Source organism: Jaculus jaculus, chromosome 1 (assembly GCF_020740685.1).
Source record: "Jaculus jaculus isolate mJacJac1 chromosome 1, mJacJac1.mat.Y.cur, whole genome shotgun sequence".
NCBI classification, from domain to species: Eukaryota; Metazoa; Chordata; class Mammalia; order Rodentia; family Dipodidae; genus Jaculus; species Jaculus jaculus.
In genome coordinates, this window is record NC_059102.1 from 744,450 (window position 1) to 988,242 (window position 243,793).

At 43.9% G+C, this 243,793-nt stretch overlaps 2 protein-coding genes across 2 annotated transcripts; one reads left to right on the forward strand and one right to left on the reverse strand.

Annotated features, from left to right (window-relative positions):
- Positions 1-50,805: 50,805 nt before the first annotated feature.
- On the reverse strand, positions 50,806-51,477 carry LOC101604162 (protein tyrosine phosphatase type IVA 1-like). The gene has a single exon (XM_045138005.1). The coding sequence runs from the start codon at positions 51,442-51,444 to the stop codon at positions 50,923-50,925; it is 522 nt and encodes a 173-aa protein (XP_044993940.1). The 5' UTR covers positions 51,445-51,477; the 3' UTR covers positions 50,806-50,922.
- A 67,880-nt stretch (positions 51,478-119,357) lies between these two features.
- Positions 119,358-241,936, forward strand: Cfap46 (cilia and flagella associated protein 46). The gene is made up of 59 exons (XM_045132205.1): positions 119,358-119,464; positions 119,680-119,804; positions 120,024-120,155; positions 120,595-120,659; positions 122,026-122,190; positions 125,416-125,539; positions 129,988-130,082; positions 131,367-131,477; positions 134,006-134,105; positions 154,056-154,154; positions 154,807-154,997; positions 156,035-156,263; positions 156,527-156,647; positions 158,460-158,583; positions 159,037-159,167; positions 159,930-160,057; positions 161,400-161,533; positions 162,240-162,452; positions 163,331-163,496; positions 165,513-165,662; positions 166,381-166,488; positions 167,030-167,196; positions 177,301-177,432; positions 177,908-178,070; positions 180,193-180,280; positions 181,995-182,133; positions 182,403-182,586; positions 186,449-186,626; positions 187,203-187,408; positions 188,933-189,109; positions 189,962-190,111; positions 192,201-192,349; positions 193,046-193,144; positions 195,474-195,594; positions 196,578-196,724; positions 199,988-200,188; positions 200,295-200,401; positions 201,146-201,322; positions 202,601-202,736; positions 211,182-211,370; positions 212,033-212,221; positions 215,740-215,874; positions 215,954-216,133; positions 216,582-216,752; positions 228,542-228,639; positions 229,231-229,307; positions 229,690-229,778; positions 230,262-230,383; positions 231,004-231,083; positions 233,260-233,418; positions 236,329-236,399; positions 236,534-236,594; positions 236,668-236,703; positions 237,046-237,148; positions 237,370-237,482; positions 239,222-239,303; positions 239,680-239,816; positions 239,916-239,996; positions 241,628-241,936. Exons 1-59 carry the CDS (start codon positions 119,416-119,418, stop codon positions 241,750-241,752), a joined length of 7,779 nt encoding a protein of 2,592 aa, XP_044988140.1. The 5' UTR covers positions 119,358-119,415; the 3' UTR covers positions 241,753-241,936.
- Positions 241,937-243,793: the final 1,857 nt, after the last annotated feature.

Genomic DNA, 243,793 nt, shown 5'->3' on the forward strand with positions numbered 1-243,793 from the left:
ATTTTGTGGAGTATGCTTTCTATGCCTCCAGTCTGGATTTCCTCTCCTACTGGTATGCCCATGATCCAGTTGTTTGGTCGTTTTAGAGTGTCCCAAAGTTCCCTCATATTCTGTTCACTTGATTTTTTGAACTTAGCAAAGTTTTTGGCCTCCTGTTCAATTTCTTTTGTCCTATCTTCCAGGTCAGAGGTTCTGTCTTCCACATGAGTAACTCTGTTGGTGAATGGTTCTAGAGAGGTTTTCATAAATTCTATTTGAGTTTTGTTTTCTGTTGTGATGTTTTGTATAGTGTCCATCTCTTTTTGAAGTATGATTTCAATTCAAATTCTGATTTTCTTGATGCTTCTTGTGGTTTATTCTTGCATTTGATCAAGTCTTCACTAAGTTTAATCAACCCTGTGGTGGTTTGATTTAGGTGTCCCCCATAAAATTAGGTTTTGTGGATACTAGGTTCCCTAGCTGATGGCAAATGGAAATTAAATCCTCTTGGAGGTGGTGTATTGTTGGGGGTGGGCTTATGGGTGTCATAGCCAGTTTCCCCATGCCAGTGTTTGGCATACTCTCCTCTGTTCTTGTTCACCTTATGTTGGCCAGGGGGTGATGTCCATTCTCTTCATGCCATCATTTTTCCATGCCATTTTGGAGCTTCCCCTTTAGCCTGTAAGCCAAAATAAAACTCTTTTTCCCACAAGCTGCCCTTAGTTGGGTGATTTCTATCAGCAACAAACCTATTGTTGAGGTCTTCTATTTCTTGACTTACTTTCAATTTATTCATATGTCTTTGGAGGGTTCTAACATTTTCTTCCATCAAGTTAAGCCTACTGTCAAAAGATGAACACTCTAGGAAACGATTTTGTTTAATTTCATTGATACAATTGTTGGTTCTTTGATAGTTTGCTTCAAGATCAGCGATTTTTTTTAATCAAGGTCTCGTTGGTTGTTGTGTTTTCATTTTGGGAATGAATTTCTGTTGATTTCTCTATGATTTCATTGGAGGCTTCCATAGTAGGACTAGGCATCGTTGGTGGAGATCTCTCAGTTTTCTGACTTTTGTTGGCTTCTTTGCATTGTTGTCTATTCATTTTAGGAAGACTCTTTATTTTATTGAGGAGGAAGCAAGTTGGTATCCTTTGGCCCATTCATCCTCTGACTCAGGTGAACAGAGATGTTGGTACATAGTGTCCAGTTGTAGCAGACAGATTCAGGTTGGCTGAGATAAACTTCCAGACCACGCACAGTTGTGGAGGAAGGGATTTATTGAAGCTTACAGATCCAGGGGAAGTTCCATAATGGCAGAAGAAGCTGGCCTGCCTTCACAGGCCCAAGTAGACAGAGAGAAGCACAAGCCTAAAGGTCAAAAGCCACAGCACACTTCAGGAACTCCAGCTAGGCACACTTTGCATATCTTTAGATTGAAATTGGAAACCCACCACCACACCTTAAGATCACCCAGTGACATTGCCTCCAGCCAGGTAGCCAGCAGATGCAAAGTACAAACAACTGAATATATTGGGGGCCATCTATTCTATTCAAACCACCACACCAGTCAAGATACCAGAGTGAAAGGCCTGATTCCACAACTAACACAGGAGTCAGACCTCACTGAGCAAGGCACAATGGGACCTACAAGGACCAGGGGACTAGAAAAAGTAAGGGAACAAGGATCTGGCCTACTTCATGCTGAGCTCTCCATGAGATGGACCAATGCAGGAAACCTAGATTGGGGAGGTAGGAGGAGCCCACACACTGACCAGTCAGGGAACTCAGACCTGGGCAGTGGGAGGGGATGAGAAATTGATGTGCCCTACTCACTCCAGACCAGCGCACCTGCCCCTACACTGACCTTTCAGGGAACTCAGACCCTGGTAGTGGGAGGGGGGAGAAATGGGTCTGGCCTACTCATTCCAGACCTCCACCCCCCAGAATTTTGGTTGTTTTCACCAATGCACCAATATGATACAGGAATTTTGGGGTATCTCTGGATTCTTGTCTTATGAATTTAAATAACTGAAATCCACAGGCCAGACAGTAAGGTCTAGAGAGATCTTATTAAGTTATAGATAACTTAAAGTGCTTCAGGAAAGGAAAAAGGAGAAAGTACAGAGAGCTCCTATCCATGAGATGACAGGAGTCAGATAAAGCCCACCTAGAGATCTAGATTGAAACCTTTTTTGGATAAGTGCTGAGCTAAGTAGCCATAAGCTCAGGTTCAGGGTTAATACATTCATTTAATATATTTTATTTTTATGAAAGAGGAAATTCCTTCATAAGGAGGGACTCTAGTTGACTTTAAGAAATAAACTTGATGTAGGGAACTCCATTCTAGAGAAGGACTCAGGTTGAGTTTAAGGAGAAACAGATCTAGGTAATTCATTTAGGTGATGAGAGATAAGGCAAAGCCAAATCCTTCTCTGATTTCTAGCAAAGTGGAGACCTCAAGAACAGGCTCAAGGGAAATTCATCATTTTTACTTTTGGGAGCCTTGTCACCTCCAATCTGCTCTCTATTATTCTAACTCATTAAGCCCTCTTACACCTCTCTCCCTTTTTATATTCCCAGCTTGTACTACTTATTCTTAGTCCCATATCCACACAAATCTAACAATTTGAAGTTAGGATCAACATATGAGGAAGAACATGTGGCATTTGACTTTCTGAGCCTGGGTTACTTTACTTAGTACAACATTTTCCAGATCTATCCATTTTCCTGCAAATTTTATTACTTCATTTTTCCTTACATTTGAATGAAACTTCATTCTATAGACATATGTATACCACATCTTCATCATCCATTCATCAGTTGATGGGCATCTAGGATTATTCCATTTCCTAGCTATTGTAAATAGAGCAGCAATAAACATTGATAAGTACATAGCTCTGTGGTAAAGTTTAGTCTTTTTTTTTAAGTATTTTATTTATCTATTTTATTTATTTAGAGAGAGAGAGACAGAGACAGAGACAGAGAATTGGCCCACCAGGGTCCTCTAGCCATTGCAAAAGAACTCCAGACACATACATCACCTTGTGCATCTGGCTTATGTGGGTCCTAAGGAATCAACCTGGGTTCTTAGGTTTCACAGGCAAGTACCTTAACCTCTAAGCCATCTCCTCGCATAAAGTATAGTATTTATGATATATGCCTAGGAGTGGCACAGCCTGGTTAGGTGGTAGGTCAATTTTAGCTTTCCTAGGAACTTCCACACTGATATTCAAAATGGATGTACCAGTTTACAATCCCACCAACAATGGATAAGAATTCCTCTTTCTCTACATCCTTGCCAACTTTTAAAAAGTTTTTTTTGGTATATTTTTGTTTATTTAATTGACAGCAACAGAGCAAGAGAGAGAGGGAGAGAGAGAATGGACATGCCAGGGCCTCCAGCCACTGACAACGAACTCCAGACACATGCGCCCCCTTGTGCATCTGGCTAATGTGGGTCCTGGGGAATGGAGCCTCGAACGGTGGTCCTTAGTCTTCACAGGCAAGTGCTTAACCACTAAGCCATCTCTCCAGCCCCCTTGCCAACATTTAATGTCATTTGATTTCTTGATGATAGCCATTCAGACTGGACTAAGATAAAATCATGAAGTAATTTTAATTTGCTTTTCCATGATGGATAAGGATGTTGAACATTTTTAATTTTTAATTTTTTTATTTACTTGATAGAGAAAGAGGGAGAAAGAGAGAAAAAATAGGCATGCCAGGGCCTCCAGCCACTGCAAACAACTTCAGATGCATGTGCCACCTTGTGCATCTGGCTTATGTGGGTCCTAAGGAATTGAGCCTGAGTCCTTTGGCTTTTCAGGCAAGTGCCTTAACAGCTAAGCCATCCCTCCAGGCTGGATGTTGAATACTTTAAAAAATACTTATTGGACATTTGTATTTCTTCTTTTGAGAACTCTATTCAGTTCTATAGCTCATTTTTAAAATTTGGGTTGTTAGATTTCTTATCTAGTTTTTTAAAGTTCTTTGACTCTCATAGATATTAATCCTCTGTCATATTTATACCTGGTAAAGATTTCCTTCCATTCTTTAAGCTATCTTTTGGCTTGATTAGCAGTGTCTTTTGCTGTAAAAAAGCTTTTTAATTCCATGAGGTCCCTTTGGTTGATTAGTTGATTTATTTCCTAAGTGACTGAAATTCTACTTAGAAAGTCTTTGCCTATGCCTATATGTTGAAGTATTTTGCCTATAATTTCCTCAAGTAGCCTCAAAATTTCAGGTCTGATGTTAAGGTCTTTGATCTATGGAAAGTGTATTTTTGTGCATTGATAGAAATGAAGGTATAGTTTCATTCTTCTACATATAGATATCCAGTTTTCCTAGCACCATTTGTTAAAGAGGCTGTCTTTTTCAGTGAATATTTTTGGTTTTTTTGTTTGTTTGTTTGTTTGTTTTGTTTTTCGAGGCAGGGTTTCACTCTAGCCCAGGCTGACCTGGAATTCACTATGTAGTCTCAGGGTGGACTTGAACTCATGGCAATCCTCCTACCTCTGCCTCCCGAGTGCTGGAATTAAAGGTGTGTGCCACCATGCCTGGCCATTTTTAGCATTTTTATCAAGAATCCAGACTTCCAGTTAAGATGACAGTGTAGCAGTTATACTAAATAAGCCTAGAGGGAGAAATAAGGATAAAAACACCACAATATACTCTTCTAACAAAAAGTAAAGGTGTATAAGGAATTATCAACTACAGCAGAGAAGAAGGAGACTCTGACTTTCCAGCAAGTAGGCAAGTAGCCAGAATTGGTTTCTGCTGCAACTCCAGTCCTGGTCCTGGTCTCTGGGAGAGCTATACTTCTGAACCACAGAAGAGGAACCCAGGTGGGGGGACTGTCCACTCACTCCTACCTTCTCACAAAGTCAAAAACCTGAAGGAGAAGACAACAGGAACCAGCTGAGTGGGTCCTGAGGAAGAGGATCATGAGGACCAGCTATGCAGTTCTGGTACAACTTCAGGCACCCTCCATAGCCTTCCCTCCCCCAACTGCCAGTTCCAGCAATCACTGGAGACATGGGGAAGAGAACTTAGCTACACAGCACCCAGAACAAGTGATCAGAGCACTGGACCCATCAACCCAGCCAGTCTAGCAAAGCCCACAGAGCAGTAAAGAGGGACTCAAGTGAGCACACAGTATAGAAAAAGGTATTAGGGCCTACTTACACCAGATCAGTACCTGCCCCAAAGCCTGGTATATACACTTGCATTGGAAGTGCTAATTGCACCTTCCATGTCAGGGCAGGTTATGTGTTAAATCTGTTTGATGATCAGCTTTGCCACTCTTAAATAAGCTGCATTTTGGGGTTGTCCTTTGTTGCTTCCTGATTTATTGTGTCTTTGTATCCTTCTTCATCTATTCATGGAGGAATGGTCTCACTTGGCCCCAGACTGACTTGGAACCCTTTACAGACCAGAAATCTTGGTCTCCCAGTTGAAAGGATTAAGGGTGTGAGGCAAAATACATCATTAGGGACTTTGACTTTTTTAGATTATCTGTTTGTTCTAATATTCACTCTTACATAAATACTCCATGCTAGTTTTGATTGAAGGTATATATTTCTCAGTTAAATTTTAGAATTTGTCTGTATTTTACTCTACCTAGCCTATTAGAATACTTGCATAGCAGGTAAAACCAACACGTAGGGTCACTTCTGCTGTTACTCGGGCAGTAATACAAGAGCCACGCCTGGCACCTTAAGCTTCTACCTTGAAGATACATAATGCCAGATTTGCACATATAAGAATAGTGTAGATAATTAGAAAACCCAAGCATCAAATTAACCCAAGATGCAAAAATCTCTACATACAAGAAACACAAAAATTCAAGGCCATATAATACCACCAAAAATCATAAATCCATTACAAATGAACTGCAGTGAGACTGATTTAAATGATTTCAAAAGAATGATTATAAGTATGTTCAAAGAAATCAAAGAAGAAAATAACTCCTGGAAAACAACACAGGAAACCAACTTAATGACATAAGATTAATAGACAATATGAGTAAGGAAATAGAAATACTGAAGAAAAACCAATCAGAAATGCTAGAAATGAAAAACACAGTAAATCAAATAAAAATCTCTGTTGAAAGTCTCACCAGTAGAATGGAATGGTCTTTCATAATTTTTCCTTCAGCCTGCCTGTATGTTTCCTGTAGCTGGTTCTCTAGAGGAACAGAACTGACAGAAAGAATACATGTTACAAAAGAGGAATTATTAGATTGGCTGAATAGTCCAACTAAGGCTGTCTGCAAGTTTGAGAGGCTAACAACTTGGAAGGTTCATGGTCCACAAGCTCCATGCCTCAGCAGTCCTAATTTGGTGTTGAAGTTCTGAAGGATTCATGGAGTTTGTCTTCAGTCTATGTTGGAAGGCCAAAGAAACTGGGTTATGATGTCAGTGAAGGAAAGCAGCAAGGTATCTGCACTGACCAGAAAGGGGAGAAGACAGGCAATCAACCAGCACTCTATGTCTAGGCTGCCTCAGCAAGGTGCCACCCACTTGGGGGAAGGATCTTTCTACTCTCAGTTAATCCTTCCTGGAATCCCACAGATCTGCCCAACCATATATCTCTTAGTTGATTCGAGATTCAATAAAGCTGGAAATCAATATTAACCATCTCAATACCCTTTCTAATTTTCCTCATGTATTTGGTTGTTTCAGAATGATTAGCTCCTAACATGGGAAGAGAGAAAAATTAATTTGTGTATGTGTGGAGGGGTCTCCAGCACTTTAAATCTCCAAGAAGTCACTTCAGCAAAAGTGGGAATGGGCTAAGTCATGGGGAAGAGTATGCCACAATGGCCACTGCCTTTGTACCTCTGTGACCAGAAGTGGACATTTGCAATCAGAACACAGGTCCCAAGTGTTTGCAGACAGGGATTTTAGCTAGTTGCTAAAAGCTGTAAGCATCTTACTCAAAGAACTTGTGAATAGGTTGTTAAGAGGTGAGTCAGGAGCTGGATTCTACATGGTAAAAGCTAATGTTACCTACATTATCACCAAGATCCATGTCTTGTCTAGAAGCTTTAGGCCTGCAATATATTATCGAATTCCAAAATGGTAATAGTAAATACATTGATCAACTCTCAGCCAGGTGGGGAGGCAGATCTTACTGCTTCCTGCCCCACTATTGCCCCAAATCCCCTCCTTCAATGTGCTGTTCCAATCAGCCCCACACATCCCCATGTCAAGATAACATAGGTTGTGAGCATGAGGAGGAAGGATCTTTGTTAGACCCTTCTAGCCAGGCTGAGACACAAAGAGACCTTATAAGCCAGTACAGGGTTGGCTCACTAAACCAAATCTTCTCAGGATCCCCTCTGGGCCTAAGAAATTAAAGTGGCATGAAATGAGCTATCAGGAAAATAGCATACTTTAGGATTTGTGGGCCTTAAGGACCTGATAAAGAAGTGAGATCTCTGGACCCCTTTCTGAATGTTCTCTAGACTGAATCAAGGAACATTGTTTTTATTGGAATGGGCCTCAATCAATGATACAAGTAATGGGGCCAATCATAAACCTTCAAGGGAGCAGACAGTGGTAGCAGTTCAGTGGTCAGGTTCCAAATGCCCATTGTGTAGCTCAGAGTTTCCAACACACCCTGTAGTTCTGACACACAGAATGCAGCCCTGCTTGTGCCATTTGATATTCTAGTCTGTGTTGGGCTCTGAAAGGCCCAGGCCTGAGGGCTAGTGAAACTTCCTGAGCCTAGCTAAAGTTTGGTGACCTGTCTCTGGCCAGCTATGACACAGCAAGATGCCTAATGGCTTCTGGCCTGTCACTTCCACGTGTTAATTGTAATTACCATTTCAATAGTTAAAGTTTACTATTGGCCCTTACCTCTACCCCCATCCCCAAATCCCCGCCTTCGTCCCCAACATGATATAGGCAACTGCTCAGAGTAATAAAGTGAGTTGTTTCTGCGAGTTCCTGCATCATAAAGACTCCTGACTCAGTGTGGTTTTTCTCCGGTGGCCAGGAGAGGTTTCTGAGTCGTCCAATGCTCATCATCCTTCTCAACTCCTAGGGAGGAACCAGCAGGCCTGGTCCTTCCCTTAGCATTACCTGACCGGGAAGGAGCCCCGCAAGTCTGGTCTGCTAAAAATAGCAGAGCAGAGCCTGGCTGGAAGGGTCTAACTCGGGTCTACTCCTCCTCCTGCTTCTTATACCCTCTGCTAGCTAATATGGGGATGTGAGGGGCTGGTTAAAATAGATAAGAGAAGGAGAGAATTCTGGAAAAATGGTGGGGCAGGAAGTGACAGGAACCCACCTTGTCACTTAGGCAATAGTTGTGCAGGGGGCTTCCTACTTCCTAGGCATCAAACACTAAAGGTCTTGAGAAGTCTTCTGACTGATCACTGTGCCTTATCCTGGATGGGAGGGACTAACTCAAGTCCCTCCTTCTCTGCTCATACCCTGTGTTATCTTGACATGGGGATGTGTCAGGCTGGTTAGAACAGCCCAGTGAAGGAGGGGATTCTGGGGCAGTGGTGGAGCAGGAAGCAGTAAGACTGATCACTCAGCTTGCCCAGGGAACAGTATATGTGAAATGGGAAGTGAACTCATCTCTTGCTCTGTGTTTTTTAAGTACTTGATAGCATTCCACCTACCAAGTCTTGGAACAAAGCACATCTTGTCTTGAGTGTCCAGACACCACTAGAAGTGACTAGAGGCACTTCAGAGTGGCAACCAAGTACCTTACTGGGCCCCTGCTGTGCATGGTGTTTCTCCACTATGCACCCAAGGATCCAGGCCCACATGGGGACTAGAAGAGCGGACCAGCATAGAGTCTTGCATCTGTGCTGCCCAGCAGCCCATGGTGGAGGTAATTAGTGCCTCAGTGACCTCGATTCTTCAGCTATAAAATGTATAATTGAACAACGCCATTTGAAAACTGAATGAAGAAAACAAACCATATTTTTATCTTAGTACAGCAGAAGGACTCAGGGCCATTCCCCAAGCCATGTGCATCATGCTCATAGTGTCTGTACCTGGTTTTTGCTTTGTCTCCAGGTCTAGCATGTAGTGTGGAATAAATGTTTGCTGAATATATGGGAGAAGGAGGGTGCAGAAGCAGGTGATAATGAGGAAGGTCCTAGAATAGTTGCACACCAGCATCTGGATTATGGTTAGATTAAATGTGACAGTAAGAGGCCAGCCCCATGTACTCTGATGGAACAAGTGGTCAGTACTGTGGCAGGCACTGGAATTGCCTGGGGACATTTTCTAGCACAGAGATGCCTGTCCACTCAGTCCAAAGAGTGGGCTCTGGCTCCACCCCTGCTTCCCCACAGCTCTGACTCCTCCTGCTCTTGGACCTCTGTTGCTGGCAGCTCACATACACATCCAGAGAATGTGGTCATGCCTGCACTTAGAACTTTAGGAAAAATAAACATATCTGCCAGTGCTATGATAAATCACTAAACATTTTGTTTTCATGTTTGAAGTGGACTGAGGAAAGTTGGTCAGGGTACAAGTGAACACATGATCCTGAAACACCCCCTGGAAATGGGCAGTTTTTGAGGTTGCCTCCACATATATATTAAGGACAATGGAGTAGAGGTAATAGAAAATGGGGGAGTCAGGCCACAAGACACAGAGGAAACAGGGACCAATGTTAAGGTAAATGTCTTCATTGTTGTGTTGTATCCTACTCAGAGCAAGGATTAATCTGTTCTGTGCATATTAGAGAACACTATGAATACTTTTCAAGGAAAATTGACATAATTTTGTAACATAAATGAGTAAACACTTTCTCTACCTTTTGCATCTAACATTGTCTACACTCCACACCAGGGAGGCCTGCTTGTGTGTGGAAATCCTTTGGCCACCAACTGGAAGAGGCACACCTGTCCAACAACACACAGGTAGAAGACAAATCACCTGTGCTGTGTGCTCTGTAGCTGACATCCCTTCCCCAGGTCTCCAGTGGTTGCCTGATAGTGCTTGCAGTTGGGGAAGGGGAGTGGAAAAATCTTTTCACCTGGCTTCTCCTGAAGCAGCCACATGGACCAACACTCCTGAAGGAACTGGTTCTGCCTGCTTCTGTGGTTGCTAGAAGCTCTGGGTCTTTTCTGCTTCTCTGCTGAGGTTGATAATTAGAACTTAGGGCAGGAAACCAGAACGCAGGAAAGAACCAGCTTCTGTTTATAAGAACCTCCTTTCAGAAGTACCTAAGGTCCCTTGAGAGCAACACTAACCACTCACCATGCAGTGATGCACTGATGACACAATACAGCCGGTGGCTGAGGTCAGTCTACAAGGGGACACATTTAGGAGCCTTTTCCAGACGTATACCCTGTTGCATCTGAGCCAGCCCAGAGTTTCAGGATTTTGTAAATCCTGACACTGCTTCCTGTGGCCCTTATCTATCAGTTGACTTGATCAAAGTCTGCTGCTTTTTAACCACAAGGCTTTATGGGTCACCTCATCCCATCTTGTTGGTTCTCTAGGGCCATGCATTTGCTTTTCCTTATTTTCTCTTTTGTTCTTCTGGGCACATTTCAGGAACAGAGACCTTGGATAATGGTAAATTTCTCTTCTAGTGGCAGGTCACACATGGCCCTGTTTGGTATAATTTCAGTAAGAATTCATGAAAACAACTCTGTGAACACCCCATTAGGGAAGAAAAATATAGGGTTACATTAGGGGTTTTGAGTTCTTTTCATGCTGTTTTCACACACAAAGTCTGTTCAGTTCAAGGCATGTCTCACATATGAATGCTAGTGATGTTGATGAGAACAGGAAGAGATTTATAAGATAGTTACAGAGACAAGACCTTGAGAAGTAGACAGTTTCTTCCCAGCCCTCTCTTTTTACTTTTCTGCTCTACTTTTAAAGTGTAACTAACTAATGAGCACAGCAGCGTAGAGACCTACATGACCAGATACCTCATTGGTTTTTAGAAGTATAAAATATCTTGGCCCAGTCACTGGAGATAGAGATGTGAAAAAATTTCATGGAAATTTATAACCTAACCAGTTGGACTGAACAGCCCCATGTGTTTTTCATCCTTGAATCTGTCTTGCCTTCCTCTAACAAACTTGCATGTGTGTGGTGAGCCCCTCCGCAGCTGGATCACTGAGATAAAGAATATGACCACTTCCCTGATTGGAAAAAGAGACACATGAACATTTCATGGGGATTAACAATTGAACCAAGACTACACTTCTTTATATCTCAGTCCAGTCATTTTAAGGATCAACTTATTTCTCTAGCTAGAAGCCTTATAACCCTTGCCAGACAAAGCTACTCATTGGCAACGTGCTTAGGACCCCTTTCTGTTGATTCAGAGTGTTTTCTTTAAAACACAACTTATACTTCTCAATAAAACTTAAAATGAGAGCTTCCAGCTGAGATGGTGGCATAATAGCCATGCCAAAGCAATCTAGTGGGGAAATGAGCAGAAAAACAGCAAAATACACTCATCTACCAAAAAGTGAAGGTGTATAAGGAATTATCAACCTCATCAGAGAAGCAGGGAAGACCCAGAGCATGTAGCAACCACAGAAGTAGGCAGAACCAGTTCCTGCAGGAGTGCTGGTCCATGTGGCTGCTGCAGAAGAAGCCAGGTGAAAGGATTTTTCCACTTACACCAGCCTTCTTGCAAAATCAAGAAACCCAAAGGGGAAGACAGCTGGGACCAGCTGAGTGGCTCCTAAGGAAGAAGATCTTGGGAACCAGCTATGCAGCTCTAGTACAACTTCAGGAACCCTCCACAGCTCCCCTTCACCAACTGCAAGCACTAGCAGGCAACCACTGGAGACCTGGGGAAGGGAGATCAGCTACAGAGCACACAACACAGGTGATCTAGCCAGCCAACCTAGCCAAACCCACAGCACAGTAAAGACAGACCCAAACAGGCACACAGCATAGCTGAGACCAAAGCCATTCCAAAATGTAACAGGGCCTCCTTATACCAGGACAGTACCAGCCACAAAGCCTGGTATATGGGCCTACATGGAAGTGCTTATCCTTATACCAGGACAGTACCAGCCACAAAGCCTGGTATATGGGCCTACATGGAAGTGCTTATCACACCTTCCATGTCAGGTTAGGCTGTGTGTTAGATTTGGTTGATGGTAGCTTTGCCATCCTTAAATAAGCTGTATTTGGGGGTTGTCACTTATTTCTTCCTGATTTATAGTGTCGTTGTCCCTTCTTTAGCCATTCATGGGGGAAGGGCCTCACTTGGTCCCAGACTGACTTGGAACCCTTTATAGACCAGAAATCTTAGCTTCCCAGTTGACAGGATTAAGGGACAACACACACCCTCAGGGACATTGACTTTGTTAGATTATCTGTTGGTTTTAATATCCACTCTTATATAAATACACTATGCTGGTTTTGATTTAATCTGTATGTTGTTCAGTTGCATTTTAGAATTTGCCTGTATTTTCTCCACCTCACCTATTAGAATGCTTACATAGCAGGCAAACCCAACACCTAGGGTCACTTCTGCTGTTACTCTGGAAGTCATATATGAGCCACACCTGACACCTCAAGCTCTTACCCTGAAGATATAAAACATCAGATTTACACATATAAGGATACTTCAGATAATTAGAAAACCCAAGCATCAAATTAATCCAAGATTCAAAAATCTCTACATTATAATAAAAGAAAATAAAAATAAAGACCATGTAATTCCACCAAAAATTATAAATCCATCAGAAATGACCTCCAGTGAGACTGATTTAGATTAAAAAGCTAACAAAGATTTCAAAAGAGGTCTGGAGACGATAGCTTAGCAGTTAAGGCATTTACTTGCAAAGGCAAAGGACCTTGGTTCAATTCCCCAGGACCCACATGAGCCAGATGCTTAAAGTAGTAAATGCATCTGCAGTTCGTTTGTAGTGTCTAGAGGGTCTGGCAACCCGTTCTCTCTCTCCCCCTCTTTCTCTCTCTATTTGTATCTCTCTGCTTGCAAATAAATAAATATATTTAAAAATATTTCAAAAGAATGATTATAACTATGTTCAAAATCAAAAAAAAAAAATCAAAGAAAAAAAATCAAAGGAATCAAAGAAGAAAACAACTCCTAAAGAAGAACACAGGAAACCCCCTTAATGAAATAAAAATAAAATAAAATAAAAGACATAAGTAAAGAAACAGAAATACTGAAGAAAAACCAACCAGAAATAAGTAATAAATAAGTAATAAATAAGTAAGGCAAAAACAAAAAACAAAAAAAAACCAAACAAAAAAACAACTCTTTAAAAGTCTCACCAATAGAATGGATGAAGGACAGAACAGAATATCTAAGTTAGAAGACCAGGTAGCAGATCTAATACAGTCTAACAAAGAGAAAGATAAGCTAATAGGAAGGTATGAATGGGAATTCCAAGACATTCAGGACACTATGAAAAGATCAAACATCAGGGTATAGTAGAAGTAGAAGCATTTCACTCAGAAGGTATAGAAGGTATTTTCAACAAAATCATAGAAGAAAATTTCTCCCAAACTGGGAAACAGATGACAACACAGATACAGGAAGCCTTTAGAATATCAAGTAGAAAAAACCTTGAAAAACCTCTCCTCACCATATTATAATTAAACTACTTAACACACACACAGAAAAAAACAATATGCTGAATACAATTAGAGAGAAACATCAAGTCACTTATAAAGGCAAGTCCATCAGGATGACATCAGATTACTCAACACAAACTTTAAAAGCAAGAAGGGCTTGGAATGATGTATTTCAAGTTCTAAAAGATAACAACTGCCAATCATAATTACTTTATCCTGCAAAGTATCCATCCAATGATGGAGAAATAAGGGCATTCCATAGCAAAAACAGGCTAAAGTAATATATGACCACTAAGCCAGATCTACAGAATATACTTGAAAGGACCCTTCATGCTTTAGAGAAAGGAAAGCACATACAAGACAAATCAGGAAGGAAAAAAAAAATACTTAGATAATACTTAATACAAGAGAGTAAAGGGAAAGCAGGAAGCAATGAAAAACAAAAGGAATGACCAGACTAAATACATATGTTTCAATAATAACTCTTAATATCAGTGCCATAACCAAAAGACACAAGCTTGCAGACTGGATTAAAAGGCAGTATCCTTCTGTTTGTAGCTTCCAAGAAACTCACCTCTAACTATTTTAGGATGAAATTAAGGAAAATAATATTTAAAGCAAATGGGCCTAGGAAACAAGCAGATATTGTTCTCCAAATATCTGACAGGATAGATTTCAAACCAATATTCATGAAGAAAGATAAATAAGATCACTTTTAATACATTAAAGAAACAATTCAACAGGAAGACACTACAATTCTAAACATATATGCACCCAACATAGGTGCTCCCAATTTCATCAAACAGTATTAGACTTAAGATCACAGATAACACCAAGCACCACTGTAGTTGGTGAACTCAATACCCCACTCTCATCAATTGACGGATCATCCTGGAAAAAACAACAACAAAAAAAACCCAAAAAAACAGAAAAACATCTGGATTAAATGATGTAATAAAACAAATGGATCTAACAAATACCTGCAGAGCATTCCATCCAAATGATGCATAATATAAATTCTTCTCAGCAGCACATGGAACATTCTCTAAAAGAGAGCACATATTAGTACACAAAGAAAATCTTAAGAAATACAGGAAAATTGAAATAAGTCATAATAATTCATTGTATTCTATCTGTTCACAATGAGGTTAAATTACAGATCAGAAACAAGAAAAAGTACAAAGCATGCACTAAATCATGGAAACTAAAATTCCACTACTGCTTTGTAGAAATAAAAAATTTGATCAAAAAATGATAGAATCTAATGATAATGATGACACAACATACCAAAACCTTTGAGACACAATGAAGGTAGTCCTAAGAGGGAAATTTATACCTTTAACTGCCCATATGAATAAATTAGAAAAGTTGCAAGTAAACAACTTAATGCTTCACTGTAAGGCCTTGGAAAAAGAAGAACAAGGTATATCAAAAATCAGTAGCTGAGAAGAAATGATAAAGACTAGAAATTAGAGCCGGGCGTGGTGGCGCACGCCTTTAATTCCAGCACTCAGGAGGCAGAGGCAGGAGGATTGCCATGAGTTCAAGGCCACCCTGAGATGACAGAGTTAATTCCCAGGTCAGCCTGGATCAGAGTGAGACCCTACCTCGAAAAACCAAAAAAAAAAAAAAAAAAAAAAAAAAGACTAGAAATTAGTGAAATAACCTCCCAAGAAATAACAAGAATCAATGAAACAAAGAGTTGGTTCTTTGAAAGGATAAAGAATATAGATAAAAAAAAAACCCTTAGCAAATCTGACCAAAAGAAAGAGAGAAGAGATACAAATTAATAAAATTAGAGATGAAAAAGGCACCATTACAATAGATACAATAGAAATTCAGAAAATCTAAGGACATACTTTAAGAACATATACTCCACTAAGTTTGAAAATTTGAAGGAAACAGATGATTTCCTAGATTTATATGACCTACCAAAATTGGATCAAGATGAGATAAACCACCTAAATATACCTATAACAAGTATGGAGTTCTAAGCAGTTATAAAAACATCACCCAACTAAGAAAAGTCCAGGCCCAGATGGATTCACTGGTGAATTTTACCAGAATTTCATGGTAGAATTACCACCAGTACTTCTCAAACTTTTCCATAAAACAGGAAAGGAAGAAATACTACCAAACTCCTTCTATGAAGCCAGCATTCCAGGGGTTAAGGTGGGGTTGAAGTTGAGGGCACAGACCTATGTGGGGGTGTGTGGACACCTATGTGTGAAGATGTCCTAGTATGCACATTGTATATTCATGGATGTGTGAGGCATTGTACACAAATTTGCATACATATATACAAATGTACACTCTTCACTTTACATAATTTTGGACCTGAGTCAACATGGAGAATAAGTCCTGTCCTTTCCTCAAACCCAAAATCCTCAACCCTGTGTAAGCCACTTATGGAATCCTGGTTCAGTTTTAAACTCAAACTGAGCAATACAAGCAGCACAAAGTTTCTTTTAAATGCCGCTCTTCTTTAGAATATATTTGTAACATGGCTCTATTAGACAAATCAAGCTACATCACCCTACCAGAGCTATAGCCATCATGGCAGACTGAGGCCTGGGCACCAGAATCCCACGTTGCTTGTTATTCAGTGCTAACTGGCTCTGCTTGCTGCAGTTACCTCCACTCACCTCTAGACAAGCTGTAATATGTTTTATAATTCAGTGGCACTGATCCTGCCACATCTGAATGTGACTATCTTTCATATATTACTTTTAGAGGGACATCCTTATAACTCTACCTCCTGCAATGGGAAAGTAGCCAATGAGGATGGAAGGAGGCTGGGACAATGACAGTAAGAACAGAGGAGACTACTACTTGGCCATAACAATGAGAATAGAAGGGGCATGTGCTAAGACTTCCAAAGTCAGTTGGAAAAAAAATCATGTTTGGTCAGGGGCCACACAGAACTTCAGATCCAAGGTTAGTGGTACAGGATTAGGGCTCATAGGCTTCTATTAGGAAAGCTCAGATAGGATTGTTAGGGGTGTTTGCTGATTACTGTCCATGCCCTATGCCAAGGGCTGCTGAGGGGGCCCCAGGTTGGCCTGAGATAAAGCCTCTGTCTACCAGCCCCTTTCACATGCACATCAGCCACTTCCTTAGCCTCTGGCCCTTGAGATGGGTTTGGGTGATACATGAGTGGAAGCTACCCCAATATCCTCCTTTGCTAACTGCTGCTGTCAAAATCCAGCACCCCTTCTCTTCCAGCCCCTCACCAGCTCCCACTCACAATATCTGGGCAGAGACAGGGTCTTGTTTCTAGTCTTCAAAGAAACATCATTTCTCTAATCCTATGGGACTCTGTTGCTGCTCAGGACCCTGCAAGAGGTCAGGAAGAAATTGTTTTTTTTTTTTTTTAATATTTTTGTTCATTATTTATTTATTTATTTGAGAGTGACAGACGGAGAGAAAGACAGATAGAGGGAGAGAGAGAGAATGGGCGAGCCAGGGCTTCCAGCCACTGCAAACGAACTCCAGACACGTGCGCCCCCTTGTGCATCTGGCTAACGTGGGACCTGGGGAACCGAGCCTCGAACTGGGGTCCTTAGGCTTCACAGGCAAGTGCTTAACCACTAAGCCATCTCTCTAGCCCAAGAAATTGTTTTTAAATATCAAGGTAATAGTGCTACTGAATAAAAACATGCAATTATGTGAAATGAAAGCTGTAAAGTTCTAATGACTAAATTATGTGCCACATTTCCATGTTCCTATAGCAATAAATAAAACAGAGATGGTAATTTCTCATGTAAAGCAGATGATTACGTCTTCCATCTGTGTCTTCTTAATAGGTATGTGAACAGAAAGTGCCCTTTGACTCACCAGGATTCTAATAAGATGAGTAAACACTGGGAGCTTTAATTGCTAAGCAGGTCTGAGGAAGCACCCCTGTTTTCTTTGGGTTTTTCTTGAACATAAATTTGTGAGGCAGATGCAGAATCTGGGATAGACACTGTGCATCTGGAGCCAGAAGATGAGTGGGAGGTGCAGGGGACTGAGCATGGTCCAGCTCTTCTTTGGGCAGCCATCCAACTCGGCCTCTTTGGTCTCTGTCTTGGTTGAGTTGGGCCACAATATCTCTGCCTTCATGGGGTCCTATGAGGACTCCTGAGGAGGATGCCCTTTAGGTTCAGGTAGAAAGGGTGACACGGTTTGGATCTGAAATAGTCCCCACAGGCTCATGTGTTTGAATACCCAATTTCCAGCAGGTGGCACTATTTTGGAAACTTTGGAACATGGATCCTGCCTAGCAGACATAGGCGAGTAAGCCTTAAAATATATATATATATATTTAACTGAGAGAGAAAGAAGCAGAGAGGGGGGGCAGATAGAGAATGGGCAGGCCAGGGCCTCCAGCCATGGCAAACAAACTCCAGATGCATGTGCCACCTTGTGCATCTGGCTTCCGTGGGTCCTGGGGAATGAACCTAGGTCCTTTGCATTGTTTTGTTTTGTTTTTGGAGGTAGGGTCTCACTGTAGCTCAGGCTGACCTGGAATTCACTCTGTAGTCTCAGGTTGGCCTCGAACTCTCGCAAACCTAGGTCCTTTGGCTTTGCAGGCAAGTGTCTTAGCCATTTCTCCAGCCCCAGAGTGGACCTTTTTGAAAATTATACTTGCCTTTGGTTCTGTTCTCTAACTCTTGACTCTCTGATTGTCATGATATGAACAAGAAGTGGTTTCATGCTTCCCCTACCCCAGACACAGATTGAGCCATTCCCACCACCATGATGAAGGAAGTTCTCGAAACCATGAGCCAAAGAAAATCCTTCCTTTAATTTGCTTCTATTGAATATTTTCTCACAGTTATGAGAAAAGTAACTAATACCAAGGGTTTCCTGTAGAAGAAGGTGCTCGGGGGTGGGGGTAGGATTATGTATGAAGGACAGCAGTTTCCATAGGGAAAATCCTGGCCCAAGAGCCAGTGATGTGCCTGGACTTTGTCAAGTTCACCAGTCTTGTCTGAAGGATAGTGTGAGGGAGTAAGCACTTAGGGTGACTGGGTCCCTGAAAGTAAGAAGCAGGAATTTGCTAGAGATCAGAGTATGATCTGAGTTCTTACCTCGTACATAGATCTGTTTTTCCACAAACAACCTGGGCCCTTCCTGGGAGGAAGGTCTCTCCTAGGATTTAAATCCAGCCCTAACATCATGGTTGGTCAAATTCAGACCCCAGAACTTTGCATCATGGCTAGCCTTTTCTTGAGACATCCCTTAGCCTAGACCAATCAGCTTTCCCTCAGCTCACCTGAGCCAGAAAGTAAGACCCACCACCATAAGTTTATAAATATGTTTGTGAGGGGAGGACAAGATCTCTTTGCTGCTTGACCACTCAGGAACCTCCTTGGGTATGAAGAAGAGTGTGCACAGAATACCAGAGACTTATACTGGGAAGATGGATTTGGGAACCCCTCAGGTGTCCTGCCTCCAGGGTTGTGCCTGGAGGCTGTGCTCTCTTTCCCTTCTCTGAGCCAGGCCAGGTTGTCCCAAGCAAGTGAGAAGCAGATGGTAAGTCTTTTTTTTTTTTTCGAGGTAGAGTCTCACTCTGGTCCAGGTTGACCTGGAATTAACTCTGTCATCTCAGGGTGGCCTTGAACTCATGGTGATCCTCCTAAGATGATAAGTCTTAAGAAGAACAAAGATGGATGGAAAGGCAGATTCCCAGCATGTACCAGAATCAGCTGTGGGTTTTAGCCTTTCTCACCTACTAAAAGCCTTCATTTTTTTCCCCAGAGAATGCCAGTGGGTAGCAGAGATGCTGCACAGACTGTGGGCAAAGAACTGAGAAGCAAGAGACTTCTTACACTCTCTCTGCTGACTAGCTCTTCATTCAAGTCTTAGGTAAGCTAACAGCCTGTCTACACTGGGGTGCAGGGCATATAGCTCTAAATTTCTAAAGAGGCCACTGGCCTCTGCTTTATAATGAGCCGATCCAGGTCTGCCTGGCTGCCTGAGGCTCTTGGGAGGCAGGCTCCATCTGTGTTGTTTTTATTTTAATTTATTTTTTTAAATTTTTAGCAAAATTACTGCTTCTAGAGAGATTATGTGGCTTCTTTCCTCCCACTTTATATATGTTCTTTCTATGTAATTTCTTTCTGTCCAAACAGATCAGATATGGGATAAAATTGAAATCCTTTTGAAGAAAGATGAGCTTAGGTGAGGCTGACAGATATAGGCAATCACTTTCAGGGCCCTAGAAAATTCATACTGCCTTGAGACTCAGACTTTGACCCTCTTTACCCATCAAAAGTGAAATAGGTGTCATCCAGGCCCACTGGTGAACACTCCAAGGCTCCCTATGGCCTTACTTTAACACAGGGTACAGACAGAAACAGGAAAAGTACACTGATATGTTCAGAGAAAAGTTTAGAACAGACCATGAAGAGAGAAGAACATGAAGAGCCATCTTGTGTAGACTAAGGGGAGCAGCCTGGTTGGGGCCTCAGCAAGGAGTACCCAGGTAGAGCACAGCCCTATCTCCTGACCTCAGTTTGGGTCTTACTGGCTCTAGCCATAGCAAGAAACAGTACAGAAAGTTCTCAGAAAAAAAAATTTTTTTAAAGAAAGTTCTCAGGCAGATCTCTCAGAACTGGATCCATTTGGGGAGAGATGCTTTTATAAATACGTTTATTTGACCTATAAAGCAGTCTAGGCATTATGCCAGAACACTCCATCTGCCTGCAGAACAAGTATGTATGTCTCCTCAGCCCGTTATAGTAAATTACCAAAGACCAGGAGTCTTAAGGCAGGGTACATTTATCCTTTCACCTGTCTGGATCCCAGAAGTACTAAATGAAGTGTGAGCTAGGCCAACTCCCTCTTGAAGCTCCAGGGATCCTTCCTGATTTTTCAGCTCTTGGGGGCTATATGAGTTCCTTGTCATGTTCCTGCAGTCTTGGCCTCCATCTTCACATGAACTTCTCTGTCTCAAATATCCCTCTCCTTCCTTATGTGAGACACTTGTCACTGCTCATAGGAGAACCTAAATCCAGGATGACCTCATCTCTAGACCTATGATTTAGCCACATCTGCAAAAGCCACAATTTTTAATAAGGTCACAAGTTGGCTAGAGTAGAGTTGGCAATTTTGGGATGACACTGTTACACGGTACTTGTCCATGTGCCTTGTCATTAGGTGAAGAGAATACCAACTCTGTGGAGAAGACTGCATATTACCAGGTGAGCTGCCAGTTTGTTAACCCGGGAGGAATAAAGCAGACTTTGAAGAACAGGACACTCCTACAGCATTCAGGCTCCTTACTTCAAAAGAGTCTGCATTCTTCCTGCTGTCCCAATGCAGATCAGCTGGCCCAACCTCAATGGTTGTAATCTCTCAAATAATTGCAGCTGAACAGGTGGCAGTTTCAGCCCCAAAATATTTCATTTCTTTCTGTTCCATATCCCTCTGCTCATACCAGTCCATATCTATGCAACCCTGCATAAGTCCTCAGAACATAGGCATAACAGCAAGCCTCTCACATACTGCTTCTAGCCCAGTCCAAGCAAAGCTCTTTCTTCTTATAAGCCAAACCTCACAATCCATAGTTCTTATTGAATTCACATCATTCAACTCTGGTCAGAACAGTCCATCAAGCTGCACTTACAGCACTGCAAGGTGTCTCTTATTTAGGCCAAGGTTTCAAATCCTTCCACATTCCTCTCAAACATCACCTCCAAAAGACCAAAAGCCACACAGTCAGGTTACTAGTAGCAAGAATGCCACCTCTTGGTACCAATTTTACTGTTGCAGTCAGCTTCTCATTGCTGGAAAAGAGCAGCTTATGGGAGGAATTGGTTTATTTTGACTTACAGACTTGAGGGGAAGCTCCATGATGGCAGGGGGAAACAATGGCATGAGCAAAGAGAGAACATTACCTCCTGGCCAACATAAGGTGGGAAACAACAGGAAAGGGTGCCAGAGACTGCAAGGGGAAGGTAGCTATAACACCCATAAGCCTGCCCTCAACAACGCATCACCTCCAGGAAGCTCTAATTTCCAAATTCCACCATCTGGGGACCTAGCATTCAGAACACATAAGTTTATGGGGGAACCTGAATCAAACCACCACAGGTTACCACTCATAATTGTTTAACACTGTAGCTGCCTGAGGCAATACTAACATGGGCCAGTGAACAGCTGACCAGAACACTTACCAAGAAATCACGGCAATTAGGTGTCCATGAAGGACTTAGCAATATTCCAGCATACTTTTGGAAATGTTAACTGTCTGCATGCACAAGGTGATACCACAAGAAAAGACCCAAGAAGGTCCTGAAGGCTCACCTCCTGCTAACTCTAAAGTATAAGCATAAAATGAAGGCTGAGACAGAGTTTAAGCTGTGTGGCCAAGGGGTAAAGGTATTTCCAGCACACTCACAGAGTGTAGGCTACATGACCTGCTTATTCCAGAACATAGGTGAAATCTCTGCGCAGTGGTCATCTAAGTACTAAGGTCACCAACAGAGTATGGGCTCAGTGAAGGCTGTAGCATCTACAGTGCCTGATCAGGGAAGCCACTGAGCACATTAAATCAAGTACTACAATAAGCAGAGAAGGGAAAGAGAGGGTCTGAACATGATTGTAACATTAACTATTTTAAATGTCAGTTTTCAATAAAAATCGTAAAATAATTAAAGAAGAAAAAAGTATGGCCTCCACACAAAGGAGGAAACAAGCAACAGAAACTGTCCCAGAAGAGGCACAGAAGTTGGGCTTACTAGACAAGACCAAACATGCTGCTCTTAGTATTTGGCTAAGACTGAAGAACTGAAGGAATGTCTGACAATATTCCCCACATGAGAAGACATCAGGAGAGACACAGAAATCATAAGGAAGGAGCATGTAGAAATTATGAACTTAAAAGTCTAGTAACTCAAATGAAAAAGAAATCAATGAAAGGTTCAATAGCATTTTTTGGCATGTATATGTGTCTGTGGTGTGTGTATGTATATCCACATTTATATGTGTGTGGGTGCATGTTGCAGTCCGGTTCGCATTGCTGGTAGAAATCACCCAACCAAGAGCAGCTTCTGGGAAAAAGAGATTTATTGTGGCTTACAGGCTCAAGGGGAAGCTCCACGATGGCAGGGGAAAATGATGACATGAGCAGAGGGTGGACATCACCCCCTGGCCAACATAAGGTGGACCACAACAACAGAAGGGTATGCCAAACACTGGCATGGGGAAACTGGCTATAAAGCCCATAAGCCTGCCCCTAACAATACACTCCCTCCAGGAGGCACATTAATTCCCAAATATCCATCAGCTGGGAACCTAGCATTCAGAACACCTAAGTTTATGGGGGACACCTGAATCAAACCACCACAGTGCACCTGTGTTTGGAGCCCAAAGATCAACAGTAGGGTTTCTCCTCAGTCACTTTCCACATTATTGTTTGATACAGAGCTCCTCACTGAACCTATAGTTCACAAAATTGTCCCTGGCCATGCCACCCTGAGTGTGCTGATCTCATCTAGTGTTCACAGATTTGGCTAGACTAGCTAGCTAGTAAGTCCTAGAGATCCAATGGTCTCTGCCTCCCCATAGCTGAGATTATTGGCATGTACCACCACCATTTCTGGTATTTTATGTTTGTGTGGCAAGAACTTTACCTTTCAGCCCTTTAATATCACTTTTGAGCTAGTAGAAGAAAGAACCAAAAATTATCCAGACCATACAATTGCAATATATAATGTGAGGAAAGAAAGGAATCAAGGAAATGAGCATAGCCTCCAGACCCGTAAAACCATGGAGCACACAGCTCAGGTCTCCAAGTGAGGAAAGCAGGGGAGAAGCAGAACAACGAGGACAGCTGGAGATATCCATCTTAGGAAAGAAAGCACCTCATCTTAGCTAGCTCAGCTTTCACCACAAGAAAGTGGAAGAAAGAGAAAGACAAACCCAGAGTAAGCAGAAGAAAGTAGCCAGGATCCAAGCAAACATTAGCAAAATTGAAAATGGAATAAAGAACAGAGGGAAGCAGTGAACCAAAACATGACTTCTTAAGACTGCCAACAAGATTGACAAACTTCCAGCCAGACTGAGTGAGGAAATGAAGACGAGCATGAGAAAATTATTTAAAATAAAATATCAACCACTCAGACTATCACAATTAAAAGTGTTTGCTGGGCTAGAGAGATGGCTTAGCACTTAAGTGCTTGCCTGTGAAGCCTAAGGACCCCAGTTCAAGCCTCGATTCCCCAGGACCCATGTTAGCCAGTTGCACAAGGGGTCGCATGTGTCATGAGTTCGTTTGCAGTGGCTGGAGGCCCTGGGACACCCATTCTCTCTCTTTCTATCTGCCTCTTTCTCTCTATGTCTGTCGCTCTCAAGTAAATAAATAAAAATAATGAAATATTTTTTAAAAGTGCTTGTTGTTTGAAGGATAAGAGAATGAAAAACCCAACGTCTGAGCAGCATTGCCATATGCACATTTAGTAAAGGATTCACATCTAGAATATGAAAAGAACCCCATTATGTTGTAGCATCAATAAGTGTATATAGACAAGGAGGCAAATGTGGGTAAAACCTATAAAGCTAGAATGGTAATCAACAGTGAGGATAAAGAAACAAGGAAGAGCTGGAGAGTTAAGTCTCAGACTGGGTTTAATTCCCCAGTACCCAATGAATTCCAGACACACAAAGGAGCACATGTGTCTGGAGTTTATTTACAGTGGCATGAGGCTATCATGAACACACTCTTTCTCTCTCTCTATCTCTCCCTAATATACATACACACACATATATATGCACGTAATGCAAACAAAAAAAGAGAAGACATCAGAGAGGTGAGAGAGGGGAATTGGGCAGATGGGGAGAGGAGAGGGGATGAGAATTAGCTGAAACAAATTATATTTGAAAATGCAAGAATGAAACCCAAATCTCTATATGCTAACTTTATATATGTATATAAAATAAAGGGCATATAATGTAGTTTTACAAAATACACATAAAAAGCCAAAAGGCAACTCCTTCATTAAAACACATGAAAATATTGCCAATAAATGTGTGAAGACATCTGATGTCATTAATCCATTTGGAAAGACACATAAAGCGACAGTGGCCTAAGAAAATCACTAAATCAAAAAGAAAAGAAAATCCAAGAGGATAATGTCAGGGTTAGTGAGGTATGGCAGGCACTGGAGTCTTCATTGCCTGATGGTATTAACTTAGGAAAATGCTTTGCCAGTTTGTTGAAGAGTATACATGGTGTCTGCCCAAGACCAAAAAAAGGAACATAGTCTTACACAGACTTGCACAGCAATATTTATGACAGCTTTATGCATGAAGGTAAAACTGGACATAATCTAAACCCCTTTTAGCAAATTAGTGGATAAGAAGATGGTGGAGTGTGGGTGCCATGGAGTATTCTCTACCTAGCCACAGATGAGCAAGTGCTGATACACACAGGGATGCCAGGGCCGTACCCTGAGTACTAGGTAGAAGAAACTACACATAGAGACCACAGCCATAGGGACCCATTGAGCAGATCTCTACCCAAGGAAAGACGAACCCCATGTCTACACCAGAGCAGACCGTTGTCACCTGGGGCTAAGTGGCATTTTTCTCACCAAGGGCCGGAGTAAACTTTGAGGATTAAAAAAAAAATTCCATGTCCTAATTGTGACATTAAGTTGTATTTTCATCCAAACTGAAAAACACACACTCAAAATGTATATATACATTTATATATATATAAATTATACTCCAATAAAATAAATTAGTACGTGAATATTTACTAAGAGTATGTCCTTCAAAATGATCTTGTCCTCCCATTCTGTCTCCCCATCCCACCCTGCTTTTCTGCCCAGGACTAGAACCCAATTCTCTAGCCCCAGGTAGAGAAGGAAATGGCTGTACCCTGGCCCCAGCACTTTCCTTTGAGGTCAGATGACAAGGAGTGAGTGGCACCCAGCTGCCAACAAAAGCCCCCAACTGCAGGAGGAGGCCCTGTACTTGTCACTCATCACACACAGCTTACAGAATCTGCAGATCAACCCTTTATCCCTCAGTGATCACTGATAGAGAACCAAGGTTGGTACTCTGCTTCCTGTATCAGTGCTAGCCATGTCTCCACAGCATCATATGATGACCAGCTGATCAGTATTCAGGCACTTTTTTCTCCCTCAATAAACAGTACTTACTTGTTCCTTTTTACTTTTCACAATTATAGTGTTGCTCTGTTTCCAAGTCTGTTCTTGCATTCAGTTTCATCTGGTCTCATTAAATGCACATTTTGTTTATTGCATATAATTTGGCTAAATTGTTAAAGCATAACTTGATGGAAAATAGCCTTTACAGTTGTTGGATGATGAGTACAGAATCGTCTACCCATGTTCAAAAAATGTTTTTGGACTTTTTTGAATAGGATGCTGAAAAGGGGAATCTGGCCCACGTTTCCTGCAGTTGACAGATACAGAATTTGTGTGCAACTGAGGCCAGGGTCTTTGGTCACCCAGAACTTTATAGGAGGTCTCCCCTTCCCACTAAAGAGCACAATGGCATGGACCAATTGTCACTCTGCTCCACCCACCTTTAGATGGCACAGGGCTTATTCTTGGGACATGTGCCTTCATGCACTGAGATTGGCCTCCAGGCTGTCCCCAGGTCCATAGAAGTGATGACCTTGTCAGTTTAGGTTGCCTTTTGGAGGGGGAGTGGTCCTGAGCCAGAACACCCTAGTGTTCCTCATAGTGATTCACTAAGTCCATGTTTCATTTGGAGGACCCACAAATGAGTGATAGGAGTTCAGTGAAGCTTGGTGATATAAGAACTTCATGGGTGCCAGTGGCAGGTGAGAGCTGTGTACCTCCAGGTATTTCTGTCTCATCCTGTGAATAGAGGTATCCACAGTGAGTTGTATGGCCTCCCAGGCAGGTACTCAGAAGCTCCCTACATATATTTGTGGCCTGGCTGTGTGACCTGGTGATCTGGAGCTGCCCTTATTCCATCCCATCTCCAGTTTCCAAGCTCAGAGAACTCAGAGCTCAAATGTAGAAACTTAGGTCTTGAGACCCTGGGCCCACCCAGGTAGCTTGTTTTCAGTTTCAGTGTCCTTGATTGGGAGCACCAAGATTAACCATACTAGAAGATCACACTGTCAATGCCTGGTGCTCAGGCCAGTGGAAGCCAGGTGTTGGTCATTCTGACCCTATTGCACTCCCACTGGTTTTCTCCTTTCCTGACAATCTGCACCTCACTGCTTGGCTCCAGTCTGGATCACCATAACTAGGTAATTGTTGCTCAAAGCAAGGTTTCGGGGTGATTTCAGTTCCATAGTCCAGTGATGGTTACTCCTTGGGTCATTACATCATGATGTCCTAAGAACACCAAGAACACATCCAGCCACCATTTGCCCCAAGCCACTGTCACCTCTGTGTGCTCTTGTACCTGAGAATCTAAAGTAAAAGAGGAGTTACTTTTCTTGCACTGTTAACAATTCTGGTCATAAGGCCCTGTGATATTAATTTACCATGAATTGGTAGACTCAGAAGTGGTTTCCAAAGATTCTATTTCCTGAGGACAGGGATGTACCAGAGGTTTTATAACAGCCAGACAGGATGGCAAGTGTCCTAGGTTTCTACCCGTGGCCTCCCTTTGTCCATACAGTGCTTCTATTTGAAGGCTATTCTCCACAGTGATTACACTCTGCAGAGACACAAATTAGAGGCCTCTTAGGAGCTCATGGGAAGGGACAAACCCTGGGTCTGACTGGTCTGTATTAACCAATTTCTGATCTCTTGGACCAAAAACGACCTGCTGGTGAGTCAAGTACCCTCAGTCTTAAGACCGTGAGGCCCAACAGCTCCCTGTGGTGGGTGAACTGCCATCATGGGCAAGTCATGGGCTCCTATGCTGTCTGAGTTACATCCAGAGCCAAGGTCTCCTGAGATCACAAATATCCCCCAAACCAAGAGGACTACTTGTCATCGGAGCCAGGACTTTAGAGACACCTGTGGTGGCTTCTGCAAGAAAGACAATCTGCATAGAGACTCCAGTCTGCCCTCATCCTCAGCCTGGGGAAGCACAAGATTGGATTTCTTTGTTCTTTGGAGGAGCAAGACAAAAAAAACCCTGACCACCTTTGGAGGGGGTGCTTAGGACATACCATACAAGTAGTCTGAAAACTGGGCATTAGTTTCACAATGCCCAATCAGAGCTTCCTCAGCCAAGCCCCATGGGGACCAGACCAGCAGCTCAGGTCCTGACACGTGGTCATACCCCAGGATCTACTGCTGTCACCTGGCACCTTCTGCTGCAGGGATGACAGCCTCCCTCCATGATACCCATCAGTGCATGAGTGTGTATTTTATTTTAAAGATCCTACTTGTTCATCTCAATGATAACATTTGTTAAGGTTTTAATTTTAAAAACCACGTGAGTCATTGATTTTATAAATAAGAAACACTCAAGCTCAGGAAGCATTTAATTAAAAAGAACCAAAGTCCTTGATCTGCCACACAATTCAGCACAACCAAGAACTTTCTAGGATGGTGTGAATTTTCACATAAAAGGGCAGTTATAAAACAGATGCCATAGCCTGCCACGAGGCTGAGCATTAAATATAAATAGCACACGGATAGGGCCTAAGTCTGCAGTGAGCGAGCGCTCATCAGGCAAATGGGATTCACAGGCACCTGAACACAGGAAGTAGCTGTGGCTAGAAGGGGAAGACCCCACGCAAAAGGGAGCAGAGCCATCATCTCTGCTCCTAGATTCATGCTACAGAGCCAGACACTGGTGCTCAAAAAACACCTAGTGTCCCACAAGCAAATGTACAGGGCCATGGGACTCACACATCAAGGATTAGGTGAGGAGAGGGTATGCCCATGTTCATTAGCTAAGGGGAGTAAGTGCAGACTGCAGGCTAAGGGGTACAGCACTAATGAAAACTTCACAGTGAGGGAAGGAGGGGGCAGTGGTGAGGATTGAACCTACTAGACAGTCACAGGGCCACATGCCACTTGAGTCCATGTATGTGAAATATTCACAACAGGGAAGTCCAGAGTGACAGAAAATACAAAAGCATGGTCAGGGGCTGGGAAGCAGGGCAGAAATTCTCTTGGGTGATAAAATGCTCTGGACCTGGATGGCCCTGATAGCTCATAGCACTGCATAAGTGCTAAATTTCTTAGACACTTTAGATGCCCACAACAATTAACCTCCCTCATCTGAATAAAAACAACATGGGTGACCATATCATATTTCCCCCCACTAGCCTGTCCCAAAACCACCTGGACTCACTGATGTGTGAGTGACCAGTGTGTGTGGCCAGTTAAAGGTCAGTGGGCACAGTTTCAAGGACAGGCATTTTATGTGGACCAGGGTCATTTTGGCATGCATTAGAAGATACATGCAGGAGGATGAGGTGGGGATAAGGGGACAGTCACACCCTTGGGAGGCACAGCACAGTGGATGAGACCTGGGACACAGCAGGATTGAGGAACTCATGCTATTGTGATGCAGGATTTGGGGGTTTAGGAGGAGTACCTCAGAATTTATGAACCCCAAAGAATTAATAATATGGATTTGAGAAGGATACATTATGAAGTTTATTTAGGAAGAAATCACAAATTGTGGGGTTTACTTAAGGTAGATTGGGAGCTAGAACAGAGTCATAAACACAGAAAACAGGAAACATGCTCTCATGTGGAAATACTGCATAGTTTATAAGGTACACTTAAGAGAAATTAAGGTTTGGGGGAGAAACTGAAGTAGTGCCACAAGTATGTGGAGGGAGTTAAACTGAGGCTTTCAAGGAAAGATTGAAGTAGAGCCTGAGGCAGTGGTAGATCTGGGGTGTAAGGGCAATATGTACATAGTAGATTCAGAGACCAGAGGAAAATCATGCATGTACTCAAAGTGAGACGTTACCTCAAACTATAAAGCAAAGGCAAGCAGAAAAGTTCCCCCAGGCCAAGAAACAGTGCTAAGCTCCCTCCAGCCAGGTGAGGGGGAAGGTATATTAATATATGCCCCTGTGGCTGAGCAAAGAGAAGCAGAGCCAAGCAGCAGAACCAAAAAAACAGAGCAGAGCGGATCAGAGCTGGATGGAGTTAGTGACTGGAAGAAGGCAGTAGCCTTTATAGGTGAAGGGAAGACCTGATTGGTTGGTAGGCTTGGAGGGTGGATCCCAGAGCGAGCCCTCTAGGACTGGAGCCTTTCTAGGTAGCATGCTAGACTGTGGGCAACAGGGGGCTCTGTAAATCAGTTTCTATCGAACACAAGTTCCAATCCTACCAAGAGTTAGGTTACTGTGTCAGGGCAACATGGCATGTGGAGTGGCATCTCCTGGTTCTCTTTGGGCCTCAATCTCTAAATAAAACTGCTTTTAACAAAAGCTAGCTTTCTCCTTTCCTGCTTCAATTAGACACAGCTGCCCCTCTGGGGGGACTCAGAAGTTTACCTCACTGGAAGACAAAATCATGTATCTGAATATTTTGGATCTCCTGTCCTCCACCTCAGATTCCAGCCAGCGTGGCATTTCCAGACATAATGAGCATTATATTATACTGCCTCCTGGGGACACAGAGCAAGAGACTCAAGAGCAAGGAAAGACAGCTTCACTGTGGAGTTGAGAGCTGGAGAGCACACGGAAGACCAACTGAACCTTTCCTACCTATGGGATCCTGAAAATTTCCACTGTTCATCTACAACTTACGTTCTTTTGTTTACATAGCACCTTACTAATATGTTCCCAAGACTGACCCAACAACACTCCCCAGCTTTGAAGAGTGAATGTATCAAATCAAAAGTCAAGCCAGCTTTACTAACAAGAAACTTCCTCAGACAAAGAGGAAGGCAGGGCTTGAAACCCCAGTCTACAGACCCAACCATGGGATATTGTGCGGGAGCCTATGTTCAGCTGTGTTTCCCAGAAAAGCTGAGGATATCACCTGCACAGAGGAGAGGTGACCTCCACAGCCAGAAAGACAGGACTGATAACAGCACTATGCCCTCTAACCCTTATCCTTTCCTTAGTGGCTGCAGCAGGGGGACAGTAAGGAGCATTGGGTCCAAGACCTGTGAAGAGGGGACATGTTTGCCCCAACAGGGCAGGGACAAGGGTGACATAGAACAGGATGGGTACTGACTCCTTGCTTAAGGAGCTCTGAGAAAAAGCTCCTGCCTGTTGTGGACCTAGAGTTGGGGGTGAGGGTGGCTGTGGTGGTTTGATTTAAGTGTCCCCCATAAAGTTAGGTGTTCTGAATGCTAGGTTCCCAGCTGATGGAGATTTGGGAATTAATACCTCCTGGAGGCAGGGTATTGTTGGGGTGGGCTTATGGGTGTTATAGCCAGTTTCCCCAAGCCAGTGTTTGGCACACTCTCCTGTTGCTATTGCCCACCTTATGTTGGCCAGCGGGTGATGTCCACCCTCTGCTCATGCCATCATTTACCCCTGCCATCATGGAGCTTCCCCTCGAGCCTGTAAGCCAAAATAAACCTCTTTATCCCAGGAGCTTCTCTTAGTTGGGTGATTTCTACCAACAATATGAACCTGAGTGCAACAGTGGCTCAGAGAGTGAGGATATCATGGCCTCTTATGCTTAATAAGGTCTTGGCAGAAGTGACTGATCCTCAGCCAAAAGTCCACACAAAGGATGTCTTGGAACAGAGGTGGTGGGATAGACTGTGTTTATGAATGCCTACTGGACTGTGTATGTCCTGGGGTATGCAGGGCCCTAGCTGGGCTGAAAAACCACAGGGGACAGTATTCCGGTCCTAGCCTCCTACCAGCCCTTCAATGGAGAACTGCATCATTGCCTAAGGAGGAGATAGCCTGTTAGAGACCTCTGGCAGAGGACACCCATGACTTCAGTATTATGAGAACACAGAAAGGCTTTACTAGTTTTTCATTGACACAAAGGAAATGCCAATCTTTTGTTAGTCCAGATGTAATGCTATGATTAACATGTCACATGAGTCTCACACAAGAACAACAGGCTTGTTAATCTCTCTGTTGTGAGCACCCAGTCATCTCCCCATAATTTGGGAAGTCCAAATATGTTTTATCAGAAGTTATATTCTACATGAATTCAGCACTTAAATTCCAGAGAATACATAAGAGCCTGTTGCAAGAAATGAGACCAGGATTGCCCTGAAACAGAGAGAGGGGCTTTCTTAGCCACTTCACAATTTATCCCCCTTCTAACTGCAACCCCTGACTCTTGGCTTCTTATGACACAGTGTCTGCCTCTGATATGATCTGGTTGCAATCTGTCACCTGTTCTCACCCCAAAGATTCAGCCCTGAGTGGGGCATGGTCACTGTAGGGTCACAGGCTGCTATTACCCTAAGGCAGGTAAATGTGCCAATGGACCCCAAGGCAGACACTCCTCTCCTTAGTATGATTCACTACACAAGGGAAGGGTAGAACTTTCTGCTGCCCAACACCCATGGCTGACCACACTGAAGTCCTGCTTACTCTCAAATCTCATTCCTCATGAGGCTTTCCAAAAGTGAGGGACCACACCATTCCTACGCCAGGGTCACAGCAAGTGATCTTCAATCTATACAAACTCCATTTGAAAGAGCAGTTCGGGACCTGGGACAATGCACCAGCATGAAAATCTGAGTTTAGATCTCCAGGTAACAACATAAAAGCCAGATGTGGAGGCATGCAACTATAACCCCAACACTGAGAAGGCAGAGACAGGAGGAGCCCGGAGGCTTGTTGGACAGCAACTCTAGCTGAATCAGGTGAACTATGGAGTCACTTAGAAACACTACCTAATAAATAAGGTGGAAAGAAATTGAGGAAGACACTTAATGTTGACCTCTGACCTCCACATGCACACACACACAAACATACACACATATAACACATATGCCACAAACATACAAATAAAGGTAAAAATAATTTTAAAAAGAAAATAGTAGTTTAAATATTCTATTGTTGGGCTGGAGAGATGGCTTAGTGGTTAAGCGCTTGCCTGTGAAGCCTAAGGACCCCGGTTCGAGGCTCAGTTCCCCAGGTCCCACGTTAGCCAGATGCACAAGGGGGCGCACGTGTCTGGAGTTCGCTTGCAGAGGCTGGAAGCCCTGGCGCGCCCATCCTCTCTCTCTCGCTCTATCTGTCTTTCTGTCTGTCGCTCTCAAATAAATAAATAAATAAAAATCCATTAAAAAATTCTATTCTTAACTGTGAGGTATTTTTTGTCAGAATTAGGAGAAAATATGACGAGTGCATAGGTTATTGAAACAGGAATTTGGGGGTTTCTTGCCAATATTCCAATATGCCAATGTACCAACAAATTTAGGGTACTAAGGATTCTTATGAATTTAAAGAATTAAAATCCATAGACAAGAGGGCAAGGTTTAGGGAGACTTTATTAGATTCAGAGAAGGAGAGAAAAAAGTGCAGAGAGCTCCTGCCATGTAGAGGGCAGGAGGGGAAAGAGCCCATGTGCGAGTGGGGGTGGGGCTCTCCTCTCATCTTGGCATGGTTTGGCTGAGATGACAGAAGCTTACCAGAACCTGGAAGTTCAGGAGCCAGCCAAGAAAGAGCCCTCACCCCTAGTACAGGTCTGTTTACAACCTTGCTCTGGTGGGCTTCCCCTTCTGGCTAAGCTGACCCAGAGTGAGGGCTGACTGTTGTGCACTCAGGGGGATGGTTCAGGAAGGGGCCAGACATGATGCCAAGTTCTGAGGCTGTCAGGATTATATTTAAATTCTAGGAAAGAGGACTCTGCGCCCCCTCCTCTCAGGAGGGGCTCAGGTTATTTGTGGAAAAAGCTATCTAGGGAATTCCTTTAGGCAAGAGATAGGAAATAAGATCATCATTTGATCTCTGGCAAAGTGAAGATTTTGAGGGCAGAGATCCCTGCCTTTACTTTGGGGACCCAGTCACCCTTAACTAACTCCCTCTCATTATGGACTGGTGGCACAGAGTTGCTGGGTGGAAGGGCTGATGCCAAGGAACCTGGGGCAGGAAGTGGCAGAAGAGAAGCAAAAATGAGAGATTTATTTTTATTTTTATTTATTTGAGAGAAGGAAACAGGGAGAGAGAGAGAGAAAGAGAGAGAATGGGCACACTGCAAGTGAACTCCAGATGCAAACACCACCTTGTGCATCTGGTTTATCAAACTGAGATCGTTTGGCTTTGCAGGCAAGCACCTTAACCACTAAGCCATCTCTCTAGCCCCCATATGAGAGATTTTAACAAGGGTGGATACAGCTCACGGCCAGTGTCTGAAATCTTGCCTTTTCTTCTTTTGGAGTCATGTGTGTAGGGTTTTCTAAGTGCCATGTCCAGACACGTGAAACACAAGAAAAATCAAATAATGAAGCACAGGGGAAGGTAGCTGGAAGGAGGCTCACTCAGCCAGATGGATCAAGAGTGGGGACCCTTAGCGAGGTATGGTGGCACATGCTTTTAATGAAAGAACTCAGGAGGCAGAGGTAAGAGGATCACCATGACTTTGAGGCCACCCTGAGACTACATAGTGAGTTCCAGGTCAGTCTGGACTAGAGTGAGACCTTACCTTGAAAAACCAAAAAAAAAAAAAAAAACAAACAAACAAAAAAAAAACATGAGGACCCTTAAAGCCAGCCTACCTACAACTATATTGAGAGAGGGCATCCTGGCTTGACCTGTTTGACCAGTTGTTTCTACTCTATCAACCCTTTATGGGGTCTTCCAGTTCTTCCTTCCTTTCATGTCTACACCACCAGGATATGACAATGTTGTTCCACACCCCTTGGTTGCACTGGCCTGGTCTGATTTGTCTGGCAAAGTAGGAACTGTGAGCCTCCCACTGGTGCCTTATAGTGAGTCCAAGTGGAGAAGCTCCCTTGCCTGTGGGATGTAAAGTGCTGTCACTTCTGCCCTGCAAGTCCACAGCCAGGACTAGCAGACAAAGCCATCATGGGTCCCCAGTGTGTGCTAACATCAGTTGTCTGTAAATGCAGGGAGTCATGAGTGAGCCAGGCAAGGCTAGACCAAGAAGCCTCAGTTATCAGTTCACCAGCCTCATGAAAGGAAAAGCAGTTCCCTGAGAGAGAAAGCATCTTCAAAAGTCATGTCCCTCTTTAAAAAAACAGGACAGAATATGCAGTTCTCTCCTGGCCTCTCACTCTATTGTTTACATCAGCACCCATGAACAGGACACTTGCCACTTATCCTGTACTGCTCACCTACCTGGGTCTATGCCATAGTCAGTAGGATACCAGCCTTTTTCTTGCTCTGCCACTCACCTGCTCTGAGCACTGGCTGGATGGGTGTGTCTAGCCACTCAGTCCAGGCAGGAGTTGGGGCAGGTGTTCAGAATTAAGGGCCATCATGGTGGTGAGCATAACTCATGCCAGGATGAAAGTATGCTCATATCATAAATGAAACAACCAGTACCCTGCAGGAAGAGCTAACAACTCCACATATCAGTGATGGCTTGCAGCCCATTTGCTCCCTGCTCCACCTTCAGGCTACTCTGCTCATCTGTCTGACACTGCCTCACAGCTCTACCTGAAGCCTGGAGACACGTCATCTGAAGGGATGTCCAGATGACTGCTGACCAGGGACATGGCGGAATTCTACAGCAATCATTTTTTCTCTGAGGAGCCATGGTTGAAAGAAACCAAAAGCAAACTAACAAAACAAAACACAGAAATGGAAGCTGTCAGTCTCAGGAAGATCCAGGGCAAGAATGTTTTCTACATACACAGTGAGAGCCACAATTAAGGAAGAAAATGAGGGCAGACTAAGGAAGGGTAGGATAAGAATAACTGCTCAGGTCAGATGTTGCTGGTAGGTTCCATGTGACCTAGTGTTGTGACAGCATGTGAATCTACACAAGTGTTAAACCCACAGAACCAAAGGAAGTAGTCAATTTTTCAGTATGATAATAAAATGGTCTTTTTTGACATGTGTATAGTATTGTGTGGTGTAGGTACATGTATGAGCTGATGCAGCATCCCAGAGTAGGCCTGTGGAGACCAGAAGAGAACCTCAGGTGTCCCCCTCCACCACTCATCTACCTGTTTTTCCTTGAAATGAAGTCTCTCACTGATTCCAGAGTCTACTGGCTCTATTTTTGTAAATCCCAGAGATTTATTGTCTCTGCTTCTCCCAGGATTTGGGATTACAGATGTGTGTGGTCGTGCCCAGATATTTCTGTGGCCACTGAGGGAACTGAATTCAGGCAATCTTGGGCCCCCTCAGACACTCAGGCTTGCACAGGAAGCGTACTTACCCACTGAACCATTTCTGCAGTCCCACATAAAGTTTTTTTTTTTTTTTTAAGGATTCATAACCACAGAGGCCTCTGACTTATAATAAGAAAAGAAAGCACAGTGATTTGTGCAGATGTTGGTGCCCACCCAACAAAACCATCAGAGTCACAAGAAAGAGGTGGGTTGAGGTCAGCCTCAGCCTGTTGACATGTTGGCTCACAAGGTGGGGGAGAGGGCAATGTGAATGGTGGCCAAGCTGCATTTGGTCACATCAAAGATGCAAGATTAAGGGTATCATGGAGTTTTTCAATATAGTTCCAGAAAGCTGCTGAGACTAGTGTGGTGGTTTTATTCAGGTGTCCCCATAAACTTAGATGTTTTGAATGCTAGGTTCCCAACTGATGGCGACTTGGGAATTAATACCTCCTGGAAGCAGTGTATTGTTGGAGGCAGGCTTATGGGTGTTAATAGACAGCTTCCTCTTGCCAGTGTATGGCACACTCTCCTTTTGCTGTTGTCCAGCTGATGTTGGTGAGGGGTTATTGTCTACCCTCTGCTCATGTCATTTTCTCCTGCCATCATGGAGCTTCCCCACTAGTTTGTAAGCCAAAATAAATCTTTTTTTCCCCAACAAGCTGCTCTTGGTCAGGTGATTTCTACCAGCAATGTGAACCTAACTGCAATAGCCAGGCAGTGTGTGATAGAGTTAGTGTCCCTCCAAAAAGGTCCTGAGAGGCCACTGCATGAAATTATGAAGGTGAACAATAAATTGCAAGAGAGACTTCATGATGTTGGAGATGCCAGAATCGTAGGACGTCTGCCAATGAAAGCTGCAAGTTCAGAGTGGAAGTGGGCCAAGAGAGAGGTTATGAGGTTACAGGCAGAGTGGAAGGAATGAGGCTACCTAAGCCCTTTGTAGCCTGGATACTGTGAGCCTCAAATCCCAGACAGGAGCTACAGGATTTAGTGTTTTCCCTGGTGGGTTTTAGTCTTGCTTTGGTCCAATCTTTCTTGCTATGCTCCATTTTTCCTTTTTGGACTAGAAATGCTTATTTTGTGCCATTTTATATTGGAAGTATGTAATTTGCTTTTTAATTTTATAAGGAACCACAGTTACAAGATTACCTAAGTCTCGAGGGAGACTCAGCACTTAGGCTTTTGAATTGTGTTAGAACTATTAAAGACTATTGGGACTTGTGAAGTTGGGCTGGATGCATTGTTTATTATGAGATGGCCATGGACCTGTGGAGAGAAGGAATGGAAAGTTATGACTTCAGTGTATGTTTGGGTATTAAGTTGACAAGGGGTGGACTTGTGATGATTTATTGGCAACTTTAAAGGACTTAGAATCACTCAGTAAATGAGCCTCTGGACATCCTTGTGAGGGATTGTTTTAGATTAATTGAGGTGGAAAGACTCATCTAACTGTGGCAGTGCTAGTCACTGGGCTGGAGTCCTGAGCTGGATACAAAGAAGAAAGCTGATGAGCATTAGCGTTCAATTACTCTTCACTTTCTGAATGCAGATGCAGCGTGATCCACTGCTTCAAGCTCCTGCTGCCATGCTTTCTCTGCCTGTACCCTCAGAATGTAAGTCAAAGTAAACCCTCTCTTAAACTGATTTTTGTTAGGTATTTTGTTCCAGCAAAGAGAAAGGTAACATGAGAATGACTTTGAGATACTGGTGGGAAGAATGCTGGGTGATTAATCCGGAACATGGGGACAAGGACAGGCCTAGAACTTCAGACACTCCAACCAGAGTGGAGCTGCTTCTGCAAGAAGACCTAACACTGGTGGGAACATACAGCAGTGTTGTTCAGGCTCTGGATGGATAGGAAAGGTAGTTGGGGTCAGAGTAGCATCAGCCTGTTAACACGTTGGCTAACAAAGTGAGGAAAGTGCTTCCAGGACACAAGCAGACACCAGGGACCTGTGTTCATACCTGGTGACCCACTGGTGGTGGACCCAGTGCTGCTGTAGGAACATGCAGGGTTATGTGAGTCACCACTGGTTGATGTGGATCCTTAGCACAGAGCTGGGTGGTTAGAGGCAGATCATACATAGCCCAGTAGGCCCAAGATACCATCGGGCCCTCAACAGCGAACATTTGTTTACCTTTGTTTAGAAGGCAGTGACATGGGTGACACAGCTTGGAGTGCACGCTGCATCTTCATACATCTGTTACAGTAATCATGTCAGTGTGCTCTTTAATTACTCTGTGAAGTGGTTGTGTTTTCACAAGAATGTACCTATGAGCTGCCTAGCTGGAGTCTCAGTTTGGACTGCTGATAAAGCCCTTGAGAACACAGTCCATGGCTCGACTACACCCTGCAGGCCCTCATACTCCTGTCATAACCCTCCACCCTAAGTATTGGAAACCAGTAAAGGCAGCTTCTCCCTCTGCCTCCTGGCAACAATCACAATAAAATATGTCAGAAAGTGATAGTCTCTTGAAGGCTAAGAAAAAACATACTTTATTAGTGCACAGTCATGGTTTAAGTAAATCATTTTAGAGTTTTTGCAATGAAAGCTGGTAAGCCAATTACAGCAAAATGCTTAAACCCATCTTTGCAAGACACAGTTAAATTGAAGGATTGCTTCCTCACAGAGAAGGACAGTCAGGCAGACATCCTGCAGCAAAGTGGCTGCAAAACTAAAGAGACTGCAAGTGCAGGTTCATTTTTTCCTGTATCTGCATTTGACAAGCTCTGACAGATGGTCAGTGTCTGGATGTGACCTCCATTCTCCACCTAGTATCTATGCATTAGAGAACTTGGAACTTTCAGAGCTAAAACCAGTGGAGGACATAGACATTATGTTCATAGACTTTGCAAGGCTTCTGGAGCTCAGAGCACCTGGAAACACACTGGTTGAGGCATGCTGGCAGGTCCAGTCTCTAAAAGGTGTGCTCCTGTGCATATTTCAGATTACCCCTGAGATTCCTCTCATGAAGCTTGTCCAAGGATGCATTAATGCTTCTTCACTCTCTACCTACGCATGCCCCACTGGAATCTGGCACCCCAGTTCTAAAGGGTTTGCACTGGACAGATGCTGAGATATTGGTCTACATATAAAAACTCTCATACAAGTTGGGGAGCAGGGTTGGGAGAAGGAACTGTCCAGTGAATGTGGTGATAGAGCCTAGCTGTACAGGTGCTCTGATTGCCTTTCCAGGCTGCTCCCATCCCAGCCCCAGGCTGTCCTGAAACAGGTAATAAGGACTCACACAAAACCCTCCCTTCAGTTTCCAAGGATTTTCCCATCACAGCTAAGCTGACCTCTCACAGGTGTCCCTTGTGTAGCAGCTGGCTCCTTCGCCCTGTTTCCTAACCAACACACAAGCTCTTCAATATCTCACTCCATTTTTCCCCATGTGACTTTACTGCTGAGGGTACTGGGGTGCCACCCATAGTAGCCACCCTGTGTCAGTGCTGTTTCTCTATAGATCCAGTGCAGAGCATCCCTGTGGCTTGGGGAAAGCATATTTTCAGAGCCCAGGATCAAGAACACTGTAGCACTCAGTCAAATCCCAGAACCAAGAGCACGCAGCTCTCAAAGCCAGAGCCCAGTACTAAGAACACCATAGCAGTTGGGCAGAAAAAGTGCATGTGCTTTCATCAGGTTAGGACAAAAACCAAGCACTTCATGGACCTATGTTTTTCCCAGGATCATTACTGGTAGCTGGTCACAGTTGTCCAGAGAACAGAGGCCACAAAACCCTGAAGCTGTGGACACTGCTAGAATGAAAGAATAACCAAGAGGCTGCAGAGTGGGCCTGCTGGAGCTCAGTTCCTTTGTCCTCTGGAGGCCTATCTATCAGCACCATCTCCAGATGGCCTTATGTCCCTTGACTAGAAGGGAGACTCCCAAAGGTTAATTACCTTCACTGCTCAGTACCCTGATGAAGATGGTGCTCTGATATCACCTTCATTGTTCTTCTGAGCCTCACCCATAGGCCAGATGTACTGGGACAATTTCGTCATCTCTTTGCCTGAGCCATCTAGGTTCTGCACAGCCCAAGAGATACCTATTTTATACTGCTACCTCATTGGAAAAGATACAAGCCAATTAAGAGCCTGTGAGGAGAATCCATGTTCAGGCTCACTAATTGCTGTGTTCCTCCCATGAACAGCAGTGGCATACTAACCTGCCTCAGGCTCCACCACAAGGTCCATAAAAGGTGGGCTGTACTCCTACCCTTCCCATCTAGAAAGGACAGACATGCTGTCATCTCTTCTCTTGGCTGTGCCTCCACTCACAGCTTGGTCCTTTAGGGCTGCTGTAACACATGCTGGCTACCTAGGTGGTTTTTGGACATAGTGTCTAATCACCAGGGAATCATTGCTTCAACCTGAACTCTCCTGATTCCCATCCTAAGAATGCTGTGGAAAGATGAGTGGAGCACAGAGAAACCATAAGCCCTCAGTCCTGCTACCCACAGATAGGCAGGCCCCTATCTTGTCCTAACTGTGGTAAGGGAAGCAGTTCTGTAAACCCTGAGTGTAAACTGTTTAGACACAGTCCCATCAATAACAGAGAATTTCTGATGTCATCCATTATTGTCATGAGAATTCCAGAGTCTAGAGTCTCTGGGTCTAACTTGTCAAGGCCACATAGCTACTACAGAAGAGCCCAGAACTTGATCCACGAAGGTCACATGGAAATCTGCCTCCAGTCAGTCTTCAAGTTATGCCTTAGCATTGACAGACACAGAAATGAAGTGCTGATAGCACAAGCCTCCAGGAGTTCTGGTAAGAATTGGTTACTGACATCTCCATTATCACAGTGGCCACCATCACTGCTATTACCAGCATGAATGACTACTTTCATCACTGCCTCACCACCATCATCACCACCATCACTATTACCATTGATTACCAGCATCATCACTATCACCACTGTCACCCACACCACCACTAGCAGCAGCACCTCTACCACCATCATTGGACTTTCTAAATTATTTAACTATGAGCTGAAAAGTACTTAAAATTAAGAAGAGACAGAACAGAAAACAATTCATTTCGTGAAGGAAGGGTAGGAAGGGTCCATTTCTGGCATCAACCACGTGACTTTCCAGACCCACTCTGAATCATTACCATTTGTGTGTAAAAGGGGAAATCTGAGCAGGGTGTGATAGATCATGCTTGAAATCACACCTCTTAGGAGGTAGAAGCAGAAGGATTTGATCAAGGTCATGCTTATAGCAACTTCAGGCTTCACAACCATCTCCATGATGGGGACTTCTGAACTGGACATAAAGGTGACACCTGCCTCCTATTAGAGCCTGAGATGTGAAGGGAATGATGGGAGGGTACTTTCCTTCCACAGTGCTCCTTCCAGATGGATATACTACAAACTTGGCCCCAGAGGCACAGTGGACAGAGGTGGGAGGAAGAGAAAGTAGGCAGCCATGCATTAGCAATCATTCTGACAGGAAGGGCAGACTGAGATTTCTAGGTCACCTGGAGCTGTGCTTTGCTATTCTTACCTGAATCACTTAGACTTTTATAGGAGGGATGGATGCTGTGTTTTTTCTTCTTGTTGGACAGCTGCTGCCATTAATGGCAAAATTTGTCTGAGAAATCTAGAAAAAGGTTCAATAGAAACCAGTCATAAAACAGATGAAATAATGTTTATACCTTTCATCGCAGAGTGAAGCTACAAGGAAGCCTAAGTTTATTGGGACCTAGAACAAGACAGAGTCACAGGCATCATGAGAGTGAGGAGGCCTGCTGTGGGCTCAGAGCATGGCTCTCTGTATCTGTGGGAGTCACGCTGCATTTTGGAATCTAAGACTTATTTTCCTTGTTACTTAATCCCACCTCCCTGAATCTGCCCCATGGGGGCCAGATATTCAGGTATAGCTGAGTATGCAAAAGCAGAACCAGCCTACCCTTCCTTCCTCCATTTCTCCCTCTTTTCTTCCCCCCCCTTATCTTTTTCTTCTCCATCTCTCATTCTTTCCTAAAAGCCTCTCTACAGAAACTTCCACAAACAGCTGCCGCTCTCTGAAGATTATGCTCATACAGTATTGTGACCTACTTCCGTGACATGCCACTTTTTTTTTCAAGACATCTGCCCCTCACCCCAGAGACCCTTATTAGCCACTGCAGGGCTTTTCTGGAGCAAGCAGGCCAAAGGCTGCCTTATCAGAAGTAGGTGCAATGGTCCCATCCTCTGTGTTGCTGAGCCCCTTCCTGTTCACCTTACTGCTAGCTCTCTACAGGACAGCAATATAATGTTGAAAACTAGGGTAAACCAGGCACTGACTGTCAAAGGCTAAGCCCATAGGTACAACACAGTATTAGTCATTCACATATGTACCCCTGTGAGGAGCAGGATCAAAACGTGTCTTGGAAACAGATGTGGGGAGGGAAGCAGGGCTGAAATGCCCCAGGGACACTAGCACTTGGGTCTGCCACGCCAACACATCTTCTTCAGAGGCTGAAAAGTTTATTGCAAACTCCAGTGAGCCCCCAGATATTTTCCCCAACAGTTAATTTACAATTTGCAATATTTGGATTTCATCCCACACAAGGGCATTCAAAACTAGTGACCTTTCCACACAGACTTTGAAGGGACAGTCACACTGAAAACTTGCTTTTTCCTAATTTTACATTCTGCAGTACTATCAGGATAAAATATTCATACAGTGCTTTTTATTAGGTCATGAACCAGTATGATGAAGAATAAAAATACACATCAGGACAATGTGAGGGAGATGAAGTGAGACATTGCATGTATCTCAGAATGTGGTAAGAGGGAGTACAGTTAGGACCCCTAACTGTACTGGGCCCCTGGAAGTAAAACAGACAGGAAAGTTTATACTTGTTAGTAATCAAAGATGATCTTTTTTATCTTGTGTCTAGTTTCCTAGACCATTTTATTTTTAATAAACAATCAGGATCCCTCTTGGAAGGGAGGTCTTTTGTACAATTTAAATATTGTGGTTGGTCAAGTTCAGCCCCTAGAACTTGGTGCCAGGGCTAGCCTCTTCCTGAGACAGCTCCTATCCCTAACCAACCAGCTATCCCTCTGGTTTACCTGAGTCTGAACAGCCCACTGCTATAAAGTTATACATACTTTTGCAAGGGAAGGACAGGCTCTGACCACTTGGGAACTTCCAGCTGTGGGTGAGTTTCCCCTCAGCTGGGCCTGGGCTAGCTTGGCCCAGGCCCAGGCCTAGCCTGATTGAGCTGAGAGGAGATCCCCCAAGCCCTTACTCTCCACATGGGTTCTTTACCCCCTCCAGCTTCCCACATGGCAGGAGGTCCTTGAGATTTCTTCTCTCTCTTTTCTTTCCATGGTTTGCCCTGGCCCTCCACGTGTACTTTCCTTGATAACTATAATAAGTCAGCAAAATAGCAGGATACAAAAATCAATGCACAAAAATCAGTAGTCTTTCTACATGCATATGACAAAGATACAGAGAAAGATATAATATTATACTAATTATCCTCAGTCTTTAAAAGTTTTATTATTGAAAACTTCCTTAATTATCGACAATAAGCCATAATTCCCTCCCCCCTCACTTTCCCCTTTTCCCTTCACAACTTTTTTTTTTAATGATAAATGCATTTCATTATTTATTTAGATGTTTAAGCTCTTGCACTAAGTTTTTACAAGCTGGTGAACACTGACAAATTATTTCTCCCACAGAACTACAACCACACATTCCTAGACAGTATAAATATATGGTTGAACTCACATTAAAACACGTCACCATTTTATCAATTACATAATAAAACAAATTATCAAGTATCCAATTATTAAGTTACATAGCTCAAAAGGCATATAAAATATTAAATGTTTGCTCAGTTCATTAGCAGACCCCACTTTTTTGCAAGTTTGAAAGAGGAAAATCATAATTCAAACAAAAAAAAAGCTGGTAAAGAACTTTTGTTAAATATGGATAAAATTAAGCATCTCAGAAATTTTGATTAAGAATTGCTTACAGAGAACTTCCGGTTAAGATGGCGGCGTAGGTGCCACGCCAAAACAGCCTGGGGGGGGAAGACCAAAAAAAACTCAGCAAAATACACACTTTTACTAAAAAGTGAGGTGTATAGGAAGTTGAGGCGGCAGCGGAGAAGTGGAAGAGTTATAGAGCATCCAGAGCCTGCACAGGCGGGAACAGCGGCTCCGGGGCGGCTCAGCTACCCGCCGCAACCGCGGAGCGGCAGAAAACCGCCGGACTCTCGGCTCGAGCCGCAGGACAAGCCAGGTGCGGGATTTTCCCCTCACACCGCGCTCTCCGCAACTCGGGAAACGTGAGGGGAGAGTGGCAGCGAGCAACGGAGGGAGGAGCAGACCGCGAGGTAAAAGCACACGATACAACCAGAACAGCCGCGGCTCCCTCCCCTCCCCTGCCGCCTGAACCCAGCTCCAGCGAACACAGCAGCAGCCCGGGACCCGGCCACGCCAACTTGGGCTGACGGCGGGACCCAAGCAGGAGCAGAATTTGGCAGCAACTTCAGCGGCTCCAGCACCGGTACCAGTGGCCCCAGCAGCAGCGGACCCAGGAGAGCAGCGGCTTCGGGGTGAGCAGCAGCGGTGGACACGACAACGGCAGCTTCAGCAGTGGTGGGGGCTCCGGCGGTGGCACCTACAACATCTGCAGAGGCGGCGGCAGCGGCTCAGTTTGCCCCGTAGGAAAAGCAAGTGCCCAGCTCCAGAAATCAGAACAGCAGCCCGACGACCCAGGCAGCAACTCGACTGAGACCACAATCACCCAAGGTAACTGGGATTGCACCAGGGAAGGGTCTCACCTGGTCACAAGCTGACTTGGATACCTCAACAGACCAGAAATCTAAACCTCTTTGTTGATAGAGGATCTGGTCATTATAATAACTACTCTTGCATACATACTCGGGGCTGTTTTTGATGGAATGGGTACAGTGTTTAGCTAAATTTTAGAATCTACCAGTATATTATTCCACTCAGCCTGCTTGAATACTCCTATAGCAGGGAAACTCAACCCCTAAGAACATCTTTGTAGATACTCTGAGAGTCTTAAGAGCCACACCTAATACCTTAAGGTCCTACCCTGAAAATATTTTACACCAAATCAATTGATACAGCTAAGAATACACAGCTAGCTAGAAAATCCAAGCATTAACTTAATCCAAGATGCAAAAATATATACATTATAACACAAGAAACACTAAAAAGCAAGACGATATAAATCCACCTAAAAGTATTAATGCATCAGAAATGTCCTCCAGTGAGAAAGAGTTAGAGGAAATGCCTGAGAAAGAGTTCAAAAGAATAATTATAAATATGTTCAAAGAGGTCAAAGAACACATGAAAACAATCAAAGAAGAAATCAAAGAAGAAATCAAAGAGGAAATCAAAGGAATCAAAGAAGAGGCAGGACACCAATTTAATGAAATAAAGAAGGCAATACAAGACATAAATAGAGAAATAGAAATAATAAAGAAAAACCAGTCAGAATTACTAGCAATGAAGAACACAGTTAATGAAATAAAAAACTCTGTAGAAAATCTCACCAGTAGGATGGATGAGGGAGAGGACAGAATATCTAAGCTAGAAGATCAGGTGGCAGACCTAATGCAGTCCAACAAAGAGAAAGACAAACTTATAGAAAAGTATGAGTGGGAATTTCAAGATATTCGGGACACTATGAAAAGATCCAATATAAGAATTCAGGGCATAGTAGAAGGAGAAGAATTCCACTCCAGAGGCATAGTAGGCATCTTCAACAAAATCATAGAGGAAAATTTTCCCCAAATTGGGAAAGAGGTGCCAATACAGATACAGGAAGCCTTTAGAACCCCAGCCAGACAAAACCCAGAAAGAAACTCTCCTCGCCACATTATACTCAAACTTCCAAACACACAAACCAAAGAAAAAATATTGAAAGCAGTTAGAGAGAAAAATCAAGTTACCTACAAAAGCAAGCCCATCAGGATTACAGCAGATTATTCAAGACAAACTTTTAAAGCCAGAAGGGCCTGGAGTGATATATTCCAAGTTCTGAAAGATAACAACTGTCAACCAAGGTTACTTTATCCTGCAAAGTTATCCATCCAAATAGATGGAGAAATAAAGACATTCCATGACAAAAGCAGGTTAAAGGAATATCTGAAGACAAAACCAGCTCTACAGAAAATACTTGATAGAATCCTCCATGCTGAACAAAAGGAAAAGCACACATATAAGGAACCTAGAAAAAACCAGCCATACTCAAATACCAGTTAACAGAAGAGAGCACAGGTAGAACCAGTAACACACACACACACACACAAAAATGGCAAACATAAATACACACCTTTCAATAATATCTCTTAATATCAACGGTCTCAATGCCCCAACGAAAAGACATAGATTTGCAGACTGGGTTAAAAAGCAGGATCCTACAATTTGTTGTCTTCAAGAAACTCACCTTTCTACAAAGGATAGACATTATCTTAGGGTGAAAGGTTGGAAGACGGTGTTTCAAGCAAATGGGCCTAGAAAACAAGCAGGGGTTGCTATCCTAATATCAGACAGGGTGGACTTTAGTCCGAAGTTAGTCAAAAAAGATAAGGAAGGTCACTTTATATTGATTAAGGGCACACTCCAACAGGAGGACATTACAATCCTAAACATATATGCACCTAACATGGGGGCTCCCAAATTCGTCAAACAAACACTATTAGAACTAAGGTCACAGATAACACCAAACACGGTGGTGGTGGGTGACTTTAACACCCCACTCTCATCAATTGACAGGTCATCCAGGGAAAGAATAAACAGAGAGGCATCTGGACTAAATGAGGTCATAGAAGATATGGACCTAACAGATATATACAGGACATTTCATCCAAAGGCTGCAGAATATACATTCTTTTCAGCAGCACATGGAACATTCTCTAAAATAGACCATATATTAGGACACAAAGCAAATCTTAACAAATTCAGGAAAATTGAAATAATTCCTTGCATTCTATCTGACCACAATGGAATTAAACTACAAATCAGTAGCAAGAAAGGCTATAGAGCATACACAAAATCATGGAAGCTAAACAATACACTACTAAATGATGAGTGGGTCAATGAAGAAATCAAAAAGGAAATCAAAAAATTTATAGAGTCAAATGATAATGAGAACACAACATACCAAAATCTCTGGGACACAATGAAGGCAGTTCTAAGAGGTAAATTTATAGCCTTAAGTGCCTATATTAAGAAATTAGAAAGGTCGCAAGTAAACGACCTAATGCTTCGCCTTAAAGCCTTGGAAAAAGAAGAACAAGGCAAACCAAAAAGTAGTAGACGGGAAGAAATAATAAAGATTAGGGCAGAAATTAATGAAATAGAAACAAAAAGAACAATCCAAAGAATTAATGAAACAAAGAGTTGGTTCTTTGAAAGGATAAACAAGATTGATAAACCCTTAGCAAATCTGACCAAAAGAAAGAGAGAAGAGACACAAATTAATAAAATCAGAGATGAACAAGGTAACATCACAACAGATTCCAGAGAAATTCAAAAAATTATAGGGACATACTATAAAAGCATATACTCCACAAAGTATGAAAATCTGAAAGAAATGGATGATTTCCTTGATCTATATGACCTACCTAAATTAAATCAAAATGAGATTAATCACTTAAATAGACCTATAACAAACATGGAGATCCGAGCAGTTATCAATAATCTCCCAACTAAAAAAAGCCCAGGCCCGGATGGATTCACTGCTGAATTTTACCAGACTTTTAAGGAAGAGCTAACACCATTGCTTCTTAAGCTTTTCCAGGAAATAGAAAAAGAAGGAATCCTACCAAACTCCTTCTATGAGGCCAGCATCACCCTGATACCAAAACCAGGCAAAGATAGAACAAAAAAAGAAAATTACAGACCAATCTCCCTCATGAACATAGATGCAAAAATTCTCAACAAAATATTGGCAAACAGAATACAAGAGTATATCAAAAAGATCATTCACCCTGACCAAGTAGGCTTTATCCCAGAGATGCAGGGATGGTTCAACATACGCAAATCTATAAATGTAATACATTACATAAATGGGTTGAAGGACAAAAATCACATGATCATCTCATTAGATGCAGAGAAAGCATTTGACAAAATCCAACATCCCTTCATGATAAAAGTCCTACAGAGACTGGGAATAGAAGGAACATATCTCAATATAATAAAGGCTATTTATGACAAGCCTACAGCCAACATATTACTAAATGGGGAAAAACTGGAAGCTTTTCCACTAAAATCAGGAACAAGACAAGGGTGTCCACTGTCTCCACTTCTATTTAATATAGTTTTGGAAGTCTTAGCCATAGCAATAAGGCAAGAGACACACATAAAAGGGATACAAATTGGAAAGGAAGAAATCAAGCTATCATTATTTGCAGATGACATGATTCTATACATAAAGGACCCTAAAGACTCTACTAGCAAGCTGTTAGAGCTAATCAAAACCTACAGCAATGTAGCAGGATACAAAATAAATACACAGAAATCAGTAGCCTTCATATATGCTAACAACAAACACACAGAGGATGAAATCAGAGAATCACTCCCATTCACAATTGCATCAAAAAAAATAAAATACCTTGGAATAAACCTAACTAAGGAAGTAAAGAATCTATACAATGAGAACTTTAAGACACTCAAGCGAGAAATTGCAGAAGACACTAGAAAGTGGAGAAACATCCCTTGTTCCTGGCTTGGAAGAATCAATATCGTGAAAATGGCAATCTTACCTAAAGCAATCTACACATTTAATGCAATCCCTATCAAAATTCCAAAGGCTTTCTTCATGGAAATAGAAAAAACAATCCAAAAATTCATTTGGAATCATAAAAAACCTCGAATATCTAAAATAATACTGAGCAACAAAAAAGAGGCTGGTGGTATCACCATACCTGATTTTAACCTATACTACAGAGCCATAGTAACAAAAACAGCATGGTACTGGCACAAAAACAGACATGTAGATCAGTGGAACAGAATAGAGGACCCAGATGTAAGCCCAAGTAGCTATAGCCACCTGATATTCGATAAAAATGCCAAAAATACTCATTGGAGAAGAGACAGCCTCTTCAGCAAATGGTGTTTTGAAAACTGGATAAATATCTGCAGAAGGATGAAAATAGATTCTTCTCTCTCGCCATGCACAAGAATTAAGTCCAAATGGATTAAAGACCTTAACATCAGACCGGAAACTTTGAAACTGCTAGAGGAAAAAGTAGGGGAAACCCTCCAACATATTGGTCTTGGCAAAGACTTTCTAAATACAACCCCAATTGCTCAGGCAATAAAACCACAGATTAACCACTGGGACCTAATGAAATTACAAAGATTTTGCACCGCAAAGGACACAGTGAAAAAAGCAAAGAGGCAACCTACAGAATGGGAAAAAATCTTCGCCAGCTATATATCTGATAAAGGATTAATATCTAGGATATACAAAGAACTCAAAAAGTTAACTAATAAGGAATCAAACAGGCCAATCAAAAAATGGGCTAAGGAGCTAAATAGAGAGTTCTCAAAGGAAGAAATACGAATGGCATATAAGCACCTAAAAAAATGTTCTACGTCACTAGTCATCAGGGAAATGCAGATTAAAACTACATTGAGATTCCATCTCACTCCTGTCAGATTGGCCACCATCATGAAAACAAATGATCATAAATGTTGGCGGGGATGTGGAAAAAAAGGAACCCTTCTGCACTGCTGGTGGGAATGCAATCTGGTCCAGCCATTGTGGAAAACAGTGTGGAGGTTCCTAAAGCAGCTAGAGATTGATCTACCATATGACCCAGCTATAGCACTCCTAGGCATATATCCAATGGATTCATCTCATTTCCTTAGAAGTACATGCTCAACCATGTTTATTGCTGCTCAATTTATAATAGCTGGGAAATGGAACCAGCCTAGATGTCCCTCAACAGATGAGTGGATAATGAAGATGTGGTACATTTATACAATGGAGTTCTACTCAGCGGTAAAGAAAAATGAAGTTATGAAATTTGCAGAAAAATGGATGGACCTGGAAAGTATTATACTAAGTCAGGTAACCCAGGCCCAGAAAGCCAAGCGCCACATGTTCTCCCTCATATGGGGATCCTAGCTACAGATGACTGGGCTTCTGTGTGAGAATGAAAATACTTAGTAACAGAGGCCAGTAAGTTGAAAAGGAGACATAAAGGGTGGAGAAAGGAAGGGAGGAGGATACTTAATAGGTTGATATTGTATATATGTAATTACAATGATTGTAATGGGGAGGTAATATGATTGAGAATGGAATTTCAAACGGGAAAGTGTGGGGGTGGGGAGGGAGGGAATTACCATGGGATATATTTTATAATCATGGAAAATGTTAATAAAAATTTAAAAAAAAAAAAAAGAATTGCTTACAACAAAGCATCTCTGCCTTTATAAACATTTACTAAATTAAAGAGCACATTCTCTGCTATACAAGACAAAGGCAACATCTGACTGAGATATTGAACAGCCTCTCTCCCATTCTTTCTTCAGGCCCTCCCTGTTCGTGTGCACCTCAGAGCAAACATTAAATTAACTATAAGGCTTTTTGTTTGTCTGGAGACATTAAAGACATGTGCTTCTTCAACATTGCAGATTTTCAAAATGGAGGTTTTTCCATAACAGCATAAAAGACAGAATGACATTAAATAATCACCAAAAGAGTTGGTTAAAAAAAAAAATCAACACTTGAGCAAATCTGATGTGTGGGAAATGTAAACATAAAGTGAGCAGAAAACTATCTATATAGACCCTACATTTGAAATGACTGAAGGAATGAACCACCCAGGGTCTAGTGTCCTTAGCTCCTGAACATTGGTTCTGTGTGCAACTAAAAATGTACAATGTTGTGCTGAACGCTTTGGCAACTAATTGTCCTACATGTCTTATGTACTGACGAGATTCTGCCACAGGGAACATTTAAAGACACCCATGGCCACATGATTTTAGGAAAGGTCAATTGGTACAAATAATAATCACATTTTAAATGCTAACCAGCAAGAATCTTTTGCTAAGTGTCCAAATAAGTTGATCATAACCCAAACTTAGAGGTTGCAATTCTGTCAAGCATATAGCCTGGGAAAACACTCCTATGGACTTCGTTAGAATTATTCACCAAGCCAAAATGTTGGCTAATTATGTATGACAAAACAGGTCTTGTCTGAAGTTCCACATCCAAGGCAATAGCATCAGGCACCCCAGTTTTATTGGATACAACAGTTGTTTCTATGACAATTGGAGTCTTTGAAGCGCAGCCGCATTTTAGGACGATACTTCTCCAAATACAAAAGTTGCTTGCTGTTGAAAGCACCACGCCGCTTTTGTCTTATGAATTGTACTGCATCTTCATATTTCATACCACCTTCAATTAATGCTAGGGCAACAAGCACTGGAGCTCTCCCAAGTCCTGCAACACAATGCACAGCAATACAACAACCAGGTTCTTCACGAAACTTGATTTTTACAAGACTTAACCAGTCATCAACAATCTGGTTGGAAGGTGGTGCACCATCATCAAAAGGCCAATCAAGAACACGAATGCCTTCTTTTTCCACAAGAGCAGTGTCGTAAGTTGCTTCACATAATCTTACTATTGTGGTCACTCCATATTTCTTAAGTTCCTCTATAAATTTATTTAAGGTTGCATTGGTTGGATTGTGAGTAATAAGGAATCTCATGTTCTTGTATGTGACTTCCACAGGAGCAGGGCGGTTCATTCGAGCCATGTTAATTTAGTTTAAAAAACAAAAACAGAAAAACACCCAACAGGGTTATGAAAGAATTAAAAAAAAAAACTGAATACAGAAATGGAGCAAAAAACAAAACAAAACAAAACAAACTGAAGTCTACTTCAATATACTCCACTTGAACTTCTCAGTGCTTTTGAGTATGGAGCTGAGAGAAATGGGAAATGAAATGAACCTCCTAACAAGAAGCAGCAACTCTTCAATCCAGTAATACTGAGGCAATACAAAGAAGTGCACTGAGGTTTACCCCATCCAGGTCTGAGCTCTTGTTAAAGCTGTGGATCTCACTTCAGCACTGCTGTGTCCAGGCTAACCACTCATATGGGGGCTTCTTGGTGGAGTAGTAATGGATCTCTACAGTTCACTTGTCTGCATAGAGGTCGTGCTGTGCCTGGCAGTAATCTCCACTGCCCTTCAGAAACTCCATAAATGTGTGACCAAGAACACCACAGAACTGAGGAATATGTCTACTCATTGAAGATTGTGGCCTAATCATACAGCCTGTCCCAAGGCGGTGGTGGCGGCAGGGCAGGAGGCGGCGGTGGTCCTGGCGAGGCGGCGGCGGCGGTGCAGGCGGCGGGGGCACCAGACTACCATCACAACTTTTTTTTAAATTCAATTCTTTGATTAAAATTGGAAATGAACATAGGGTTTGGGGTTCAAGGACTTTCCTAGACCCTGACTAACCAGGGCTAGACAGAAGCAAAAGAAGTCATAAGTTAACACAAGAGCATTGTTTTGTAGCCAACATCAGTCAAGGGAGTCTATTACTCTGAATTTTCACTTATATTCTAACATTTTGTGGTTATATTTTCTTAATGGGTGTTTAGGGGACATAGGTAGCCAAAATTAACAACGTATTATATTTTATACAGAAGTTATGGTTCTGTAGGAGAGACTCTTAGGGACCTGTGAAAAGCTCTGTGACTCTCAGCATTGCATCATCTGTTTGGATAATTCAAGGCCATGCTGGCCATGTGGCTTCCTTTGGAAGAATTTATTGTGACTCTCCTTTTGTAGATACACTGACTTGGAGTCCATCTCTGGGTCTGCATGTACTCCCTAATCAAGAAGAAAGATCACTTACCAGAGGCTAGAAGCTAGAAGTGTTCTATCATCTCCTGTGGCCTTTTGATCTGGGAGCAGGAACCAAAATGTTGATTATCCTTTTATTTATTTATTTATTTATTTATTTATTTATTTATTTATTTATTTATTTATTTATTTATTTATTTGCAAGCAGAGAGAGATGGGGGGAAATATGGATACACCAGGGCCTCTAGCCACTGCAAATAAACTCTAGATGCATTTACCCCTTTGTGCTTCTGGCTTTACACGGGTACTAGGGAATCAAACACAGGTCATTAGATTTTGTGGACAAGCACATTAACCACTGAGCTATCTCTTTAACACTCATTAGATCTTTTTTTTTCTTTTTAAATTTTTATTAACATTTTCCATGATTATAAAATATATCCCATGGTAATTCCCCCCCTCCCCTTGATTATCCTTTTAACTCTGATGTTCCAAATTGACTTTGGCTTCTGTGTATGGTTATTAATCACTCAGACTATAAACATCTGATTAGTAAAACAGATATGTTTAAACAAGTGCAGAACATATCCAGTTTCAAAGCAGATCTGGTTAGAAAATGGCACAAAAATTTAAACCATTCTGATTAACATCTAAGTTTAGTTGTCAGGTGACAGTAAAAGCCATATCTGGAACATAGAAAGCAGTCTTTTTTTTTTTTTTTTTTTTTTTTTTTTTTTTTTTTTTTTTTTTGAGGCAAGCCCAACAGACTGGCCTTTTTATGAGAGCAAGAGAAAGAGATTTGGTGCATCAGGGCCTCCAACCACTTTAATCAAACTCCAGATGCATGTGTCACTTTGTGCACATGTGCAACCTTGCGTGCTTATATCACCTTGTGCATCTGACTTATAGTGGGATCTGAAGAGTTGAACATGGGTCCTTGGGCTTCACAGGCAAGCACCTTAACTGCTAACACATCTCTCAAACCCCAAAGCAGTCATTTATAAGTATCTGTCATTTATATGTACATGTACAACATGTTAGCCTTGGAAACAATGTTTTATCAGAAAGCAATGGACTTGAGATACCAGTAATGAGACAACTATCTAAGTAAAACCTTGACTGAGACTTTGATTACACAAAGCTTAAGGATAAGGCGAAACCATGTTTACGTATAAAGTATTCCATATCTAATAATAAAAATTAATTAACTTAAAAAAGAATAAAGCAAAACCTGGCCATTTTTTAACTAATCCAGTCTGATTTTAACATATTAGAGACATTTTGGCAGACATAAAGTAATTTTGTAAGCAAAAACCTCTAACCATTGGGAATTTTTTTATAATTTAACATGATAATTAATCTATGACTGTTAAAATATGTGAGACAAGTTTCAACAAACTTTACCAACATTATTTGAACATAGCAGTATTTTTAGGGCATAGGGAGTTTCTATTGCTCCTCCTATAACAAAAGCTCCAGTGAATAAATCATTTTTATAGGACTTAGATGATAACCTCAATGATGACCACCAAGCAGAACCAGCATGAGCAAAACAGGAACCATCTAAAATTTAAAGTATCTTCAGGCATAATAATTTTATGATAGAAATACTAATGAGTAAAAATTGATCTTATGACTCAGTTTTCTAGTAATTAGGAGATTGACCTATAGAGAGCATAGCTAACTTGGATGAGTACTCTAACGTCAGTTTTTTACAAGTATTACCATGAACATATTAACATCAATGAGCTGAAGTCTTAATCTTGATATCTTGAGGCATGACAATGTAACTTATAACTTGGATACCATGACTTAACTGGTTAACAAATATATTGTGGACAGCAACATCAAGATATTATCTTTATAAATTATCTTAATTAAAAACCTTTTCAATATTTGTATCCCTCTATTAGAACTGATTATCTTGTCTCCAAATATTAAGATATATTTAAATATTTATTTGCTTTCTGTGAAGTTTTATCTAAAAGTTAGTTTTAATTATAGCTGACTTTCTGGGTTTCCTCTTACTGTTGCCCAGGGCTTAGCTAACAAGAGTAAGGTTTTATAACTTCTTTCCATCAACTCTCAGTATAAAAAGGCAGACTGAGTCAGCATCCATTTTCCAAATAATTTTGAGTTTCAACTCTTAAAAGAAGATGATATAGAGATACCGATTAGGCTCAAATGTCAACAAAGACTAACTGTAATGCTGCAGCTGTCCACTTCTGGAAGGTGCCCAAGTAATATGCTGAACCATCTGTAAACTATGCCCTAGTCCTCTCCTCCTCAGTCAATTGATCATAGGACACACTCTGTCATGCCACAGATGCATGCTTGGGGTCAGAAAGCATTGTAATAGGAGTAGCAACCATTTGGGTAACTTTATCATGTGACTTCCTTGTGTCTTACGTGCCTGCTCAAGCTGTTGTGTATGTACCACTTCCCCTTGATGATGGTCTGCTGCTGTGCATGCCCACATCTCAGGTCACATAGTAACCTGATGGCCCATTGTCAAACATTCAGTTTCCACTAAGGCCCAACTTGGATGGATTAGTTCCACCCCCTGATGTGTATATGCCATACCAGCAACTCCAGAGTGGCTGCCATGTCCTATTAATTTGATCCAATTAGCATAATGTCATCAATATAATGGACCAACTTGACACCTAGTGGAAGGGAAAGGCTTTCAAGATTCCTTTGAACTAAGCTATGACACAGGGCTGGAGAGTTAATACAACCTTGTGTAAAACAGTAAAAGTGGACTACTGACCTTGCCAGCTGAAGGCAAATTGCTTTCAGTTGTCCTTATGGGCTGGTATGGAGGAGAAATTGTTCATAAGATTAATAGCTGCATACCAGTTACTAGGAGATATGTTAATCTGCTGAAGTAAAGAAACCACATCTGGTACGGCAGCTGCAATTGGACTCACCACTTGATTAAGTTTCTGATAATCCATTATTCTCCAGGATCCATCTGTCTTATGAACAGTCCAAATAGGAGAGTTAAAGGAAGACATGGTGGGAACCACCACCCCTGCAACCTTCAAGTCCTTTATAGTGGAATTCATTTCTGCAATTCCTCCAAGGATACAATATTGTTTTTCTATTTTCCCCAGTAATGATAGCTCCAATGGCTTCCATTTGGCCTTTCCAACCATAATAGCCCTCACTCCACAAGTCAGGGAACCAATGTGGGGGTTCTTTCAACTCCTAAGTATATCTATCCCAATTTTGCATTCTGAAACAGGGGAGATAACCACAGGATGAGTTTGGGAACCCACTGGACCTACTGACAGTCAAATATTTGCCAAAACTCCATTGATCACCTGTCCTCTAGAAGTATCCACTTTAACTGAAGGGCCATGGTGCTGTTTGGAGTCTCCTAGAATCAAGGTCAATTCAGAGCCATTGTCCATAGGCTCTCAAAGGTCTGATGATTTCCTTTCCTCTAGTGTACTGTTACCCTACCAAAATGTCATAGGCCCCTCTGAGGAAGGACAGGACTAAGCTTAATGTTGAAACTTTTGGGGGTAATAGGAGGGAACTTCTTCAAGAGGACCCAGCTACCTCTTAATTCAAGCAGTTTAGGATTTGTAAACTGGGTCAAGTCTGGAAATTGGTTAAGAGGACTTTATTCTCTGTTGCTATAATTCAAAGTGGCTTTCTGTTCCTTTGTTCTGGAACTTTTATGCTTATAAAGATCAAGCAGGAACTTAGTAGGCTTCTTATCTATTTTACTTCATGGAACACTATAAATAATCAGCCAGTACCCAAGGTTTACATAAGTCATACCATTATGAACATTGTTTTGCCTATGCTGTCCATTATGGTATACACACTCACCTCACCTTTGGTGATTCAGTGCTGTCATTTGGCCCTTGTTACTCTGAGATCCAGTTAGACCCATTGCATCTAAGTACCTAATGTAGCAACTGCAGCTCCCACTGTAAGGTCTTCTTTACATAAAAGACCAGTGATGGGACACTTTAAGTATGCTGTTGCTCTCCTCTCAATCTGTTTCTTAAAGTTTTAGTGAAGGGCACATCTTTTGGATGCTCACATTGTGGGAGCAAAGATGAGTTTACATGGCAAATCCACTATAGCATTCCAAGTTCTCTGAGCCTTTTAATTGCTTCATTAATATCAAGCAGCTGGAGCTCATTCACAATAGGCCATATTTGGATCCATACTTCAACCAACCAATCAAGTAAACTCTTGGCACCTCTTCCAATTGTACAAGCGGCAATGTTAAATGTATAATCTCTGCTCAGTGGGCCCATTTCAATAATTTCATCCTTGTCAACACAAAAGACACAGCTCTCACCTCAAAGGGGATAAGAGGTAGTTATTCTGGAGCTAAATATGAGTGCTCATGGCCAGGGATCACAGATTTAGGTAACCCCGAACTCCTGGCGATCCTCCTACCTCTGCCTCCTGAGTGCTGGGATTAAAGGTGTCTGCCACCACACCCAGCTTCTCACTTTATTTTTGCATCACTCTAGTTGGTTCAGCCCTGATTCTGATGCAACAAATGGTTGGGAAAAAAACCCAGGGTCTTGGGGGTTCCAGGTCCCCAAACTTGTCCTCCAGGTGACCTTTTCTCTACCCTGGTCCACAGGACTGTGGGAGGCTGGCTATCACCTGCAGAGATTGTGGAAACTCTGGCCAAGGCCACTCTCTGGTGTCTTTCCAAAATCTCTTGCTGAATTCAGCCCAGCCTTCGACCAGTCACCTGGGTAATCCAACAGGACCAAGCTCCCCTGTATCCCTCCTCCTTCCCTTTCATACTGGGTTCCATCAAGAACTTAAACATCCCTCATGCTTACTACACTGACCAGTATTCTACCTGACGCTTAAGTATTTGCAGTTTTTGTCTTTGTAAATTCTGCAGACCCCATGGAATTGGGGGTCTTATTGACATTTTTGAGTAAACTCAGCCTCCAGTCTGTTAGCCCCCTCCAGGCCCCCTACTCACTTTTCTACCCATACCAACCTCCAGCAGGGACCTCTTGCAATTTGATCCTCCATCCAGCCAACACTCCATTAAAATTCATTCAGGTAAGGCACCAGACTCAGTTTATAAGTGCCCTAGACTGCTGTTCTTCCATCCAGCTGTTAAACCCACAGTGGGTGGGGACAGATGACACCTTCTCCCTGTATCCTGGGACCTGGCTTTCCTCTAGTATCAGGTACCAGAACCAACCCTTCCCCTCCAGATTTTCTTTCCAAAGTCTAGTCTTCCATTCTGGCTGCCCTTTGGTACTGGGTGATGACTCACTACCAGAATCCAACCACTGGCTCTATTTTGGTGCTAGATGACAACTTACTGCAAAAATCTAGCCTGTGCTTTACCTTTCCAAATTTTACCTTTTCAAAAATGGCCTCTGGGATTGGAGAGATAGCTTAGTGGTTAAGGAACTTGCCTGTGAAGCCTAAAGACCCAGGTTTGACTCTCCAGGTCCCACATAAACCAGATACACAAGGTGGTGCATGCATCTAGAGTTTGTTTGCAATGGTTAGAGGCCATGGTGCACCTCTCTCTCACTCTCTCTCTCTCTCTCTCTCTCTCTCTCTCTCTGTATCAAATTAAAAAAAATTAAATAGCCTCTCTGACCTCTCTGTCCCCAGGGACACTCCTTTGGAATGCCTTAAATCAAACCTAAAAACTCTGGGTCTAACTGACCTAAACACTAAACTTCTAATTTGGCTTTCCATTATTAATTAGATAATAACCATAATTGGCCTAAAATTTGAAACCTTTGATTTACAAGTCCTTACTGATTTGGACAACATTATAAAACAAAATGGCAAGAGATCAGAAGAAATATATGTCCAAGCTTTCTTCCATTTACATGCATTCCCCTCTCTATGTCAAGATTGCCCCACTAACAAAATCCGCCTGATATGGCCCCACTGTCTTTTCTGATGATTCCTTTCCTCGGGTCTTCCTCTATCTGTCTCTACAACTATCCACCTTTACCACTATCACTGCCATGACAGCCCCTGAACCCTCCCTCCACCCCTTCTCTTCCATATCTGAGCCTACAAAACTAATTCTTCCCCTCCTGCTGTGCTACAGCCTTCCAGGATATCCCCCTCCCAGCTCCTGTAAACATCTCCTCCAAGTCTCAGGTCAGTCACAACTTTTTCCTAACATTTGCTGCCACATAGTAATATCCTGACTATATTCTCACCTGTGTGGGCCTTCATTATGGCCACACAAATTGTTCTTTATGACACCAGATAAAGTAACAGGACTTGCTCATCAACTCCATGCCTTCCTGGTGGGCATGAAGGCCTCTATCACATGTAAGGGTCTTCCCAGAGGCAAAAAATAAAAAAAAAAGTGTCAATTTTAAATTTAATCAATAAGTGCTGTTGCTGTCTTTAAGATTACTTAATGCCTTAAAAAATAATAATAGGGCTTCCAGTTAAGATGGCAGTGTAGGAACCATGCCAAAGCAGCGTAGAGGAGAAGCAGCCAAAACAACAACAACAACAACAAAACCCCAGAAAAATACACTCTTCTACCAAAAAGTGAGGTGTATAAGAAATTACCAACAGTAGCAGAGAAGTAGGAGAGACCCAGAGCATCCAGAGCCCACATAAGCAGACAGAAGCAGCTCAAGCAGTAGCGGCACCAGGTCAGTGGGGCCATAGCTGCAAGGCTTGGCTTGAGCCTCAGGAAAAGCCAGGTGACGGGATTTCCCACTCATACTGGAGCTCTTCGCAAACTCAAGAAATGTAGAAAACCCACAGCAAACAACAGAGGAACAGATCACAAGGTAGAGGATCACATGGACCAGCGGGAGAATTAGAACCACCATGCACAGCCTCCCCTCCCCCACCACCAGTGCAAGTGCCAGGAGCACCAGAGACCAGGAGAAAGGAGATCACAGCACCCAACACTGGCAACCAGAGCAGCAATCCAACAATCTATCCAGCCTACTTGAACCCACAGTGCACCAAAGAGGGACCCAAGAAGGAGTGCAACATAACTGAGACCAAAATAATCCCAAAAGGTAACTGGGATTACACCAGGCCAGTACCCACCAAATAAAGCCTGGCATATAGGCCTGAACCAGAAGTGCTAATTACATCTTCCATATCTGGATAAATTATATGTTAAATCTGATGGATGGTCAGATTTGCCATTCTTAAATAAGCAATATTTTGGGCTTGTTTTTTGTTGCTTCTTGATTTATAGTGGCTTGACTTCCTGTTCTATTGTACATTAGGGAAGGGGCTCACTTGGTAACAAGCAGGCTTGGAACCCTCAATAGAACAGAAATCTTAACCTCCTCATTGACAGGGTTAAGAGTGTTGGGCACCACACACTCTAAGGGACAGTGATATTGTTAGAGGATCTGGTTGTCACACTATCTATTCTTGCATGAATACTCCCTGCTGTTTTTCATTGAAAGTGTACAGTGTTGAATTAAATTTTAGAATCTACCTGTATTTTGTTCCACTCAGCCTACTTGAATACTCTCATAGCAGGCAAACCAAGCATGTAGGGTCACTTTTGTAGATATTTTGAGAGTCTTGAGAGCCACACTTAGCACCTTAATCTATTACCCTGAAGATAGGTAACATCAGATTGATTGGTACATCTAAAAATACTGCAGCTAACTAGAAAATCCAAGCATTAAATTAATCCAAGATGAAAATATATATATATATTATAACAGAAGAAACACCAAAAATCAAGACAATATAAATTCACCAAAACATATTAATGCATCAGAAATGACTTCCAGTGTGAATGAACTTGAGGAAATGCCTGAGAAAGATTTCAAAAGAATGATTATAAATATGCTCAAAGAAGATAAAGAGGAAGTCAAAGGAATAAAAGAGAAAATCAAAGGAATCAAAGAAGACACAGGACACAAATTTAATGAAATAAAGAGGTCAATGCTAGACATAAACAAGGAAATAGAAATTATAAAGAACAACCAGTCAGAATTATTAGCAATGAAGAACAGAGTTAATGAAATAAAAAACTCTGTAGAAAATCTCACCAGTAGAATGGATGAAGAAGAGGACAGAATATCTAAATTACATAACCATGTGGCAGATCTAATACAGTCCAACAAAGATAAAGACAAACTAGTAGGACAGTATGAATGGTAATTTCAAGATATTTGGGACACTATGAAAAGATCAAACATAAGAATTCAGGGTATAGTAGAAGGAGAATAATTTCACTCTAAAGGCATAGTAGGCATCTTCAACAAAATTATAGAGGAAAACTTTCCCCAAATTGGGAAAGAGGAGCCAATGCAGATACAGGAATCCTTTAGAACACCAAACAGACAAAACCTGGAAAGAACCTCTCCTTGCTATATTATAATCAAACTTCTAAACACACAAACCAAAGAAAAAATATTGAAAGCTGTCAGAGAGAAAAATCAAGTTACCTACAAAGGCAAGCCCATCAACATCACAGCAGATTACTCAACACAAACTTTAAAAGCCAGAAGGGCTTGGAGTGATATATTCCACATTCTGAAAGATAACAACTTTCAACCAAGGTTACTTTATCCTGCAAAGTTATCCATTCAAATACATGGAGAAATAAGGACATTCCATGACAAAAGCAGACTAAAGGAGTATTAGAAGACAAAACCAGCTCTACAGAAAATACTTGAAAGAATCCTCCATGCTGAAGAGAAAGAAAAGCACACATGTAAGGAACCTGGGGGAAAAAAACAAACAAACAACAAAAAAAAAAACAAGCAATACCCAAATATTAGCTAACACAAGAGATCAAAGGTAAAACTGGAAGAAGCACAAAAAAAAATGGCAAAAATAAATACAAAACTTTCAATAATATCTCTTGATATCAATTGCTCCAATGCCCCTTCCAAAAGACATATGTTTGCAGACTGGGTTAAAAATCATGAATCTTCAATTTGTTGCTTCGAAGGAACTCACCGTTCTACAAGGGATGGACACCATCTCAGGATGCAAGGTTAGAAAATGGTGTTTCAAGCAAATGGGCATAGAAAACAAACAGGAGTAGCTATCCTAATATCTGACAAGGTAGACTTCAGTCCAACATAGTTAGGAAAGATAAGGAAGGTCACTTTACATTGATTAAAGGCATGCTTCAACAGGAGGACATTACATTCCTAAACATATATGTACCTAACATGGGGGTTCCCAACTTCATCAAACAAACACTATTAGAACTATGGTCACAGATAACACCAAACACAGTGGTAGTGGGGGACTTCAACACTGCACTCTCATCAGTTGACAGATCATCCCAGCAAAAAATAAAAAGAGAGGCATACACAAAATCATGAAAACTAAATAATATACTACTAAATGATGAATGGGTCAATGAAGAAAGCAAGAAGGAAATCAAAAAATTCATATTATCAAATGATAATAAGAACACAGCATACCAAAATGTTAGGGGCACAATGAATTCAGTCCTGACAGGGAAATTTATAGATTTAGATGACTATATTAAGAAACTTAAAAGGTCACAAGTAAACAACCTAGTGCTTCACCTTAAAGCCTTGGAGAAAGAGGAACAAGGCAAACTGAAAATCAATAGACAGGAACAAATAATAAAGATTAGGGCAGAAACTAATGAAATAGAAACAACAACAACAACAACAAAAATCCAAAAAATCAATGAAACAAAGAGTTGGTTCTTTGAAAGGATAAACACAATTGATAAACCCTTAGCAAATCTGACCAAAAGAAAGAGAGGAGAGACACAAACTAATGAAATTAGAGATGAAAAAGACAACATCACAACAGATACCAGAGAAATTCAAAAAATCATAGGGATATACTATAAAAATATATACTCCACTAATTATGAAAATCTGAAAGAAATGAATGATTTCCTTGATTTATATGACCTATCTAAATTAAATCAAGATGATATTAATCACTTAAATAGACCAATAACAAGTATGGAGATCCCAGCAGTTATCAAAAATTTACCAACTAAAAAAAGTCCAGGCCCAAATGGATTCATGGTGAATATTACCAGACCTTCAGGGAAAAACTAACACCATTGCTTCTTAAACCTTCCATAAAATAGAAAAAGAAGGAATCCAACGAAACTCCTGGGAAGCCAGCATCACCCTGATACAAAAACCAGGTAAAGATAGAACAAAAAAAAAAGAAATTACAGACCAATCTCCCTCATGAACATAGATGCAAAAATTCTCAATGAAATATTGGCAAACACAATACAAGAATATATCAGAAAGATCATTCACCCCAACCAAGTAGGCCTTATCCCAGAGATGCAAGGATGGTTCAACATATGCAAATAGATAAATATAATACATTATATAGATGGACTGAAGGACAAAAATCACATGATCATCTCATTAGTTGCAGAGAAAGCATTTGAAAAGTCCAACATCCTCCCTTCATGATAAAAGTCCTACAGAGATTGGGAATAGAAGGAACATACCTCAATATAACACTGTCTATTTATGACAAGCCTACAGCCAACATATTACTAAATGGGGAATAACTGGAAGTTTTTCCACTAAAATCAGAAAGAATACAAGGGGTTCCACTGTCCCCTTGTATATAATATAGGACTGGAAGTCTTAGCCATAGCAAGACAAAAGGGATACAACTTGGAAAGGAAGAGATCAAATTATCATTATTTGCAGATGACATGATTCTATACATAAAGGATCCTAAAGACTCTACCAGCAAACTGTTAGAGCTGATAAACACCTATAGCCATGTAGCAGGATACAAAATAAATACACAGAAATCAGTTGCCTTCCTATATGCTAACAACAAACACACAGAGGATGAAATCAGAGAATCACTCACATTCACAATTGCATCAAAGACAATAAAGTACCTTGGAATAAACCTAACCAAGGAAGTGAAGGATCTCTACAATGAATACTATAAAACTCTCAAGGGAGAAATTGCAGAAGACACTAGGAAATGGAAAAGCATCCCTTGTTCCTATATTGGAAGAAACAATATTGTGAAAATTACAATCTTACCAAAAGCAATCTGCACATTTACTGCAATCCCCATCAAAATTCCAATGACATTCTTCATGGAAATAGAAAAGACAATCCAAAAATTCATTTGGAATCACAAAAAATCTTGAATATCTAAAACAATACTGAGAACAAAAATAAGGCAGGTGGTATCACCATACCTGATTTTAACCTATACTACAGAGCCATAGTAACAACAACAGCATGGTACTGGCACAAAAGCAGACATGTAGATCAATGGAACAGAATAGAGGACCCAGATGTGAGTCCGGGTAGCTATAGCCACCTGATATTCGATAAAAATGTCAAAAATACTCATTGGAGAAAAGACAGCCTCTTCAGCAAATGGTGCTGCAAAAACTGGATATGTATCTGTAGAAGGATGAAAATAGATTCTTCTCTTTCTCCATGCACGGGAATTAAGTCCAAATGTGTTGGGCCTTGAAAGGCCTGGACGTGAGGCCTAGTGGAACTTCATGAGCCTAGCTAAAGTTTGGCGACCTGTCTCTGGCCAACTATGACTCAGCAGGGCGCCAAATTGCCTCTGGCCTGCTACTTCTCTAAAAAAGTTAGAATTCCTGCATGCTTAGAACCAATCATTTCAAAAGTCATGATATGCTATTGGCCTTACACCTCATCCTTTCCTGACATCCCCGCCTTCATTCTCAAAGCTATATAATCACCTGCCTGTCACAATAAAGTGAGATCCTGCTTCGACAAGCCTCCTGACTCAGTGTGGTTTTTCTCCGGTGCCTAGGAGAGGTACTGGTCGTTGACACTTACCATCCCACTCAGCCCCGGGAAGAGACCAGTGGGACCGGCTCTTCTACAGGCCTCCCTGCCGGTGGACCTGGCACAAATGGACTAAAGACCTTAACATCAGACCTGAAACTCTGAAACTGCAGCATACTGGTCTTGGCAAAGACTTTTTGAATATAACCCCAATAGCTCAGGCAATAAAACCATAAATTAACCACTGAGACCTCATGAAATTATGAAGATTTTATATGACAAAGGACACTGTGAATAAAGCAAACAGGCAACCTACAGAATGGGAAAAAAATCTTTGCCAGCTATACATCTGATAGAGGATTAATATCTAGGATATACAAAGAACTCAAAAAATTAAATAATAAGAAATCAAACAAGCCAATTAAAAATGGGCTATAGAACTAAATAAAGAGTTCTCAAAAGAAGAAACAGAGATGTCCTATAAGCATCTGAAAAAATGTTCTACCTCCCTAGTCATCAGGGAAATGTACATTAAAACTACGTTGAGATTCCATCTCACTCCTGTCAGATTGGCTACCATCATGAAAACAAATGACCATAAATGCTGGTGAGGATGTGGAAAAAGAGGAACCCTTCTACATTGTTGGTGGGAATACTATCTGGTCCAGCCATAGTGGAAATCAGTGTGAGGTTCCTAAGACATCTAAAATTAGATCTACCATATGACCCAGCTATAGCACTCCTCGGCGTATATCCTAAGGACTCATCTCATTACCTTAGAGATACTTGCTCAACCATGTTTATTGCTGCTCAATTCACAATAGCTGGGAAATGAAGCCAGCCTAGATGTACCTCAAATGCTGAGTGGATTAAAAGATATGGTACATTTATATAATGGAGTTCTACTCAGTGGTAAAGAAAAATGAAGTTGTGAAATATGAAGGAAATGGATGCATATGGAAAGTACTATACTAAGTGGGATAACCCAAACCCAGAAAGCCAAGTGTTGCATGTTCTCTCTCATATGTGGATCCTAGCTACAGATGATTGGACTTCTGTGTGAGTAGGAAGAAAACTCAGTAGCAAAGACAGTAAACTAGTAAAGAAATATAAAGGGAAGAGAAAGGAAGGGAGGGGGGTACTTAATAGGATGGCATTGTATATATGTAAGTAGAATAATAGATTAATGGGGGTGAAAAGGCCCAAGTGAGGTCAGGGGAAGAGATTGAGTAAAAGAAAGGTGGAGGGAGGGCTAATCAAAATCTAAGAGGATATAAATAAACCATATGTAACCCTACTTTTTTGGACAATGGAACACTCAGGAACTGTAGATTGTTGCTAGAAAATATTCAGTGCCAGGGATGGGATAACATCCAATGAGTTGTTGTCCAGGGAGATCCGGCATGCCCCCCAAATATTATAGGCCATTGCTGAGGCCCTTGGTTTCCCACCAGGACTAGATGGTAAGACCCTATTGCTGAAGATTCCACATATTTGTGCTGCAAGGCCACTGAGAAATCCTGCTGGAACTGAGCTGATGCCCTCCTCCATGAAGACCAGTTGACAGAAAGCTGGAAGAAGCCATTCTGCATACAGTTCAATGGGAGAAAGAGGAATCACCACTGAAAATACTCAACCATGGACACTGCAAGCATTATATATTTGGCCAGCCAGGCAAAATGAGCCAACGGGTGCAATAGTGGCATGTCTGTCATGGTGGAAACCAACTTCCCTCTAACTGGACGCCTGCTCCATGGGAGGGAATCCATCGCTGATACTGCCAACTTAAAACAGGGGTGGTCATGAGCCCTTAGGGTGTAATGTCTGCTGCTGTCTGGCTAAATGTATATACTATGCTTATCAAACTGCCCAGTAAGCACTTCTTGTAATGTTCATCCCTTTATATTATGCTACTCTCACTTTTGGTAGATAAAGTTCTCTTTTCAGATGGCAGTGACATTGGGATGACTCAAAGGCATCATAGTTCTGGAAATAAGTGACCGGAGTGCTCAGTACTGCAATATCTCTGTCACATCTTCCAAGGCTCAGGGTCTGTTGCAGAAGAGTTGCTGGAAAGAATGTAAGAGCCAAAGGAAGGGTAGGACTTCTTACAATGTGCTTCCCCCAGACACAAAATGGCCTGGATATCCATGACCTCACAGTGCCTGTCACTACATACACAGTACCATCATAATAGGAGGAAAAGATCATGAGATCAAAATAAGAGAGAGACTGATTGAGATGGGGAGGGGATATGATGGAGAATGGAGTTTTAAAAGGGAAAGTGGAGGGAGGGAGGGTATTTTTTATAATCATGGAAGTTGGTAATAAAAATAATAAATAAATAAAACAATAATAATAGGATAATAATTTGACTTTAAATATATTGTCTACATTGCTAATATGGGAATACTGGCTGACAAACAAGTACTCATATAAATTTAAAAATACCAAATTAACTTATGTCACCATTGATTTAGAGTATAACTACAATCTTAATAAAAGACTATCTCTTCCTAATCATGTTTCATGTTCTTAGTCATGTCTAATGCTGGCCAGTCATGTCATGTTATATGTTCTGTTTTATATAACCTGTCTTTATGTGTAACCAAATCATCCCTCTATTGAGCTGGCTTCAGGGCAGTCATTGGCAACCTCTGTTATAGAGAAGTTGAGGGAGATGGGCTCTGCACTACCCCATGAGAGGACAGAAGGAAGAATTAAGAAGCTTGTTATCCTTGTCAACAGCTATGACATCAAAACGTGGGGGGGGGGGATGAGTATTCACAGGTGAGGGATAGAGGGCTTGGAGCAAGTGAGAGGAGGCAGTGGGGCATTAGTGCCAAGAGGAACATCCTGGGATTGGGGAAAGAGTGGGAGCATGAGAGAGTTTAAGTTTAAGAGGGCCCATTGGAGTGGCAGTGTACTTATACCTGGATTAGGTAGGGTAGGAAGGAATTGGCTTGACTCTCTTTAGTCATGACAGGTGGATCCAAGTGGGGATGCCCTGAAGCTTTGAAGCCATAGGGGTGGTTAGGACCTCCAGATGAGGTCCAGTCCAGAGCAGCTTGAGACCCTGTGGACAAGACTTTTTGAGGTAGACTTGATCGCTAAGGTTAAGTGAGAGCATTGTGGCTCCCTCTGGTGGTTGGGGAAAAAGGCAGTCAGCATGTTCCCATAGAAGGTTCCAGATAAAGGTGAAAGTTGGTAAGTACCCATGGAGAGGAGTTTCTGGTAGTGGGGGAAGGTTGCTTAACAGGAAGGGGCACCCATACATGAATTCGAAAGGGATAAGGAAGGAGAGGGCCCAAGGACTAGCTCTGATTCCAGCTAAGGTAAGTGGGAGGAGCTGGAGACATGACAGGTGAAGTTCAGAAGTCAGTTTAGACAGGTGAGTTTTGAGAATGGCATTTGCTCTTTCTACTTTGCCTGAGGACTGAGGCCTGTATGGAATATGGAGTTTCCAATTTATCCCCAGGGCTCTGGATACTTCCTGGGTCACCTTGGAAATGAAGGCTGGTCCATTGTCTGATTGAATGGTAAGGCAAAGGCCAAAGTGGGGCAGCATAGATTCAAGAATGTGAGAAGCAACTATGTCTGCAGTTTCTCCTGTCATAGGAAAAGCTTCATCCCACCCCAAGAAAGTAGCCACCATAGTGAGAAGGTATATAATCTTTTTGTGAGGAGGTATGTAAGTAAAATTTATCTGCCAGCCCATCCTAGAAAGTGAGCTCCTGTGTTGGTGGGGTTTGAAAGAGGGAAGTGGATGGACTCCCCTTTGTGGAGAAGCCTTGGTGCAGAGTGAGCAAGCCTATGTCACAGAGGAGATCAGAGAGGAGAGGCAAGGATGGAAAAGGAGAGGGGTCAGAGATCTTTGTAGAGGGCGGGTTCCCACATAAAATAGATTATGTAGGTGGGTCAGGATGGTAGTAGCTTGGAGATCAGGCAAGTAATAGAGATCTCCCAGGAGTAGCCAGCCTTGTGGTCCCAGGATGGCATCAAGTTTTGTTATAGTTTGGTACTGTCCTAGGGTGTATGGAGGAGTGAAGGAGGTAGTGGCAAGGCAAAAGGCTGAAGCTGAATGCATGTTTTGGAGGCTGAATTCCCTGGAAACTCTGTCTGCAAAAGAGTTTCCCCTGGCCACAGATCAGGTTAGAGCCTGGTGTCCCCTACAGTGAATGACAGCCACCTTTGTAGAAAGAAAGGAGGCATATAGCAGTTTAAGGATAAGGGGCCATTAGTAATGGGGCTTCCTTTAGCTGGGAGGAAGCCTCTCTCCTTCCAGAAAGCAGTATGGTGATGTAGAATATGGAAAGCATGTTTAGTGTCAGTATAGATGTTAACTGTCTTGCCTTGTTCCAAGATTAGGGCTCTCGTGAGAGCTACCAGCTCAGCCTTTTGGGATGTACTCCCCTTAGGCAATGGGCCAGTCTCTATCATCTGGTCATCTGAGACAATAGCATACCCTGCTATATGAGTGCCCTGTGGGTCAGTAGAAGAGCTGCCATCTATATGCCAGTGTGATCAAGGTTGGGGAGAGGATATACAGAGATTCTAGGATTGTGATAGGTGAGTTCCTCTAGGGTCTCTGAGCAGGAGTGTGTAAGTTGTTTGGGTAAAGGCAGGAGGGTAGTGAGGTTAAGTGGAGGACAAGAGTCAAGTGTGATGAGAGGCTAATGCTGGTTAGGAAGTGTCCCACACCCTGGAATTAACTTCGGAGGCAAGGAGGGGAAAACTTGGATCCTTTGTGAGGGAGGGGGTTGGTGTGAGGAGGAAGACAGGGTGTGGGTGGTAAGTTAGAGAGAGAGAGAGAAATTTTGGATAAGATCTCAACCCAGGAGAGAAAGAGGACAATAGGGTATTATGAGAAATGAATGGGAGAGGAGAGTGTCCCAGACTACACAGGGTAAGGGGGTAATGACATGTGGAGAGTGGGATAGGCCATCAATACCCAATGCAGAGATAGATCTGTGAGGGAAAAGTCTTACCAGAGTTGGATGGCAAAACTGACTAACTCGTCCCCATATTGATCACAAAGGAGATAGGCCTTCCTGCTAGCTGGACTGTGACCTAGGTTTCTCCATTGTGATATGGAGAGTGATGGTGGGGGCTGAGGTCCCAGGGCACCGTCAATCTTTGGCCATCAGGCCCAGAAGATCAGCAATTGGCTCTTGTGGGGGATGAAGGGAAGGGTCTGGCCTACCTTGTCGAGGCAAAAAAGGACAGTCAACTTTCCAGTGTCCAGCAAGTCCACAGTAAGGGCAGGACCCTGGCTGTGGGTGTGGGTTACGACAGGCTTTTGCCCAGTGCCCAGCGTGGCCACACTTGAAGCAGGGCATTGGTGGTGAGCATTGTGGCCCCATTGTCTTCTTTGGAGGAGGCCTGAGGACTGCAGCCAGGAACTGGAATTGCTGCCTATCTCTGGCCACTCTCTCAGTCTGTTCCTGGTCCTCTCTGTTGTAAAAACTTTAAATGCCAGGTCAAGGCAGATCTCCCTGAGGGGTTTGAGGGCCCTTTTCTAAGCGATTAAGTTTCTTCATGATGTCAGGGGCAGATTGGGACAGAAAATGGGTATTGGGAACTATCATGCCCTCTTGGGAAGCGGGGTTGAGGTGAGTGTACTGGGTGAGTGCCTCAGTTAGGTGTTCCATAAACTCAGCTGGATTCTCATTAGGCCTCTGGGGAAGCATCCAGAGTTTGTCAAAATTGACAAACTTATGGGATGCCTTTTGGAAGCCAGTCAAGAGGCAAAGAATCATTCTGTCATGGGGAACCCTTCCTGGGGAATTAGCAGGAGCATGGTATTCCCAGTCAGGGTCCTCTCTGGGGATAGCAAGCATTCCCAGTGGGACGTGTTAGCAGTTAAGTGAGCCTCATCAGCATGAGCCTGAGCAGCCACCCAGGCATGTTCTTGTTCATCAGGAGTGAAGTGGAAGAAAGAACTACAAAGAGGTCATGCCAAGTTAGGTCATAGGCCTGGGTGAGGTAGTGAAATTCTTTGGTATAGTGAGTTGGATCAGTGGAGAAAGACCCTAGATGTTTTTCAATCTGGGATAAATCAGACATAGAAAAAGGAACATGGACATGAACGATTCCTTCAGCACCTGCAATCTCATGTGAAGGGTAAATTCCATCACTGTGAGGACAAGTACACTGGGCAGGAGGGGACAGAGGAGGATAGGAGGTGGGAGATGGTGGTGGTGGGGAGCATGGAGATGGATCAGGAGGCAGGTGAAGGGAGGGAGGAGGTATGTGAACATTGGGCAGGGGGCTAGAAGAGGCCGAGGGAGCTGGAGGAGCCTGAGGGGCTGTTGGGGCCAGATCATCTATGGCATCCTGGTCAAAAGCACAGGTTGGGAATGAGTATGTGGAAGGGGTTGAATTAGAGTGCATTCCTGAGACCCTGGCTAGAAGGATCTGGTGAAAAGAGCAGATAGAGCAAAGAGAAGGCTGCATGCAGAGTTAAGAATGCCTGGATATAGGGTATTTCAGACCACTTGCCTGTACATTGGCAAAAGTTTTCTAAATCAGTGAGAATTTGGAAATCAAAAATATCGTGTTCAGGGGCATGTGCATCTGGAGTTTGTCTGCAGTGGCTAGAGGCCCTGGTGTGCCTATTCTGTCTGTCTCTCTATCTCTCTCTGCTTACAAATAAATATATAAATAAATAAATAAAATTTTTAAAAAATACCATGTTCATGGGCTGGAGAGATGGCTTAGCGGTTAAGCGCTTGCCTGTGAAGCCTAAGGACCCCGGTTCGAGGCTCGGTTCCCCAGGTCCCACGTTAGCCAGATGCACAAGGGGGCGCACGCGTCTGGAGTTCGTTTGCAGAGGCTGGAAGCCCTGGCGCGCCCTTTCTCTCTCTCTCCCTCTGTCTGACTTTCTCTCTGTGTCTGTCGCTCTCAAATAAATAAATTTAGAGAAAAAAAAATACCATGTTCAGGCCATTTGGACCCATTGTCCAGCTTATATTGTGGCCAGGTAGAGTTGCAGAGAAAGATCAGGTGACAAGATCTAATATCATCCAAGAGTCATAGAGGTTTTAAGTTCTTAAGGAGACAGGCTAGGGGGGTAGTAGAAATTGGTTTGGAAGTATTATAGTATTATTCCCCATGGGAGTGTGAAAGTATAATGAAAGGGTTAGTGGTGAATGGGGCCTCCACCTACCACGTGGGCAGAGGCCATACAGGTTGAAACTGTCGGCTTTTTAGCCTATTAGTGGGCAAGGAGGGCAACTGTGTTCCCAATGGCAAAAGCCGCTGGCTATGGAAGATGGAAGATGAAAGTGGCTGGCAGTGGAAGATGAGATCTCAGGAGGGAGAGGAGGGAAGGAGAGGGGAAAAGGAGGTAGGGAGAGGGTGTGTCCAAGATGGTACAACCGAACCAAAAGGCGCCCCTTAGGGTACTGTAGACCAGAGAAAGAGACCCGAGGTTTCGAGAGTTTTGAGATAACTAAGTTATGTCCAAATGCTGAGCTTGAATGGCAAAGCCCAAATACCTGATAATAGCTTTTTTTGGGGGGGTGCTTTTTGAGGTAGGGTTTTACTCTAGCTCAGGCTGACCTGGAATTTACTATGTAGTCTCAGGGTGGCCTCGAACTCACAGCAATCTTCTTACCTCTGCCTCCTGATTGCCGTGAGGTTCTAGCCCCAGGTCTTGAGAAAGAGGCACTCTCAAAACCTGGGATTAAAGGTGTGTGCCACCATGCCCAGCTTCGGGTGAAACTTTTATTTGTTCGCTAACTTATTCTAATATGTAAAAACTAGGCCTAATATAAACTTTAATTGTTGCCTGTACAATGAACAGCTGATAATACACATTATCAAGATCAATCAAACTTTTAGATTTTTCAGCCTAACATACTTTCCTTAGCTCTTCTAAAACTAAGACCTTTTGATCTCTGGACCATATAAGTAAAAATTATAAGCCTATACTAAGAACTTGCAAAATACCTTTAAAGCTGGTAATTAACTTCAAAATTAATTTTGTAATCTCTATTATTTTTAAATTTACAATTGCTTAAGATATTCCAAATATTGGTTAAATACTATTTTCTTATACTTCCTACCTTACCTAAGCCAAATCTTCATACTTCCAGAAATTTCAATCAATTTCCTATCCAAGTTAACAATTCCTTCTACTTTTACAAACAGCCTACTGTCTACTTTACCTATCACATATGTTATTATTTTTCAACCCTAGATATAATATTAGTGTCACCTGTAAAAATCATGTCTCATACAAGAAAATTCCTATATATATATGGACCAGATCATATGCTAATAGATTTAATATGATCTAGGAGTTTCTTTCCTAATGGCTCCAATAAATATCACTCTCCCTGCCACCTTGCCTGTTTATTAAAGCTATGTGGAACCACAGTCTGCTCTGTGCATAAGGTACAAAATAAAGTTTGGCAAATGGAAAACCAAAAATTAAGTCTCCCTAAAGCCATACCTTTGACTATAACTTCAACATTGGACTTCAGCAATTGTGGAAAAATAAATGTTATGTGTACAGAACCAATAATATTTTGGACTATCTAGCTTTTCTAATAGCCAATAGTAATGTTTTTCTGTATATGACTGACATCTCTCTATGACCAGTTAAAATATCTGTTAAAAAATCTCACAGTTCTGCTCCCTCCAAATAAAACCTATCCTGTCTCTGACATGTAATTTATGCCCTATATGATAGGGTTCCTCGATGCCTACAGCTTAGCTTCTTCTTTGCCTCTAGTCCAACAAATTCAGTTATTCTCTCCTTAATAACCATTCTGTATTCATAGACCCCTTTCTAGCCTCCTGTGTCTCCAGGTTTCTTTATCCTAATAAAACACAGGCCATAAAGCTCTCCCAACACAGCTCCTCTCTTGGGCTTTTTGATAACCCTCCCCACTCCTTGTTTCTCCTTTTGTGTAAGGTATCACTCAAACTCCCCCTCCCAAATTGGGAGAAGAAAATTAAATTTGTGAGTTAACGTACTACTGGTGGATGCCTAGAAGTCTGCCCATCAAGAAGTCTGTGAGGAGATAGGCCCAAGGAAGTCAGATAGTAGAAGGAATTCAAAAAAGTCCTATGCCTTCACACTTACTACACTTGATCTTAGCCAAAAGGCTGAGAAGTGATTGCCTTCACACTTACTAAAGCTTCTTTCATCCTCTTCTCCTTAAACAATAACCACCCCCTCCCACCAAATGCTAGGCAGACATTTTACATTTACATTCTCTACTGAGATGTAAGCTGTTTCTCCATGACTAAGACTTTCCTCCAATAAAAGTTAATTCCTTTGTTATAGATATTCTTTATTCTTTTTAAAATTTATTTATTTTTATTTTAGAGAGAGCAACAGATTTGGGGGGGGGGATTGACACCCCAGGGCCTCACCCACAGCAATCAAACTCTAGATGCTTGTGCCACCTAATGGGTATGTGCGACCTTGTGCTTTCCTCACTTTGGTGTGGCTGGTTGATGAGGGGTCTGAAGAGTAGAACATGGGTCCTTAGGCTTCGCAGGCAAGGGCCTTTACCACTGAGCCGTTTCTCCAGCCCTGTTGTAGATATTCTTACTTGTCCTTTTCCTTGACCACTACATCCTGAAGCTTCTTGGTAGCCCTTCCCCCTGTTTTCTCCTTTTGTGTATGACCAAAGATGCTAAAAGTGACACCAGAGCTCCCTCTCACAAATTGGGAGGAAAAGATTCAGGTTTCTTTCCTATGCTAGAGGACATACACCAACCTGCTGCTTAATGCTACACAACCAGAACTAGCCAAGGACTGTTGGCCCTGTCTCAAGCCTAAACCCTCCTTACTATGTAGGTCTGATTTATCACACAATGAATCACCTCCATAAAAATAATGAACCTCACTGGGCGTGGTGGCACATGCCTTTAATCCCAGCACTCAGGAGGCAGAGGTAGGAGGATTGCTGTAAATTCAAGGCTACCCTGAGACTGTGTAGTTAATTGCAGTCAGCCTGGACCAGAGCATGACCCTACCTCGAAAAACCAATAAGTAAATAAATAATGGATTTCAACACTCCCTATGCCCCTGCACTCACAACAGATCACACCTAATAATATGCCTCTTACCTCCTATTCTTTTTCACAGGGTTAATATCAACAAGCAAAAAAAACAAACTGTTGTGCCAGAACAGCCCTGACGCAAATGGATATCAGGGCAGATCCCAATCAAGTGAGACTCTGCCCTCATCCAGACACCAGAGAGACAAGACTACCCAGCCCCAACTCCATCCCACTGGTCAGTAGAAAGTTCAGAGACCCACTTTGTTGACCCCTCTCCTTTTACTTGTCCTCTTGGTCTGGAATGTAAGGATTAATAAGCCTGGGGTCCCAGCAACCTTAGAGTCACAGAAATTGCTGGGACATGGTGGCCCTGGAACAGACTTTAGCATAGAGGAAATTCTTTTGGGTTGTAAATAACTTCGCAAACCACAACCTGATAAGGTCACCTGCAGGGTGCAGGTGTCATGCAAACCCACTATCATCAAGAACTAGTCAAAACCCGAGTCCTACCTGGGAAAACAAGTCAACAAAGGAAATGGCCCTGTCACATCCCTTTCCCTCGCTCTTCCCCCATTCTCTGCCCAGCTTGTCCTTCCCTTTAAATGTTCAGCTCAGATGCTACTGAGTGCAGCAGTCTCGAACCTGCAGAATGGGACTGGCTATCATTTGCTGTTCACTGCTTTCCAATAAAGAACAGCCTGCTGTTTTGGTCATATATTGCTCTAGTTGGTTCAGCCCTGACTCTGATCCAACACTTACTGCTGAATAGAATTCCATCATGTAAATGTACCATATCATCATTATCCATTTGTCAAATGATGGGCGTCTGTGTTGATTCCAGTTTTTAGAGATTAGGAATCAAGCAGCTATAAACAAGGTTGAGCAAACATTTCTATAGTGAAGAGAGGAGCCTTCAGGGAAGATGCCCAACAGAGGAATAGCTGGGTTAATTGGTAGCGCTATTTTCAGGAATCTCCATATTGATTTCTACAGTGGTTGTACAAGTTTGCACTCCCGCCAGCAGTAAATGAGGGTTTCTCTTTTGCCAAATCCTTGCCAACATCTATTGTCATTTGATTTTTTAAATTTTTTTATTTTTTGGTTTTTTGAGGTAGGGTCTTACTAGCCCAGGCTGACCTGAAATTCACTATGTAGTCTCAGGGTGGCCTTGAACTCACGGTGATCCTCCTACCTCTGCCTCTCCAGTGCTTGGATTAAAGGCGTGCGCCACCACATCCGGCTTGATTTTTTAATGATTGTCAATCTGACTGGAGTAAAGTAGAATATCATAGTTGTTTTAATTTGCATTTCCTTGGTGGTTAAGAATGTTGAATGTTTTCTTAAGTGAATATTAGCCATTTGTATTTCTTCCTTTGAGAATTCTCTAATCAGTCCCCTGGCCCCCCCACTTTTTTTGAGTGAATTATTTGATCTTTGTATTGCCTAGTATTTTTTGGGGGTGGTCTTTGTAAATTCTAGGTATTAGGCCTATTTCAGTGGTATTGCAGGTGAAAATTTTCTCCCATTCTATGGGCAGTCTGTTGGCTCGGTTTATGGTATGTTTGTACAAAAGCTTTTTAGCTTTTCATGAGGTTCTACTGATTGGGTGGTTGTTTAATTTCATGAACTACTGGGGTTTTGATCAGGAAGTCTTTCCCCACTCCAATATCATGGAGATTTTCACCTATTTTTTTCTTCCAGTCATTCAAGAGTTTCAGGTGTTGTGTTAAGGTCTTTAATCCATTAGAGTTGATTTTTGTGCATTGTGAGAGGGGTGTGTCAAGTTTAATTTTTCTACATGCTGTTATCCAGTTTGTCCAGCACTATTTGTTGAAGATGGTGTCTTTGTTCCAGTGTACATTGTTGACTCCTTTGTCAAAGATCAAGTAATTAACTGCAGTTAACTGAAGGGCTGGATTTTCAGGTTTGTTCTATTGGCGTATGTATCTGTTTTTATGCCACTTTTGTTACTATGGCTTTGTAGTATTTCTTTAGATCAGATATGGTGATATCTCCAGAGGAATTCCTTTTGCTAAGGATATTTTTAGATATCTGAGGCCTTCTTCCATTCCATATGAATTCTGAGATTATATCTTCTAAGTTCATCATTTCTGTGAAGAATGATGCTGGGATTTCCTATTACTATTGTGTTAACTCTGCATATTGCTTTTGGTAGAATTGCGATTTTCACAATATTAATTCTACCTATCCAGGACCATGGGAGGCCTTTCTATCTTCTCATGTCCTCCTCAGTTTCTTTTTTGAGTGTTTTTATGTTTTCATTGTATAGGTCTTTCACATACTTGGTTAGTGTTATTCCAAGGTATTTGATTTTGTATGTGTGTGTGGCTATTGAAAATGGGATTGCTTCATTGATTTCTTTCTCTGCATTTTTGTTTTTTACATATAGGAAGGTTACTGATTTCTGTGTGTTGATTCTGTATTCTGAAACTTTACTGAAGGAATTTATTACCTTTAGAAGTTTTATGGTACAGTCTTTTAGGTCACTTATGTATAAGTTCATGTAATTTGCAAATAGCACTAGTTTGACTTCTTCCTTTCCAAGTTGCATCCCTATTATATCTTTCACCTGTCTTATTGCTTGGGCTAGGACTTCTAGCACTATGTTGAAGAGCAGTGCTGAGAGTGGACTCCCCTGTCTTGTTCCTGCTCTCAATGGGGACTCTGATTCTTTCCTCATTAAGTATGATTTGGGCTTTACGTGCTCTGTATATAGCCTTTATTATGTTCAGATATACACCCTCCATGCCCAGTCTCTCCAGTGTTCTGATCATAAAGTGATGTTGTATTTTGTCAGGGACTTCTCTGCATCTATTGAAATGATGATGTAGTTCTTGTGTTTAAGTTTATTTATGTGGTATATTATGTTAATCAATTTCCCTATGTTGAACCATCCCTGCATCCCTGGGATGAAGCCTGATTGAGCAAGGTGGATGGTGCTTTGATGTGTTGTTGAATTCATTTGTGAGGATTTGTTCAGGATTTTTGCATCTAAGTTCATCAGGGATATAGGTCTATGGTTTCTTTTTCTTGTTGTATCTCTGTCTGGACTTGGTACTAGTGTGATGCTAGCTTCATAGAAGGAGAGATTTCAATTTTCAAATGTTGATGATAGCATATAAAGATTAACTTTACTTATTTATACATGTGTGTGTGTGTGGTATACATGCATGTGTAATATGCATGCTTAAATATATGTGGGCACATGTGTGAGAGACAGTACATACATATGTGTGGAGGGGGCAGGTCATCAAGTGTCTTCTTAAGTCACTGACTAGGTTGTTTTTCAAAACAGTTTCTCACATTGAACCTGAGTCACGCTAATTTGACTAGACTAGCTAGTCAGTAAGCCCTAGGGATCCTCCTGACTCCACTTCTTCAGAGTTGGGATTATAGGCTCATGCCATGCCTGCCTGACTTTTTACATGAGTGTTAGGGGTCTGAACTTGGGTCCCCACACTTGTATGGCAAGCAATTTACCCACTGAGCAATCTCCCCAGCTCCAAAATATACTTTATTTTAAAAAACATGGGGCTGGAGATATGGCTCAGCAGACATGTCTCTTGCATCCAAAGCCTATCATCCTGGGTTTGATTCACCAGTATCCACATAAGCCAGATGCAGAAGGTGGTGCATGTATCTGGAGTTTGTTTGCAGTTGCTAAAGGCCCTGTCATGCCCATACTCTCTCCGCCATCTATCTCAACATGCAAATAAATTAATAAATTAAAAATAATAAAATAGGGATGTAGAGATGGATTAGCAGTTAAAGTGCTTGCCAAAGGACCCAGGTTCAATTCCCCAGTACCCACATAAAGCCAGATGCACAAGGTGGTGAATGTGTCTGGAGTTTGCAGTGGCTAGAAGCCCTGGCACACCCATTATGTCTCTCTCCTTCTCTCTCCTACTCTCTCTCTCTCTCTCCTTGCAAATAAATAATAAATCATTTTTTAAAATTTTTTTTAAATTTATTTATTTGAGAGCGACAGACACACAGAGAAAGACAGATAGAGGGAGAGAGAGAATGGACGCGCCAGGGCTTCCAGCCTCTGCAAACGAACTCCAGACGCGTGCGCCCCCTTGTGCATCTGGCTAACGTGGGACCTGGGGAACCGAGCCTCGAACCGGGGTCCTTAGGCTTCACAGGCAAGCACTTAACTGCTAAGCCATCTCTCCAGCCCAACAAATCATTTTTTAAAAGTTCAGTTCCCATGGAAACTGTGAGATTTTTCAGCTTGGGAAATCCCTTCATTTGCCAGAGAAGCCTGCTCCTTCTGCTCTTTCCTTCTTACTCTGAAATACTCTAAAATAAAAATTATTTTTAAACACTTCCTTGTCCATTAATTCTTAAGTTGGCAGAAACCCCTAGACAGTATCAAAACTTACCAATGAAACCATCTGGGTGTGGACATTTTTGGTTGATGGTTTTTGAGTTGAAGTAAAAAGCTGAGCCAGCAAAGGGGGCAGGCACACTATGAAGACAGAGGTGTCAAGCCTTTGATCCCATTTTACTTGTCCATCACACAGCTGTAGACTCTGGTAAAGTCAGTGTTTCTAGCAAAAGCAGATTTCAAATTTCTGCAGTGCGACCTTGGCAACTATTGGCATAATTCACACAGCAAAGGAGCCATATTACAGCAAAGGGGTAGGAAGCTAATTTCACATTGCTCAGCCACATAACTTCTCAAATCAGTGATTTTTAAATTAATAAAGAGCAAGTAAAGCTAGATGGCTTGTTTATGTCTTTTTTTTTTTTCTGTAACAATTGCCTCTTGTCTTCGTCATTTATGTAGCCACCTTGACCCCCATTGGTTTTAGCTTGGTTAGCAACAAGAAGTTTCCAGCTGTTGGTTAATTCTTCTGGAAGATATAACAATTATCAATAGTTTTACTCTTGAGATAGCATACCTTACCTCATGGCCTGACTTGAGGCTTGGTAACTGAGCTATTGAGAAGCCCAAGGACAGAATCAGAAGAAAATATGAGTTGTGCTTTGAACAGGCAACAGGTTAAGGGCCCAGCATTTATCTGTTGTTTGTTCCCTTGCAGTAGACCCTGCCTGTTTCATTTTCCACTGAAGTGAAACTATTTGACTTTCATGAATTGTTCCTATTTATACATTTCCCGTCTCTGTACCTTTTGCTGGATTGTTTGTTTAGGAGAGGGTTTTCTATTTCACTGATTTTTTTTGGTGGAGGGGGGGGACTCCGTTCTTTCATTTAGTTTTCTTTGACTTCTTGAGGTGTTCAATGTTCTTAAACATTCTTCTTTTCTGTTATAAGTTTTCAAACCCACACATTTTGCTCTTAGCACTATTTTGCTACATTTCATTCACTTTGGGGTATTTTTTGTGTTATTTAGTATTAAATATTTTCTAGTTTTCTTTGTGATTCCTTCTTTATTATTTGGGTGATATAAAAGTGTGTTGTGTATTTCAAATACTTGTGATTTTCCTGACCCTTATTTTTTGCGTGTATGCAGATGTGTGTTCATATGAGTCTGGACACATGTATATGTATGGGTGCATGTATGCACACATGCATGTAGAGGCCACAGGTTGATGTCAGGTATCTTCCTCAATGACTCTCCACCTTATTTTTTTTTTGAAACAGTGTCTTTTAATAACTCTAGAACTCACCAGTTAAGCTAGACTAGCTGGTCAGAAAACCCTAGGGATCCTCTTGTCTCCACTTCCCCAGTACTTAGATTACAGGTGTGTGCAATCATACCCAGCTTTTACATGGGAGCTGGGAATCTGAACTCAGATCTTTATGCTTCATGTCAAGCACTTTACCAACTGATCTATCTCCTCAGATCCTCCTGGCTATCATATTGATATCTAATTTAGTTTTATTATGACCAGAGAACATTTATATGAATTCAGTCTTTTGACTTTTCTGTTGTTTGATCTTAGAGACTGGATTTTGCTATGAACCCAGGCTGGCCTTGAATTTGTGATGCTCCTGCCTCATTTTCCCAAGTGTTTGGGTTACAGGCATGCACTCACTATTACTCAACCCATCATTTGATTTTCTTGACACTTGTTGGCTGGACAGGGGCAAGGTACACTGCCAGAAAGTAACCATGTGCACCTGAATGCTCACGCATCTGCCCAGGTTGGCTGTGGTGTTTTCAGGGCCATTTGGTCCAAGGTGGACAGACTGTGCTTGTTGCTGTAGTTCTGTCAGTTGCTCAGAGAGTTTTCAAATCCACAATGACTGTGGAATTATACTTCTTGCTTTGATTCTATCAGTGTTTATTTCATGTATTTTGAAATGCTATCTTAAGAGTAAAACTATTGATAATTGTTATATCTTCCAGAAGAATTAACCAAAATTGATTATTTTGAAATGTCCCTTTTGCCATTTGTTTGTTTGTTTGGTTTTTCGAGGTAGGGTTTCACTCTAGCTCAGGCTGACCTGGAATTCACTCTGTATTCTCAGGGTGGCCTCGAACTCATGGCAATCCTCCTACCTCTGCCTCCAGAGTGCTGGGATTAAAGGCGTGAGCCACCACGCCTGACTGAAATGTTCCTTTTATTATTTTACATTCGGTAATATTTTTTTGTGGAGGTATAATATATTTCTATAGTTTAATAAAATACAGCTCTCCTATGCCCCTTGTGTCTTATTCCACCAAAGAAAACATATCATCTACTTTTACTTTTACAGTCTCTCATTCCACCCAGAACTGCCCTATCCTAACCCTCCCTCTGAAGCCTACTTGTATTTTCTCATGCTCGGGAGCCCTCCGGTGTCCACCTCGGTATTTTATCAGGGCTTACACTGAGTGTCATCTGGGAGCTCCTTGCTTCAGGCCCTGGCTCCTCCATACTGGAAGCAGAATGCTTGAATTTCCTTGTGCTTGCACAGCTGCCTTTGTTCCTGAAGGCTTTAGTAGCAGAGCCTTGTCACTTAGGAACATGTAAGAGAAATTGTAGGAAAGTGTAGCAGTTAGATCTAGATGACAGGAGCTCCGTGTTGGGGAGATACAGCACTAGAGCTGCTCTCTGGAGCCAGCTGCTGCTGGGAGCTGCAGATCCCATGCTCCCTGCTGTCCTGGGCCCTGCCTGACTCAGGACCACTGTTTCCCCTCTGTACCTGCTGTCTGAGAGACCAAGACTTAAGAGTCTGGTGACTCTCACTCCTGTATTTCCAGTGGCAATGAGCAAAAGATGCTAACAGAAGCAAAGGAACCCATGAAGACACCTTTCTTCAGAGGACAGCCAGTTTTGGAAAGGCAGGCCTAAAGGTCACATCAACATGGTGTGGTACCTTTGATGAGGAGATGGAGCTGGGTAAAAGATTTGGACCACTGGAGATTAGTCCTTAGGAGAACCTCAGATATAGAGACCAGGGTATCACAGGGTCTCAGCCCACAGGGAAACTCTTGGAGAGTAGGAGTTCAGGATCTTAGTCCCGTCTGCCTCTCAGTCACAACCCTGAAGTCTCCAGAGTTTACAGAGTCAGCATTCACTCCAGTTGATGAAACAAATCTTGAATACATTCTCTGAAATAATTCCAAGCATTAGAATTAGACACAATTAAATTAAATTAAATTAAATGTCAAGATATCAAACTGTATTGCTGCTAGCCCACAGAAGCTAAATTAATAACAAATTAATAAAGGGAAGTCACACACCATTTCTGGCAAAAGTCACTTTAAAAAATAAGTCTTCTTGGGGTCTTACAGAAATGACTCTGGAACACATGTGACTTAACAATTGGTTGAAAGTACAGAAAACTACCACATCATATCTGTTTGTATCTTCATGTGGACACTGGGCTGCAATGGGGAAACTGAGGTCCCTCTTCATTCTTGAGCACATTGAATCCCATCTTGATGCACAGTGTGGCATCCCCCTTGGGGAGACAAGCAACCTTGTGACAGCAGCATGTCTTCCAGAGGCAATGGGAGCAAGTGTTTCCACTTGTTGGGATTATGACACTAAAATAAAGCCCTGAAAACCTATGGATTAAGCCCCCTCCCTTCCCCCCTGTAACCCGAGGATCACACTCCTCCAATGTCTCCCTCTGGGTTCTTTTTCCAGTGTTGTGAAAGGAAATTCGGAACATACAGCAGAGTTTATTGTATGAAGAATCCATGGGCTCAGAAGTGCTATATCACTGGTATACTGTAGGCAGTGTATCATCTGGTATTATTGGCCCCAACTGCACTGTTTTCAAGAAAATCACAATGGTAGTTTCATGTGTTAATATTTCATCATGTTTCTTCAAGTGACATAAACTCTGGTTAGATTAATAATCACAGTACCACTCCACACTTAAAATGAGCAACAAACAATCCCCCACACTGCCATATGTCCAGTAGAGATCACATGTCTAAGTGCCTCCCTCATATGGTGTCAAATAGTGCATCATTGACTGTGTAGCCTTCTTTTTGTATCTCAGGATATATTTGACTCAAGAGCCAAAATATTTGATACAGTACACCTATATTTTATGACTCTTCTACTCTATGGTTCCCTGCATCTCTGTCTTTTCATGCAGATCATCACTTTCTGAGTTCACGCTGCAGGGTGCTAGCTTCAATCCCATGCTCAACCTTTCCATGTGGACTGTGAGTGGGAACAAGGTGTGATCACATCCAAGTTGTTTGTTTTTGGTCAGGGAAACCTCCATGGGGTGCATATAACATCTACTTGTCTTTCTTTTTTGGAGATGTGAGCATTATTAAATGCTTCAGTAGAGAGATGTTTCAGCAAGGAAGATGGATAACTGAATGCATGGCTAAATGTATATAGATAGATCAATGGAAAGATGGATAAGTGGATAAACAAATGAATAGGTAGGTACATGGGTGAATGGACAAATGGACAGAAAAACTTGCAGATTTCTTCCTTGAGGCAAGTTGGCATACACAGAGCCCTTTCCTCAGCTTCTGATACACTCATGTGTGCATAATATATTAATAAAACAAAGGAAAGCTGCAGAAATAGTAGGCATAGCCACCATTTCATCAACCTTCTGATGAACCTGAGAGTTTTCAAGTGCTCTGAGGTACAGCCTTAGGACTAGAGCACTGTCCTGGAGGTGAACAGCCTATAGACCACACCTGGTGCCTCTGACACACACTTTGCTTCAGCTTCCTCAACCCCAGGATGTGCCTTCAGGCCTGCCCAGCTCTGGCTGGGTTCCAGAGCCTCCTTCAGCTCTTTCCAAGAGTACAAAGGTGCTGTCATCCTGGTTTCATGTCCCAAGCCCTTGAAGACAGGTCTCTGCACCCCAGCTCTCAGCTCATCCCTGGCATCTCTACCAGACTCTTTTCCCATTGGCCCTCAGACTCACTGGCACTTGAACCATTAAAACCTTGATCTGTATCTGGACCTGGATAAGTCCCGGGGGCTCCCTTCTGTATTGAATCCAGAGCCAGTGGCTGGAAGAGAAGCTAAGCAGGATGTACCCCCTCCCCAGAAGCCAGTGGAGATGTCACTGTGTCTCCCAACTCAAGACACCCCTGTGGCCTTGAAGGTGTGGATGAAAAGCTGCTACTGATATGGCTTTAAATAGTTCTGTGGGGAGATGAGGCAACTCAGCTCAGAGGACAGGAAGGTAATCATGCCTAACAAGTATTATTTTTACACAGATCTGTCCAGCTGCTAGGGGCCATTACATAACTTGGAGCAGGAAGTTTTCTAACTCTACAGTGAACTCTGAAAAAAGAGAAAGAGACAGAAGGAGGGGCATAGGGAGGGAATGAGGGAAATAAAAAGAAAGAGATATACAGGGAAGGAGGATGGGTGTAAAGAAGGAAAGAGGCAGAGAAGGGGGAAGGATGGAGGGTCGAAGAGAGGCAAGGAAAGAGGGGTTGCCAATCAGCACAGAACAGGTAGGGCTGACCTTGATCGCCACCTAGCGGTCATTGCTGTCCACTACAGGTATGTGGGTCACCTAATCCGCCAAAGAGCAGAATCCATGGGCAGTCTGGAACACAAGCGAAGTATGACATTAGGGAGAGACTTGGCCAACCTAGGATGAGGGCTGAGTCCAAAACTCCTAGAGGTGATCAGAACTCTCGAGCATGGAGGACCTAACTTTGAAGCTTGGAGTGTGGATGATGGTTCTTAGGCAGTCAAGCTCTCTTTCTGGGGATGCGTGAAGCCCTTGGGTGGCAGAAGGCACCACAACATCATTCTGCTCTGTGGAGGTCATAGGGTGCTACGCTGGCTACTAGGGGGCCTGCTCTGAGGACACCTGACCCCTGACACAAGCTAAATGGGCCACCTCCCTCTGACAGAGGGGTGACATCTTGGTGGTAAAGCCAAGGGAGGGGTGTGCTTAAAATCTTAGACAGCAGGTAGAATGTTTCAAGGATCTCCAGTCACTGCTTTTTGGGATCCTGAGAGGACAGACAGGGGCTACAGACATGCTTCTGCAGCAGACAGCCCTGGCCTTAAGTGGAAGGTAACACTGCACTCCTAACATTTATGTATGTGGAGTCCCAGAAGGCAACAACAAAGACAATAGAGAACATTTTAAAGAAATAATGACTGAGATGAAGACATATTTACAGATCCAAGAATCCCAACAAATCTATTGTGAATTAAATGCGAAGAAACCACACCCAACCACGTTTCGAAAGAAGATAAATATCTTTAAATTAGCCAGAGGAAAATGGCAATGACACAGAGGAGAATAATGATCAAGTTCTGACTGACTTACAGGGAGATGGAAAAACTTCTTTAAAGTGACAACAGAAGAAAACTTTTAACCCAGAATTCTATGTCTAGCAAGCACATTTTTTTTTGTAAAATGAATATACCCTTGAGTAAGTAAATACATAGGACAATCTGTGTAAATACAATTAATCATAAACTCACGTTGAGATAGAGAAAAGGAGGTTTTCAGGCTGAAAGGAATTGTAACAGATGAAAACCAAATCTATAAATCATCCAGAAGATCACCAAAGATGACATGTATGCAATTAAATGTAAGAGACAAGATTTCCTCATGTACTCAATTACTTAAAGATAAAACTGCTTAACTGTTATTGTAATTTATTAAGCATATAGATAAAATATGTGAAATAGTAACATAAAGACAGGGAGAGGCAGATGAAGCTACACTGTTGCAGGTTCTCACTGAGGTAAAATAGTTCAATATTTACTATAAGAACTATATGAATTCTCCTTCTCAGAGTAGGCCCTAACATAATTGTGCATGGAACATAGAGTTGCCAGAATAACCAAAATATATTTAACTGATCTTTCAAAGGCAAAAAAGGAGCAGAGACATAAAAGTAAAAAAGAGCAAAGGAAATAAATGTAAAAAAAAAAGGCATAAATGAGCTGGAGAGATGGTTTAGCATTTGCCTGTTAGCCAAAGGACCCAGGTTCAATTCCTCCATGGCCCATGTAAGTCAGATGCACAAGGAGCACATGCATCTGGAGTTTGTTTGCAGTGGCTAGAGGCCCTGGCGTGCCCATTCTCTATCTGTCTCTCTTCTATCTCTCTCTGCTTGCAAATAAATAAATATTTTTTTAAAAAGATAGGCATAAATCCAAACATGTCAGTAATGACATTAAATATAAATGGACTAATTCCTCTGATAAAAGGAAGAGATTAACCAGGTTTGGTAGTATAAGCTTTTAATCCCAGATTTTGGGAGGATAATGTAGAAGGATTTCCATGAGTTGAAAGCTAGTAGGCTGGCTACAGAGTGAGTTCCAGGTCAGCCTGGACTAGAGCGAGACCCTACCTCAAAAAAAGGGGGGTGGCTGGAGAAATGGCTTAGCAGTTAAATGCTTGCCTGTGAAGCTTAAGGACCCTGGTTTGAGACTCCATTCCCCAGGACCCACGTTAGCCAGATGCACAAGGGGGCACACGTGTCTGGAGTTCGTTTGCAGTGGCTGGAGGCCCTGGCGTGCCCATTCTCTCTCTCTATCTGCCTCTTTCTCTGTCTCTGTCTGTTGCTCTCAAATAAATATATAAATTAAAAAGGCTGAGGTTATTAAGCTTGTGGTAGTTTGAATGTCCCCCAACAGTCTTAGGTGTTTCTATTTAAAAGCTTGTTTCCAACTGCCTGGCTGGAAGAGGTGTCACAGGGACTGGATCTGATTTCTAGCCCAAAGGTATGCAGAGAACTTGAGCTCTGCATGGGTCCCTGCTGTTTTGCTTTGGTTTTGTGTTTGCTTATTTGTGATGCTGGCTGGCTGGTGGTGGTTGTGTATCTCTGCTTAGATCTGAGAAAGTGGGTCAGCTTCTTCCACCATAAATGGAATTTCCCCTGGATCTGTAAACTTCAAATAAATCTCATCCTCCCATAAATTGTGTCTAGTTTGTAAGTTCATCCTAGCAGTATGAGATGACTATGACAAGGCTGGACTTAAAAAATAACAGTTTTAGTCTGGGGTGTGGCTCAGTGGTAGAGTACTTAACTACCATGTATGAGGACCTTGGTCCAATCCCCAGCACTGTCAAAATAAATACATAAATGAGGAGATAAAAAATTAAAAAGCAAATTTTACTCTATACTATTTATAGGAGGTCATATTTTAAATACAAACTGGCATATGTAGAACACAAAATTGAAAAAAGACGAAATGTCTACAGCAAACAAAAAATCTATAGTAAATTAATACTTATTTAATAATTATTCTATGAATATCAGACAAAAGAGATTTCAGAATATTACTGGAGATGAAGAGCCAATTCATCAGTAAGACCTAAGAATCATAAGTGTGTATATGCCTAATAAAGGACTTGAAAATATATAAAGCAATAACCAAGAATTAAGAGAAGAAAGAAACTAATTTGTAATCATGGTTGGGTATTTCAACATGCCTTTGCTACTAATTGACAGAACAAGTAGACAAAAAAAAAAAAAAGGAACAAGGTTAAAGACCTAAATAATGCTGCCATGTGAATGGACCCAATGACTCTTGTAGAACACAGCCAGTAACTACAGACCACATGTTCTTCTCTTGTTCTCATTGAACCCTTGTCCAAACAGTCAATATGTGTAGCTAAAACCAAATTTCAAAACACTGAAATCATATGGTATGTTCTCTGAAGAAACTGAAGTAAAAATTGTACCGGGGCTGGAGAGATGGGTTAGCAGTTAAGGAACTTGCCTGCAAAGTCTAAGGACCCAGGTTCAATTCCCTGGTACCCATGAAAAGCCAGATACACAATGCATCTGTTTTGGTACATGCAGCTAGAGCTCATTTGCAGTGGTTAAAGGCTCTGTCATGCCCATTCTCCCTCCCCCTCCCCACTCTCTCCAACAAATATATAAATAAATAAATAAATATTTTTAATTGTGTCAGGAGAATATCTAGGAAAGTCCCCTGCCTGCCAGTATTTGGTAGTTAGGCTACACATTTCTGAGTAGACTGTGGGTCAAAAACTTGTAAATATTTTAAACTGATAGTAAACTGTATTAGTTACTTTTTTGTTACTGGGACAAAATACCAAACCAGAAGCTGCTTGAAGAAAGAAAGGGTTTAATTCAGCTTACAGGTCCAGAAAGTGAGTCCATCATGGCAGGGAAAGCATAGCAAGAGCAAGAAACTTGTGTCACATCATCACATCAACAGCGAGGAAGCAGGGAGCCATGGCTGCTGCTACTCAGTCAGCTTGCTCCTGGTTATCCAGTCCAGAACCCCAGCTCATGAAATGGTGTTTCCCACAGTTAAGGTAAACCTAATCAAGATAATCCCCTAGAGACATGCATAGAAACTAACCTAATCTACATAATCTCTCATAGATAATTCTAGGCCCTGTCAATTTGACAATCAATATAACCACCACCCAAACCTTCAATAATTCTTTTTATGTTGCATTTTAATTGAATGGTTTTCAATAATAAAAATTCAGGACCAATTATTTTAGTCATGTTCCAGATAACCACAGCAGGCCTAGCTCTGGCACTCTGCCTGGGGAGGGGTGGGTGAGGTTATGTATGGGGTAGGGGAACAAACAGATTATTATAGATATCACCTAGAGGCTTTGAGGGCAGAGCCTACAGCTCTATCCATCTCTATTGTAAGGAATTCCCTCTATGTGGGCTTAGAGAATAGTATTGCCACCAATGGCTGGTCCCTGAAGGTGTATGGCCCATGAAGGCTGAGATAAAGGTTCCCCTGGTTCCTCTAACCTGTGCCTGCAAGCCTGAAAGTTTGGTCTTCCTGAAACCTCACACCAGTGTTGTGCTTACTTCTTGCACTGCAGTCTCCTTTTTACCAAAATCTCAAAATGAAGCCCAGATTAAGACCTCAGCAATTAAGAAAACTGACTCTGTGGGCACATGATCTCTGGGGTTGTGCATTTTGTTGTGTTTTATAGAAGATGTATCCCAAGTCCTAAGTCCTGCTTTTGTGACTGTGACCTATTTGGAACGGAGTTCTTTGCTGACATCTTTGAGGTTCTCTAAGTAAGACCATCTAACAGGTAGGATTGGCACCAGGAGCAGTAACTGGTATCATTGTGAGAAGCAGGAAAAGGAGATTTGAGACCCAGAGAGACCTATAAGTGGACAATGCGTGAGGACAGAGGCAGAGATCTGGGGTAATAGATCTGAGAGGGAGTAGGCAGTTAGGGTGACTGGGCCTCTGAAAATATAAAGGGCAGAAAAGTCTGCACCTGCTAGAAATCAAAGATGATCTGACTTCTTATCTCTTGCTTAGTTCCCTAGACCTGTTTTTCCACAAACAACCTGGACCCCTCCTGGGAGGGAGATGTTTTGTAGGATTTAAACATTGTGGTTGGTCAAGATCAGCCCCTGGAACTTGGTGTCAGGGCTAGGCTCTTCCTGAGACAGCTCCTAACCCTAACCAACCAGCTGTCCCTCTGGCTCACCTGAGCCAGAAGATAGCCCACCACTATAAGGTTATCAATACCTTTGCAAGGGGAGGGCAGGCGCTCCGACCACTTGGGAACTTCCAGCTGTGGGTGAGTTTTCCCTTTGCTGGACCTAGGCTCAGCCCAGACCCAGCAGGGCTGCGCTGAGGGAAGGGCCCCCTATCCCTTACTCTCCACATAGACTCCTTATTCCCTCCAGCTCCCCACATAGCAGGAACTCTTTGACATTTTTTTTCTTTCTTTGCTTTTCATGGTTTTCTCAGGCCCTCCACATGGGATCTCTAGCCACGTGGGTGCCTTTCCTTGGCTCTGTACTTCCCTCAGTAAATGTAATAATTTAATAATTATCCTTATCAGTCTTTTTAATCAAATTCTTTCATTAATATTAGAAATAAACCTAGGGTTTTGGGTTCAAGGACTTTCCTGGACCCTGAGCAACCCATTACAGATCCACCAGCCAAAGAGGGTGTAGGGTGAGGCGGGGCATTTAGGGGATCTGTCTATAGTTCTCTGAAGGAACATCCCTGCTGATCAATGTTTCCAGGTTTTTGGTGCCCAGATATGTGCAGAATAAACATATGTTGCTTTCAGCCCCCAACTCTGATGATTGCTGCGATAGCTCCAGGAAACCAGAGCCACACTGGCCACCCATTCTCATGGCCACTTTGTCCTCCTTGCAGTGGAAAATGGGTGCAATGTGCCCTGACCCGGTGGATTTTATATGTTCTGCAAGTCCTGGGCTATGTCCACCTGCCTACCAGAGGCATTTTGGTGGCCTCTGGAGGGGACAACTCTGTCTGTCCTGCATCCAAGAAGTCTACTACCTATGCCATTCTGGTTGCCATGGCTGGGAAGCAGGAAGAAAAGAGCAATTAGCAAGTCCTCATCAGGTAGCTGGGAAGTGGAGATAAAACCCCAGGTGTAAATCAGCCTCAGAATCAACCCGGGGAGTTATCTGCACAAAATTTACAACCATAAAATGAATAACTAAAAGCTCTTACATTTTTTATTTTCAATCAGTCTGCATTTGTAAACATCTTTATTCAGTTTTCACTTTGGACAGGGATTGCATTTAATGGCTACTGACATCCAGGCCCTTCTTTGTGCCCACTGTTTTCTTGGAAAAGATTGGAAGCTTCTTGCTAAAAGAAAAATAAGCTTAATAAATAATGAACACAGAACAAATTACTAATGCTTAAATTTTCATACTTCTATGAATATTTTACCAAATAATAGAAGGTTCTCTTGCATCATGATAATAAGACCACCAAGGAGCCACCTTCCTCCCATAACCCTCTTGATGTCATTGTTTAAAATTAACACAGAAGCTACTTCCATTTTCCAGTTCATTGATGAGAGATTCAAAGTCACAGCACACCTCCAGTACCTGCCCAAGGTGCTTCCAGAAGAGCTGGGCCAGATCCTCAGAAGGTCTTGCCAACAATCTCTGTCCTCCTTGCCTGGCTTTGAGGTGATATGCCTAGGACAGGGTTGTTTCAGGTTCAGCTGACTGAGCAGGTGGGTATACATAGTGACTGCCTGGGCTTATGCATGTGGAAAAGTGGCAGCATTACTCACATACACACTCATGATCACGAACTTATACATGCATCTCACACACAAACACACACTTTTCTTTTTTTTTTCAAATTTTTATTAACAACTTCCATGATTATAAACAATATTCCATGGTAATGTCTTCCCTCCCCTTACTTTCCCCATTGAAACTCCATTCTCCATCATATCCCCTCCCCTTCTCAATCAGTCTCTCTTTTATTTTGATGTCATGATCTTTTCCTTCTCTTATGATGGTCTTGTGTAGGTAGTGTGAGGCACTGTGAGGTCATGGATATCCAGGCCATTTTGTGTCTGGAGGGAGCACATTGTAAGGAGTCTTGCCCTTCCTTTGGCTCTTACATTCTTTCCATCACCTCTTCTGCATTAGATCCTGAGCCTTGGAAGGTGTGATAGAGATAATAAAGTATTGAGCACTCTGGTCACTTCTTTCCAGCACTATGATGCCTTCTGAGTCATCCAAGGTCATTGCCATCTGAAAAGAGAAGGTTCTCTACCAAAAGTGAGAGTAGCATAATATAAAGGTATGAACAATAAGAGAAGTGCTTACTGGGCAGTTTGATGAGCATAGTATATACATTTTGCCAGACAACAGCAGATGTTAACACGCCTAGGGCTCATGACTATCCCTGCCTTAAGTTTTCAGTATCGGGGATGTATTCCCTCCCTTGGAGTGGGCCTCCAGTCCAATTGGAAGGTAGTTGGTTTCCACCATAACAGACGTGCCACTATTGCACCCATTGGCTCATTTTGCCTGGCTGGACAAATATAAGGCTTGCAGTGTCCACTGTTGAGTATCTTCACTGGTGATTTCTCTTTTTCCCATTGAACTGCATGCAGAATGACTTCTTCCAGCTTTCTGTCAGATAGTCTACATGGAGGAGGTCATCAGCTCAGTTCCAGCAGGATTTTTTGGTGGCCTTGAAGCCCAAGTATGTGGAGTCTTCAGCAATAGGGTCTTACCATCTATTCCTGGTGGGAAACCAAGGGTCTATAATGTTTTCAGGGCATCAGGGACCTCCCTGGCCAATAGCTCACTGGAAGGTATCCCACCCCTGGCACTGAAAATTTTCTAGCAACAATCTATGGCTCCTGAGTGTTCCATTGTCCAAAAAAGTAGTATTCCATATGATTTATTTATATCCTCTTAGATTTTGATTAGCCTTCCCTCCACCTTTCCTTTACTCAATCTCTTCCCCTGACCTCACTTTGGGCCTTTTCACAAGACTTTTCATGCTTTAAAACTTGTATACATGTTCACACACACACTTCCACATAAAAACATGGGAGCTGGGGAGATAGTTTAGTTAGTAAAATGTTAGCCTTTGAAACACAAGGACCTGAGTTCAATCCCTAGAACCCACATTAAGAAACTTGGGGGCTGGAGAGATGGCTTAGTGGTTAAGCACTTGCCTATGAAGCCTAAGGACCCAGGTTCGAGGCTCAATTCCCCAGGACCCACATTAGCCAGATGCACAAGGGGGCACATGTGTCTGGAGTTCGTTTGCAGTGGCTGGAGGCCCTGGCGTGCGCATTCTCCCTCCCTCTCTCTCTCTCTCTATCTGCCTCTTTCTCTCTCTGTCTGTTGCTCTCAAGTAAATAAATGAAAATAAAAACAGCAAAATTTTTTTTTTAATTTTTATTTATTTATTTGTTTATTTGACAGCGACAGACACAGAGAGAAAGACAGATAGAGGGAGAGAGAGAGAATGGGCGCACCAGGGCTTCCAGCCTCTGCAAACGAACTCCAGACGCGTGTGCCCCCTTGTGCATCTGGCTAACGTGGGACCTGGGGAACCGAGCCTCGAACCGGGGTCCTTAGGCTTCACAGGCAAGCGCTTAACCACTAAGCCATCTCTCCAGCCCCCTCCCCAAAAAAAATTTTTTAAAAGAAGCTTGGAATAGCTGTAATTCCCAGTACCAGGATGCAGTTAACATCCACAATGAGCTGTTGATCAGAGAGACTTATAAGTTTTCCCAAAAGAAGACAGACTTCTGTCAGAGCACTTGGTTACCCAACAAAGGTTAATGGTAAGACCCTATTGCCAAAGGCACATATGCTGTCGGTATAGGATATGGAGAGACCTGGAATATGGAGAGGCTGGAATCTGGAAGAGAGCCAGTCCCCAGACAGTTAGCTTGTCCAGTGCCAGAAGGTGCTACATGAGTAACTGGGAGAAAATGGTCTACATTTTTCTGAGCAACTCGATGTCTAAGCTACTCAGTAGCAAACAGCCTGACATGATTCTCACCCAAGTGCAATAGTGGCACACAGCCATGGTGGGTACTGCTCTTGGATTGGCTAACATATCTGCTCAGTGGAAAGGATCCCTTAGCTGGAACTGGAAAACAAGTATGAATGATACCCAAATAATGAGTTTACTTTCCAATATCAAGCTTCCACCAATCGTGGGCTACAAGAGGGTCTACACTTATTAAATTCACTATAACCTAACAATGGTTATCCCATTTAACTGATGCTGACTTCACTCTCCATTGGAGAATCTGCTTCTTTTTTTTCAGATAGATGCAGAACCCGAGGAGTGAATTAGCCCTTTGTACCTCACCAGGGCCCCTGCTGAAACCATAGAGCAATTGGGAAAATGAGCAAGAGTGCTGCTTTCTTGGTGAACTTGGTACCAGCACAAGGGTGAAGGAGATAGATACAGAGAACACTCATCTACTACCAAACCAGATATCCTGAGGCACAGAGGCTCCCAAGAGCTCATCACTGAAGTAGACCTAAAATGAACCCAACATAGCTCAGGGAAATTCACAGAAGAGGGAGCAGAAAGATTATAAGAGCCACAAGTTGGTACATTATACACAGAGATACTTCTCGTACCCATAACTGATGGCTACCCCACAATGCACAACTCAGAATCGCCATAGGTATAACCGGCATCCCCAGTGAGAGGGTGCCTTCGGTGGGGTGTGGGGGGGAACAGGGATGAGGGTAAAAATTGTACCAACATGTGCTCTTTACATACTGAGTATGCCCATAACTAATAAAAATAAATAAATAAATAAATAAATAAATAAATAAATAAATAAATCTTGGCATAGTAGTATGGGTTTGTAATCAGGATAGGTAGTCAGGAAAGGACCCCCTCAACTAAGGAAGAGAACAGCCATGTGACAGACACTGTGGTAGCATGTGCCAGGATCCATCCTCCAGACCCCAGGACATATTTTCTCATGCTCCTTTATCTTGCTTAGCATCTCTATTGGGGAGCAGGCTTTATTGATGTTTCCTCAGGTTGCACATGTGTGTTGGGACTGAAGACAGATGTCATGTTGGCCACTGTGCCCAGTCCTTCCTAGGCTTGGATCAGGAGTCCTGGAACATAGCCTTGCCCTGTCCACATAATCAGTCAATAAGGAAGTTTCTGCTTGGTTTATTGTTCATGGTGACATTAAAAACTCCTGATCTCACCCTTCTTTTACTGAGAGGACACAGAGATGACACTCTAAGCCAAGGGTGGCTCCCCGAAAGAGGGCCAAATCTCCCACTTTTCAGGAAGCTGGGCTCATAAAACTCCTACTGGGAAATTGACTGGTCCAAACATTGCCTATGATGGGAGTCATCTTATACCTCCAGTAGGAGTTTCCTGTGTCCTGACTCCAGTGCTTCGTCTAGAATTAGACCCATGGATAGCTGCATCTATCTGAATAGCAAGAACAGACCCCATGAGCACTATGGGCATGTTGGCTAAGGGGCTCAAATCACATCCACAAGTGTTCAACTACATCTGGTACCCACAGGGGATTTAAGTGGAAGGAGTTCAAGGGCCCTCAGATCCCAGACAGGTCCAACCATGAGCCTCTTTGGGCATGGACACATCATACACACACACACACACACACACACACACACACACACACACACACACACCCGAGGAGCCCCTACACATTCTCCAGGATTCAGAAGCTCCAGATCCTGGTCTCTGTTCAAATATCTCTGCCAGGAGCTGATGGCAGCTGGGTGCCTGAGAATTCCTGACCTGCATTCAGACCCTGCCCTGGAGGCCAGCAGATTCAACATAGCCTTCACCCATCTGCTACCAGATGGTGAGTTTTCAGCTCATGGCCCAGTTTAGTCTCCTTTGACTTGGGGGTTGGAATTGTGCTATTTTTCTCTCAAATCAGTGCTTCCTGTCACAGCTGACTGATCCTGCATTAAACAGCTGCCCGCTGTGCCTTGATGCTCAGGGAACAGAATGCTCAGTCCTAAGGCTGTAATAGAGGATAGGGGTGAGGCTCTGTGCTGGTCACCTAAAAACAGCATGCATCTCACGCCTCCCTAAGTGGCCTGCAGAGGTGGGCAGAAGTTGGTTAGAGCACTTTTGTCCTGAAGGATGGACACTCTGCCCAATCTATGCTCAAAGCATTGAAGTGAATCACAGGAACAGAAAGAGACAAAGCCAGGGGTCTAGAAAATACAATATCTTAAAGTCCTTTCCTGAATACCCATCACACGACAGGCTTTATCTCCCTCTAATACAGACCCTACACCTGTTTCACAGGTTGCTACACAGATGATAACCCACACCACAGCTCTCAGTGTAGGTGGAGTATTAAAATAGTTAATTTTGATTGGAATCTTGAGTGGATTAAGAAACATAGGGCATTATTAAATAATACCTTTATGTATGTCTGTGAGGGCATTTCCAAGAGAAAATTGAGGAAGAAAGACTTATCTTGAATGTGAGTGACACTATCACATGAGTTTATGTACACATGCAATCAGGGAAGAAAACTTTTATTCGACCCTCTTAGGTTTTACCTTGGGAGCCTGAAAATCAAATTGACAAGAGAGATTAGCAAGAGAAAATAAAATTTGTTCTATGCATACTCAAGAGCTCACCAGCAAAGAGGCTCAAAGAACCTTTCTGAATTTGGACCTTATGCCATCTTAATAAGAGGAGGAAGCTAGAGTTTCAAGGGACAATACTGCCTTGTCCTGCTGGAAAGGACAAAAAATGTGTTCAGGAGACTAATGGTAGGTAAGGCTTCCTTAGAAAGTATGTTTATATAAGTTGTCATCCCAATACGACTCCTTATCTGTGACAGGACTCTTGCTGTGCTCCTTTCAGTGTTCAACATTTTCTGTAAAGGGACTCTGACAGCTGAACCCTTCGGAAGGTTACACTTTTCTCCAGATGAGGCAGAGAAAGCCTCCTTCTGAACCACCAACTCTCAGGTAATGTCAGTTCAAAACAGCTTTTATGCCACACTGACGTGTTCTGGGCTCTGTACACAGCCACAGACATACATACACAGACACACAAACACCTGTACTTACACAAGTATATATACACACATTGCCTATATGCACACACCCAAACAAACACCTGCTCCATGTGAGAAGGGAAAATAGCAGCCCAGCTTCTCAAATCCCAGCAGCCCTCTAAGAAAACAGCCCCAGCCCCTAAGCCCAATGTGTAATCACAGAAGGAGAAAAAAAATGCTCCCAAATGCTGCTCCTAAATATCAATATCAAGGCCAACTTCCAAGTATAAAATCTTAGCAGACTGAGCATTGAAAGGAGGGGAACTGAACACCACACTGTGCCTTGGGGAGCAGAAGCCACACCATCTGAAGAGTGTCATTCTCTCTAGATTAATCTATAACTTGAAAGCCATCCTGGCATAAATACCAACAGTATGTTTTTGGTTTTGTGTTTTCTATAATTTTTTAACTAGACCAGATGATTCAGCATGTATATAGAAATAAACATGCAAATATAGGCCTGAAATATGTTAAGACCAGAGACACAACTGAGGTCTGGCCTGCACAGCAGATGCTGAAACATACTAAGAATGAGAAGAACCAAAACAGCATGTGGGAGCCCTGTGCAGAGTCTGCCCGCCTGCAGTGCTCCAGGGTGGGAGTGGGGAAGAGGGATCCATGGTCTCCCACTGCTCACTCCTAAATCAACTGGTTTGTTAAGGAACCAAAAAGCAAGATGTGAACCACATACTGCTGGAAGGCAATAAGATATTGGGCATGTTCTGAGGCTTGGAATCCAGCTAGTCTTTCTGAGATGATGTAGAGACAGCTTGATCAACACAGCTTACGTTTAATTTTTAAATCCTGCCTGACAAAAATTAAAGTAAGCAAAATCAAAGAGAAAACAACAAAGCATGAAAAATACTTTAAATTCATGTCACAAAGTAGTAATTTTCTTAGCTTCTAAAGCTCCTGACAAATCTATCCAGACTTGCCAAGAGCCAAACAGAAATAATCAGCAAAGAATATGGTGACCAGCTGACAAGAGAGGAAATAAAGCTGTCGCAGACAGGAAGATGCTGAAATTAGCTCATAAACAAACCAAGTTAGAATTACAAGGAAAAACATGTTTCTCCATCATACCAGCAAGTCAATGGTTTTTGACAGAGCCTGTGTAGACAGGGTGTGAAGAAATGGCCACGCTGTTCCTTGTCAGTAAAAATATAAATCAATACATCGTTTTGGGAGAGCAGTTCTGCAGTATCAGCAAAGTTTTAAACACACTGGCAGCTGTGATGCTACACCTCCAAAGCACACTTCTAGACAAATTGATAGATAGAGACGGACAGACAAATAGATACAGACTGATATATAAACAGACACAGGCAGACCTACTGACTAATAAACAGATACAGAAAGAGACTAACAGACATGGTCATCGTGCACAGCTTTGACACAAGGATCATGTTGAGTGGAAGGGATAGTAGGGGATGGGTAGGGAAATCCCTGCCCCTCTCTACCCTCAGCAGAGCAGGGCAGCAACGGCCCCTCCTCTCTCCTTCCCACTCATGGCAGACAGAGCAGACTTTGCTCAGCGTCAGTCTTTTTGAAATCATCCTGAACTTCCATCACCTCTTCCCATGATTACTGCCTGCAAGGGCCCAAGCCCTTTGTCTCAGGTCTCCACAGCTTACAGTTCTGTTGAGAAGGCAACAAGCTCCCCGGCCTCTCTACTGGCTTCTTTGTGCTTTCCCTTCCTTTTCCAGGAGAACCCTAAGTACACACAGAAATTAACATTTTAGCCTCCAATAAAATTATATATTGTTAATCTATCATTTGTCAGCTGTATGTGTAGGTTTTATTAGATACTGAACTCAAGAAGGCAGAGGGAAGAGGTTTTACTACCTTAAAATAGAAGAGAGATATAAAGATAGCCAAGGCTTTCTAGTACAATTTTGCCCCCAAGGGGCCTGTGGCAATGTCTGAAGACATTTTTAGTTGTCAGGACTGGGTGGAGGCAGAATGTCAGGTGCTCCTGACATCTAAGGAGCATAAGCCAGGGAAGGCGACACAGGCAGTTCCAACTATCTGGCAGCAGCACATCTCTGTGCTGTGACTGAGGAGCCCTGATTTAAGGTGAAACACTGGACAAGAGTTACAGATATATCGAATAAAAACACAGGAAGTGGGGGTGGAAAGCATGTCAGAGCCACACGTTGGGTCATGATACACAGAGACATTTCCTCCTACCCATAACTGAGGGCTAACTCCACAATGCATTACCCATATACATCAACAAGGAGGGGCCATGGGAGGAGGGAGGACAGGGAAGAGGCTAACAATGGTACTAACTTGACTGTATTCACTGAGTACAAAACTAATTAATAATAAAAAGAACAGTGTGGGGGGATGGTATTACCATGGATATTTTTTATAATTATGGAAAATGTTAATTAAAATTGTGAAAATAAAAAAATACAAAAAAAAGAAAAAAAAACAGGAAGCCAAGTTAAACCTAAAGTCAGATAAGTAATGAAAAAGCTTCATAGCATCCCCATAAAACATTTACATATGCTTGTACAGAACAAACTCACCATTACCCAACACCTATGTAACTGGGTGTCACTTGGCTGACCCAGAACAGCAGGGCAAGGTGAAGTGGAGCATCAGGGGAAGGCCTCTCTGGCCTGCTTGAACATGGTCCTGTGATGGTGTTACTGGTTGCTTTGTCTGGACCAGGTGTTTCCAGGGTCTAGCCAAAGAATTGAAAAGGGCACACAAAGACCAAAGCAGCAAGTGGCTTTATTTGAAGAGATGTACAGGAGAGACACTGTCAGGAAGCAGCTCAGAGCAAGGCCGCTTAGAGCCCCAGATTACTTTTGAGGCTTCCTTCTGAGGAATCATGAGGAAAAGTTGGTTGTTAGGGTTAGGGTATGGGTGAGTTTATGTTTTGATTGACAAACTTGGGTTATATAAGTATTCACTTTGCATCTATTTTAATCATGCACACCCAATCATGCATAGCCATCGGATGGTAAGTAGGAGATTTTCCCTAAAAGTTCATATTGAAGCCATTGTTTACCTTACTTCACATGTACTTAAAACCAGACCAAGCTGGATTGGGTCACTGCCAGATCCAAGATGTGTTACTGGATATGTTTGAATGGAAACTAACCACCATGGGGAAGTTGCTGAGGCAAAGTTAGTATTACTTTTTTTTAAGATTTATTTTTATTTATCAGAGACAGGAGAGAGAGAGAGAGAATAGGCACACTCCACATGAACCACAGTATGCATGTGGCTATATGGGTCCTGGAGAATCAAACCTGGATCCTTAGGCAAGCACCTTTCTCCAGCTCAGTGTTGTTTTGTTTGAAGAGGGGTGTGTAGATGTGTAGTTTGATGCAGAGAGGTCCTGGGTTGCTAAGCTACTTGCCTCAAAGGGGTGCTGACAAATTCAGGGATCAAGAAGCGAGGTAAGTCAATGGAAAAAGACCAATGGAGAAAGCATCAGATGCTATAGGGACCATTCTTTGGTGACCACTCACAAACTTTCAGTGCTGGGAATGCTCCAGGTACTTAGGAAGCTTGGGTGCTAGGTGTTAAGAGTCCTGCAGATACTGGATGAAGGTTAAGGATATTGACTGTTATGGTGCTTGGAATATTGGGATGGTAGGGATGTTAGGAATACTGGGTGTTAATATGATTTGCTCCGAGTTTGCAAGGCAGGGTTACAATCCCCACCATATGGCCTGCCAGGGAACTGCAGGGATCAATATGCCCAGGGAGCCAATGTCCTTACTGTCCTAGGGCTTTCCTTTGGCAAAGGTACAAATGGAGGGTGAGTAGATGTCTCCTTCTGCACCCTGTTTTCCCTAAAACTAATAGAATATTCCTTCTGGTAGGGGACCAGGCAATGCAGTGTTGGCCCTGCCTTGGGGGGCAAGGCTTTCTGCCTCTTTTGTTCTCTGTTGACTCTCCAGAACTTAGCCCTGAGCAGGTGTGTGGTGATAACACAGAGGCGAGGGCCCTGGATTCCCTGTGCCAGTAGAGGGTCAAATGCACACACTACACTCATGGTCACACTCATCCATGGTTACACTCATGTACACTCATGTCCCACACCATATACATTCACATACTCATGCTCAAAGACATCACATACTTACATTCATACTTACTCAACTCATGTACTCATATACAAGTGCACTCACCACACCCAAAAAAGGGTTTAGGGACCTACTGATAGCTGGGAACCCCACCCTATCAATCATGGCCATGTGGCCCACATAGAGAGGGTCCTCCTCTAACACAGGCCACAAATCCCACCCCCATATCACCTAATATGCTCAGATCAGGCTGTCTTCACAAGTGGTCATTCCAGTCCAACTTGCTTTCCCAGACTCCATGTTTGAGTTCTCACAGTCAGGAAGGGTTAGTAATAGTTGACAGATAGAGGATACAGCCTACCTGGAGACCACAGTCCCTCACCTCAGCATGGGAGGCATTTAGCAATGCACATACTGGCTTCCTGGTCCCTGAGGAGCTTGCCTTACTCCAGAGGTTAGCCAGCCAACCACAGCCTCTAGCCCACCAGCAGTGTAGGGGCTGCAGAAGCTAGTGCTTCAGGTCAGAGCTCCTGCTCTTCTCCTTCCTCCTTCCTACTTTTGCTATTTGTAGACCTTGTAGGTCCACTAAAGCCCAGCTTCCCTTGGGGTATCCACCCTCTAGACTTGCTTACCAGCTGGTGTAGGACAGAGGAAGCTTTGTGCTTGACTTCTGTTCTGCCCATTTAAAAAGTCTCTGAGGTACTTTTAGGAACTAAGATACCATCTTCTTGGAGTCCACTTGATGAAATCACAGATGGTCAGGATTCTTACCACTTTCTTGTTAAGCAGGTTTTGGGGTTATCTGTGTTCCTTACATTTTTATATTGCAGTCTTAAACCTTGTCGTAGATGGTCAGGATTCTTACCACTTTCTGGTTAAGCAGGTTTTGGGGCTAACTGTGTCCCTTACATTTTTATACTGTAGTCTTAAACCCTGTTGCAGATGGTCAGAATTCTTACCACTTTCTGGTTAAGCAGTTTTGGGGGGTATCTGTGTCCCTTACATTTTTATATTGCAGTCTTAAACCCTGTCACAGCCTCAGAGTTGCCCTTCTTTGGATATAGGGTCTTCACAAAGATCACCAACTTAAAATGAGGTCATTTGACTGGGCCCTAAACTCAGTGACTCCTGCCCTTACCTGAGGGGAAATTTGGACACAGACAGGTACACACCTGCACAGAGAAGATGCTATCTGCAGGCCATGAGACCATCCTTAGAAGAAAAAAAGGCTGTAGCATCTTGTTTTGTACTTCCAGCCTTCAGAGCTTTGAGATGAAAAAGCCTACTACTTAGCTCACCTGTGGTCCTTCACTAGGGAAGCCCATGAGACTCAAGCACAGGCCTGTGGGGTCCGGCCTTGGAAGCAGTGTAAAGCGTCCTCTGTACTTGGTAAGACAGCATGATGTAATGAGAATTCAGCACATCAGTCTCTGTGTTGGCTCCTACTAGAAGAAACTCCTAACCCCTTTGGGATTTCCTTGGTGACAGGCAGAGGCGTCTGCTCTCATGAGGCCTTGGATGGGTCTGGTCATCAGAAAGTCCAAGTCAGAATTAGAAGATGTAGCATTCACCCCACTCTGGCATATAGAGAAAGGAGAGGGGCTAAGCAGCAAGAAAGTATCAAAAATCCCTGAGCCTTGGATGGTCAGAGTGTTTCTGGGTGGGTGAGCTCACCCTCAGGTCAGTAACATGGCATATCCCAAGTCCTCAGAGCAGAAGGCCCTGTATTTGGGACCCTCTGGCCCTCCTGTCACCTCCTCAATGTGAATCCTTCACTGCAGCCTTTATAACAAACTTGTAAAGGAGTGTGACTATTGGAGCTCAGTGAGTTCCTTCTGAATAAGAGCTGGGACCCTCCAACTTGTAATCATGTTGGATAGAAGTGTGGGGACCCCAAAAACTTGCTCCTTGTGATTCCTCTCCAAACAACGTAATGCAACTCCATCCATGCAACACACTTTTGTGATGTTTCCATTCAATCATATCCTAGAGCTAGAAGCATTGGGCTGGTCTAGCCTGATCTGGTTATGAGTACATGCAATAAGGCAAACAGTTCTCAGAATGAACTTTTAGTGTAAATCCCCCACTAAGTATCCTATACATATGCATGAGTATATGTGCATGTGATTAAATTCAGATGCATCATGGGGAAAGGACATATGCAGTGAATAAATGCTTACACAACCAAAACTGGTTAATTAAAATAGAAACCACTCATATGCCACCCTTAACAACCAACTCTTCCTCCTTTTGGGCCTTCAGAGGATGCCCAGAAAAGTAGTCCATGACTCTTGAACAGGCTGCTTCTGAGACCACTGCTTCCTTGCAGTGCAACTGTCCTGTTCTATTGCTTTAAAGAAAACTTCCTGCTGGTTTATTCTGTGTGTACTTTTTCAAATCTTTGAACAAGATGCCAAGAATGTGGAAACACCTAGTCTATACAAGATCACTAGTAGCACTGTGACACTGAAGTAGCCTATAGGCCTCAACACTAACTGGATGCTGGCAAAATTGAGTTAATTATGGTATGCCCTGTAATGTCTGTAGAGGACAGTAGTGGTTTTTAGATGTAGGAGACCCCTCATATTTCATGTTAGAAGTGCTAGTGACTCTCTGCCTTTTAGCCATGACCCTATGCTGCCTTGAGGACAGTTGGGATGCCCTGCTGCCAGTGTGTATAGTATCGTTTGGCCATATGGGAGTCCAAGATGAACATGAGGACCAACTCAGGTAAAATCGAGTAAGCCCCAATCACAGGTGCCACGAGGAAGAGCCTGGCATCCATCCAGGGAGTTGATGAGATAATTACACTGAGAGCGTACAGTAACTGCAGAGAGTGGAGGGGAGTTTCAGAGGTGACACAAGTACCCCACAACATAATACTCTCTAGGGTAGGCAAAGCAGACATGGGCTGACCTGACTGGTTTTGGCAAAATCAAACACATGTAGCCAGAACAATTACTTTGTGTCACATTCTTGATATTTATAGCTACTATGTAACTCGGAAAAATGAGTTTTAATATTTAATGCTTTCAGATTCTGAAATTAAGATCATACTACATAGTATCTGGGAGACAGTTCTTTGGTTGGAGTAAATATTTTATGATCACTGTAGATAGTGCTAAGAATCTTTATGAATAAACAAAGACCCATGTCAAAGCTGTCTGTGGAATAAACGGATGGCTAACTTAGAGGGACTTGTGGCTTCTACTTCCAGGGTAGAATTCTGCTCTGGGACTCTGAGAAAAAAAGTTATAATTATGGTTGAAAATTGTATTCTGCACACCCAACTTCATTATATACTTCTACCAATGGTCCATGAGATTTCCCTATCTCATGAAGGTGTGAGAGACAGGTGTTCAGAAGAAAACACACTTCAGTGTTTGAATTGTGGTCTTCTACCTGGCCCACCAAGTGTGGAACAACACTTGTGATATGGCACAGTGACTGGAGCCCCAGTCCCCAGTCAGCCCTGCAACCATGCAGGAGACTGCTTCTGATATTACACAGTCTGCCAAGCCATGGAATTACAGATCACATGGAATCAGTCCATTTTGACTTACAATAGTTTCGATTTATGATATAGGTTCATCTAGATGTGATACCATCACAGCACAAGGAGTAGCATGTATGTGGTACACAGAGGTGACATACGTACATGTACATTCCACACTCATGTGTATGGTACATCATGCTTTGCATTTTGAAACTTATTTAAGGACATTAAGACACAACCTGTCTCAGAGACCCACCCTACTTCTGAGGATTTCACTAGCAAATCCATGACCCTCCTTGGTACCCAGGGATAGATTTCTCATGGCCATGCTGGTGAGGATATCAGTAGGAAGTATCCATAAAACATAAGGTGATCATAAATTTACCAAGAAGGAAGTCCATCCAGGTGCAGAGGCTATAGAGCAAGTTCCAGGACAGGTTGGGCTACCTAATGTGAACTAAAGTTGCCAGAAAAGGACTGTATCTGCTATACCGGCTCACAGCAAAGCTGAATGGACTGGTAAAGCTCCTGTGATCTCAGAGATGGAATGTTGCAAGATCAAAGCCTAATTACCTTGGACTACCTTTAAGCCCCTCAACAGCCATTATCACACCCACCTTTGTGTCTGACCTAATATCCACATGATTATCAGCTGATCAGGTGCAATCTTTTTGGGATGCACTGACAGCCCATCAGCTTCCACCAACCCAAGGGCTAAAAGTGTCATCAGATAGCATCTGAGGCTATTGGTGGAGATTCCCCCATCTCTTTGCTATAACCGGCCTACCTGATGGTCAGCAAATATATTTGAGAAGTTCCTTGATTTATGACTTTACTTTGTTCTGTAACCATAAAACCTTCATGAAATTGTTAACATGTTGGAACATGGAATTTGCAGTAACCTAAATCTGTGTTCCTGGGCCACGGTCACTCATATTTGGCTTCAGAATAAACCATCTCTTACCCCTTTGAAGTGAGAGTTTTGTCCTTTGTATCAACAATAATGAGAGTCTGTCTCAGATTGGGGAGGAACAGAGTGAGAGGGGAGAGAAAGAAAGAAAAAAAAGGAGAGAATGTTTATCTCCTTTACATAAGGCCATCCAGGACTAAATAGCTAATTACCCCTTGTGTTGGGGGCCAAGCTCATTCATTCACAGCTCTGTAAATTTCCATTTTTTTTGAGGCATTAGGGTTTTTTTTTTATTAGTTATGTACACAGTGTGTATACAGCCATTTTGGTACCACTGTTAGCCTCCTCCCCCCTCCACAGGGACCCTCCTCATTGGGGAATGTGGGTGGTGCATTGTGGGGTTAGCCATCAGTTATGGGCAAGAGGCAATGTCTCTGTGCATAATGTCCCAACATGTGGCTGTAACAATCTTTCCGCCCCCCTCTCCTGCAAATTTCCCTGAGCCATGTTGGGTTCTTTTTAAGTTTACTTAGTGATGAGGTATTGGGAGCCTCTGTGTCTCTGGATATCTGGTTTGGTAGGAGCTGAGTATTCTCTGTGTCTATCTCCTTCACCATTGTGCTGGTACCAGGTTCACCAAGAAAGCAGCACTCTTGCTCATTCCCCCAATTACTCTCAATTTCAGCTGGGGTCCTGGTGAGGTGTGATGAGCTGATTCTCTCCTCAGGTCCTGCATCCATCTGAAAAAGAGAAGCAAACTCTCCAGAGGAGAGTGAAGTCAGCACCAGATAAATGGGATAACTATTATTATTTTAGAGAGAATTTAGTAGGTGTAGGCCCTCTTGTAAGCCCATGATTGGTGAGAACTTGATAATGGAGAGCCGGCTTGTTATTTGGATATGGCTCTGACTTGTTTCCCAGCTCCAGCTATGGGGGTTCTGTTCCACTGAGTAGATAAGTTAGCCAAATCAAGAGCAGTTGGTTACCCACCATGGCTGTGTGCCACTACTGAACTTGTATGAGCATCATGTCAGGTTGTTTGCTGCTGAGTAGCTTAGACCATGAATTGCTTAGACAGATGTTGGCCATTTTCCCTCAGTCACTCATGTAGCACCTTCTGGCACTAGACAAGCTAACTGTCTGCGGACTGGCTCTCTTCCAGGTTCCAGCCAGGCCACTCCATGTTCGGTACCAACAGCATTTGGTGTCTTCAGCAATAGGGTCTTACCACTAACCTTGGTGGGTCATCAAGTACTCTGACAGAAATCTGTCTTCTTTTGGGAAAACTTGTAGGTCTTGTTGTGGATGTAAACCACATGCTGGTCCTGGGAGTTACATGCCAGTGCCAAGGAAAAGAAGGAAGAAAGAGCCAGGCATGGTGGCACATGCCTTGAATCTCAGCACTCAGGAGGCAGAGGTAGGGGGATCACCGTGAGTTTGAGGCCATCCTGAGACTAATTCTAGGTCAGCCTGGGCCAGAGTGAGACCCTACCTTGAAAAACCACACACACAAAAAGAAAAAAAAAAAGATGAAGAAAGAGATAAGTAATATAAAAGAGATAGAGAGAAGAGGGAGAGAGAAACAGGAGAAGACTAAGGTTAGTCTTCATTATACCCTCTCCAGGTCCCTGTAATTCAGGTGGTCCCTCTAAGGACCTGATGAAGGTTCAACCATTTAGTCTGTCTTTTAGGATATAGAATTTTATGGTGCCATTGCCATTTGGGTCCAGTTTTGTGTCCCCCACACCCGCCCTTACCCTCCCCTCCTGCCCCCCACTCCCTATTGTCTGGTCCTCAAGATGCTTATTAGGTATGGCAGCACCTCAGCAGATTCGGGTTAGGGGCCGCAGATCAGTGAGACCATGCGATGATTACCTTTCTGTGGGTGAGTTCGCTGAGAATGATCTATTCTAGGTTCGACCATTTTTCTTCAAATTTCATTGTGTCATTTTTCCTTACTGCTGTGTAGACTTCCATCGTGTAGATATACCACATCTTGGTTATCCATTTGTCTAATGATGGACATCTGGGTTGATTCCAGCTCTTAGATATTATGAGTTGAGCAGCTATAAACATGGTTGAGCAAATCTCTAGAGTTTTGGGCTTGTTGAATATGGTGTGTATTTTCTACTGCTCTTAAAAAAAAAAAAAAAAACTGTAGTTTCCATACCTCTGTCAAGTTCCCTTTTCATGTCATTTTCTGATTTTCTTAATGTTTCCTGGAATCCATCCTTGCATTTCTTTATGTCTTCATTGAACTTAGCCAGCTGGTTATGGAGGTCCTTTTCTTTTTCTTTTGCTATCCTGCAGATCATTTAACTCTCCTTGGATACATTCCACTTTCTTTTCCATTAGGTCTAATCTAGCAAGGGCAGCATCAACAAGATTATCCACCCTTTGTTGGTTTTCTGCAAGTTCTCCTATTTTCTTGGACAGGGTTGCATTGCTGGTCTCTTCATTTTGGAGTTCTGATTTTATTGTCTTTTGTATGTTTTGTTTAGAGACATACATTGTGGAACTGGGAAATCTTGTTGGATTTACTTGTATTTGAGTTTTCATGTTATTCCTTTTGTGCTGTCATCTGCCCATCACAGTGTACAAGTCTTATTTAATTTAGGAGAAAGCTGTAGTCTACTCTTTTTTTTTTTTTTAAGTTAATTTATTAGTTTTCTTTTCAGCAAATACAGGCAGTTTGGTACCACTGTTTAGGCTCATCTATGATCTACCCCCTCCCATTGGACCCTCCTTGTTGATGTAAATGGGTCATGCATTGTGGAGTTAGCCCCAGTTATTGGTATGATAAATGTCTCTGCAAATCATGGCCCAACATGTGACTCTGACGTTCTTTCCACCCCCTCTTCCGCAAAATTTCCCTGAGCCATGTTGGGTTCATTTTTGGTCTGCTTCAGTGCTGAGGTGTTGGGGGCCTCTGAGGCTCTGGCTCTCTGGTTTGGTAGGAGTTGATTTTTCTCTGCATTGGTCTCCTTCCCATTTGTGCTGGTATCCGGTTCACAGGAAAACATCACCCTTGCTTGTTTCACCAATTGTCCTTAGTTACAGTTGGGCCCCTTTTGAGGTATGTTGGGGCAGCTCTCTCCTTAGGATCTGCATCTATCTGAAAAGGAGAAGCAGATTCTCCAAAAGAGAGTAAGTTAGTACCCGGAAAATTGAGATAACACTTACTTTTTTGATAGACAGTTTGATAGGTGTAGGCCCTCTTGTACCCCATGATTGATGGTAGCTTGATATTGTAGAGTCGGCTTGTGTTTGGGTATGGTTCTGACTTGTTTCCCAGCTCCAACTATGGGTCTAGTACCACTGAATGGATCAGTTAGCCAAATCAAGAGCAGTTGGTTCCTCCCCATGGCTGTGTGCCACTATTGCACTTGTGTGGGCATCACATCAGGTTATTTGTTGCTAATTAGGTTAGACAATGAGTTGCTTGGACAGATATTGGTCATTTCCCCCAGTCGCCCATGTAGCACCTTCTGGCACTAGACAAGCTGACTGTCTGGGGACTGACTCTCTCCTGGCTTCCAGCCATGTCATTCCATTTTACATGTCAGCTGCATATGGAGTATTCAGCAATAGGGTCTTACCACTGGCCTTTGGTGGGTCATCAAGTACTCTGACAGAAGTCTGTCATTGTTTTGGGAAACCTTGTAGGTTTCTCTGATCAAAAGCTCATTGTGGATGGTAGCCCCAAGCTGGAATTGGGGGTTACAGTTCAGTGTCCACTAAGAAATTGAGGAAAAACATAACTAATATACAAGAGTTAGGAGAGAGAGAGGGGGGAGAGGGGGAGAGGGAGGGAGGGAAGATGTAGAAGATTTAGGTTAGTCTTGATCCCACCCTCTCCAGTGTCTTGTGGTTCAGATGTTTCCTGTAAGAGTATAGTGAAGGTTCAGCCATTTGGTCAGTCTTTTAGGAAGTAGAATTTTATGGTACCATTGCTGTTTGGGTCCAGATTACTGTTTTCCACCCTTTGATGCCCTCCCGCCCTCCCATCCATCCTATTGTCTAGTCCATGAGGTGCTTGCTGGGTATGTAAGGTATCTTGGGTAAATTCAGGTTAGATGTTGTAGATGAGTGAGACTATGTGTCGATTTTTTTTTTTTCTGTGATTGGGTATGTTCGCTGAGAATGATTTGTTCCAGGTTCAACCATTTTTCCTCAAATTTCTTTGTGTCATTTTTTCTTACTGCTGTATAGAATTCCATTGTGTAGATATACCACATCTTTGTTATCAATTCTTCTAATGATGGACATCTGGGTTGATTCCAGCTTTTAGCTATTACGAATTGAGCCACTACAAACATGGTTGAGCAAATCTCTCTGGCCTTTGGTTTGAAGGTTTTAGGGTAGATACCCAGTAAGGGTATAACTGGGTCTGCTGGTATTTCTATAGTCAGCTTTTTCAGGGGTCTCCATATTGCTTTCCAAAGTGGTTGTACCATCCTGCATTCCCACCAACAGTGAATGAGTGTACCTGCTTCTCCACATCCTCACCAGCATTTATTTTCATTTGACTTTTTGATGTTGGCTATCCTTATTGGGGTAAGGTGGCATCTCATAGTTGTTTTAATTTGCATTTCTCTGATGATTAGGGATGGTGAACATTTTCTTAAGTGTGTGTTTGCCATCTGTATATCTTCCTCTGTGAATTGCCTGTTCAACTCTGTGCCCCATGTTGTAAGTGGGGTATTTGTCTTCTTATTGTTTAGGCTTTTGAGTTCTTTGTAAATTCTAGAGATAAGGCCTCTATCAGTTGGGTAACCTGCAAATATTTTCTCCCATTCTGTGGGTATTCTATTGGCTTTGTTTATTATATGCTTGTCTGTAAAGAAACTCTTCAGCTTCATATGATCCCATTGGTTGAGTGACTGTTTAAGAACTTGAGCCACTGGGGTTTTGTTCAGGAAGTCTTTTTCCATTCCTATATCATGGAAAGTACTTCCTAAATTCTCTTCCAGTAGTATTTGAGTTTCTGGTCTTATGTTGAGGTCTTTGATCCATTTGGATTTGAGTGTAGTGCATGGTGAGTTGTGTGGATCAAGTTTTAGTTTCCTGCATGTGGTTATCCAGTTTGTCCAGCACCATTTGTTGAAGATGCTTTTTTCCAGCCTATATTGTTTGGGCCTTTGTCGAATATCAAGTAGCTATAGTTGCTTGACCCAAAATCCGGGTCCTCAAGTCTATTCCATTGGTCTATACTCCTGTTTTTATGCCAGTACCATGCTGTTTTTATTACTATGGCTTTGTAGTATAACTTTAGATCAAGTATGGTGATGCCACCAGAGGTATTTCTTTTGCTGAGGATATGTTTGGATATGCGACGCCTTCTACCTTTCCATATGAAATTTGAGATCATTTTTTCTATCTTTGTGAAGAACACTGTAGGGATTTTAACTGGAATTGCGTTAAATCTATATATTGCCTTTGGTAGGATTGTCATCTTCACAATATTAATTCTGCCTATCCAGGAACATGGGAGGTCTTTCCATCTTTTCAACTCCTCCTCAATTTCTTTTTTGAGAGTTTTTATATTTTCGTTGTATAGATCTTTTACTTCCTTGGTTAATGTTATTCCAAGGTATTTTATTATTTTTTTTGTTGCTAGTGAAAATGGGATTATGTCCTTTATTTCTTTTTCTGTGTCTTTGTCATTTGCATACAGAAATGCTACCGATTTTTGTGCATTGATTTTGTATCCTGCTACTTTGCTATAGGAGTTAATCACCTTCAGGAGTTTTGGGATGGAGTCTCTCGGTTCTCTTACATATACAATCATGGCATCAGTGAATAGAGCTAACTTAACTTCTTCCTTTCCAAATTGTATCCCTTTTATTTCCTTCTCCTGTCTTATTGCTTGGGCTAGGACTTCCAGAACTATATTGAAAAGCAGAGGTGAGAGAGGACATCCCTGTCTTGTTCCTGATCTCAATGGGAATTCCTCCAGTCTCTCTCCATTAAGTATTATTTGGGCCTTTGGAGCTTTGTATATTGCCTTTATTATGTTAAGATGTGAACCGGCCATGCCGATTCTCTCCAATATTTTGATCATGAAGTGATGTTGTATCTTGTCAAAGGCCTTTTCTGCATCTATCGAAATGATCATGTGGTTTTTATGTTTAAGCTTGTTTATGTGGTGTATTACATTGACAGATTTTCGTATGTTAAACCACCCTTGTGTTCCTGGGATAAATCCCACTTGGTCAAGGTGGATAATGCTTTTGATGTGTTGTTGGATTCGGTTTGCAAGTATTTTGTTGAGGATCTTTGCATCTATGTTCATTAGGGAAATAGGCCGGTAGTTTTCTTTTCTTGTGGCATCTCTGCCTGGTTTTGGGATTAGGGTGATGCTAGCTTCATAGAAGGAGTTGGGTAGCTTTCCCTGTTCTTCAATTGTGTGGCACAGTTTTTGAAAGATTGGTTTGAGTACTTCCATGAAGGTTTGATAAAATTCGGCTGGGACTCCATCTGGTCCTGGGCTCTTCTTTTTTGGGAGATTTTTTATTACTTTTTCAATCTCCGTGAGTGTGATGGGTTCATTGAGGTGATTAATCTGCTCTGAGTTTAGCTTTGGTAGATGATATGCATCCAGGAATTTATCCATCTCCTCCACATTTTCCAGTTTTGTCGAGTAGAGGTTTTTGAAATAAGTCCTGATGATTCTGCCGATTTCACTTATGTCTGTTGTGATCTCTCCTTTTTCATTTTGAATTTTGTTAATTTGGAGTCTCTCCTTTTTTTGCTTGATCAAATTGGCCAGAGGTTTGTCAATCTTGTTTATTTTTTTCAAAGAACCAGCTCTTTGTTTTGTCAATTGCCTTAATTGTTTCCTTGGTTTCCAATTCATTAATTTCTGCTCTGATTTTAATTATTTCTTTCCTTCTGGAGCTCTTTGTGTTGGATTTTTCTTGTTTTTCCAATGCCTTTAGGTGGATGGTTAGGTTATTGATTTGGGATCTTTCTGTCTTTTTTATGAAGGCATTTAGTGCTATGAATTTTCCCCTGAGGACTGCCTTCATTGTGTCCCTTAAGTTTTGGTATGATGTGTTCTCACTGTCATTCAATTCCAGGAATTTTGCAATTTCATTTTTTATTTCATCCACCATCCATTTATTGTTTAAGAGTGTGCTATTCAGTTTCCAGTTGCCATTGGGGTTCTTGTTGGTTTTTTTGTTGTTGATTTCTAGGAATATAGCATTATGATCTGATATCATGCAGGGAATTATGTCAATTTTCCTAAATATGTGGAGGCAGTCTTTGTGACCCAGTATATGGTCTATTTTAGAGAATGTTCCATGGGCTGCTGAGAAGAATGTGTAGTTTGTGGATTTGGGATGGAAAGTTCTGTAGATGTCTGTTAGGTCTAAGTGCTCTATGGTTTTGTTGAGCTCTCTTACTTCCCTGTTGAGCTTCTGTTTGGATGATCTGTCTATTACTGATAATGGTGTGTTAAAGTCCCCAGCTATGATGGTATTGGTGGTTATTTCTGTTTTGTTGTCAAGTAGGTTTTGTTTTATGAACTGAGGTGCCCCTGTGTTTGGTGCATACAGATTTATGATTGTAATATCCTCTTGATGGATTGTTCCCTTTATAAGTAGGAAGTAGCCTTCTTTGTCTTTTTTGATTGTTTTTGGTTTGAAGTCAATTTTATCTGGTATTAATGTAGCTACACCTGCTTGTTTCTTATTCCCATTTGCTTGGAATATTGTTTTCCACCCTTTCACCCTGAGGAGGTTTCTGTCTTTAGTGGTAAGGTGGGTTTCTTGAAGGCAGCAGATTGAGGGGTCTAATTTTTTGATCCACCCTGTTAGCTTGTGTCTCTTGATGGGTGAATTAAGGCCATTAATATTTAGGGTGATGACTGTGAGATTTGATTTGATCCCTGCCATGTTGTGGTGGTAGAGGTGTGTTGGCATTTCCATGGAATTTAAAATTTTTTCTGTCTACTCTGGGTTTGGTTGCTGTGATCTGCTTCCTGTAGGCATTTGTGTTTGGTTATTTGTTTCTTCTCTGAGGAGAATTTCCTAAAATACTTTCTGTAGGTTTGGTTTTGTATTCATATAATTGTAAAGCTGAGTTTTTTCATGGAAAGTTTTCCTTTCACCATCTATTATAAGGGAGACTTTTGCCAGGTAGAGTAGTTTGGTTTGGAGGCCATAGTTTCTTAGAGTTTGGAGAGTTTCATTCCAGGCCCTTCTAGCTTTCAGGGTTTCCATTGAGAAGTCTGAAGTAATTCTGATGGGGTTTCCTTTGAAAGTGGTGTGCTGTTTTTCCCTAGCTGCTTTTAGGATTTTCTGTTTGGTGTCAATGTTTAGAGTCTTAATGATAATATGTCTTGAGGAGTTTCTCCTTTGGTCTAGTCGGTTAGGAGTTCTGTTTGCTCCTTGTATCTTGATGGGCCTTTCTTTTAAGAGATGGGGGAAGTTTTCTTCAATTATTTTGTTAAATAAGTTCTCCATGCCTTTGGTCTGAAATTCTTCTCCTTCTGGTACTCCAATGATTCTGATATTAGGACGTTTAAGTGTATCCCACAATTCTCTCATGTTCTGTTCACAGGAACTTTTGAACTTACTGAAACTTTTGGACTCTCGAACTGTTTCTTCCATCCTGTCTTCCAGATCAGAGTTTCTATCTTCCACGTCGCTGACTCTATTCTTGAGAGCCTCTAGCGAGTTTTGGACTTGTTCAATTAAGTTTGCATTTTCTACTACTTTCCTATGTATCACTTCCATCACTCTGTCCAGCTCCCTTTTCATCTCATTTTCTGATTTTCTTGATGATTCTTGGAAATCATCCTTGCATTTCTTTATGTTTTCATTTAGTGTGGCCAGCTGATTTTTAAGGTCCTCTTTTTTTTCACTCTCCCTCAACTCTCTTAGCTCTCTTTGAATTCCTTCCACGATTATCTGTCCTTTGTAGCTTTCCTGCCAGTTCTAGCAGTAGGTTGGTCAGGGTTGCATTGTTCATAACTTCCACTTGATGTTCTGATCCTAAACACTCTTCTATGTTTTGGTTAGATGTAATCCTTGTTGGACTGGGTGATCTGTCTGGATTTTCTTGCATTTTATTTTTCATGTTATTTCTTTTGTGCTGTGGTCTACCCATGTCAGTGTATGGGCAGGTAGGTGGGTGGAGCAGCCTGGGATCTAGCTTAATGAGAATCCAAGGCAGCCTGGGGCAGTTGCAAGCAGCCTGGGTTTTTGCTCTCTCTTGCCAAAGCCGCCTATCTATAGCCTGACAGGGGCGCCAAAGTTGCCTGAATTCTCACCCAGTAATGCACCTAAGCTGCCTGCCTTGGAGCTTGAAAGGGGATTGAGGTAGCAAGCCCTGAAGCTGCCCAAACTCTGGCTGGGAACACTGGGACCTGCAAACAGTCTGCGCTCTCCCGCCTCAGGGGAGTGGGGGATGGGTGGTGACGGACAGGTAGGGGATGGCACCTGAGCTGGCGCTAGTGACTCAGTGTGGACTTGTGTGGCCCTTGCTGTGGGACTGGGACCGCTGCACGTGCAATTGTAGTGCAGAGGCAGCTGATGCAGGAACGGGATCAGGACTCAGCAGAGGCTGGCTGGCGGGCAAGTTATGGGAGCACAGCAGCAGGGGATCTGGCAACCACCTAATCACGGCAGAGGTGGCCCCTGTGGGCATGCGAACTGAGCACCACGTGGCTGGCAAACTCGCAGGATCAGAGAACAAAGGCGGAGGTCGCAGCTTCAGTGCAGCAGGCTGGCGGGCGTGTCTGGCGGGCGTGTGTGGGACGTGGCGCGCAGGGGGCGTGCAGGGGGCATGCGGGGGGCATGGGGGGTGTGGGGGGGCATGGGGCGCACGGGGTGCGGGACACGGCGGGGCACAGGGCGTGGGATTGTGTGCTTTCCTCTTTTTCCCCACTCTTTGCCCTCCCACTGGCAAAAAGACCCTGATAGCCCTTAATTTCTTGCCTTTCTTTCCCTGGTATCTGGAGTGCAGCTAGGCGGTCGCCATCTTGGCCGGAAGTCTCTGTAGTCTACTCTTGACGTGTCTTCAGTGGTTATTCCCTTTCATATTTACTTCCGCTAGACTTCTGAAGGCAACAGGGCTTGCCTTTGTTTCCCGGGAGGTGCAGCATGGTTAGGCGGAGACCATCTTAACTGAAAGTTGTAAATTTCCATTTTATGGTCCAAAATGGCTGCTCAAATTCTGGTACTTGTAGCTACATTTCCATCAATAGAAAAGAAAAGTATCAAAGGTATTGCCTTCCCTTTACAATTCCTCCCCTAAAACTGCTTCTTTACATCCTATCTGCCAGAATTTACTCACTTGGCCATACCTGCCTGCAAAAGAGACAGGGAGTGGGGTTACCATGCACCTTGCCAGAATTCCTGAGTGGGTGAGGGGGATAAGAGTGAGTCATTTGCTACAAGGAGCAGCACAGATATTCTGGGGTCTTAGCAATGAGAGCTGCTTCTGCCACCCTTAGTATAGCCCCTTCCTCATACCCATCCTGTCCCAGGCCATGCCCTCCCCATTCCACCGCTACCCCAACACATGTCTGAACTTTTCTGCATGTCCTCCTAGCACAATTCTGTCACCTCCTCCAGTGACAATCCTCATCTCTTCAATACTTACCCTCTACCTATCTATTGCTCTCTCCTTCCAAAGTGGCCTCCATAGCCAACTATGCTCATTGTTTTCCAGCTGAGAATCCTGCTGGGTCCTCACCCATCACAATCTAGTTCTCTGTGCCAGTTGAGGACACAACTGCTTGCTATGACACCATAGGGCCTCAGCTCTACCCCAGCAACTCTCTGCCCACCTGTGGCAATCCCCAGTAGACTTGTCACCCTCAGCAGATGCCATGACACCACAAACCTCAGAAAGCAGAAGAGTACCTTGGGGATGTCTCAGCTTCCCATCTCAAATTTCCTGCAATGGACATCTCACTCCTAGATCTACCTACCCAGGGCCCAGGGGAAGTATTGTGCCACAGCCCCTCCTCCCAGGTAGGGCTGCCTCCTGGAGCTCTTGGGTTTTGTACTTCCTTTGGTTCCATCACAGATGAAAACTCAATGAATACCAAGATGCACCCATATAACGGGTGTAATAGTGGCACATCTGTTATGGGGGAAACCAAATGCCCTCTAATTTGACTGGAGGCCTGCTCCATAGGAGGGAATACATCCCTGATACTGAACACCTACAACAGGGGTAGTCATGAGCCATATGGATGTAACGCTCTCTGGCTAAATGTATATACTATGTTCATCAAACTGCCCAGTGAGCACTTCTCTTAATGTTCATACCCATATATTAATGCTACTCCCACTTTTGGTTAGAGAACCTTCTTTGTTCAGATGGTAGTGACCTTGGGATGACTCAGAAGGCATCATGGTGCTGAGAAGAAGTGACAGAGGAGTGCTCAGCACTGTGATATCACTATCACATTGCAGAAGACATGGTGGAAAGAATGTAAGAGCCAAAGGAAGGGTAGGACTCATTACAACGTGCTCCCCCAGATACAAAATGGCCTGGGTATCCATGACCTTACAGTGCCTGACACTACTACCTACATAAGACCATCATAGTAGGAGGAAAAGATGATGAGATCAAAATAAAATACTAATTGAGAGGGAGAGGGGATATGAAGGAGAGGGGAGTTTAGAAGAGAAAGTGGGGGAGGGTGGGAATTAACATGGGATGTTGTTTACAATCATGGAAGTTGTCAGTAATAAAGAAATTAATTAACCGGGTGTGGTGGTGCACGCTTTAATCCCAGCACTGGAGAGACAGAGGTAGGAGGATTGCCGTGAGTTCGAGGCCACCCTGAGACTACATAGTTAATTCCAGGTCAGCCTGAGCCAGAGTAAGACTCTATCTCAAAAAAATACTTATTTATTACTTATTATGTTATTTAGACCTAAATCCAATATAGACACATTTATTGTGACTATTTTCTTTCAATCTGTAGTTCATCTTTTTGTTTTCCTGATAGCACTTTTTGAAAGAGTGGAAGGCTTTATTTTATTTTATTTATGAACCGGTGAGTTTAATGGGTTTACTTACATAGTAGGGTGAGGTGTTGCTTACAAGGAGGAGGAGAACGCAAAGCGGCTGTAACACTGAGAAGTCTCATCTCCGCATGGATAAGATGAGGAATACTCCATAGCTGCTCACATGGAGTTCCCTGTGTCAGGATTTCTCTTGCTGATGTTTCATCCTCAGTCTGGGGATGAGGGCTTACTTACAGAGCATGGAAACTCCAAAGTAGCTATGACATCTGGACATCTCATTCTAGTGTTGATGACAATCTCTCCACAGCTGTCTTAATAGCACTCTCTGGACTATCTGTTACTCTCTCTGTTCTATTTCCTCTTGAGACCTGAAGTTGAATACATCACTGCATACATCTGCATTCAGGGCATATGAGATCTCAGGTGGGGGTCTAATGACATTCCCCATGCTCTTCATTTTTTACCAACAAGACAAGAATAGATAGCTGACTACCTGACAGGAGATGAACCACCCCTCACACAGCAGCCAGGGCCCAGGTGAAATCACAGAGAAACCCGGAAGATGAGCAAGAGTGCTGCTTCTATGGCTAGCCTGATAACCTGAGCCAAGGTGATGCAGACAGACACCAATGATACTCAAAATGCACCAAAGCAGAAAATTCAGAAATTCAGAAGCTGCTGAGAACTCAACACTAATGTAGAATTAAAGCACACCCACCAAGGCTCAGGGGAGTTTGTGGAAGAGAAGGCAGAAAGAATATAAGAACCACAGGATGGGAAGGAATATCCAGACACACAGCCCTCCCCACAATGACAGATTGCTGCTCTCACAAGCCATAACCTACAGCTACATGGTGAATACCAGCAACCCCACTAAGGAGGGCCCTCAGTGGAGTGGGAACAAGAAAGAGGGAAATGATGGTACCAGCGTTTTATGTATCCATACAAAGTTTCTACTTAATTAAAAAAAAAAAAAACAAACATGCAAGCCTGAAACAAACCCTTTCCTCTCATTAAAAAAATAATAATAAAATAAATAACCCAAAGGCCATTAGTGAGATTCTTAACTAGGAGTTATTTGTGACCTCCTAGGGATATTTGCAATGTTTGGAACCCTTTATTATCATCAAGTTAGATAGGGGTGGAGAGTAACCACAAATGCATAGAGATCAGGAACGTGGTGAAATGACCTATAGTACACAGGACAAACCACCACAAAGAATTACCCAGCATGAGGGCTGGAGAGATGGCTTAGCAGTTGAGGCGCTTCCCTTCAAAGCCAAAAGGTCCCAGATTTGATTCTCCAGGACCCAAGTAAGCCATATGCACAAGATGGGTTATGCATCTGGAGTTCGTTTACAAAAGCTGGAGGGCCTAGCATCCCCATTCTGTCTATCTGCCTCTTTCTCTCACTCTCTCTCTCTTTTTAAAATAAACTTTAAAAAGAATTATCCAGTATGAAATGTGAATAGTTCAAAAAGTGAATAATGAATTTCTTGAATCAACCTTTAAAGTTTTTTTTTTAATTTTTATTTATTTGAGAGCGACAGAGTGAGAGAGAGAATGGACGCACTAGGGCTTCCAGCCATTGCAAACGAACTCCAGACGCGTGGGCCCCTTGTACATCTGGCTAATGTGGGTCCTGGGGAATCGAGCCTCAAACCGGGGTTCTTAGGCTTCACAGGCGAGTGCTTAACCACTAAGCCATCTCTCCAGCCCTTTAATCAACCTTTAGAATTAACAAGAAGGAGCCTTGTGAGAGATTATCCAGGGAATGAGGCCCAACATAGAGTTTCTACCTAGAAATTAAACTGTTATGAGTTGTATGACAAATTCTTCTGAATTGAAAGCAGTAAACAACTAGTACCAACGTTTGTTAAAAGGCTTTACTTTTGTGAGCAAATCTGTCAGTTTTCTCCCTTTGTGTTGAATGCTTTCCTCCCAGCAGGTAACGCTATTTTCAGCTGTTCAGGACTCTATAGAAGATACAACCTTCTTAGAGGAAGTACATTTTTGAGGGAGCATCCTGGAAGGGTTGGGGGAGTGGTAGGTCCTTCCTGGTTTCTTATCCACGTTTGTCTGGCAGCCTTCCCTATTAAAGGCTTACGCTTCTGGACCCAGCTCTGTCCTATCCTTCCTCGGTGTGCCTGCTCATCTAGCCTTGGGCTTTCCAAAGTTGTTCTCTCCCAGTTCATTCACCCACCATCATTCCTCTGCAGCTGAGACCCAACTCCCCTCCCCCGTGCAGCCCGGAATCTGTGTCTCCAAAAAGGCTGTTCCTGTGTGGGAGCTTCCCCAGAGCCATCCTTACTCACAGGCACCGCGATGTGCGGGGTTCTTCCCACCCAACCTGACCCCACACGTGCGCTCTCCGGCCCGAAGCTCAGCTGCGGGCTGTTTGGCCCCGCCTTCCAGCTCTTGACGGCTCAAGTCCACTCTCCAGCAGAGACTACGGCACAGTGCCTGGGGGGGGGGTGGAAGGAACATGCCCAAGCTGGTGGCTTCCCAGTCTGGCAGATTCCAAGAGGACCCCTCCAGCCCCCAGACCTCTTTCCCTTCCGAGATCTGACACCTTTCCAGCTTCCCCGCTTTGCTAGACCTTGGCGCTCAGGCCGGTGGCACAGTTCTGCGGAGCGGCCTCTCCCCGCCCACGGCAGAGCAAGGCACCAATGCATGGATGGATGAACCGGTGGACAGATGGATGAGTGAGCGGAGGAATACACGCGAGGGGCGCGCACTTCCACAGAACAAGGACTCGTGGGTGGTCTCTGCTGCTAGAGCCCGGGCCTGACCGCAGAGGCGCATGCCCCGCCCCTGCGAACCCCGCCCAGTGTCCCTCCGCCAGCCTCCCCTTCCTTAGCACCGCCTCCAGTGCGCAATCTCGGGGACTCCCACTGCGGCTGCGCCCTCAGCCCCGCGTCCCTCTGAGTTGGTAGCTAGGCAACCTCTACCCGCCCACGGGGAGGCCGCTAGCTTAGTGTGGGCCGCGGCGCCATGGACTTGTTCATCACGCAAGAGCTGGCCCGTGCTGAAAGTCACCAAGGTGGGCCGCACCCCTGCCCCACGGAGGAGCTGTCCTTGAGGACTTTTCTGACCTCAGCAGAGCACCACTTCCAGCGCCTCTTGCGTTGTGGTGGCCTGGGGAGGGCTGTGGGCAGGCTAGCTGGAATTCAGAGGTTTGCGTCTGCACTAGTGGAGGAGCCTCTTGGAGATGTGCTTCTTTGACCTTGTGCCCCTTCCCAACCCTCTGCCCCACAGATGCAGCCGCGCTGCAGCGAGCCTATGAGCTGATCAAGTCCGCCAACCTGGGGAAGTCAGAGTTTGACCCCACAGAAAGCTTCAGCCCTGACCTGTTCGTACTGTGTGCAGAACAGGCTCTCAAGGTGGGGCCCTGGGCCTAGCTGGCACTGGATCAGGCACTCCTATCTTCCTGGTGTCTGGGTGCATGTGGCTGCAGAGGTGGGGCAGGGAGGGTGGTGATGATGATACGACATGGGGAGGGAGGTGTGGGTTCACAGGCTTGGGTTCACTGGTAGCCTGTCCCCATACCCCTCTGTCCTAAGAACATTTTTCCTGCTCTTTCTGGTCCCCCTGTCCTACAGATGGGACAGCCCAACGTGAGTGAGGACTGCATCCAGATGTACTTCAAAGTGAAGGGGCCAGTCACCCAGTTTCTGGGCAGAGCACACCTATGCAGGGCCCAGCTGTGTGCCCCACAGTCAGAGAAAAATGTGGTGAGAATGTAGCCCCTCCTTCCAGTCTTCACTTTTTAACACCCGCCCTCCCTCCAGAGGGTGGTAGAGAAACAGGTTTTAGAAGAGCTTTTAACAAAATGGACTTGTGGTTAGTGACAGGAGCCATGTGTGATGCTTGTTTCTCTCCTCATACTCACCAGATATCTCATAGGAGCCAGAGAGGATCCCTACACTTTTGCAGGGCTGTGCCATATCTGCTTTTTGTCCCTGCAGCGCTCCCTGAACTGGGCACAGGGGAGTTGGAGGAGGCTGGTATCCCTGGGTGCAGGCAGCTTTGGTTTCTGTCTTCAAGAATCCCTCAGCTGTGCATAACTGGGATACTGTGTAGGTTTCAGTGAGTGACAGAAGTGGCGAAGAGCAATGATGGGTGTTTAGACAGCAAATTTGGCTTACTTGTGTGTTCTTTGCACTGTTTTAGGAGGAATTTGAAAATTGTGTGACTCAATACATGAAGGCTATAAACTTTGCAAAAGGAGAACCAAGGTAAGCATGGTTGTAGTATGTGAGACCTCAGTGTCCAGACTTACCAAGTGATGCTTTTATTTAGCCCATCAGGTCCTCCCACCCCATTTTTGTTGTGAAATTTCATTTGATTTATGGACACAGGCTCGTCTTGTTATCTTGGAGAACTGGCCATATTCATGCAAGATTCTCCTGAAGCTGCACCCTCTATTGTGGTCAGCCATTGTTGTGATCCATATAGATTATCTGGATGTGTTCTCTATGCCCTCCCTCCTGGCTTATCCCCTGAACTTCCTCACTTCTGGCCTCTAGGGTCGACAATTCTCATGTGAGAGGGCCATTCCCTGAGGTCCCTCTGGGTGGTCTGCTGACCTCTGCCTCTGGGCCAAGGTTTCCTGTCTGCAGAAGTGACTCACTGAAATGCCAACACAGTTTTCTACTCAGTGAATGCCTTCCTCACCAAAAAACAAGCTAAGCTATTGAAACTTAAGCTTGCACACAAAGTGGTATAAACACATGTGCACAGGAACCCAGCCTTTGGAGGGACTTTTATTCATTCTGCCAGTGTCTGTTTCTTATCTGTTGATGGCCTTTTCTGGCCACATAATGTATAAATTCTGGGTTACAGCATCCAGCCTTACCAACCTTCCCTCTAAGGGCAGGGTTATATACTGAGCCACTAAGTACCAGCACAGTGAGCGTTTCCAATGGGAGCCCTCCAGTCCCAGGCTACGCTTCACCCACGGGGGTCCTGGTGATACCTGAAGATGACCCAGAGGAATGACAACCCATTGATCTGCTGTCCTTCCTCCTTCCTGAGTAATGAGCAGCGCTGGCCTGTCCAATGACCAATAACAGGACACCATCAAGACACCTGAGGGCTCACATACCAGATAGAGAGACCTATGGCCCTTCTATGTGAATCCCTCAGATGGTGCCTTGCTGCTTACAGGGAGATGCCCACACACAGTCCTCAACACCCCCAGAATTTATGATCAGATATGGACTTTGTCCTTGGAATCCCTCATTTGTCCATTCAGCTCCTTGATTCCTGGGACACTTTCAGGTCATACTAGGATGTCATTTTCTCCAGAAAGTCTTCCATACCCTATCCTTCCTTGCTCAAGGTTGTATTTTCGGTTGTGTTTTCATTGGGGTTGGTTTGTGGAGTTATTGAATGGAAGGAGCTGGATCTAGACTCAGGTGTCACAGCCTACCCATAGCCACTGAGTTGGACTGTAGCCACTGCTGTGTGGAACAGGGCTGTCAAGGGTGGCTCTGCATCTTTATGCACCTCAGATGGGGCATCACCTGCACTCCCCTCCTGCATGGGCCCAGGAAGCAACCCTGCAGCTCTCCCACTCTGACTTCTGTTCCCTGGTTGCAGGTACTACTTCTTGGTGTTCAATGCTTCAGTGCTCTACTGGCAGATGGTGCGTCCATTTCTCAAGCCTGGATGTCACCACCTTGTGATACCTAGCCTCTCACAAATCGTCAGTGTGTTAAATCAGACTGAGGAAGAAGACATGGAGTGGAGGGCAGAGCTGATGCTGTGAGTGGAGGTGGCAGCCCTTGGCAGAATCCCTGACCTGGTCTGTTCCTTCTGGGGCATGAGTATATATGGCCAGGTTATGTGTCCCCTGCTTTCTCTTCCATGGTTGGGATTAGGGTTGTGATTTATCAGAAGACTCTCTCTGGAAATATGTGGATGTTGCAACAGACATAAGAGATTTGTATTAGGACTCAAAGCAAAAGAAATGTGATCTGGGGCTGCAGAGATGGCTTAGCCATTAAGGCATTTGCCTACAAAGCCAAAGGACCCAGGTTTAACTCCCCAGGACCCATGTAAGCCATATGCACAAGGTGGTGCATGCCATCTGTAGTCCATTTGCAGTGGCTGGAGGATCTGAGCGCCCGTTCTCTATCTGCCTCTTTCTCCTTTTCTCTCTCTCAAATGTATGTATATAAAGAAATGTAACCTGGTCATTAGTCCCAGCCTATGATTTTAAAACCTTAATGCAGTAATTTCTGAGTGTTAGGCATTTCAGCAAACAGCTAAGCCAGCATGACTGTAGCAGTTACTCATTGCTGGGACAAAACACCCAACTTGAAGCAGCTTTATGAAGGAAAGGGTTTATTTCTGGCTTACAATTTTTCTAGAAAGTTTCATCATGGTGTGGAAAGCATGGCAAGAGCAGACAACTGGGGCATCACATCTCTACACATCAGCAAGGAGGAAGTACAGAGAGAGAGCTTACTAGCAATGGCAAGCCGGAATCCCAAGGCTGTCCCCCAGTGACACATCTCCAGCAAGGCTCCTCTTCTCAAGAGCTCCACCAGCTGGAAGACTAAGTATAAGGCTTATTCACAAACACATGGGGCTATGGGGGACATTTTATATTCAAGCCACCACAATAACTAGCACATGGGGTCTCTTTGGAAGCCACAGGAATAGACTATTGGCAAATGCCTGGTTACTGTGTCAGCTGGACTAAGAGGGATCTTTCACAGGTTTGGCCAGGGAACTTACAGCAAGCCAAGGACTGTGTAGATGTTGACAATGGAGAATTCATCATCATAGGGCCTTGTGGTGGTTTGATTCAAGTATCCCCCATAAGCTTAGGGGTCTGCATGCAATGTTCCGAGCTGATGTTGATTTGGGAATTGACACCTCCTGTAGGCAGTATTGTTAGTCGCAGGCTTATAACCAGTTTCCCCTTGCCAGTATTTGGTACACTCTCTGGTTGCTATTGTCCACCTGATGTTAGTGAGGAGGTGATGTCCACCCTCTGCTCATGACATCATTTTCTCCTGTCATCATGGACCTTCCCATTGAGCCTATATGCCAAAATAAACCTTCTTTTCCCACAAGCTGCTCTTGGTTGGGTGATTTCTGCTAGCAATGCAAACCTGACTGCAACTGTAAAGTTGGTACCAAGAGTGGTGTCATTGCTGCTAGACACCTGACTGTGTGGCTTTTGGCCTTTTGGAGCTGATTTTTAAGAGGAATATGGAAAGATTTGAAATCTTGGCCTAAGAGACACATTGAAGTGCTGAAAGTACAGCTTGATGGACTATTCTGGTCAGAGTTGAAAGACCTGAATGCAGTAAGAACTAAGGACTGTGAGGTTTGGCTTATGAGGGTGAGAAAGAGCTTTGTCTGGACTGGGCTAGGAGCAGTTTGTGTAAAAGGCTTGCTGTTATGACCATATCCTGAGAATTTGTGCAGGGTTTCATTGTATAGAAATAGACTGGTGTGAGCAGAGGGATATGGCACAGAAAAAATGACATATTTGGGCCAAAACTTCTGCCTGTTCATTGCATGACATTACAACCTTTGAGATTGGGCCAGCTGACCTGCATCGGGACACCAGAAAGAATGCAGTCTTGAAGAGGGGACTGAATGCTGAAGGAGTGTCATGTTCTTCAAAGTTTACTTTATTACCCCCTGGATTAACAAATTGACACCCTACCTGGTATTGTGGAGTATAAGAAATGCAGGAAAGAGAGGGTCATTGAATTTGCAACATGGTCTTGTGTTTTGGAAATGGTCATGGGCAATGTGAAGCAGGTTTGCTCAATTGCCTGCATAGAGAGAGACTCGGTGGAACCAAGAGTATGGACTGTGGGTTGCAGTGGAGATGCAGGGACCACAAGATGGCTCCTAAAGAGAGCTGCTGGCCCAGGTGAAGTTTTCCAGGACTGTGAGTAGCCTAGCTGTCGGGACAGAATTTGAACTCCAAAGACATGTCAGTGGTTAGAATTCTTGGAATTGGAGACTTGTTAATGACTAGAGATGTTGGACTTGGAGCTACAGAGTTTGATGTTTGCCCTGTTTAAAGCTTGTATTGGTTGAATATTTTCTTGCTATGCCCAATGCCATCTTTTTCAGTATGAGTGTTTTCTATGTGCCATTATAGGGTTTTGGGGATGTTTTGACATTATGGCTCAGTTAAAGGACCTTGGACTATGGAGATGTTTGAACATCATTGGAATTGATTAAAAACTATGGGGACTTCTAAAGTTGGACTGAATGCATTACATCCATTTATGGGGAGGGGGCAGGAGTAGAATGTGGTGGTTTGATCAAGTGTCATACATAAACTTAGGTGGTCTCAATGCTGGGTTCCCAGCTGATGATGATTAGGGAATTGACACCACCTCGGGGCAGTGTATTGTTGGGGTCAGGCTTATGGGTATTATAGCCAGTTTCCCCTTGCCAGTGTTTAGCACACTCTCCAGTTGCTGTTGTCCACCTGATGTTGGTGAGGAGGTGATGTCCACACTCTGCTCATGTCATTGTTTTCCCCTGCCATCATGGAGCTTCCCCTTGAGTCTGTAAGCCAAAATAAACCTTCCCCCCACCCCCACAAGGTGCTCTTGGTTGGATGATTTCTGCCAGCAATGCAAACCTGATTGCAACAGGCCTCAAGTCAGAACCACAATCTCCAGGCTTGGGTGACTGCTGGTGGTCATTTGGGGGCTGTCTAAGTGGAAGGGGATACTAATAAGACCTTCCTTCAAAATGTCATTTGTAAATGTTTTTGATATTTAAAATGTCAATAATTCCCCTTCCTACACTGGAAGTGGCCATTTATCTTGGTCTTGCTGGCCCTTCCACTAAACTGTGAGTCTGAAGAGTTTGAGGAGCTCATCAGGATAATTTCTGAAAGTCTATGAAGCACAAAAAGTTCAAAACTATAAGGCTCTTTCTGTCAGACATTAGCAGTTGAAAACAATTTCAACAAGGTTTAACATCTGCTATTCTCATGTCCAGGGAACTTCTTGAATGTTACCTGCAAGCTGGAAGGAAGGAGGAGGCCGCCAAGTTTTGCACCACGGCAGCTCCGTTCATAAAAGCTAATGTGCCACAGAAGTACCAGCAAATATTCTCAGTTATGGTAAGTTGGCATGCTTAAAAATAGGTCTGAGGAGTTTTGTTAAGTGATTGTTTGGAAACTATGCACAAAACCCATAAACATGTTCATCAACTGAGACATCTAAAAACACACTTATAGGGCTGGAGAAATGGCTCAGTGGTTAAGATACTTGTCCACTAAGCCTACTGAACCAGATTCAGTTCTCCAGTACCCACATAAAGCCAGGTGCACAAAGTACATTCATCTTCATTTGCAGCTGCTAGAAAGCCTTGCATGCCCATTCTCTCTGTCTGTCTTCTCTCTATCTCTCTCTGCTTGCATATAAATAAGTACAAAATATTTTTTAAAACACCTATGTAGCACACAGCCTCAGGTTACTGAGAGGAGCTTCCAAACCAGGCACAGTTACAAAGGAAGAGATATTTATTGAAAATAGAGGAGAAGTTCCATAATGGCAGAAGAAGCTGGCCCACTTTCACAGGTTCAAGGAGAGAGAGAGAGAGAGAGAGAGCGCAAGCGAGCGAGCAAGCAAGCCACAAGGGGAGAGAGAGAAAGAGAGAGAGAGAGGGCGAGTGAGCCACAAGTTGCCACGAGTCACCACAAGCAAGCAAGCACACTTCAGGAACTCCAGGCAGAACTCAAGCACATTGCATATCTTTAAACTGGAATTCAAATCCACCATCACATCTTAGGGCTGGACCCTAAGATCAGCCCAGTGGCACTTTCTCCAGTCAGGTGGCTGCAGATCTAAATTACTAACTTGAATAAAATCCTGAATATATATGGGGCCATCAATTCAAACTACCACAACATACATATACTCACAAACAAAGCAAAAAGAATCAAAAGGACCTGCTAATTCATCCTATGTGAAGACATATTATATATATATATATATTTATATTTATATTAATTAATTATAATAATATAATAATAAATAATAAAATTATAATAATATTATTAATTATATTATATATAAATATTATATATTTATATGTTTATATTTATATATATGGATATAAAGCCATATATATACATATATATATGTATTACTTGAAAGATAATTTCATTGTTATTATTTCTATTTTTTATTTGTGTGTGGTGTGGTGTGTTTGTCTGTGTGTGTATGTATAGTGTATGCATATGTATGTGCAGTTGTGTGCACTCCATTCACACACATTGCAGAGACCAGAGAAGAACATCAAGTGTCCTCCTCAATTGCACTTTTCTGTTGTTTCCTTGAGAAGAAGTCTCTCATTGGAGTGACTGTTTTTGTCAGTCTAGCTTACTGATCAGCCCCAGCAATTTTTCTGTTTCTGCTTACCTTCAGACTAGGGTTACAGGCATATGTGGTCCTGTTTGGCTATTTACATGTGTGCTAGGGATTGAGCTCAGGTGCTCATGTTTGCATAGCAAGCACTCTTACCTACTGAGCCATCTCCCTGCCCCCTTAGTGATACTCATTAAATATTGATTTTATAACAAAATTGAATTTTTTTAAGATTAACAGAAAATTTGTAAAGATGCAAGTAATTAGTATAGGACTGTGTCCTGAAAACATTCATTAGCTATTAATTTTGATATATAGGAATCAGCTTAAGTTATAAATAAAAACTGAATATAAAATTTAATTGGTGCCAGACATGGTGGAATGAGAGGAGGTACAGTTAGGGTGACTGGGCCCCTGAAAGTACAAAAGGCAGGAAAGCCTTCATTTGCTAGAAATCAAAGATGATTGGACTTGTTATCTCTTGCCTAGTTTCCTAGACCTGTTTTTCATCAAACAACCAGGACCCCTCTTGAGAAGGAGGTCTTTTATAGGATTTAAACATTGTGGTTAGTCAAGTTCAGCCCTGGAATAGGTGTTAGGGTTAGCCTGTCTCTTCCTGAGACAGCCCCTAGCCCTAATCAACCAGCTTGTCCCTCTGGTTCACCTGAGCCAGAAGACAGCACTATAAGGTATAGGGTATGAACACTTGGAAACTTCCAGCTTTAGGTGAGTTCTCCCCTCAGCTGGGCCTGGGCTGGCTTGGCTCAGGCCCAGCCAGGAAGGCACCTGTGGTGGTTTGATTCAAGTGTCCCCCATTATCTTAGGTGTTCTGAATGCTAGGTTCCCAGCTGATGGATATTTGGGAATTAATGCCTCCTGGATGGAGTGTATTGTTGGGGGCGGGCTTATGGGTATTAAAGCCAGTTTCCCCATGCCAGTGTTTGGCACACCCTTCTGTTGCTGTGGTCCATCTTATGTTTGCCAGGGGGTGATGTCCACCCTCTGCTCATGCCATCGTTTTCCCTTGCCATCGTGAAGCTTCCCCTCAAGCCTGTGAGCCAAAATAAACCTCTTTTTCCCAGAAGCTACTCTTGGTTGGGTGATTTCTACCAGCAATGCGAACCGGACTGCAACAGTAAAGTGGTACCAGGAGTGGGGTTTGTTGCTAGACACCTGACTATGTGGCTTTGGCCTTTTGGAAATGATTTTCAAGAGGACTGTGGGAGGATTTGAAGCCTTGGCCTAAGAGATGCTTTGCAGTGCTGTAAGTACAGCTTGATGGTCTATCCTGGTCTGAGCTGAAAGACCTGAAGGCAGTAAGAACTATGGACTGTGAGGTTTGGCTTATGAGGGTGAGAAAAAGCTTTGCCTGGACTGAGCTAGCAGTTTGTGTGAGAAGCTTCCTCTTATGCCCGTGTCCTGAGAAGTTGTGCAGGGTTGCTTGGCGTAGAAATGAACTGGTGTGAGCAGAGGGATATGGCACAGAAAGAAAAATCTTTGGATGAACTGCTGCCTGTTCAGCTGCAACTGAGAGATAACAACCTTTGAGACTGGTCTAGCTGACCTGCGCTGGGGCAACAAGAAGAATGTAGACTCTTTTGAAAGGGCGTGAGTGCTCAAGTAGTCCTGTTCTTCAAAGTCTGCTTTATTCTCCCCTGGATTAACAAATTGGCACCCTACCTGGTATTGTGGTGTATAAGAAATGCTGGACAGAGGGTCATTGAGTTTGCAACACGGTCTTGTGTTTTGGAAATGGCCATGGGCAGTGTGAAGCAGGTTTGCTGGTTGCCTGCATAGAGACCCCATGGGGCCATGAGGATGAACCGTGGCTTGCAGTGGAGACCCAGTGGAGATGCCAGGACCATGAGATGGCTGCCAAGGAGCTGCCAGCCCCGATGAAGTTTTCCAGGACTGTGAGTAGCCTAGCTGGAGGGGCAGAATTGGAATGCCAGAGACTTGTTGCTGGTTAGAATTATCGGACTTGGAGATTTGTCACTGGCTAGAGTTGTTGGACTTGAAGCTACAGAGTTTGATGTTTGCCCTGGTTGTTTTAAATCTTGTATTGGTTGAATGTTTCTTTGCTATGCCCAATGCCATCTTTTGCAGTGTGAATATTTATTCTGTGCCACTATGGGTTTTTTGAGGTTAATTTTTGGTATTATGGCTCAGTTAAAATATCTTGAACTATGGGGATGTTTGAACATCATTGTGATTGATTAAAAACTATGGGGACTTTTAAAGTCAGACTGAATGCATTGTATTTTACATCATGTATGGATATCAGTTTATGGGGGCCAGGGGCGGAATGAGGTGGTTTGATTCAGGTGTCCCCCATAAACTTAGGTGTTCTGAATGCTAGGTTCCCAGCTGATGGATATTTGGGAATTAATGCCTCCTGGATGGAGTGTATTGTTGGGGGCGGGCTTATGGGTATTAAAGCCAGTTTCCCCATGCCAGTGTTTGGCACACCCTTCTGTTGCTGTGGCCCATCTTATGTTTGCCAGGGGGTGATGTCCACCCTCTGCTCATGCCATCGTTTTCCCCTGCCATCGTGAAGCTTCCCCTCAAGCCTGTGAGCCAAAATAAACCTCTTTTTCCCAGAAGCTACTCTTGGTTGGGTGATTTCTACCAGCAATGCGAACCGGACTGCATCAGCACCCTAGTCCTTACTCTCTACATGGGCTCCTTTACTCTTCCAGCTCCTCACATAACACGAGCTCCTTGAACTTTCTTTTCTCTCTTTGCTTTCCATAGTTTTTCCAGACCTTCCATGTGGGATCTCTAGCCACGTGGGTGTCTTTCCTTGGCTGTGTACTTCTCTCAATAAATACAATAATTTAATAATCACCTTTCTTGGACTTATTAAAAATTCAATTCTTTGATTAAAATTAGAAATGACCCCAGGGTTTGGGGTTCAAGAGCTTTTCTGGATCCTAAGCACCCTGTTTCAGGCACATACCTTTAATTCCAGCACCAGGGAGGCTGAAAGTAGGAGGATTGCTAAGAGTTCAAGGCCAGCCTGGAGCTACAGAGTAAGTTCCAGGAGTAAGACCTTGATTTGGCAAAAAAAAAATAGTGAAAATGTCTTAATTTCAAATATTAATTTTGTGGGATTTGTAAAATACTATCTAGCCACAATATCTGAATGAATATATAATTACTTGATTTCAAATTTATATTCTATTTTTTTTAATGACAGGTTCTACATGAACTCATGGATGAGGCTGTTTTAATGGAAGAGAAGAAACATTCCATTAGCCTGTCTGTCTGTTTCTACATTAATATGTTAAAAGTGTAAGTAGTCTGGGGAAGAACAAAGATTGAGATTCTCAGGACTGAGTTCAGGACAATGTCCCTTCCCTTAACAATAATCTATGTCAGTGGAAAGAGTTTTGGTGCTGTATGAACTGTTCTAGAGAAGGTGGTACCAGGATCACAGGGAAATGTGTCTGAAACCTCCCCCTCACACTTGCTATGACTTCTTCCCGTCACTGAGAAGAATATGCCAGTGGGCCACCAGCGGATAAACAGAGTGCAAACAAGTGAACAAAGTTCCTAGCTGGGTCAGGTGCTTCTCTTAAGTCCTGCTGGACAAGGCTTGAGATAGAACATGAATGGAACAATTTAAGGGCAGTTCAGGGGAAAACATGATGAGGTGGCTAGAGTTAATGGTCAGGGGAAATACATCTAGAAAGTAGAGAGAGGTTCTTTAAGATGTGCACTGTGGCTCAGTATAATGGCACATACCTCCAACCCAAGCCCTTAGGAGGCTAAGGTATAAGGATCCTGAATTTGAAGCCAACCTGCTCTACATAAAAACGTTTGTAAGAAGTTTTCTGTGATTGGGAGCAGAACTTGCTATGGGATGTAGGAAAATTTGGATGATGATCAGAGTGTATCTGTGTGAAGTAGATTGAGAAGGTCCAGTGTGTTCATAGGCTGAGGGGAGTAAGGAGAGCACAGAATATTCAGTTATGAGGAGACCACAGAGTGTTTGAGGCTTAAGGGGAGTGAGATCACATTGCTTGGTTTTGAAGGAAGGTAAGAGACTACAGAGCTCTTAGTGCTGAGGGGAGTGAGGAGTAATTGGTTGTGAGACGGGAGAGGAGACCACAGACTGCTGGGGGATGGGGGAAGTAAGGAGACCACAGAGTGGTTGATTGTGAGAGAATGAGAAGACCATAGTGTTTTGGGGCCTAAAGTGACTGCTGACATCAGGGTCTTTTTGACCTACTGGCAATAATGCTCAGAGATAGAGGAATTCTGACCCCAGGTCCTGCTGCCAAGAGTGGATAAAAGCCCTAGTCTCCCAAGTTAAGTGATCTAGGTGCAGTGCTGACAGAGGAGTGCATGCACATTTTCCTGTTTTGTTTTTTTTTTTCCTACAGAGATGGTAAAGTATATCAGGTGGGAATGAGGAAGTTTAAGGAAGTATGAAAATTTGCCTGGGAAATTTAAAAAGAGGTGGAAGGGGAGGGAGAGTTTAGGCTTCTATTTTAAAGCTTAGGTTTCCCTAAGAAAAATTTGCAGTAAATATGGTAGTATATTATGATTATTTAATGTTTGAATCAATTCTAGAAAACTGGATAAAAATGAGTTACCAGAAAATGTCTACCATATTTTAAAGAAGGCCTATGGACATTTGAGTCATTACAACCACCAGCGCTTTCCTTCAATCAGAGAAGAAAAGTAAGTGTTTTTAGTTTTCTATATACATGCCCACTATACAATAATAAAGAAGTATCAGAAGATGTGAAAAGAAGGGCTGGAGATATGGCTCAGCGGTTATGGTGCTTACCTACAAAGCCTAACAACTGGGGTTCAATTTTCCAGTACCCACATAGAGCCAGATATACAAAGAGGCACATGCATTTGGAGTTTGTAGTGACTAGAGGTCCTAGTGCGTCCTTTCTCTCCCTTTGTCTGTCTCCTCTCTATCTCTGCTTGCAAATAAATAAATAAAATATTTTTTTAAAGAAAATGTGAAAAGATGGAGACAAGCAAGTATTTTTACCCTAGTGAGTGGAGGATTTGTCATAAATTTTTTTTTTCTAGTGTTTTTTGTTTTTGTTTTGTTTTTTGGTCCTGATGTTTGTATTGTCTGAGAGCACTTGGGATTTATAGCTTCATATTCTACATTGAATAAACAAATTTAACTTCTAACTACAATCATTTACAGGCTATAACAGCACCTTGCACATTTCTAACTTGCTCCATTTCTGACCTGTCTGGTTCACCCATCCTTAGGCAACCTGGTGGTCCCCTGCTCCTGGGAGGTCACCATATTGGTGTCAAACTTAGTGTGGATACCGAATCAGCATGGCTTATTACAGCCCAGAAATAATGGACTCAAGTGATCCTCCTGCCTCAGCCTCCCAAGTAGCTGGGACTACAGGCATGCACCACAGCACCCAGCCCTTACATATTTCTGAAGAGCTGCACAATTCATCACATGGAAGAACACATTTATCTGATCACTTCTCAGTTCACTGCAGTTCTGTGCTTTCAGGAACCTCTGAACACTGTCCCAGACTTGCTCATGCAAGGAGGAGCAAATACGAGGAGGCTAAGGCTGAGGCTGAGGATCTGGAATATGCTCTCATAAAGGTGGTGTCAGTCTGTTTCCATTGTGTATATGTCCCACATTTTTATTATCCATTCATATGTCCTTGAGCATCTAGGTGTTTATAGTTCTTAGCTATTGGAAATAGTACTGCAATAAACATGGATGTACAAGTAGATAATAATTATTTTGGTCATATGGTTTTTACATATGACAGCCACCCTTATCAGAGACAGGTAGGGAGAATGCTAGCTGTTCCCAGTGATCATTTGATCATTGATTAGAAAGAATAGTGTGTTCAATTTTGTATCCGAAGGAACTGTGTTAGTCAGGGATCTCTAGAGGAACAGAATTGATAGAATGAATATATATTCCAAATGAAATTTATTGGATTGGCTTACATAATACAGGTCAGGTAATTTAACAATGGCTGTCTGTACTCTAGAGTGGCTCAGAATTTGGTAGCTGCTCATTTCATAAGGCTGGATGCCTCAGCAGATCCAGTCTGGTGCTGAAGACATGGAGGATTCCTAGAGAGTCACTCATCTTATCTTCTTGAGTCCACACGGGAAGCCTGATGAAGATGGGTTCTTGTGTCACTGTAGAATAGTGGCAATGGAGTAAATATGCACTTGCCAGCAAGGACAAAGGCAGACAGGGATATTTTAAAAAGTAAGGCATATTTTCCTAGAAAGTTTTAAAAATTTTATTATTTGCAATGAGAGAGAGAGAGAAAGAAGGAAAGAAGGAATTTGAGCATGTCAGGGCCTCTTGCCACTGCAAACAAATTCCAGATGCATGCGTCATTTTGTGTATCTGACTTTACATGGAAACTGAGGAATTGAACCTGGGATATTAGAGTTCAAGGTAAGCAAGTGTCTTTAACCTCTGAGACATTTCTTCAGCCCTTTCCTGGAAACTCTTTAAATACAGGCTGCCACTGGAAGGGCTGCTCAGTCGGGGGGAAAAGCCTTTTACTAGTTAATCCTTTCTGGAAACACCCTGACAAACCTGCCCAAGAGACATCGCTTTTACTTGATTCCTTTGCAAATCAAGTTGACAATAGAAATTAACCATGTCAAGATACAGCACTGAGAAGAATAATGTGTCTCTAAGTCTTAGCTTTTGACCTGCAAATGTGAAGTTTTCATAGTAGTTTGGCTATCACAGGTTCTGGTAATTTGATGGAGATTTAGTATCATTTTCTTAATTGCCACTGAGACACTGATTGGTGACAGCGAATGCTACTGGTGACATTCAGGGCCAGTACCCAGGGAGAAAGAGCTTGTGCTGCATCCTTTTTGCATGTGGTCTCTTCACACTCTGCCCACTAGGTGAACAATCACACTGCCTCACTGGGTAGCTTTGCAAGGAGACATTGTGATGGTCCAGTGTTGCCTTGACCTCCTGGGCTCTGAGCTTGGCCTGAAGACCTGCTGAGGACAGTGTGTCTGACACAGAGGGATGAAGCACTGTGGAGAGCACTGGGCTGGGATAGCTTGGTGGGTCTTGAACCTTGTTAACTGACTCTGCCTTATCTCTTTATGTCTTATTGTAGTTCCCACCTCCATCAGGGTAGAATAGACACAAACATTTCCTTTGCTGAGCAGGTGTACTCTTTCTCTCTTCACTGAGCCTGTTTGTTTTCTTTCAGAATCCTTTTGATTTTTGAGTTAGCCCGTCTTTCTCTGAACTTGAAGTGTGAGGAGATAGCCAGCAACTGCCTCTCAGACCTGAAGAAAATGGAAAGCAAAGTAAGTGGCTTAAGGATACCTGTAGATGGAGGATAAACCAGGCAGCTCGTGAGACCATGGCTGCCGGGCTGTAAGGGCTTTCCCATCATTATCAAATGGCTCTTGTGAAGTCAGTCACACTGAAAATATTTCTGCTGTTTTGCATCTATGTCTTCCCCTTCACCATTGTTCCTGGCTCTAGACTGTAAGGTTAGTGAATGACCAAAGACCATGCACAAACACTCTGAGGAAGAAAAAGAGCTGTTTATTGGGGGCCCTGAGCTGTCAGGCTGTCTTACAGGAGGGAGAGAGAAAAAAACAGCTGTCATATCTTGATAGATTGGGCTTTTATGGAGGTTTTCTTCTTTGGTAGGGGGTACAGAGAAAAAGGACTGAAGAATCCAAAGGACAGCAGGGACCAAACAAACAGAAGCTAATTAATCAGGGGGACAGAGACCAAATGGAGGAGATAATCAATCAAAAAATGAGTTGCCATTGGAAGAGGAGCCAGATTGTCTCTTAAGATAAAAATCAACAAGAAAACTATGGCTGAAGGCATTGCTAGGTCAGGGGAGTAAGGGTTAGGCAATGTAAACATCTAAAGTTGCATCATTCAGGCTTCGGTTGTTCTCTTCTTTAATCTTGACTCCACCTTGGGACTCTTGTCCTACCTAAAATTCCAGCATTTTGTTAAGAATAAAGGGTGTGATCATCTCTCATTACTGCTTCCTGATGTAAGGGGGGCATGGTCAAGTGTTTTAGGGGATGCTGGTGTCAGCGTCTGGCAAGTGCCCTCAGAACCGGCGATGGGGAGTCAAATCTGAGGAGACTAAAAGTTGGTACTGCGTGGAAGAGTGATAGGGTAATTAAAGTAGGCTGAATGGGTGATCTGTGAGATTATGTATCTGGTTTTGTATTCATTTGCAAAGACTGGGGGCTATCAAGAGTAAAAGAAATATCCCCATTAATAGCCTGAGTAAGGACAGTAGCCAAGGACAAATAGTTCCAAAGACAGTGGGGCATCAGGATAGATCAGAATTTGGAACTTTTAAAAATAATCTCTAATTCTACTTTACCCAGTTGGTTTATATAATAGCAGTATTCCTCATTTAGGAAGAGACAGGTTCCTCCCTTTTTAGCTGTGATGAGGTCAAGGGCTCAACAGTTTTGAAGGATTACTGATGCCAATGAAGTGAGCTGCTGCTTTAGCAGGTGAAGGGCCATAGCAGAGTCCTTAATGGCTGTCCTCGATTCTGTGGAAAAGCTGTTGGTAATAGATTAGGCTGTATCCCAGAACACCTGCAGCCAGCCCTGGAGCTGCTATAGAGGAGGAAGGGCTTAGTTTTAGTAGTGTAGGTAAATGGACTGTGACAATCACAGCCTTCTGGCATGTATTTATCTTAGGCAATGGGCCAGTCTCTATTATCTGGTCATCTGAAAAAACAGCATATTTTGTTATTTGGGACCCCTATGGGATGCTATAAGAGCTTCCATCTATAGATACCATGTGTGGTCAGGGTCAGGAAGGGGAGATAGTGAAATTCTGGGGTTATGGTAGATAAACTCTTCTCAGGTTTCTAGACAGAAGTGTGTAAGTTGTTTAGGTAGAGGTAGAAGGGTAGAGCTAAGCAGGGCGCATGAGTCTAAAGCAATGTTTGAGTTGTCTAGAAAGGTAACATGAAAAAGTTGAAGTTTGGATGAGGTTAGGGTTTTAAGTTGCCTCCATTGGAACTCAGGGTTCCATTAGCATTTCAGGCCTTGGAGGCCAATCCAAGGAATTCAGGTAAATGTAATTGGATTGTCACAGAACTGAGTGTGGGCTAACTGTAGATGAGAGGATACAAGGTTAAAATTGCAGTTAAGCAGGGCATAGTAGCACATGCCTTTAATCCTAGTACTCAGGAGGCAGAGGTAGGAGGATCATCGTGGGTTCGAGGTCACCCTGAGACTCCATAGTGAATTCCAGGCCAGCCTGGGCTAGAGTGAGACCCTACCTTGAAAAACAAAAAAACAAACAAACAAAAAAAAATTGCAGTTAAACACACCATGTCCCAACATTAGCAGAATTATTACCAGAAATGACAGGCATGATCATGAAGATCTAGAAATTTACCAGAAGGTATGGTCTATACTGGTTCTCGTCAAGTGATCATGTCTGTCTAAAGTTACAGTGTGGGCTGTGATGATTAAATTTTTAAGATATACCTTACTTTCTAGCTATATTTTTCTTTTTTATATATAAAGGTTTGATTTTTATTTACTTCTTTGAGACAAAGAAAGAGAATGAGACAGAGAGTGAGAATGGGCACACCAGGGCCTCTAGCCACTGCAAACAAACTCCAGATGCAGGAGCCACCATGTGCATCTGGCTTACAGAGGACCTGGAAAATCGAACCTGGAACCTTAGGCTTCACAGGCATGTGCCTTAACAACTAAGCCATCCCTCCAGCCCCTGGCTGAATTTTTTCAATTGAGTGTTTAAGACCAACTAGGTGGCCAGAGTTTAATTTTATATTGTAATTTTGAAGGTCAACTGTGGCTCTTTAAGGGAGACTTCTAGGGACCTAGGAGGAGCTCTATGGCTCTCAGCATTTGTGCCATCTGTTGGGATGAGTCAGGGCCATGCTGACCATGTGACTTCCCTACTCTTGGAAGCATTAAGGGTTTCCCCTCTGTTTTGGCTCTCTTTTTGCAACCAGATATTGATTGTAATCTATTTTTTCAAATGAATTCCAGATGCATGTGCCACCTTGTGCATCTGGCTTACATAGGTCCTGGGGAATCAAACTGGGGTCTTTTGGCTTTGCAGGCAAATGCCTTAACCACTAAACTATCTTCTCCAGCCTTGAAATCCATTTATATTTATTGACAACTTCTGTACTCATAGACAACAAACCATGGTATTTCCCTCCATTTCCCCACTTTCCCCTTCATAACTCTGTCTCTATCATATCCCCTCCCTCTGTCCATTAGTCTCTTATAATTTGATGTCATCATCTTTTTGTCCTATTATGATGATAGTCTTTTGTAGGTATTGCTAGGCACTGTGAGGTCTTGGATATTGAGGCCAAATTCTGTCTGGACAGTTGTATGTAATAAGGGGTACCCTTCCTTTGGCTCTTACATTCTTTCCGACACCACTTCTGCAATGGACCCTGAGCCTTGGAGGGTGTGAGATGTTTCAGTGCTTGACACTACTCCATCCCTTCTTCTCAGCACTATATTGCCTTTTGGATCATCTCAGTAGTCATCACCATCTGTGGTGGTTTGATTCAGGTGTCCTCCATAAACTTAGGTGTTCTGAATGCTAGGTTCCCAGCTGATGGAGATTTGGGAATTAATGCCTCCTGGAGGGAGTGTATTGTTGGGAGCCGGCTTACAGGTATTAAAGCCAGTTTCCCCTTGCCAGTGTTTGGCACACCCTTCTGTTGCTGTGGTTCATCTTATGTTTGCCAGGGGGTGATGTCCACCCTCTGCTCATGCCATTGTTTTCCCCTGCCATCATGAAGCTTCCCCTTGAGCCTGTAAGCCAAAATAAATCTCTTTTTCCCAGAAGCTACTCTTGGTTGGGTGATTTCTACCAGCAATGAGAACCAGACTACAACACCATCTGAAAAGAGAAGTTTCTCTAACCAGAAGTAAGAGTAACATTGATATATGAATATGAACATTAAGTGTAGTGATTTCAGGGAAATTTGCTGAAAGTAATATATGCATTTATCCAGACAAGAGCAGGCTTTATACCCCTAAGGCTCATGACCTCCCCTGCCATAGGCTTTTTTTAAGAGATTTTTTTTATTTTATTAATTTTTCTTTTCATAATTTTTATTAACATTTTCTATGATTATAAAAAATATCTCATGGTAATACCCTCTGTCCCCCTCCCCTGCACTTTCTGCCATAGGCTTTTGATTAGGTTTTCTGTACCAGGCATATATTCTGTCCCATAGAGTGGGCCCTCAGTCCAATTAGTGAGCAGTTGGTTTCCCCCAGAGCAGACATGCCACTATTGTATTAGTTTCGTCATTTGGCCTGTCTGGCCAAACCTGAGGTTTCCAGTGGCCACTGTTTTCACCACTGATGACTTCTGTCTCCCATAAGGCTATATACAGTGCATCTTTTCCAGCTTTCAATTGGCTGGCCTACAGGGAGAAGGTTTTCTGCTCGGCACCACCTTGATTTCTCAGTGACTTTGCCACTCAGGCATGTGAAATCTTCAGCACTAGAGTCTCACCATCTCTTTCTCTTGGGGAACCAAGGACCTTGGCAATAGCCTGTAATGTTTTAGAGGCAACTTAGACCTCCTTGGCCAATGACTCACTGGGAGGTATCCCATCCCAGGCACTGAAAATTTTCGAGTAACAATATATGGCTTCTGATGTGCCATTATTCAAAAAAGTAGATTTTTCAAATGTCTTATTCAGAAGATCTTAAATTTTGATTGACCCTCCCCCATCTTTCTTTTATATGATCTCTTCCCCTGACCTCTCTTAGACCTTTCCCTTCCCAGCAACCTGTTCTTTTCCTTACATATTTACAATACCATCCTCTTAAGACCTTCCCTCTCTTCCCTCCCTTATAGCCTTTTTCTAGCTTATGGGCCTCTGCTACTGATTATTGGTTCCAGATCACACACAAGTCTATACATTTGTAGCTAGGATCCACATATAAGAGAGAACATGTGACATTTGGCTTTCTGGGCCTGGGTTACCCCACTTAGTATAATCCTTTCCAGATCCATCCACTTCCCTGCAGATTTCATAATTTCATTTCTCTTTACTGCTGAATAGAACTCCATTGTGTAGATGTACCACATCTTTATTATCAATTCATCTGTGGATGGACATCTAGGCTGGTTCCATTTCCTAACTATTGTGAATAGAGCAGCAATAAACATGGTTGTGCAAGAATCTCTAAGATAGTGAGAAGAGTTATTAGGATATATGCCTAGGAGTGCTATAGCTGGATCATATGGCAATCTATTTGTAGCTGTCTCAAGAACCTCAACACTGATTTCCACAATGGCTGTACCAGATTACACTCCCACCACCAGTGCAATAGGGTTCACCTTTTACCACAACCTTGCCAACATTTATTGTCATTTGTTTTCATGATGGTAGCCATTCTGACAAGAGAGAGATGGAATCTCAAGGTAGTTTTAATTTGCATTTCCCTGATGGCTGAGGATGTAGAACACTTTTTTAGATGCTTATATGTCATCTGTATTTCTTCCAGTGAGAACTCTCTATTTAGTTCCATAGCCCATTTTTGATTGGGTTGTTTGATTTCTTATTGTTCTGTTTTTTGAGTTCTTTGTATATTCTGGATATTAATCCTCTATGAGATGTGTAACTGGCAAAAATTTTCTCCCATTCTGTAGGTTGTCTCTTTCCTTTATTCACAGTGTCCTTTGCTGTACAAAAGTTTTGTAATTTCATGAGATCCTAGTAGTTGATGAGTGGTTTTATTTTCTGAGCAATTGGGGTTATATTCAGAAAGTCATTACCTATGCCAATATGTTGAAGGATTTCCCCTCCTTTTTCCTTTAGCAATTTCAGAGTTTCAGGTCTGTTATTAAGGAAGGGACCCAGATATTAATCCAGGAAGCTGCAGCCATCTGATTTTTGACAAAAATATTCATTGGAGAAAAGACAGCCTTGTCAACAATGGTGCTAGGAAAACTGAATATCTATATTTAGAAAGATGAAAATAGATCCTTGTCTTTCGCCATGCACAAGAATCAAATCCAAGTGGATCAGGGACCTTAATATCAGACCTGTTTTTTCCATATTTAGTTTTAGTGCCCTGGTGAGAGCCCTAAGTTTTGTTCATACATTGGAGGATCTGAACTTGAATATGAGAGAAATAACAATGGCTTTTGCCATTAAAAGTAAACTTTTATCAGTATAACTTTTTTGGGGTTTTTTGTTTGTTTGTTTTATGAGGTAGGGTCTCACTCTAGCCTAGGCTTACCTGGAATTCACTATAGAGCCTCAGGGTGGTCTTGAACTCACAGCAATCCTCCTACCTCTGCCTCCTGAGTACTGGGATTAAAGATGTGCACCACCATGCCTGGCTTACCCATGTAATTTTTATAACCATTTTATATTGTTCTATCAACATACTCAAATCAAGCAATCTGTCAGAAATTAAGTTATTGTAATAATCGTTAAACACATCTAAATTTTGACCTCTTAATTGAGTGTGTAAAATCAGAGTTGAATTTTTTGTTCTTAAAAACCTCTGGTTACTATTGTAGCAGGTATAAACAAGCATTTCTGGTTTTAAAGTTGAAAACCAAGAACTCTTGTGGTGGTTTGAATAGAATAGATGACCCCCAATATATTCAGTTGTTTATTTGTTTGTAGTTTGCATTATGCAGCCACCTGGCTGGAGGCAATGTCACTGGGTGGATCTTTAGGTGTGGTGGTGGGTTTCAGATTTCAATCTAAAGATATGCAAAGTGTACCTAGCTGGAGTTCCTGAAGTGTGCTGTGCTGTGTGGCTTTTGACCTTTAGGCTTGTACTTCTCTCTCTCTGTGCTTGGTCCTGTGAAGGCAGGCCAGCTTCTTCTGCCATTATGGAACTTCCCCTGGATCTGTAGGCTTCAATAAATATCCCTTCCTCCATAACTGTGCCTGGTCTGGAAGTTCATCTCAGTGAACCTGAATCTGTCTGCTACAGTAACTTGGAATTACCTATAAATATATCTATATACCTGTGCACATTTTAGTGACTTTAATCTTCCTGTCTAAACTAGATTAATCACAAACTTAATCCTGATTGAGAAATCTATAACAATCAGTGTCATGCACTTTGTTCAGGGTTACTTTGATTAACAGAAACCAATTTTATGTCTCATTAATCTTGTTACCCATGACTATTAAATGAAGCTTTGACCAGATATCTGATAGTTTATGTTTAAATTACATTGTTTATAAATAATAAGTTTTAACATTACAACTAATTTTGGCCCAAAAATTGTGAACAAAAAAAAAGTTAAATGACTGAAGCTAGATTATATTTTTAATATTTTTAGTTTTCTTATTTGAGAGAGAGAGAGCAAAATAGGCAGGGTGTGGAGAGAGAGAGAGAAAGAGAAAGAATGGGCATGCTAGGGCCTCCAGCTACTGCAAATGAACTCCAGATGCGTGCACCCCCTTGTGCACCTGGCTCATCTAGGGAATCAAACCTGGGTCCTTTGGCTTTGTAGGCAAGTGCCTTAACCACTCAGCCATGTCTCCAGACCCTGGATTATATATTTTTTTTTATAAAACATGACTTATAGATGAAATGGCTCTATAGTAGAATTGATTTTATAAATGAAAAATCAGTAACTAACAAATAAATATTAATTGTATTCAGAGTCAGGATTTTGTAGTTAAAACTTTAACATAGAAGCATTACCAACTTAAATGTTTGAAGACAGTTTTGTAACTGTCACCATGAGCAAAATAACATCAGTGTGTCAAATTTTAGACTTTATAACCTGCTGATTTGAGACTTTTTAAAAATAATCCTATGAAACACAATTTTTTTGAAATGTAAATAGGAATGTTAGACCCCTTTTGTCTCCTCCTGATGCTCAATGTTTATTTATTTATTTATTTTCCTCAATTTTTATTAACATTTTCCATATTATAAAAAATATCCCATGGTAATACCCTCCCTCCCCCCACTTTCCCCTTTGAAATTCCATTCTCCATCATAGCCCCTCCCCATCTCAATCAGTCTCTCTTTTATTTTGATGTCATGATCTTTTCCTCCTCTTATGATGGTCTTGTGTAGGTAGTGTCAGGCACTATGAGGTCATGGATATCCAGGCCATTTTGTGTCTGGAGGGAGCACATTGCAAGGAGTCCTACCCTTCCTTTGGCTCTTACATTCTTTCCACCACCTCTTTCACAATAGACCCTGAACCTTGGAAGGTGTGATCGAGATGTCACTCAGTACTCCAGTCACTTCTTTCCAGTACTATGATACCTTATGAGTCGTCCCAAGGTCATTGCCATCTGAAAAGAGAAGATTCTGTACCCAAAGTGAGAATAATGTTAATATAAGGGTATAAATATTAAGAGAAGTGCTTACTGGGCAGTTTGATAAGCATAGTATGTGCATTTAGCCAGACATCAGCAGATGTTACACCCCTAGGACTCATGACTACCCCTGTTTTAAGTTTTCAGTATCAGGGATATATTCCCTCCCATAGAGCAGGCCTCCAGTCCAATTGGAGGGCAGTTGGTTTCCACCATGACAGACTTGCCACTGTTGCACCCATTGGCTCATTTGGCCTGGCTGGCCAATTATAAGGCTTGCAGTGTCTACTGCTGAGTATCTTCACTGGTGGTATCTCTGTCTCCCATTGAACTACATGTAGAATGGCTCTATGAAACACATTTTAAAAGCATGGATTTATAAATGCATGTAAAACTTGACAAGTGCCCTGGAGATAATATAACACACCTGGAAACGGTTTTATTAGTAATGACAAATCTGAAGTATATTTATGATATAACAAACTAAGATTACCTATTCATATTGTTAAGTCATAAAATTCTAACTTGTAAAGCCTAGTTAGATCTGGTTGTTGTTTGTTTGTTATCTTTAGTTTAAGTCTGGGAACTGTATTCTAACAAGGCTTTAGTGACTTTAAACAAGAGAGAAATTGAGAAATAGCCAAAATTATATGCTGCTTGTCATTTTCCCTTTTCTAGTGTAGAGGTAATAGGCCAATTAGCTTAAGGACAAGGTGTGGATGACACATGGTTTTAAATTTGTTTGGGGTCTGAATGAGGGGAGGGGGCAACCTATTTCTCAGAAACCAGCTTAACATGAATTTAAACAGCATATTACAATTAATATAATTAACATTATAGTGAAGTAGAAACAATCATTAATGACTATCTCTAAACATTGAGCAACCCTACTAATCCCTAGATGTCTGGATTTTAGCCTTACCTGGCAGACTTTAGGATCCAACTTTTTCTTTGAGCCTGTGTATCTGGCCGTGGCATGAGGCCTCTTCTGCCACCATCCTGTTGTTGTTTGTCCTCTAGCATGGGTCATAGCCTTGTTTTTGTGCATCCCACACACAGTATATTACCATATGCAGAGTACCACATGGAGTCTTGTCAGTGTAACTGTACATGTTGTTTGAATCTATGTATCACAGCATTGCTGTAGAAATAAATAAGTATAGCCAGAGTCTGCTTTTCTCACAGACTAGTACTGGTCTTCAGTATCTGAAATTTAGGTTAATGTTCAATCAAAAACATTCATGCAACAATCATTTAGACTTTAAAACAGTTGTTTTTGAGTTATTTTTATTAATTTTTGTTTTATCTAAATGGGGTCTGTCTCACCTTGGCTAGAAGAATCTGGTGAGTAGGGCAAGCAAAGCAGAGACAAAGACAGGAGTGTAGAGAGAAAAATATTTGAATATGGGGAATGTTAGACCATTTGCCTTTGTGGTGGCAGTTTATCTAAATCAGTAAGAATTTGGAAATCAAAAATACCATTTTCAATATAAATTATCCAATTTATATTGAGGCCAGGCTGCACTGCAATAAAAACTTAGTGGTGAGGTTTGATATTATCCTGGAGCCTTAATTTCTTTAAGTTTTGAAGGAGATAAGCTAGGGGGCTAGTAGGAACAGTTTTGGAAGTCTGATATCCCATTTCAGATAAGAGGGAGAAGGAGAGAATATAGGAGGAGGCTCTCCCATAAGGAGGAAAGGAAGGAAATAGAATAAGAAGAAAGAACCAGAGCTCAAGCTGCGTTTACATGGAGAAACAGCAATATGACCCACTGGCCTGTGGGGTGAACAGGGTCTTCACTTCCCATATAAGTAAAGGCTGTCCAGTCAGTCTGACAGCTGTTTGACCTCTTAGTGGGCAAGGCAGGTCTCTGTGCTCTTGAAGGAGTGAGCAACTGGCACTGAAGGATGAGATTTCAGGAGGAGAGGGGAGAGAAGGAAGGTGTGCTCTGGAAGGAGTGAGTAATTAGTGGTGAAGGAGGAGATCTCAGAAGGTGGAGAGGAGAGAGAGAGAAGGTAGCAAGGTGTTTTTGTTTCTTTGTGGCACCACAGAGGTGGTAGCAGGGGCTGAGCCAGGGGCACACAGATCAGAGTGGCTTGGGAGACCCAGCCAGGAGTGTGGAAATTACAGTGGCTCAGTGCCACTCATGCCCAAGGCAGTCGGGCACTCAGAGCTGATGTGGATGCCAGTCTTGACAGTCTTGTGGGACCTCAAAGCTGCACTGGGTTGTTGTGTGCCCCTGGTGGCTGAGAGAGACTAAAGGAGCTCAGCAGAGAGGAGGAGGAGAAAGGGGGAGCTGCATATCAGTTTCTCTCCAAGAGCCTCAGGAAGGAGGAGGAGAAAGAAGCAAGAGAGTGTCCCAAAGTCAGCAAACCAGGCTGAAAGGCATCCCTTAGGGCTTGGTGGGCTGGAGAGAGAGAGTCCTGAGGTGTTGAGAGTACATATTTCTCAAGACCCAGGGAGGCCAAAAAAGCATGAGGGAGGGATGTGGCCTGGCATACAAGAGAGGGAGTTTATCTCCTCTCTAAGAGCAGGCCAACATGTGAGGGACACTTACTGAGGAAGGGAGTATGAGGGAATATTTAGAGGAGAGAAAGAGAGAGGGAGTATACCACCAAGAGCAGGCCAGCCTGTGAGGGACATTTACTGAGGAGGAGGACAGGATGAAGGAAGGAGGAGATATGAAGCCAAATTGTAGAGAGTGAGGAAGCCTGCACCTGGCATGTTGTCCAAGGTCTTCAGATGGTCAGTGGCAGCTTGGCAGACTGGTCAGGGGAAAAGTCTGGCCATCGAGAGGGCAACCAGGAATCCAATCTGAGTCACGGCACCAGATGTAAGGTTTGTGAAAGACCGAGGACCAGACACAGCCACTCTGAGGGAGGCAAAGTGCTGTTTGTTGGGGGGCCCCAGTGGCCAGGCTGTCTCATGGAGGAGAGAGAGAGAACATCCAGCTTAAGTCTAGATAGTTTGGGGTTTTATAGAGTTTTTTTTTTTTTTTTTCCTTTTGGAGGGGGTACAGGGAACAAAGGACTGAGGAATTCAAGGGAGAGCTGGGACCAAACAGAGAAGCTAATTAATGAGGGGACAGAGACTGAATGGAGGAAGTAATCAATTAGAGAATGTGTTGTCATCATAAGAGGAATCAGGTTGTCTCTAAAATAAGATTGACAGGAAAACTATGGCTGAGGGCATTGTTAGGTAAGGGGAGTGAGGGTTAGGCAATGTAAACATCTAAAGTTGCATCAATCAGGCTGGTGTCATTCTCGTCCTTCATTTAAACTCCATGTTCAGACTTCTTGTTCTCCCTAACATAGACAATGCAACCACTACCATTCCTTCAGCTCACATAAGTGCTGTATAATATTTAACAATAGTAGTAATGCATCCTGCCTCCACTGATCCACATTACTGAACAGTTAAATTATATCTGATTTTTATTTATTTCATAAAGGGCTGTGGTGGATGTTTTTTGCCTAATTCTTCTGCATTTAAGAATTTGTCCTAATGTGAGCTCACTGATATTCATAACTAGAGAATGCTCACTGTTAAGATTTAATTAATACTGGTACCTGTCACCAACTGTGATAGTCAACCTCAGTTGTCAACTTGATAGAATTTAGAATCACCATAGAAACAAACCTCTGAGCATATCTGTGATGGGGTTTCTAGGTTAGGTTAACTGAGGTTGGAAGACATGCCTAACTATGAGCAGCAGCATCTCATGGGCCAGAGTTCTAGACTGCATTAAAAGGAGAAAGTGAGCTGACCACCAACTTTCATCTCTTTCTGCTTCATGAATGTGGACAAAATGTAAATAGCTGTTTCATGATCCTGCCACCATGCCTTCCCCATTGTGATGGGAAGTATTCCCTCAAACGGTAAACCTAAATACACCCTTCCTTCTTTAAGTTGTACGTGTTGGGCATTTTTGTCACAGCAACATGACAAGTAACTAATACACCAACCAAGTAGCTTCCTTCTCTCCATGAACCTTGGATTTCACCCGAAAAATATAGTAATAACAACGCTGGTCTTAGAATGACACCAATTCCCTGTGCATAGAGAGATGAGAGTAATAGGAATGGCTCTGCTACTGCCAGGCAGGACTGTGAAGAAGACTTACAGGTGTCCACACAGCTTTCATTTGCATCCTCCCAGAGTATGTCCTGCTATATCTGCTCTTCCTGGAACCACTGCCCACCCACAGGCCTCCTCTCTGCCCACCCACCGAGGCACCCTCTTACTAACATGTCTTCTGGGAAGCTGTCTTCCTGGATTTGTACTCTCAGGGTGATGCTGTGGCCTGTTTGATAAGGGTACCTTTGTCTTCTCACTGGGTGTCTTTTTAACTCAGTGGCAGGGGAGAGTTGAGACATCCTCTTTTCTCCTTGTCAGTCTGTTCCAGGCCTCTCTCTAATGAGTTGGGTTTGTCATTCTTAGTTGTAATTATTCTGGGCATACTTTAGAAAGACATCTTTATTTATTCATTTATTTTGAGTAAAGGATTCTGTATTCACCATTTAACCAGCATGTCAGTGTCAATCTGCTTCTACATTCTTACCAGTTTCTGTTTGCTCTATTTACTTTTCTGAAAAACATCTTCAGTCTCATCTATGAGAATGGATGTCTCAATTTGGCATAGGACATCTACTACTTTTTGTTCCTTGGTATGTGCAAGGCAGATTTGCCACTCCTCTCTGGTGAAATCTCATACACCTTTCTGTTAAGTGTGCATCACACTGTATTTATCATCCACCTTCACCTCTGGAATACAGCCTCTTTGAAAATGGTGTGTGTCTGATTTGTGTCCCCACCTCCTGGCATAGAGCCTAGAACCTCAGAGGTGCTCATAAATGTCTACATCTTGCTTAAGGGTATAAGGCTAGCGTCTGGCTTGCAGCTTCTTCCTTGTGTGGGCTGTAGGGCTCCATGGTTGGAAGTACAAGTGCCAAGCCACTCTCAGGTGCAATATGGAGAAGCTCCCCAAGAGGAAGAAGCAAGGATTCAATTTCCAGTACTAAGCCATAGCATTGGACATCTTAGTAAAATAACAATAAACACATAATTATGTACAATTTTCTAGAAATAAGGCACCATTTTCCTAAAGGAAGTCAGGTGAATTGGCAATGTGGGAGAGTGATTGGATTCTGGCTTCTAACCCAGGCAGCATAGATGGAGCCTCATTGTCATCAAACTTGAAGCAGCTCAAACCAAACAGGAAATAGGAAAATACAATCTTCACAGCATTGGATGGTCAGTATTGAAGAAAAATAAGACTGAAGAGGTGGACACAGAATTCTGTATCATTTGACAACCTGAAAGGGACCCCAAGTGAATCCTAATGGTGACAAGGTGTAGGTAAGGCAGCTACAGGTCACAGGACAGTAGGACTAAGGAGGAGGGAGTAGTGCACAGAGCTCTGGGGTGGGCAGATGTCCTTGAATCCTCTGCTGAGTGCCTATAGGCACAAGTACACTAGGAAACCACCACACCAGGGAAGAAGCTGTTCTGGTGGTCAGACCAGACAGCCCTCTTCAGGTGCTATGTTCCTGTTCCTTACAGCCAGTGCAGAGAACCTCAGAACTCTGAAGTCTTAGGTAGAGTCCTCATAGAGATATGGTAGATAGTTATCCTGGGTAGCACACTGCTCTGATTGTGCAAACTACAGCTGAAGACAGAGATAAAGAAGCAGACTTTTTCTAAGTAATATGCTTGAAGTCCAAGACATACCTCAAGTATAAAAATATATAGTATCCAACAAATGTGTGGCACCTGGTGAAAAAAAAAAAGACTAACCATACCAAGAGGCAGAAAACTACGACCCATCATGAGAGGAAAAAAAAAATCAAAATCAACCAAAAACGGTATAGATAATGATATTAACTAAAACTGTTATCAACATTATTATAATTTATTCCAGATATTTTAAAATATCTTGAATAATAATTTTAAAAAGTGTAACAGATTAAGCATGTATGTGAAATCGAAACTGAACTTGAACTTCTAGAAATGAAAACTATATTAGCATAGATGAAACTACACTGCATAATGTTTAAAGCAGATTAGATGTTTTAGAAGAAAAGATCTCAAGCCTGAAGATACCAGATGGAACACAGACAAAGAGCACTAAGAAAATCCAGAGCATCAGTGAACCTGAGCAGCTTCTAGCAGAGTGTGAGGTGAGCATAAATATACACCATGGAAACCTGTTAGCAAAATAATAAATGTGCCACAAATCCCTGAAGGATGGGTGAGAAAGGAGAAGATACTGGAAGAAATGCTGATCTCAAATGCTTATTTGATAATCTTCAAGCAGGGACAGAAGGACATCATATCCTAAGTGACTGAATTAAGAGTGACATCAGACTTCTTGATGGAGACAATGGAACCAAAAGGCAAACATCATCTTTAAGATATCAGAAGTTTTTAAGTCCACCTGAAAAGCTACACACTGAAAAATATCTTTCAAAACCAAAAGCAAGGATTTTAAAGACAATATACAGAAGCTGAAAGACTTTGACCTCGACTTTCCAAGAGGATAAAGGAAGCTCTGCTAACAGAAAGATGGTGAGTGACAGAAAGCTTGGCCTACACAGAACACTGAAAAGCAACAAAGAAAATCAACTGTTCAAGCAAAAATAATAATAATAATAAGGAAGGTATACTGTGGGGGTTTTAGTTGGTGTGGTATAGCAGAATGTCAGGAGGGAGATGGAGTGTGCTGGTGTGACATTCTCAAGGTGAGAGGGCACACACTAACACTGTATGTGGTGTGACCTCTTCATTATATACTCTGACAAATAGATAGTATGCATCATATATCCTGAAGCAGCCACTAGTGTGACACTAGAAGAAGATGTATCTGATGAACCATGAGAGGAAACAGAAAGGTGAATATAAAGCTCAGTTTGAAGAGTGCTTCCCTAGCAGCTGTGAGGCCCTATGTTCCAGAGAGAGAGTGTGTGTGAATAGAGTGTGTGAATAAAAGATAATCTAAGGTAAAATAGAAGAAGAGACAAAATAGAATATAGAAAAGAAGGTACTGATATAAAAATAGATGGTATTGTATCAATACGGTGTAATAACTCTAATCTAGTCATGTCATAATCACAGTAAATGTAAATGGCCCAAATATCTCAATTAGAAGGAAAATGTTGTGATACTGGGGAAAACTCAGGTCTGAAGTTCACACTGCCCAGAAGAAACCCACATTCAGTGTGTGACACCACAGACCAAAAGCTACAGAGTGGGAAATGCATGCTGCTCACACTGACACACAACTCCCTGCTAACACCGATGAAGAGGAAACTAGAGTGGCTTCATTTATATTACATAGTATCTGAATTAAAAATACTAATGACACAACTCATTTCACAATATGAGTGGATTTAGCTAGTAGAGAAGAAGTATGTACCAGTTCTCCATGTTATGTATCTGTCACAGAACTTTAAAATAAATGAAGCAAATCTGATTTAACTATGACAAATAGACAATCGAAAAATAAGCTGGGCATGGTGATGCATGCTTTTAATCCCAGCACTTGGAAGGTAGAGGTAGGAGGATTGCTGTGAGTTCGAGGCCACCCTGAAACTACATAGTGAATTCCAGGTCAGCCTGGGCTAGAGCAACAACCTATCTCAAAAACTCAGAAACAAAAAAGGAGTGAAGCAAAATAAAAATAAAGCCTGTAATTTCAATGTTCCTTTGTGAATGATTCATAGATCAAGCAGAGAGATATAAAAATACCCACAAAGATATCAGTACAGCTATGTAAGACTTAGACAGCCATAAAACACTCAAATTATGTGCCCCAAGCAGCATAATGTACCATTTCTCAGGTCACAGAGCATTTGCCATAATAGGCTATATTCTAAGTTAAAAGCAATACATAAATTTCAAAGTGTGCAGTTTGTAGGAAGTATTCATTGAGCAGCATTTGAGGTCAACAACAGAAACATGTTTAAATCCTCAAATACTAGGAAACCAAACTATACATTTAAAACCCATGAGTCCAACAAAATTTCAAAATGTATTGGAAAGTATATTGAGCCATGTTAAAATAAAACCAGGGCAGCCAAGTGTGCTGGTGCATATCTTTAATCCCAGCACTTGGGAGGCAGAGGTAGGAGGATAGCCATGAGTTCAAGGCCACCCTGAGACTACATAGTGAATTCCAGGGCAGCCTGGGTAGAGTGAAACCCTACCTCAAAATAAAAAGAAAAAAAAATGGCAAACTCAGCTCTCACCTTAATAGACAATAGGAAGAGCAAGTGAAATCCAAAGTAGTAGGCATAGGGGAGACAAATGCTAAGATAGGAGTACGTGAAACACAATCTATTGGACACGGGAGAAGATCAATGGCACTAACCATAGCTTTGAGAATATCAATAGAATTGATCAACCTCTGTGCCAGGCCAATCAGGTATTATAACAATGCCATGAATTATTAGAAATGAGAGACAAGACATCATGATGGATTCTAGAGCTATTAAAAAGATTTATTGAGCCAGGAATGGTGGTGCAAGCCAGCACTCAGGAGGCAGAGGTAGGAGGATCACCATGAGTTTGAGCCACCCTGAGACTACATAGTGAATTCCAGGTCAGCCTGGGCTAGAGAGTGAGAAACTACATCAAAACCCTTCCCAACAAAATGATCTATTGGCTGAGCTAGGGGTTGTGCCTGAAGGATAGAGCCACCTCTGGGTGGCTGTCTGGGAGAGCAAGGCCAACACAAGAGAGGCTAGGAACAGGGCAGTGCCGTATGCCATTATGACAGAGAAAATGGAGGAGAGTCAAGAGCCTTCAATGAGCCAAGAAAATAACTGCTTACCCACCATGAGACTTAATATATAAAGTATAATCTGTTAAAAACATTTTTTAAAGATTTTTTTTTGTTGTTGTTGTTTTTGAGGTAGGGTCTTGCTTTATTCCAGGCTGACCTAGAATTCACCACGTATTCTCAGGTTGGCCTCAAACTCACAGCAATCCTCCTACCTCAGCCTCTGAAGTGCTTAAAGGCATGTGCCACCATGCCCTACTTAAAAAGATTCTTAAAAATATTTAATTTATTTATTTATTTATTAGAGAGGGAGAGAAGAGAGTGGGTGCACCAGGACCTTTTGCTGCTGCAAATGAACCCCAGATGCTTGTGCCACCATGTGCATCTGGCTTATGTGGGTTCTGGGAAGTTGAACCTAAGGTCTTTAGGCTTTCCATGCAAGTGCTTTAACGGCTAAATGGCCAAGCCATTTCTCCAGTCCTTAAAAAGATTTTTTTTTTTTCTTTTTGAGGTAGGGTTTCACTCTAATCTAGGCTGACCTGGATTTCACTCTGTATCTCAGGGTGGCCTTGAACTCATGGTGATCCTCCTACCCCTGCCTCCCGAGAACTGGGATTAAAGGCATGTGCCACCAAACCCGGCTCCTTAAAAATATTTTTAAAAGGGATTGTGAATAACTTTATGCCAACAAATTTGAGAATACATGGATGGTAATAAAGAGAGAAACCCACCCACAGATTAAAAGCTGCTGGATAGTTTTACCTGTGCCTCCCACCACACAGCCAAGCGTGTGGTTGAATTAATGGTTGCCGGAACCACGTGTTGAGTGGATGTGGGCATGGAAAGATGAGGCCCTCACATCCTGCCAGAGGGAAGGGGAAATTCTGCAGACACTTTGGGAAAATGTTCGGTGACTTTGTGACAAGTCAAGTACTCACTTGTCCTAACACCTAGGCCTCCCATATCAAGGGAGTACATTTAATGAAGGTGAATGAAGACTGTGTCTGTAAGACTACTTGCATAAGCATTCAGCTTTGTTCATAGTAGATAAGCATCAAAAGGGTCATTGGGGGCTGGAGAGATGGCTTAGTGGTTAAGCACTTGCCTGTGAAGCCTAAGGACCCAAGTTCAAGGCTCTATTCCCCAGGACCCACATTAGCCAGATGCACAAGGGGCACATGCGTCTGGAGTTCATTTGCAGTGGCTGGAGGCCCTGGCACACCCATTCTCCTTCTCTCTCTTTGCCCCTCCCCCCCTCTCTCTTTCTCTCTCTCTCTCTCTGTCGCTCTCAAATAAATAAAATTTTTAAAAAAGGGTCATTGGCAGGTACACAGATGAGTAGGTTGAGCCATGCCAATACAGTGGAGTGTTCCAAGCATGAATAGGACTGAATGGTTGATGGAGATGCAGCAGGATAGAGGAGCTTTGAAATTACTGTGGGACTTGGAGGACTGGCAGAGGGCACTGCACTGTGACTCCTTCACTCAGTCACTCATTCTGTGCAAATAGAGCTGGAAGAACAGATTAGTAGCTGCCATTGCTGGCTATAATAGGGGCACAGGAAACCCGTGGATAGTGGACTTGTCATATTTTTAGTGTGATAGGGCTTCATGGGTTTATAGGTGAGTCAAAACTTACCAAATTGTATACTTGAAATATTTGCAACTTTATTGTATGTTACGCTCTAAGAAAGCTATTTAATGATGAGTCACAAGAAATTGATACATGAACATTACCATTGAAATAGAGAAACTGGGCTGGAGAAATTACTCAGTGGTCAAAAGTGCTTGCTGTGAAAGCCTCATGATTGGTGTTTGGATCCCTACAACCCATGTAAAGCTAGATGAAGCCACACATGTGTCTGTAACCTTTACGTGTGCCTGACTACCAGCAAGATAGGAGGTGGAGCTAGAACCTGGCAACTTGCATGGTATATTTAGGGATAAACAAGAGTGATGTTATCTCAAAGAAGGTAGAAGGCAAATGCTGACATTCTGAAGTTGCCCTCTGACCTCCCCACTCATACCCACTCCACCACAGAGAGACACACAAAAATAAATGAATGAATGATAAACGAACAAATAAATAATATGGGGTTGAAATCCACTTAAAAAAAGAAATATGTTTTACCATGGGATATTTTTTATAACCAAGGAAAATGTTAATAAAAATTGAGAAAAAAATTTTAAAAAAAAGAAAAGAAAAAAGAAATATGTAGCACATGCCTTTAATCCCAACACTCAGGAAGTATAGGTAGGAGGATTGCCATGAGTTCAAGGTCACCCTGTGAATACAGAGTGAATTCCAAGTCAGCCTGGGCTAGAGTAAAACCCTACCTCAAAAAAAAAAAAAGAAGAAATATGTAAATAAATTGTGTCATTAATTCTCCAGGAGCTGCCTCCATATCCTGCAGCCATGAACTAAGGCATAGGGATCCTCCTATGTGCTTTAAAAGTGTTCTATTGTCATTCTCAAAATATAATAGTTGGCACCTGCATAACTGAAAAATTCAAAAACTCCTAGGCGGTGCTTCCAGCCATAAACTAATTCTGAACACTTCAGACTTCCCGCTGCAGGATGCCAGGCTAGGATGAGGTCGCTGAGTGGGGTTCACACTGGAATTTACAGTGGTCACGGTAGTGGAATGGCCAGGCTGAGGCTAGCCTGGGGATTCAAAGGCAGAGGAATGCCACAACAAAACTTGAGCTTTTGCCTCTTGGTGCTAGGGAGGAGTGGAATAAAGCATGCTTGCTAAACTTCAAAGAAGGAAGTTGGTCTGAAAGCTAGTTTAATTACTTAAAAATGCAAGCCAGGTGTGGTGGCTCACATCTGCTAAAGCAGGAGAATTACTATGATTTCCAGGCCAGTCTAGGCTGCAGCATGAGACTCTGGGTCCACTGATATTAATGAGCCTTTACTCATTTTTCATACCTTCAAAAGACCAGAATCCTGGTCCTGAGAATGTCCCAATGATCCTTTCTGGCCTAGAGTGGGACTCCAGGAATACTTTAAATTGTTCTTATTTACTTTTGCAGTTTAGTGTGATGGTCCTTGATTGGACTTGTTCCTGGGATGTTGGTGGTATTTAAAGTGTTCTTTGAGGTTCACTGTCTTCATTAAAGATTTTCATGTACACAGTCTGTTTGTACCAACAGGACCCTGGAAAGCTGATTGAGATTGAATGTCTGGAGTGTGAATTAGAAGCTTTGAGACTTGACAGTCAAATTAAAACATACTTCCGAGGAGCCGTTGAGGTAAAGCCCTCACACACAGGTTGAGGCTCAAAAGGTACTACTCTGCAGGTCCTCTGGGTCTGAGGAGCATGGGGCTAATGACAGTTTTGAGGGCACTGGACTAGAATAATGACATGGCCTCTGGGTATTGCAAGTCAGAGGGTGTGGGGACTTGGTGAAGCATAGGGCAGGTGAAGTGGCCCCAGTGAGTTCAAGGAAGGCTTAGAGCATGGCGAGTGTGTTCCACAGATTCTAAAATTATAACCTGGAGCATTTCTGCTGGAAAGGGTCCATAGCATAAACGAAAGGTAGTGATGTAAGGGATGCAGGCAGAATCAAGAAATAAGTGGACTCTGACTATGATGGATAGCATGCAACAAACTACAGATGGTTCTAAGCCTTTCAGCAGAATGTCTCATAAGATCCTCACTCCAGGCCAGAAAGGCTCAGAAATTTCCCAGAAGGTCATGTTTCTGGACTAATAAATCAAGCCCTGAGTTGGCATGTGTCAGACCACTTGACAGTCTGACCCTGCAATTTCTCTGAGCCCTCTGATTGCCTGATCTCCTGTAGTCCTGGCCCCCATCCCCAGCACTACTATTCCAGATTGTGACCATGACTGGCCTGCTATGCAGCATCAGCTCACAGAGCCATTCACTGTGCTCCCTTGTAGGCCCAGCTGAACATCATAAACAGGCTGGACATGGCACTGCAGCGGGCTGTCCGCCTGGGTGACCCCCGGGCCATCCATGTGCTGTGTACTGCCCAGTGGAACACCTGCCTGCCTCTGCTGCAGCACAGCCTGCGGCACCATCTGCGGAAGCCACTGACCAACATTGCAGAGATCCTGGAAAAGGTGGACAGGTGGTGCCTTTTGTCCTTTGAGCTTTCTGTATCACAGCACTCCCTGAAGTCATGAGAGTGTTACTGTCACTTTCACTTCTCCACCTACTGGTGGGAGTAGTAGGTCCATGGGATCAAGACCAGCAATCTGGGGTTGTTTTAGTGCTTTGTCACAAAGCAGTGCTTGAGGTAGCCCCCTCCTGCACTATTGATGACAATATTCCTTCCCTCTTTCTTTCTTCCTTCCTTCTTTCCTTACTTCCTTTCTCCCTTCCTTCCTTCCTTCCTTCTTTCCTTCCTTCTTTCCCTCCTTCCTTCCTTCCTTCCTTCCTTCCTTCCTTCCTTCCTTCCTTCCTTCCTTCCTTCCTTCCTTCTTTTCTTTCTTTCTTTTTCTAGGCAGGGTCTTGCTCTTGCCCAGGCTGACCTGGAATTCACTATGTAGTCTCAGGATGGCCTTGACCTCAAGGCAATCCCCCTATCTCTGCCTACCAAAGGCTGGGATTAAAGGCATGCACCACCATGCCCAGCTGACAAAAGACGGAAGAGTTTCTCCAACCCCTGTTTGGCCCCAGGTGGCTAGGCCTCCTGAGCAGGTGGCCAGTGTGTGTTCAAAAGAACCTGAGCAAAGACTGTGGGCTGCAGATAGAAGACATTGGGGTGAGGGGATGTGTGATACCCACCATGGCAGGAGGCCAAGTGCCTTCCAGGAGAGAAGAACACATCCCAGTGGCTAGCATAGGAGCAGCAGTATCTGTGTGGCTTTGAGCCTGCCCTATCACTCATGTCCAAGTGCAGGCACTACACTAACCCATTTACCACCTGCTGCTTCTCAGCATTAACCCAAGGCCTGGTGCACTTGCCAGATGGGCTGTGAGTCTCCCATGTTCTACAGGAACTATCACCTGTCTCTTTGTGAAGTTTCAAGGCAAGGCAGGAGGATGGAATGTGGGGTTCTGGACACCCATACCATTCCCTGTCTCCTGCTAATGACTGGACAAAGGTCTTACATGCCTGCTGGTAGCCCAGCATGGCATGCTGACACATGCTACCCTCTCCAGTCTCATGACAGTGCTGCGCTGCCAAGTACATATGGAGATGGCATACATAGAAGAGGACGAGGACCGGCTGGAGCCTGCCATGGAGCACCTGAAGAAGGCCATGCACCTGGACAGCCTGGGCCTCTATCAGGACAAGCTTAAGATGGCTTTCAATCGGTTGCATCTATGCACAATGTTGTACCAGTCCCCTGAGCGTCCCGAGGACAAGGCCATCATGGCCATAGAGCAGGTGCAAGCCCAGGCCATCATGGGGTCCAGCCCCTTGTGCAGGAAGCCAAAGGGTAGTTGGGCAGAGGGGACCCCAGGGACCATACAAACTCAAGCATGAAGACTGGGATAGCTGCCCAGAGTCCCATCCAACAGCCAAGACACCCGAAGGCATCAGTATTGCCCATGGGAAGGAACTGTAGAACACCTTGAGAGTTCTCAGAAGTCCTGAGTGTTAGGTCACCTCAGACAGCTTGCTTGCCTTATTGCCTCTTCTGCTTTCAGGCAAAGAAAGCCATCCCAAAAGATAGTGTTAGGAAGAAGCGGGCACTCCTGGTGAATGCAGGCCTGGCCCTTGCCCCTGACACCTTCCAGATTGTGCTGGACAGTGAGAATGAAGCCAAAGGTGAGTGCTGTACTTGACTGCACCAATCTCGTGTGATGATCTGTGTTCATCTCTAGGGGCACTTGGGAGGGGTGGTTTCCACAATGGCTGTTAGTTGGTAGCAGAGTACCACAGCCTAGGATACAAGCTACACATCCATTATGTTCTGGAGGCCAGAAGTCTGCAATGGAGTATGGTGGACTGGTTTCCGATCCCATTCTCCTTGGATTGTAAATAGTCATCTTTCTCTGATGTCTCTATCTGTCCTACATGTCTGCCTCTATGTCCTCCTTTTACAAGAACCTCAGTTGCACTGAACAGGGACACTTCATGCCCTCTTCAACCTTATAACCTATCTAAACTCCATCTCCCAACAAGACCTTTTTCTGAAGTCCTGAGGACAGAACTTGGACATACCCTGTCTGGGCACAATGTTCTAAAGCACAAGGGCAGTGACCCTGGGGTATCCTTCCATGTTTGTTACTACATGAGTCAAACCTGAGTAGGCTTCACTCATCTTGGTCTTGTCATGTGTCCCCAGGATGGAATGCATAAATGTGCTGTCCCCCAGGTATCGCTGTTGAGCCCAGTTTCTGGAACAAGCTAGGCACTATGGCTAGATGGGAAGCCCTGTCTCTCTCAGAGCAGCATGCAGGTCTGAGGTGGTGGGGACCTCTTGAAGCTCCCTCCAGCTCAGCCCTGATACCAGGTGTCATAAGGATTGGAGCCTAGAAGCAGACAGTCAAATACAGCAGGCTGTGGTCTTTGTGGGTCTTAGATGAGGGAGCAAGGAGGGATGGAGTCATGGGCCTTGCTGAGAAGGTTGATGGCTCCTAAAGTGGCCATGGAGGGTAACAGCTGTCTGTCATACTCCAACATCTCTTTGGCCATCTTCATTCCTGGGTCTTTGGTTTTGCACTTATAAGCCAGAGAAGTTGTAGATCTTCTGTAATCACCTGGACAGGTCTATTCTTTTATTTTTTATTTTTATGTATTTATTTACATGTATGCATATGTCAGAGCCCCTTGACCCTGCAATCACGATGCTAGATTCTTGAGCCACTTTTTGGTTCTAGCTTCACATGGGTGGCTAGGGAATTGATCCTTGGGCTGGCAGGCTTTGCAAGGAAGCAAGAGGCACCTTTAAGCCATCTTTCCAACCGCTGTTCTGCTTTCTTGACTGCTTTCATTAGGTGAGTATAAACAGCTGCACTTCTGCCAGAGGGCTTTGGGCCAATCTGGCCCCTTTTACATATCTCAGTAGAAGACACTGGGGTCCTGCCAAGGTAAGGGCTCACTGGAGGGAGTGTACTCAGACTGGTTTAGCAGGCAAACACTTGTGTTGTCTGAGTGCAGGAGAGGTTAGGAGGCTATGTCTGGGAACCCACATCCCTGAGTGCTCCTAAGTCATAGGTAAGGACTCTTATATCTGGGGCAGGCCAGGCCCACTGTGTCTCTAGCAGCTTCACTGGGAAGCTGGTCTTCACTATGAAATTGAACTCTGGGTATTCATCCTCTGTCTGGAAAAGGAGCAGTACATCCAGAACTCCCACATTTACCAGATAGGACTGTTAGGCCTTAGGTTGGCTAGCAGATCCTCTCAGAAGGGCCAGGATGAGGGACTTGTCAGAAGCCTGCTTCTCCTGAAGACTCCTCATACTCCACAGTAGCTTGAAGCTGAGATGTGGGGCCTCTTCATACCTCCAGGGCAATCTCAACTGCCAGGAGCCTTTGTGCTTGCTGTGGCCCCTGTTTGCTGAGGTCAGCAGTGTTCTCCCATAATTTACCCCTGGTACCACTTTGAAGTTCTGACTCTTTGTTTTCTGCTCTCAGTTTCCACTGGAAAAAACAGAGGTCGGTTTACCTACCTGTGCGCAAAGGCTCGGCATCACACCCTCAGCGTGGACAAAGCCGCTGGACACCTTCGGCGCCTGGGAAGTGAGAATGCCAAAGAGAGGTGAGTGAGGAGAAGGAGGGGCAGAGGTGCACAGCAATGCTTACAAGAATCTTTTGGCCCATACCTTCTTCCAAGCACCAAGCTTATGGCTGCCTAGGACCCGCAGGCTGATGTGTGCAAGTCCACACCCTTGGGTACTGACCCTGCGGACAGCTCCATCCCTGGCTGCTATGTCCTTGACCCTGGGAGTAGTAGCTATAGCCCTCATTGCTCTGAGTGCTACATCCTAACTCCGAGGATAGCTTCATCCCAGACCACATGATCCTGACCCCTGTGTCATGTCCACTCAACCAGAGCTGTTCACCTGCCTCACATCCTCACCCAGAAGCATGGCTGCATCTTAAGGTCACTCTTTGAAATCTGGAAAGCATAGGTAGTCCTTCCCCTGGGGTAGTCCTGGGTCTTTCTAATTTTGCCTATGCTTGCTTTATTTCTTCGGATTTTGGTGAGCAGAATTCAGATTTGGGCCAAGCTGGCCAAGGTTGCCAGGAAGCAAGGTGTGTGGGACGTGTGTCGCACAGCAAGCCGCTTCTGCCTCCTGTATGACAGTGTCAAGTCAAAGAGACAGGCAAAGCTGAGGCGAGGTGAGTGTTCTAGTTTTATTCAGGGCTTCACAACTCTCTGGTGGGTATGGTGGCCACAACAACTCAGAGCCACAGGTGCCTCCAGAAAAGAACACCTAAAAGGGGGCTGTAACACTGAGCTGGTATCCACCTCCTGGAGGAGGCCAGAATTGTCCCTAAAGAAGCAGAAAATGGACTGGTCATATATTTGGGTTTAGAGATGCCTTCACCTGTAAAGCAGCATGGATGCTATGTGTATGGTCTGTTCTCTATATCCATGGTTTCCATATCCACAGGTTCAACCACTGTGGTTTGAAACTATTTGTAAACAAAACAAGCATGTGTGCTGACTGTGTGAAATCTCATCTCCCCATTATTATTCCCTAAACATGTTACTCTAAAATCAATTCATATAGTGCAAATGGAAGACAGTATTATAAGTCATCTAGGGATAATTTAATGCATATGACACCATTTTATAGAAGAGACATGAGCACCATGGGCCTTAGTATCCCTGAGGCCCAGCAACAATGCATGACAGCTGAATTTACAGCTGACTACAGATAAGAAAGCCATGGCCACTGACTCAGGGCTGCTTCAGTCTGATGGTGTGCCAGCTTAATAGGACACCATCTTCACCTTTGAGCCCTGCCCCCATGCTTCCCTCTTATAGCTCATTGTGCCCAGAGGTGGGCAGAGGCTCGGGCAGGGTATTTGAGCTCAGAAATTGCTGTTGTTTTGTTTGTCAGAAAAGAGGCCATTTTGCACTACTGTTCCCTTCAGGAAGGAAGAAGAAAGGGAGTGATGTCCCCATGCAGGATGGTAATAGCCAGTCTGAGGGCTTCCTGCAAATACACATGTACCCTGACCTATTGAGGAAGATTGCGGAGGTTGGGTTTATCAATGCAGAGGTATGTCACGAGGGTCTCTGCCATTGTGGATGCTGAGGTCAACTTGGTTATTAACATGCTAGAGGGATTTATTATAGTGCTCACCTTGGCCCTCCCAAACATGTGGTTTGTATGTTCAGGAGGAGAAATTTCTTCTGTTCTTGCAAAATTTTGAAAGAAGAGTGCAAATTGAAATAATAATGTGTGTTGATGCAATTTTTGTTGGAAATTTCTAAATTGAAAGAGCAAAGTTACGTTGAAATATAGAAGGTAATGATCGTTGCACTTAGTGATTTTAAGTGGAGTTGACTTTGGAAGCTCTCCTGTGTACCTCTGGGGACTATCTTAGGCATACACATGGGATCACTGAAACTAGTGCTGGCTTTACCCAAATCCTGCTAGGTGTCCTGTTACCAGTTGCATGTGAGGCCCCCGGGTGTTCAGCCCCTGTACCTGTATCAATGTCTGAGGTAATCTTGGTGATTTGTTAGGACTTCGAAACACTCTGAGTCCTCAGAGTTGGTTCCTTTGGGCTTCCTCAGTGGTCATGAACCCATGAGTGAGAGGCCAGGACACTTCCTGGATCATTCTATGAGTATGTCCAGGGACTCAAAATGAATTAGCTGACTCCTGTGCTTAGAGAGTAACTGTCAGGTGACAGAGCCAGAGTAATGGAGAGAGACATGTGATATGACTAACCAACCTGGGGCTTACCCAGCAGGGGTTGACCTGACCCTTCCTCAGCTCCCCCAGCCCATCCTAGTGGGCTTTGAAGCCTTTGATGTTACAGAACGGGTTTGAGAGACCAGTGGGAGAGCAGCAGTGAGCTGGCTGTCATTGGAAACCATGAAGATGGGTCTGCTCACCTGTGAAGGCAATGGTGGGAAGGGGCTACTCTTTTGAAATGAGCCTTCCTCTTCACAATGTGCATCTTTGCAGTAAAGGGACAGGCCATCAAGGTAGGCAGTCAGGATCAGTGGGTCCATTGTGAGCTCTCTCCACCTTGTGTCTGGCTTTTTCTTATTTTCTTTCTTTTCAAAAAATATTTATTTGAGACAAAGAAGCAGACATATAAGAGAAAAAGAAAATACAAGAAAGAATGGGTGTGCCAGGGCCTCCTGCCACTGCAGATGAACTCCTGACACATGTGTCACTTTGTGCATCTGGCTTTCATGGGTACTGGGGAGTCAAACCTAGACCATCAGGCTTTGCAAACAAGTGCCTTTAATTGCTGGGCCATCTCCCCAGCTCATATGTCTGTCTTTTTCAAAAACAAAGGTTAAGGTAAGGGGCTTGGCTATGTGTTACTGAAGTTTTGGGCCCTGCCTGGACACAACTTCATCCACTATGCACTTCCTCATAGGCCACTGTCCACTTGCTGCGCTCAGAAGGTGTGCAGCTGAATGACTCTGCTATTCCCCCTGAGGACCTGAGCCAGCACCCAGCGGGCTATGTGCCTGAGCCTCCAGAGGCCAATGCAGAGTGGATCACTTACAGGTGCGCAGCAGTTCCAGCCACTCTGTAGACAAAGGGTTGAAATGGCTACCCAGGCACAAGGCCTGGTGGCTTGCTTCTAGATGGAGGAGAATCCACATGCTAGGACCTATGCTGCTTGTATATAGCCCACAAGCTACTAGTGGCTTGGACAGGTGAAAAGGTTGTAAAATAAAATAGAGGAGATGTGCAATGGACTGTAGCAGCTTACAATATTCTCTCAACTCTTGACAGGAAAAGGATGCCCAGCCTGATCTGCCGTGGCATAGCTACTGTCACCATACACACTGTCACCATACACACTGAGGGACTAAACTTCCCTGCACTAGGCACCTCCCAGAAGTTTGCGTGTGATGAGGGAAAGAAGACACACTGCAGGGGGGTGGGCAGCCACAGGGGTGCAGGAGGTATCCTCATGCCGCTGGCTCATCCTCAGAGCAGGTTAATAGGGCCTCACACCATAGAGTAGCAGCAAAGGGCGCAGCCTCCAGTGTCTAGGTGGGAGGTAGGGACAGACTAGTGGGCCAGAGGAAATGTTAGGCTGACCTAGGTAGACTCAGGATCCTTTGGAGGCAGCTATGTGAAAAGGCAGGGCGGCTCCAAGGGAGTCCAGACAGCCTGGCATACCCTCCAAACCCAAACAGGAGAGACCACACTCATTGAGAGGGGCTTGATATCAAACTTATTGATGTCTTATGTGGACTTACAGAACCTGGATAGAAAACCTGTCACAGTATGCCATGCACAACTGGCTACACTCTGCAGAAATCGGTCAGGAGATAGGGGAGGCCTGGATTGTGCAAAACGCTGTGGTCTATGTCCTGAACCACAACCGCCATCTCATCATGGCCGGGAGACAGAAGGACCTGGTGGATGCCCTGAATCAGCTTCTGAACATCATCAAGGACACTGGCCATAATGGGTGGGTGTGGGTTCCATGCTCATTCACATACAATGGGTTGTGAAACTTGCAAGACCATGGTCAGGCATGTCACTGTGGGGGTAACAGGCCTGCACAAAGCCCAGTAGTACAGGAAGGGCCTGAGCATAGAGGAGGTGCTCACGTAGTCTGTATACTTATCAACTTAGCCTCAGTAGCCCAGGAGCCTTGCACCTGCTATGACTGTCTCCTCCTGGCATAGATCCCACTATTGTAGGAAGGGCCCACTGGGCTTGGGATGAGGAAAGGGAGAGGAACCAACATCTCTGTTTCTTTTGTTTGTTTTTAACTTTTGCTTTACAATTTTTATACATTTCCTTACTTTCTTTTGTTCTCCCTCCCCTTCCTTCTTTCCAGCTAGTCCTTTTTCTATTTTGATGTCTGATTTTGTCCTTTTCCATCATTCGTGATTACAGTTGAAATTAGAAATGTGAAAGCATTGAGTTGGTTAAAGTTTTATTTAAGATGAAATTTAATTATAAAAAAAATTTAATTTTAATTTTTGTTTTAACAATAGTTTTTTGTTGCTTTTTTTAAACATGTGTACTAAAGCAGCATGGTAAGATGAGTCAAAGTTTAGCAGCTCAGCTAGAATAGTGACCTGTGCCTGTAATTCCAGCATTCAGGAGGCAGAGACTAAAGGATAGGGAGGTCCAGGCCAGCCAGCCAGGGTTACTTAGTAAGGCCCTGTTTCAATAACAAACAAAAGAATACAACACATGCACATTGTAAGGTTTAATTTTCAGAGTAAAACCAGTTAGTAATTGCTTGTTGGTACTCACTTTTCTTGGGTGCATCTCTATGGAGCTCTGCATATCGCTGTGCCCTGCCCCACTCTGAGCTCTCATATTGTCTTCTAGGGACTCAGTTCTGTTAGCCATGCTCTGCAATGCCTTGGCTCGAGGCCTCATCCTCACCTGTATACCCACCCAGGCACCTGAAAAGGCAAAAAAGTCTGTGCGTCCAAATGTAGTTCATGTTTCACTGGAGACAGGAACTACCTCTGATATCAAAGCAGCAGTGGAGGTAAGGCTTCCCTGTACCCATGGGGAATGGGGCAGACCTGGGGAGGGCAGGCCATGTAGACACAACAGGCAGTGTGCTATAGGGAGGAATGGCAAGCCAAGGGAGGAATGACTGCCTGGACATAAGATGGGCAGTGGGGAAGACTAGGGGTGGATGGTCACTTAGACAGGGGTGGGTGGCACAGGAGGGACATCTATATACGTAGGGGTGGGACAGTGAATAAGGATGGCCACCTGGATACAGCTCAGGAGCCAGGGGGAGAGGGATAGCCACCTGTAAACATGTAAGCAGGAGAGAAGGCAGGGTTAAGGACAACCACCTGAACACTGTGGGGTGGAAGCAGACAGGGCCCCTCACATTCCTGGAGTGAAAGTCAGAGGCTCCTGAAGGCTTTGAGCAAGACAAGGAAGATTCACCCTATAAGATGTGGAGGTGAGAGATGAGAGGTAGCCAGGAAGTGAGGCTTGCTGGGATGGAGCTTGCTGTTGCTGCTCTTTCCAAGGCAGAGGAAAATGGGGAAGAGCTAGGCAAGGACTCGTGGTACTTGTGTTCACAAGTACAGGCATCCAATAAAATGTCAAGACTCAGCAAGGGATTTACCCCATGAAGTTTATCTCCCAATAAATGTGGATTTTTTTATTGTGGTAATTCACACTGAGGGAGAAAAATGATGCTTTTGTTGATGGAGGTTGCAAACATTCGATAATCCATCAGTCATTCCCCACTCAAAAGAATCTTATAAAACCTGAGAGGAAAACTAGTTTCCTCCCAAGTCTGGGGTTTGTCAAAGCAATGGCAGAGCTAACTATGGCCCAAGAAGCTCATATAAGGAGAAGAGAAACAGGAGGTTTCATGCCACCTACTGCAGGGGACACAGCAAGATATCCACACCTAAGCAGTCATACAAGAGCTAGAGGCCACTAAATCAGTCCTTGAACCTCATGTGCATCCCTCCCAGATCCTAAACAGAGCAGAGCCTGTGTGAAGGTCAAAGCCAGACGGGTACCATAGGGCCAAAGTGAGGTATACGATCTGACCTGAAAGGGAGGTGACAAGTCAGGTCTGCATTCCCAGAAGGAACAAAGGGACAAGCAAAGGGCCTGGAGGCGTCTGTGAACTTGGTGCAGGCTAGATGCAGGCCCTAAAAGGGTAAATCTGAACCTAAAAGTGCAGAGTGTGGTAGGGAAGCTTGGCATAGTGGGGAGCAAGGAGCCAGGACACTGCAGGTAAGTGTGAAGGAACAAACCCTGCTGCAGTGGGACAAGGGAGCTGTGCAGTAAAGCAAGTGCCTGGGTGTAAGCTGCAGAGTCTGCATGGCCCATACTTGCCCTTGGGTGTTCCTATAGAAGGTGGCAGGGTTGCCAGGAAGTCTTCCAGGAAAGGTGAAGGGAAGGATTTCTACACTATGGACCTGTGCGCCACTGATAGTTTCTGTGAGGACCAGGGCACATGTTGCATCTCAGATGTTGAGTGGGCCTGGTAGCAAGTGAGTGGTTACTGAGCTGGCCTGGGTTCTGGACAATAACCCACATGTGCGATTACTGAGGCACAGGAGGTTAGGAAACTGAGGCACAGAATTGAGAAACTTTCCCTTCCCACAATACATAAAGAAAGGTCTGAAGGCAGTGGGCTTTGGGGACTAGTGCTCACATGCCCTGTCACTGCTTGAACTCTATCCTTGATGTCTACAACCCTCATAATCCACCCCTGTCATAGTAGGACATAAGACCCTACTCAACCCCCTACTCACTGTGTCTTCAGCATTTTCCTAACTTATACCCAGGAGGCGACAGCCCTATATATGGGTGGTGACAATTGAGGGTACAAAAGGACATGATGTGTCCATGAGGCGCTACCTTGCCTCTTGCCCCAAGGGGCCTCTTCTGGGTTCCTCCAAGCCTTGTAGTAGCTTGGTAGTCTAAAGAAGATGTGGGTCCTTATGCTTTGTCTGGCTGCTGTCTTGGCTTAAGCTCCCCTCTTGGATCTAGGCGTCATGACTAGACATGGCTGTTTTAGGTCTGTGAGTTTGCATTGAACCTGACCAATGGGAGTATACCTGAGGAAGTGGTCCCTACCAGTGTGCGGCAGCAACTCATTGCCACCTGGGTGAAGGCCAAACAGATGCTACAGCAGCAGATTGGGCAGCGGCTGGGCACTGATGAACAGGTAGGCACTCTGGGCAGTATAAGGGGACATGAGTGGGACTCACAAACTGTTTTTCCCTAAATTTCTTACCATGGCCTTAGACATAACTTCTGTCCCAGGGTTAGATATTTCCATCCAGTAATGTATGAGGCTGCTTCCCCAATCAAAACCATTGCCCTTACTAAGCAGGACACAGAGCCCTGGGCCTCTGGGGACATGGCCTTTCCTCAGTACCACTCAGCAACATGGAGTCATGTCTTTGGCAGTGCAATAGGGCCCCCAAGCTGCCAACACAAAGGACTGTGGGAGCAGAGGCTGGGAGAGGGAAAAAAGCAGAGTTGACTCAGGGTGCCACAATGATGCCCTTGATCCTGCAGATATAGCCAGTGAGTCTCTGTGAGAAGTCAAGGAGGAAAGTGGAGGTCCAGGAGAAACATTTAGCTGCCAGACAGAAGTAACTGATGGGAACCCAGTGTCCAATATTCTCTATGCCAGGCCTGGCAGCCTTCTAACCCCAGATTAACACTGTGAAAACTTGGGGCTTTCTTGTTACATGAGAAGATAGTGTGGAGGTATATTTTACAGAAATAGCCTAAGGTGTAAATACTGTAAATGTTGTGTTCTGGCTGTTTCTTCAAGTCTAATGTTGCACAGGGTTAACTCAGAAATCATGCAGATCTCTGCAGGGTTTCTTCTCTGTGCCCTGGGCAGCTGAACACTGGTTCTTCTTTCCCTTCAGAGCACCAATGAGGACATCAGCTCTGTGACCAGAGTTCTTGTTGCCCTTGAGATGTATTCCTGCAATGGGCTGGGCCTCATGGACTTCACAGTGCCCCCCCTGGCCCAAGTAAGTCTCCCCAGGTGTCCCAGGAAGCATATCTCCCTACCCAGGAAAGATGAGAATCCAAGATTCAGGATCCTGTCAGAGGCTGTCATAATTCAAACCCACACCCATACCCACACCTCAGCAATTTTGACCTCCCAATGGAACTGTGTGTCATTCCTTCCAAGCATGCAACCCTGGCTTCTGTTTGGAGCATCCCTTTGTTCTGGTGTAAGGAAGATGCTTCTCTGAGCAGTCACTCCATGTCCTGTTAAGACCTCAGCACAGGCAGAGGCATTTATGGAGACAGGTGTGCCTTATTCCCAGTTTAGAAATGGTTCTGTGTGTAGGAAAGCTGTGAGGGTGATGGGCATCCCCAGCAGTTGGGGCATGTTTTATGCTACTGCTTTACAGATCACTGGACTCTGGTATTACGGATGTAGATGTCTTGGGATTAATAGAGCTCACCAGGCTGACAGCACAATCACTTCTGTGGGCCAAAGACTGCTAGAAAGTCATCATCACTAATGCGATGTCCTTTTCCCCTGCTCTCACTGCTGGGAAGGTGGTGAAAATGGCCTCTGAGTGCAACTGGTCAGAACCCCTGGTGGAGTTGCAGACCCTAACACGCCTCACTCACTTCGCCTATGCAGCCCATGACCATGACGTCACCATGGCATGCTCTGAGAATGCCACGCAGATGGGCATCAAGTATCTGAGGTCGTTTGATCAGTAAGTGATCTCCATAGCAATATCTTGCAGGCATACAGTAACTCTCACACCACAGGGGCACTGAGTACATGCCATGGTGTAGAGCAGGATTGGGAGATGCTGCCCTGCCAAGTGAAGGATGGCTGGCAGGAAAATGAGCAGCCACAGTACATACCATAGTCCCCACAAGGCTATGCATATGCATAAGCAGTCTTCCCCTGCAGGCTCCTTGTCTTCTGGAATAGCACAGCAAACAAGGCCCATGGAGCTCTGTGTGGCTGAGTCAGAGGCCATACTCCTCAAAAGGGAGTGTGCATGACCATCTTTCTGTGAGTGTGGAGAGCATGGGGTGAGGGGAGTCTAGGAGGATCTCTGTGAGTTTGAGGCCACCCTGAGATGACATAGTGAATTCCAGGTCAGCCTGAGCTAGAGTGAGACCCTACCTTGAAAAACCAAAATAATAATAATAATAATAATAATAATAATAATAATAATCTGGGGCTGGAGAAATGGCTTAGTGGTTAAGGTACTTGCCTGCAAAGCCAAAGGACCCAGGTTCAGTTCCCCAGAGCCTACGTAAGCCAGATGTACAAGGTGGTGCATGTGTTAGAGTTTGCAGTGGCTGGAGGCCCTGGTGTGCCCATTCTCTCCCTCTCCCTCCCTCTCTCTCTCTCTACCTCTTCTCTCTTTCATAAATAAATAAAAATAAAAAAATAATTTTATTTATTAATTTGCAGAGGGAGAGAGAGATAGAATGGGTGCTCCAGGGACCCTTACCCCTGCAAAGAAGCTCTAGGTAGATGTACCATTTTGTGTATCTGGATATTGGGGAATGAAACTCAGGCCATGAGGCTTTCCAGCAAGCTGCTTACACTGTTGAGCCATCTCTCCAGCCGTCTTATTTATTCATTTATCTTTTTTTTTTTTTTTTTTGAGGTAGGGACTTGCTGTAGCCCAGGCTGACCTGGAATTCACTATGTAGTCTCATGGTGGCCTTGAACTCAAGGTGATCCTTGTACCCCTGCCTCCTGAGTGCTGAGACTGAAAGGGTGCACTACCACGCCTGGCTTATGTCTTTGGTTTTTTGAGGTAGGGTCTTGCTCTAGCCCAAGCTGGTCTGAAATCTGGAATTCACTACGTAGTCTCAGGCTGGCCTTGAACTCATGGCAATCCTCCTACCTCTGCCTCCCGAGTCCTGATATTAAAGGTGTGCACCACTATGCCCGGCTTCTTCTATATGTTGCTATATGTTGATGTTTTTTTTTTTTCCCTCCTCCATCATCAATAAGGAAATGTTGATGGGCCAAATCTTGTGCAGGTGACAACAATGGCTATAAGGCCATGAACACAACAAGCCATGCCATGTCCAGAAGGCATTTGATAGCACTTCTCTCCACCCTCTGAGTCTCTAATTTCAGACTGTTATGATAAAATGCCACAGCTGAGGAGGCTTAAGCACTAAGGGTGATAGCGCATGGTGCTGGAGGCTGGACATCCAAGTTCAAGGCATGGTAATTGGTGTCAAATAAAGATAAAGATAAAGACTTCCTAGCTCATAAGACAGAAGGGACAGGCAGCTCTCTAATCCCTTTAGAAGGGCACTGATTCCATCATGAGGCTCTATTCTTACACCTTACCTCCCTTCTGTAGCAGACAGCTTCAGGTACACTGAGATAAACTTCCAGACCAGGCACAGTTATGGAGGAAGGGATATTTATTGACACTTACAGATCCAGGGGAAGTTCCATAAATGGCAGAAGAAGCTGACCTGCTTTCTTCACAGGACCAATCACAGAGAAGGAGAGAAGCACAAGCCTAAAGCCAAAAGCCACACAGTACACTTCAGGAGCTCCAGCTAGGCATACTTTGTATATCTTTAGATTGAAATCTCAAACCCACCACCACAATTTAAGATCCACCCAGTGATACTGCCTCCAGCCAGGTGGCTGAAGATGCAAACTTAAAACAAATAAAAAAAAAACTGAATGTATTGCGGGCCATCTATTCAAACTACCACACCTTCCAAAGGCTCCACTGCTAAGGCCACTTGGGGAATTAGATTTCAGCATGTAACACTGGGAGACACAGAGTGGTGCTTCAATCAGTAATCCTGTGTTTCTAATACAGTCAGTTTTGTTAAAGTAATTTTGAATGGACCATGGAGAAATGTGCCCTTGGACAAGCCAGGGGAGGGGGCTGCTCTCCCAGGTCTCTAGCAAGCACAACTGCAAAGTCCCAGTCACCAGGTATATTAGTTGCTTTTTTTCTGTGGCCAAACAACTGAAAAAAATCTTAAGGGAAGGAAGGGTTTATTTTGGCTTATAGTTTGAGGAGATATAGTCTATGATGGCAGGGAAGTAGTCATGGTAAGAGTGTGTCACCTCCTCACATCTTGGTCAAGCAGGAAGCAAAGAATGGACAGGAGGTAGAATTAAGCTATAATGCCTCAAGGCTCCACCTGATGTGATCTGGAATTGCAGGGAGTCCCTTGAGGACTCAGAAGGCAAGGCCCACTGGTGGACACAGCTTGATGTGGTGGCACATAGATGAGGGGAGGCTCTTCATGGATCTGGTGATCACTGACCAAATTGGCCACTGGCCAAAGGAAACATATTTGAAGAATTGGCTCATGGCTCCATCATTCAAAATAATTAGGCTCAGGAAAGAAGCCAGGAGAAAGAGAAGAGCCCCAATGAAGACAATCTTAATAGAGTATCTCTTGTTAATGATAATACAGCTGCAATAGCCTCACATTCAAAGAATAGGGGGAGAGATGATGGAAACAACAAAGAAAGATGGAAGCAATCCAGCTACCCTGGAGTGGTGGTTTGAGTGTGACGTGTCATCCACAGGCTCATGCATTTGAACACTTGGTCCTCAGCTGGTGGCACTGCTTTGCTCACAGTGGCAGCTCCAAGACTGTTCACCTACCTGCTGAGAATCTGGGAATCCTCAGAGCAATGTGACCTGTGGTGCTTGTAACTTGTCAACTTGCCTATGTCTGAACCTCCTGCACACTCAGGGACACAGATAGAAACAGCATGGTCTCAAGCAGTCATGTGCCTGGCCTTCTGAGGAAGAGAGCTTATTCTTCTCAGTGGGCAGGTGTTGCTGCTTCCACATGAAGAAACTGAAGCAGGCGGCAGCACATTCACTTATCTAGGGCTCATTAGCCCATGGGCCCCTCATTGACAGCATCCTTAAAGAGCTTTAGTCTGTATGTCTGCCTTGCTGGCCTGGAACAAGCCATGTGTGATGTTCACTGAGGTTCAGCTGGGATGAGCAAAAAAGGCAAGGAGCTTTCATGTAGAAACAAGCTGAAGCTTAGTAATTACAAAGCTCCAGGCTATCACCCTTCCTATTGGCAAGCAGGACCTTTACATCAGGAGTGGAAAAATCTTGGTGACATTCCTACATGTCACCCCTCTGTCAGAGTATGGGGTCATTTTTTCCCTAAGTCCACAGTAAGAACCAGTCTATTGCCACATGGAAAATGCATGTACAGTCTGGTGTTTGGGCAGTAAACAGAGCCAAGGAGCTGGTCCACAGGGGTATGCAAGGCACAGTGAAATGAGAATGTTGGGGTTTCTTGCCAATATACCAATATGCCAGTGTGCCAAAAAATTTAGAGTACCCTGGATTCTTGTTTTATGAATTTAAAGAATTAAAATCCAGGGTTGTGAAAATGGCTTAGCAGTTAAGACATTTGCCTATGAAGCCTAAGGACCCACGTTAGCCAGATGCACATGGGGGCGCATGTGTCTGGAGTTTGTTTGCAATGGTTAGAGGCCCTGGTGTGCCCATTCTCTCTTTTTCTCTATCTTCTTCTTTCTCTCTCTCTCTCTTGCTCTCAAATAAATAAATAAAAACACACTTACAAAAAAAGAATTAAAATCTATAGACCAAAGGGTAAAGTTTAGAGAGACTTTATTAGATGAAAAGAAGAAAAGAGAAGAAAGTGCATAGAGCTCCTGTCATGTGTAGGGCAGGAGGGGTATAGAGGCCATGTGGAAATAAGTTAGGGGTCTCTCTTCATCTCAGCCCAACTGGGAAGCTTACCAGAACCTCAAGTTCAGGAGCTAGCCAAGAGAGAGCATGTCCCCTGGTACACATTTATTTATAACCTTATTGTGATGGGCTTCCCCATCAGGCTCAGCTGAGTCTGAGAGACAGCTGATTGTTCTGTGCTAGAGGCTGGTTCAGGAAGAGGCCAGCCATGATGCCAAGTTCTGGGGGCTAAACCTGACCAACCACAATGTCAGGATTAGATTTAAATTCTAGAAAAGGGAACCTCCCTCCAGGAGGGGTTCAGGTTGTTTGTGGAAAAACAGATTTAGAGAACTCCTGTAAGCAAAAGATAAGTCAGATCATCCTTTTGTCTCTAACAAAGTGGAGATTGTAAGGGCAGACTTAAAAGATATTCCTGCCTTTTCTTTTGGGGCCTAGTTACCCAACTGCCTCAACAGCGTGCTAACACCTTGTCAAGGACTGAGAAGAGAGCTATATATACACCTGCCTGCCCTGGGAATGTCTGATGCCAGGCAAAGTCCAAGAGTTCTTTCTGAAAATATTTGTTTATGGCATTTGGGTCCCCCATTAAGTTCACTTCTCCCAGTCACTGTTGAGTTCCCACTAAAGATAAGCTAGGATGGGCAAAACGTTGCCTGTGATGATTAATTTCAATTTTAAACTTGACTGGATTAAGAACTCAGGGTATTGATGAGGCCTACTGGTGGGTATGCCTGTGAGGTTGTTTCTAGAGAATTTTAACTGAGGAGGAAATACCTACCTGAATGTAAGTGGAAACCTCTGATGGACTGGGGTCTCATGCTGAGTGAAAAGAGAGAATCTGAGTACCAGTATTCATGTTTCCTGACTGTGGGTACAATGTGACTAGTTGCCTCATGTTCCTTATATGATGCCTTCCCATAATAATTGACTGTGAGCCAAAATAAGCCACTTCATATGGTGTTCTTGTTGAGTATTTAGTCAGAGCACAGAAAAGTCACTAATATGGAAAACAGTATCCAGGAGTGAGGATCTTGTGTGCTTCATCAGCCTTTGGAATTGGTTGGTAGAGTGAGGAATGTGGGGGAGTTTGGAGCTTCAAGCTAAAGAAGTGCTAGAATCCTGCAAGCTGAATGCAGTGGGCCATTCGGGTGGGAATTTGGAAGACCAGAATGCTAAAAGAACTGAAGACAGTGGAAGCCTAGCTCATGTGGTCTCAGAGGAGAGCAAGGACTCTTGAAAATTAGAATAGAGGTCATTTGTATTACATTCTCAAAGAATCTGGCTGCATTCTCTCGGCACTCTGAAATTTTGAATAAGACTGAATTTAAAAATTATGGAATAGAGGGTAGAAAGATGGCTTAGCAGTTAAGGCACTTGCCTGTGAAGCCCAAGGACCCATGTTCAACTTTCCAGAACCTACATAAGCCACACGCACAAAGTCGAGGCAAATACAAGGTCATACATGCCCACTAGGTAGAGCAAGCATCTAGCATTCAATTGCAATTGCTGAGGCCCTGGTGCTGCCAATTCTCTCTCTCTCTCTAAAATAAATAAATAAATAAAAATCATGGACAAAGTTGTTCAGTGGAAGAACTTTCAAATCAACAGACGATCCAGGTTGTGTATGATCACTGTTCACTACTTTAGTCAGCTCTAAGTAAGACAACAGAAAGATATGAAAATTGTGTAGTTTGGCAAGGAAGGGAGTATGGGTGATTTTAAAGATGCAGATGAGGTGGATGCAAGAAAGCAGCTATAATTGTTAAAGAGATTAGTGCCATTAAAGAAAAGCCTTGAGCTCTGCACCCCATCCATTGAAGGTTCTAGATTATCAAAATGCAAGCCATCTGAACCTTGAAAGGATGAATGGAAATGTCATACTGAAGGAGTTCCCCATTTGAAGTAGCACTTAGGAAATGTTTTTCCAGGGTTACTTGCCTAGGCACACAGAAGCCACTGACTACTACTGTGATAAATAGGGACCACATTACATCTTGACTTGGCAGGATAATCCACACAGTGCTGTCTTTTGAGGCATGGAAAATGTAAGAGTTATAGTGTCATGGAGGTTTATACGAAGATTCCAGAAAAGGCCACTGAGGCCACTGAGTGTGTGGTATAGTCAAATTCCCTGTAAGGAGGCCTGAGAGTTTGCACAAAGCTGTGAGGGGAAGCCCAAGTTGCTATGGAGACCTGGGATGTTGGAGATTTCAGGACTGTGGGACATCCTCCAAGGAAAGCTGTAGACATGGAGTGGAGCCAGCCCAACAGAAAGGCTATATGTGCTGCAGGCAGCAGAACTGGAAGGGCAGGGCTGACCAAGCCTGCCAGAGCTCATATAATGCTACCAAGAACCCCTGGAATATGGGCCTGTATAATTTGGTGTTTGTCCTGCTGGGATTTGGCCTTGCTTTGGTCTGGTCTTTCCTTGCTATGCCCTCATTCTTCCCTTTTAGAGGGGGAAATTTAGCCTGTGCAATTGTTTAATGGAAGTACCTAACATGTATTATTTTATTATTTGGTCTTACAGTTAAAAGATTGCTTTGAATCCCAGAAGAGATTCTGGGCTTTTGAACAGTGTTGAAACTGTTGAGACGATGGCGGCTTTTGAAGTCAGAATGAATGTATTTTGCATTATAGGGTGGCTGTGAGCCTATGGGGCCAGGGGTGTGTTTACACAAAACACAACTCTCACGTCAAAGGAAGTTTATTTTGAGCCAAATATGAGTGGCTATGGCCTAGGACCAGTTCATCCACCATGGACATAGTTACATGAGCTTCTTTCAGCCACAGAACAAAATAAAGTCATAAATCAGAGAACTTACCTAACGCATCACTGGCACAACAGCTGGACAGATTACAGCAAAGTGAGAAACTGTGCAACAGGCCTCAGATGTCATCTGATAACATTCTTAGTTTTTTTTTAAAAAATATTTTTTGTTCATTTATTTATTTATTTATTTGCGAGCTACAGACACAGAAAGACACATAGAAGAAGAGAGAGAGAATGGGCGCGCCAGGGCCTCCAGCCATTGCAAACGAACTCCAGACGCGTGCGCCCCCTTGTGCATCTGGCCAACGTGGGACCTGGGGAACCGAGCCTTGAACCGGGGTCCTTAGGCTTCACAGGCAAGCGCTTAACCGCTAAGCCATCTCTCCAGCCCACATTCTTAGTTTTTGAACTGATGGAAAGTTAGGGGTCTGCTAAGAATTCATTGCACGGGTTTCACCTAATAATTAATAGAATGTTAGGTCAGATACCAAAATGGGAAATGAATGGAGATTAAGGGTCTGTATCTGTACCATTCCAAATCTTCACAAGGTTCTAATCAATCCACCAACTTTGTAGAATCTTTAACACGGGTGTGTCTTCTCTCTGTGAATGTAATTCACAAGAAGAATGTTATAGTTTAAAAGAGATGTGTTTGGGTGTCAAGTTGACTTGTGATGTTTAATTTCAATTATCAACTTGATTGGGATAAGAAGCACCTAGGTCATTCTACTTGCCATCTTATATACTATCCCCCCCCAAAAGAAAACTAAAAATGTGAGTGATGTGAGATGAATTTGAAACAATAGGTTCAATCCAGAAAAGGAACCCAGATGCTCTGATGTCATGCAGCTGTGTTCCTAAGAGTCCATACTTAGCTTAGAGTAAGGATCCTACTAGGAAGAGCTTAATGAATTTGAGGTACAAGAAATAAAAGGGAGGAAAGCAGAAGTGATGCAGTTTGACCTCAGTAAAACTTGATGTAAACATGGTGCCACTGATATCCCACCATCAGGATAAATAACTAGTCCTGACAATTAGAATTCATGTAAAAGCACAGACAACATGCTTTAAGTGAAGGAAGAGTGCAAAGGGAGAGAGTACTGGTATAATCAGAGAAAGCAAGCTGCCTGCCAAGGTCCAAAGGAGAAGGGACAGGGACACCTTTGTAAGATATGAAGATAATAATGGAGAATATTGCTTTAGCTCTGGCAGTGAGTTGGAAGTGGAAGCAAGGGGTAGAGAAGTTGTAAGAACCCTGCTAGAAACACTGACAGTAGACAAACTTGGAGTCCGAGGTAGGGGCCTCTGTAGTAGGCTTAGAAGTCATTCCCTGAAGGGTTGTGGCCGGAAGCAATGGACACAGCCCTGCTCAATCCTGCACAGGTTCCACTTCCATCAAAAACTGCCAGGAATGGTGCACGCCTTTAATCCCAGGATTTGGAAGGCTGGGGTAGGAGGATTGTTGTGAGTTCAAGGCCACCCTGAGACTATACAGTGAAGTATAGGTCAGCCTGGGCTAGAGTGAAACCCTACCTCAAAAAACCAAAACATACAAACAACAACAACAAAAAAAAAACTATTGGGCTGGAGACGTAGCTCAGCAGTTAAGGCACTTGCCTGTGAAGCCTAAGAACTCCTGTTCGAATCTTCAGGTCCCACGTAGCCAGATGCACAAGTGATGCAAGCATTCAGTGTCACACATGCACACAGGGGGCCGCATGCATCTGGAGTTTGTTCACAGTGGCTGAAAGGCCCTGACATGCCTATTTGCGCTCTCTCTCTCTCTCTCTCTCTCTCTCTCTCTTTCTTTCTGTCTCTTTTTCTGTACCCCTCTCTCTCAAAAAAAAAAAACAGAACTATCTTTAAAGAAGGAAAGAAATGAATTGAGCATCTCTGCAGAAAGGGTTGACACATGCCAGAGGTGCTGGCATGGTATGCTTGGGGAAGAGAGGAAAAGCTGCAGGCGGCATCAAGCCAGGCTAGGCTGAGATGTTCTTTTCTCAGCGAACCTTAGAGTCTAGTTTGTAAAGGAAGATTCCTGTGATAAATAAGGCAAATGTGCACACACATGCAAATAGGAGAAAAATGTGGTGGAGGAGAGGTGAAGTCATGAGACTGCAAAGCTGGTTCCCTTGCTGACTTTTGAAAGTCATCTGTAGACTGTTGCTGCCTCCTCGTGGTAACTGGTGCCATTACATGCTCATATGTCTTCTGGTTTGTATATAGGTTCCACACAACAAAGATCGAAATTTCCAATATTCCTAGGCAAGGGCCACAACCACCTCCTTCATACCTACTAGTGAGGGTGGTCTCAACATCCTTACTGCTATAACAAAGCCTCAGTATCCCCCTCAGGTCGCAGGCTCCCACTGCATGGTATGGTTCTGCTGGCCCATTGCTATACAGCCACCCAAAATTAGTTTTTAAAAAAAAAAAGTTTAGGATTCTGCCTCATAATTCTGTGGACTGACTGGACTCCGCCAGCTAGTTCTGCTTTGCAGTCTCATAAGACCACGCAGACTCCATCAGCCAAGCGTCTACAAAGCTGCTCCACTGTCCCCAAGGCTTATCTGTGGCCAGGCATCTCCAGTGCTGTTCTCCACCCAGGTGCCTCTGTGAGCCTTTCCAAGCTTTATAGCTCTGAGAGCAGTCCAGGGCAAGTGTCCAAGACACCCCAGCCTCACGCAGACACCTCAGCCAATGGCTTCAGAAGGCCCAAGGTTTTTTATTTTTTCAATTTATTAATTTATTTTTTACTAATTAGTTTTGTACTCAGTGAATACAGCTCAATTTGGTACCATTGTTAGGATCATCCATGTATTACCCCCTCCCCCTGGCCCATCCTTGTTGAGGTATATGAGTCATGAATTGTGAAGTTAGCCTACAGTTATGGGTAGGAATGTCTCTGCATATCATGACCCAACATGTGGCTCTGACATTCTTTCCACCCTCTCTTCTGCAAAATTTCCCTGAGCCATATTTGGTTCATTTTTGGTCTACTTCAGTGATGAGGTTGGGGGCCTCTGGGTCTCTGGATCTCTGATATGATAGGAGTTGATTGTTCTCTGTGTTGATCTTCTTCATCCTTGTGCTGGTACCCATTTCACCAAGAGAACAGCACCCTTGCTTGTTTCGCCAAGGTTTTTGACCTGAATCATCATCAGTCAGATGAGTCCCCATGGCTGGCTGAGAGGGAGGGCAGGCTGCTGAGCACAGGAAGGAGTAAAGGTGCACTTCATTTTTGTGGGCAAGGCCACAGGAGAAGGGAAAGGGTTGGCAAAGAGGGAAGCCCTTGTGTTCTGCCTCCTGTCTCTCACCTAAATTACTCTATGCACTCCCAGGGTGGATGTCCAACTGGCAGCAGAAATGCTGTGCACAGTGTCCTGTATCCAGGGCCGGAGCATCATGGAGAACCTGAAGGGCAGGAAGCAGTTGCGGCTGGCGGCAGCTAAGGCTTTTTTAGAGAGTGCCAGGTGTGCGGCGGGAGACGGGCTGGCAGAGTACATGGGGAAATGGTGATGCTGGGGAAACTACTGAGGCCCAAGGGAGGAACTGGGTGCTCCTGGGAGGCCTCTGTGACTGAGTTCACAGACACCAGGGCCTCCATGGGGAATACTGTGAGAAGCTCAGCAAGGCCAGAAGCCAAGTGGGTGCCAGGGCTAGGTGGAGGGTCCCAAAGCAGCCAAGGCCCTGAGCAGGAGGCAGGTGGACAGAACAGGGACAAGGCCAAGTAAGCCCTGTCATTGTCATGCAGTATGAACAGGGCTTACCCAGGTGGTTCACTGAGGAGGGTAGAGCAGCACCACTCTCCTGTTGCTTGTCCCACAGAGCCTCAGCTGCACTAACATGGCCTCACTCCTTCCTTCCTAAGCCAGATGCACTGCCATGGGTGGTGGGGAGGTATGGCTGAGCATCCTGAATCTATCTGTATCAGGCCTATCTTTTCAGATTTGGGGGCCTGGCAGGCAGCAGTGCCCTGGTGATGCTGGCTGCTCGGCACTACTGGAACACGTGGCTCCCACTCCTGTCCTCAGCAGGCAACAGGAAGAAGGCCAAGGGATCGCTCCAGAGGATCATCAGTATCATAAACAAGACGGAGTCCAAAAAGCAGGTGCCACAGGGTCATGGACTGGGGCTCTAGCAGTTCTTCCACTCAAAACTGGCCAGATTTGAGCTGGAGAGATGGCTTAGCAGTTAAGCGCTTGCCAGTGATGCCTAAGGACTCCAGTTTGAGGCTCGATTCTCCAGGACCCACATTAGCCAGATGCACAAGGGGGCACACGTGTCTGGAGTTGGTTTGCAGTGGCTGGAGGCCCTGGAGTGCCTATTCTCTCTCTCTCTCTCTCTCCCTCTCCCTTTCTCTCTCTCTGCCTTTTCCTCTCTCTGTCTGTAGCTGTCAAATAAATAAATAAAAATAAACCAAAAACATTCAAAAAAAAAAAACTGGCCAGATTTGTGAGAAAAGAACCCTATAGCACAGCTCCTATGGGCACTTCCCCTATAAGTTTCACAAAGAGGACTACTTCCATGGGACACAGCTCCCATGGGGCATGGTTCCCGCAGGGCACTGTGCCCAATGAACATGGCTCCCAAGAGCCATACTTCACCTGCTGGATGATAAGATCTCAGCTGGGCAGGGGTTCCTGGCTGAGCTCAGAGATGACCTCTGATCTCTGTGCCATTTGGTTCAGAAGTCTCCACCATTTTTGCTTATTTTGAGATAAAGTTATAAGTAAGTCAGACTGGTCTCAAATTTACTATGTAGCTGAGGCTGGTCTTGAATTCTTTGTTTATTTTGTTGTTGTTGTTTGTTTGTTTGTTTGTTTGTTTTATTTTTCAAGGTAGGGTCATACTGTAGCCCAGGCTGACCTGGAATTCACTATGTAGTCTCAGGTTGGCCTCCAACTCACAGTGATCCTCCTACCTCAGCCTCCCTAGTGCTGGGATTAAAAGCCTGTAGCACCATGCCCATCTTGGCCTCAAACTCTTGATCCATCTGCCTCAGCTTCCAGAATGCTAGTGTTACAGATATATACCACTACCCCCAAATAGTCTCTCCCTGCTTTAACCAACTTTTAAACCACAGATTTTCCCCTCTGCTTTCCTCCTCTCATTTTTGTTTTAATTGCTGCTCCAAGGCATTTAAGATTCTCTTCTGTCTGCTGGCTTGGGGTTTCGTTTGTTCTTATTTTTCTTTTATTTTGAAAATTAAAGGTAGATTTTTTTTTAATTTTAATTTTTTAAATTTTTATTAACATTTTCCATGATTATAAAATATATCCCATGGTAATTCCCTCCCTCCCCACCCCCACACTTTCCCATTTGAAATTCCATTCTCCATCATATTACCTCCCCATTACATTCATTGTAATTACATATGTACAATATCAACCTATTAAGTATCCTCTTCCCTTCCTTTCTCTACCCTTTATGTCTCCTTTTTAACTTACTGGCCTCTGCTACTAAGTATTTTCATTCTCACGCAGAAGCCCAATCATCTGTAGCTAGGATCCACATATGAGAGAGAACATGTGGCGCTTGGCTTTCTGGGCCTGGGTTACCTCACTTAGTATAATACTTTCCAGGTCCATCCATTTTTCTGCAAATTTCATAACTTCATTTTGATTGAAGATCGTTCTTCCTTGTTAATGAAGGCATTCATAGCTCATGCTTTCCTCTGAAGACTACTTTCTTTGCATCTCATAAGTTCTTCATAATTTTTTTATTCCATTAATTTAATATATTTCGTTTCATTGAAAAAAACCATAGACTATGTCAGGAGAATCATCCGTGTGTAGTGTGTAATGTGTGAATGTGGTGTGGTGGGGGTGGGGTGGTGTAGTGTCTGCATAATAGTTTAATGTATGTATCTGGTATGGTATATGTATGGTAAGTATGCTCTGTGCTGTGTATGTGGAGTGTGTGTGGTATGGTTTACTATGCATGCATGACAGTGTGCTGTGTTGTGACATAGTCTGGGTGTGGTATGCTATTTTAGTATGATGTTGTGTGTAGATAGTATGATATAGTATATGGCATGATATGTGTATTGTAGTGTTTATTGTACTATATATTTATAGTGTGGCGTGTGTGTATGGTGTGTGTGGTTAACTTCTTGAGATTTAGTATTTCTGAAATTTTGCTGCAATTTTGGTATTTTGTCCCAGAGCCAAATGAGAAGGTGAAAGAACATGTTGGTGCCCTCCAACTTGTGCCCTTTGTTTGTGCTTCAGGAGACGGGGAAGACACTACTTCTACACCAGTGGCCCACAGCTGACTTCCAGGGTGGTGGCACAACAACTGAAGGCCATTTTCTTTCAGGTTGGTGGGTGCAAGGCCAGTGGGAAAGAGAAGTTTGGTGTAATTTGAGCACTCTCTGTATTATATCCTGTGCACTGTAACCATGACCACAACCAGTAGTGTGTCTGCTTCATGCTGATGCGTTCCATGAAGACCCCATAGAAGCCTGTCTACACATGAGGACACCCAACCTGGGCCACTGGGCCTCACCAGGTGCCCCTACCTGAGTAAAGAGTCTTCATAAGTTTTACCTCTTGGCAATGCTGAAAAATGAATCATATTTTAAATTGTGTTTTCTATCATGCAAAATATAGAGATATGCTCATGGGAAGAAATAAGAAAGACAAATACTACCTACTCTGACTTTATAACAATAGAACCATATTCAATACCAATTCAAGTTTATGGGAAACTTTAATTTTCACCTCATAAATAATCTTCCTTGCCAACCAAGAGCCCTGGTTTGTATTTGGAAGGTCTGCAAGTGCTGTGGAATACAATAGTGGTCCCTACCTCAAATATGTTAGAGTATTCAGAGATAAGAGTAATTTAAAATAATGAATAAAAACATGTCCAGGGCAAGTAAACATAAGGTGTATACTAAACCCACAGGGTTGAGAGTACTGGCAAGTGCTGAAAGAAAACAGGGCTTCTGTGGGGACATGGTGGCCGATGGAGGTTGTGTGTTAAACACTGAGCCAGAGAAAAGCTGGAAGCTAAAATGCCATTTACCCACAGTAATAGTCCAGATAAACTAGACAGGTTAGGAGTTTCATCACTTAAAAATTCACATTCCAGGGGGCTGGAAAGATGGCTCAGCAGTTAAGGTACTTGCCTGAAAAGCCTGACAACCAGGATTTGATTTCCCAGTGCCCACCTACAACCAGATGCACAAAGTGGCACATGTGTCTAGAGTTCATTTGCACTGGCTGGTGGCCCTGGCATGCATGATCTCAGCCCCCACACACACACACTTTCTCTGTCTGCTTGCAATAAATTAAATTTTTTTTTTTAAATTTCACATAGCAGAAGAAAAGCATCAGAAAGTAGAACTGGACACAGCAACATTTTGTTTAAAGAGGCACACTTAAAGACAAAAAGAGGGCTGAAGAGACAGCTTAGTGGTTGAGACACTTGCCTGTGAAGCATAAAGACCCAGGTTTGATTCCCCAGAAACTACATTAGCTAGGTGCACAAAGTGGCACGTGTGTCTGAAGTTCATTTGCAGTGGCTGGAGTCCCTGTCACCACCTGCCGCTGTAAGTGTGCCATTGACACAGGACACATGCATCAAGTTCTCTGTGATCTTGGGTTCCTTATCTGTGCTGGTGAAACACTTCCAGTACCCATGGTCATCCCAGATCTTGGGCTGTGTGTTGGGTGGCCTGGATACTCCCAGGAGCAAGACACACACACACACACAAACACTCCCCTGGCTGCTTGTAGAGCTTGGTGGTCCTCAAAGCCAATGAGGCTAGATAGTAACAGAGACTGGCCAGGTGGCCCTTAGGGCTGGTTCCTTTGGGCCTAGAACATCTGGGCTGTGGTGGGTCCACACTTATTTCCCATCAACCCTACAGAACAAGTGCTAATCTTCTGCCACCTGTGTAGCAAGGTTCTGAATGGAATACTGTGATGCAGTGGTGGGAGGATGGAATAAAAGAATGTGGAATAAGGAGTCAATTAGCAAGAAGCCAGCGGCCAGTCCCCTGAGGCTCCTTCTTCTTCCCACCCAGGGGCCGAGGATGACCTCACACTCCGTGCCGCACTCTATGGCCTGCTCTTCCACAGCCATGTCGACCAAGATGACTGGGAGGGGGGCCTCAAGGTGCTGGACGAGGCCGTGCAGGTGCTGCCACGGACAGCCCACCGCCTGTGAGTGCCCTCATCCTGGGCCTGCCCAGGTGCTGTCTTTATATGGCTCCAGTCAAGATGTTCCCATGTCCCTCCACTGAAGGGCCTCATCTCTCCAATAAGAATGGGACACACTGAGCAAGAGTGAAACATACAGCTCAGAACTCCAGCCTGGTCTCTGTCCAGTTCTGTCCCTGCAAGCAGGAATGTGGGAGCACAAGCTCAGGATGCCACGCATATACTCACTGTTTTACCATTCCAGCCAACTTGTCTCTTTTGCTCTTTTTTAGCTTGATTTTTAAACATATGGTCATCGTGAAGGCCAAACTTGGCCAGAACTTTACCATGGAAATCCAGAAGTTCAAGGATGAGAGTGAAGACTATTTGGCCCATATGTGGCACCGCCTGGCCCTAAACTCGAAGAATGTCTATGGAGTGCTTAACTGTTATCAAAATGCAATCCAGGCACTGCAGGTCTGTGTCTCATCCACACTGGCAATGGTAGACAAACTTGTCTTTTTGTAGAGGTGTATGTGTGGGAACCAAAAGACAACTGTATTAGGGTTCTCTAAAGGAACAGAACCAATAGAATTGTATTAAAATGGACTTTATTGGATTAGTTTATGACAGTCCAACAATAGCAGTTTGCAGGCCTGAGAGTCAAGGAACCCCATAGCTAGCTGTTCAGTCTACAAAGCTGGATGTCTCAGTAGTCCCAATATGGCTCACCCTGGGGGAGGGATTTCTCCTTTGTCAATCCTCCCTGGAAGCCACCTCAGAGACCCACTTATGGGTGATGTCTGTGGACTCCTAAGTGGATCAAGCTGACACAAAACTTAATCATCCCAACAACCTTGGGTGTCATTCCTCTGGCACCATCTAGCTTTCCTTGGCCTGTAAATAAGCCATACTAGCTGCCCTAGAGCCACAGAGATCTGCCTGTCTCTACCTTCCCAGTGCTGGTATTATGAGCACAACCACCATACCCAACTATTTTTTAACACAAGTTTTGGGGATTTAAGTCAGGTCCTTTACCCACTGAGCCATCTCCCCAGACCCCTCATTCCTTTTCATGGCTGAATAATAGTCCAGTAACATATTAGCCTATTGATGGGAGCTGGGATGTTTCCCATCACTTGGCTCCTGTTAGTAGGGTTACCATGAACTTGTGTGCACACTTTTTTGTAAGAACAAGTGTTGCCATTCCTACTCCACTGAGGCTATACCTGTTACCTTCTCTTGTCTCCAGTTACCAGATCAAAACACCCTGGAGGACATAGTGTGACATCTCTGTGGGTTTGAAATGCATGTCCCTGATGACCGATGGATGATGTCAAGCATCTGCTCAGAGGCTCCAGGGCCATTTGCATATCTTCTCTGGAGAAATGTCCATTCAGATCTTTTTCTCATGCTTAAAATTTGGCTGTTTTCCTTTGTGCCACAGACTTATAAGAGCTCTGTGCATATTCTGCATGGGTGGCCCTCATCAGATGCATGATTCGTAAAGATTTCCTTTCATTCTGCAGCTTGTCTTTTTAAACCACTTTCTCTCAGTATTATTAATAGCACAAAAGTTCTTAATTATTTTGAACTCCAACACATCTACTTCTTTTGCTTGTGTTTATAGTGATACATCTGAGAAACCATTTGTAATCAAAAGTCATGAAAATACACCCTGTACTTCTAAGAGTTCTATGGTTTTAGCCTGTCCATCCAGACTACCTATCCATTCTGAGTTAGTTTGTATTTAGGGTGGGAGGTAGGTCTACCCTTAATTCTTTAGCAGTGGACACCCAACTGATCCAGCACTTCTTTGTGCAAGGATTGTCCTCTCTCTGCTCAGCCCCTCTATTGAGACCCCATAGCTGCTCACACTTGCCTGGCTTTTGCCAAAGCCACTAATAGCTCCCATGGCTTATCCCATGGAGCAGCTCCTTTCTTCTTTCACTTGGGATCAGGCCTCTACCTCACTGGCCTACTCTTCTTGAGGGAGGAGGGTCCAGATTAAGGGTGTGGACTCCCTTCCCTGACACTCATGCCCTGAGCCATCTGGCCAGTGCTTTGCTCCAAATGCCACTGTCACTGGCTCTTTCCACTCCTGAGTCTCCAGCCCAGACTTGATTGCTTCCTACCTGCTTGACCCTTCGACTAACCAGGATTTCAAGTCTGAAGTTATACTTCTACTTTCATGACCTGCCCTATTTGGGTGACACAGCCCTGAATTTGGAAGACTAACTCTTGGAATTTTCCTATCCAGATTGGGAAGGCTGCTTCTAGGTGCAGAGCCTGAGAAATAGGGGAGCTAACTTCTGGTATACCCAGCCCAGGACTGAGCTTGCTTCCTCCATAACCAACCCAAGGAAAAAAGAAACCAAAGAGAAGTTTAGTTTTAGCCATTTGCAAACCCACTGCATCTGCTGTCACTACTGCTCTGATGTTATAGTGGCATTTTTATTGAATAGCCAAAAACAAAAATATGTGAACAAGAAGTTCACTGTATGAGCAAAGTGTAGGGAACTTTAAACTTTGGATAATCCATAAACTTTTGTTAAGGGAAGGAATTTAGGGGTGTGACCTGCTGGATTCTGCTGTCGGACACACAAACACTGTGATCACAAATGTAACCATTACATTTAGCCCGCCTGGTCTCCTCAGCAGACCTGCGAGCCCATAGTAGCTGTGTCTTCAGTGCTGTGGCACTTCTTATGCGTGTGTTTGCTCTGAGTCAAGAGTCCAGTGAGGCCACTGTGGGATTAGGCAGAGTATACCTTAAGGTCAGTCAGCATCTCCAAACATGGCTTGCCAGTATTGGTCATCTACGCTGTTCAAGCCAAAGGTACATCAAGGTAAAGGAAACCTAGTCACATTGCTTCAAATGAGTAGATTACACTGTTGTAAGATGAACTTTAGGACAAGCTGTAAAGAAAGAATTTAGCATCTCATGGCAGTAATCTCAGAAAAGTTATTTATAAGGTCCTTAAAAAATAGTCCCATAGTTCATTCCAATATTTCACTCATATAGTTCATTTCCACAGTTTATTCTTAAAGTTGATCCTCACACCCACCTCCCATCCCCTGCTGGCCCCACACACATGTCCCCTACCATACCCCACACTGCAACCCCTACTGTGCCCCACATCTGCCCACTGGTACACTCTCATGTCAGCCCCAGCCTCAAATATAGCTGCATCACTCTTTGTTTCCAGCTACTATCATCTCAGGTGAGCAATGACCCCAAATACCCCTTCCTGGTCCATCATACTCTGTTCTCAGCAGAGCAAGAGAGTTCAGAGCAGAGCCACTCCTTCCCTCTCTGGCCAGCACATGTGACCTGCTTCCTTCTCAGCCTTGGTACTTGCTAGCACATCTGGTCTTCTGTACCCACTGGGGTCTTGTACTTCACCTAGGGCTTTACACACTCAACCTGGAGCCTCACATCCCACTTGAGACTCCTCCCCACAGTTGCCCTGTGGCACCCTTTCCTCCCTTGAGGCTTTTCTCACCCTCCTCCTCTGGAGGTCCCCTGTCCTAATTGCTCAGCACCACAGGGACTGCCTCTCCACCTTCCTGAGGCAGTTGTTCTTGTTCAGCGTTCATGCTCTTAGCTGTACTCGGGAGTCACAGTGGACCATCCTCCTATGGGACTCATCCCATAATGAGTAAGTGGGTACAGGTCAGGAGAGCTGCAGAGATGGAAGCAGAAACAAAAGGGCCATGACTCTGGCCTCAGTGTGTGAGTATGGTGCCCTGAGGCAGGCTAAGGAAGAGGCCTGAGAAAGAAGGGGTCATGCATACAGCAAGCCAGCACACCATTTGTTGTACTGAGCTCCAAGACGTGCCTTCAGTCCTGTGCTGTGAAGTTGGCCTGCCTTACAGTGGTCATGGGCCAAGTATGTGCCATGCCAGGCATTTGGCTGCAACTTCCCTGCTCTCCCTTCCCACAGGGAGAGAAGGTTAACCCTGGAACCTCCCAAGAGGGTCTTGGGTAGGCAAAGCTGCACTGTAGTATCCTCTGTGGGTCAAGGAACATTTGGCAGCCTGTGAGGAAAAACAGGGACTGGCAGGTGGCAAATGCCTAAGAAGAGGCAAAGGGCCTGGGGGACTTTGCCAAGCTCTCATCTTCCCACTAACCCTTTGTCTACAGCTGGAGCCCTCAGAGAGCCTTGATGGCAAGACTAGTCTCCCTGGAGGGGGACTGAAGGGGAGTCTCCATGGTAACTCAAGTGTGAGATTAATCATCAAGCCAACTACTACTGTGGGTGGCTCCTCTGTGATCTCAGGATACTGATTCCATCACTGCAGTACATTTACCAGGCTTTTCTGTCTCATCCCAAAGAAACCCGAGAGTGACTGGCAGAAGGTGGACTACATTGTGGAGTTCAGCGAGTGGATGTATTACCAACAATTTCCTCTTGACAGTGTCATCTCCAACCTCGAGTGGGCCATCAACATCCTGCTGGCCATAAAACCTGTGAAAGACGTCTCAGAACCAGCACCCAGGCAGGAAGGGGAAGGTGCTGCCATGTCTGCCCCCTTGATCCTTTACCCACACGCTCCAAGAGCTTAGGACAGCAGGGCATGGCAGCGCTGGCTCTGGGCCATGCATTCCTGGTGTGAATGCATCTCCACCCTGGGCTTGGGAAAGTTAGGGTAGGAAGGACGGAGTGCAGGAAAGCCTGTGTAGAAGTAGCCTGCATCCCACATGCTGGGTGGGTCAGCACCTGCGACTCCAAAGCCAGACTAACTGGAGAGAAAGCTGAGGAAGCGGCTGTGGCCACTCCCCAGGCTGGTGTGGAGGTAGGCCCCAGGAAAGCAGGATATCATTTAGGCATCCGCACTAGTACCGGATCAGAGGCCAGCAGCCCCTTGCTGACGAGAGAATGGGCCACTTATCCAACTAGAGGGGATGGGTAGAAGGCAAATCTGCTTGAGAGGATCCAGCCCAGGACCGACAGTGGCCCCATGTTGGGGGCCTGGTCAGAGGCAGATGACTAGGTCAGAGCGGAAGAATCACAATGCAGGAGATGCCCTGGGCCAGCAGGCACCCAAGCCTGGCTGTACCCCAGCCTTGTCCCCATCCCTGCTTTCAGGCCATAATTTGCCAGCCCAGTCCTCCATAGAGAGTTCAGTGGCCCCCAACATGGAACCGGTCTCCCTGGAGCAGTTTCAGAGTGTGAGACAGTTGGAGGCACTGGCCCGTGTGCACATCCTGCGGGCCCTGATAGTGTCCTCCAGCTCCACCACCCACAAGGATGACTGTCTCATGGCATACACTTTCTTCAGACACATCTGTCAGGTGAGAGTTGAATGGCTGGAGGTGAGGGTCCTCCCATGGAACTAACTCTCCTGGGAGCAGACTGTGGGGTGCATGACTTGGGAATTGGCAATGACATTTTAAAATTAAGTTGGAGCCTTTGAAAGTATTTTCTAAAAGCCTTTGAGTGGCAAGCAAATCTCTTTGTCTCTCCTATGACACACCCTTTTCTCCCTGCACTGGAGTACTCATAAATGTTTCGCCAGGCCCCGCCATGCTCTCATTCATAGACTTCTTTTTCCCTATGCCTATATCTTGGAGTATGCTTCTTACATTTTCCTGTTATTTTAGTTTCAGGTCTTATATTAAGGTCTCTGACTCATTTGGAGTCGATTTTTGCACAGGGTGAGAGGAGAGGGTTTAAATTGATTCTTTCACATGTGGTTATCCAGTTTCTTCAGCACCATTTGTTGAAAATGTCATCTATTCTCCAATGTGTGTTTTTAGCCTCTTTGTCAGCAAGCAGGCGGCCGTACTTACCTTAACTTATACCCGATCTTCCATTCTGCTGCTCTGCATGTCTGCTTTGTACCCTAACCTTGCTCTGTTGTCACTATGGCTTTGTGTAGAAGCTGAGATCAGGTGTGGTGACACCATCAGCAGTGCTGTTTCTGCTGAGGACATTGCACTTGCCAAGGCCTTTTGTGTTTCCAGATGAATTTTAAGATGATTTTTTTTTTCATTTCTGTGAGAATGGTCATGGAATTTTGATTGGAACTACATTGAATCTATATATTGCCTTTGGTAGCATGGCCATTTCACAGTATCAATTCTTCCAATCCATGAGCATGGGAGGTCTTTTAATTTTCTGGTGTCTTCCTCAATTTCTCTCTTCAAGGTTTTAATTGGTTAGGAATATTTCAAGATATTTGATTAATTTGTGGCTTAGATCTATTTTTGGGGGGTGGGTTTCGAGGTAGGGTCTTACTGTAGCCCAGGCTGGCCTGAAATTAACTATGGAGTCTCAGGGTGGCCTCGAACTTACGGCAATCCTCCTACCTCTGCCTCCTGAGGGCTGGAATTAAAGGCGTGTGCCACCACGCCCGGCTTTAGATCTATTTTTTAAAAGAATATCCTTGTGTGTCTTTTTAAAGAATATCCTTTTCTTTTTATTTTATTGATTATTGTTGGGGGTTGTGATGTGTGCAGGTGTGCACGTGCCAAGTGTACTTGTGCAACTGTCAGAGGAGGATGTTGGGTGTCCTTTTCTGTCACTCTTCTGGCTTATTTCCCTAAGACAGAGTCTCACTGAATGTGGATCTCTGGCTATTTGTTTGTTTCTCCAGTTAGACTGGCTGACCAAGGAGCCCCAGCAGTCCTCCTGTCTCAAGTCCTCTCAGCACAGGATTGGGGGTTTAGACTTGTGAGACCATACTGTTTTTGTGGATGTTAGGGCTCAAACTCAGGTGTTCATGCTTACACATCAAGTGTTCTTACCTACTGGGCCATCTCCTTAGCCCTCCAGTCTACTTTTAATGCTATTCTTCCAATTTCATTTTCCCCCAGATTTCCTTGGTAACTGGAGTAAAATTAATTCCAGAAAGAACTGTAGCAGCCGTCAGCTCACAACTATTACTGACTAAAAAGGACAAGGAGAAAAGTAAGGAAAAGGAGAAAGAGAAAGAAAAGGAGAAGGAGAAAGAGAAAGAGAAGGAGAAGGAGAAGGTCAAGGACGTGAAACAGGTGATGTGGTCCATATGTCCTCACGTGGTGGGAGATGGAGGATGAGGGCCATGTATGGCATAGCCCAAGGCTGAACCCATCATGCTCAGGTTTGGGGGCCTTATGATATTCCACCATGCCTCAGTTTCCTCTTTTATAAATTGGAGGCCATATTGTCATAGCTACAGGTTCTGTAGTCACTCTATGCTAGAGTGAGCATTTTGTGAAGTATGCCACTGTCCCCCATCTTTGAAACCGTTAGTGGCAGGCAGTCTGGGTCTTGTATGTGCTGTGCTGGGACTGGGAATTTGGAGCAGTGGGAATGGTGTTTCTTCAGGTACAGGAGCCTGTGTGCACCACTAAGTTACATTTTTCCTGCTGCCAGTTAGGTCTGGAAGACTTGTATTTGTTGGGATTTCAGTGCCAATGCTCAGTGGCTCTGGCATAAGGCACATGCACTCATCACCCAGTTCATGATGTGTGCCATAAGGCTCCAGGCAAATACACTGCCCTACTGCCATCATCCTCAAAGTGTGCGCTAAAGGGTTATAGCCTGTCTGCAACATTCTGGGCCATCCAGGTCTCCATCTCTGAAGTCCACTTTTTAAAATTTTTATTTATTTATTTGAGAGCAACAGACAGAGAGAGAAAGGGCGGGGGGAGAGAGAATGGGCACACCATGGCCTCCAGCCGCTGCAAATGAACTCCAGATGCATGTGTTCCCTGTGCATCTGAATTACGTGGGTCCTGGGGAATTGAGCCTTGAACCGGGGTCCTTAGGCTTCATAGTCAAGCGCTTAACCACTAAGCCATCTCTCCAGCCCTGAGCTCCACTTTTTTTTGTCATGAACTTTGATTTCTCTTCCTTCACAGCCTTTGACCTTTGCTTCCAGTAAACAGCCCAAAGATATCCCCACCAGCATAGAAGAATGGGCCTCCTACTCCTGCCCTGAGGAACTGTTATCTGTGTTCAAGGAAGACAAAAGCGACTTAATGATTAACTCATCAAGTTTCCAGAAGCCAGTGAGTAGGTCTGAGCAGCCAGTCAAGCCTTCATTGTGGCCCACCCATCTTCCCAGAGCTGAGTCCCTCCACTTACAGCTACACCAGAACATCACCAAATGGGGATCTATGAGACAGAGATTTCATTGATGACCTTGGAAAGGGAGCAGGTATCATCCAGGATCAGGTCACAGACCAAAGCCACAGTTGGATTCCTAAAGTCCCTCCCAGTCACAACTGCCAACATCCATAGGAAGCATTCACATCCAAGTACACATGCCTAGACCTGGCACTGTGTCCCCCTTGCTCTTCTGTCCCCATGCAACAAGTCTGCAAAGTAGGAATCACAGTGTTGGCAGGAATAAAGGCCCTTCTAGATGTCTACTCCACCCCATAATCTCTGCCTGGGCACAGAGATTTTCCTCTCTGAAAAACCTCTCTCATGTAAGGAGCCCCAAGATTACACCCTTGGTAGATATTTACCCTTGTCATATCTGCACAGTCCTCTTTTTTGCCATGGAAGGTCACATACACAGGTCCTCGGAAATATGACCCCTCATCCCTGGTACCATAATCCAGCCAACCTGGAATTGCTCATCATATTGATTCTTTTGGTCAGTATGCTTGTGAGGTTCATCCATACTCTTTTGGACATAGAACTTTGGTCCTTTTCATGGAGGTAGGGTGTCTTCTGCAGAGAATAGACCTTGGTGCACTTAGCCACTCACTCACTTGTGAATGTCACGTTGGTTCTATTCCATACTTTCACAAATGTGAAGTCTGTGAACACTGATGCAGAAGTGTTTTACTGCCCATGTCTTCGGACTACAGTATGTGAGACTCTCCAGTGTTGGTAAACATTGCCAACTGACAAATTGTTTCCCAGGAAAGCTGTACTAGCTTCCAGCCCCACCCCCAAGGGAGAGTTCCTGCTGCCCACATCCATGCTAGCTGGTGTTGTCTGCTTAGTGGGTATGCAGTGACCTTTCCCATGTAGAAAGGGACATTCCCTGACTGATGTGAGGTTGGATGTCCTGACAGTATGACCTGGCCATTTGGAAGGTCCTCTAATGTGTCTGTCTAGGGTACTCACATGGTTTAATAAGCTTTGTGTTTTCCTGAACAAATTGAAAGGAACTGATCATCAGTCTGTTCTGGGATGAATATTTTAACAGTTGTGAACAGCTTCTCTCCAAAACTTGCCTTTTCATCTCCTGACAGAGTCTTCTAGGTGTAAAGAGAATGAGTTTTAGTTAATAATGTTTAATTTAATTAAATTTAGTACAATTTAATTAATTAGCTTGTTAGTCATCTTTTCTATTGTTATTGATGTTTTTACCTGTCCTTTCTTAAAAAAATAAATAGATAAAACAGTTTCCTTTTGTGGATCCATAGATTTTTCTCTTGCAATATTTTCCCAAAAGCCACAAATATTTCCTACCTTTATAGACTAGTGTCAGATTTAGACCTGAAGTCTCTCGAGCATGATCTGTGTACAGACCAGGAGTGGCCCAGTCCTAGGCAGTGCATTTACAGGTCAGGCCAGACCATGTCTCTGATATGTCTCCTTCCAGATCTTGGCCCTATATGTTTTTTCTACTTTCTACTCTCAGTTCTCAGAATCAGATTTTAAAATAATACAACATCTCTTCCTTCAACACCACAGGAAGCCTCAGTTCTTCTTTCCCGGTGCCAGACTTTAAAACTGTATATATACACGAAGACATTCTGTTCTTGACTGATCAGCAGTTCTTATGGGGAAAAAAGGTGAAACAAAACATGGAAATAATGAATAAGCGATTCATGGATATGTCTCTTGTGAGGCTCTTTAACCATGCTCAGGTGCTAATGATCATAGGTCACTGCATGTGACAAAGTGAAACCTGTCATGAGGGATACAGGGAAGAGAGCATATTCTTTCTGCATGCCAGATGCATGCTGAGTGGCTCCCAACAACCTCACACAGGTCATATTAGAAGCTGCAGATACAAATCTGACACTACACTTGCTGAACACCTACTGAGTTCTGGGCACTGTGCTTGACCTACCCAAAGGGGCTGGCATTCCACCCCTGCCTGTGGCCTTATGTGTTTTCTGTGTGTTTGTGTAGACGTACAGTTTGTACTACCTGGATCACTTGGTGAAGGCCCTTCAGAAGATGTCCCTTCATGAGCTCAGCATCCCCATCTTGCAGCTGGGCGTGCTCATTGCAGACGCCGTGGTGGAAAGCAAAAGCCTCGCAGACCTCTACCACCTTCGGTTGGTACACCTCCTTCACTTCCAGGGCTAAGCTGAAAATTTGACCAAAGCAATACAAAAACAAATAGCACTTAAATAGTAACTGTAATTATTTCTGTAAATAATAATTTCCCTGAGATTTGTAAGTTCAAAGTACTTGTGTTAGAACAATGGTATCATAACTTAAAATTTTGACGTGGTCCTTAAAAAATTCCTTTAAGTAAACACACATTGAAGTATTTAGGAATAAAGGAACACCGTGCTTTCAGGTTCTCCTCAAGGGTCCAGGTGAAGGGGGAATAGGAGAGAGAAACAATAGAGACTCGACACTGGGTATAAAGCACACAGAGAGTACTTCAGAGTGTTTGTGTGAATTTTCTATTAAACTCAAATTCTGAGCGCTTCAAACAAGACTCAAAGTAGAGTTTACTACTGCAAGGCATTTTGGGTCTGGGCAGAGCCTAGCCAAGATGCTTGAGATCATAATGTCGACAGCAAAATGCACAAGTTAATAATGGCAAAAAATTCCACTTAAAATTTGATAGAGCTTCCTAGTAGTTTTGTATAGCATTAAAAGTTCCTGAAAATACCAGTGTATACATTAGTTTCATAGTTTACCAACTCTTAAAAAGCACACTAAATCCAGTTCTGCTTCCTTTCTGGACAGCTGGGTACTATGTGACAGTGTGCCTCCTCCCTCCCTGCCCTTCCCCACAGACTTATACAGGTGTGCTCTGACCTGAGGCTGTGCTACGCGGCAGCTCACCATGAAGAGATTGTTGGGCAGATATACATTGGAGATGTGGAACAGGCCAGGTATGTCAGCTCTCACTCCTAGGCACAGGACCTCTGTCAGGTGCAGTGCAATTCAGACTAAAGTGAGCCTGCCGAGAAAGCTGATGAAGACAACTCAGGGGCCCAGGTGGTCCTCGCCATCTGGCATTGCCTTGCCTGACTGTGCCTCCTCTCAATGCCAGGCCCCTGTCGTGGCTACTGGGCCTCAGCCCAGTGCGTGGAAGTTCGGTGGGTCACTGCCTGGGAAGCAGCCCCAGCAGGACGGTGCTCAGAGAACTGAAGTGATTCTTCTTAGTGGATTCTGTGGCAGCTTTGGGAACTTCCGAATTTTTGGGTGCTCAGGAGAGATACATGGGGGAAAAGGGACAGGAAGGGGGCCCAGGAGAAGCTGTCCCCTGACCAATTCCAGCACCTCTCTGGAGGCACAAGCCACAGTGTCACTGGATGAAGTGCACACTCGGTTTGGGGTCTGTTGGGTACTGAGACACTTGAGGCTTGTGAATAGTCAGCTATTCAACAACAGAATTCACTTGTTTCAGCAGCCATCATTTCAGAGTCAAAGACCACCTGGGAATAATCTTTACTGTGATCATATATAGTCTGATTTTTTCCCATGTATGTATATATGTATGTATGGTGAGCATGTATGTACCTGGGTCTATGCTTGTGAGCACACATATGTGTGAAAGCACATGTAAGTGTGTGCACATGCATGTGAAGGCCAGAGGTCAATACCATATACTTTCCTCAATTCTTCTCCACTGTATTTTGTTTTGTTTTTTGAGGTAGGGTTTTGCTCTAGCCCAGTCTGACCTGAAGTTCACTATGTAGTCTCAGCCTAGCCCCAAACTCACAGCTATCCTCCTACCTCTGTATCCCAAGTGCTGGGATTAAAGGCATGAGCCACGGTCCTTTTTTTTTTTTTTCTTTTTTTTTTGATATGGGGTCTAACTGAGCCCAGAGCTCACCAATTTGGCTAGATAAGCTATTCAGAAAGCCCTGGGGATTCTTCTTCCCACCTTCCCAGCACTGGAATTATAGGTACATGCCACTATGTCCTCATGTTTGCATGGCGAGCACTTTATCCACTGAGCCATATCCCTAGTCCCTACAGTCCTAGTTTTGTTCATTTCTACAATATGGCTGTTTGCCTGACTGTATAAGCAATATGTTTCATTGTGAAAAATTAGAAAACATAGATAAGGAAGAAAATAAACATCACTGCTGGTCTCATCACTTGTTACCCTGTTGGTGTCTTGATGCTACTCATCGGGTCATTTTCTCCCTTATATAAAATTACACACTATTTTTACAGAAATGCAGTTGTGCACCATCATTTATCTCTGCAGCCCTGGGCTGACTGTGTGAGGGTGTGTGTTAGTCTCCTACAGTACAGTGGGAGCATCCCTGAGTCCTCCAACCCTCAAAAGTGTCCCAGAAAGAGATGGCTTAGCTATTAAGGCGCTTGCCTGTGAAGCTTAAGAACCCAGGTCCGATTCTCCAGGTCCCACATAAGCCATATGCACAAGGTGGCACATGCGACTGGAGTTTGCAGTGACAAGAAGCCCTGGCATGCCATTCTCTCTCTCCATATATATATATAAAATTTTTTTTTAAAGTGGCCAAGGGGAAGGGTGGCTCCCTGTTCCTTCCTGATCTTAGGTTTGTGTATGAGCACCACTGTGAATGGTGTCACGGGCTACAAGTGAGCAGTGGAGGGAGAGGGAAGACTAAGAGCAACCAGCAAGGTGGAATGCCAGCACAGTGAGGCCATGGGTGAGGGGCACAGAGGGGGCTCAATTCTAAGTGCAGGTGGTCATAGGCAGCTGGGCTAGCAAGCCTTTGGGCATGGGAAGGAACAACATTGGGGCAGAAGATGAGAGTCCTAATGGAAAAGGACCTGTGTAGGACTGAGAGCTTGGGTACACCTGGGGTGAGTCCTGTTAGGCGTAGGATCATCTTCCAAAGGAACGCTGTGACAAGGGTTGGCAGGTGACCAGGATTGGGGTAGGTAGTAAGGGAAAATATTCACCCATGGGAAGATAAGACACCTATCTGTAGGGGGCACCAAGGAACTTTGCCTTTCTGGAGGGGTGGGGAGTCTGTTCTCAATATATTGAGGTTGAGATGCATATTAGATTAAGTCACATCATTCTAGAGAAAACATTGCAAATGTGAATTAGGAGCCAGACTGCTGCCCAATTGGGAACTGGGGTGGTTATTGAAAACAGGTGAATGAGGGCTTTTCATAGCTGTTTTAACTTGTATTTCCCTGATTGCTAATGAAATTGACACATTCACTGGCCATTGCAATTCTTCTATTACATGTGGTCTGTTTTTCTCCCACTAGCTGCAGAAAAGAGATTGCATTTAAAAAGGAGAAAAACAAGGAACCTGTGATCGAAGACAGCCTGCCAACCCTGCACGAGCAGTTGGCTTCTGAGCCAAAGCCACTCGTAGCACAAGACAAGGTAGCCTGGCCCTTCCTTGGCTGTAGGAGGGGACTGCAGTAAGAACCAGACAGCCAGAACTGATTTGTGCTGTGCTTACTGCATACACTTGTGCTGGGTTTTGTGGGAAACTCAGAGAACTGACAAGTATTTCCTACCTTGGTACCCTAAAAGTCTCCAGTGAACACAAACTTTGTATGCATAACAGAACACCATGGAATGGGCCTGTAAGGGCCTGGACAGAGAATGAGAGAAGTTGGGACTGGAGACATGGCTCAGCTGGTAGAGTGCTATCTAGCATGCATGAAGCCGTTGGCTCCATCTGGCTAAGGGAACCACAAGGAAGGAGCTCCCTGAGGAGAACACATCCTGGGGGCTGGGCTGGCTTCTAGAGGTGGTTCTTCTCAATTCGTGGACAGGTGGAAAAGTAGCCGTCCTAGACTGTAGTCTTAGACAATGAACCTGGGTTCTGTGAGTGCAGGCTTGGAGTTCTGTCCAAAGTCAGCACTTGCAATGTGATGAGAAAGTACCTGGGCCTCAGAGCTTGCAGTCTCCTCCAGCAGACCTGGGGTTTGGCATGGGAACCAAATCGAGGGTCAGTTCTACACCTGGATAAACTGCAAGGACTCAGTGATGCTGTTCAGAGGCTTACAGGTACAATGAGAGAGGAGAGGAGAGCACAGCTATAAGTAGGGTAGGGCCACCAACCCTGGATCTGCTACGAGCTCAGGCTCACAGAAGGGAAGCAGTCCTGCCAGTAATATGTCCTGCTGAGCTGGGCAGCACTGAAACTGCTGTTTCCAGCTTGGAAGGGTACAAGGGCTGAATAAGGGAAGACAGGTCCCAGAATCTTGGAGGTTCATCAGGAGATTGGGTTGAAAAGCAGAGGCCAGAATGTCTAGGCAAGGCATTTTGGCAAAAACCTCTTCATGTGTGGCTCCAAGCCAGAGCCTGTCGTGAGACATAGACATGGGGACAGGGCTATTTAGGATAGTGTCTTATAGATTTTGAAGATCAATGGAAAGAATGGAAGGGGTCTGGATGGAATGGCCTACCCCCAGCTGTGGATGCTCAAGGGAGAAGTCCTGTTGGACATGGAGCTACACCAGCCTGCACGGCTGCTCTTGGCAGAGGCCCAACAGGCTTTCAAGGTAAGGAGCCTTTTCCATCACCACTGAGGCAGTCTGGGCCTGGGCTTGGACTTCTTAGATGTGTTCGTGTTCCTCAGCTGTGGATCTCATAGGAAGATGTGGCCTTCCCTGGGTCTCCACAAGCCCCCTGAAAAGGTTTGAATCAATGTCCTTCTGCAGGTAATTCCAGACTCTGGACTCAGCAGGGCTCCACTGTTCCCCTGGGCTCTTTGCCCCATGGGCAGCTGCCCTTGAGAAAGCCCAGGAGGAAGCCATTTGTTGTTTTGTCTGCTCTAAGGACACATCTCCCCAGCCCTACAGATGCAAGGGTCCATCTTTTGTCAGACAGTAGAGTTGCTCTTAGTGGGTAAGGGAAGTAAAGACCCAGACAGTCTGTGGCTTGCTTTGTAGAATTGGAGGGATATAGAAGGATATAGGAATGATGTAAAAAAAAAAAAATCGGTGACACCAGAAAAACTGTGATGTCCAGGCTCTGCTTCATAAAAGGAGAACAGGTGTGCAGTTATTGTGGAGGGGTGGAGCCATCAGGAGGGTATTAGAGGGAAGAGAGATTGGTTCTCAGCTGTTAAGGGTTATTATACTGTCTCCAAGACCTTGAGTGGACAATATACACATGGAACTCACTTGTGAGGGAAATTGTGGGACCTCATTTTCCAGCTTCCAGAGAAGCCCAAGGCCTTCCAGGAGCTCATGTACTCTCCACTACCCCCGCCCATCTCCCCATCTCCATCTTATATCTATGTCTGCTTTTCTTTCTTTCTTCCTTTCTTTCTTTCTTTCTTTCTTTCTTTCTTTCTTTCTTTCTTTCTTTCTTTTTTCTTCCTTTCTCTGTTCCTTCTTTCCTTTCTATTATCTGTCATCATTCTATTATCTATCCTTGTGGTGGTTTGATTCAGGTGTCTCCCATAAACTCAGGTGTTCTGAATGCTAGGTTCCCAGCCGATGGATATTTGGGATTAATGCCTCCTAGAGGGAGTGTATTGTTGGGGGCAGGCTTATGGATATTATAGCAAGTTTCCCCTTGCCAGTGTTTGGCACACTCTCCTGTTGCTATGGTCCACCTTATGTTGGCCAGGGATGAGGTCCACCCTCTGCTGTCATCATTTTCCCTGCCATCATGGAGCTTCCTCTCAAGCCTGTAAGCCAAAATAAACTCCTTTTTCGCATAAGCTGCTCTTCATTGGGTGATTTCTACCAGCAATGCAAACCGGACTGCAACAGTAAAGTGGTACTGGGAGTGGGGTTGCTGCTAGACAACCTGACTGTGTGGCTTTGGCATTTTGGAGCTGATTTTCAAGAGGAATGTGAGAGGATTTGAGACCTTGCAGTTCTGTAAGTACAGCTTGATGGACTATTCTGGTCTGAGCTGTAAGACCTGAATGCAGTAAGAACTATGGACTGTGAGGTTTGGCTTATGAGGGTGAGAAAGAGCTTTGCTTGGACTGGGCTAGCAATTTGTGTGAGAAGCTTGCTCTTATGCTCATGTCCTGAGAAGTTGTTCAGGGTTGCTTTGCATAGAAATGAACAGGTATGAGCAGAGGGATATGGCACAGAAAGAAAAATCTTTGGGTGAACTGTTGCCCATTCAGCTGTAACTGAGAGATTACAAACATTGAGACTGGGCTAGCTGACCTGCACTGGGGCAACAGGAAGAATGTCGATTCTTTTGAAGGTGCCTGAGTGCTCAAGGAGTGTTCTGTTCTTCAAAGTCTGCTTTATTTCCCCTCTGGATTAACAAATCGGCACCCTACCTGGTATTGTGGAGTATAAGAAATACAGGGAAGAGAGGTTCATTGACTTTGCAACACAGTCTTGTGTTTTCGAAATGGCCATGGCAGTGTGAAGCAGGTTTGCTGGTTGCCTGCATGGAGACCCCGTGGAGCCATGAGGATGAACTGTGGCTTGCAGTGGGACCCGTGGAGATGCTGGGACCATGAAATGGCTGCCAAGGAGAGCTGTCGGCCCCGATGAAGTTTTCCAGGACTGTGAGTAGCCTAGGTGGAGAGGTGGAATTGGAAGTCCATAGACTTATTGCTGGTTAGAATTACTGGACTTGGAGATTTGTCACTAACTAGAGTTGTTGGACTTGGAGCTACAGAGTTTTGTATTTGCCCTGTTCAAATCATGTATTGCTTGAATATTTCTTTGGTATGCCCAATGCCATCTTTTGCAGTGAGAATGTTTATTCTGTGCAATTATGGGTTTTTTGAAGTTATTTTTTGGTATTATGGCTCAGTTAAAAGATCTTGGACTATGGGGATGTATGAACATCATTGGAATTGATAAAGAAAAAACTATGGGACTTTTAAAGTTAGACGAATGCATTGTATTTTACATCATGTATGGGTATCAATTTATGGGGACCAGGGGTGGAATGTGGTGGTTTGACTCAGGTGTCCCCCATAAACTCAGGTGTTCTGAATGCTAGGTTCCCAGTCAATGGATAGTTGGGAATTAATGCCTCCTAGAGGGAGTGTATTGTTGGGGGCAGGCTTGTGGATATTATAGCCAGTTTCCCCTTGCCAGTGTTTGGCACACTCTCCTGTTGCTATGGTCCACCTTATGTTGGCCAGGGGGTGATGTCCACCCTCTGCTCATGTCGTTGTTTTCCCTGCCATCGTGGAGCTTCCCCTCAAGCCTGTAAGCCCAAATAAACCTCTTTTTCTTGCTTCTCTTAGTTGGGTGATTTCTACCAACAATGCGAACCAGACTGCAACAATCCTCTATCAACATCTATCCATCTATAATCCATCCACCCACTTATCTTACAGTCTAGAAGTCTTGGGTTCATTTTCTTTGCCATTGAGGAGTTAAGACGTAGGAAGGTGTTTTTAAAAAATAAAGTTTATTTCAGAGTAATAGGGGGGAAAAAAAAGCATACTCCTCTGTGAGGAGGAGGCCTCCAGAACTGGAAAAACTCACAGTTTTGTGGAAACTAAACTTCTATTGGATGGGAATGCCAGATAGTTCCAAGGTATTACTGGTCAGCTTGAGTGAAGATGAGAGGCACTGATTGGCTCACCGTGCATCAAGTACTATTCAGGTTCCAGGAAGCTTGCCATTTCAGCTCTGTACTGGGAAAAGATTGTCTAGGCTAGGAAGAAGGAGGAGGTAGAATCACTGCCCCTTTCACCATTACCAAGGGCTCCTTTCTCCCTATCTGCCTCCATCGAGCCATTTATCTTCTGTCATCTATCATCTATCATCAATTAATTATCTATCATCTGCCATCTATTCAATTGTCTGCCCAACCCTTTTCTTAGGAACTTGATGACACTTGTGCAGAATCACAGTGCCTGTTCCTTCTAGCACGGTTGGCCAACAAGGAAAAGAACCACAAGCAAGCTATATCAATGATTGAGAAGGCCCATAATCTGGGAGGAACTGAAGAGTTCTGGTATAATTCAACCTTGATACTGATTGAGGCAATCTTGGCCTCTGAAGAGGAGGGAAAAGAAGTCATGGTAAGAATGGTGGCTGGTGGACTATGTGGGTTGCATGGTGAAGGGCTGGGTGGATGCTGGGGCCTTGATAAGTTACATGGTGATGTTGGTGCTGGGCTACTTCCAGGTTTGCAGTCTGTATCAGAAACTTATAGAAACTTTCAGCATCCTCCAGAAAGAAAGGCCTAACCGAGTGCCCATGCTGCAATTCCTCACCATGGATCTGAAGGCCAGGTACCAGCACCAGTTATGCCAAGCCTGTGGCTGCTTCTCCCACCTGTTCCTCTCATGCCTTCTGTATGTCAAACCCAGAGCAACTCAGATATAGAAAAACCAAGGACCCCTTCCACACTACATGTAGCATACATGTCTTCTGAGAAGTAGGCATTCCTCAGCTGCCAGCCTCAGGGGTGCCAGAAGCTTCCTGGCTTTGTAGTTGACCCACATGTCCACAGTACATTTTTCCTATAGCTTTGGGAGGCTCTGGGCTCTCTGCTGCTTGTGGAGGGTTATTGCTGCCTTCCCATTGTCTCTGCAAGTACAAGTCACAGGCTCCGAGTCATAGGCCCATGATGTTCACCGACCACAACATCAGGGATTTTTGCCTTGTTTTCTGCTTCTGCCTCCTCTTTGTAAAGTGCTGTGAACCTCAAGAGGTCTGGCCCTGCTGTCCTGTTAACAGGCACCACTGAGTACCACCAACTCATCCTGGGTTATATCTGCAAACAGCTTCATTTTAGTATGGTTTTCCTCCTTTCCATGTGTGGATTTGATGCCTGGAGTGGATATGTCAAATTCTTACTTCTTTGAGCAAGGACTTTGGCTGCATGATGTCTAGCTTGGGAGAAAGGTCCAGTGATATTAGGTCCAGTGTCCCTGAGGTAGACCCAGGACAGGGTGAGGGTAGCTGTGTTCTTGGCTTTTGATTCTGGTGGGCAACCTCAGTCTGAGCAACTCTGAAAGGTATCTATCTGGCAGGTACTTGAGCCTTCAAATTCAAGTTGTCTGGAACTTGGCCAACAAGGATCTTCCCAAGTGCCCATTTCTGCTGACGGAGCTAGAAGAGAACCTGTTGGAACTTGAGAAGAGGTTTACATACCATGGCTACACAGAAAACTGTGTTGATATAAAAATAGAACGTGCCAGAATTAAGAGGTAATCTTCCCCACCCCCCAACAGAGGAGCTACCCAAGGTTCTGACCTCGGAACAGGGTGGGCCATGGTACCTTGCCCAGAAAATTCCTGCTCCCTTTATATAGCTGGCCCAGTGTTCTCTCCCTGCTGGCCCACCCACTGTAGCCCTGAAGGGCCTTTGCATCTGTTTCCATTGCTTCCACAACTACACATCCTGACAGGCTTCCAGCTTCTCTCCCAGATCCAGCCCTCACTGACTCCCTCAGGTGCCTCATTCTGCCTTGGGCATACACATGCCTTTTACACATGAGCAAATCCCAAGTAGGCACAACTCTGACTTTAGGAAGGTTCTCTGCTGAGTATGTGAAGTCTCACCCAAATCATGCCTCTATGCTGTATGTAGCTCCATCATGGTCACCAAGAAAGCAGAGGAGTAGGTGACAAGCCACCAGATTGGTATTGTGGTGTCATTGCATCAGACACCTTCCTGACACAGATATCCTACTGTACAAACTGTTATTCCATTTGATTTTTAAAATACATTTGTGTATTTATTATTTATCTATGAGAGAAAGAGAGAGAGAAAAAATGGGCACACTAAGGCCTCCAGCCACTGCAAATGAACTCCAGATGCATACATCACCTTGTGCATCTGGCTTACGTGAGTTCTGAGGAATTGAACCTGGGTCGTCAGGCTGCTCAAGCAAGTGCCTTAACCACTGAGCAATCTCTCCAGTACTCCAGTTGATTTTTTTTTCTTTGTTTTAAAGTGTACTCGGGTTTGGGGGGAGAGCACAGCAAAGTGCTTGATGTACAAGCATTGAGTCCTGAGTTCTGATCCCCAACATTTAGGTAAAGGTTGATCATGGCAGCATGCACCTATAATTCCAGTGCTAGTCGAGCTGAATTGATTAGCCCTAGGTTCACTGAGAGACCCAGTTTGAAAAAATAAGGTGGATGTTGACCTATGGCCCCCACATGCATGCATGCATACACATGTGCATACACACTTGCACAAATGTACACTCACATATATGAACATGCCTGGCCTGTACACACATATACTTGTAAGAAATAAATAAGATAAAATAAAATATATTGTATGTCATGGAGTATAAAACATTTATTACAAATTTTTAACTAATAAATACATAGCATAACTATGTCCAAATTATGTATTGCATATTAACCAGCATAACATGTTAGTATATTTTAATTATCTTTAACACCTCAGTTCTTATTACATTGTTACATTCTTATTACATTATCCTTAGCTCTAAATTACACTCTTGTATAAAGGTTTTATGCCCAAAATGAGAAAGATGAAGAAAAAAAAATTGTATATTACCTGGACGCATATGACTTAGCCCAGAAAGCTATGGCTGAAGAAGAAGAAATACTTCACAGAATTCGGGGACTGCTGTCTCTGCAAGATGTAAGTATGAGGACTGCATAATCTCCTCATTTCCATAGGCATATCTACATTCCCTGCCAGAGCTGATCTTAAAGCAAACAAGCCTGTTATAGGGACAAACCTATAATCCTGGTGCTCAGGGGAATGTGGCAGGATGATGGGTGTTTGCAGGATATCCTGGGCCTACTCAGTAAGGACTGACTTGATTGCACTACATGAAGAAAGAAATGAGTTTCTAATTGAAAGTACTCTCACAAACAACAAATGTCAGACCCAGATTGTTTACTGGTAAATTATAAGAAATGTTTAGGAAAAAAATCATACCACTTCTACACAGATTATTCTAGAAAGTTGAAAAGGAGGAAATACATACTAACTTTTCTATGAAGATATTCTAAACCTAAGTCCATAGAAAGATAAAGATATTATAAACACAGACATACACACACACACACACACACACACACACACAAAGCAGACAAATATTGCTCATGAACATTAGTGCAAAAATTCTAAACCAAGTACTGGAAAATTATGTTCAACAATATATAAAAGTCTAATGCATAATACATCATAAGCACATTGGGGTTATCACTGGAATAGCTTTATGCAGAAAAATAAACCATTTTGCTAGGTGTGTTGGCACATGCCTTTAATCCCAGCATTTGGGAGGAAGAGATAGGAGGACTGCTGTGAGTTTGAGGCCAACCTGAGACTACATAGTAAATTCCAGGTCAGCCTGGGCTAGAATGAGACCCTTCCTTGAAAAACCAAGAAAGAAAGAATGCAAGAGAGAGAAAGACAGAAAGAAAAGGAAAGAAAAGGAAGGAGGGAAGAAAGAGAGAAAGCAAAGCAGAGTGGGTCTGGAGGCACACACCTTTAATCCCAGCACTCAGGAGGCAGACGTAGGAGGATCACTGTGAGTTTGAGGCCACCCTAAGACTGCCTAATGAATTCCAGGTCAGCCTTGGATAGAGTGAAACCCTACCTTGAAAAGCAAAACAAAAAAATAAATAAATAAATAAATAAAGCACTGTTATATTATCTATTGAATGCATACATAATCCTGTCATTATGAATGGTTCTGGAATGAGAGCCACTTAAAGGTGAGACCCTATGCTAAGTCTGTGAATTCTCCTGCATCCCATTTCCATCCTTGGTGCTGGGAGGGGAAGGGAGGGCAGGGCAGGGCGGGGCGGGGCGGGGCGGAGCGGAGAGGAGAAAGGAGAAAAGGAAAAGCAGAAAGCTCCTGAGTTGGGAGGGTCCAGAGAGGGTAATCCACATACCCACATGGTAACTTGGATTGGAGTTTCTTAGGAATAAGGCTTGACTTCATGGGGGTGAGGGATGAGCTGGTCCATCCAGTTCCCATGCCAGGTGTTCAGGTACCTTATAGTCTTTGTAAAACTCTTATGTCTGATTTCTAGGAAAAGGGAATTTTTTAGGGAAAATGAGATAAAGTGAAATCAGATTCCCTCTTACAGGCTCAAGGACAGTTCTCACTTTTACCACTAGGGGGAAAATGGTTTTTTTTTTTTTTTTTTTTTTTTTTTTTTTTTTTTTTCACTTTCAGGGCCTTGTTACCCTAAACTACCTAACCAATTTCTATCTCTTATTCTTCATCAGTTAGCAGGGAACATGGATGTGAAAATATCTTTGTGGTAGAGGATTTACAATCCTCTGGATATATGCTTAGGAGTGGTATAACTGGGTCATATAATCATATAATAGCTTTTTTTAATTTTTGAGAAATTTCTACACTGATATCCCCAGTGGCTGTACCAGTTTATACTCCTACCAACAGTGAACAAGGGTTATCTTTCCCCCACACCCTCACCAGAGTTTGTGGTTTGTTTTCTTGATGTTAACCTCACCAGCATTTGTTGTTTCTTGATGTTGATGAATGGGGTGAGATGAAATCTCAAAGTTGCTTTTTTTTAAAGATATTTTATTTTTATTTATTTATTTGTCAGAGAAAGAGGGATAGAGTGTGAGAGAATGGGAGTTCCAGGGCCTCCAGCCACTGCAAACAAACTCCAGATGTGCACACCCCCTAGTGCATCTGGCTAACGTGGTTCCTGAGGAATAAAACCTGGGTCCTTTGGCTTTGCAGACAAATGCCTTAACTGCTAAGCCATCCCTCCAGCCCCCCCCCCCTCCTTTTTGAAGTAGGGTCTTGCTGTAGCCCAGGCTGACCTGGAATTTACTATGTAGTCTCAGGCTGGCCTCGAATTCACAGTGATCCTCCTACCTATGCCTCCCAAGTGCTGGGATTAAAGGCATGTGCCACCATATGTGGCTCACAGTTGTTTTAATTTGTATTTCTCTGATGGCTAAGGAGTGAGGGCTCATTGGTGTGGGCCAGGGGATAACTCAACAAAGAGGCCAGCCACGAAGCCAAATTTTGAGCTGGGCTTAACCAACCACAATGCTAGGATCAGATTTAAATTCTAGGAAAGGGGAACTCCCTCCCAGGGATGGATTCAAGTTGTTTATGGAAAAAGTAGATCTAGATGATTGATTCCTTTAGTTAAGAGATAAGGAGAGGAGAGATCTGTATGGTTTCAGGGAAGGTGTAAACCATGGAATGGTAGGGACAGGTTTTATTAACTTTATCTTGTGCATAAAGAATAATCTATGTGGCTATTGTTTATGGCCAGTAAGTGAAGTCCAGCCCAGTGGGAGAATAAAGTTTATATCTTACCATGTAGCTATTAAACATAGGAAGATTTTTTTCTTTAAAACATGTTTTTAATGGTTAATATATATACCTTTATAATGATGCAATATTGTGGGTTCATGAGGGATCCCTCAAATTTATGAACCCCAAGTTTGGGTTCTGTCCTACCTTTAACAAAGAATTAATAAAGACAGACAGACTCAACAAGGATAAATTATGGCTGGGTGTGGTGGCGCACGCCTTTAATCCCAGCACTTGTAAGGCAGAGTTCGGAGGATCACTGTGCATTCACGGTCACCCTGAGACTACATAGTGAATTCCAGGTCAGCCTGGGCTAGAGTAAGACCCTACCTTGCAAAACCAAAAAAAGAAAAAGATTAAATTATGAATTATTAAATTTACAGATAAATCACAAATTGTGGGGTTTATTTTAAGGAAGATTGGGATCTAGGGCGAAAGGCTGGAGCAGAGTCATAACACATGAGAAGTAAGAAACATAATCTTAGGTGGAAAACATCACATAGTTTACAAAGTTCCTTTTAAGAAAAATTGAAGCTTTTAGGGAAAGACTGGAGGAGAGCTGCAAGCATGTGGAAATTGAGGCTTTTAAGGAGAGATTAGAGTAGAGCTGCAAGCATGTAGAAGATAGAACTTAGGTATACATATATTTCCATACCCCAGGCTTAGCCTGTGCAAAGATGAATCCATTGTATATAACATGCTACCACATAATACTATTTTAAGTCCTGTTATAAAGTTATAGAACAAGGCAATATGTGCTTAGTGGAAAAACAGATCAATGAGACACACTAGAGAATTCATAGAGACACATATATAGGAAATTCATATTCAGCAGAGATACAAAGGCAATTCAGAGGGCAAAGGCCAGGCTGTAAACAGTGCTGAAACAGCTGCAGTGAACATCCAGAAACTGGATTTCACCCCTAAATGTCTGTAGAAAATAATTTACAATGGATTGTTGGCCTAAGCAGAGCAGCTGAAATGACAACATCTATTAGAACACATAGGAAAATACTTTTTAGATGGCATATTTGGCAAAGATATGATACCTAAAACATGGTCCATTGATGAATTAACTCTCCTTAAGAGGTTGGTGAGAAGTCAAACGTTGGGCTGGGAGAAGTGTTTGTAAATGGTAGTCCTTAATAGCAGCAATGTATCTGCGGTGGTTGGATTCAGGTGTCCCCCATAAACTTATGTATTCTGAAAGCTAGGTTCCTAGCTGGTGGCAATTTGGTAATTGGAGCCTCCTAGAGGCAGTATATTGTTGGGGATGGGCTTATGTATGTTATAGCCAACTTCCCTTTGCCAGTGTTTAGCACACTCTCCTGCTGCTGTTTCTCTTCCTGATATTGGCCAGAAGGTGATGTCCACCCTCTGTTTATTCCATCATTTTCCCCTGCCATCATGGAGATTTCCCTTGAATCTATAAGCTAAAATAAACCATCTCCTCCCACAAGCTGTTCTTGGCTGGGTGTTTTCTGCCAGCAACACTAAGCTGACTGCAACAGTAAAATTGCTTCCAAGAAGTGGTATCGTTGCTGCTGGAAACTTGACTGTGTGGTGTTGGCCTTTTGGAGCTGCTTTGCAGGAGGATGTGGACGAATTTGAAATCTTGACCTAAGAGATGTCCTGCAGTGCTGTAAGTACAGCTTGATAGATTCTGGTCAGAGTTGAAAGACCTGAATGTAGAACTATGGACTGTGAGGTTTGGCTTATGAAGGTGAAAAAGAGCTATGGTTGGACTGGGATAGAAGTAGTTTGTGTGAGACTTACTGTTATGCCTGTGTCCTGAGGACTTGTGCAGGGTTGCAATGCATAGAAATAAACGGATATGAACAGAAAGCTGTGGCACAGAAAATAATGATATTTTTGGGCTGAAACTGCTGTTCATTTAGCTGCAGTTGTTTGAGATACTACAACCATTAGGGCTGGAGAGATGGCTTTGCAGTTAAGGCACTTGCCTGCAAAGTCTAAGGACCCAGGTTCAATTCCCCAGTACCCACGTAAACCAAATGCACAAGGTGGTACATGCGTCTCAAGTTTGTTTGCAGTTGCTGAAGGTCCTGGAACACCCATTCTCTCTCTGTCTGCCTCTTCCTCTGTCTCTCTCTCTCTCTTTCTCTCTCTCTCTCAAATAAATAAGTAAATAAATTATATATTTTAAAAGGAGTGTGGCTGGAGAGATGGCTTAGTGGTTAAGCGCTTGCCTGTGAAGCCTAAGGACCCCGGTTCGAGGCTCGGTTCCCCAGGTCCCACATTAGCCAGATGCACAAGGGGGCCCACGCGTCTGGAGTTTGTTTGCAGAGGCTGGAAGCCCTGGCGCGCCCATTCTCTCTCTCTCCCTCTATCTGTCTTTCTCTCTGTGTCTGTCGCTCTCAAATGAATAAATAAAAAATTTAAAAAAAAAAGGAGTGGTTACAAACCATTCAGATTGGGCCAGCTGACCTGCATTGGGACAACAGGAAGAATATAGACTCTTTTGAAGGGGCCAGAATGTTGAAGGAGTGTCCTGTTCTTCAAAGTCTGCTTTATTCCCCCATGGATCAAGTTGATAGCCCACCTGGTATTACATAGTATAATAAATGCAGGAAAGAAAGGGTCATTGAATATATTGTAAATGGCCATGGGCAGTGTGAAGCAGGATTGTTGGATTACCTACATAGAGGTCCAGTGGAGCCATAAGGATGAATCGTGGGTTGCAGTAGAAACCCAGTGGAGTGGCTGCCAAGAAGAGCTGCCAACACCTGGTGAAGTTTTCTAGGACTGTTAGTAGCCTAGCTGAAAAGGTAGAATTGGAACTCCAGAGACTTGTCACTGGTTAGACTTGGATATTTGTCACTGGCTAGACTTGTTAGACTCCAGAGTTGTTGGTGTTTGCCCCGTTTGGTTTAAATCTTGTATTGGTTGAATATTTATTTGTTATTGTCAGTGCCATCTTTTGCAGTGCAAATGTTTATTCTGTGCCATTGGGGTTTTTTGTTGTTGTTGTTGGGTTTTGTTTTGTTTTTTATTACAGTTTAGTTAAAAAACCTTGGATTATGGGGATGTTTGAAATTCATTGCAACTGATAAAAACTATGGGGACTTTTAAAGTTGGACAGAATGTATTGCATTGTACATCATGGATGGTTATCAGTTTATGGGGATCAGGGGCAGAATGTGGTATTTTGAGTCAGATGTTCCCCATAAACTTAAGATGTTCTGAACGCCAGGTCCCCAGCTGGTGGCAGCTTGGGAACTGGATCCTCTTGGAGGCAGTGTATTATTGGGGATGAGCTTATGGTGTTACAGCCAGCTTCCTCTTGCCAGTATTTGGCATACTGTCCTGCTGCTGTCATCCACCTGATGATGGCCAGGAGCTGATGTCCACCCTCTGCTCATGTCATTGTTTCCCCCTACCATCATGGAGCTTCCCCTCAAGTCTGTAAGCCAAAATAAACTCTCTCCTCTCACAGGCTGCTCTTGGTTGGATTTTTCTGCCAGCAACACTAAGATGACTGAAGCAGTATCTAAAAATGTATTTTAAAAATGAGTAAAGCATCTGGAGTTTGCAGTGGCTGGAAGCCCTGATGCACATGCGCTCTCTCTCTCTCTCTCTCTGTGTGTGTGTGTGTGTGTGTGTGTGTGTGTGTGTGTGTGTGAGTGTCTCGCTCTGAAGTAAATAAATAAAAATAAACAAAATTTTTAAAAAATGACTAAAGTATTTGACGAAGTGTTGCACTCAGGTTCGCATTTCTGGTAGAAATCACCCAACCAAGAGCAGCTTGTGGGAAAAAAGAAGTTTATTTTGGCTTACAGGCTTGATGGGGGACGCTCCATGATGACAGGGAAAACAACGACATGAGCAGAGGGTGGGCATCAATCAACCCTTGGCCAACATAAGGTGGACAACAGGAACAGGAGAATGTGCCAAACACTAGCAAGGGGGAGCTGGCTTTAACACCCATAAGCCCGCCCCTAACAATACAATGCCTCCAGAAGGCTTTAATTTCTAATTGCCATCAGCTAGAGAACCTAGCATCCAGAACACCTAAGTTTACGGGGGACACCTGAATCAAACCACCACATTCCATCCCTGGCCCCCACAAGCTGATATTCATACATGACATAAAATGCCATGCATTCATCCAACTTTAAAAGGTCCAATATTTTTTATCAATTCCAATGATGTTCATACATCACCATAGTCCAAGGTCTTTTAACTGAGCCATAATGCCAAAAAATTCCCCCAAAAAACCATAATGGCACAAAATACATACTCATACTATGAAAACTTGGCACTGGGCATAGGAAAGAAACATTGAATAAATACAAGATTTAAAACAACCAGGGCAAACTGCAAACTCTGTAGCTTCAAGTCCAACAACTCTAGCCAGTGACAAATCTCCAAGTCCAGTAATTCTAACCAGCAACAAATCTCTGGAGTTCCAATTCTGCCCCTCTAGCTAGGCTACTCACAGTCCTGGAAAACTTCATCGGGGGCCGGCAGCTTTACCTGGCAGCCATCTTGTGGTCCCGGCATCTCCACTGGGTCTCCACTGCAATCCACAGTTCATCCTCATGGCTCCATGGGGTCTCCATGTAGGCATCCAGAAAACCTGCTTCACACTGCCATGGCCATTTCCCAAACAAAAGACTATGTTGCAAACTCAATGACCCTCTCTTTCCTGCATTTCTTATACTCCACAATACCAGGTAGGGTGCTGACTTGTTAATCTGTAGGGGAATAAAGCAGACTTTGAAGAACAGGACACTCCTTGAGCACTCAGGCACCTTCAAAACAGTCTATGTTCTTCCTGTTGTCCCAGTGCAGGTCAGCTGGCCCAATCTCAAAGGTTATAATCTCTCAATTGCAGCTGAATGGGCAACAGTTCACCCAAAGATTTTTTCTTTCTGTGCCATATCCCTCTGCTCACACCAGTTCATTTCTATGCAAAGCAACCCTGCACAACTTCTCAGGACATAGTCATAACAGCAAGCTTCTCACACAAACTGCTCCCCAATCCAAGCAAAGCTCTTTCTCACCCTCATAAGCCAAACCTCACAGTCCCTAGTTATTATCACATTCAAGTCTTTCAACTCTGACCAAAATAGTTCATCAAGCTGTACTTATAGCACTGCAAGGTGTCTTTTAGGCCAAGGTTTCAAATCCTTCCACATTCTTCTTGAAAATCAGCTCCAAAAGGCTAAAGCCACACAGGCAGGTGTCTAGCAGCAATCCCACTCCTCAGTACCACTTTACTGTTGCATTAGGTTCACATTGCTAGTAGCAATCACCCAACCAAGAGCAGCTTGTGGGAAAAAATAGGTTTATTTTGGCTTATAGGCTCAATGGGGGAAGCTCCATGATGACAGGGAAAACAACATGAGCAGAGGGTGGACATCACCCCCTGGCCAACATCAGGTAGACAACAGAAACCAGAGAGTCTGCCAAACACTAGCACGGGAGAGCTGGCTTTAACACCCATAAGCCCACCTCCAAAAATACACTGCCTCCAGGAGGCTTTAATTTCTAATTTCCATCAGCTGGGGAACCTAGCATCCAGAACACCTAAGTTTATGGGGAACACCTGAATCAAACCACCACACGAGGCATTGAAGAAACACCAACCCAACACTTGGCTTTGAAAAGGAGTGACTGTAAACAATAAGATGGTCAAATAGGTATCATTTATGGCATGTTATCTCTGCCTTGTCAGAGCACCAAACTGTGGCTTGGTCTTGTCAGAAAGTATTCTCTGTTTTATTGCTGTGCCTTCTCAGTTACAGAACATCAACTCTCCACTGATGAGGAAGCTGGCCAACCTCAAGCTCCACCTATCAGGAGCCTGCCTGGACATGCTGCAGGCAGTTTGTAAGGAGTCCCTGGAGCGGCAACTGGAGCAGGGGTCCTTGGAGAAGCTGCTAGCTGACTATCTTCAGAACACCAGCGACTACTCATCCATTGACTTGGTGATTGCCAGCAGCCTTAGCCCTTGTCCTCTCCCAGGCATTTGTCCCTCACGTCCATAGTTAAGGCACAGTACAGCTCTGTGGGCACCCTACTACTTTCATGCAATAGCAGTTCTCAGACACTCTTGATGCTAACAGGCATTCTTGGCCATGTGAGAGGGCTTACGGGGCAAGTGTTCCTGTGTGAGCTCACAGCTTGCCTTTCCAGGCCTTGGAGTTGGCACTCAATAAGCATGATTGAAGGGCTGATAAAATGAATTATATTATGCTCAAAAGAAATTAAGCTGTGAACTGAGGTGTAGCTCAGAGCACTTACCTAGCATGCAGAAGGCCAAGGATCTATCCCTAGCATTGCAAAAAGAGAAAGTTAAGTCAATGTCTGTTTAGAAAGAAAAAATTTTTCCACTTTACATTTTCTTAGATGCTATGAAATAAGAATCAGAGTCCTATAGTTAACCTTGATTTGTCACTGACCTCTGGTTGCGGGTTCTATAAGCTGCCTGTGTCATCTTTCCAATACCTATGCCCTAGAGACCCCATACCACCATGCAGCAGAGGTGTTTCTCAAAGTACCTGGATTTCCCATCCCTGGCAGCACTAGAAGGCAGCTCAGGTTGCATGATGGCCATTGCCAATGACAGTGCCTCCTTGTCTTCCGGAAGCAATGGTTAACACTGAAGAGGACGGCACCGCACATAGTGCTGGCTCATCTAGAAAGCCTGCAGCCACTATGCATTGGCTGTGTGGAGATCCGCGCCCAGTTTCTGTGCCTGGCTGGAAGGACCCTCCATCTGCTGGCTGTGGAGACAGACCCTGTGCACCACTCCTTCTGCTGGGAAGAGGGCTTCTTGGTAGGTTTCTCTGCTTCCCACTTCAGTCTATTGCACAAGTTGTTGCCAGCACCTGACTGTCCCACCTCAGCTCCAGAACTGTGAGGTAGGAGGTACATCACCAGCCCCAGTTAGCATGATATGGCCCTACATCTCATTGTCTCAGTGGCTCTTGTCTAATTTTATCCAGGCTCCTGAGGAGCTTCAGAAGGCCTTATGTGCTTCCTGGTGTGCATCTGGATTTTGGGTGCTAACTCCCATGCTAGATGTAGCAAGACAGGCGTTCTTTGCTTCTGTGTACCTCCACATACACACAGCCCAAGAATTCTCCAAAAAGAATACATGCCCTTCTTTTTCCCACCCCTCCTAGAGTCCACCCTCCTTTTAAAGGCCAGGCACTCTAGGAGAACCAGCCTGCCCTCCGAATCTTTGTGACAGGCCCTACAAGCCTGGCTGTCCCCGAACCCCCTTCCTTGTGCAGAGGCATTTCCTCCACTCCTGCCCTGCCCTACCCTCCAAAAAGTCACCAGCCCTAGAAGACTAGGTCCTATAGAAACCTTCCAAAACTCAGTGTAGTAGGCATGGCATTCCCAGGACTCCACACTCAGAGTAGTTCCCACACAGGTGGCCCTGCAGCCCTGGGGTCAATGCCTTGGAGTTGTTTGACCTCAGGACACAGGAAAGAATAGGACCTGTGTTGAGTAAGTGGATAGAGCTGTGGCCCTTGGTTCAGCCGGTGTTTGGAACACCTGCGCAAGCAGCAGAGCCAGAAACTTGAGTATCCCATGCCCTGTTCTGTCTGAGTTTTGGGGCCCTTATCTGTGTGATGGTGGAGGGAGCAGCTGTCCCTAAATACGTAGTGACCACTACCTGGAGTTCAAGAGGATCTATGAGCCACACCTGTCACATTTTAGGTCAAATAATCCTTCCTGTAAGATCATTTTTTAAAAAAAAGATTTTATTTTTGTTTAGTTATTTGAGAGGGAGAGAGAGAGAGAGAGAGAATGGGCACACCAAGGCCTCCAGCCACTGCAAAAGAACTCCAGACACATGCGCTACAATGTGCATCTAGCTTACATGGGACTTAGAGAATCAAACCTGGGTTCTTAGGCTTTGCAGACATGTGCCTTAACCACTAAGCCATTGCTCCAGCTCCCTGTCAGATTATTTTTAAAAAGATTTTCAAAAGCAGGTTCAGTAGAGAGATGCTGAGATGGGTGCCTTTGAGGGATAAGCTTACTGAGGTTAGGTTCATGCCACAGGTTGCACTGTGTGGTGGGATTCCAAAGAGAAAGACAGGTTTCTGTTCTAAGGGATCATTGGAGTGTATCTTCTTACAGTGTGTCTTTTCAGGGTTGGGGGCTGTTCCACACCGTATGACCCAGTCCATATGCCAAAAGCCATAGACACACTGGATAGGTGTGGGGAAAATCAGGAAGCTACAAGGCAGGACCCAAATCTGTAATCTGGGTGGTCTTGGGCCCTCTGAAAACGGGTTTGATCTTGCTTTCCTGTTCAATCTTAGGCCCTGGAGCAACATTTGACCTCTTAAAGTGACCATACCTGTGTTCTTACACTGCCTCTCTCCCTGTATTTATTTGTTCCCTTCTTTTTTTGCTTTGTTTTGTTTTTTTGGTTTTTCGAGGTAGGGTCTCACTCTAGCCCAGGCTGACTTGGAATTCACTATAGAGTCTCAGGGTGGCCTCAAAGTCATGGCAATCCTCCTACCTCTGCCTACCGAGTGCTGGGATTAAAGGCATGCGCTACCACGCCCGGCTTCCCTTCTTTTTTCGTAGATGTGTTGTCCAGCTTCTTAAAGTATTTTCATTTCTTTATTTGCACAGAGAGACAGAGGCTTGTGGTAGAGAATGGGCACATCAGGGTCTCTTGCCACTGCCCAAAACTCAGATACATGTGCCACCTGGTAAACTTGGCTGCCTTCTGGGGGGCACAACTGTGATCTAGGAAACACTAATCTCTGGAACTTTTCTATCCACAAGTAGGCAGATTGCTTCTAGGAGCAGAGGCTAAGAGCCCCAATCTCAGGAGAGGGCTACCTGTCTCTAGAAGCAGCCTGAGGAAAAAGAAAACTGACTAGAAGTTTAGTTTAAATCGTTAGTAAACGTGCTACATCTGCTGTCACCACTGTTCTGATGTTACAGTGGCTATGGCACCCTCTCTTTTGCATGCAGGTGCTTAATGGCACTTTTATTGAACTCAAAAAAACCAGTAATATGTGAACAGGTAGTTCATTGCATAAGCAAAGGGTAAGGAACGTTTGACTTTGAACAATTCTTAAGCATTTGTCATAGGAAGGGACTTAGGGGTATGACCTGCTGGACTCTTCTGATCCAGAACACACACACTCTGATCACAAAAGCAATTACATTTGCCCATCTGTTGCCTTCAACAAACCTATGGGCCCATTGTTATTGAACTCATTCTCTTCAATGCTATGATCAGCACTTCTTGCACCTAGTCACATTACCTTAAGTAGGTAGGTTACAGAATTGTCAGATTAACTTTAAAGCAAGTTACATGTCAGGAATTTAGCATCTCATAGCAATAATATCAGTTGTACATAATAATAATATAGTTATAGTATATAGTATTGTATATATATTGTATATGTGTACATATATTTGCATATATTGTATATTATATATTGCATATAGTAATATACAAAATATACATACATATATATATATACATATATATATATATATATATATATATATATATATATAGTAATAATATAGTTGTAAGGTCCATAAGAAATAGTCCCATAGTTCTTTCTCATATTTCGTTCCTGTAGTTCATTCCCACAGTTTGTTCTTATAGTTCATACCCACATCTGACCTTACATGGGCACTGGGGAATCAAACCTGGGCCATCAGGCTTTGCAAGAAAGGCCTTTAACCACTGAAAAATCTTTACAGCCCCTGGTCCAGCTTCTTAACACCAAAGCCTGCCTCCCTTCTTCCAGGCTTTCTTCTTATATTCCAGACTGGGTCTTTTCTCTGAGTCCTGTTTCTACCAAGTCCCATAAGTCTCATGTGTAGAACTTTGGCTTTCTGAGGTGACTTACCTGCTTCCCAAACTCCACTGTGATTTCTTGCTTGATAGACTTGATGGCTCTAAGTACATTGTCTGATGTCAGGGAAACCATGATTTTGTGAGTACCTCCTGTTACTGATTTCTAGTATGATTTCCCAGGGATCTGTGTCCTTGGGCATCTGTTGAGGCTGCTCAACAGCCTAGCAGGTTTTAGTAGGGTTGACACACCAGGTAAAATGTGCCTAGAGCAGCATCTCTGGATGCCAGCTAGTCCAGGGCTGCCAGGCTTGCTGAATGGAGCTGACTTTTCATCTACTTGGCTCAGAGAGCACCTTATAGTTCCTACCATAACGACACCTTTGACCTCACAATCCCAGGATTACCCTCGATCCCATCTTTCAGGACCTCCTACTCTTATTCCTGCCTCCATGCCTTCTGTGGCTTCTGTGTGCTCCCTGCTGACGATGTGGTATACACTGTAGGTGGGCGCTGAGCTGAGCAGCCTCCAATCTCTAGAGCAGGAAGCAGAAGGCAAGGGTGCTGAGGCCACCTCCAAGGATCTGCTAGGCTTTAAGAAAGCCTCCAAAGAGAACATCTGGAAGGCAGATGGTCTGAAGGTAAGCTACATAACTGTTCCCACCTGTCCCTTGATAGCCTCTGCCCTCAGAGCTGGCCTGAGCCTTGTACCACCCACAGAAGAGGGTTGTGCTGGCTCAGCGGTACCTGGCCCAGGCATCCGAGGTGCTTCTGCAGTGTCTTCACATCGCCCTGGGTAGCCGCCTACTGGATATCGCAGCAGCTGTCAGCATGGAGATGGTGGAGTTTACTGGCACATTAGAACCCATGGCCACCTGCCAGTTCCTGGCACTGTCTCAGGTATGGCTCAGATCTGCACATTCCTACAAGACCCTGGTCAGTCCTCAGAGAAGGAGGGCCTGAGCTTCTCCTAGCCATGTTGATCTCCACTGGAGAGGAGAGCTGGCGGCCTGGGACAGCCACATGGCTGGAAGACAAACAGACCCTACATGTTCCCCAGGTCCAGACTCTGCTGGTCCTTGAGAAGTAGAAGCATACCAGCCACATATCTTTGTGGCTCTGTGGCCACACACTGTATGCACATTCCCAGGTCTCCATATACTATAGCAGCACAGAAATCCCACAAAAAGGACTGGCATGGCCCTGCCCGTGTGGACCTCACCCAGGTGTTCCCCCATGGCAGTGGGTGACCTGCCTGAACCACCAGCCTATTCTCCTTCTTCCTGACTGAGCCACCTCCACCCTCTCATTCATCACATGGCACCTTCCCTCCCCTGGTGTGTTTCAGAGCTGCTCCACCTCAGAGATGATGCGGAATATCCTACTCAAGGCCACAACCAACACCAGCAGCTCACAGCTGGCAGCCCTACTGCAGCTCCACCAGCAGCTGAGGCAGCAGGACAAGACTTCCACCAGCCTGTTTGCAAGTGTGGAGCAGGGACTGGCTGTCATCTCTAAGGTACTAGGCAGGGGAACCTGCCTACCTGCTCCCTGTGAGGCCTGAGATTTCTACAGTCACCCCTTCAGTACCAAGAGGGTGATTTCTGAGTTATGCTGGCTCAGTTGCTCAGCCTGCTCTGACAATTCTAGGTGTGTGGTTGTGGTAAGGCTGCTTAACTTCTTTAAGCATTGGTTTCTTTTTGGGTCTTTTGTGGTAATGACAGCTTACCTTGCAGGTGCTATGGGGTAATGTCCAGGTAGGGTGGGGGTGACGCTGTCTGCAAAGACTGTGGATCATTCCCCTCACTTTTCTCACAAGAATCCTAGACATATATAGGTAGGTGGAGTCATGGCAGCATCCTCTGGTCATTTCCAGCCTCACAACTCAGGTCTGAATTGGACCCACAGATGAAATCATAGTATTCAAATAAAAAATGATATTTCATGAATTATGAGCAACAGGGGAGATTGGCCAAGCTTCTTTCACATTGCCTTCTCCTAGCTGCCACCTATCATCTCACTGGGGTGGTCCAACTCTCCTTCATTGGGGCTATATCTTTCTCTGTTGGGTGCACCCTAGGATAGGACATTGATCAGTGTCTCTCCCTGCCATGACCCTGAGATAGCAGTAGGACTCCTACCCCCAGTCCTGTTGTAATAACCAAAGATGTCTCCCCATATCGCCAGTGGGAACAAAGTCACCACTGAGAAGCAAGACCTTGTTCCCAAAATGGAAACCTAGACTTCCTGTAACTTAGGAACATGAAAGGGAACAGAAGGGTGAGGTCCAAGGCTGGCCCAATCCTGAGAGCAGAGGAAATGCCAGCCAAGATGCTGGTCTAGAGGAAGAGCTGATGTGGGTTCAGTCCAAGCAGATGGGAAGCTATGGCATATGGAAATAAAAGAGAGCTTCCTGGGCTGTGGGATGACTGGGGTGGGTGATGGGCACAACCAGCACAGAGTATGACCTTGGGATTCCTACTGTTGCCTTCCTCATAAAGACCATGGGGACAGAGACAGCAGCACACCACAGCACAATTCGGGACTGGAGTGCAGAAACCCAACCCTGTGCCGTCCTCTGCACGCAGGCCTAGAGCAGAGTGTGGGGATCTGCGTCAGAGTGAGCCAAGGGCAAAAGCGGGGTCATAGCTGCACCAGCCATGTCATTAGGAAAACCAACTAAGCTGAAAGACACTCCGAAAGAACGATCTGTGGCCACCTGGCAGAGAGTGGCGGAGAGAAAAATCAGGTGGAGAAAAGGATAGAGAACATGGGGACTAGGGACCACAGGCACCAGCTTGCAGACCAGCTGTACCCTCAGCCTCTTGGTGATTACAGAAAACTTTCTAGAAGGAGGAGAGCATGAGAAACACTGGGAAGATGTGCAGGACATCACTGGGCTGGTCAGCATCCAGCATGGGCCATCAGAAATGAAGTGCGGGAAGTGAGAGCCCCCCATGTCTAGATCTGAGACCAGAACACGATCAGAAAAAAAGACCCAGGGCTACAGGGGCGGATAGGAGAGGAGCAAAGCTCTGCAAAGGCCAGCTACAGGCCTCTTTGAGTCTTTTTGAAAGAGAACAGATGAATGGGGTGGAAGCAGAACACTTTATCCCACTGATGAAATTCACAGGCTCAGAATTCCAGCCAACCTCCATGCCAGGATCAAGCTCAAGAAAATCACCCCTAGAAAACTCAGAGCAATGAGGCCTGCAGGTCAGAGACAACCCTTCAGGCAACCAAGAGAGTGGCATATGACCCCCAATAGGCATGAAAATGAATAAGAACATCTTTAGACAAACATAAACCATAGTGATAGAAAAATTAAAGGGCAGAGAGAAAATAATCCCAGATGGAAATGTGAATGAGCAATAGAAGATCAACAGTTAATAGAGGCCGGGCATGGTGGCGCACGCCTTTAATCCCAGCACTCAGGAGGCAGAGGTAGGAGGATCACCATGAGTTCAAGGCCACCCTGAGACTACAGAGTTAATTCCAGGTCAGCCTGGACCAGTCGAAAAACCAAAAAAAGAAAGTTAACAGAGGCTGACACACAGGTACAGTACCCAAAGCAAGTGCCATGGGAGAGATGGGGAATTAGTGTCCTGTGGGGCTTGACTTACATTGTGGAACTCAAATGAAAGGCAACCATGCAAGAGGCAGGAAGACTGAGTGGAGTTTAAGGATCTAAGATGTTGTGGCCACCAGGGCAATGGTAAGAGTCATAAACCCAGGAGGACCATCACAGTCCCTGGGCTGAGCCCCTAAAATGATGTGTAATTAGGTCAACAAAAAATAGATAATATTATATCAATCCAAAAGCAGGGGAAACATGAGGTGGAGAAAAATGGATGGTCCCAGAAGATAAAGGGAAGTACAGAAGTAGCTGTGAATGTATATGCTGATAATTACAATAAATGTATGTTGAGTGATACTCCAAGTTAGGGTCTCACACTGTAGGATTGGGTAAAAAGAATGAAAGATTCCAGATATGGCTGCTTAAAAGATACGCTTTACATACCAACACAGACATGTTGAAAGTACAAAGGACTTCCATGTGAGCCACAAAAATGCTAGCCAGATAAGAGCCAGTAGACATGGTGGAGCATGCTACTAGAGGTGCGGGGATGCTCCAAATGGCACAGGGGTCAGCCCAGTAGGAGCTCACCATCTATACAGTGAAGTAGCTCAAACATGCAAAACACTGATAGAAATAAAAATAGTAGCAAGCTCACACCCAATTCTGAAGGCTTAGGCCCTCTCTCAACCAGTTACACAGCAAGTAGAAGAAAAGATGGCTCCATAAAGCAGGTCTGGGACTCTGCTGCAGCTGGCATCCAGATAACACTCCTCACATCCTGCCTGCCATATCAACTCTACAAAAACCTGTCAGGCTCCCGAGGAGCCTCAACAGATTACCACAGACACAGATCCCTGGGAAATCAGACTAGAAATCAGTAATAGAAATCACGGTGGCCCTGATATCAGTCATCAAGTTGATCAAGCAAGAAATCACAATGGAGTTTGGGAAGTAGGTAAGTCACCTCAGAAAGCCAAAGTTCTACACATGAGACTTATGGGACTTGGCAGAAACAGGACTCAGAGGGAAGATCCAGTTTGGAATACAAGAAGAAAGCCTGGAAGAAGGGATGCAGGCTTTGGTTTCAATAAGCTGGGCAACAGTAAGCCCACTCAGAGAAAGGAAGAGACAGGTGACTGAAACAGAGACAATGAAGCTAGCACAAATGTACAAGGAAGTGGACAAAAAGTAAACATCCTTCCAAAAGGGAGACTAATAAAAGTGACTGACTCAAAGAAAAGAAGAGAGCCCCAATTTCCAGTACATGTAACAAAAAGATTACCAAGATCCTACAGACATCAAAAAGCCAATGGGGAATGTTATTCTTTTGCCTACCTTTATATAAGTGGGTGCCTGAGGAGTCGAATTAGGTGGGCAGGCTTTGCAGGCAAGCACCTTTAACCACTGAATCATCTTTTTAGCCCTGGCACTGAAATTTTTCTAGTAATAGTCGATGGCTTTAGTCTATGGCTTCTGGGTGTGCCATTATCCAAAACAGTAGGTTATCATGTGGCTTATTTACAATATCCTGAATTTTGGTTAAGCCTCCCCTGACACACCTTTGACTTAATATCTTCCCCTTCTCTTAGACCATTCCACCTGCAGTAATCTGTCCATCTGCTTACATACATACAGTACTATCCCTTTAAGTCCACCCCCTTTCCTCCCTCCCTTAGAGCCCTTTTCTAGCTTACTGGCCTCTGCTACCTATTTTTATTCCAACTGAGACACAAGTCTGAAAATTTGTAACTAGGATCCATATATGAGAGAAAACATACAAAGTTTGGCTTTCTGGGCCTGGGTTACCTCATTTAAATATAATCCTTAACAGATCCATCCATTTCCCTGCAAATTTCACAATTTCATTTTTCTTTACCACTGAACAGAACTCCATTGTATAAATGTACCACCTCTTTATTATCCATTCATCTATGGATGGATATCTAGGCTGGTTTCATTTCCTAGCTACTATGAATAGAGCAGCAATAAACATGGTTGGTCAAGTATCTCTAAGGTAGTGAGAGGAATCCTTAGGATATATGCCTAGGAGTGCTATAGCTGGGTCTTATGGTAAATCTGTTTTTAGCTGTCTCAGGAACCTCCACGCTGATTTCCACAATGCCTGTGCCAGATTACATTCCTACCAACAGTATAGAAGGGTTCCTATTTTTCCACATCCTCGCCAACATTTATTGTCATTTGTATTTTGATGGTAGCCATTCTGACAGGAGTGAGATGTAGTCTCAAAGTAGTTTTAATTTGCATTTCCCTTATGGCTAAGGATGTAGAATATTTTTTTATATTGCTTATATGCCATCTTTATTTCTTCTTTTGAGAACTCTCTATTTAGTTCCTTAGCCCATTTTTATTTAGTTAGTTATTTAATTAATTAATTAATTTGAAAGTGACACAGAGAAAGATGGAGGGAAGGAGAGAGAGAGAATGGGTGTGCCAGGGCCTCCAGCCACTGCAAATGAACTCCAGACATGTGCGCCCCCTTGTGCATCTGGCTAATGTGGGTCCTGGGGAATCGAGCCTGGGGTCCTTAGGCTTCACAGGCAAGCATTTAACTGCTAAGCCATCTCTCCAGCCCCTTAGCCCATTTTTAATTGGGTTATTTGATTCCTTTTTATTTAGTTTTCTGAGTTCTTTGAATATCCAAGATATTAATCCTCTGTCAGATGTGTAGCTGGCAAAAATTTTCTCCCATTTTGTAGGTTGCCTCTTTGCTCTATTCACAGTGTCCTTTGCTGTACAAAAGCTTTGCAATTTCATGAGGTCCCAGTGGTAGTGGTTTTATGTCCTGAGAAACGGGTTATATTCAAAAAGTCATTGTCTTCTATTTCTGTGAAGAATGCCATTGGAATTTTAGTGGGGATTACAGTAAAAGTGTATATTGCTTTTGGTAAGATTGACATTTTCACAATATTGACTCTTCCAATTCAAAAACATGGGATGTCTTTCCATTTCCTTTTGTCTTCTGCAATTTCTCGTTTGAGTGTTTTAAAGTTCTCATTGTAGAGATCCTTTATTTCCTTGGTTAAGTTTATTCCAATGTACTTTTTTTTTTTTTTGGAGGCAGTTGTGAATGGGAGAGATTCCCTGATTTCATCCTCTGCATGTTTGTTGTTACTATAGAGGAAAGCTACTGATTTCTGTGTATTTATTTTGTATCCTGCTACAGTGCTAAAAGTGTTTATCACTCCAACAGTTTGCTGTTAAAGTCTTTAGGGTCTTTTATGTATAGAATCATATCATCTGCAAATAATGATAATTTGATCTCTTTCTTTCCAATTTGTATCCCTTTTATGAGTGTCTCTTGCCTTATTGCTACAGCTAGGACTTTCAGTACTATATTAAATAAAAGTGGGAACAGTGGACACCCTTGTCTTGTCCTAAATTCAGTGAAAATGCTTCAAGTTTTTCTCCATTTAGTATTATGTTGGCTGTAGGTTTGTCATAAATAGCTTTTATTATGTTGATTTATGTTCCTTCTATTCCGAGTTTCTGTAACACTTTTACCGTGAAAGGATGTTGGATTTTGTCAAATGTCTTTTCTGCATCTATTGAGATGATCATGTGGTTTTTGTCCTTCAGACTATTTATATGATATATTACATTTATTGGTTTGTGTATGTTGAACCATCCCTGGGTAAAGCCATCTTGGTTAGGGTGAATAATCTTTTTGATAGATTCTTATATTCTCTTTGCCAATATTTTGTTCAGAATTTTTTCATCTATGTTTATGAGGGAGATTGGTCTGTAATTTTTGTTCTGTCTTTGTCTGGTTTTGGTATCAGGGTGATGCTGGCTTCATAGAAGAAGTTTGGTAGAATTCCTTCCTTTTCTATTTTATGGAAAAGTTCTTTTGTGAAGGACTGGTAAAAGTCACCAGTGAACCTATCTGGGCCTAGATTCTTTTTAGTTGAGAGACTATAACTGCTTGGATCTATATATTTGTTATAGATCTATTTAAATGGTTTATCTCATCTTGATTTAATTTTGGTAGGTCCTATGAATCAAGGAAATCAACCATTTCTTTTAGATTTTCAAACTTAAGAGGCATTGGAAAGAATGTAAGAGCCAAAGAAAGGGTACCTACCACTCCTTACATACAACTGTCTGGAAAGAAATTGGCCTCGATATCCATGACCTTATAGTGCCTAGCAATACCTATACAAGACCCTCATAATAGTAGAGAAAGATGATAATGTCAAATTAAAGGAGAGATTAATGGAGAGAGGGAGGGGATATGATGGAGAGCAGAGTTATGAAGGGGAAAGTGGGAGGGGAGGGAAATACCATGGTTTGTTGTCTATAAGTATAGAAGTTATCAATAAAATATATATATATGTATTTTAAAAGTCACTGTCTGGGCTTGAGGGATGGCTTAGTGGGTAAGCGCTTGCCTATGAAGCCTAAGAACCCTGGTTCAAGGCTCCATTCCCCAGGACCCACGTTAGCCAGTTGCACAGGGGGCGCACACATCTGGAGTTCATTTGCAGTGGCTGGAGGCCCTGGCGTGCCCATTCCCTCTCTCTCTATCTGCCTCTTTCTCTCTTTGTCTGTCACTCTCAAATAAAAATTAAAATAAAAAAGTCATTGTCTATCTCAATATATTGAAGAATTTCCCATATTTTTTGCTCTAGCAGTTCTCAAGTTTCAGGTCTTCTATTAAGGTCTTTGATCCATTTGGACTTGATTATTACACATGGAGGGATATAAAGATCTATTTTTATCCTTCTACATAAAGATATCTGGTTTTCCCAGCACCATTTGTTAATGAAGCTATCTTTTCTACAACGTATGTTTTTGGCATTTTTGTCAAAAATAAAATGGCTGTAGCAGCCTGGATTTATATCTGGGTCTTCTGTTGTGTTCTATTGATCTATGTGTCTGTATTTGTGCCAGTACCATGCTGTTTCTGTTAGTGTGGCTTTGTAATATAGCTTACAATCAGGTATGGTGTTACCAACAGCCTTGTTTTTGTCACCCAAAATTGTTTTGGCTATTCAAGTTTTTTTTTTTTTTGTGCTTCCAAATTAATGTTAGAATTGCTTTTTCTATTTCCGTGAAGAATGCCATTGGAATTTTAAGTATTTATTTATTTATTTGAGAGAGACAGAAAGAGGGAGAGAGAGAAAGAGAGAGAGAATGGGTGTGCCACAGATTCCAGCCTCTGCAAATGAACTCCAGACACATGAGCCACCTTCTGCATCTGGCTCACGTGGGTCCTGGGGAATTGATCCGAAGTCCTTTAGCTTTGCAGGCAAATGTCTTAACAGCTAAGCCATCTCTCCAGCCCTGCTATTGGAATTTTAATGGGGATTGCATTAAATGTATAGATTGTTTTTGGTAAAATTGACATTTTCACAATCCAAGAACATGGAATATTCCAATCCAAGAACATGGAATATCGTTCCATTTCCTAATATCTTCTGCAATATTTCACTTGAGTATTTTAAAGCTATCATTGTAGGGAACCTTCACTTCCTTGGTTAGATTTATTCCAAGGTACTTTTTTTTGAGGCAATTGTGAATGGGAGTGATTCTCTGACTTCATCTTCTGTGTGTTTGTTGTTAGTATGTAGAAAAGCTACTGGTTTCTATGTATTTATTTTATATCCTGCTACATTGCTAAAAGTGTTTATCAGCTCTAACATTTTTCTGGTAGAGTCTTTAGGGTTCTTTTTGTATAGAATCATATCATCTGCAAATAATGATAATTTGATCTCTTCCTTTACAAGTTGTATCCCTTTTTTGAGCGTCTCTTGCCTTATTGCTATAGCTAAGATTTCTAGTACTATATTAAATGAGAGTGTGGACAATGGACACTCTTGTCTTGTTCCTGAATTTAGTGGAAAAGCTTCAAGTTTTTCTCCATTTAGTATTGTGTTGGCTGTAGGTTTGTCATAAATAGCCTTTCTTATGTTGAGATATGTTCCTTCTATTCCCAGTTTCTGCAGGACTTTTATTATGAAGGGATGTTGGATTTTTGTCAAATACCTTTTCGACATCTATTGAGATGATCATGTGATTTTTGTCCTTCAACCCATTTATGTAGGGTATTACATATATCAATTTGCATATGTTGAACCATCCCTGCATCTCTGGGATGAAGCCTACTTGATTGGGGTGAATGATCTTTTTGATAGATTCTTGCATTCTGTTTGCCAATATTTTGTTGAGAATTTTTTCATCTATGTTTATGAGGGAGATTGGTCTGTAATTTTATTTATTTTTGTTGTTCTGTCTTTGTCTGGTTTTGGTATCAGGGTGATGCTGGCTTCATAGAAGGAATTTAGTAGAATTCCTTCCTTTTCTATTTTATGGAAAAATTTGAGAAGCAGTGGTGTTAGTTCTTCCATGAAGGTCTGGTAAAACTGGCCAGTGAATCCATCTGGGCCTGGACTTCTTTTAGTTGGGATACTTTTTATAACTGCTTGGATCTCCGGACTTGTGAACTCTCTAATTGCTTAACATGGGAACTTAGAGCTATAAATTTCCCTCTTAGGACTGCCTTCTTTGTGTCCCAAAGCTTTTGGTATGTTGTATCCACAACATCATTTGATTCTGTGAATATTGATTTCTTTTTTGATTTCTTCAATGACCCATTCATCATTCAATAGTGTACTGTTTAGTCTCCATGAGTTTATATATGCTCTGTAGTTTTTCTTGTTGCTGATTTGTAGTTTAATCCCATCGTGGTCAGATAGACTACAAAGGATTATTTCAATTTTCCTGTATTTGTTAAGATTTGGTTTGTGTCCTAATATATGGTCTATTTTAGAGAATGTTCCATGTGCTGCTGAGAAAAATGCCCATATTCTATAGCATTTGGATGGAATGTTCTATAGATATCTGTTAGGTCCATTTGTTCTATGACATCATTTAATCCAGATGTCTCTCTGTTTATTTTTTGCTGGGATGACTCATCTCTCAATAAAAGACACTGTCTTAAGATGAAAGGATGAATAACAGTATTTCAGGCAAATGGGCGTAGGAAGCAAGCAAGGACTGCTATCCTAATATCTGACAGGATAGACTTCAAACCAACACTAGTGAGGAAGATATAAAGAAGGTTACTTTATACTAATTAAAGGAACACTCTCCAACAGGATGAAATTGGGAGGCCCCATGACAGGTGCATGTAAGTTTAGGATTGTAATGTCCTCCTGTTGGAGTGTTCCTTTAAGCAGTATAAAGTGACTTTTTTTTGTTTTGTTTTGTTTTTTGTTTTATTGTTTTTCAAGGTAGGGTCTTACTCTGGTCCAGACTGACCTGGAATTATCTGTGGAGTTTCAGAGTGGCCTCAAACTCATGGCAATCTTCCTACCTCTGCCTCTCAAGTGCTGGGATGAAAAGCATGTGCTACCATTTCCAGCTACTTACTGTGTTTTTTTTTTAATATTTTTTAATTCATTTTTTATTTATTTATTTGAGAACGACAGACACAGAGAGAAAGACAGATTATTTGAGAACGACAGACACAGAGAGAAAGACAGATAGAGGGAGAGAGAGAATGGGTGCGCCAGGGCTTCCAGCCACTGCAAATGAACTCCAGACACGTGCGCCCCCTTGTGCATCTGGCTAACGTGGGACCTGGGGAACCGAGCCTCGAACTGGGGTCCTTAGGCTTCACAGGCAAGCGCTTAACCGCTAAGCCATCTCTCCAGCCCCTTACTGTGTTTTTTAATGCTAGTATTTCTGCCTGGTTTTTATTCAGTATTTCTATTTCCTTACTCATGTCTTATAATGATCTCCTTATTTCATTAAGCTTGTTTCCTGTGTTCTCTTTCAGTAGTTGTTTCTTAATTCCTTTGTTTTCTTCTTGGATTCCTTTGATTTCTTCAAGTATAGATAAAATCATTTTTTTAAATCTTTGCCAGGCATTTCATCTAAAACAGCAATAGGTAAAGGCCTTGCTGTGCCCATTCTCTCTCTCTCTCTTAAATAAAATAAATAAATAAATAAATTTTTTTTTTAAAAAAGACACTCAGTAGAGATAGAATGAGGGACTCAAATTTCAGTAAAGAAGATATATGTTTCATGTTTATGCATGCGTGCATGTATGTTTATATGCATGTGAGTGCACATACAGGGGTTGATACTGAGTGTCTTCATCAATCACTCTCCATCTTTTTTTTTCTGAGACAAAGTCTCTTCCTGAACTCAGAGCTTACTGAACTAGCCCATAAGCCCTAAGGATCTGCCTCCCCAGTGCTGGGATTATAGGTGCACACACTGTGCTGGGCATTTTGAATGGTTCTTGGGCTCCGCACTCAGGTCTTCATTTTTTAAAATTAATTTAATTAATTTAATTATTTGAGAGAGAGAGAGGAATAAGCATAGAGAAAGAGAGAATGGGCTTGCCAGGGCCTCCAGCTACTGCAAATGAACTCTATGCGTCCCCTTGTTCATCCTGCTTATGTGGGTCCTGGGCAATCGAACCAGGGTCTTTAGGTTTAGCAGGCAAATGCCATAACTGCTAAGCCATTTCCCCAGCCCCTTGGGTCTTCATTTTTATGCATCAAGTGTTTACCCACTGAACAATCTTCTCAGCTCCCTTAGTCCACTCTTTGCTGTAACTGCTTGCTTCATTCAATAGATGCTGCTAAAGCATGGGGTCCTGTTTTTTGTTTTTGTTTTGTAGCAAGGAACAGGGTCAGTTAGCCCGTGAGCCAACGTCTTAAGGCTGGCCATATTTCCTAGGGGGAAGAGGTTAGTAGCCAGACAGACAAACCCACATTATACTGCGTGTGGGTGGCCAGAGGTTGCCATTGGGTGTCATCCTCAATTGTTATCCAACTTATTCTTTGAGACAGGGTCTTGCTGAACCTAGAGCTCACTGGTTCAGCTACATTAGCTGTCCAGCAAGCCCCAGGGGTTTTCCTGTCTCTGCCTTCCCAGCACTGGGAGCACAGGTATCTACCAATATGACTGGAATTTGTGATGGATGCTGGCAATCCAAACCCAGGTTCTCATGTTTGCACAGTAAGCACTTTACCCCTGGCCCATCTCTCCACTCTCTTCAAATGGTTTCAATTTTTCAAAGCCGAGGCTCTGTCTTGAAGCCATGGGCATTCATAGCTCACATAGAGGATCATAGGGTCCCTAGAGAACCCGTGTTGGGTGTTACTCAGACCATTGCTGCATGCTGCCCATGAGAAGCAGGGGAACTGGGCAACTGGGGTGAACAGGCTGGAGCCTCTGCCTGACCACATACAACAGGTAATCTACAGAGCCTAGGCAAAAGAGGGTCTCTCTCAGGGCAGTACAGGGCATGGTTGTATGCCCATGAACATCTGTGTGTATGAACCAGTGTGTGTAATCGTGTGTGTTACAATGGTATGAATGCATGTCTACATGCATGTGGTACATGTGTCTGCTTGCATATGTGTGGATACATGTCTCTGCTTACATGACACGTGTCAGCCTGTATATTGTGAGGGATGGTGGAACAGGTGGGAAGCGCTTTGCTGTGGAAGAGATATTCTTTGGGGTTCCCTAGTTTCTCACATTAGCAAGTGGACAGGTCATTTTAGAGTCATTGAGTTTTTCATTCCTCTGCTTCCCCCTTGTGGTGGCCATGAATCCCAGAGCCCAAACCCTCTGGGGATCATAGCTGACCTTGTGCACAAGTCTGCAAGGAAACCCAGGCTGTGACATTTCCTAAGCAGGAAGCCTTGTGTCCTGAGTGTTCCTTGACTCCACTCTGTCATACACAGGCTTGGCAGAACCTCTGCGTCACAGAGCAGCATTTCAACTTCTTGAGCGAGATCCCACCCATGTTTCGGGTCCTCTTTCTGCAGCACTCGCAGGACAGGTGAAGCTTCCTCTCCCCGTCATTGTGCCCTCCCCCACCCTGGGAGGCCCCAGCAGGCTGGATGTGTGCTGGACAAACACAGCTAGCCCACCTAACAGGCATGGGAAGCAGTTAGTAGGGGGATACTGGACATCCCTGTTCTAAACCCTCCTTCAAAGGGCCAGGGTGTATTTCCATGACGATGGCTAGGCAGGTATGTTGGAGTGGAAGCAGCTCTGTGATCCATGCCCACGTGGGGCCTTGGTGTCGTGTCATATCGTGGCTTGATGTATCTGGATGTTGGGACCTGAGGTAAGCATTCTAAATGGAGCAGAATACACAGCTGGCCTGCTCTTGCTGTCTGAACTGAGCTTCTTTGGGGACAGGAGAACTACCTGATGTTGACAAGTGCCCTGCCAATGCCAAACCTGCTACAATTCCAGTTACTTGGGCGATATAGACTGATTACTGGTCCTTTGTTTGCCTCAATGCCTGTGGGAAGGTACCTGTGGCTACAAGCTGCAGACTGGTTTTTTGGGTTCATCTGAGACCTGTGAACCTTACCATATTTCTCTTCTGGGAACTGGCCTGTGACCTGTGCTCTGCCAGCAGGTCCTACCTGTACGGTGCTACTTATGAAAGGCCCAAGTCCACATCTACACCCAAAGGAAAGGTGATGCCAATTGGCGGTAAGCTTGGGTGTGAGCAAGTGTGAACTTTCTGGCAGGCTGTGGGAAGAATAGGAGGAGGAGGAGGAACCAGGATGAAAGAGGCAGCTGAGGCCCTGACATGTTTTGTAAAGGTGCAGACTTGCCTGTGCACCTTCTTGGAGCTACCCCCATGATGTCACACACCATTAAGTTTTGCTTCTTTTCATGAATTGTCTGGGTACCAACATCTAGGGAGGATTTGGGGGGCTTCTCACGCCTGCAAGTCCTCCCCATCATGAGGCCTCCCCTTAGGAATAGCATAGCTGAGCAGCCCACAAGCATTATTACAACCCTACCTTTTCAGGTACTCCAGTGGCTCTACTCTTGACTCTGGAAGATCATGAGTTCTGTATTTCCACAGGTCACTGTAAGGTGATACGGGTACCTGTGAATCCATCTGCTTTCTCAGACATGTTGTCTAGTGTTGAATGGTTCCAGAATCAGGCCCAGGTACACAGCAAGAACATGGCCCTGAACCTAGGTGTTTGAGTTCTAAGGCTCAAGGCTTTAGTACAGACTGCAGCCCACACTGAGAGAGTCAGGACTCCCAGGTAGGATGGGATCCGGCCACTGGACCTGGATTCCCCAAATGGACAAAGGTCAAGCGCACAAGAAGAGAATTCTTTTGAGTCCTTGAATTGAGCCTGACCCCAACCAATGAATGATCTGACCCCTCTGCTCCACAGAGCACAGGTCACTGGGCCTTTTGCCATTGGTGGGACCCTCTGTGGTGCCAGCAGAGGATATGGAAGGGTTAGGGTGTCAGGATGACCTTCAGAAAGCTGGGCTTGGCAAAAGCAGGCAGACATTATATTCCAAAGAGACAGAGCCAAGTCATTTCCACATGGCCTGCATGCTGTGGTGACTGGATGAGGGTTAACATAAGGTCTGTCAGACACCCATGACAGCAGGCTGCTGTTTGGGTTGGGACAGAAATCAGACGCCTTGCATGAAGAAGAGAGAGGACGGTATCTGCAGAGGCTCAACAGCATCCTGGCCTGCATGGAAGAGTACCTGAAGCCTGTTTCTCCCCTGTTCAGCTTCCCAGAAGCCAGGTACTGGTGTGGCATTTACTCTGAAAGCACACAGGGACCACTGACTTCCTCATACCAAGTAACAGGCAGCTGCTTCTAGCCATGGCTAACCACAGAGGGATGTGGAGGCCATTCTGCATGGGCTAGTCAGACTTCATGGTGACCTTGAGCACATCCTCCTAAAGCCCATGGGAGAAACCACCAGGGAAGCAGGACATTGGCTACTACCTGGGGGTCAACTAAAGGCCAGTTCCAAACCCAGAGCAGGAGGATGGAATCCCAGCAGGAGCTGAGTGGCTGGTTGAGGGTGTCCTAGGAGCTCCCTCTCTGTGGAGAATCATGGCTGAGTCTGACTGCCCCGAGCCCCTGGTCTGGGTTTGGAGTAAAGGGACTGGCAAATCCCAAGGGCCTTTATTTTTGTAAGGAAAGAAGGCAGATTAGGTGAGGCACAGACATCCTCACCAGAGGTATGGAGATGATCCCACAGTCCTTCTTGACTGACACTCTGTGAAGTTTCCCTAGCACAGAAATGGCCCTCAGCCCTCACTGTCTCCATAAACAGCAGGCCAAGCCATGCTTTCCATACTTGGTATTGTTCTCTGCCACATGTTGGAACCTGAACATGTTACTCTGACTTTTAGATTGCAAGTGCCCATGCCTGTGGTTGACCCAGGGAAGCCCAAGAGCAAAGAGAAGGAAAGGAAACCATCAATCCCAACAGGTGAGCATCGGGACAGAGCCCCCCCACCCCGACACCTCAGAGACATGTGGCAGAGAAGGAGGTGGGTTGGTTCAGGAAAAGCCAAGATGAGTGTGGAGCCATGGGCCCTGTGTCCAGGCAAGCCTCATGCACAGAGTGCCACATAACTTCTGATGCCTCCTCCCAAAGTCGCCAGAGCACCAGTCACCCCAAGGTAGGGGAGAAGGGTCCATGCACAAAGCCTGCCTATCATACTGAGAGGTGGTAATATGCATCCCAGACACTCTCTTTCTCATGGAGGAATTGTTCGTTCCTGCCATAGTGGTGCCTATAGCAAGAACTATGTGCTATCTCCAGTGTTCATGCCCCCCAGGAGTGATGCTCATTTTGGGAGTAGGGAGGATAAGAAGGCAGTCTACTGATGCCCCTAGAAAAGATGGCTATTGTTGCCCTGCCATGGAAAGCTTGCCTGAGGCCACACCCTGATTTCCCCATGCACCTGTGTAGCCTCTGTTGGCCACAAGGTCGAGGGAAACTTTGAGTGCAGCTCTCACTCTAGGAAGAATGAAGGTACATGCACCACATAACTGCTGGAAGGGGAGGGCAAGCATGTGCCTGGACTTTTTCCCCCTCTCAATCCTTTGATTTCAATAGTCCCTCCTCTCAAAGGCAATTTCCTTTATTAACTTTTGTTTGCTTTTTTTTTCTTTAAAAAATATTTATTTATTTGAGAGAGAGAATGGGCGTGCAGGGCCTCTAGCCACCACAAATGACCTCTAGACATATGCGTTGTGCATCTTGGCTTATGTGGGTACTGAAGAATAGAACTTGGATCCTTAGGCTTTACAGGCAAGCACCTTAACTGTTGAGCCATCTCTACAGCCCTTTTGTCTGCTTTTCTATCCATCCCACAAACAATTATTGGCAGAGAGCAAAGGGAATGGTTGCTTGCTCTACCAAAAAAGCTCTAGCCTGGCATGGTGGTGCACACCTTTAATCCTAGCACTCGGGAGGCAGAGGTAGAAGGATTGCTGTGAGTTTGAAGCCACCCCTGAGACTACGTAGTGAATTCCAGGTCAGCCTGAGCAGAGTGAGACCCTACCTTGGAAAAAAAACAAACAAACAAAAAAAAAAAAAAAAAAAAAAAAAAAACCTCTGATTTTGAGTTTCCTCCTCAAGTCAGGCTGTGGCATGGCCACCAGAGGCAGTTGGCCAGAGTTCCTCCTGAGCCAGGGGGTCCACTTCTTACTGGCAGACCAGTGTCACTCCCTGAGGCCTCTCTGCTAAACTGAGATTTTGTCCTGAAAACTCCCAGGATTGCTTGGGAAAGATTTCTTCTGGGTTTCAAGAAAACCTGTCTTGGTTGTGAAAATAAAGAAAATTTACTGGAAGTACCTGTGGCCTGACTTGTGAGGACCAGGTATAACTGTAGCCAGAGCAGCTCACCAGTCCTCAACTCATGTTCATGTTCATAGAGAGGCCATGGATTGGTTCAGGAGAGCAGTCTTCCTCTATAAAGGACACACTGTTTGGAAACTCCTCATGTCAGGGTTGCTCATCCTTGGGAAGGTACCTGGTCAAAGGAGCTTTGAAATTATATATAGGTCCTGCCTTGGCAATCAGGGGTCTTAAGATGTGCCATCCACTATAGTGTGGGCTCTGTCCACAATGTGAACTCAACTTCTCCATAAAAACCGGCGCTCAGCATAGAAACCCTAGCATGTCCTCAGAGTCCTTGTGGAGAGCTGTGATGTGCCGGCCCTAAAGATGGCGTTGGCTTCCGCCTTCCGCTAGCCCGATAGCGAGCGCTCTCTGGGATAAACAAGTCCTTATTTGGCTGAGGCTGCTTAACTAATTCTGCTTCCTTAATCGTGGACCTATCTGCATGGGCCACATGGCTCACTAGGATTGGCTAGCGCAGGACTACTTAGCTTGTGGGTAGGCTCTCCCCGGGGTCAGAAGATTGTTCAAGGTTCCTGAATAAACTGCTTAAAGAAGAGCTCTCAGGTCGCGTCATTCTTGCTAGTCGAGGTGGTTGCGACAAGTCCTCACGTCTCTGCAAACTGGGCTTGGATCAGACATCTCTTTACATCTCCACCCCAAGTGCAGTGACCACCAAGTTGGTCATTTGGCAACAGAGTGGCCAAGGTCTTCCCTGTTCCTCATGTTTGAGCTACTGTCATTTCTATGTCCACAGTGCAGCCAGAGCCTTCAGACATAATTCTGATTACAGACAAGCTTCTACTGGAGCTGCCCCTGGAGGGACTCTCTGAGCTCAACCGGGGAACAATCACCTCAGTGTCACGGGAGTTTTCTCTCCAGATGCTGTGGAATCGCCTCCATAGAGATGAGACAGGTAATAGCTATGTTGAACCACATTAATCTTAAAATGGAAATGTGTTTTTAAACTACTCTTCAGATATAATAATGTTAACTTCTGTCAAAAAATGATGATCAAGGGCTGGAGGAATGGCTTAGTGGTTAAGGCATTTGCCTGCAAAAGCCAGGGGACCCAGGTTCAATTCCCCAGGACCCACATTAGCCAGATGCACAAGGGGGCACACATGTCTGGAGTTCATTTGCAGTGGCTGGAAGCCCTGGTGCATCCATTCTCGCTCTCTCTCTTTCTCTCTCTCTCTTTCTCTAAATAAATAAATAAAGATAAAATATTTTTAAAATGATGATCAAGGGGGTGTGCTTGCCTAACATGCACAAGGCCCTGGGTTTCATCTGTAACACCAGAAAAAAGTGGTTTAAATGTCACAACATGGTCCTAAACACTTATTAATTCAAAGATTTTTCTAGAATAGACACTTGGCACAGAAAACCTCCTTCAAAAGTCCCAAAAACCCATCCCATAAATATCTGACTCAAGGAATCATTTAGCTAGATGATGATGAGGCAAGGGAAGAGAGAAGGAGGGCTTGGGATAGGCTTAGGCTAGGTGGACAGAAGGGACTTGGGGAATGGTCACCAGGTCTTCTGAGAGATACATCAGTCAGTGAAGAGCCTCCAGACCATTCCTTGTGGATGTGTGCCTTTTGGTATTCATGCACAAGCTAATACATTCCAGATTAGACTGAGGAGGTAGGCTGGTGGTAGAGTATTTACTTAGCATGCACAGGCCCAGGGTTCCAGCCTCAGCATTGCAAGAAAGAAAAATATTCTGTGATTAATAAACACCAAATTAAATTAAATACACATAGACTGGACTTTGTTACTCAATGAAGTAACAAAGACCAAATTCAAGTCCAACCAAAAGAATACTCTTGTTTGCTGTAAGCTTCATATCTCATAGAACGTAGACACACACAAAAAAAGAAAACAACGCTATCAGACTGGGTGGAGTGAGGAGGGCAATGATACCATCCTACCAAGAGAGGAGGACCCACAGTGACCTCTGTGCTGAGCCAGGTTGCTTCATGGAGTGTTTCCTGGCTGAATCATGGGCAGAGATGATAAGAACAGCCAGGGACTGATGCTCCCTAAGGCTTAGCATCTCCTGCCACTGGGAGACACGCATGAAACTCTGCGACCTGCCTCCCATTCCTGCTAGCACAGTTGCAATAGACAGGATGAAGGCGTAGAGGTACTGGAGCTGTTGGAGATGATCCAGAGGAGGTGAAATCAGCATGTCAAAGGAACATCTGTTCGCCTCCATTAGTGGAGGTTCCATTTGCAGCAGCCTAAGTGTCCATTGATGTGGTCTGAGAGCCCATGGGGTGGGCCTGGAAGGGTTTGGAGATGGGCTCTCACCCATGGCCAAAAGAAATGGCATATAATAAAACCACCTCAAGAAAGTCTAGAGGTCTCAAAGAAAGGTGTGAGCAGGCCAGCCAGGCGTCCCTCCTGGGTCTTTACAGAGACGGGGAAGCATGTTTACACATGTACGAGCAAAGGGGGCAGCTGCTTCATGGAGCCCAAGCCTGGAACTAAGATTCCCAGTAACACTTGGTCATGTGAGAGCCTGCCTGGACAGATCTTCACAGGGAGGGATAGCTCAGCAGTGAGAGGAAGCAGCACTGCCACCTAGACAACATGGGCAGATGTCCAGAGGATTATGCCAAGTGAAAAAGCCCAAAGAGGATACAAAGCAGATACCTCCATTTTTCTAAAAATTCTAAGAAATACAAATAGATTTCTATTTGGAAAGCAAATGAATATCTAGGAAGGTAGAGGGCAATGGGAGGGGCCCAGTCAGATGCTGACAGAAGCCATCAGAGCCCAGAGTGCCCTCCTTGGGGTGTCTCTCTGAGAACAACCTTGGGTGAAGTGGGAACAGGCAGAGAACCAGGCTCAGGCCTCCATCCCACTTCCTGCAGAGGTCCTAGCAGGCAGGCAGGAAAGGAGCAGGCAGAAGTCATGGGGAAAAGAAGGAAGATGGTTACTGCAGGACCCATAACCATTTGCATAGAATCTCCCAATGGACCTGCAACCTTCTGGGGACACCTCAGTGTAGAAGGGACACAGCTATAAATCCCCATGCAGAAGCCTGGAGCCAGTCGGGACCTAAGGTATCACAAGCACTCTGGTGAGTGTCTAGCGTGGGGTGTGAGTGTTCAGAAAGGGCCTGGGAGCTCTGGAAACTGAATATTTTTTTTGCATGTGTGTGTGGTGTGTGTGTATGGGTGTATGTATGTTTGTATGTATATGGATGCATGTAGGGATGCACCAGCATATGTGGACATGTGTGTATGTGGAGGCCAGAGGTCAACACTGAGTATCTTCCTCAATCACTTTGTACCTTACTTTGAGACAGGGTCTCATGGAACCTGGATCTCATCAGTTTGGCTGGACAAGCCAGGCAGCTGGACCCAGGAATCCTCCCATCTCTGCTTCCCCAGTGCTGTATCACAAAAATGAGCCACACACCCAGCACTTTATGCAGGTTCTGAGGATCCAAACTCAGCTCCTCCTGCTTGTTTGGCAAGCACTTTACCCACTGAGTACCTCCTCATCCCCGAGGCTGGTCTTTTCTTGAGAATCTTTCCCAGAACTGACAGAAATTAAAATCATTCTCGTTGCTTTTTGTTTGCTTGTTTTGTTTTTTTGTTTTTCAAGGTAGGGTCTCATTCTAGCCCAGGCTGACCTGGAATTCACTATGTAGTCTCAGGCTGATCTCTAACTCACAGTGGTCCTCCTACATAAAACATAACTATAAACAACTGACATGCAGTGGCTTCACAGTGCTGTGCATCCCCCTCCAATGCCACACACTAGACTCTCATGCCAACACATTACCACTGCTTTGAATTGTCTTCCATAGAAAATAGTGTGAAGAAGGAAGGCAAAAGCAAAGACTTTAAGAAGAAGAATCCAGGAAAGAAGGGCTTGAAGGTATGTGGGTGGAGGGCCTAAAAGCCTGGTTCTATGCTCAACTTGGAGTCAGTTGATCCCTGCAGGCTCTATTGAGACATTGAGCCGGTGGCAAATGTTGGCCCAAGGCCCTGACACCTGTGTCTGTGTTGCAGGGTAGCATGATCCGTGTGATCCCACAGGACTGCCTCTTAGTCGACTCAGACTTCTTCAAATGTATCCTTTGATGGGCACTCTTGGCCCTAAGCACCCAGCCCTGTGGTCCTGTTTGTCCTTGACTCAGGCCCAGTCGTTGTGGACCCATTCGATGAGGCCCAGTGCAAAGGTAGGAACTTCACATGGACTCTCGACATATAGGCCAAAGCTACCTACTGCTCTGTGGCTGTGCAGAAGTCAGTCCAGGTGGCCCTGGTGCCCCAAATCTGAGTACAAGCAAAGCATACCATTGTCACTCTGACATTTTGATTCATTGGGTTGGGTGACATCTCCTTTAAAAAAAACTGACATTAAATTTCTCCAGCCAGGAGATAAAAGGTCCTAGCATTCCTACCTGCACTTAAGACCAACACCTCCCCAGACTTGTGTCCCAACCAGAGGGTTCAGAGCCCCATTCCTTCTTGCTCTGGTGACAAAGCAGTAGCCTGTCTCTTTCCAATTCTCCCTGCAGAGATGGTGAATCCTGTCTCTGTGACCCAGGAAATCTTAGAAAAGTTTCAAGACACGTTCACTGCACGATGGATGGGGCATCTGGGAAGCCACAACTTTCCAAGGTTTGGGACCTGGGTGTCCAACAGCATCCAACCCCATACTCCATCAGAGGCCAGCCCTGGGTCCTGGGAAATGAAAACAACGTGGACCCCTGGGCAGACTGAGGGATAGTGTGCAGTTGGCAGGGGACATTCCATGCTATACAAATGGGTGGAGGAGGTATAGACACATGCCCTTGGCCCAGAAACTTAGCCACACCCACCTATATCCTTCATTCCTACAGCCAAGCTGACTGGGAGCAGGTGCTGAGCAGTTGTAGAGGTTTCTTCTTCTATGGGATGGAGAATTTCCTGTCTCACATTGTAGTGGACAGACTGGTTGCTATGGACCTGCAAGGTGAGGCCCCTCCCCCCCTCAGCCAGGGCCTGTGGACCCAAGTGAACCCACACAGAGGAAAATAGGGACATCACCACCATCACTGTCCCAAGGCCTGGGATGCTTCGGTAAGACACAATGTCCACCCCAACCCCTTCACAACTGGTCCTGTCTACAGATAGGTCTGGGCACCCCCATAGCTTACACTGGTCTCACCACCATGTGCATCGAATCCTACTGGGCTCTGTTACCTTCAGCCCCCCTTGTGCTGTAGAGAACCCAAGTTCAGATTTCCAGATCCCACAGTTGAGGATCAGGTATGAGTGCGTGTCATCCCTCAGGTCTGGGCTGATTAAATCCACAGAGCTCTTTCACTCTGATGTGGATTTGGAGCTGTCTACTAATACCAGGTGCAGAGGCTTAGAAAGCCCAGAAAGGCTGATGTGTCCAGCCAGCTCAAGAACTGAAGGCGTTTGGCAGAGGAAAGACACTGAAGGTGGGAGGTCTCCTGAGAAAAGCTCAGAGGTCCAGAGACACCAGAATGCTGTGTGCATATACATCTTGCCATGAGGGCCACACTGACATGGCATCAATGGGCACAGGACAGCAAGCTTAGCATTTAGACACACAGAGGGTGTTTTGCAGTATGCTGGTATAGGTGGTCCACCCACCATCTTAGCTGCATGTCACAGACCCACAGGGATATATGTGATTTCCCAGGATGCCCTGAGATAGCCTGGCCCATCCATAAACAGCTTACTTTCCTGGTGGGCTGCTAGGGGCCAATACCATGCACAGTAGAGAGGTGGGCCTTTGTAGACACCCCCAAGACATCCCTTCCTCTTCTCATGAGATATGTGGGCCCTTGCAGAGCTATATGGTAAGTGCCTGGGTGCTCTTCCCACGCCATGGTGCTCATGCCCATTGTGACCTGCTGACCAGGACTGTTTCCAACCCTTGGAAGCCCTGGGCACGCAGCAGGCACTCCATAGTGGGCTGAGAAGCATCTTGCCCATCAGAAGCACTGAAAGCCGATTCTTTGTCCTAGACGGGTAGAGACAGGGCCTCTTAGAAGACTTACTTCCAAGTGATGTGTCACCTGATATAGGAGACATTTTGACTCAAGCATGTGCAAAACCCACATAGCCTCCAGGTGTCACTGTTCCTGTGAGGCTTTGTCCCTTCACTACTGGACATTATGCCTATGAGAACAGCTCTTGAATCCCATCTTAGCCAGGGCAGCCATCACCTTTGCATCTGTGTAGTCATACCAGGGCCACTATCTGGACTCTGGCACTTGCTTCAGTGAGCATGCATGGTCAGGTAAATGATTTATACTTTTGTGTTCCAGACTGTTCCACATCCCAGAATCCCCATGTTCACACAAGCTGGAGCTCTTGTCCCACCTTCAAAACCTCCAAATAGTGCACATGGTACCTTCTGACCACCTCTCTTTAGGGCCAGCTCCCCATGTCCCAGTCATGTGTAGGGGTTCTCTCTCAGCACTGGTGTGGCCTTTTTCTCCTCACCAGTGTTGGGTGCCAGAAGCTCCTAGGTGAGATGGGGAAGCTGAGCTCCCAGTGCTGGGCAAGAGGATTAGAGGAGACCCCAAGTGGTCCACATGTGTCTAGTGGATCTCTGAAAAGGGCCTGTTGATAAAAGGTCTAAGCCTTGGACTGATTGGTTAGCATCTCCACAGCCCATGTGGAGCTCTGGTGTGGGGCACAGGTGGCTGATAATGGGACTGATGTGCCCTGCAGAATGCCAGATGATGATCCTGCTGGACATGACACGGTCTGATGAGAGCTGGCGGCGAAAGATGTCATCCTCAGAGAACAAGAGGTGCATGGTGTCCCCACTATGCAAGCAAGAGCCTGGGTTGAGGGTGGCCTGTGAGCAAGTTCTGAAACAGCCCATGCCAGGACCATGTGGTCTGTTGGGGGGTTCCAGCAGCATTATCCACTTCATGGCACCAATTTCCATTACAGGTGCCAATCCAGGCCTGGTAGCTGCTACCAAGCAGATTTGATAGCATTCAGAAATGTCATTTCTCAGTTAATGGCATTTAATTTTGGGGAGTGACAATATGTCTAAATCATAAAACTCCTGATCCAGTGTCTACTCTGGCAGCTGGTGCGGTTTGGGTTGTGGCAGGGAAGGGGTGAGAAAGGGTTGTTGGGCCCCTTAGTGCCAGGTCATGAGAGCTGGGTTCCCATAGCACATCTCAGCAATCCTTGGAGAAACCCATTGAAACTGCCATCCTTCTGAGCTTGGTGGGGGTCAGGAGCATCGTGGCCAACCAGTGGCCAGCACTGCTGCAGGACAACGCGCTGCGGGCCAGTATCCTGTGGGAAAGTGAGTGGCACCTCAGTCTACCCCAAAGCCCTCAGGGGCCTCTCACTGGATGTCTGCCAAGGGGTCCATGGCCTGTCTGAAGGGATTTTTCTACTTCAGACCTGCTGGCAATTGGCAAGCCAATTGGGAGAGCAGTCCGTCTCCTTCAGAAGATGGAAGGCAATGAAATGGTTACCCGAGGTAAGCTAAAAATTGTCCATCTCATTGTCCATAAGCACCAGTTACCTGTGGTTACATTGTATCCCACATCCTCGGGGACATGCCATCTGCTCAGCTCCAGGGTAGACAGGAGCTGAGCAAGAGCCAGGAGCCTAGCCTCCAGAAAATGACCACCAGAAGACCTGGACCCAACCCCTAAGGGAGCCACACCAGCTCACACACACTCATGGTAGTGGCTCAGTGGCACTCTACGCAAACAGATGAGGAAATTCAGTTGATGCCTGTGCTTTCCCTCTGCCTAGAGCAATAGACCATGCCATGCCATCTAGGAAGTCTCCAGCAAGACTAGAAACATCTACGATGAACTCCCAGTCTGAGGGAGAGCCCCTGGAGCTATGAGGACCAACCTGCTTTACCATCTCCTGTCCCGTCAGAATTCCCAACAGCCCCTAGCCTCCTTGGGCAAAGGCTCAGGCAAGGGTATAGGTCCACATACTCATCCTTCAGAGCAAACAAACCCAAGTGATAGAATGTGTCAGCAGCAGTGAAAGAAATTCTGCAGATCAACTTCATGCATGGGTACCAAGGAAGTAATATTAGATAAAGCATGTAGCAGTATACTAAAGGAATAATGACTCAGATTTATCTCAGGGTCTAACATTGAGAAAAATCACTTGCTCTCCTGTGCCTGAAGTATAGTTGCCAAGTTAACAATAATAGTAATAGTGATTGAGTGAGTGAATGAATGAGGATTGAGTGAGTGAGAGAGTAACCAAGTAAGGGAAAGGGATAAGAGAAGTGGATTAAGGTGGTGGCACCTGAAATTCCTCCCTAACAGCCAGAACAGGACTTCACATGGCACCATATGGCCATACAAAGAGGCCAACTGACTGCTTGGCCATGAAGGAAGGAAGGACAAACTATCTTGACCACATGGCCACTGTTGTCAATGTTCTCCTCCAGGTCCTATAGCCACAGGGAACCTGGGCCTAGAGTGAGAGGCTTGTGTTTGGAAGGAAGGGACCAGTGATACTCATCCCCATGAGTTATCGGCCCAGGGCAGGGGCAGGCAGTACTGAGGTCAATCTTCAGTTTTTGTTTTTGTTTTTGTTTTTGTTTTTGTTTTAATTTATTTATTTGAGAGCAACAGACACAGAGAGAAAGACAGATAGAGGGAGAGAGAGAGAATGGACGCGCCAGGGCTTCCAGCCTCTGCAAACGAACTCCAGATGCGTGCGCCCCCCTTGTGCATCTGGCTAACGTGGGACCTGGGGAACCAAGCCTAGAACCAGGGGTCCTTAGGCTTCACAGGCAAGCGCTTAACCGCTAAGCCATCTCTCCAGCCCCAATCTTCAGTTTTAACATGTGTCAAGGAGTAGGGAAGAGGAGGGTTGGGTTCAAACCAGGCACTGTTCTGGTACTATCACGGACAGTACTGTGCCCATAGCTTCTACACCTTGGTGGATTTAAAAAGTGGAATGTGGGTGTGCTACTTTAGTTTGACCCCCTGCAGCTAAGAGCTTGGCCCTTCCCTGTGCTTCTCCTCTGCCCCTCGTGCCGTGGCCCTTGGTGATGCTGGAAATTCTGTTAGAATCCTCTCCTGCTATGCCAGGGAGTCCTGGGACTCATATCTTATATCTCCCACCCTGCAGATGAAGATCCTCAGAACTCCAAAGACAAGACAGTGCCCTCTGATTTGCAGTCCCAAAGCCCTGAGTTGCACCCCACTGCCCTGTGTCTGGTTCTGTATGGACTGCCACACCAAGCTATTGTGTGAACCCCCACTGGAATTACCTCCCAGCAGTTCATGGAGTCCCAGCATCTTCCTGGGGGCCATTACCCTTGGCTCTGTTGTAAGACCCCCCCCCCAGTTGGGGCTCTCACCTTCTCCTTTTGGGCTTCTCCCCAGCCTGAACACACCTGGCCTCTGTCCACAGTGTTTTAGTAAATGACAAAAACAAGTGTGTGTTGTGATTTCTGGAAGCCTGGGACTGGAGTTGGGGGGACTCTGGCCATGACCACCATCAGAACTGAATAGAGGGGGCTGGGGATATGGCTTAGCAGTTAAAAGCACTTGCTTGCAAAGACTGTCAGCCCAGGTTTGATTCCCTAGTACACACATAAAGTCAGAAGCACAACGTGGCACATGTTTCTGGAAAGCCCTAGCATGCCTATCTCAGGTGTGGTGGTGCAAGCCTTTAGTCCCAGCACTACTTGGGAGGCAGAGGTAGGAGGATTGCTGTAAGTTTGAGGCCACCTTGGGACTACATAGTGAATTCCAGGTCAGCCTGAGCTACAGTGAAACCCTACCTCGAAAACAAAAAAGAAACAACAACAACAAAAAAAAACCTTGAAAGAGGACATTGCTCTTGTGTGTGAAGTCAGACCCAGTGTACTCGACCCCATGCTCTCCAGACACAGCTCAGCTCACACGGTCCCTATTCTTCGCTGTCTCTAAGAAACAGACACCCTTTTACATGATAATTCTGGAGTTCTGAATATGCCTTTCCTGACATGGCCATCAGGGGGAGTCCACGAGGCCCTGGAAGCCCCTCACATCCACAGGCTGTAGAGCCAATCTGTGAACTCTCCCTGTCCTCTTTGATGTTCCAGCCCAGAAATGGGACAGTAGGCCATGAGTCAGGCAGTTGAAATTGTTGGGTATTTCTTTTTTTTTTTAAAGGTTTGTGCCACCACACCCAGCTAAATATTTTATTTATTTGAGATTGAGACAGAGAAAGAGGCAGAGAGAGAAAATTGGGAGCTTCGAGGCCTCTGGCCACTACAAACAAACTCCAGACACATGCGCCACCATCTGGCTTATGGGGATCCTGAGGAATTGAACCTGGGTCCTTAGGCTTTACAGCAAGCACCTTAATTGCAAAGCCATCTCTCCAGTACTCATGTATTTCACTAGCTTCCCTGCACCCTTCTACTTGAAGTCAGGGTGGGCGTATTATTCTGTTCTTTTCTAATAACACAATGTTACAGACTATGTGTGCTGGAAAGAGCAGAGTTATTTCAGCCTATGGTTCTGGACAGACTATCTGGAAATAGCCTTCTTCTTGCTGGCAGTTTAGTGTCCCAGGCTGGTCCAGGCATCATATGTGAGAGGCAGAGGGAGTATGTCTCCTTTGATCTCTCCCTCTTCTCCTAAGGCCAGCAGAAGCTAATCATGGGGTCAGTCACTTCCAAGTCCTGCCTTAAGCATCCTGGTCAGACTAGAGTCCACTTATTCACCCCTCACAACAGCCACTCACATCAGCACATTAGCCCTTGGAGAAGCTCAGACTGTCTCAGATTCACTGCATGGTGGCTACTTCATTCTGGATTAGAACTGGGAAAGCAATGGGGCAGAGCTGCCCATGGGGCTGCTAGGCCTGAGCTTTGTGGGGCCCAGAATGGTCTCCACAGTGTTGTGGAGGTATCAAATTGGGAAACTGACACTTGGGAGAAGGATGAGACCTGAAGAAGGCATTCCTACTGATGGGTTTTGTCTATGGAGCCCCTAACTCAGCAGTAACCCCCAGGGCCTCACTGGAATATGTTATCCTGTTTCTGCTTTCCCTGTTTAGAGAATTGGGCACAAGGAGCAAATGCCAAGACTTCCTGGGTCAGAACTCAAGGCCAAAGAATAATCCAAAAAGTAAGACACCATCACACCTATTTAAACAGCTGAAAGAAGCACATCAGTGCAGAGTCTTGCGCAGTGAAAGCCAGACATGGTCTCTGGAAATTTCGCACAACACGCAAATTCCCATGGCCCAGCACTTCACTTTTGAAGTAGGTATTCTATCCCAAAGAGAAGGTGAGCAAGC

Excerpts from the sequence above, each read along its gene's own strand:
- LOC101604162 (XM_045138005.1), bottom strand. The coding sequence starts at position 51,444 with ATGGCTCGAATGAACCGCCCTGCTCCTGTGGAAGTCACATACAAGAAC.
- Cfap46 (XM_045132205.1), top strand. The coding sequence starts at position 119,416 with ATGGACTTGTTCATCACGCAAGAGCTGGCCCGTGCTGAAAGTCACCAA. Across the intron at positions 134,106-154,055 it reads TGAAGAAAATGGAAAGCAAA|GACCCTGGAAAGCTGATTGA; the intron begins GTAAGTGGCTTA and ends TTGTACCAACAG. Across the intron at positions 216,753-228,541 it reads GACTGGCTGTCATCTCTAAG|GCTTGGCAGAACCTCTGCGT; the intron begins GTACTAGGCAGG and ends TGTCATACACAG.